This window comes from Phocoena phocoena, chromosome 1 (genome assembly GCF_963924675.1).
Source record: "Phocoena phocoena chromosome 1, mPhoPho1.1, whole genome shotgun sequence".
NCBI lineage: Eukaryota > Metazoa > Chordata > Mammalia > Artiodactyla > Phocoenidae > Phocoena > Phocoena phocoena.
The window spans coordinates 4,625,664-4,910,489 of NC_089219.1; the positions used below are offsets into that span (position 1 = coordinate 4,625,664).

The 284,826-nt window shown below is 47.3% G+C and overlaps 8 protein-coding genes, 1 non-coding gene and 1 pseudogene across 12 annotated transcripts in view; 6 read left to right on the forward strand and 4 right to left on the reverse strand.

The window, feature by feature from the left end:
• Window positions 1-233: 233 nt before the first annotated feature.
• NOL9 (nucleolar protein 9) lies at window positions 234-17,050 on the reverse strand. Its single transcript, XM_065888227.1, has 12 exons — window positions 16,691-17,050; window positions 15,650-15,869; window positions 15,014-15,141; window positions 11,827-11,962; window positions 11,607-11,703; window positions 10,971-11,068; window positions 5,852-6,013; window positions 5,366-5,663; window positions 4,887-4,998; window positions 2,465-2,642; window positions 1,019-1,152; window positions 234-413 (listed from the first exon to the last, which is right to left on the reverse strand). Exons 1-12 carry the CDS (start codon window positions 17,048-17,050, stop codon window positions 264-266), a joined length of 2,073 nt encoding a protein of 690 aa, XP_065744299.1. The 3' UTR covers window positions 234-263.
• A 983-nt stretch (window positions 17,051-18,033) lies between these two features.
• On the forward strand, window positions 18,034-26,757 carry TAS1R1 (taste 1 receptor member 1). Its single transcript, XM_065891495.1, is given in 10 exon segments — window positions 18,034-18,221; window positions 20,181-20,486; window positions 22,518-22,958; window positions 22,960-23,251; window positions 23,705-23,793; window positions 23,795-23,912; window positions 24,462-24,582; window positions 25,848-26,601; window positions 26,603-26,684; window positions 26,686-26,757. Coding segments are annotated over 10 exon segments (2,463 nt in total).
• A 587-nt stretch (window positions 26,758-27,344) lies between these two features.
• On the forward strand, window positions 27,345-34,675 carry ZBTB48 (zinc finger and BTB domain containing 48). The gene is made up of 10 exons (XM_065884749.1): window positions 27,345-28,629; window positions 29,115-29,356; window positions 31,496-31,607; window positions 32,233-32,325; window positions 32,656-32,742; window positions 32,917-33,071; window positions 33,511-33,647; window positions 33,719-33,883; window positions 34,115-34,203; window positions 34,301-34,675. The coding sequence occupies exons 1-10, from the start codon at window positions 27,940-27,942 to the stop codon at window positions 34,595-34,597; spliced, it is 2,067 nt and encodes a 688-aa protein (XP_065740821.1). The 5' UTR covers window positions 27,345-27,939; the 3' UTR covers window positions 34,598-34,675.
• Window positions 34,676-39,550: 4,875 nt separating this feature from the next.
• On the reverse strand, window positions 39,551-49,310 carry KLHL21 (kelch like family member 21). Of its 2 annotated transcripts, none has more exons than XM_065891892.1 (4): window positions 48,217-49,237; window positions 45,253-45,658; window positions 41,859-41,931; window positions 39,551-39,844 (listed from the first exon to the last, which is right to left on the reverse strand). In XM_065891892.1, exons 1-4 carry the CDS (start codon window positions 49,235-49,237, stop codon window positions 39,551-39,553), a joined length of 1,794 nt encoding a protein of 597 aa, XP_065747964.1. The 2 variants fall into 2 exon arrangements, 1 of the variants encoding a protein (XP_065747964.1); XR_010656584.1 differs by lacking the exon at window positions 39,551-39,844 and adding an exon at window positions 40,960-41,019 and having other exon boundaries at window positions 41,236-41,931; window positions 48,217-49,310.
• A 6,928-nt stretch (window positions 49,311-56,238) lies between these two features.
• PHF13 (PHD finger protein 13) lies at window positions 56,239-62,433 on the forward strand. Its single transcript, XM_065890821.1, has 4 exons — window positions 56,239-56,289; window positions 58,669-58,770; window positions 60,183-60,717; window positions 61,166-62,433. The coding sequence occupies exons 1-4, from the start codon at window positions 56,251-56,253 to the stop codon at window positions 61,390-61,392; spliced, it is 903 nt and encodes a 300-aa protein (XP_065746893.1). The 5' UTR covers window positions 56,239-56,250; the 3' UTR covers window positions 61,393-62,433.
• A 2,357-nt stretch (window positions 62,434-64,790) lies between these two features.
• Window positions 64,791-70,775, forward strand: THAP3 (THAP domain containing 3). 2 transcript variants are annotated; one of them, XM_065892112.1, is made up of 5 exons: window positions 64,791-64,864; window positions 67,416-67,608; window positions 69,768-69,847; window positions 70,146-70,281; window positions 70,515-70,775. In XM_065892112.1, exons 1-5 carry the CDS (start codon window positions 64,791-64,793, stop codon window positions 70,773-70,775), a joined length of 744 nt encoding a protein of 247 aa, XP_065748184.1. The 2 variants fall into 2 exon arrangements, with proteins under 2 accessions (XP_065748184.1, XP_065748193.1); XM_065892121.1 differs by having other exon boundaries at window positions 69,768-69,830; window positions 70,177-70,281.
• A 1,948-nt stretch (window positions 70,776-72,723) lies between these two features.
• Window positions 72,724-141,963, reverse strand: DNAJC11 (DnaJ heat shock protein family (Hsp40) member C11). Its single transcript, XM_065878103.1, has 16 exons — window positions 141,867-141,963; window positions 117,598-117,727; window positions 115,254-115,327; window positions 106,952-107,053; window positions 87,548-87,676; window positions 86,509-86,631; window positions 85,571-85,644; window positions 82,472-82,661; window positions 81,848-81,933; window positions 81,427-81,543; window positions 76,324-76,479; window positions 75,173-75,242; window positions 74,359-74,416; window positions 74,086-74,228; window positions 73,262-73,391; window positions 72,724-72,913 (listed from the first exon to the last, which is right to left on the reverse strand). Exons 1-16 carry the CDS (start codon window positions 141,936-141,938, stop codon window positions 72,888-72,890), a joined length of 1,680 nt encoding a protein of 559 aa, XP_065734175.1. The 5' UTR covers window positions 141,939-141,963; the 3' UTR covers window positions 72,724-72,887.
• On the forward strand, window positions 111,599-112,109 carry LOC136126018 (protein tyrosine phosphatase type IVA 1-like; annotated as a pseudogene).
• Window positions 141,964-207,759: 65,796 nt separating the features above from the next.
• Window positions 207,760-284,826, forward strand: part of CAMTA1 (calmodulin binding transcription activator 1) — an 888,226-nt gene continuing 811,159 nt past the window's right edge. The window contains exons 1-3 of one of the 2 annotated variants that reach the window (XM_065882996.1): window positions 207,760-207,866; window positions 236,248-236,317; window positions 241,550-241,668. In XM_065882996.1, the coding sequence (XP_065739068.1) occupies window positions 207,822-207,866; window positions 236,248-236,317; window positions 241,550-241,668 (234 nt within the window). In that variant the 5' untranslated portion in view covers window positions 207,760-207,821. The remainder of the gene's footprint in view (window positions 207,867-236,247; window positions 236,318-241,549; window positions 241,669-284,826) is intronic. The other variant, XM_065882980.1, reaches the window with a different exon arrangement.
• On the reverse strand, window positions 278,914-279,020 carry LOC136140409 (U6 spliceosomal RNA). The gene has a single exon (XR_010657607.1). It is a non-coding gene; the product is annotated as a U6 spliceosomal RNA (small nuclear RNA).

The window sequence follows — 284,826 nt, forward strand, 5'->3', positions numbered from 1 at the left end:
GCACAAACTTTTCCCTGCTGCTTTACTCCCTTAGAAAATAAAACAGAAGACCAGGGCAAACCTCTAGGTCATGTCGACTTAAGAACAGACTTAAATGTACTCTAAACATATCCACGAGTTATGCAGAAAACACTGCACCATTTGCTACGTAAGCGCGCCGTTCCGTTCGTGGCCACAGAACCCCATCAGTCCGCTGGTGCCAGCCTGGAGACAGAGTCAAGCTCTCGGAAGAAAAGGTCCTTCCCTTATTAAGAACATCAGGATCAGTTTGTTTTTCGATAGAATTTAGGTTTGGGGTGCACTTTCTTTTTACGTGTTTCCTCAGTTTCTCTTGCTCCAATTTTCTCTGATGCTCCAGGAAGTTTAAAATTATAATCTGTTGTGATGTAAGGTATCGTCCCTTCGAGCCCACGCTGAAACGGAAACACAGAGAAAATACTTCAAATCCAGCCAAGACAGAAGACAGTGTTAAAAGTGAGAGTCTGAGGAAGGTCCTCTCACTCCTAAGACACTCGGCTCCGCTCCCCTGGAAGGGCCCACTTACAATTCAACCCCACAAACACATCAAACAGCATGAGAATGAGGGTGGGGACTTCTCTCTCAAACGGGCAGAACGAGCCGGTGGGGAGAGGGACACTGGTGCCTCCCCAGCTGCCTGCAGGCCCTGCCATTTGGTTTGGGGCCACACGGATGCCCTTGGCCAACGTGACCCTCCATGGCCTTCCCATGGGGACCCCTGAAGACTGTCTTCAGGGAGGGCTCATCATGGGGATGCCACCTCTGCTCTTTTCTCCCACACGCACGTCTGCAACGATGGCTCCACCACGGGGCTCCTGGCCATGCGTGATGGCGACTCTGGGCCCCAGACCTTTAGGCCACGCTGACACACCACCACGGGGTGTGAGCTTCCCAGACAATAACCTGCTCCCCCGTGACTCTCGCCCCGACTTCAGGCCCCCACTCTCTACTGTGGACACGGCCAGCGAGCTCCAGGGCTGCCCCCGGGGGCCATACTCACCTGGCTCTTGAGAACACACTGTGGAATGGAAATGGTTCCAACCAGCAGACAGTTCACGTTTCTTAGCTCTTCTGGGGGCACAGGAGTGAGGATGTGGTAAAGCCTCTTCTCCATGTCGATCCCTCTACAAATTCCTTGAAAGCACACAAAACACACAAAAATCACCCTTTCTGGAAGATATCAAACTTCCCAACCATTCAGAATTGTAGAATGGCTTTTAAAATAAGAGCTTCAAGTTCAACTGTGTTTTGCTTTAAAAATACAAAGTGGCATATTTGAATATCTGAAGACACTTGGTACCCTTCTTGTTCAGCTGTGAGAAACCCAAGTCCTACACTGTCTTAACTAAGGTGCACCTGGGCCAGGGAGAAAGCCACCAGTGGGGAACGCAAAGATGACTCAGCCTCTCCCCACCACCGATCCCTTCTTTACCGTCTGTACTAAAGCATACGAGTTCTGTGGAAATGCTTTCGAGAAGTTCAGTGTTGTATAAATCAAGAACACATATTAACTGAGGGTTTTGCTAATCTTGAGGTGTGTAGGCCCAGCCCCCTTCCAGAAGTATACACTGACAGTTACTGATCTCAGTGAGCTGGGGGACGATCACGTAAGGCAGGTTTGGTGAGGGACGCAGGGACCCAAGGCTGCCAGGCACCACGGGGCTGGGTCCACATGCTGGACCTGTGCGAAGGGACGCACCAGGATGCGGTGTGATCTCGTATGTGCTCAGATCACCCCTGACCGTGGGGAGTCCAGTTACACAGCTTTTCCACTAGTCCAGGGCAAGAAATGAGACGGGCGTGGTGAGAAGAGGTGAGATGGAGGAGTCTGACTTTCTGAAAACGAAACCACCAGGCCTGCGAGTGGGCTGGATGTGGAGAATGAAAGCAAGGGGGTGCCAAGAAGGACCCAGGGGCCTGACCCAAACACCAGAGTAAATCTTCAAAGGACTGTTCATGGCCTGGGAACTGGGGATGGTACGGGCTAGGAGGAGGAGATCTGGGGAGAACATCAGGGGAGGGGTAGAAGGACCTATCAGGACTCAGTTTGGGACCCAAGTCTTAGGTGCCAGTGAGACATCCAAGCGGAGAAGTGCCGTGGTCACATGGGCTTGGAGCTCTGATGCACCGTTGTGCTGGAGAGACCCCACGGACGTCAGCCTAAGATGGACTCAGAGCCCCAGCAGTGGGTGGGAGGGCCCACGGAAAACATGTCAGATGAGAAGGAGGCCGTGACCAGGCCCTTAGGAATCTTGGAGGAGAAGCAGAGAAAGAACCGCTTCTTTCCTGCCCTCCAGCCCGCAGAGCCCGCTATACAGAAGACAGAGAAGCTAAGCTCTCTGGCCACTCCAGCCAAGTGACGGCGACAAGGTCAAGCCCAGCCATCGACAGTTAAGAAGCGGGTCAGTTTCAGTAGGTTTACAGACAGTGTCCCTCTCAGACTCACCAAACCCCAAACAATCACAGATGGGCGTCTGGGCAAGCAGGATGGGCCCACTTGCATATCCTCTGACATCATCCAGGATCTTGCAAAGCCCAACCCAGCTGGCATTCACAGCGTATAATATGTGGGTAGGAGCGACATCAGCGTGGATAATCCGGAGTGCCACAGCATTGAAAGGGACCTGAAAGATACATGCGCATCCCCCTCTATGAATTCTACTTGAAAGACTACTTTTAATTTTTACAAGTCGACTCACCAGCTATCTGAAGTTCTATCTGCCAAACCACCTCCCAAGAAATATCTAAACAGAATGCAAACACCAACCAGCATTTGTTTAGTGCTTCACCGTTCTAATACAGAGAACCTAGGAAACTAAAACAAAGCTCCTGTATACCAGCAATACCTGCTGGAAATCTAAACTGAATGCCTGGAACTTTGTCTACAGAGACACAATGAGATGCAAGTTTGGAGACATCCTACATGAGCTGAAGTTGACGGAGGGAGACTATGAAAACCCCTCACTGAGGTCTCCTGATGGGAGAAAGTAAAAATCCATTCAGCGAGAAAAAGCCTCCATTCACTCCCTAATTTATTTATTGCAATAAGAAAAATGGATTGCATTCCCGGAGCACGAGGTAAATAATTACTTTTAACATGTAACTTTCTGGGTAATTTCAAACTTTTAAAGTAGAAAAACTTTTTTTTTTTTTTAATTTTATTTTTGACTGCGTTGGGTCTTTGTTGCTGCACGTGGGCTTTCTCTAGTTGCAAGGAGTGGGGGCTACTCTTCGTTGCGGTGCGCGGGCTCTAGGCACTTGGGCTTCAGTAGTTGTGGCGTGCGGGTTCAGGAGTTGTGGCTCGCGGGCTTAGTTGCTCCGCGGCATGTGGGATCTACCTGGACCAGGGCTCGAACTTGTGTCCCCTGCATTGGCAGGCGGATTCTTAACCACTGTGCCACCAGGGAAGTCCCCCTCACATTTGTTTTTGAAGCCTAAATAATATGTATAACAAAATGCTTTTCTGGGGACTTCCCTGGTGGCGCAGTCATTAAGAATGACTGCCATAACTACTGAAGTCAGTGCACCTAGAGCCTGTGCTCTGCAACAAAAGAAGCCACCACAACGAGAAGCCCACACACGGCAATGACGAGTAGCCCCCGCTCAGCGCAAGCAGAGAAAAGCCTGCGCAGCAACGAAGACCTAATACAGCCAAATAAATAAAATTTTTAAAAATTGTTTAAAAAACAAATGTGAATTTGTAACAAAAGGCTGTTTAAATTACTGGCAGGTTCAGTTATAGAGCATCACCAAGTGAGTAAATTGCAGTAAATCAACCAAAACTCCAATAAACCAACTGCCTTAGGTTCTTCAGTGGAGATGACTTGGAAGCCTGGAGCCAATCTCTCCATCAGGCTCAGGAAACACATCCTTGCCCCCCAGGTCACAGCCCCTGCCTGTGCAACCTCAGGCCAGTGTGTCTACCTGGCTGTGCCCAGTTTTCTACACTGTGAGCGGGGTCTGTAACAGCACCTCCCCGGCAGGCTGCCACGCCAGGTAATGTGCTCGGCAGAGCGCGTGGCACAGCGGGTGCTCGGCACTGCACAGGCCACACAGCAGAGCTGAGTACCCTGGGCTCTAGAGTCAGGCCGCCTGGGCGCCAGTCCCGGCCCAAACTTTTACTATGGGCCTTTGGGCAAGCTGACTCAGTGCCCCTGGCCTCAGTTCTGCCGTCTGTAAAGTGGGGATAATAACAGCACCTCGGTGAGTAAAGGAGTTAACCCAGGCTTAGAAGAGAGCACAGCACAGGGTGAGCACTTAGTAATGCGACCTGTTGCTCTTTTATTCTGTCATCATTTGGAATCCTAATGTTATGGTGGTTTCTTCCCAAATGAATTTCTTCAGAGGTTGGAATCCAAGATGCATATACCCTAGTGCCAGAATCTACTTGCGACGATATGTGAAACAGTTTAAGAGTGTTCTCCGGGTGCCAGGCCCTGCTGTGAGCACTCGTGAAATCTGCACAAGCGTTCTGCGAGGTCTGGCACCGCTGTTCCCAGCTGAGAGCCCAAGTTGCACCCAGCCAGTCAGTGCAAGGGCGGAGATGGGCTGCCAGGGTGTAATCCCAGCGCCACCTCTGGTATTAGTAGAACATTCTTAGCCGGGATGGAACCAGAGTCAGGCCCAGCACAGCAGCGAAGAGCTCGGCTCTGGAGCTGGGTTGCCTGGGTCTGTGGCCAGCTGTGCCACTCACACTGGATCACTCAGCTCCCATCTGTAAAGCGGGGACAGTCACCAAATCTACACCATAGGGCTGCCCTGAGGACTAAATGAGTGAGGTGCTATGAAGTGGTCAAAGTGCTCTCGGCACACAGGCATAGGCGTGTTTAAGTAACCCAAATAAAGACAATTCCAAGAGTTCAGGTCACCTGATAGGGTGTCAGACCATGTAAGGGACACAGTGGCTTTGGCACTGGGGGCTGCAGCTGGCCAAGGTAACTCAGCACTGCCAACTCGCGAAGGACTTTGTTATGTGATTCTCTGAAAAGTAAATCACAATGAGGTAAACAGAGATTTAACCTTACAGGCCCACCTCCCACTGGAGACATCACACAGATTCTACACACACAGCCCACGTTCCAACCTTAGCATCTGCAGACCCTGCCCTTCCATAAACCCCCTGGAAATCCTTCAAGTCAAAGGCCCTGGCAAGCAGACCTGGAAGCCAATTCTGGATGTTTCCACCGGGAAAGTAACATTCAGAAAATAACTGACTCTCCTTCATAAACAGATAGCTGTGACAGAGATCTGAAAAATTTTAGAGGACTATTCCTCTGAAGGAATTGAGGACAGAAGGCCTTGTAAGGCTGAAGAAAACTAACTTCTCCAGCCATGATGCTTTGCTTACCTATTTCTTGGAGTTTTTCCAGACACAAACTCCGACTTAACGGACATCAGTTTGTATCCAGTAAAGAGAAGTGGATTCTCCTTTTCTTCGTCAGCAAATTCTAAACTGTCTGCAAATTCTGCCAGGTGGAATCCTCTGTTTCTGACTTTGGACGTGCTCTTTGTGTACAAGCCGTCCATGCTGTCCACGTAGCTTGGGCTGAGGTCTGGCATGTACCTACCCCGGTCGGAGCTGAACTGAACGACGTGGCTGGGAGACAGCAGTCGGATCAGGTCAATAAGAAGCAGGAGACCCTGGTCTATGAGGAAGGAGACCACGGGAGCACAGTTAGCGCACAGAGAGGCGACGCACTCCTGCAACAAGCTGGACTGCTTCTGAGACAAGGAACTGCCCCAAAACCGGGCTTCAGCACTAACGTCTGGAAGCCACGCACTTATTCCCACTGCCCAACCCTCCCGTCCAGCCCATGCGCCTCGGCGGGCTTACCTGCCACCCAGCCCATCGTGTTGACGATAAGAGGGGACTCTCTCTTGTAGGAGCTGAACACATACTTTATTATCTCAATATAATTTTCAAAGCTGTTTTTACAAGAAGGCTTCCCATAATAGACCATGTTCTGGGGTGTCCTCTGGTGGGTGAAAGGTGGTCCTAAGACGATAAAGATGAGCGTCATCGATCCGGGAGAACCTAAGAGGCGGCGAGGGTTTTGGCCCAGCCATTGTCTCTGACGAAGCTCCTCAGGAAATCCGAGCCCGTCCTACCACTAGGAATAGCTGTGCTCCTACTTTCGGAAGTCTAAGCTTTCAACTTCATACAAAGACACGCTCACGGTTACGTACACAGTTAACCCCAACTAAGTCCTAATACAGCCACTCACTCAACAAACATTTACTGAACACCTACTGAATGCTGGGCATTGTCCTAGATACTTAGGACATTTCTGTGAACTGAACAAACATCCCTACAGGGCTGACACACTAAGGAAACGACGATTAATAACAGCAGCAGTCACCTGTTGGACTACAGTACTGTGTCCTACGTATGCTACACACACAGTCTCTAGTTTTCATAAACACCCTGAGAGACAGGAAGCATTACTTTTCCCCATTTTTACAGACAAGGAAATTGAGAAAGAGATTAACCTGACCAAGGTCACACAGCTAGTAGAAATCAGCTGGACTTGAACTCAGGTGGTCCAGCTCCAGAGCTCATACTCCCTAATCACAACAGCAGTCTGTCCATCCCCTCTGGCTGGGGCCAGCGCCCACAACAGACAGGTGGCCAGGATGACGTCGCAACACAGTTGGCGGGGCAAGGGCCTTGGTCAATGCGGTTGGGGCGAGGCCGCCTGGGAAAGAGCTGGCGAGGCTCCCCTCCAGGTCGGGGCCAGGGGATTCGGGGCAGCCCACAACAGAAAGGGTGGCCTGCGTAGTCGAGGGACTGAGCCAATACAAGGGGAATGAGCAAATATGTAAATATACTGAGAATAACGGCAGCCAGGGTTCTTACCATCAGAGAAGGAACTTATAAATATGGAAGGGGGAAGGCTACCTAGAATGAACCCTGGGTGCTAGATTAGAATCGGAATGATCAGTGCAGGGAACTCCCTGGCGGTCCAGTGGTTAGGACTCCACGCTTCCACTGCAGGGGGCCCAGGTTCGATCCCTGGTCGGGGAACTAAGATCCCGCAAGCCACGTGGTGCGGCCAAAAAAAAAAAAAAAAAAAGAATGATCAGTGCAAACTCATGGCTCTTAATAAACAGACAGATACAGAAAGACACAGAAATATGTGTGTGTACATATATGTGCACACACACATATTATATACGTACATACATGACATGCGTGGGTTTAAGCATATGCATATTCCCTAACTTCTGTCCACGGAGAGGATCTAGAAGAAATGACACCCAGAAGAAGATAAAAATAGCACACCTAGTTAGAGTGGAAAACACTGGCAAACACTATCTTAACCAACTGATCAGAGCTAACATGTCTGGCAACAGGACAAACTGACAGCATGTTGATATGACACACAGAGAACAGCGTCACTTCTAAATCGAACCACGGGGGAGCCTACAAACGTAACCTTCGAATTGTCAAGGTCATAAAAGATAAGAAAAGCCGGAGGAACTGTTCCAGACTAAAGGGGACTAAAGATTTGTAAGTGCACACTGGGCCTACACAGACGATTGGAACCGTGGACAAAATCGAGTAACCGCACTGTGGCAATGTTACTGCCCTGATTCTGGCGGTTGTATTACGATTACACAGCAGTGTCCTTGTTTTTAGAAATACCCACTGAAATACTAAGGGATAAAAAAGGGAAAAAAATTAAATGAAGTAGAGAAAATGTAAAAGAGGAACAATGAAACCAGCTAAAGAGCTAAGTCTAAACAAATTTTTTTTTTTGGCTGCGCTGTGTGGCTTGCAGGATCTCAGTTCCCAGACCAGGGACTGAACCCAGGCCATGGCAGTGAAAGCCTGGAATCCTAAACACTAGGTCACTAGGGGCCTCCCCTAAACAATTATTATTATTATTTTTTAACATCTTTATTGGAGCATAATTGCTTTATAATGGTGTGTTAGTTTCTGCTTTATAACAAAGTGAATCAGCTATACATATACAGATATCCCCATATCTCCTCCCTCTTGCGTCTCCCTCCCTATCCCAACCTAAACACGTATTTTTTAGAAAGCTGTTAAAATAAAGTAAATGTATTTAAAAGTTCTTACTGACTAAAAGCGTGTTGAATCGCTAATATATCTAGCAACCTAATGTGATACCGTCTGCTTCCTTTAAAAATCGACTTAACAAAAGTCACACAATTACCTGAACAGAAACAGAAAAAGCATTTGACAAAATCCAACATCCTTCCATGATAAAAAACATTCCACAGACTAGGAATAGAAGACAACTTCTTCAACCTGACAGAGGTAAAGTGAAAAAGCCACAGCTAACATTTTGCTTAATGGTAAAAGGCTGTATGCATTACCTCCAAGATCAGGAACAAGAAAATGATGTTTACTTTCTATTCAACATTGTATTAAAGGTTCTAGCCAGAGCTACCAGACAAGAAAAAGAAATAAAAGGCATCCAACTTGGAAATGAAGAGATAAAACTATCTCTATTCACAGATGACATGACCTTATATATAGAAAATCCCAAAGAATTCACAAGAATGCTACTAGAGGTAATAAAGGAATTCAGTAAAGTTACAGGGCATAAGATCAAAACACAAAAGTCAGTTATGTTTCTATACACCAGCAATTAGCAATATGAAAAGGAAATTAGAATAGCAATTCCACTTACAATAACTAAAAGAATTAAATCCTTAGGAATAAATCTAACCAAGGAGGTAAAATACTGCTTAAAGAAATTAAAATGGGAGTTTCCCTGGTGGCGCAGTGGTTAAGAATCCACCTGCCAACGCAGGGGACACAGGTTTGAGCCCTGGTCCGGGAAGATTCCTACATGCCACAGAGCAACTAAGCCCATGCGCCACAGCTACTGAGCCCCCGTGCCACAACTACCGAAGTCCGTGCACCTAGAGCCCGTGCTCCGCAAGAAGAGAAGCCACTGCAATGAGACGCCCGTGCACTGCCCACCCTCGCCGCAACTAGAGAAAGCCCACATGCAGCAACGAAGACCCAATGCAGCCAAAAATAAACAAATTAATTAAAAAGATGGGCAAAGGACTAAACTAGATATTTCTCCAAAGCAGATGTACAAATGGCCAATAAGCACATGAAAAGATGCTCAACTCCACTGTCATTAAGGAAATGCAAATCAAGACCAAAAAGAGATATCACTTCACATCCACAAGAAAAGTCATAATTAAAATAACAAAAATTGGGACCTCCCTGGTGGTCCCAGTAGTTAAGAATCCGCCTTCCAATGCAGGGGACACGGGTTCCATCCCTGGCTGGAAAACTAAGATCCCACATGCCCTGGGGCAACTAAGGCCACCCCACCCCCCTCCACAGCCTGCACGCCACAACTACTTTGTTCAAGATCACAATAGGCAGAAAATGAAAACAATCCGTGTGTCCATCAACAGTTAAAAGGATAAACAAAATGTGACATAATGGAATAATTTTCAGCCATAAAGAGGAATTACTTTTGACATATGCTACAATATGAACAGACCTTAAAACCTTTATGCTTAGTGAAAAAAGCCTGACACAGAAGGACAAATATTGCATGATTCCATTAGGCAAATTCATAGGAACCGAAAGTAGGCTAGCGGTACCTAAGGGCTGTGGGGGACTGGGGTGGGGAATGGGCTATTGTTTAACAGGTAGAGCATTTCAGTTTGGGACAGTGAAAAAGTTTTGGAGGTAGATAGCGGTGGTGGTTACACAACACTATGAATGTATTTAATGCCACCGAACTGGACACATGAATAGTTAAAATGATAAATCTCATATTACGTATAGTTTTGTATTTAAAAAAAGCAGTGTGGGAGTTCCCTGGTGGCCTAGTGGTTAGGATTCCAGGCTTTCACTGCCGTGGCCAGAGTTCAATCCCTGGTTGGGGAACTGAGATCTTGCAAAGCCTCAAGGCAAAGCCAAAAAAAAAAAATGGCAATGTGGGACTCTGATTTGGATTCTGAAATATAAAAAGGATATTAGTAGGATAACTGATGAATTCTGAAAAAAGACCTATAGATTAGTTAATAGTATTATATCAATGTCAATTTTTTTTCTTTTTTTTTGTGGTACGCGGGCCTCTCACCGCTGCAGCCTCTCCCATTGTGGAGCACAGGCTCCAGACGTGCAGGCTCAGCGGTTATGGCTCACGGGCGCAGCTGCTCCGCGGCATGTGGGATCCTCCCAGACCGGGGCACGAACCCGTGTCCCCTGCATTGGCAGGCGGACTCTCAACCACTGCGCCACCAGGGAAGCCCCCTGCCAATTTCTTGCTTTAGATCATTGTATAGGGTTATATAAGATGTTAATATTACTGAAAAGTGTTTCCAATTTACATAAAATAAAATGGATGGGAATTCCACTTACTAAAATGGAACCCTAGAAAGGTCTTATTGGGTTTTTGTTTTTGTTTTTTTGAGGCTGAGGAATAGTTATGGGAAGACCATGAGTTTGGGAGTGGGGGAGAATGTTCTTTTTTTTATGTTTTATACTTTTGTATGCTTTGAAATTTTTTTTTAAACAATACTTTTTTTTTTGGATTTATTATTTATTTTATTTATCTACCCTTGGCTGCTTGGCCATGTCGGGTCTTCATTGCTGTGCGCGGGCTTTCTCTAGTCGCTGTGACCGGGGGCGGGGTGGGGGGGCTACTCTTCGTTGCGGTGCACGGGCTTCTCACTGCAGTGGCTTCCCTTGTTGCGGAGCACAGGCTCTAGGTGCGCGGGCTTCAACAGTTGTGGCTCGTGGGCTCTAGAGCGCGGGCTCAGTAGTTGTGGCGCACAAGCTCCACGGTATGTGGGATCTTCCCGGACCAGGGCTCGAACCCGTGTCCCCTGCATTGACAGGCGGATTCGTATCCACTGCGCCACCAGGGAAGCCCTCTTTGAACTTTCTGTATCGTTACTTTCGCACTGTATAAAACCAAGACATTTAAGAAGTATATAATACATACCTAGAACCGGTTCTGTAACATTAAGTAGAGAAATGCAACCTGGTGGAGTAAATTCTGTCTGTCCCAGATCACATTCCAAATAGTCAACGCAGGATATACTGAAAATTTAAAAGAAAGAAAGAAAAACTTAACAAGTTTTACTGTGCCCAAAGGGTAAATCAGATTGTAAAGATTTTATGTGATGCCCAGGCATAATCCTCCCCATGCAGCCTCACAGGCAGAAGGCTCCAAGGACGACAACCAACACAGAAGAAGGACACTAAAGAGAACACGGGCCGCAGGCAAGGCCACAGTGTCCACTCAGCATATGGATAAAACGTTGCCTTTCTTAACATTTTATTTTTAAAATACAACAGAATTTATCCCTACCCTGACTCTCTGGATTTGGACAAATACGTTTTCAGAGAGCAAGTGACGACTCTCACGAGCTCACCGACAGGGAAGGTGCGTGTACCTGAGAGCGCCATCACTTCACCCCAAAACCTGGTGTAACCAGACGGCCTCACTCAGCTGAGTGGCTTTGCGGGGTTGTAGAGAATCTCTACTTAGGAGTCAGGATGCATTCCCATCTAGTTTCTCACATCAAAAATCCTACTTCCTGCCAAAAATCTAGCAATACGTCAAAAATACTCTTACCTATTTAACAACTGGTTAATCAGGTATCTAATAAATGTTGACTTTCCAATGTCCTGAGAGCCACAAACCAGAATGACAGGGCAGCCGTCTGCTTCTTCTGGAGGTGAAACAAACATTGACCCCTAAAATTAGCCATCTTCTTTAGGACACTAATCATCAACAGTAACCCTCTGAGGCTTTGGTGGATAAACGCTAGACTGTATCGGTACCTATTACTCACCACAAGAAATGCTGACTAACTCTTCCATGACTGAAAAGGCACTCTCCGTTAAACGAAGGCCGTTTTTTTTTCTCTCTCTTCTAATGCCGACAGATTTCAAGGCGAAATACTCAGAGTTAATCTGGAAAGTTGGAATCTGAAAGTAACAATGTAAACTTTAAGAAAAGATGAAAACAAACACACTTCTTTTTCTCCGGTTCTAAATTAATAAGCCTCATATAGTTGTGAGCTACAAAAGATAAATTTGATCCCTCCCTTTCTCTCACCCCCCAAATCCAACCCTCCGGTAAGTCTTGTTGACTCCCAAAGCCGTCCATGTCTCTATTTTCATAGCTTACGCTTACTACCAAGCTGCCACCACCTCTGCAGGAGACTCCAGAGAAAAAGAAAATGCGTGGAAATTTAAAAGTGATGGCCACAAGAAAAATTCAACCGAAGACCCCAGCTGTAGAACAGGTTGGTGATTTGGAATAAAGTCAAGACAGTCTCCAAAAACATCAAGCAAAAAGACAAAGAGTTGAAAGGAGGGACTCCCCTCGTGGTCCAGCAGTAAAGAATCTGCTCTCCAATGCAGGCGATGGGCGTTCGAGCCCTGGTCGGGGAACTGAGAGCCCACATGCTGTGGGACAACTAAGCCAGCACGCCGTAACTACTGAGCTCACGCGTCTCAACTAGAGCCCGCGTGCCGCAAACTACAGAGCCCATGCACTCTGGAGCCTGCATGCCACAACTAGAGAGCGAGAGGAAAAGAAAAACCCACCGCCACAACTAGATAGAAGCCCGTGCACCGCAACGAACCGCCCACGTGCCACAACTAAGACCCGACGCAGCCAAAAACAAATAAATAATAAATGAATCTTTAAAAAAAGAGAGTTGAAAGGATGTGGAAGGTGGAGACATGAAGTCCGATGGCATTCTAGCAGAAGTAGCAGGAAACCGCAGGAAAGCCACCAGAGGAATGAGAGCAGGGCCCTGGCAGAAGCAAGTGGGTCTCAGATGGAATAAGGGAGGACCCAGGAAGAGACCCCACCCATGATCACATCCACATGCAATTCATCAACCCTGAGGAGAAGGACATCATAAAAGGAGCAAGGGGCTTCCCTGGTGGCGCAGTGGTTGAGAGTCCGCCTGCCGATGCAGGGGACATGGACGGGTTCGTGCCCCGGTCCGGGAGGATCCCACATGCCGCGGAGCGGCTGGGCCCATGAGCCACGGCCGCTGAGCCTGCGAGTCTGGAGCCTGTGCTCGGCAACGGGAGAGGCCACAACAGTGAGAGGCCTGCATGCCGCAAAAAAAAAAAAAGGAGCAAGAATCAGCCTGGGGTGAGGATTCCTAGCAGGTATTCTGGATTCTAGAAAACAGTGGAGCAAGTCCTTCAAGGTTTCTAGGAAAACTTCTGTGAACCTGTAATTCTACACTCCGCTCAACTATCAATCACTGAGGGAAGAACAAGTACATCTTATAAAATGAGATAAGTGAAAGTTTACTATTTGCTTTATATGAAAATATAATTCCAGAATGTGTTAACGCGTAAGTGTGGAAAGGAAAGTTATCCAACAAAGATCGTAAGGAGGATAAACAGTGCTGGTTGGGAAAGTCGCAGGGACAAAATAAAAGCTGAAAATAAATGAAAAAAGAATGAGTTTGATCGTGGCATCTGAAACATTCACTTGGTAACAAGGGATTTCCATTCCCTTCTCTATGGCTCCGACCAAGCTGCTGGATTCTGTACTAGATTAAATTTACGTGACCACAAGAGCCCATTCATTGTCCTGCCCTTGTTTCATATCTTCCAGCCTCCAACCCCCTCCTACTCCCTAGGTGATAACCTTGAACCGTTTCACAGCGTAAGGGGAAGCAATCAGTAGAGACCTTCCCCTTGCCTCTGGCTCTGTCCCAGGCACTGCCTTCGGCCACTCTGAAGGAACTGCCTCTGCTCCTAAGGCCAACCCTCCACACAGGCACCAGAACCCATCCCTCGAGGTCCAATCCCCCACCTCGCTCCAGCCATCCTCTCCCTCATGCGCTAGCGTGCTCTCCTGTGGATCTTTCCCACCTGCTGTGTTCAATCACGAGGTTGTTTTCCATCCACCTGCACAAAAACCAGAACTCTCTAGTTCATGTTCACTCCTCCCACCACTGTTTCATTTCTTTCTTCCCTTTAACAGCTAAACTCTCTAAAAGCAAAATCCCTTACTACTAAACCCTTGAGTTCCGCTCTTCCCCAGGTCTTGACCCCATTCCAGTCAGGCCAGCCCCCTCAGCAATGCAATGAAACCACTCTTGTCCAGATGGTGATTCTGCACCCAAGTTCCCTTCTCAGGCCTCATCTCACCATCAGCTGCAGCGGGGCCTCCGCGTCCTCCAGCAGCTCCCCAACCACGCCCACCTGTTGTTGTAGTCTTTGTTGCTCCGGGCTCAGACCCTGAACCTTCTCGTTTTTTACCTGTATCAACTCCTTGGCGTTACTATCCTGTCTCATGGGCTCCAGAACCCTCTTCTGCTGAAAGCTCCCAAATTTACATTCCCAAACTCCTCTCTGAACTTGACTCACACACTGAACCTCCCACTTGACATCTCCAGCTGAATGTCTAAGAGGCATCTTTAAGCTACAGATTTAAGTCTCCTCCCACAGCGCCCCGTCTCCGTGCACCCAAGCACTCACACCTCACACCCAGTCTGTCTGATGTTGCTATAGAGTTGACTCAGTCTACTGGCTCGTGGGAGACAATTATAGTGACCGACCCGACTTCAGGAAATTAATACTAAGGGCAGCAAAAATTTGGAGGTGAAGAGAGAGATGGGATAAAGTGTAAGTACACTGAAATTACTCATTCTCGTTCAGAGTTTAGAGAAAATTCATACTGTCTCAAGTTAGTAAATCAAAATATAAAGATAACCACTTAAAAAAATATAAAGATAACCACTGAAGAAATATCAAAAGGCATGTAACCAACTATAGTAGAAAACGATGACTTTCTCTGGGGAATGAAGCTAAGGGGGGTAGAACAGACAACTTTCACGATATAGTCTTCTATACTGACTTTTACTTTACACACGTCACATTCTGTACGACTTACAGCACAATGTGACAGACAGACTGATCTTCCAAAGGGGCATCCTACATAGTCATCTGACTGTTTTGGTGAAAGTAATTAGCAAAACTCTGAATGAAAACTGGTTCTACCTCTTGTACGAAAACGTAAGATAAACCTGGATGGCTGATTATGAAGTTCACAGTGGAGGTTTTCAGACGTTCCAGCAACAGAATGGAACACAGAGGAGAAAAATTCTTCATCAAACAGTATCTGTCATCTGTAAAGAGAGATATAAACTACCTTAGAAATAGCACGCCATTAAACTCTATGCCCTTTAGGACCTCCCTCTCCTCTGCTAAATTCCAAACTTTTGGAGACTAGGAATTATGTTTGAGAGGAGGCCATATTGCATGATAGGAGCACACCTGGGTGGAGAAGTCAATCCAGGTTTGCTACCTAAATGCTGTGTGGCCTTGGGCAACTTTTCTCATCTGTAAAATCGTGAAAACAATAGTTTCACTCTCAAGACCCTGGTGAGAGTTTAAATAGATACAGTAAAGAGTACAAGTTCTAGGCCATAGTAAGCATCTGAAAATTATTCGCCTTGGGATTTCCCCGGCCGTCCAGGGGTTTAGACCCTGCGCTTCCAATGCAGGGGGCACGGGTTCAATCCCTGGTCGGGGAACTAAGATCCCACATGCCGGGCAGCACAGCCAAAAAAAAAAAAAAAATTATTCACCTTATTACGATACATCCTTAGTAAATCATGCAGTTTTTTTCATTACCTTGGTTCAGATAAGATCTGAGCAAACTTCGGGCTTCCCTTTTCATCTCCTTCTTGCTTTTCTCATGCACTGAGTAATGAACTGCATTGATAGTCAGGCGAGAGTGGGTATAAGTAGAGAAGACATTTTGGGCAGGTTGGCCTTGGCTGATGGTAAAACCAAACACCTGCACCTGGCCATAGAGGCAGGTCACACGACAGATCCCGCTAAAAGTAAAGCCCTAGAGGGAAAGAAAAAATAAAGGAAGAAATAAGGTTACAGATTCTGTTACCAATGACTGAAAACTTCTAAGATCGTAACTGGCTACTCAGACATCAAAAGGAGGCTGATTTCCAAGTAACAGAATACCTTGTAGATGACTATCTAGTATTTTAAACTAATAGATTAAAATATTAATATTTTTAACCTAAGATCATATCCTACGGCAGCTACAGGGACAGAGAGTCTGGTGAACACTGACCCAGGGGGCGCCCCCTGAACTCAGCTCTGCTGTACTCCTGGCTCCCTGTTCTTACAAATGTCCAGCGCCTGCCGAGTCTCTCCCGTTCTTGGGTTTTCACCTCCCTCCTGTATTGCGGGGGACGTCCCAGACCAACGTTCAGGTGAACGTCAGGGGCCCTGCAATCAGGCTGCCAGGGTTTGACTGCTGGCTCTACCTACCTCTGCTGTATAACTTTCTGGCAAGTTACCTAAGCTATATTCTTTCTTTCTGTAAACATTCCTAGCGGTAATGACTCCGTAGAGCATGCATGGGTACTAAATGGGTTCATATGCCCCAGATACTTAGAACACTTAGAGCCTGACATTTCTAAGCACTCGGTAAATGCCACCTATTATTATCATTACTATTAAAGTCCCTCCAGCCCCGAAGACTTAGAATTCCCTCGGGAGGGTCCCTGTTACGCTCTGCCCAGCACCACCGCCCGAGGAATGCGTCCAAAGAACCCGCAGGGGGACACGGGCCTCTCTCAGCCTGCAGCTCCCGGGGCTGCGTCCCTACCCCTCCCGCTCTGCCCTGCCGGCTCCCCGAGCGCGACCTACCTGCCCCAGCGGCAGCAGCAACACGGCGCGGCCCGAGCCGGCCGACCGCACAGGCGGGATGGGGAGGATCGCGGAACAACTCGGGGCCGGATCCTTGGCTAGGCGGGGACTGGGGGCCGCGGTCTTGGGCCTCCGGGGCGCCGCCGCACGCGACACCAGGCAGCCGCCCTCCCGCCAGTCCACGCCGGCCGCCTGGGCCTGCAGCAGTCGCCGCCGAAAGCGCCTTCGGCTGCGCCAGCGCAGCCTCCCGAGCCGGCGGCGGGGCCGGTAGCTGAGGATGAGGTGCGGCCGGGCCTTGCGGGCCCGCAGCCACGTGGAGCGAGAAGGACCCCTCTTAAACAGCAGCAACGAGTCGGCCATGCTGCCCACCGGCGCCTGCTCCTCGACAATCTCGCGAGATCCCGTCGCTCCGCCCCGCGGCCCATCCAACGGCCTGGGAGCCGCTGGCGCCCTCTGCCGGCGGCCTCGGCAGCGCCCCCGGGCCTCACCCGGCCCCTTGGAGGCTCTGGCCCTCTCGCGGTGGGAGGGTAGCGGGGGCCGGATCTGGGGGCCGCCTGGGGCGACACCCGGGCCGGGTGTCCCAACGAAGGTTCCATTTACATTATGCAAAAGCCCCACCCCGGCCGCCTGGAGAGGGAAAGTCAGATACCCTGAGTCCAAGGCCACCTCTCCGGAAATCCACCTAGGATTTTTTTTTTCATGCAGAGAAAGCTCCAGGATTGACGTTTTAAACAAAACCAGTCTATTTGCAAGCATTTGTCTTTGAGCTGAAGGGAGCAACCCTGTTTATAACAAGGCGAAATCGGGATGATTTACTCAGAATTTCAATTTCAGGATACTGAGGACTGGGGTGGGTGTGTGGAGTTGCAAGTTTAACTCAAAGCCTTGTCTCACTGGGTCAACTGAGGCCCAGGTAAACGGTTTTAAAATCCTCAGCTCCCAGAGAGCAACCTTCCACACCCTGTTCCCCCAGAGAAGATGTGTTCCAGCCTTCCTCTGCCCGCCCCCAAATACCAGGGCTCTCTTTCTGAGCCAGGTGAAGCCACAGGCAGCAGTGCAAGGACAGAACCCACAACCGTCCAGAGGAAGGGCCAGTGGGTGCCACCTGGTTCGCACCTGTGCCTTTACCCTGCCCGGTTCCTGAGGAGGACTGCAGGCCCAGACGCTGGAGGCAAACAGCCCGCTTCCTATAACTGGGTTCCAGTCCCACCCCTTTCAAAGGCATGAAACTGGGAAGCATGAAGGCATGAAACATGGGCAGCTGCCGACCGTTCTAGTTAAACGGCCCGGTCTGGTCCCAGGGCGCGGCGCGGCCATGCCAGGTGCAGGGAGGTCTGGCCAGCATGTTACTCTGGGGGGCGAGCTTCATCTGCCTGCAGCTTTCCCTCTCCTGCTGCTGGGCTTTCAGCTGCCACAGCACCGCGTCCTCTGACTTCAGCCTCCCTGGGGATTACCTGCTTGCGGACCAGTTTCCTCTCCACGGTGACTATCTAGGCGTGAGATGCAGACCCACAGTGACCTTCTGTGACAGGTGAGTGAGGGGTCAGCAGAACTGTCACCTAGGGGGGGCCATGCCTACGGGGCCCTCTGCCAGCCCCCCTCAGCAAGACCCTGCCAGTTCTGCCTCTGGGGTGACCGTCTGAGCTGCCTCCAGTCCCTACCCAACCTGCAGGCGCCACCTTCAAGTGCTAGCTAGCCCCTTCCCTGGCACCTTGTAATACAGTTTCCACTTTGTAATATGTCCTTTTGCCCTGGCTGTTAGAGTCCTTTGTCTTTTAATTCCATGCCAGTTGTTTCCTGGCTTTGTGATGTAACTAGATGGCAAGGATTAAGCAAGCATGGCCTCTCCCCTCCTCCGTCTCCTCCCCCACCCCGTTCCTCCCCAAGTTCACACTCCTTAGTCTCCCAGATGGTGAGTACAGTCCTCCAGGGGAAGCTTCCCCCCATGTGGGAACACATAGCAGTAGATGCTTCAGGAGCTTAGCAAAGATAAATTAGGTTGGTGTCTTCGTGAAGTCAACAGTCTAGGTAGAAAAAACAACGGCTTTTCTTATAAAGAAGATAGTTTCTTGCCATCCATCCAAGTGTTAGATTTGGGCAGCTTGAAGATGTATCATAGCTCAAAAGTAGGATGCCCGAAACATGAAGCACACCTGACAGCCGGCCCCGGAGGAAGGTTCTGGAAAGCCTGGCGCAGGAGGACTGGCCCAAAGAGCTACAGATGGGAGCCTGGGAAGAAAAGACTCGAGGAGGAGACATAGGAAAACTGGCTTCAGGTAACTGATGGGCTGTCACGAGCAGGAGGTACTGCATTTCCTTCCAGTGACTCAAGGACAGAAGCGATAGGAACGATGGGAGAGCCTAGCAACAAGCAGAGAGGCTGGGAAATGGAACAGGCTGGCACAGTCTCCAAGGAGGGCTGAATCGTGTCCCCAGTGCGCCCTTGTCGGTGTTTCCCAGAGAGGCCATGAGGAACACAGGCCCTCATCACAGGCATGAGTGTCCCAGTGAAAAGTACTAGTTAAACAAGGTTAAGCATGGACCGTGGTTAATTCCATGTGTCAACTTGGCTAGGGCCTGGTGCCCAGTTGTTTGGTTAAACACCAGTCTAGATGTTGCTGTGAAGGTATTTTTAGACGTGGTTAATATTTGTCTATTTTTAGGATTTTGTGACATGGACCATTTTTAAGGTCTTTACTGAATTTGTTACAATATTGCTTCTGTTTTACGTTTTGGTTTTTTTGGCCGTGAGGCTTATGGCATATTAGCTCCCAGCCAGGGATCGAACCCACACCCACTGCACTGGAAGGTGAAGTCTTAACCACTGGACCACCAGAGAATTCCCATAGATGTGGTTAACGTTTAAATCAATAGACTGAGTAAAGCAGATTGCCCTCCATCATGTAGGTGGGCCTCGTCCAAACAGTTGAAGATCTTAAGAGAAAAGATGGAGGTCCCCGGAAAAAGAAAGAACTTCACCTTCAGCCTCAGCCTCGACTGCAAAATAAAGTGTCGTGGGAATTTCTAGCCTGCCCTGCAAATCTCAGACTAGCCAGCCCCCATAATCCCATGAGCTAATTCCTTAAAATAAACCTCTCTTCTTTGCTCTCTCTCTCACTCTGTCTCCCTCTCCCTCTCTCTCTCTCTATGTATATATGTATGTATCTCATCTTGGTTCTGTTTCTCTGGAGAACCCTAATATAGCAGGTTTCTCTCCTACAGGACTTGGGAGCCTTTCAGTGCTAACATGCTTATTTGGGGGGAGGTGGGCATGGTATGTGTATTTCTCCAATTTGCCCCCTACCTCTCCGAAGGCCTGTCAACAGAACCATGTGTGCCACAGGGTCCACACTGAGGTCATGGTTGTAGGGGGCTGAACAGATGACCTCAGAGGTTCTTTTCTACCCCCTAAGCCTGGGGTTCCAGGAGACCAGAGGGTCTCATCAGGGCCTTTTGCCCTTTTCAGCTCTCAGCCTGGCTTTCCCTACAGGCCTAGCACCTTCAATGGCCACGGCTGCCACCTCTTCCAGGCCATGCAGTTTGGCATCGAGGAGATAAACAACTCCACCGCCCTGCTGCCCAACGTCACCCTGGGGTACAAGCCGTACGACGGGTGCTCGGAGTCAGCCAACGTGTTTGCTACGCTGAGCCCGCCAGGGCCGCGCTACGTGGAGAGCCAAGGAGACCCTGCCCACTACTCCCCCGCGATTGTGGCAGTGATTGGGCCCGACACCAGCAACTATGTTGCCACCACTGCAGCCCTGCTGAGCCCCTTCCTGATGCCCCTGATAAGCTGGCGCCCTGGCAGTTCGCTCACCTCCCCTCCTGCCAAGTCCAGTGTGGGCTGGGGTGGGTGGGCAGGAGCTGCCGTGCCTGAGGCCTGCCTGGACTCCTGGACCTCCTGGGCGGTCACTGCTCGTTAGTCACCTGCCTGGCATTCCTTCCTGTCCAAGCGCCGCTTCCAGGTCTCCCTGCCTCAGTGCTCACTGGAAAATCCATTCTCCTCGGAAACTTCTGCCCTTCTTTCTCCTCCTGCTGTCCTATCACCTTTGTGCAGAACTGAACACCCTTTGTTTCCCAGCCCCCCAGACTCAGGCTCAGAGGTGTGGCATCTGTCCCTGTGCGGGCCAGCCCCCTCCTTCCCCTACTCTGCTCATCGACCTCTCCCTGGGCCTCCTCCCCCACCCACACGCTTGCCCGTCTGTCTGTCCTCCTCTTCCCTCCAGGCGCTTCTCCTCTCAGACCTGGCTAACCCTGCCCCGCTTCCATGCAGGCTTCTCCGCAGAGTCCTCTGTTCCTGTTTGCTTCTCCCTCTTTGCCTTGACTCCTCCCTCCGCTGCCCTGCACTCTGCCCTTCTAGCCGGTGCTGGAAGGTGCCCCTGGGTAGGGACTGGACGTGGTTCAGGTGGCCAGCCCGGAGGTGGAACCCAGCACCGTCTTGCTCAGGTGGGCTGGTGCAGGGCCCAGTAGGTGGCCTTTAATCCATTTGATCTTTTTTTTTTTTTGGCCCCATGCTACTCAGCATGCGGGATCTTAGCTCCCCGGCCAGGGATCGAACCCATGCCCCCTGCATTGAGAGCGTGCAGTCTTAACCACTGGACGGCCAGGGAAGTCCCTCCATTTGACCATTTTGACACTTTCCCTCAGCATTTATGACCCTTTCACTTGGGGCACTTCTTTCTTGGTCTCCTTTAGAGAATTCTGCCCCCACCACCGGCCCCCATCTCCTCTGAGAAGGCGGTGACTCCCTAGGGCAGACCCCTCCCCTTCCCAGGCAGGCCGAGGACGGGGCTGAAATTCCTGTCTCCACCTCCCTTCTGACCCCTGAGCACCAACCTGATTTCCAGACGCTCGCCCAGCGCCCAGCGTCTCCACTTCATGGACCCATTAGGCCCCCAGATGAACTTCCCTCCCCACGTAACACAAGCCTCTTGTCTTCCTGCATCCCCTGCCTGGCCCGTGTGGCAGAGTGACTGTCTCTAGGGAAGCCAGAAACCCTGCAGTCCCACCTTCACTCCCTTCCCTGCCCCTACATTTAGCTCATCTCCACGGCCTCTGCCGGGGGTCGGTCGGGGAGGGGGCCCTCACCGCTGCCAGCTGTCCCTTCTTCTCTATGGCCACTGCCGCAGCTTTAACTGACTGCCCTCCCCTCTCATCTAGATGATTCCTTCAGGTCCTAGGGGTTCTCTGTGACTCTGGCCTTGAGCCTTTTTGTTGTTGTTGTTAGTTCCCTGACCAGGGATTGAACTTGCGCCCTTAGCAGTGAAAGCTTGGAGTTCTAACCACTGGATAGCCAGGGAATTCGCCTGGCCTTGAGCCTTTTTAAACACGTTCCTCACTGATCAGAGATACACTCCTAAAACACAAGTCTGATGTCACTTCCCTGCCTAAACCCTGAGGCCTTAGGATAAAGCCCCAGCCCCGCAGCAGGGGGCTAAGGCTTCCCACCCTGACCAGACACACCTGCTCAGGCTCTCTTTCTTCCTGGATCTGACCTCCAGCCAAGTGGAAGTCCCTGAAGGGACACACACACACACACACACACACACACACACACACACACCATTTCACTCCCTGCATGCGGCTGTGGTCCCTTTGTCCACAGGACAGATTCCCATTCTTCTCCCAGAAGTCTCCCTGGGGACCTGCTCCCTACCTGACATGTAACCTGTTAGCCTCGTGTGTCAAGTGGTGCTCTGCTTGAGACCCTGGGCCAGGACCTTGTCTCCATCCTCCCCGTGTCCCCGCGCCCAGCACAGGGCTGGCACTGGGGGGGCCCTCATTCGAGGCTGATGCCACAGAACTTGAACTGAACCCCACAGGTCAGCTCTGATGCCAGCAGCGTGACGCTCAGCGTGAAGCGGCTCTGCCCCTCTTTTCTGCGCACCATCCCAAGTGATGAGCGCCAGGTGGAGATCTTGACGCTGCCGTCGCGGAGGTTCGGGTGGGTCTGGATCTCCATGGTGGGCAGCGAAGGTGACTACGGGCAGCTAGGGGTGCAGGCGCTGGAGGACCAGGCCACCCAGCAGGGCATCTGCGTTGCCTTCAAGGACACTGTGCCTTTCTCTACCCAGCCGGGCCATGAGAGGATGCAGAGCGTGATACGCTGCCTGGCCCAAGCGAGGACCGCGGTCGTGGGTGTTTGCTCCAGCAGGCAGCTGGCCAGGGTGTTCTTTGAGTCCGTGGTGCTGGCCAAGCCGACTGCCGAGGTGTGGATCGCCTCAGAAGACTGGGCCATCTCCAGACACATCAGCAATGTGCCTGGGATCTGGGGCATCAGCACAGAGGCGTGTCCCTGGCCTGAAGGAGTTTGAAGAGGCCTATGTCTGGGCAGACAAAGGAGCCCTTGGGCCTTGCCTCAGGGGCTCCTGGTGCAGCAGCAACCAGCTCTGTAGAGAGTGCTGGGCTTTCGAGGCACAGAAGATGCTCACACTTGGAGCATTCTCCATGAGCTCCGCCTACAACATCTACCAGGCTGTCTATGCCGTGGCTCACAGCCTCCACCAGCTCCTGGGCTGTGCCTCTGGAGTCTGTTCTAGAGGCTGGGTCTACCCCTGGCAGGTAAGGCACTTAACCTGCCGCTGGCACCCTATATCAGGGTGCTTTCCTGGGGCAAGCAGAGCGGTTCCTCTTCAGCTACCCTAAATGGAAGGGGTCGGGGACAAAGGCCCCGCCTGGAGGCTGATTCCTTCTCTGAGGCTCGTGTTCGTCTTCTGTTCTCTGAACTGTGGCCCCTCCCACCCACCATGCCTCAGATCCAGGGCTTGAAACCTCTGCAAAGGGCTCTTTTGTTAGAGACTTCCTCTCAGGAGGCTGGATAGGAGGGTGAAGGGGCCTCCTAGGAGGGGAGAGAGCCTGAGAAAAGGACCAGAACTTCCAGATGGGCTGAAACCACCCAGATGGAAGCTCAGCAAGGCCCCACGCACTTGCTTCCTGGGCCGTCTGGGTCCCAGTGGGTCCTGGAGGAGCAGCCTGTGCCAGCTATGGCAGCGCCGTTATCCCTGTTTGTTTCAGCTTCTGGAGCAGATACTCAAGGTGAATTTCCTTTTACACAAGGACATTGTGACATTTAATGACAATGGCGACCCCCTCAGCAGTTATAATTGCCTGGGACTGGAGTGGCCCCAACTGGACCTTCAGGGTCGTCGGCTCCTCCTTTTGGTCTCCAGTTTGGCTAGACATAAATACGATCAAAAGCCGGTGGCATGGAAAGGACAACTGGGTAACGGGGACATGGTCACTCACCAGGTGATTGCCTGACAGGCAGCCTGGAGCACAGGGACAATGTCGACACAGAGCAGGAGAGGGGATCCCAGGTATCAGGCCACTATGACTCTCCCCAGCCCTGCCAGGGAAGCTCCACAGGCTCACAGACAGACGCCCGGTCGTCACTGGTTCACACAACCAGGGGCTCTGCCCTGGGAGTAATCTGCAAAGGCGGATGCCCAGAGATCCAGTTTTCCATCCTAAGAACGAGTGTCCCTTGAGCTGGGCCCCTCCGCATGGTTGCAGAACACCTGTGGCTTCTTTTTTTTTTGCGGTACATGGGCCTCTCACTGTTGTGGCCTCTCCCATTGCGGAGCACAGGCTCTGGACGCACAGGCTCAGCGGCCATGGCTCACGGGCCCAGCTGCTCATGTGGGATAAGGGATCCCATGTGGGCATGTGGGATCCTCCCGGACCGGGGCACGAACCCGCATCCCCTGCATCGGCAGGCGGACTCTCAACCACTGCGCCACCAGGGAAGCCCCTAGCCTGTGGCTTCTTGCAGGTACCTCAGTCTGTGTGTTCCAGCGACTGTTCTGAAGGGGACCAGAGAGTGATCATGGGCTTCCACCACTGCTGCTTCGAGTGTGTGCTCTGTGAGGCCGGGACCTTCCTCAACAAGAGTGGTGAGTGACCCAGTGATGAGTGGGCGAAACACCCAGCACTCCTAGGGTCTGTAGAGCAGATGAAAGGACCCCCCTTGGGCCACACATGGGCAGAACCAGGGCCCTGGTCACTTTGCTGCCAGTTAGGGACAGGTTGGGGGACACCTTCTATCAGACTGAATTCTGATCAAGCAGAAAGAAACAAGCAGTTGAAGCCCTCATATGTAGCTGAGTTTCTTTCTTTTTCTTTCTTTCCTTCTTCCTTTCTTCCTTCCTTCCTTCCTTTCTTTCTTCCTTCCTTCCTTTCTTTCTTTCTTTTTCTTTCATTTTTGCCTGCATTGGGTCTTAGTTGTGGCATGCTGGATCTTTCGTTGTGGCCCATGGGCTTCTCTCTAGTTGTGGCATGTGGGCTCAGTGGTTGCAGCATGTGAGCTTAGTTGCCCCGCAGCATGTGGGATTGTAGTTCCCTGACCAGGGATCAAACCCGTGTTTCCGGCATTGGAAGGCAGATTCTTAACCACTGGACCACCAGGGAAGTCCCCCTAAGTTCAACCTCTTTATCCAAACAGATGTGGCTATCATTCCCTTTGTGCCCTCCCATGTTATCTGTATGAAGTCCCTTCTGTTGTCCATGCCAGTGACAGCTGACACCTTGAAGAGCTTGGCCTGAATGCAGCTACTAGCATGTCTGCAGCAGGACAAAAAGCATACTCTACCCAGTGATGCAAGGTCAAGACCAGAGAGCAAACAGAGGTAGCTAAGGGCCCAGCCCAGAGCTGGAGTCCAGGGGCCACGTGCCTTCCTTTTACTGTCTCTGCGGGCGTGAGAATGTATCTCTTCTTTCCTGAGAGAGTCAACTCAGAGAAACCACAGAGCGGCAGCTCAGGCAGGTGGATTTGGCTAGTGGGAGTGCTGAGGAGAGACGAAAAGACCCTTCCTTTGGGGCTGGCTGCTCGCATTGGATCATAGCCTCAAGGTTATGTGGGTTAAGGCCCCCTCTACGAGCTCTTGGTTTGCAAACCCCTTCTGGGTTTCACGGGATCATGAGCCACACAGAACCGATCCAGGTGTCTCCACAATCTGTAATTAACACAGGCATGTTGAGGAAACACTTGGCCTGGGGGCCCTCACCCAGGGCTACCCCCTGGTAGAGCTGTGCCTGGCGGAGCCCAGCTCCTGTGCTACAGCCCTCCCAGAACCTTGCGGGCTTGCACGGCCTCCCTTCCCTTCCCCATTCCTGCTATGCTCACCCGGCTCTCAGGAACCCTCTCTGCCTTCCCTTCCAGACCCCTACAGCTGCCAACCTTGTGGGAAAGAAGAGTGGGCACCTGAGAGAAGCCAGACCTGCTTCCCATGCACCGTAGTGTTTCTGACTTGGCATGAGCCTATCTCTTGGGTGCTCCTGGCAGCTAGTACGCTGCTGCTGCTGCTGGCGGCTGGGACTGCTGGCCTGTTTGCCTGGTACCTAGACACGCTTGTGGTGAGGTCGGCTGGAGGCCGGCTGTGCTTCCTCATGCTGGGCTCCCTGGCGGGGGGCAGCTGCGGCCACTATGGTTTCTTTGGGGAGCCCACTCTGCCCACATGCCTGCTGCGCGAAGGCCTCTGCCCTTGGTTTTGCCATCTTCCTGTCCTGACGATCCACTCCTTCCAACTTGTGCTCATCTTCAAGTTTTCTGCCAAGGTACCCACCTTCTTCCGTGCGTGGGTCCAAAACCACAGTGCTGGCCCGTTGGTGGTGATCAGCTCAACAACCCACCTGCTTATCTGTCTAACGTGGCTTGCGGTGTGGACCCCACTGCCCCCTAGGGAATACCAGCCCTTCCCTCAGCTGGCGGTGCTTGACTGCATAGAGGCTAACCCACCGGGCTTCATGCTGGCTTTCGCCTACAATGGGCTCCTCTAGGTCAGCGCCTTTGCCTGCAGCTTCCTGGGCAAGGACCTGCCAGAGAACTACAGCGAGGTCAAATGTGTCACCTTCAGCCTGCTCCTCAACTTCATGTCCTGGATCGCCTTCTTCACCATGGCCAGTGTCTACCACGGTCAGCGTGCTGGCCAAGCCGAGCAGCCTGAGTGGCGGCTTCAGCGGTTATTTCCTCCCCAAGTGCTATGTGATCCTGTGCTTGCCCAGATCTCAACAGCACCGAGCACTTCCAGGCCTCCACCCAGGACTACACCAGGTGCTGTGGCTGCACCTGACCAGTGGATCCGGCAGGGTCAAGCCGGGGCAGGGTGGACTGGAAGTCTCTACTGCTCTCAGGGTTGAAGGTGGAATGGGGCACCCAGGACCTGGGGTGTCTGGGAGGCCTCTGGGCTCCTCAGCCTTGGCTTGGGAAGTGTAAGCCCACGGGAGAGCTCAGTCCGGGCTGCGCTGGCTGCCAATAAAGAGGTGAAAGGTGCGTCTTGGCTGTGCTTCCTTTCTAGGGCGAGGGTAGGGCGCTGTCTCTTCAAGCCTGAGGGCGCTGCGCGGCCGGGCTAACCGCAGCCGGAACCTGGGGACTCCGAGCGGGGAGTAGACTCAACCTGCAGCTTGGCGTTGCTAGGCAACCCCAGGAGGCGGGCCCAGCGCCGAGGGGACGGAGCTGGCCCCGCCTTTCCCTGCACCCCATTGGCTGTTATCTACGTGGTACCGCCTCCAGGGGCCGGAGGTAAAGGCTAGCGCCTCCGAGGCATCCAGCCCCGACCGGCGCGCTCTGACGTCACGTCCGGCGGCGGCGGCGGCGCGGCGGCGGCGGCGTCGTTGTCTCTGTACGGTCGGCCCGGCGCTTAACGCCGGGGCAGTTGGTCAGTTGGGCTGTTAGGGCGACCTGGCTTGGAGCCGGAGGGGTTGGCTTAGGGAGGACCGGCCCGGGTGAGGAGGTCGGGAGGAACGGGTCGAGGGAGGAGCGCTGTGGGCCGCGGTGGCTGTTGACGGAGTGTGACCGCGGCCGCCTTCCGCCCGGCCGTTCCGGACGTGTGGGCGCGGCGTGGGCCCCGTTCACCTGTCTGCCGCCGCCACCCTCCCCTGCGTCGGGCCCTCTCGCTGTGCCAGGCTGATGAGTTCGCGCTGGTCCCCCGCCTCTTTTCTCAAACTTTTGATTTCCTCCCACCAGCACCCTTCCCGACTCTGTCCCCACCTAGTCCGCCTGCGCCTCCGCCACCACACTCTCTGGCCACCCCCGATATGTGCTGCTTACTTGGCCCCGGCCCCCAGGGAGGCTTTCAGTCCGTTCCTGTGTCAGCTTGCACCTTCTAACCTTGAACTAAGCCCTGGTTGTAATAAATGTGACGAATAGAGTCTGCCTCCCCTTACCCTCTTCTCAGATCCAGGGGCTTTCTCTTACTACTCCTCGGTTGGACTGGGCAGGGGATCACTGTTGCTTTCTCCCTTTCAGACGGACCATGGACGGCTCCTTCGTCCAGCACAGTGTAAGGGTTCTGCAGGAGCTCAACAAGCAGCGGGAGCGGGGCCAGTACTGCGACGCCACCCTGGACGTGGGGGGTCTGGTGTTCAAGGCGCACTGGAGTGTCCTCGCCTGCTGCAGCCACTTCTTCCAGAGCCTCTATGGGGATGGCTCAGGGGGCAGTGTCGTCCTCCCTGCCGGCTTCGCGGAGATCTTTGGCCTCCTGCTGGACTTTTTCTACACTGGCCACCTCGCCCTCACCTCGGGGAACCGGGATCAGGTGCTCCTGGCAGCCAGGGAGTTGCGGGTGCCAGAGGCTGTAGAGCTGTGCCAGAGCTTCAAGCCCAAAGCCTCAGTGGGAGAGGCACCAAGTGGCCAGAGCGGGCTGGGGAAACCCGCCCCTCGGGATGTGAACAGCCACCTCAAGGAGCCAGCAAGCTTGGAGGAAGAGGAAGTTTCGAGGACGCTGGGTCAAACCCCAAGGGATCAGGAGCTCAGCGGTAGTCCCAGCCTCCAGAGGCCCCAGCTCGGTCTCCCTCCTCAGAGTGAGAACCCCTCCTTCCTCCGTGGGAAACTCAAGCAGGCTCTGAAGCTTAGTCCCCCTGAGAACAAGGAGCCTGAGGATTGCAGAGTGCCCCCAAGGCCCTTTGAGGCTGAAGGTGTCCAGCTGCAGGGCGGGAGTAACGAGGTACTGTGCCCAGGATGCTGGAGCAGGGGAGGCAGGAGTGGGGAGGAGAGACTGACGCTTTTCCGGGATAATCTGGACCCTAAGGTAGAATCTGTTTTGTGGGTTTAGAACAGATTTCCTCCAAATGTAGGAAGCCAGCTCCATCCTGCATCCTCAGGCCGACCTTTCTGCAAGTCGTGTTCGTGGCTGCCAGCTTCTTGGGGTCGAGCGGGCGGCATCAGGTGTCTCCCAGGGTAGTGAAATCCAGGCAGACTTCCAAGTTACCCACAAATAGAGCTCCTGCTCTCCAAACCCGAGATTCGGATGCTGCCTGCCCTGGGACCCTGAAGGGAACAGTCACTGGTGAAGGGACTTGTCTGGGGAGGTGCCTGGGTTGGGACTTGGGATGGAACTGAATGGAGCTGGCTGCCCCGTAGATCCGTCCCCAGCACCCCTGCTGATTAATTTGGTGACCTCGCTCCCTCCTGCTGCCTCTTCTGCTCTAGTGGGAAGTGGTGGTTCAAGTTGAGGATGATGGGGATGGCGATTATGTTTCTGAGACTGAGACTGTGCCGACCAGGAGGAAATCAAACGTAATCAGAAAGCCCTGTGCTGCCGAGCCAGCCCTGAGTGCAGGTTCCCGGGCAGCCGAGCCTGCTGAGAACAGAAAAGGTACAGCGGTGCCGGTTGAATGCCCCACATGTCATAAAAAGTTCCTCAGCAAATATTATCTAAAAGTTCACAACAGGTAAACGTTCTGTTTTTCTATTTTCTTTTCCCATCTGCTGTTCCCGTGTTGGGGGAGGGGGCCCGCATCCCCACTTCTGGGCCGCGTAGGGGCCAGGGGCTCCACCTCAGACCCACAGAGCGCCTGGCATTGGCGTTCTCTGGCCTTCGGGGAGTGAGCACCTGACCTTGGTTGGCTTCCTTCTTCCTCGCCCTCCTGCGAGCCCTCTGCTTGGAGTGGGTCTGTGGACGCCTTAGTAACAGGTTCCACATGCTGTGAACATTGACCTCCAGCTGGCTTTTCTCAAGGGGGTGAGAGAAGCCTGTGGCCCCGTGCTGTGGCTGTGGCCTGACTGTCGGTGTTTCTAAAGCCTGGCAGTGTGGGCTTTGGGCCAAGATGTCGATCTTTAGGGTTGGTGCCACCCACATTTCTGGGGACAGGTTAGCTCTGAGGTGTGAGCAGAGCGTGAGAGACCATTCGTCTAAAACTGCCGTGTCCCATAAGGTAATCAGGTGCCACACGAAGCTATTTTAATTTAAAACAAAGTAATTAAGTAAGTTCATTTCCTCAGTCACACTAGCTGCATTTCAAGGGCTCAGTAGCCACACGTGGTCCCAGCTGCCGAATCGACAGGACGGACATAGAACATTTCCATCATCCCAGAGCGTCCTCTTGGAAGGCGCTGCTCCAGGGGCCTTGCTCTCTGCGGGGCCTGCAGGGACGGCAACTAGGTGACACGCTTTCTAGTCTTGCCCCCCCTTAGCCCAAAACATCACTTGGTGCGATTTCTTGCCAAGCCAGGCTGGGCCATACATGTTTTCTCAGTATGACACTCTCAGAAGCCACTAGCGACCGAATGGAGTTGGCACTGGGGCTGAAGCCCATTTGCTGTCCCTGCTCTGGGGGCAGCTGCTGCCAGTGGAGCATTTGGGGAAGTCACCCTGGGGTGATCTGTGTCTGCCTGGACGCTCTCCCAGTGTAAGACTTGGGTACAGGCACCGACCCCATCCTTACCTTGGGCTGCAGGCTGCTAGACCGGCCCTGAGAACTGGGAAGGGGTGATGGCCTCCTGAGGTCTATGGGGCGGGGGACAAGGACAGTCAGTATCGCAGCAGAGGATGAGAGGAGTGTATGGCCTCTGGCAGGTTGTCGGAGCTCTCTCCACACCACTCCCGGGCTCTGAAGTCAGGGTTCATTTAGCTCATTCAGTGAGCTGTCTGCCTGGTGGCTGGGCGCACCGGATACCTTAGTGGGCAGAACAAAGAGGCCTTGTGGAGCTTGCCTTCCAGCAGGGCGATGAGACCCTGAACTACCAGATAAGAGACTGCAGTGCGATGAAGGCCATGGGAAAAAAGAAAAGGACAGCAGTGCCAGGGGGCTGGGGAGTTCAGGAAAGGAGATAATCCAGCAGACTCGAAGTGAAGAAGTTTGCCTAACGGATGGCTGGGGAGAGCGCTCTGGGCCAGAGAGGGGCCAGAGCAGAGGCTCTGGGGTGGGAGGGGGCCAGCAAGGTAAGGGGCAGGCCAGCAGTGCCCTCACAGGCCCCCAGGCCTTTCTCAGGGTGAGATGCCAAACGTTAGAGGGTTGTGAGCAAAGAGGCGGTGCGATCTGGTTGTACTTGAGGGCCCGTCTGGCTCCTGAAGTGGAAACCCCACGGGAGGTAGGCGTGGAGCACGGGATGGGTAGGAGGCCCAGGCAGCGGCCCAGGGATGGCGTGGCCGCACTAGATGGTAGCATGGAGGCCAGGTGAGGTGGTCAGATTCTGGCTGTGGTCTTGAAGGCTGAGCCCATGGAAGCTCCAGGCAGACTACGTGGTTTCTCCAGGGAGTCAGGGCCCCGGGATCATTTCTGTCTTCGGAGAGATGCTGGCGGCTGGGCCTCCCCATCTGCCTGTGGCTCTGGGACGGCCCCTCCAGCATGGAGCTGTGCCGTGCCCTCCCTTGCAGAGTCTCCAGGAGGGAGGAGGGTTTCTGGGCTCAGCCCTGCAGCTTCACCAGCTGTGTCTGGCCGAGCCTCGTGGAGAGCCTCAGGCGTCGGCCCAAGTCCAGTCTTCCTCTGCCGCGGAGCACAGCACTGTCAGCAGAGGTGCTGGAGGGGGCCTGGGTGAGGGAGGGCGGCAGGTCCGCTCAGCCCCGACACCCCCGTGGCTTCTCCCAGCAGGAAACACACTGGGGAGAAACCCTTCGAGTGTCCCAAATGCGGGAAATGTTACTTTCGGAAGGAGAACCTCCTGGAGCACGAAGCCCGGAACTGCATGAACCGCTCGGAACAGGTACTTGGGGGCCGGCCCGGGTCCTGGCGGGCAGGGCATGCTGGCCTCTGTCTCTCTGCCACCTGGGAGGGGCCCCCAGGAGACTGGCCTAGACGGGACTGTAAACTCAAGTGCTGCAGGGTCCTTGGATATCATCGGGTCCACTTCCTGGCACAGGTGGCAGCGACACAGGTCCCAAGGGCGGGCGGCACAAGCCCAGGAGGGACTTTGTAGGAGGCATTTTGGGTTTGCCTGCCTGGGTCCCTGGGCTTTGGAGAAGGGGTAGTTCGGTGGGGGGTGGCTGCTGAGAAAGGCCACCTGGCCACCTCCCCCCACGCCCCTGGCTGGCCCGTGTGACTCGGCGGCTAAACCCCACCCCCACCTCTTCCTAGAGGCCTGTTGCCTGCAGGCTGCGGCCCCGTCCCTGGCCTGGCCCCCAGCCTGGCGTGGTGGGCTTGCAGCGTTCAGCGAGGGTCAGCGTCAGGGCAAGCAGGTTACGTGTTGCCCTCTCCCACCCTAGCGCCCCCCCGCCCCCCCTCCACCCCGGGCAGACTCTTCCCAGCAGCGAGTGGAAGCCCTGGCGGAGGCTGTCGTCGAGGCAGAGGCCCCCACTGACGCCGGTCCCGCTTGCCCCTCACACTGCCAGGTCTTCACGTGCTCCGTGTGCCAGGAGACATTCCGCCGGAGGATGGAGCTGCGGCTGCACATGGTGTCTCACACGGGGGAGATGCCTTACAAGGTCAGGTTCGGCTTGTCCCCAGGGCTGGGGGCCTCCCGCCTAGCCCTTTACCTGGGATGGTGTTGGGGGGCCTCCCCCTCACCAGCCGTCGAGGAGCCCTGCCCTCCCTTCCCGTGTCCCCGTGTCCCGTGTCCGGTGCTCCCGCATCTTTGGGCGGGGCTGCTGTTTCTTTCTGCGGAGGGCAGCCTCAGCCTCGGCATGGGCGTAGCACCAGAGGCCCTCCCCAGTGTGGCCTTCACGCCCGGTCGGGAGCATCTCGGGCTGTGCCCTGCCTTGGGGTTCCCGCCCTGGCAACCTGGGGGCCTCAGGCGACCGCGGCCTGTCTTCCAGTGCGCCTCCTGCTCGCAGCAGTTCATGCAGAAGAAGGACCTGCAGAGCCACATGATCAAGCTGCACGGAGCGCCCAAGCCCCACGCGGTAAGTGCCAGGCCATCCTGAGGGCCCTGAGGACTGGGGCCGGGCGCTCCAACGCCGGGCCGCGTCCAGAGTGGGCGGGCAGTGCGGTTTCCGCCACGAGAGGTCCAGGGGGTTCCGTGGAGCTCCCGGGCGGCCCTCCCTCCTGACCCTCACCCTGCTCACCCTGTCCCTTAGTGTCCTACCTGTGCCAAGTGCTTCTTGTCCCGGACGGAACTGCAGCTGCACGAGGCTTTCAAGCACCGTGGGGAGAAGCTCTTTGTGTGTGAGGAGTGCGGCCACCGGGCGTCGAGCCGGAACGGCCTGCAGATGCACATCAAGGCCAAGCACAGGTGGCGTGGGCCGCCTTCCCCAGGGCCCGGCCCCGCTGCTGCCTCCAGGCCCGCGGGCCGCTCCCCAGAGGGCCCCCCACCCTGAGTCTGGCGCCTGCAGCCTTTCTGGGTGACGCCTGCGGGATGAGCAAGCCTGCTGGGCCATGGAGGCTGGGGGGAGGGGATTCCAGGCAAGACCAGGCGCCCCTACCCCCGCCCCGGGCAGCTTCGCAGTTTCCCGTGGCTCCTGGGATGGGGCTCGTGCTCCTCTCCCAGCCTTGCCCAAGCCCTTTCTCCACCAGGCAGCTCGCAGCAGCCCGGCCCGTTCCCAAGGCTCAGGCCGGCCGGCTTCAGCCTTGCCTGTTTCTGTGGCTCGGGCCGGCCCGTGTTCCCAGCTGCAGTGGCGCCAAGGGGGCCGCTTCCCTCGGTGACGCCTCTGCCCGTGTCCCCACCTGGACAGGAACGAGAGGCCATACGTCTGTGAGTTCTGCAGCCACGCTTTCACCCAGAAGGCCAATCTCAACATGCACCTGCGCACTCACACAGGCGAGAAGCCCTTCCAGTGCCACCTCTGCGGCAAGACCTTCCGCACCCAAGGTGAGGCAGGCCGTCCCCTCCCTGTCCTGGGGCTAAGGCCCGGTGGCTGAGCCCTCACCTTGTCCCCGCAGCCAGCCTCGACAAGCACAACCGCACCCACACCGGCGAGAGGCCCTTCAGCTGTGAGTTCTGCGAGCAGCGCTTCACGGAGAAGGGGCCCCTGCTGAGGCACGTGGCCAGCCGCCACCAGGAGGGCCGGCCCCACTTCTGCCAGATCTGCGGGAAGACCTTCAAAGGTGCCTTGGCCCTGCCCCGGGCGAGCCCCGGGTTGGGGAGAGAGGGCCAGAGGGGCTGTCACAGGCTCCTCCGCTGTGGAAGCTCTGGCCCGCAGGCAGGGGCGGAGGCTCCCCAGGGCCCTGGGCAGTAGTGGCCTCAGGGTGGCGCCGGAGAGCCTGGCAGGGCCCAGAACGACCGCCGCGGGCTGTGTCTCCTCTCCCGCCCCGACTCTGGGCCCTTCCCTCCTGCAGCCGTGGAGCAGCTGCGCGTGCATGTGAGGAGGCACAAGGGGGTCAGGAAGTTCGAGTGCACCGAATGCGGCTACAAGTTCACCCGGCAGGTAGGCCTGGGGCCAGCCTCCTCCTGCCCCCGCCCCCCGGCCCCTGAGCCCCTCCCCCAGACGCCTCTGTGCCCAGCCTGAGCGCCTGTCCCGCTAGGCCCACCTGCGGAGGCACATGGAGATCCACGACCGGGTGGAGAACTACAACCCCCGGCAGCGCAAGCTCCGGAACCTGGTCATCGAGGACGAGAAGATGGTGGTGGTGGCGCTCCAGCCGCCCACTGAGCTGGAGGTGGGCTCGGCTGAGGTCATCGTGGAGTCGCTGGCCCAGGGTGGCCTGGCCTCCCAGCTCCCTGGCCAGAGACTGTGTGCGGAGGAGACCTTCCCGGGCCCGGGCGTCATGGAGCCCTCGCTCATCATCACGGCCGCCATCCCCGAGGACTGTGACACGTAGTCCTCCCCGCCTCGCCGGCACCCCCCGGCCCCCAGCCCCCTTGGCCCCATCCCCCAATAAACCACATGGCTTTGGACTCGATTGTTCTGGCCCATCCAGCGGCCTGTTCCCCGGGAACCTGGGCTCCAGGGAGGTGCCGCTTTCCCACCGTGTCGTCCAGAAGAAACGGTGTCCTGCCTGACCCTCCGTGCACCCCAGAGCTCGGCCAGCAGCTTCCCCACATTGTCGGGAGACCGCAGCCAAATGAAACTTGGGCAGGTAGCTTTGGGGGACAAGCCTCTGGCCAAGAGCGCTCTCATCTTTCTCCATCTGGCTTTTAGAACCGGGACCAGTGGCCAGGGCCCTGGCAATGGTGGCTGGCCCAAGACAGGGGCCCCATTACTCTGCAGCCGAGTGGATCTGGGAGCCTGAGGACAGTCAGGCTTGTGGCTAAGCGTGCTCTGGACCCTGGCTGGAGGCATGACCATGGACAGGACCTTTCCCTGGGGGAGAAGCTTGGTTTGCTTGTCCAGGAGGCTGGCTTGGCACACAGGCAGGGCCAGGCCTAGAACAGCAGGAGGCCCTGGTGGTACCCAGGTTCTGCAGCCTTGGGAAGAATAGCGTGTGGGCTCGGGAGGCCGCTGCCTGCATCCAGATTCCTTCCCAGCTCTGTTTTAGAGCTGTGACCCGGGGCAAGCAACTAAATGCTTCACTTGCTTACTTTTTAATGGAATTAGTAACAGCGCTTGAGGAGTAAATGAGAAAGCCTGCTGTTCCAGTCCACTGCCGGGTAACAGACGACCCCAGAGTTGCCCTCGGGGCCGGGGGGCAGATCTGCTCTCAAGATGGCTCACTTGTGTGCCTGGCAAGTTGGTACTGGCCGTGGGCCGGGGTGCCTCCCCATGGGCTGCCTGGGCTCCCTCACAGCATGGTGGCTGGGTGCCGGGAGGAACGTCGCAGCAGGCCGAAGCTGCAAGGCCTTTCTGTGACCTGGCCCTGGAGGTCAACAGTGCCACCCCTGCCGCGTTGTGTTGGTCCAGGCAGTCACCAAAACGTCATTCCTTAGGTTCAAGGGGAGGCGTGCTAAAAGAATCTGCACACGTTTACGGCTGGCCCCCGCCCGCCCCAGACAGTAAGTGCTTCTGCTTCTGCTCAGCGCTTGGCACGGGGTGAGCGCAGAATCGGGTGGTGACGGTTGTGACCCCAAGAGCTCGCATCAGCCATCACTTAACACCTCATCGCTGGAGGATTCCAGAGGCACCGGCCCCACGCTATGCTAAATACCTCCCAGGGTTTGAGGAGGAATACTCCACTTTAGACCCAGAAGCCCTCCAACCATCTTTCCTTTCACTCCTTGCCCACTAGGGAGCTCAGACGTAAAGACAGTTAAGTATCCTAGTGTGGTAACTGCCAGCCAGGTCATGAGCCACCTCAGATCTGGAAAGGCGACCGAGGTAAACCGTGGCCTCCCGATGCCCACTTCCCGGCACTGGCCGCTTCCTCGGGTTCTGTGGGCTCGCAGATGTGAGGAATGTTCTGCACTTCCCGACCTCTTCCGGGAGGGACGCTGCTCTATTTTAAGGGTTCAGCCCCTCCTGCCAGGTCCAAGAGACGGGGATCTCATCACCTTTTAGCACCACACCTTCAGGAGGTGGGGTGGGGGGAAGCAAGGTATTGGGCACAGTGCCCAGGGGTGGAGTCAGGAGGTTGAAGCAGCTTTTGGGCAGGTGAGCCATGGCCTCAGCCACCCACGTTTCTCCCACCTCCGGCCTCCTCTTTCCACTACCTCATGCCTTGTAATGACTGAGACAAGAAAGGGCCTCAAAGGGTTTGCCCCCAAAGCCATTTAGCGTGAGCCCTGGACGCTCCGAACTCCGCCCCTTTCCCCCATTAGTTAAGGGACATCAAGTACGCTCCTCAATGCTACTTTGCCTCCCTTGCCCCACGCGCTTGGCCTCAGCCCAAAGATTCCAAGACCCGGCAGCAGCAGGATAGAGGCAATGACACCAAATATATAGGAAATATTTTTATTTCAAAAAGTTAGTGTACTGAAGGCATCCTAAAACCTTAAAGAGGATCCTGGACATGTAAGCCTACCGAACGGACAAATAAATACACAAATCTGCCCCACGCTCTAGGGCTGGCACTGGATGTCGGACGCTGGAGGGAGACTGTCCTAGTCCAGAAGAGTCTCTGAGGTCATATAAATATAGAATACTTTATAGCAGTAGGTCAGCATTAAATCCAAGTCACTGAACTTTCATAACTTGTCTCATAGGCTGAAAAAGTTGTGTACGTCTGACGTGTAGAGACAGTCCCTCCCAGGCTGGCCCAGGCCGTCAGTGCACAGACCTGTGTGCGTGACGGGAACCCGTGCCTACAGGAGCAGGCAGGGCAGAGAAGGGAGGAGACGCTTCTCAAGGGTCATCCCCAATCCCGGACCCCCAGAAGGAGCCTGCTGTTGCCCAGGCTGCTGCGTCCCCTTCCCGTCTTTGCTCTTTTAACCCAAAGACCGGGTCTGGGGCGTGGGGACCTGGGTAGTTCTAGAGTGAACATCACTGGCCCCCTGCCCTGCCAAACCATCATCTGAGCAGCCGCCAGAGAGTGGGGTGGTCGGTCACACAGTGAAGTACCAAAAATGCAGGAAAGACCAGACAAAGGCCCGGGCCCAGGCACCGGCCCTCAGTGCTGACCAGAAGTGCCACGGCGGGTGACAGAGGCTGGTTTCTATGAGAACATGAGCGTCTGCAGCCCCCCGGTCCCAGCAAAAGCCTGCCCCCCACTGCCTGCCCTGCCTTCTGGGGCTGCCAAGGCCCTTTACAGAGCCAGCCCCAGGAAAGGCACCAGGAGGGAGTCTCCTGTGAGATGGAGCTCCCCCCACCCCTGCCCATGACCTGCCACAGAAGTTATCACCACATCTCTCTGCGTGGCCTGTCACAGCCACTGGGCAGGGCACAGTCTGACACCGAGCTTGGTGACCAGCATATAATCGGGGCTCCATCAGTCCCGTGCAGCCCTGCCTCGTCGTCCCCCTACCACAGACAGGAGACAAGCCATCACGCCTGGACAGCATCTGGCTGCAGGGAACCCGAGTCGGCCACCCCATGGAGCCTGGCGCCTCTGGGTGGGCTCCGCTCGCCAGGCAGGCGCACCTGGGCTAGAAAAAAGGTCTCAGTAACCCCTGGGAAGTGAAGTGAGGGCTGTGGAGAGGGAGCAACTAGGGCTGCGACCACCCTGGGGGGAGGGGCAGGTGAACCCCAACTCACCAAGGGAGGACACTCAGACCAGGATGGGTGACCTGGGGGAGGGTCCCCAAGGGAGCAGAGGACCGAGCATCCACCCTGGCTAAGGCCTGAGGCAGGAAGTACCAACCCCACATCCCCTGCCTTCCCACTGTGCCTGCCACACCGGGGGCTCGGAGCGGCCAGCTGAGCCACAGCACAAGGCGAATGGAAGGGCTGGCTGTGAGCCGTGGCCGCTCCAGCAGGGGTTCCAGAGCAAGACGGCTGACCTGACAGCGGTGGCCCCCCACCAGGGCTCCTCGAGGGGACGAGGGACGCAGGAGGGAAGGCAGGGTCCCGCCCGACAGCCCCAAAGCTTCTGGCCAACAAAAGGGCTTTAAGTGCCACTTGTGAAGCGATGGTGAGAAAACCTTTTTTTCTTGTTAAGAACACACTGTTGAACATTTACCTAACGAGGAAAACGTAACCGCCCTCCCCTCTGGAAAGGAAGGAGGACAAATTCAAGCAAAGGCTACTTTGGAAACCATGAGAGGACAAGACCACCAATCCACCGTTCACACTCCTCAGAGAAAACCAGGGACGTGACACCAGCTACGGGGGTTCCCAGGAGCTGCTTCTGCCACCCTCCCACCCTGCAGAAAGCTTCGGCAATAGGACGGGGAGAGGTTAAAGATCAAACCAACCGGACCCTGTTTCTAGCTGCCTGCCCCCCTTCTAAGGAAGGGCCAACTGTGTTTGAAACTTGTGACCACCTGCTGAGGCTGCCCCACCCCGGGCTTCCTTGAGAAGCAACAGTATCCCCCACGCACAGGCCCAAGGGCAAGGGCGCCTGCAGCTGTCCGCCTGGCTGGGCTTCAGCGACAAAGTCCCAGGGCCTCCCAGTGAGGAGCTGTGACCTTGCACTTTCGTCCTCTGCTGAACTGGCCTGGGACGAAGGGCCCGGAGGCCCCCAAGCCAGGTGGGGCTATACCAACTGGCGGGTGTGTGGACAGGGACCCCCAGCACCTGCGTTGGCCCAGGTCCACTGGAGACAGAAACTCAGCAGGTCTCTCCGGGCCCGCTTCAAGGCCACACGCCAGTCCATTCCCACTGCCCTGTGCCCCCAGGTCTGAGCTCACCTCCAGGAGGCCCACCCACGAGGGGTGTTTTGGTGCGAGACCCCAGCAGGGCCGAGGAGCTGGTCAGGCAGACCCCCTGCATCTGGGGAGCTGGCTCGCTGGGTGTCCAGCACTGGCCATGGAGGGTGGGACCCCACTGCAGCCATCGTCTGCCCGATTCTCGATGCTCTGGGACAGCAGGGCCTGCAGGGAGGCCACTCTCACACTCTCCTGGAAGGACCCCTGCCCCTCCACTCACACCCAGAAGTGGCCCTCCTCTCCCAAGGGGGGAGCAAGTAGGCACAGGTGGTGGCTGCAGGAGGGGCACGTGCCTTCATTGGTGAGGTGGGCCTGCAGCGGGGGTGACTTACTGGAACCAGAGACGTGGTGGCGGAGGCAGCTCTTCTTGGACCAAGGTAACGGCATTCACAACCGGCCTTGGCCCCAGCAGCTGTGACTCACACGCACAGAAACGCTCCAGCTGTCAGATCCTGAGGCTCGCTCGCTCGCTCGCTCGCTCGGCAGCCCCTGAGCCCGCGCTCCAGCCAACCTGTCCCGGTGCACGAAGGATGGGGGTGGTACCCCCTGAGGTGCTGGGTTACCTGCACCAAGGCCCTCCCCGGGCCGGGCCGGGGCTAGTGCAGCTCGGCGGGGTTCTGTGGCGGCCGCGGCCGGCCCACACCCACGTCACTGCTGCCACTGTCCAGCTCAAAGCCACGCCCCCCCAAGGGCGTCTGGGGCATGAACTGTCGGAAGATGCTGACGCTGCCGTGCCAGAAAGTGGGCTCTGGGAGCCGTCCCACCACGCTCCATGCCCGGGTCTCTGGGTCGTAGGCCTCCACCACGTCGGAGAGTTCAAAGGTATTGTCGTAGCCCCCAGAGACGTAGAGCTTCCCTCCAAGGACGGCCAGGCTGCCCCCTACATGCACCTGTGGGCCAAGGGGGGCGGTGAGTGGAGGCTGGCAGTCAGGGCAGGGGCGAGCCCCAGAGCGCCTCTCCATGGGGAAGGTGCCTGGGGCCCTTGGGAGGGGCAGCCTTGGCACTTCCTTCACCCCAGCTAGGACACAGGGGCTCCATGCCCAGGGGTCACATGCCACAGCGGGTCCCTATGGTGGTCAAGGGGCCATGCAGGCACTCTCCCCGTGAGCAGCATCAGCCCTGCAAAGCAGGCATGACTGTTCTCCCCATCTCCCCCCACCGCAATTATTTATTTGTTTATTTATGGCTGCGATGGGTCTTTGTTGCTGCACATGGGCATTCTCTAGTTGCGGCAAGCGGGGGCTACTCTTCCTTGCGGTGCTCCGGCTTCTCATTGCGGTGGCTTCTCTCGTTGCGGAGCACGGGCTCTAGGCCTGCGGGCTTCGGTAGTTGTGGCACGCGGGCTCAATAGTTGTGGCTCGCGGGCTCTAGAGCGCAGGCTCAGTAGTTGTGGTGCACGGGCTTAGTTGTTCCACTGCGTGTGGGATCTTCCCGGACCAGGGATCGAACCCGTTTCCCCTGCCAATGCAGGCGGATTCTTAACCACTGTGCCAGCAGGGAAGCCCTGTTCTCCCCCATCTTACAGATGGAAAAACTGAGCCTCATACAGCCGACAGCAGCAGAGCTGGGACTTGATCCAAAGTCTGAGCTTTGAACCACGAGGCTGGACTATCCCATCTTGCCCAAGACCTGCTATAATGAGTACGTGTAGCTCACTATGGGGAAAACCAAAGTTATATTTCCTAACTGTAAAGATGTTCTTTATTTATTTTAAAAATATATATATATTTTTTTTGGCGGCTGTGCTGCATGGCTTGTGGGATCTTAGTCCCCTGACTAGGAATTGAACCTGGGCCCTCGGCAGTGAATGTGAGGAGTCCTAACCACTGGACTGCCAGGGAATTCCCCTAAAGATGTTAAATAAGCTGTAGAGGTATCAGGAGAGCAGGTTTGGAAATTTTTATTTTTTATGGTCACGCTGCACAGCTTGCTTGCAGGATCTTAGTTCCCCGACCAGAGATCAAACCCATGACCCCTGCGGTGGACATGCTAACCACTGGACTGCCAGAGAACTCCCAGGTTTGGAAATTTTAAGGAAGACGGAAAATAAAGATATAGGTGGGGACTTCCCTGGTGGCGCAGTGGTTGAGGGTCTGCCTGCCGATGCAGGGGACATGGGTTCGTGCCCCGGTCCGGGAAGATCCCACATGTCGCGGAGCGGCTGGGCCCGTGAGCCGTGGCCGCTGAGCCTGCGCGTCCAGAGCCTGTGCTCCGCAATGGGAGAGGCCACAACAGTGAGAGGTCCGCGTACCGCAAAAAATAAAAAAAAAAAGATATAGGCGGGTGTAGATGTGTATCTGAGACTAAGGAGATTGCTCGTGTAGCCAAAAGCCACCCAGCCTTCCTGGCTCTATCACATTGTGAAACTCAGCACCCTCTTCTCAATAAGCAAAGAGAGGTGAGACCCCATTAGGCAGCAAAAGTGTGGGTACACAGCAGGTGCTCAATAAGTGCACTCCCAAGGTCAATCCCCAAAGACCTCCTTGTCTGACCTCACCCCTCTGTTGCCCCCTTGTTCACTCTTCTCCAGCCACATCAGGCTGAGGGCTTGTTCCATGGACACACCAGGCATGCTCTACCCCAGGGCCTTTGCACTTGCTGTCCCTCTGTGGAACACTTCCCCAGCGTGCTCTCTGGCTCATGGCAGGTACTCAATGAACACTGGTCTGAATGGCTGAACTCACTAAGCTGTGTGACCATGGCATCTTATTTAAGGTCTCTGTTTCAGTGACCCTCGAGTACAAGTCGAGGACAACGGCAGCCCTCTGTTCATGAAGGTAACGCCAGGAAAGGGCCCGACACAGGGCCCTGCCCACCAGGACTGCATCCCAAACTTACGCTGACACTTTGGTTGGAAACCAGAACCAGCTTGTGCTCCCACTGCTGGCGTGTCTGCAAACTTACCTGATTCATCGATGGGATCTTATCCCATTCGTTCTTGGTGGGGTTATATACGTCCACCTCAGCAGAGTCGTCCCTGGGGAGTGGAGGGGGGAGGAGGAGGAAGAATGGGTCAGAGTGACTAGGCTGTACCCGAGCGTGAAGGGCTGGAGAGGAGGGTCCTCCGGGCCCATCTCCTCTGGGGACCCCTGTGATGCTATCTGGCAGCCCACCGGCCAGTGGGACCCCCATCCCTGGTTCGCAGGGGCTGACTTCACCTATCTGGCCTGGGCTCTGAGGCCGGAACCCAGCCATGCTCCACAAACCCAAAGATCGTGCTCTCAGGTGCTACAACGCTTCCCCGCAGCCCAGCACCAACACGGCTGCCCCTCCCCTTCGCTGTGGTCACCCAGCCTGGCCTCAGATCTTCAACTGGTAGTGGCCCTTCCCACCAGTCTCAACGCACCCTTCCTCAGCTCACTTGTGCCGCCTCTCAGGACAGCCTTCCATGGCTGACCAGTCTAGGCCAGGCCTCCCGGCCCACTGCACAGCCCCTGTGCTCTGGACCACTGCTTGGCCACTGCCCTCCCACCGCTGTCAGTCCCTCGATCCCACCCCATTCACTGCTGCATCCTAAGTGCCCGGCAGGGTGACCAGAGTCCCAGGAATAAGGACACCAGCACTGCCCTCCCCTTTGGGCTCAGGCTCCTTCAGTCCTGTCTGACAGGCTCCTGATACCTGCAACACAAGGCTCAAAGGCACAGCCTCGAAAAACAGACACTACCCCCCAAATAGGAGTATGGACGGTAACGATGGTCACAGGTCAGGGATCAGCAGAAAGGCCAGAGAGTAAATATTTCAGGGCTTGCCAAGCAGACAGTCTCTGTAGCAGGTCCCCAGCGCTGCAGCTGAGAACAGATGCAGCCACAGTCGTATAAACAAAGGGGCTGGCTGCGTTCCCATAAAACCTTATTTATGGACACAAATTTGAATTTCACATAACTTTTCACACGTCACGAAGTATTACTCACAAAGTATTACTCACTTTGATTTTTTCCTCCAGCCACAGAACGTAAAAACCACCCTTAGTTTGTGGCACGTAAGATGATGATAATTGATATGGGAACCGGCTGGGCTGCCCCCCGACCCCTGCAGACACAGGAGCTGCAGCCAGAAGGTGCCAGGCTGGACAAGGCTCTCGGCTTCTGCCTCTGCGGGCACTGGGACAGCCCAGCCCGGGAGCCACGTTAAGCGGCGACTGAGGCAGAGCACTGCTGGAGGCACGGGCGGGGGCCACCGGTCACTGCTCACAGCCCAGGGCAGCAGCAGCCCACAGGCTGTGGCCTCCACGCAGCATGGACCCTTCCTGTGGACGGAGCTACCCCGACAGGTGGCATTCTGGGCAGTGTGATGCGGCTGAGGCACCGAAGTGCGTGGCCAGAGCGCAGGAACGCTCGAGCACACGAGACCCGGGCCCCTGGCCTCGCCCACGCTCTCAGGTGAGGCCAGGCCCCCGCTACTCAGCAGGCTGCCCTTCTAGACCACTCACCCTCTTGGCCGGTTTGGTGGTGGCAGTGTGCAGTGAGCAGAGTTGAGCCCACCTCCCGGGCCCCCCATGGCTCAGGCGACCCTGTACAAGGGCTAACAGAGGACCTGGGGGGCAGTTTAGCAGCTGACCAGTGACCCCGACCAGGAGGAGGCAGGCACAGGGGCCTTCTCTCCAAAGACCGGTCCTTGGGCACCTCTCGTTCTAGGACCACGGCAGAGGGGGTGGGGGGTGAGGGGAGGACATTCTCAAAGTTGCGCAGCCTGGAACTGCCACGAGGGGCTGAAGCCAAGGTTCTGGCACCCTCATGAGTTGTATTTATAGCCATCTCCACCCCCATCTTTGAAGACATGACTTGGGGGAGGGAAAGCTCGGCGAAGGGTCAGATGATGTTCTGTAACAGGACCGGGAGCTGGCTGGGATTCTGGGGCTTTCTCAGAGCAGATCTTCACTTCCTAGGATACGGGGAGGCCTGGCCCCTTGGCCACCTGCGTGACAGACAACACCACCTCAGTTCCAGATGTGTTCTCCCCGAAAGCCTGGGAAGGCGCCTCGAGTCTGGGGGAGGGGCAGCTCAGACAGCGAGGGGGTGTGGGCCGAGAAGCACAGTGTCCCTGTCCTCAGAGGCTCCCAATTCAAAGTCGCAGGCAGAAAGGGGACAGAGGGGATGGCCGTTCACACCTTACCCTTTCCTTCTGATCTCGTACCTTCAGGCAGGCTCTAGGCCAGGGAGGGGAGCGGCACACCTGCAGCACGTACGTACGTACACATGTACGCAGAAGCTGTGAGCAGTGGCTGGGAGCTCCTAGTTCCTTGGACGCCTACGGGCCCATCAGGAGGGGGCATTTCGCTGTGACAAGTCATCAAGACTCACAGATGCATGGTGACCCATCGGCTGCCCAGCTCCGCTGCCATGCTGCCGAGGCCATAGCCTGGCCCAGGGAGGCTGTGATGTGGTGACAGTACACGGGACCTGCGCTGGATGTCCTTGGTTCTAACCCTGTGCCACCACTTAAAGCCTGTGGTTGTGAGCAAGTCCCTTACCCCTCTAAGTCTCTGTTTTGCCACCTGTGAAACGGGGATGACAGTGGTGCCCATCTCAGCAGACAGTCATGGGGATCAGCTGTGAAAATGCCCAAGAAACAGGCAACCAGAGCTCGGTCCACTGGGGACCCCAACACGCTAACTACTGTCATCGTTCCCACAGGCAACTCTGGGCCTGCTCAGTACCAGGCTCCTCCCTGGTCCTGGGTGGCTGCGAGATCTTTGGAGAACAGCATTCTTTCAGCAAGACTCACCAGCCCTCCCTGTGCCAGGCCAGGCGGGAAGGGATAGACAGAATGTGCGGAAACGCACTGAACACACAAGTGCTGCTTTCCGCAGAGGGGGCAGGGCTGATCCCTCCACCTGGCACCAGCCCGCTGGTGAGCAAAGAGTCCCTCTATCAAGGCCACCCCACCCCAAAGACTCAAGTGTCCAGAAAGCTCTCCTCTGGTCTTTTTAAGATTCAAAGTCCCTCTCGGGTAGGACAGGTGGTTCCTTTTAGTAAAGCCCACATGAGACCAACAAGGGCTTTTAGTGGGACCCACCAGGCGAAGTCCAGCCAAAGAGACACAACTGATTTAGCTTCTAGGAATCTCAAAAAGTTCTCTGCAAGGACCTAGCTCCATCCCACTTGGGATCCTCAGAGGCCACAGAAACCGTTCTAAAGAATGGGGGCAGAATAAAGGCGCCAGGTCAGAAAGCCCCAGCCCCAGAGCCCAGTGTGGCCTCAGTTTCCTCATCTGTGAAATGGGGAGAACAGTAAAGATGAGCTTAGCATAGGACCTGGTAAAAAAGATCACGCAGTGGCCTTGGCCCCTAGGGACTCACCTGATGAAGTACATGAGTCCATTCAGAGTCACTGTCTTGGGGGCAAAGGACCAGGGCGGGAGCTGGCCGCAGTCCACCAGCGACCATAGGTCCATGTCTGGGTTGTAGCACTGCATCACCATGGTCTCTTTGCCGGCCAGGGAGCCGATGGCGTAGAGCCGGCCTCGGCAGGCCGTGGTGGAACAATTGTCCATGGGGTAGGTCATGGGCTGCAAGGCCTCCCAGGAGTCAGTGGTGTGGTCGTAGCGCTCCGTGCTGTCTGCGGCCACCACGTACAGCAGCCCATCCAGCACGGAGGAGCTATGGTACTCCCGGGCCTTCAGCATGGGCGCCACCTCCGTCCACTCGTTCACGCTTGAGTTGTACCTCCACACGCAGTCGTAGAGCCGGGAGCCATCGGACCCGCCTGCCGGGGCAGACAACGTGCAGATGGTCAGCCCACACTGACTCAGGGTGATTCACCCACCCGTGACTCCCTGAATTTCTGAGAGGGGGAAAGATAACCCTCTCATCTTGGGGGAGGGATAACCCTCACCTGGCTCCATGTAAACACACATCCTCTCTCACCAAGGCCGGGCCAGGGGCCCCGGCAATGCGTAGGCTGACCACCGCCCAGGAGGATAGCCATAAAAACACCACCAGGGCTTCCCTGGTGGCGCAGTGGTTGAGAGTCCGCCTGCCGATGCAGGGGACACGGGTTCGTGCCCTGGTCTGGGAGGATCCCACATGCTGCGGAGCGGCTGGGCCCGTGAGCCATGGCCGCTGAGCCTGCGTGTCCGGAGCCTGGGCTCCGCAACGGGAGAGGCCACAGCAGTGAGAAGCCCACATACCGCCAAAAAAAAAAAACAAAAAAAAAAAACCAAAAAAACACCACCAAATCTCTGCGGGCCAAGCCAAGGCCCAGGGGCCGCAATTCTAAGTAAACAGCAACCTCAGTCTGGACCTCCCGCACAAGCGGTCAAACACCTCAGCTGGACTGGGGCATCAGGTCGTAGAGTCCATGCTCCTGGGGAGCCACAAAGCATGTGGGTGGGGTGCCCAGGGTCTTGTTCACCAAATTCTAGGCTTCCTGGGTGGCCCCTAACCAAGGCTGTGCCAGGATGAGTTGAGAGGAAATCTACAGCACCCTGCAAGCAAGAAACCTAACACAGAAAGTGATGCTACGGGGACTTCCCTGGTGGTCCAGTGGTTAAGACTCCGCACTTCCACTGCAGGGGGCCCAGGTTCAATCCCTGGTTGGGAACTAAGACCCTGCATGGTGAGGCCAAGAAAAAAAAGAAAGTGATGCTATGAGTGGACTTCTGGGGTTGTATTTCTTGATTTATATGCAAGTTACTGACATGTTTTGTTTGGAAAAAACTCATCGAGCTGTACAAGTATGATGTATACTTTTCCGTCTATATTTCAAAAAAAAAGGCTTAAAACCAACCAACCAAACAAAGCCAGTGGTACTGGCTATAGCCACAAATTAAACCAGGTTCACCTAAGACATTAGAATTCCCACAGTATGAAGGGACCCCAAGAAGCCTGGGGGTTGTTGCATTCCTCTATTGCCCCAAGGTTGGGGCCACAGGGCAGAGCAGAGCCGGCCTGACAGTCTATCCAGCTCATAGCCCTGAGCTTTTAGAGGGAGAAGGCAGGGTCCTTGTAAAGTCCTCTCTGCCTCCTTCCTTCTAAAGAACTGTGTCAAAGGCAGCTGAAGCCTTTTTCCTTCCAAAGGAGAACCATGTCAAAGGCAGCTGAAGTTGCTTTCTCATCCCCCCGCCCCGTGAAATTCCCTAGAGGCAGCTGTAGGGACCCACTCAGCCACCTGTCTAAGCCCAAAGGATTAGCTGCTCAGCTGAGACATTTATGGAAAGGTGTGTAAAGCTGGGGCGAGTCTGACCAGTTCTGGGAATTCACCGGCCAGACTTCTGTGGTGGGGGAGTGGGAATGGTGGTCCCCAAACAACACAGGGCCAACCTCAGGTTGGAAAGGGACGGATTCTGGCAGATTCCCACAGAAGCTGGACCTGGAGCTGCAGGCCAAGGAAGCTGTGGCCACAGAGCCGAGCCAGTCCTTAGGCCGGGATGTGCCCCACTTGTCAGCTCAGAGCCGGCTTTCTCCGGACCGTGCCAGGCTGGACACAGCGCTGTGATGGCACAGCCGGGGCCTCCCAGCCTGATCCAGCCCTCTGCTGGCCCCAAGTGCAGGCCTGGTCGGTTCTTTCCTTATATAGCCGTCACACAGACCGCCCCTCCTCACCCCACTCAAGGAGGTAGACTCATGTTTGAACCGGGATTTATCTTTAACGAAAAATGTGGGAGATGCCCAGGACTTGGGCGGGCTGGGACACGCCCAGCATGACTCGGCAGTGTTTTGGGGTTTGAGCCAAGTAACTGGAAGAAAACCTCTTAGCATGTGACTCTGTTTACAGTCGCTGGGCAGGGAGCAGCCTAAACACCACGTGACCCAAGCGCAGGGCCTAGGTCCAAGCCCTGTCACTGGTGACCAAGTGTGCTGCTCAGCCATGAGGGAGAAATCCCCCGTGGGGGGCGTGGGGGGGGAGAATGGATGTATCACAGGGCGTCAGTCCCTGGCCCGTCCCCAGATTCCTTAGGGAGAAAAAGAAAGCACTCATTGTGCAGGGTGACTGCCCCAGTATCTTGCAACCTAATGGGGGCATCACCCGGGCAAGGAGGAGGCTGCCCAGGCAGGTCCTGCGTGCTGGGAAGAGACCCACAAACAGCTACTTGTCCCACTCACACAAGGCGTTGTTCTTCTAGATCTTAAGTATCAACCCTAGAAACGTACATGCGTGCCAGCCTGGGGGAGAAGGAGGGGGAAGGGAAGTGGCCACTTGCACCCAGGGGCGGTCCCGGCATTCCAGGTATTGTGGGTTCTCCTGCAGGTGGATGTATTCCCCCAGGGGGGCGGGGGTCCGGGCGGCCCAAGGTCCTCCCGACCAGCCCCCAGCCCACTCACCCGTCACGTAGATGTCGTTGCCCAGCGCCACGATGCTGTAGCCCCCGCCCAGGTGGTCGGGGAACTCGGCCAAGTAGCGCCACTGGCCCGTCTGCGGATTGTAGCAGTCGACGGTGACCAGCTCGTCGCAGTCCTGGTCGCAGCCGCCCACCAGCACGAGGATCTCCGCGAGGCCGGTGGAGGGGCGCGGGCGCATCCGGGGGCAGGGCCCACGGTCGTGGCGGTCGTAACGCGCCGCCTGGAAGTCGCGCGCCTCGCGCAGTAGGCGCAGGCAGGGCGGGCAGCGGGCCACCAGCGGCTCGGCCTCGACGTGCGCCAGCAGGTAGAAGCGGCGCACGAAAGGCAGGCGCACGGCCTCGAGCAGCTGCGGCCAGTGCGCGGCGCGCCGCGGCGGGTCGGCGCGCACCCAGCGCAACGCCAGCTGGTAGGCGGCCTCCTCCTTGGGCACGCACAGCCCGTCGTCGCGCAGGTAGCGCAGCAGCCGCGCCAGGGGCAGCCGCTCCAGCTGCTCGGCGCCCAGCTCGCCCACGTGGCGCAGGATGAAGCGCTGCGCCGCGCTCGCCAGCCCCGCGCAGCTGAAGGCCTCGGCGAAGTCCTGCATGTCCAGGCAGTTGGTCAGGTCGAGCTGCTGCTGTAGGAAGGCGCCGCACGCCTCCTTCACGGCCGGGAACTGCAGCAGGTCGGCGGCGCGCAGCAGCGGCTCGGCGTTGTCGCCGCTCACCGCCACGCGGCCCGTGTAGCTGAAGTCTAGCAGCAGCTGCAGCATGTCGGGCGGCACGCCGTGCAGGCGCACCCGCTCGGCGCGGCTCTCGCGCAGCTGCCCGGCGAACATGGCGCGGAAGTAGGGGCTGGCGGCCGCCAGCACGGCGCGGTGCGCCGGGAAGTCGCGCCCTCCCGCTGCCTCCAGGGTCACGTCCAGGAACTTGCGCTCGGCGCGGAGCTGGCTCAGGCCGCGCAGCAGGCTCAGCGCGTGCGCAGGGTCCGAGAAGGGCAGCACGGCTAGGGGCGCCGGCCGCTCCATGGCGCCTTGGCTGGGGGCGCGGGGCCGCTGCGCGCGCGCGCTGCTCGGAAAATCCGCCGCCAGGGCCAGCGGGAGAAACGCTAAGAGTCGGTCGCCCCGGCTATAAATAGGGCCGGGCGCCTCGGCTTCCGAGGGGGCGGGGGCCGGGCGGGGGCGGGGCGTCACCGGCACCGCCCACTTAACCCCTCCGGGCCCGGCGCCGCCGCCCGCCCTGCCACCCGGCTGAGCTCGCTGCCTCGCCACCCCTCGCGTGCTCCCGCCCCCGCGCTCCAGGCTGAGTCACCGCCGCCCGCGCCCGTTCCCTCTCTCCGCCCTTCCGGGGCTTCCTGCGGCCTCCCGCCGACGCCCGAGACGGGGACACCGGGTGACAAGAGTCCTCTCCGAGGGGCGGCCCTGCCGTGCGCTGGGATCGGGGGCCTCCAGGGCCTGCCCACCACCCACTCGGGCCCGGCTGCTGAACAAAACCCGGTGGTGGCGGAGGAAGCCACCCCTTTCGCGCCAGACTTCCCAACTGCTCCCGGGCGACTCGGTACAATGTTTTTTTTTTTTTTTTTTGAATTCCACTAGTTCCAAGGGTTGCTAGTTAACCCTATCTCGGGACAGGTTTCAAACGACAGAATTTCTTTCTTTTCTTTTTTCTTTTTTCTTTACAATTCAGGAACAGAGCAGGAACAATTATAAGTTTTTTAGGTGACTTTTTTTCTTGGCGCATCCGTAAGGGACACGGGGCCAGATGCCAGGAATCTGCTCCACTGTGTTCCTGCAGGAGTTTCAAACTTGACTAACGCGGTCGTTAACTTTCGTCAGCGCAGAAGGCGCAATTTTAGTTTCCGAGTCATAGAGACTCTTTCAGGCTCCTGAGCTACCCTCTGAAGGGGTCATCCTGGCCTCCTCGCCCTTCCTCTCCTGGAAATGGAAGTGGGAAAGGCAGAAATCAGGGTAGGAAAAATCCATGAGAATTCGTAAGAATATACTATTAAGCTGAACAAAAAGCTGAAGCATCAGAAAATAATTCCAGGGAAAAAATAGTTTTTCCTATTCCGTGAGAGGGGCACTAGGTACCTGGGGGTCAGGGCCCTCAGCTCAAGGTCAGACAGGGGACTGCCTTAAAAACCAGGGGATGTGGCTGTTCAGAGATGTCACAGTCACGTGTGGGGTGACCGTGAAGAAAGAAATCTTCCTTACTTTGGTTCCAATAGATACAATGCCAGGACTGTGTTTTCACTGAAACCATATGAAAAAGTTCCCTCACTTGAAAGCCATTTTTTCCTTTAGTGTAATGTATGCTTTCCTCAGTTTTAGAAAAGACCCTTAAATGTATTGTTTTGTAATGATAAAAATAAAGTTATATTCTAACTCTCTAAAAAAAAGAAAGAAAGAAAGAAAAGACCTTTATTCCACTTCTTGTGTTGCAGATGAAACCTGAGTTTCTGTTATTGGATAGCAACCCCCATGCCCCGTGGGCTTGGCAAAGACATTCCAGACGGCAGCCTCATTCCGCCCACGTGTGTCCCAGGGCAGGCCAGGCACACCAGGAGTTGCTGTCATTTCTTGGTTCCAGCTCAGTCGGCACAGCCTTTGGAGAAGACATCTTGGTTTTATTCCATCTCTGACATGCAAACTGCAGGCTTTCTCTTCTACTTGTGAATCTCTCATCATCTTGCCGTGAGAAGGTATCTAGTCTGAATGTCAGTATGGGAAGCACAGGCCTAAGTCAGAAAGCATTCAGGTACCCAGGCGGGCTGCCTGTTGCCCATAGATGGACTGTTCACACAGCTATTAACGGCAGCAGCAGCATTCCTGGGCCCAGGAGCCCGGCCAATAAGCTTACTTGCTCAGGCTTTGTGACAAGAAAGTCTAAGTAGCCAGGAAGTGGGATGTTTGTAGGGAAAAGTACTACAGTCCCTCTGGGTCAGAACTCATCCACCTGGTATAAATCAAATCTTTTAGATGTTTCTATAGTTAAGAACCGAGTCCAGTTTTATGTATTCCTAACAACAGGGGGTTATTTAACCCATGTTTCAGCCTTACTCTGAAGAATAATGATGCAGTATTGATTGAAATGGAAAGATGTTCATGTTGTAACGTCCCGCAAACAATCTGATTACCCACAGTATGACCCCATCTGTTAATTAATTAATTTATTTTTATTTTGGCCACGCGGTGCATGCAGGATCTTAGCATGCGGGATCTTAGTTTCCTGACCAGGGATCAAACCCGTGCCCCATTTGTTTTATGTGTTCGTATGCCTACCAAAAAACTGTGAAGGTAACATTTTCTCTAGGTGGCTAGGTTTGTTTTGTTGTTTTTTCTTGCCTGCATTTTCTGTCTTTCTGTACTAAACATATATACCCTGGGTACTAAAGAAATATTAAAGTTCAAAATAAAATTAAAAGTTCAGTTCTTGAGGAAAAAGAGTATATTATTAATAGCCCAGACCTAACAGATTATTTGAAGCCATGTGTATATATCTAAGTCAATAAAGGAATGTGGTTAGAAAAGAAAGGAACAGATTTAGACTTACCAGCTGTGTTTGGAATTTTGAATAACCTGCTAACCCAAGCATGCTATTTAGTTCCCTTTTTTTTTTTTTTGCTCATTAATCTCATGTGTTCAAAATGGGAATGTGCGAAATTCATTCACTGAGGTATGACAATGTCATGGATACAGTCAGCAAACTGTATTAACTAAGGAGATTTAAACTTCTCAAATATCATCCAACACCCTGGCATGGTGGAAACACCATTGTTTGGTGAGGAAGGTGTTAACTCTGGCCAACAAGCAATAGTTTGTGAGAAAATGGATTTAAAGACTAAACTTGAGCCATGAGAGTTTTAGAAGTGTACCTCTTCTAAAATCATGAAAATGCTCTTTGTCTAAGTAACTTTATGATAATGTAATACAACGTGAATTAACAAATAATGGTACTGTTTCATTAAAAAAATGAAAACTACTTAATTTTGATATTTGAATTCTGATTTTAGGCAGACAGGACAAGAGGTAACTGAGATAATTTTAAAAGCTGCTGTTACATCCTTTTTCCTTTCTTTGAGAGCATATAGGAACACATACCATAGCATTTACAGAGTCAAAAAGAGATTGCATCTTTTTCATATCACACACTGATTTCTTCTGATTCTGGGCTGCCTAAGGTGTGGTTTGTAATGTGCTTACTACATATAAACTTCTTCCTTTAAGGAATGTTACAGTATTCTCTATTAAGTGCATTATTATATGTAAATGATATACTGCAAGTAAACACATTTAAATAGTTTGGCGCATAGGTTTAGCTATTAATCTTTATATCTTACCTGTATAAACCATAACACGAGAAATTCGTTTGACTCTTCTGTGCACAGGTAATTTTCCTCACTATATGAAAAGTTGACAGTACTTAGTTTAGAAATTTATTAATGATTTAAAATTATTCACACATATATTCTTTTTTTTGTTGTTTTCTATTAAAAAATTTTTTTATTTACACATATGTATATTCATACAGCAGTCAAGGTACTAAAAATTGAAAACCATACAGTTTTGAGGAATTTTCACTTATTTTCCTCTCCTGGAAATGGGAGTGAGGAAGGCAGAAAACTGAAGATAGGAAAAATCCAGAAGAATATCCTATTAAGCCGAACAAAAAGCTGAAGCACCAAAAAATAATTCCAGGAGAAGTAAACCTTAGGTTACGTTTATAACTACACTCAAGCACAGAGAGTTAAAACAGAGGCAGAAGGCATTCCTGAATTTTCCCCAAGTGACTGCAGTGTAGCTGGTGAGATTTAGGCAGGTGAAACTGTATTTGGTAACCGAATTAAAAGAACTACATTCTCCAGCTACTTACTGGAAAACCATTCTTAGTATTTTGAAACTTGTCATAACCTGTGCTAATGTTGGCTTTTGTCTTCCTCTTTCCTGAGTAACTATAATCATCTGACAGTTAGCATTCAGCAGCAGGTGTTTTTTTTTTTTTTTTGCGGTACGCGGGCCTCTCACTGTTGTGGCCTCTCCCATTGCGGGGCACAGGCTCCAGACGCACAGGCTCAGTGGCCATGGCTCACGGGCCCAGCCGCTCCACACCATGTGGGATCTTCCCAGACTGGGGCACGAACCTGCGTCCCCTGCATTGGCAGGCAGACGCTCAACCACTGCGCCACCAGGGAAGCCCAGCAGGTGTTTTTTGTTTTTTGCTTTTTAAAGCAGGAAACAAGGATCTGGCTACTGTGGCTAATGCTCTTGCATCGGTCTTGGGATTCTAGATTTGCCCCCTGGAGCCCAGGAGTGGTACAGTATACCTGAGAAATAAACTAAATATGTTGAAGAAACCTAAGCCTGTCATACAGAGAGAACCAGCTTTATTATCCCCACAGCTACATATTATGCCATTGAATTTGGGTCAATTATTGGTGTTAACAGTCCTTTCTCAGGCTAGGGAAGGGATGATAGATATTAACATCTAAACCAAAGGGCCAAATTTCTAAGGGAAATCAAAGGAAGGAGAGACAAAGGGCTTCCTCCGTGAAGTTTTCTATTTCACCTGAGTGGCAGGCAGGGAGACAAGCAGAGTACACCGGGTGTACTGGTTGCCTCTGTGTACTAAGAACTTATTCAAGAAGTAACTATTGGATACCTATTCTGAGCAAGAGTTATCACTGTCACACGACAGAATCCAAGTCTGGTATTTTCTTAGTGTGACTGAGTGGTCCAATATAGGTCCCTGAATTCTAGGCTCTTTTGTCATCAAGCCCATTATGACTATGAACAAGTTCTTTATTTCAGTTTCTTAATTGGGTGGGTGGGTGGGGGAATTTAATGTTTACTACGTGCAAAATTATACCAGAGGGAATAATGATCAATTAAAAAAAATTCCTCTTTATTCATTTGGACTTTGCCTCCAATAATTATTGTTTTTTTGGTATTTACACCTTTAAACTACAAATAGGATAAGGTCCTTCTTGGCCCTTTCGGTATTCAGGCAAAACAAGTTGCCCTGGGTGAGTCTGACCCTGGGCAGCATTGGCTTACCTCAGGACATTTGCTCTGGCTTCACCGATCAGATAACATTCCAAATCTGGCTAAAGCATCTGAATGTGACAAGTCTGCAAGAAGATGTTAATGATGTTTCCACAGGCTAAATCCAATGTCTGTTTTTATCTTACCAGCTTTGTAAAGCACCTCAATTTGCTGTCACCTCTGGGGAGCCCTCCAATCTTTGAAGATCTTGCTAAAATAATATTTTGAAAAAAGTGGCAACAGTCATAAAAGTAAACTACTACTTATTGAGGCAAGTTACACATTTTATAGCTAAGGTAATTGAGGCTTAGAGAAGTATTTCTAAGATAAGTCAGTCTCTTAACCACTAAGTGTTTCCATCAGAATTATCTTAACCGCCGAAATAGCAAGAGCCAACCAATGTCGCACTCACTACCTCGGAAAGAATCTCATCTTTTAGGGGTTCTTCCGGTCATCGCTCCGATGTATATGCAGAGGAGTCACTTTTCTGATTTGAATTTAAAATTTTATGTCACTCCTCTTTAACAGTTTCTTTGTCTTCGAAGCTACCAAATATGTGATTGAATCATCTGCATTTCGTATACAGAATTTTTTTTCCTTTCAAATGGTTATTAAAAATAATTTAAGTACGTGAGGCCTCCTCATGGGAAGTTTATCAGAGCAGTTAATTTTCAACTAAGTGTTCAGAGTCAATCAACCTTAAACATATAAAGTTGTAAAATACTCTGCGGCGCAGCATTTAAACACTGACAACTCCTCAATTAAATATCAGTAAACAAAGTCAATGTCAACACCAAATATCTCTATCAGGTTTTCGCCTCACCCACTGTTGTAATCCTGTGGGGAATATATTCAGGAAATAATTCAAGGCAAAGTGAGAAAACAGGAGTGGTCTCAAGGTCAGGCGAAGAGGGGAAAAACGTATTTAAAGCAACATCTTCTCAAACACCAGCAACACTGGTGTAGTTTTTAAAAATGCGGTGGTAACCCGACACCTCGCAGTGTTTCCTACTGGGGACACTAGGGCGGTCCCACCCCGCCTGGTCTCGGACCGCCGTCCCGGACCCCCAGGGCAAGGAGGAGCCGGCCAGAAAAGCCACAGCCGCGAAAACAAGTTCGCTCCGCCCGGTCCAGGGCGCGGGGATTCAGCCGTGGGGCGGCTGCGACGTCAGCGCCCAGCGCCCCGGCATGGGCCGTGGGGACCCCAGCCCCACAAAGGGGCACAGACCTCAAATCCCGAAGGCGAAAGAGGAGGCGCCAGCCGCCGCCGCCCGTCGCTACCAAGGCCGTCAGCCCCTCCTCCATTCGCCGGGGCGACCCCTGACCTCTCCCGCCCCCGCGGAGACCGAGGCGCTACCGCTCGCGCCGCCCCTCCCCCATCGCCGAGCCGGCCCGAGCCCCCGCACCTCCCCCGCTCCGGAGGTCTCAGGTCCCGGAGCCACCGCCTCCGTAGACCGGGCAGCCGCCGCGGGGCTCTCTGGGGGTTGGAGTCCTCGAGGGGACCTTTGTGCGCCTCAGCCGCGGAACGGGGGACTACGACTCCCACAATGCCCTGCTCCCGCTCCCGCGCCACGCCCCCTCACCGTCGGTTTCACGTCACCCCCAGACTACATTTCCCGACAGCCCTCGCGGCTCCGCCCTCCCTCCGGAGACACGAGCCGAACTGGGCGTCAGGTCGGGGAGCCGGTCGGGTTCCCGCTCGCCGCCGCCGCCGCCGCCGCCCCCTCCGCCCCCTCCGCATCGACTCTCCCGCCTCTCCAGTCGCGCTGGTCGCGGGAGCTGCATCGACAACTCTGCTCGGCTGTGGAGCCGCCGGCCCGAGAGTACAGTGCCCGGGACGCGACACACCGAGCCCCTCATCATCTCCAGTCGGGGCGACCCCTCCCGAGTCCGCCCTCGCCCTACGCGGCCGCCGGAGCCCCCGGCCCCGAGCGGCCCCACGGCCCGGCGCCCGCAGCTCGGCCCCTGCACTCCCGCTGTCGCCGCCCCCCACCCTGAACATGGACTCCGACTCCTGCGCCGCCGCTTTCCACCCGGAGGTGAGTGAGAGCTGCGTCCCGATAGCCCCTAACCGCCTCCACCCCGATCCTATGCTCCCGGAGCCGGACCCCCGCCGGCCGAGCGCCGCCCTCCCCTCCCCCAGCTATCCTTCGTCGCCCCCCGGGTGCCCAACCCCGCCCCCCACTCGGGCCCGCGCCCGGTCTTCCCCGCCCGCCCTCTCCTTGGTGTCCCTTCCGCGGGTGTCTGCGTCCTCCCGGCGCCGCTTCCCTCAGGTTGCCGCGACCACCCCTCCCGGCCTCGCGTAGCCCGGGGACCTGTCTGCGCCCCCGGCCCCTCCCCGCCGGCCTGGCTTACCCTTTCCCCGCCCCCGGGGAGTCAGTCCGAGCTGCCTCCGCCCCGCGCTTCCGCTTGTCGGAGGAATCCCCCACCCCCTCCCGGAGGGGCTCGCGGCCCCCTCGGACGGGGACTCCGTTCCGCGCGCCCCCGCCTTCTCCCCTAATCCCCCGGGCCCCGTGGCCCGCGCCCCGCCCCCTAATTCCCGCTCGGCCCCCGCCCCCTCCGGCTGGGGTGGGGGAGGCTCGTCCTTCGGGGTCCCCACCCCCGCGGCGGCCCGAGCCTTGCTCCCACCCCGGGCACGCTCGAGTCCCCCTGCGGGGCCCCCTCCCCCGAGCTTGACTCGCCCCACCCCAGCTCCCCCTCCTTCCGGGGATCGGCCCTCGGTTCTCCCGGCCGACCCCCGCCCCGCCGCGGTCCCCTCCCCTTCCCCCTTCCGAAGCCCCGCCGAGTCCGGGGTGCGGGTCTGGCCGCGGGCGGGTGGGGGAGGGGAGGCGGCGCCGGTCGGGCTAGTCCGCCGCGCTGCCGCCTCGGGGGCTCGCGGGGCCTGCCAGTACCGGAGCCCGAATCGTGCCCGGCTACTCGCGCCCCCTCCCCCGCGGGATGGGCCCCGCACCTTCCGGGGCCGAGTGTCGGCGGGGGGCGGCTTCCGCGGGAGGGCGGGGAGGGGGCCGCACCGCCATCTGCTTTTCCTACAGGCGGCGGGGCCAGGGCAGCGGGCGCGGTAAGGGGCGGCGCGGCTTCCCCGCCCCAGGCCCGAGGCCCCCGCCGCCTCCCACTCTGCGTCCGTCCCGGCTGCTGACCCACTTCAGCACGTTCCCCGCCGAAATAAAACTTCTCCCCGAGAGTTTGAGGGCCGCGGCCCTCCCACCCGGCCGGAGGGAGGGCGGTCAATTCTTCCCGGGGAGGGGGCAGGCTCTCCCCCTCGCAGGAAGGGCTGGGCACCGCGCGGACTTCGGCGCTCCGCTGACCTGCGCGGCCCTCAGGGTACGGGCGGCCGAGGGGTGGGGTCAGAAGTGGTTTGCTAGCACCGAGTTGAGAAAATCAAAAGAAGTGTAGCCCTTGGAAGGAGACCTGCGGGTGGCAGGCCTGGGCCGCGCAGTTTTCCGGGCGCGCTGGGCTGGGGCGGGTCCAGGAGCCCACCGCCTCATTTCCTCCCCCACTTTCACTCTACCGTGGAGCGGGCCCTTAGGCTCTGGAGGTGTTAGCCGAGCTCCTAGGGATGGGCTTGGGGTGGGTGATGAAATGCTTGCAGAAGAACTAAGTGCGCCAGTCGCATGAACCGAAGTGAGACACAGTTGCTTTGCTTAGGAGCAAATCAGAGCTGTTTCTTCTGGAGCTCCTCTCTTCCTCTGGAGGAAATCTGTTCTTGTCGAGGGCGTCTCTTGATTGAATGGGGATGGGACACACAAGCCAAAACTTCTAGTATTTCATCTTTAGCGTGCAAATGGTAGTAGCAGGATTGTTTCTGGTTTATTCTGAGTTGGGAAATATTTATTTGGGTGCCTGGCCCCCGGATGTTGAAGCAGTGGAGGGACCATCCGGGGAAGTGTCGTCAGGAGGAGAGAGCGTGGTAGGAGGAAGGGGTCCTCCCGCAGCCCTGGCTGGGGAGGGGTCAGGCGAGATTCAGGTCCAGGGTCCCAGGTCTGAGTTCTGAATGTTACGGAGTAGTTGACTTTTGAAGTCACTTAAAAGACTTTAGTTACAGCTGCAGCAGGAGCTTATTTTCAAAGTGGAAAATTTGTGGCAAAAAAGGCTCTTGATAGGCCTGTAGAAACTAACAGATAATGTCAAAAAAAAGCTCCACATGACTGCTAAGAAATAGACTTTTGTGCACGTTTTTATCTCCTAACCCGTTTCCCAGTATTCTTGGCATAACATCATAATACCCCCTCTTTCAGCTTCTGAAAACAGTGTTATTTCTTGACCCAAACTTCCCTTATCTTGTTCTAGAGTGTCTGTAAATCTAGAGTGTGTTTGTGACTGGCAGCTCCTAAAAGCCCCAGCTTGCCTAGCTTTGTTTCTGCGACCCCACCTGTACGTGTCTGCTTTCAAACGCCCTCTCTTTCCTCGCTTGTTAACAGGAGTACTCCCCCAGTTCCAAGAGGCGCAGGACCGTGGAGGATTTCAACAAGTTCTGCACCTTTGTCTTGGCCTATGCAGGCTACATCCCTTATCCAAAGGAGGTAATTTTCAGCACTTTTGATTTCTTGCCGGCAGCAAAACCAGAGCGTTTGACAAGGTGGTGGCTCTGGAAGGGGTTCCCTGGGACGACTTGAGTCAATAGTCGGGCAGAAATCTATCTTACAAAGTTGGACCAGCCTGGGAAGTGGTGCAGGCTTGTCTTGAAACAGTTTGATAAACTTTCAAAGTTTGCTTACAAATAATGTTTTTGATATCTGCCTGCTGTTAACGGCCCATACTTATCAGGGGCTTACTACGGCCAGGTGCTCGTTTCTGGCCGTTGCAGTGATACGCGGTAGGAGCTATTATTTATCTCCGTTTTATTTTATTTGTTGTTTGTTTATTTTGGCTGCACTGCGCTGTGTGGCTTGCGGGATCATAGTTCCCCCGACCCAGGATTGAACCCGGGCCCCGGCAATGAAAGTGCCGAGTGCTAACCACTGGACCGCCAGGGAATTCCCTATGTATCTCCATTTTAAAGATGAGGACACTGGGGCACAGAGAGGGAACTCCTTATCCTGGGTCACAGGCTAATCGGTGGTGGAGCCTGGGGTTCAAGCTGATCAGATGGTAAGGCCCAGTCCACCCTGCCCTGCCTGGTGGGGGGCTTCCCGGTTGCTATGCACACCACATTGCAGAATCTTCAGGAACTCGTGGCCAAAATCCCATGTGAATGAAGGCATTTTTCTTTTCTTGATGAGAAATGGGCAGAACTGTGGACCAGCGCTGCCATGGTACGCAAACTTCAGGGGCTTCGTTCATATTATGTAAGGCTAAAGAGAAAGGAATCCAGTATTTCTGGGAGGCCAAACCCAGCACTGGCTTATTGTTTCTGCCACCAGCTAGGTAGATAATGCTTGCATCGTGCCATGCAGAACGTCGCCACTATTTGCAAATAAAAGTGCTTGACTGATCTGAAGGAACCATAGAGTTGAACTCACTGCTTTGGGGCAGTAATTACCTACTTTGACTTTGCAATATTTTGAGATGTCTGAAAATCCTCACAATTATTTTACATTCACTTAATTTAAAAAGTACATCCTTTGGGAGGACAAATTGAGGGGAGATTGTACAATCAGGAAAGATAATGTGAGGGTGTCTTCAGCACTCCTTTCACAGATACGTATTGAGTATCAACTAAGTTCCTGACTTGGGCAGGGGGGAGGGTTGAGCAAGGGCTGGAGGGTCCTCCTTGTGGGTTCATGTTCTAGCTGGAAGGTCACACTAAAGAACTAATGATACTGTTCCTAAAGAATAATGCTGGTGAGAGCTGGGAAGCTCCAGCTTGTGCATCTCCCACGTTTGCAGCCCGACCTGGCCGGGGGCCCTGGGGAGCTCTGCTCTGGGCCAGCTCTTGGTGCTGGGGGCTGTTTGGGATAATCAGAACCCACCACCTTTGTCTCTGTCCTTTCAGGAACTCCCTTTGAGGAGCAGCCCCAGCCCTGCTAATAGCACTGCTGGTACCATTGACAGTGATGGCTGGGAGGCTGGTTTCAGCGACATCTCGTCCACCGTGCCCTTGCCAGTCTCTGACCGCTGCTTTGGCCACCTGCAGCCCACCCTCCTGCAGCGAGCCAAGCCCAGTAATTTCCTGCTGGACAGAAAGAAGACCGACAAGCTGAAGAAGAAGAAGAAGAGGAAGCGAAGGGACAGTGACGTGCCCGGGAAGGAGGGCTACATGGGGGGTTTGCTGCAGCTGGAAGCTGCCGACCCATATGCAGAGACCCCCACGAGCCCTACCCTGCAGGATATACCCCAGCCCCCCGGCGACCCTTGTTCGGGCTGGGACTCCGACACTCCTTCCAGTGGATCTTGTGCCACGGTCTCACCGGATCAGGTCAAAGAGATAAAGACTGAAGGCAAACGGACTATCGTCCGGCAGGGCAAGCAGGTGGTGTTCCGGGATGAGGACAGCACCGGCAACGATGAGGACATCATGGTGGATTCAGGTGAGTGGCCCCTGAAGGACGGCGTGCCACGGGCGGGTGGTCAGACGAGGGGATGGTAAGAGGGGTCTCAGCGTGGTCCCTTCCTTGGAGTGTGACAGTGGAGCGTGCCCTACCACCTTCAGGGGAAAAGGTGCAAGAAAGTGGATGCCGAGTTGTTTAGGAACGGGTGATCGCAGCTGAGGACAGCTGAGATTCCAGAACAGACCTCGAAATGTAAAAATAACGCAGCTCGTAAGTAAACACCTCGCAGGTAATTCCTGGTGCCACGTGTTTCAGTGCGCTTTTTGTGCATTTGCTGCATTTTAAGAGGGAAGTATCGCCTTTAAGTGAAACTTGAAATCGGTTTCACCGCAGCTCAGCTGCTCTGTCCTATTGGAGAGCGGCTTTCCTGACGGAGAGGGGTTGTGAGAAGTTTTTTCCCTCTTCTTATGTGGTTCTCTCCTTTCAGACGACGACTCCTGGGACCTCGTCACCTGCTTCTGCATGAAGCCATTTGCTGGCCGCCCCATGATAGAGTGTAATGAGTGCCATACCTGGATTCACCTGTCCTGTGCGAAAATCCGGAAGTCCAACGTTCCGGAAGTGTTTGTCTGCCAAAAGTGCCGGGACTCCAAGTTTGACATCCGCCGTTCCAACCGGTCCCGAATGGGCTCCCGGAAGCTGTTTCTGGACTGACTGCTGGAGAGCAAGCAGACTGTGGGCGAGGAATCGGAAGGGACGATGGGCCTGCTGGCCCTGGTCTTAGTTGAGCACAGAACTCTCAGCTCTGGTGCGGGCAGACCCCTGCCATTCAGGTGCCTAAGCGAAAGGACCAGCTGTCCAAGGTATAAACTGTACATAGCCAGTGACTGAATAAAATCCTCGTTGGCCAAAGCTGCTGCTAGAGCTGTGTTCTCTGCAGTGGAGGTGGACTACACACCCAAGCGCAGTGGGTTTGGTCCAGCTGAAGATGAGGGTACGTGGTAGTTGTGAATTCTTACTCTCATTGTTAACAAACTCCCGCCAATTGGAACAAGTGCTAGCTGTTACTCCTGCTTCCGCCGTGTTGGCGAGAGGAGATGTTCAGTTTCCCTGGCCTGTTTATGAACAGCCATACCTGTAAGCTTCTTCTCGAGTGTAAGTCTTTTATCATAGGCGTCTGTACAGCAACCATCAAAGCTGCCCCTCCCTTAGTGGTCCGCCCTCTCCCCTGCCTTGGGGGCTGCCCGCTGGAGTCCTCTGGTCTCACCCTGAGAGGAGCCTGGGGGTGGGCTAGATAGTGACCCCCAGGTTTCCTTCTGTTTGTTAAAAGGGACAGTATGCAGCTGCTTCTCTGTGGAAAGGGGGTTCGGTTCGGGGAGCGGTCAAGGTGGCCCGTGTTCATAACTCAGTTTCCTGTTTTGCACGATGTAAAAAAAAAATCTGTCTTTTTGCACGAAATAGCCAAAAGTATTGGTATGCTTCTGCCTGGGTTCCCTTTCTCTCCAGTTGGCTTCTGAGGGCCTTGGGGGTGCCCAGCAAGCTGTTTTCAAGCGAGGGGGCACTCGGATTCTCTCCTTGTCTCTCTCCCTCACTTTTTTCTAGTAGCAGCATTAAAGGTTAGGCAGTCACTGGGGAACCATGTTCCTCTACGTAGTGGGGTAAGGGAAAATTGGGAGGAAGGCCTCTCCCATGGGTTTTTCTTAGTATGCCCCTCATACAGGCTGGCCTGTTGGTTGCATGGGGCAAGGTTAGGACTTCTGAAGCCTTTCTTTTGGTTTGAAGTGGTGAGTGAGTGATATGGTAACATAGGTCTCCAGGAATGTACCACTGAACTGTGCAGAGTTCCTTAGGTCTAAACTAGGACCCTGGACTGGGGAGACCCCTGTGCAGGCCAGCTCTGGAGAAGCCTGGGAGTTTGGAGCCCCTGCAGGCCTTTGCTTGAGGGCAGTGTGGTCCGGGACACTGGTGGTTCTGGGGCTCGAGGGAGAGGGAGGGCTTCAGCTTTCTCTGAAGTTGACATTGCTCTTTAGCAGTTCAAATACTTGTTCTCAAAAATGTTTTTTTTTGTTAAAAAAAAAAAAAGTTTTTTTATAAATCGATGGGTATGTTTTCATAAACATTGTTTCTTATAAAGCGTGAAAAGGGAAGGATGCCCGAGTCAGTCATATTTATTTACATCTAGATGGACTCTCAAAAAAAGGAAGTAGGAAAAAAAAAAAAAGAAAAAAAAAAAAAGATGGACCCTCAGCCTCTCTGCTGGGGGCTTCTCCACGTGGTCCCCTTGTGCAGGGCCACCAGGTGAACTTGGTCCACATTCTCACACTGAAGCACCAGGGGGGTTGAACTGTAACTGGCTAATCAGAGCCTATATTTTGTCCTAGTATCTTTCATGGTTGACCAGCCAACTGCCTTTTTGTTTTATTTTTAATTCTGTTGCTTCTATTAACACAAAAATAGAGAGAGATAGTTTCTGAAACCCATTTTATTGTGTAGATCCCCAAGGGAGAAGTTCTGCTGTAGAGAAAAATAGTAAGAAGGTGGCTTAGAAACAACCTTCTCCTCAGACAACTGTCTGGCTCTGACTAGGGCAAAAACGTCCAGGAAAAGCTGGAGAGGAATTTGCCAAAGATCTGCCCCATGACATTGCCTGTCCCGTGTCTTCACCATGAGAGTAGCCAAAGTTTCAAAGTGTTTCTCTCTTTAAAGAAAAAAACAAAACTCCGCAAAGTTTTGAAAATGTGTTTAAGAATAGGTGTGATTTTAGAGTGGAACTGCCAACACTGGCAATTGCCGTATTGCTCGTAGAAGATTCAATTCCTGGTGACGCCTCTGGAAGGCATTTGATATTCATCTCCATTTCTGTTTCCTTCATTTCCTTTCTGTTCTTTTGACAGGTTTACCCCTGTGGCTGGTGTCTAAGAAGTCAAGACACCTTGGTTTTTCTGTTAGAGTGAGCTGGGCAGCTGCAATCAGCATTATGCAAATTAGATACGGCCCATCTAGGGGGCTCCTGGTTGGAGGCTAATGGAGTAGGGGGAGGGAAAGTTGTCACCCCAAAAGTAGGCCCCTCCCGTTGGCTTTGGCCAGGCCAGACACTTAACATCGTTTACATGGTTCTGCGTAATTATAAAGCTTATGTGTATAAAGCGAAGCTGTTTCTGTGAAACTGTATATTTTGTAAATAAATATATTGCTACTTTGAGGTTCATGTCTAGCTTCAGGTGTTTCTGTTGAAAGACTGTTCATCACCACCCCCAAACCATGATTAGGGAAGTGAAGACTTGGGAAGTCAGAGTCTGAGTTTGGTTTAACAGGATGGAAAATGCTCACAGCCCTTAATATACTTTTCTAGTAAATTCTCCAGAAACAAACGGCAGTAGGAATGACCGGAATAGCTTTCACAGTTTCTTCATCCCATTGTGCATTAGCTTAAATCCCAGTGAGTGGTTACCACTGCATTGTAAAAGCTGCCGCCTCCTCAGGTTCTGCAAGCGGGATTAGCATATCCCCCGCCCCCCGCCCCGGGTGCTCCTTCTGCCCTTTACATTTGGGGGTCCCAAGTGGCTGAGCCTGTTCTGTCAATCAGCTGTGTCTGCCTAACTAATCTGGTACCAGCTAGTGGTCAGCTAGTACTTCCTCCTGTGACGTTGGAGCTGCCAAAATGTGTGAATCAACACCTCTTAAAATCTTGAAAATAGTGGCCTAAGTGGGTGGTGAGCCTTGTCCAAGACTGTGGGTGGGTGTGAGGCTCCAAAGCAAGGAGGTGAAGGTGACGGGCTTCAGCGAACCGGGGTGAAACCTGCACCGGCCAGCCCAGTTGGGGGTGTTGGGCCTGAGTTGGGCCCAGAAGCACCCCTTGACGCGGGGTCGCGGGCACTGCGCGAGATGCTGGCCGCGGAGCAGAGCCCGGCTCGCCTTCACTTGCCAGCCTCCTTGCTGGCCCCGCCCCTCCCGCAGGCCCCTCCTCTCCTGCTGGCCGCGCCCCGTCCGCTCCACCTCCACTCGCCAGTCCCGCCCCGTCCCATGACCCCGCCCCTCCTGGTGTCCCTGCCCCTCCCTCAAGCCCCGCCGCCGCCATCTTTGTTAGGGGCAGTCGGGCCTAGTGTCTGGAGATGCCAAAGTCGTGCGCGGCCCGGCAGTGCTGCAACCGCTACAGCAATCGCAGGAAGCAGCTCACCTTCCACCGGTGAGGGGTGGGGGCGCCGGGGGGGCGCGAGGGCTCGCCTCGCCCGGGCCGGCGGCCGCGGCCCCCGCCGGAGCCCCAGGCCTGGCGCGCGGGGGGTGGGGACGCCGGGGCCGCTGCCCGGTCCCTGGGCGGCCCGAGGGCGTGCGGCCAAGCCCTTCGCAGAGGGGCGGCGGCCCGGGGACCGGCGAGGTCCCAGCCCGGGAAGCCCGGCCCCGCCTCGGCCGCCTGGGCGCGCGGGGAGACGGTCGGAGAGGCTGAGTAACCTGCCCTCCGGCGCACAGCCTCCCGCAGGTCCGGGGAGCCGCGCGCGGGGGAGGCCGTGGCGGGCCTGGGGCGCGCTCAGCGCTGCGCCCTTGCGGTTACTTGGTGTGCGTCCCCTCCGCGGCCCGGGGACTGTATCTCGTTCTCAGATGCTGCCCGGAACGTAGTAGGTGTTCAGTATTTGCTGCGTGATGAGCGATGCTGACGTCTCTCAGGTGTGCGGTGCTCACATCTCCGGGCCTCATGCCGGGAAGGAAGGGTGGGGAGGAGGAATGAGTATGTTCCAGCGGTGGGGGCGCGCGGGGCCGGGACCTAGGGCTCTGCGGGAGCCCCGGGAGGACGGCGGAGCTTTTGGAGTCAGTCCCTTCGCGCCCCGCGTGCCGGACCGGCCGAGTGAACGGCCGCCTGCCCATCGGTCGAGTGTCGCACGCTTTCTTTTAGGTTCCAGCCACGGCGCCTTCCTCTGCCCTGTTCAGAGCGGGACTCCAAAGGGCTGCCGCTCTCCAGTCTCCACTTCCTCTCCTATTAAGGGTTTTCTTTTTCGAAGTGAATGTGTCTCTTGAGATGTAACACACAGACGGAAAAGTGCACAAACCATGAGCACACAGCCCAGCCAGTTTAACAAAGCGAACAGCCCGTGTGACTGCCGTGAATTTAGAACATCACAGCCCCCAGGAGGCCCCGACCGCTCCCCCTTCCAGCCCCTCTTCCTCCCAGTGCCCAAGGGTAAGGCGGACTGCTTTGGCCTGTCTGGAACCTCACTGAATGGAATCACAGGCGGTACTTTTTCCTGTGCTTTGCTTACATTGTGCCTGTGAGCCCTCCACGTTGCTGGCAGCAGCAGCTCATCCTTTTCATTGCTGCATAGTGTTTTAGGAAGGTGTTTACCAGAATTGACTTGTTCTATAGTTGAAGGGCATTTGGGTGCCTCCCTTCTTTGGCTGTTACGGGCACATGGCTCTGCGCATTGTTGCTGGGTCTTGCCTTCCAGCACCTGTATCCATAGGTGTCAGTCGGGTATGTACCTGGGGGTGGCGTTGCCTCTGGTTTTCTCCCGTTCCAGTCACTCTCACCCCCACCATTCCCACAAATGAGCTCTGTCGTGTCCCCAGTGGCCCTTACGATGCCACGTGCAGTGGCGTATCCTCATCTGACTTGATCTCTCTGCAGCCTGTGACACAACTGACTGCTGACGCCTTGAGACCCCCTCCCACCTGGCTTCTAGGACACCTCTCGGCCTCTTTCTTTGTCACAGTGTGCCTTCTGAGTCCCCTTGGCTGGATCCTGCTCATTTCCAACACCAGACAGACGCTGGAGCACTTCAGGGCTCGGGCCATGCCCCTGCCTTGTCCCTGTCCATGCTCGCTCCCCAGGGTGCCCATCTCAGTCAGGCTCATGGCTCTGCCACCCTTACCTGGGCACGGGCCCACAGTGACATCTCCAGACACGCATGCCCACCTGCCACTCGTTCAGCATTCAGACATGTAAAATGCACCTCAAATTTAACATCTGACATAGAAAACCAAGCTGCTGACCCCCCAGAGCTGCCCCTCGCACTCCCTCGCAGTCTTAGTACATGAAACTCCCTCCTCTGCTGCATGGCCCACAGGCAAACCTTACTGCCTGGTTTTCACAGTACATCCCAGGTCTGCCTGCTCATCACCCCCTCCTGCTGACACCCTGATCCCAGCCACCTGGGGCCCTCCTACAACAGCCAAGGCGGACTCACCTGCCACCCTCTGCCAGAGCCTCTGGGAAAGCCCTCCTGCCCGAGGCGAGGCCCGCAGCCCCCTCGCGCCTGCGGGGCCTTCGTGCTTGCTCCTCCCCCAGATACCTCACGGCTCTCTGTCCCACTTCCTGCAGCCTCTGCTCCGATGTCACCTCTCAGGTGGCCTGCCCCACGTCCTACTCTTTCTTCCTGCACGGTCCGTGTCTGTCTGGTGGACCGGCTGTCTCCCTGTTCTAGAATGTAGGCTCCGTGAGGGGGGGCGCTGTCTCTCCCACTCCTGCTTCCCCAGCACCGGAGCCGGAATGGAGGCCCACCTGGTGGCCTGCCTGGCAGATGTGGCTCGGGGAGCAGGTTGCTTGGGCTCTTTGGCCACGTTCACGGTCTCAGGATGCCGCCTACAGCCACGACGGCAGAGTAGATGTGGTTTAACAGAACGAGGCTACTGACGTTTGCAGGCTGTCCAGTAAAGTGCCGTGTGGGGATGTGAAAGGCCCCTGGGACCCTGAAGTGCCGCTGCGTTCAGTGCCGCGAATCCCTCGCGCCTCCTTGCTGTGCCCCCAGGTTCCCGTTCAGCCGCCCGGAGCTGCTGAAGGAATGGGTGCTGAACATCGGCCGGGGCGACTTCGAGCCCAAGCAGCACACGGTCATCTGCTCCGAGCACTTCCGGCCCGAGTGCTTCAGCGCCTTTGGGAACCGCAAGAACCTGAAGCACAACGCGGTGCCCACGGTGTTCGCCTTCCAGGGCCCCCCACAGGTGCGCGCGGCCGCGGGGCCCCGGCGGTGGGTTGGGCGCAGGGCACAGGTGGCGTTTGCGGGGACAGCAGAGGCCGAGGACTGCAGCCAGGGCAGCGCTGGCAGGCCTCGGCGTCTGGAGCCCAGCAGGCCCTGCCCTGCGCTTTAGGGAATTCGCAATTTAAAGCTGCTTTGAAAATAAGTCACGCTTCACGACAGATGCCGTGGAAGCAGCTGATGGGCGAGGGTGCCGAGAGCTCCGTCCTTCCGTGGGCTCGAGGGCGGCGGAGACCTTCCTGGCCGCGCCGCACTCAGACCTCGTCCGCCTCTTGCTCGTTGCCAGCCCGGGCTCGGGGGCCTGTGGCCGAGGACCTGCCACCCGCCAGGTCCCCGTTAAGGTCCTCCTGTGGCTGCTCCGCGCCGGCTCGGAGCCCTGTCCGGAGCGCTGGTGGGGACGGGCACAGCGGGGCAGAGGCTTGGCGGTGGCGGGGATTTGGGTGCACTCAGCGGCAGCAGCAGCGGCTCAGGCTGGTTGGAGGGCGCCGGGGCCAGTGGGTGACGGGCGTGGACAGGTGGTAGGTTTTTGGGCGAGGCCCGTGGGCAGGGACATGGCTTTGGAAGGTCCCTCTGGCTGGCAGCTGGTTCGGAGTTCACTGTGGCCTCGCAGGTGAGGGCAGTCACAGCGGCCTGAGCCAAAGGTGGGTGCTGCGATGAGAAGGGGGATGGAGCGGGCCGACTCTGCAGCCCTCGTGGGCTGAGAGGGAGGTGGTCCGGGAGAGCAGGGCTCTGGGCCCCCGGGGACCGGGGGTCCCAGATTCCCTGAGGAAACGGTCCTGTGCACGTTGAGTTTGGCTTCCCGATGGGACGCTGAGGAGGATGTGTCTGGTGGGGCAGGATGTGCGGGTTTGGCTCAGGAGGGCTCACGGCAGGACAGTTGGAGCTCGAAGCTGTGAGGGGATCATAGCGAATCGTAGTAAACCCTTGCTGTACACCCAGTCTCGGGGGGAGGGCCCGAGCCGGCGCCCACTGGAGCCGGGGAGGTAGAGTAGCAGTAGAACACACACGAGGCCCGAAGGTACCCCTGCTGGTTTGTTTTTATTGGGAATGAGAGGGAGGAGCTGATGGGAACCCTGAGTTCTAGGGTGCAGGGAAGGGCAGGCGCGGCGTCTGCCACTTGCCAGCAAACGCGCCCGGAGCGCCCTGCCCTCCATCTTCCCTTTGCCCGGTCTCTCGGCCTCCCCGTCCCCAAGTCCAGGCTCCCAGTGCCTGTAGGAGCCCCCCCCCCCCCGCCGTCCTTCCTGTCCTGCCCCTCGCTCTCTCTGGCACCTGTGAGCACCTGCCCCAGTGGAGGCTCCGTGCGGGCTCCGCTGCTTTTATTGCCAATGTCCAGAACGTTGCCCGGCACCGAGTAGGTGCTTAATGCACGAGTCTTTGGTTTTTTCTTTTAAACATGGAAGGCCTTTCATTTTATATGCACATTGCCTTGTGGTAAGAACGCTTGACATGAGATCTGTTCTCTTAACACACTTTGAAGTCCACAGCAGTATCGTTGACTGTAGGCACAGGCGTCGCACCACGGGGCTCTAGGACTTACTCATTTTGCTGACCTGAAACTTATGTCCGCTGTTGAGGAACCCCACACCCATCCCATTCAGTCAGTGTGCTTACTGTCACGCACCTGTGGTAAACTGCTCGCCCTGAAGTCAGCGATTACAGGTTAACAGCTGGCGGGGGGGTGGGGGGTGTCGGTGGCCCTGCTCCTTGGCGCCTCCGGTGCCTAGGGGTGGGGAGAGTTGTTTCTGGCGCCCGCGGCCCCAGCTCAGCTCTGATGAGGTCTGGGGGCTGCAGGCTCTGAGCTGGATGTTTCCCACTATGAGGCTGCCACTCTGAGTCACCTGCTGTGCAGCCTGAAGGGTGCCAGGCCCTGGGGCAACACGTACAAATCAGACAGGCCCCTGGCTTCACCCGGCCTCTGACCCGAGATTAGGAACACCTTCGGAGAAGGAAGGGAGCCGGGGATGGTGAGAGGAGAGCTGGGCTGGGTTCAGGGCACAGTTTACTTGAGCCTCAGCCGGCGGAGCGTGAGGACAAAGACGCACGAGGCCTGGCGCGGGCTCTCGGGGCGCGGACCTCCTGCCTGTACCCCGGGGCCCGTCTGCAGCAGCTCCGTGTCTTTTGCAGCTGGTGAGGGAGAACACAGACCCTGCCGGCCCGAGTGGAGATGCTGCCTCTGAGAAGGGAAAGGTGAGTCTGCCCTGCTGGTCACCGAGCGCTCGGACTGAGCCGCTGCACGTGCCCTCCAGGCTGGCCTGCTGGGTTTGGATTCTCTCGTTTCCTAGAAAAGGGAAAGCCAAAGCCTTCCGTGCCGCCTTCTTCCTGTTCAATATCAAGCAGTGGCAGCTGGTCACGTCTGGCTTCTGCTCCGTGTCTAAGGGTCTGACCCCAGGCCGTGGAGGAGGCTGGCTGTTCTGCAGGCGCCCCGGCTGCCCCCGGGTGGTGTGCGGGGACCACTGGCGGGACAGACAAGTAACAGCTGGGGCGGATCCGCTTCTCTGTCAGTCGGTGGCCTCCTCTGCCCTGTCTTTCCCAGGTCCTCCCTGAGACGGGGGCCGGGGAGGGTGGCCCAGGGAGGAAGGTGGACACGACGCTCGAAGCGCCGCAGCTGCCCCTGGACGCTGGAGGCCCCGGAGCACAGGTGAGGCCGGGCCAGGTGCGAAGGCAGCGCGTGGCTGGTCTCAGCTCGAGGGGATTTGCTTCAAACAGAAGGAAGAAAACGTGCCTGAACCAGAGCACCACGACGTGTAGCCTGGATTCAGACCTCACCCGTGAACTTAGCTGCGACTGGGCAGCTCTGGGCTTCGGGAGGGCTTGGGAAGTGCGTCCTGCCGCCCTGGCCGCTGCTTGTCTCTCACTGACCTCTGTCCTCAGGTCCCGCTACACAGACCGGAAGCCACTGGGGTCCCTGGTCAGCCGGCCAGCCCCATGCAGCCGTCCGATCACAGCTACGCCCTTTTGGACTTAGACGCTCTGAAAAAAAAACTCTTCCTGACGCTAAAGGAAAATGAAAAGCTCCGCAGGCGCCTGAAGGCCCAGAGGCTGGTGATGAGGAAGATGTCCAGTCGCCTGCGTGCCTGCGGCGTGGGGCAGCCCGGACTCCAGGCCAGGCTGTGGCCGGGGCAGCAGAGCTGAGCCCGCCAGATGGGCCTTTTCCGCGGAGCCGCCGGGAGGAGGGGCAGTGGTCTCGGGGCTCTGGCCGTGGGCGGACCTTTCAGTCGTGCCCTGACATTCGCCGGGTTCCACCTATTGTGAACTGTAGTGGCCTCAGGCTGGGAGGGGCGGGGCCGTGAGCGCAAGCTGGGCGAGCATCCCTGGAACCCACAGCCCGAGGAGCCATCCTGGGCCAGTGTGGCTGACCCTCCCCAACGGGGAGGAAACGCGTTTCCTTGAGGGGCAGCTGGGCCCAGGGGGGCCGTAGGGCGCTGGCACTCTCCAAGGCAGCGAGTGGCCCCCTGTCGCCTGGACGGCCGGCTCTCTAAGTGGCTGAGGCTGGCTTCTGTCCTGGGAGCGCCTCCCTGCCCGGCCAGGTGTGAGTGAGCAACGTAATAAAGTGTCTTCCTACAAGCGCTGCGCGTTTCCTCCTTCAGTTAAGAACAAGGGAGCGCTGGCTTGGGGTTCCCTCTCCTGCCGTGCCTGCCTGCTTCTGACACTGCCTGCCTGCTTCCTGTTGAAGAGCCAGCAGGGCGTGACCAGCTCTGACTACCAAAAAAAAGGTGCCTTTAAAGAAAACAGGAATCCTGGCCTATGTGATCTCCTAACTTGGACTCTTGTTTCTCAGGCAAATGTGTGACACAGAAAACTGGTCCCCGTGGTTCAAACCATGGTTTGAACGTAGGCATAAAGGGCGGCACGAGGCTTGTGAGGAGGGGGCACATCCCTCATTTCGCTCACTCCTGACGCGAACAGACGCACCGAAACACTGCCCCTGGCTTTCAGGAAAGGTTTATTGTGGTAAGAGAGTGTCCCCTGTACAGTGACCCGCCCGCCGGGCAGGGACACAGGCTGCGGCCGAGGTCGCACTCCGCTAACGCGACAGTTATTGCATGATGTACATTCAGAGCGGCAGCTCGCAGGAAACCTTTTTAAAGTGGAGATAGATAAATAGTACAGAACTGGACAACCTGAACTGAGTTTTAAAAGTGGAGGAAGGGGGTTATGAGTGATTTCTCCGGTACCAACGTCAGGAGTGAAGCCTGATTTTGACAGTAGCTGCGGAGAGGCTGTCAGAACCACCACCAGCCAGGGCTCTGCTCCTCCGGTAACTGTTCACAGGCCAGGCTGTGCAGGAGGCTCCTGGTCCTGAAATGCTATGCATCCACCAAAGAGGCAAGTGAAGGAGGGGGTCCTGGGAGCAGACACCCCAAAAGGGGTCCCGGCGAGGAAGAGCTGGACTGGCCAGGCGTGGGAGCAGCTGCGCCTCCTCCTGGCGGCGAGCAGGAGCGGCGCCCGCCGGAGCCCTGCGTCCCCTTCTCCTCCTGAACCCCGCGCTCTAGTGGGGCTGAGCTGTGTGGGGCGGGGCGGGAGGCATCGCGTTTTCCGGCGAGGACACGGGTGGCTCCTGGGACCCGGAGTTCCACCCTCTGTCCCAAGCCAGGTGCCAGTGGAATGGCTTGAGTTCTGGGAGGGGAAAAAAAGAGACTAATTTCCAAAACCATTTGTTCTCAGATAAAAAGCAGATTTATAAACCCACACAATCCTCTCCAGATTCACTTAGTGATATTTCAGCAGGAAAAGGTGGTTTTCAGGAAGCTGACCGAACAGATGCTCACTTGATTTGGAGATTCTGCTCGTGGGGACTCCTTCCTTCCATTTCGTTTTCCACGTTCAGTGTGGATTTCAGGAAAAGTAGTTCACAGTCCTGTGCGTGAGGGCAAGGTGTTCATAAGTACCTCACGGCAGACCAAGAGCTACTGGGGGGGTTGCAGCCGGCACACGTGCTGAGGAACCCGGGGAGGGACCTGGAGGCTCCAGGGGCCCAGGGCCCTTCCTGGCAGGACATGATCCTTGGGAACAGACACGGGCGTGCTGTGGTTCCGGTCCAGGTGGGACTGCCTCAGCCCTACCGACAGCACCCGGAAAGCGGGGTGCCTGCGGGTGCCTTCACATAATCGATAGAGTGCCGCCTTCTGCAGAAATACAAAATAAACACATCTGACGTCTGAAGTTTTTTCCTGTTTCCAAATTTGTAGACTCCCAGGGAAAGGTTTTTTTGTAGCCTCGTTTAAATCTGGTTTCTCAAGCAGTTTATCCATCGGTATCAATTCTGTGAGCTGTAAAAGAAAAGACAAACTCAGGGCGTCCGAAGGCAACTGCTTCCACGCCTTCTTTCCACTTCGGGGGTTTGGCCATCACCAGACCAGAGGCTGCCGGCCCGCAGCTGAGCGGAGTACAAGCCGCTGACAATCGCCTGGTTCAGCACACAAACGAGCAGCGGCGTCTGCTTCCCACGCAGCCGCCCAAGCTGCAGTTTCCGAGCACAGAGCTCACTCTAATTCCACCTGGGAGAGGGCTGACCCCTCCCTCGGGGCGCCGCTTCCCGGCTCCAAGCAGGTCGCGAGGCCCAAGCCTGCTGCTCTCCGGCAGGGGACGGGGAAGGCGGCCAGGGGCAGCTTACTCACACTGCTTTGGTATCCGGAGCGTCTCGCTGTCGAGCGCCATCACCTGATGCAGGACGCCTCGGAACTGGTAAAGCACTTTCAGGTTCTTCTCTTCACCCACACACGGGTCATAGAACCCAGGCAGCCCGGCCTGTAACGAGCAGACAGAGCAGACAGATTCTCACTCGAGGCGGTGGTTTAAAGCCCAGCAGCGCTGCCGTCTGCCGCCACCTGGAGGAGCAGCGTGGAAGGGCCTGGACTTGCCCTCGGGAGCGGCCCACAGCAGATGCAAACTTGGGAGCTTGAGGAAAAGAAACGAGAATTTCAAAAAGCTGCCTGTTGAGTCCCAGACGTCGCACTCCTAATAGGCCCCTTCTGCCACACTAACGGCACCTCTGTCTTCACAGAAGCCCCGCCGAGGTGGGGGGGCTAGCAGCCTGTTCAGGGAACGAGGGCTCTTTGGCCTGAGCTCCTCTGCGCTGTAACTCGCCTCCATCACCCACGCCCCGGGCCCCACCGCGAGCCTCAAACGTGCTACGGGCGACCTCATGCTCCTTCTGGAACGAGGCAAGGCATAAGCAGAGTGTGTGCTCCTGGGGGCAGGAGGTATGCTTTGCTTGCTGCTGTACCTGGCGCACGGTAGGGGCTCAATGATACCTGGCAGCGAACAGATGAAATCAAAGGCTCCAGTGTGGCTGTAACTTGGGTGCTGGGCAGCACCCGGCAGTGAGTGTGGCAGCACGCGAGGTTCCGCTGCAGTGAAACGGCCCCTTTGAGGGGCTGCCGTCCGTCCCTCTTCCCCAGACGCCCTTCCTGCCTGAACCCCAGGGCCCCCGAGCGCCCACCTTGGAGGCCTCTGTGAGGATGAGCTTGGAGTCCTTCACCAGGCACTGCAGGGGCACAGTCACGTCAATCACCTTCACCTTCTCGCTCTTCTTGCTCTTGTCGTTGACAAATTTCCCGTACCAGGCGTTGACGATGATGAGCCCTGAGGACGGGCCCGGTCAGGGTGGGGCGGCCGTGGCGGGCGGCCCCCTGTGCAGCCGGGCTGCAGGGACCACACGCTCCTGTGAGACCCCAGCGCCCACCCCGTCCCCAAAGAGGCCAGGCCTCCTTACCCATTCTGGACTCTTCGGCCTCGATTATTCTTCGGACAGATTCCTGCATCAGCTGAACCTGCAAAGAACAAGGATGCCACCCTCAGGGCCTCCCTGGGCTCCACCTCTGTTGAGAGCCACGGCTGCGTGCCCAGTGCCTGTCAGCCCTGCCCCATCCACTGTCCGTTTCTCCTGGACATCACTGCTATCATAGGTCATGGAAAAACAATTCACTCAAAGGGAAGGAAGAGGACAATCCCCACCACTTAAAAAAACCCTCTTATGGGACTTCCCTGGTGGGGCAGTGGTGAAGAACCCGCCTGCCAATGCAGGCGACACGGGTTCCAGCCCTGGTCCGGGAAGATCCCACACGCCACGGAGCAACTAAGCCTGTGTGCCACAACTACTGAAGCCCGTGCACCACAACTACTGAGCCCGCAAGCCACAACTACTGAGCCCGTGAGCCACAACTACTGAAGCCTGCGTGCCCAGAGCCTGTGCTCTGCAACAAGAGAAGCCACGGCAATGAGAAGCCCATGCACCGCAACGAAGAGCAGCCCTCGCTCTCTGCAACTAGAGAAAGCCGGCGCGCAGCAACCAAGACCCAATGCGGCCAAAAAAAAAGACTAAATGACCAAGGAAGTTGTTGGGGAAGAAAAGCCTGAGACCTGAGGCCCCTGAGACCAGCATACAGGGTGTGAAGCGCTTCCCCCCACAGCTCTGGCTTAAGAAGCATGGGCTCGAAGAGAGCAGCCTGTGCCCTGCACGACAGGCAGAACAGTCCCAGAAGCCACGGAGCAAAGGACCTGCAGGGTGACGGTGATGCAGCACTTACAGCAGCTTCTGCCTCTTGTTTCTTCTGCAGGATGTCGGTGGCTGTGCTTTCCCTTTGCTTCTCCAGCTCCCTAATGCGAGAAAAAGAAGCCGCACGCGAGGAGCGCGGCGTTAGCGGCAGGGAGACAACAGGGCCCCTGGCTGGGCCTGCGCCTGCAAACAGCCTGTGATCTTACTGAGCTCCCCGTTCTAGAACTTTAAACAGTATTTCCAAGATGAGCTCAAGTAAATCTGTTTATCCCAGACCTGTGTGGCTTCCCTGTTGTCCCCAGACGGCTCTCCCCGACCTCTTCCGCAGAGCACATGGGAAACCCAGCACTGTGGGAGGAGGGCTCCACACGGCAAGAATCGCAGGAAAGGGGTCAGCGGAGAAGGTGAGAATCACAGGAGATGCCACCAGCCTGGCATCATCACATGACCCTTCTGACAGGGACACTGCATACTACCTTAGACACATCCATGTACTTTGCCAGGGCAGCACACGCCTGTCCCATCAGACTTGACCCGGCACATTCTCTGCTCCAAGCCTGAAGTCTCCTGAGGCATTAGAACCCTGAGCTCTAATGAGTCAAAGGCTAGAGCGGCCCCAAGAGGAGAGTCCTGCCCTTCTCCCAGACTCTCTAAGCTCAACGAGTTATTAAATTAGATCATTGTAAAGTAACAAATCTAAACCACCTCTCAGATTTAATGTTATGCTAATGGCTTATCTATAAGAAACTGCAAAATAAATTACATCTCGATGACTTCTAAGACTATAGTTAACACACGCCTTGTATGTAAGAACTCAGAACCCAGTCCTCCCGAATTCAGTGCCAGGAAAAGAAATGGTTAGAATGAGAAGAAGGAAAACTTGTCATTTCTGTGGTCATGGTTTATAGTCCCAACAGTTTTGTAAACTAATTCTTTCTGAAAGTAGGAAATGTGGGTTAACAGTCGCACTACTAAGAACTCGCGACAAGAACTAGTTAACATTTACTGAGGACGTGCTGCGGACCAGACACCGCGGTAATAAGCACCGCAGGCGGACCAGCGCGTGTAGCCCCCCCGCCAGCCCTGCGGGGTAGCTTCTGCCCCCCCCGCCCCCGCGCCACGGACGAGGAAGCTGAGCACACTGCGGCTCAGTGGGGTCCCCGCCACGCGCCGTGAACTCACTTCTCCTTCTGAGCCCGGAGGTAGGGTCCGATGACCAGGCGGTGCAGAGCGAAGTAGAGCACGAGGGGCCCCACGGTGGCATAGAACACGGCGCTGGGGAGCAGCTGGTCCGTCAGGTGAATGGGGAAGAAGTAGGTCTGACTGGCCCTGTTTAACCTGAAAACAGAACAAAGCCGAACGCCCACATGAGCCAGGTTCCCAGGGAAGGGAATGGGGTCTCAGCCCCAGGAAGAGAACCTCTCAATACACGGGACTCCAGGAGGAGGAGGAGAGCCTGATGCTTCAAAGTCCACTCCCGGGTGGTCCCCTGTCCCAAGGTTTAGCCGCTGGATCTGATGTAAGTGACGGAAGAAAGGTCTCACTACTTGCTGACCACAAGCAACAGACTAACGCCCGACCAAAGTACCCGTGGCCGGAGGAGACAGGAGTGGCCGCTCCTCCAGGGGTCCTTTCTGCTTTCAGCGATGGCTGAGTAGTTCCTACTGGACCAATCATCCCACAGACATCAACTGTAAACTCTGGATCACACATAACAAACACCTTCAGGGACTGGATAGCAAGCAAGGGCAGAAGAACAGAACGGCACTGGTGAATTTCCTGATATTTTTTTAAAAACAGCTTTTAGCCTGAAGGCCATTCTCAGTCTGTACCATATGGATGATTAAAACTGGAAAGAAATCTGCAGTCCTATTGGACTGAAGAACCAGACCTCAGAGTTTGGGGCAACCATTGCAGCTGGGAAGAGGGGGTCCCCCAAAAGGAAAGTCCCAGGTGGGGAGTCCCGGGTTCTGTGTATAAATGTGCCACAGGTCTCCAGCTGACCCCTGGTCTACCAGTGGCCGCCACACAGGTGAGTCCGAGTTTGCAGTCTGACTTCAGTCAAGTTAACGACCTTCTAAAAGGAAAAAAAGACAATGCTTTTTGGAAAGACATAACAGAAAATAGAATTTCTACAATATATTGTTTGCAATACCCAGAATACAATACCGACTACTCTACGTAACCAAATACAACGAGAGAAAAAGAAAACGAACAGAGACCGACCCCAGATGACCCAGATGTTGGAACCAGCAGATAGGATTTTAAAGCAACTATTTTAACTCTGCTCGAAGACATAAAGTATTCACTGATGATTTAACAGCAGACTGGATATGAGAGAAGAGTCAGTGAATTTATAGATTAATATAAACGATCTAATATGAAGAACAAAGAGAAAAAGGACTGACAGCAAATGGGCAGAGCCTCGGAAACGTGTGAGACGACATCCAGAGGTTTAGCACACGAGTAATTAGGGCCCCGGAGAGGAGAGGATGGGGCAGATATTTAATATTAAATATTTAAAGAATTAAATGGCCTAAAAGGTGCAAATTTGATAATTTTACAAAAATACATACATAGATTTACAGATGCAAGAAATTTAGCAAACCCCAAGCAGCATAAATACAACAAAACCACATGTAGGTCAGCAGTCAAAGTGCTGAGAAACAAAAGTGAAAAAGTTGAGTAGCCAGGAAAAAACCAAAAAAACCACACACATTACATGCAGGGTATGTTTCAAATGACCAACAACTTGCCAGGAACAAAGGGAGCCAGAAGACAGCAGAACACCTTGAGAGTACTGAGAGAGAACTCTGTTAACCCTGAATTCTATACCCAGGGATGGGACACTTCAATAATAATGAAAGCAACTCCAGAACTGATAGACACTCAAAACTAAAACAAGAAATCAAACAACCCAATAATAAAACAGACAAAAGATGTGAACAGAGATGTCACTAAAAAAAAGATATGGGTGTCAAATAAGCACATGAAAAGATGCTCAGTACCTTAGATATGAGGGAAATGCAAATCAAGACCACAACGATCTGCTAAAACAGCCGACACTAAAAAACACGACCCTACCAAGGGCTGGGGAGGATGTGAAGCAACGAATTCTCGGAGCCGCTGGTGGGAAAGTGAGATGAAGCCGCTACCCTGGAACACAGCTTGGTGCTTCTTATAAAGATCATGAATCAATGAAATAGAAAACAGATGAACAGGGGCTTCCCTGGCAGCACGGTGGTGGAGAATCCACATGCCAATGCAGGCGACACGGGTTAGAGCCCTGGTCTGGGAAGATCCCACACACCGCGGAGCAACTAAGCCCGTGTGCCACAGCTACGGAGCCTGCGCGCCACAACTACTGAGCCCACGTGCCACAACTACTGAAGCCTACGAACCTAGAGCCCGTGCTCTGCAACAAGAGAAGCCACCGCAATGAGAAGCCTGCACACTGCAATGAAGAGGAGCCCCCGCTCGCCGTGACTAGGGAAAGCCTGCGCGCAGCAACGAAGACCCAAATAAATAAATCATTTATTTATTTAAAAAAAGGAAACAGATAAACAGAGAAAATGAAAGAAACCAAAAGCTGGTTCTTTGACACTTGAAGCGCCTTAGCTAGACTGATAAAGAAAAACGTAGAAAGAACACAAATTAGCAACATTAGGAATGAAGAGACATCATCTATAAATAACTACTGACATCAAAAGGGTAAGGGGGTATCAAGAGCATGCTAACAAATTTGACACAGATGAAATGGACAAATCCCTTGAAAAACACAAATTAACAACACTGGCGTAGGATGAAACAGAGAGAGTAAATCCTAAGAGTTCTCATCACAAGGAAAAAAAATTGTTTTTTCTATTTAATTCTGTATCTATATGAGATGGTAGATGTTCACTAAATGTACCGTGGTAATCATTTCATGATGTACGTAAGTCAAATCATTATACCGTGCACCTTAAACTTATATAGTGCTGTATTGTCAGTGATATCTCAATAAACTGGAAGAAAAAAAGATGAAACAGAAAATTAGAAGAGCCCTATATTTATAAAATAAATTGAATTCATTATCAAAAATACTCCTACAAAGAAAATTCAGGCTCAGTTGATTTCATTGGTAAATTCTATGAAACACAGGGAAAAAAAATACCATTCTTACACAAATTCTTTCAGAAAATAGAGGAGGGAACAATTCCTAACTCATTTTATCAGGCTGGCATAACTCAGTCCAAAACCTGACAAATATATGATAAAAAGAAAATTATAATCAGCATCCCTTAAAAATATAGATTCAAAAATTCTTAGTAAGAGAACAGCAAATCAAATCAAGCAATATATAAAAAGTATTATATGTCATGATCCAGTGGAATTTTCCTCCACAATTTTCCTGTAAGGTTGGTTGAACGTTCAGCAATTACCGTGATTCATCAAATAAACAGAACATAAAAGTTAGCAATTGCTGACCTGAGGTGCCTTCTAGTAAAACTTTGGTTTATTTACCAATACAATTTGGACAATTCAGCCTGTTGGTAACAGGAAACCTGGCTGAAGTGAAAATGTTTCTTTCCAAAGAGGCAGGGTGGCATCCTTGGGATAAGAATTCAATTCAGATCATGTCACGTAACGTCGGCAGTGGAGGAGTGTTTAAGGCAGATACAGAGTCGCAGAGAACTGTGCCTCGTCGGTGGTCCCGACGTGGGGGTGGGGAGGAGAAGGGACTGGGACGCAGGGGACCAGACGGCTCCCTGCACCCTTCATTAAATCTCGGGCGTCCTCAAATCTCATCTGAGAGGAGAGGTGCCTGATGCCAGCTCTGGCTTCGGCTCCGGGGCTGAGACGTGGTCTGCTTCCTCTCGCTCACCAAGTCCCTCTTCAGTGCCAGGCTGTGTTCCAGGTGGCAGGAGTACAGAGAATAACTAAACGGACTAAGTTAAAGCGCTTCTGATGAGGGGCAGCGGGGGATGGATGGCCTGTCTGGGATGAGGTGAGGGCCGCTAAGTTTTCACAGGGCGATGACGGCAATCGGGTGACACGCGCAGAGACCGGAGGGCACCGAAGGAACCAGCCACGTGGTTACCGGGGACTGAGGAACGGCAGATGCTAAGCCCAGAAGCAGAAGCAGGCTCGGCGTGGTCCCGGGGCAGCCAGTGTGGCTGGAGTGGGGCGACCAGGGGGCAGAGAGGACAGTGAGAGGCCAGATCGCAGAGGGTCCTGAGGACTCCGGCTTTTGCCCTGAGTCGAGGGAGTCGCTGAGGGCTTTAAGCAGAAGGCTGACATACACTGGCTTAGATTTTAAAAGACTGTCTGTGTGGAGAAAAGTGTCCCAAGGGTGAAGGAGATCAGTCAGGAGGACACTAGTAATTCCACGAGACGGTGGCCGCAGAGGTTGTGAGAAATGGTCAGATTGAGGATGTGCTTTCAGACGAGAGCCAAGAGGATTCCGAGATACACTCAGTTTGGAGTGTGGGGAAAGGGTGGTGAAGGTGAGCTCCAGGGTTCTGGACAGAACCCATGGAAAGATGGAGCACTGAGATGGGGAGACTCCAGACACGGCAGGCTTTGAAGGGCACATGTGACCGAGGGCAGGGGGAGGACCGGGGCTGCAGATGTGACATGGGGATGCTGTGAGGTATCTGAGGAGAGATTTGGGAAAGGACGAGGGATCTATGAGCTGGAGGCCTGTGGGGAGCGCCAAGCTGGAGCTAGAACTGTGAGCGTCCCCGGAGCCCGATGCTACTGAAGCCAGGATGCCAGATCAGACCGCCGGGGGTAAGTCTAGGCCGACCAGGGCCCGACAGTGGGGCCTCCGCTTAGAGGCAACCAGCCAGTCAGGTGAAGCCAGAGGCAGCTCGGCGAGGCCGGCAGGCGGGGGAGACGGGGTCCGTGTGCAGGCGGGAAGGATCTGGTAGAGAGAACCCGAAGCTGCTGTGCCGGGGACCACGCAGTACACGTCACACTGTGAGGGCCGCAGCCGGGTGGGAGAGCGGGCGTGCGGGGCCCGCACCCGGGCCATCGGGGAGGCAGAGGGTGGTAAGAGACAGGCGGGGCGGGAGACGGGCCGGGGGGCACAGGGAGGTTCTCTGAGGCAGAGACTCAGACCTCACTGAGCGAACGTCGGGCTTTTGGACTCCTTGACATTTGCTTACACGCCCAGACAGAAGCAACCGCATCTCTAAGAACAGAATCACAAAGCAAAGTCTCCTCCTTCCTTAAAGTAGGTAAAGCCCAGGTGAGTTACAAGGTGCCAGATAATCCCTGGCCAGAAAGACGAGTTCAACATACTTGACTTTGAGAGAAACTCCCTGCGGGACTCCAACGCTGACAGCTGCACCTAAAACGCTGTGCCTGGAGATCTTCCTCTCTGCTCCGTACTCCACGACCGTCCCGAAGAAGCCTGCCCTGCAGGAGCAGACCGCAGTGAGCGAGCAAGGGCCCCTCCGCTTCTGATCCCTCCTGGGTCCCTCCCAGTCACCACGGGCAACTGCCACTCGGGCCAGAGGCCGGGGCCCCTACCCCCAATTCTCTCTTGCCCTGCCAACCACCCACAGGGAGGACGTTCACCACTGACCCCTGGTCAATGAACAGAAGAGTCAGGACACCGGACCCTGGGCGCGACCGCGGGCAGCTTACGGTAACCAGCGCCACTGCCAGAAACCCCTACACAGATCAAGCGTGCTCCCGCGTCAGCCCGGCCAGGACTCACTTAAGGGATCCTTTCACGCGAGTCTGATCGTCATCCTGGAATTTGTGCTGATAGCTGATCAGCGCGAAGGAGTGAGGGATTCCAAGCTGGGGAGACACAGAGGGAAGCAAGAAGGCAGCTGAAACTGAAGTAAGCAGGGTCGCCCTGTCCCACAAAGTGTGTGAAAATTTGCCAGTAGCCAATGTTTAAAAACTGGGAGATTTCAAATAAAAACCATTTTCTGACTTCCCATGAAAAACAGAAACTCCTGCACACCGAGCCTGCGCTCTCACAAGGGTAGCGGCTGCCCGCCAAAGGGCGGCTGCTGGCTCCCCGCGTTCCTGCCCGGCCACCGTGGCCCCGGCGCGCACGACTCTGCTGGGGCGCCACTTACTGACCACGGCTCTCTCCCACCCCGAGTCTGTGGGCTTCTCTCACCAGAAAGGTGAAAAGGGCCTTTTGCTTTAGGGCAGTTGGAACACAGCTCCCGTGGGGGCCTGAGAACAACAGTGTTCAACTCCTGAGTGTGGGTGGACAGAACTCGCCCTTCGGCCATGTGGGCGCTGGATTTGGGGGTGAGCAGGGGGAGGGCGGTCAGGGGCCCACAGAGGGGCTGGAGGAGGGTCCCCCTGGAGCTGTCCTCACCTGCAGGGCCACGGTGAAGTGGCTGGTTTTGGTGTCCCGGACGATGCTGGTGTTCATGGCCGACTGGATGCCCCAGCGCCACTGCAGGTAGCCCACCGTGTTCTTGTCCAGGTTCCGGGCCAGGACAGTGGTGAGGCCAGGCCGGATGCCACGGGATGAAAACTGCAGGGCACAGTTTGTCGTCACAAAGCTGGGGGGACACACAGAGAGAAAGGGTCCTGGATGACAGTGGCCACAGCCGTGCTAGGCCCCGTCCTCTCCGCCAGCCCACACCCTGCTCGCCATCACTCCCACGGCTCCCCGCCCGCGATCCAGGGAATCTCTCCAGTTACCCACCCGCCAAATGGCACTCCCCACCCCCATCCCATTCCAACTTCAGCCAAAGAGGCACCTGCATGTCTGCGCTCCTAAACCAGCAGATCCAATCCTGTCGCAAGTCAGAGCCACCTGCGGAGGTTCCCAAGCTTGGCTACACGCTGGACTCACCTGGTGAATCTGAAAACGCCGATGGTCGGCTCCTGCCCCCAGGTGTGCTGATTTATAGACCTGGCGTGGGAAGAGCTAGCCAGGTGACGCAAACGTGCAGCCAGTCTTGAGAAGCCCTTCTCCAGGGCCCACCCCGGACCAACCAAGTCATTCTTTTTGGGTGGGGGCCCAGGCATCAGTGCCGTTTTCAAAGCTGCCCTTCCATCCTGATGTGCACCCAGGGCTGCAAAGTATTGACCGAAAGCTACTTGAGAAGCTAGCAAACCATCCCCCGAAAGGGCTCTGAAGTGGATTTCCGAGGGAGTCAGCCCCATCTTCTGGATAAAAAGGGGTATTTCACTTCAACAGCAAAGGAACTCACAGCACTTCACTCAAGCCGCTCAAAGACGAGCAAGCAGCTTGCCTCCAGCGAACAGCCGTCATACACTAGATGCCTGTTTCCTTCCTATGCTCTGGAGGCCTCGCTTGTGCCCCTAAAATAACAATACACTTGGTAACTCTGATGACATTTTCTCCTGTGCTCACAGACCTCTTCCCGAGGCCACGCGAATGAGGAATCAACTCCTTGCTCTGCAGAGACCCCCAACCCCACTTTGCCCCTTCGTCTGACACTCCAGCCGCACCGGCCAGCAGCCACACTCTCCCCTCGAGCCACACTCGGGTCCTTCGGGGGAGGCAAGCAGGGAGAGGAGAGAGAAAGTCACCCTGTGGCTTTTAAAGCAATCAAAACATAAACAATGAGATCTCTGTTTAATCAAAGTAATACGATTTCGTATATTTCTGGAGCGTGTCCTAGAGAGAGAGAGAGAGAGAGAGAGAGACAGAGAGAAAGAGACAGAGAGACAGAGACAGACAGAGACAGAGACAGACTCTGGGGCCAGAGCAGCAAGTCAGGCACTGCCCTGGGAGATGGAGAACTTCCCACCGGCCGCCTGCCTTTCTCCAGGCTCACGCACACCCACCAACTAATAACCTTCTCGTCACCAGTTTGGACTTGAAAGTAACTTGACCCAGGGACTAGGGCACCTGGAGGAGGAGACACTGTACATTAACAAGCTGGCACCCTTTTTTTTTATAAATCTGCATTCTCAAGTCTGATAAGCCGGGTACTACAATGAAATTCAATCTCCAGACCTGCAAAAGCTGATGACCAGCCACACCTAGACTCGGGTGACCACTTAATGGATAGACACTTTGAGGCTCAACCAGAACGAAACAGCCCACAGATTTTCCTCAGTGAGTGCCTCCTAAATGTGTCTAGTCTTCAGAATGACCTGGGGTGCTTGATAAAACTATGGATTCCAGGCCCCCATCTCAGGGGACCTGAGAGAGGTCTGGGGGTGGGGGCAGGAACCTGTGCTTTCCATCAGCAGCATCAGAGGGGACGACCCCAAGCAGACAAGCTTAGGACAATGCTGACACGTACATACACTGCCCACTTCGAGTTCTGGTTAAAAGCCTTACCCCTTGCCCCTCTCCCAGACCTGCCAGGTCCGAGTCCCAGAACAGAGGCCTGAGAAGCCGTGTTCTAACCAGCATGTGGGTGACCCCCGTGCTGGGGTGTCTAGTGTACCCCTCTCTGCCTGGAAGCCCCGCTCTCGGAGCTCTGCTCGGGCTGTGCTCATGTGCACCCGTCGAGAAGCCACAGCTTCTCTCTCACGACACTTCTTACTCTGCGTGGGACGGCCCTGCACACTGGCCTTTACCAGTCTTGCCCTGCAGGCATGCAGACGCACATGGAGCTGGAGGCGAAACACCTTTCTTTGCAAACGTGTGCTCTGTTCCAGAATTCCTTTAGCTGTATTTTATCCCCCAGAGGAAAGAGTTGTTTACCTTCCACCCAATTCTTTTATCTGAGCTCAGTGGGGAATAAGGACACCTCTGTTTTCTATATATATATATTTTTTTTTTGCGGTACGCGGGCCTCTCACTGCTGTGGCCTCTCCCGTTGCGGAGCACAGGCTCCGGACGCGCAGGCTCAGCGGCCAAGGCTCACGGGCCCAGCCGCTCCGCGGCATGTGGGATCTTCCCAGACCCGGGCACGAACCCGTGTCCCCTGCATCGGCAGGCGGACTCTCAACCACTGCGCCACCAGGGAAGCCCTCACCTCTGTTTTCTAGGAGGGACAGTCCTTCAGCACTGCCAAAGCAAAGACGAAGGAGAGCAGAGGTGGTGGGGTTTACAGCTCTGGCATAACACGAATGGGCCTAATAATCAGGCTGCCTCGCTGCTGACGAAAGCCCCTCTCGAACCTAACACGCATTCTCTGTGACAAAGGAATGAGCCGCAACCCGGAAGTATTTCAGACCCTGACCCACTTCCCTATGAAGTGCTTCCCCTCCAGTGTATCATGGTCTTCACAGCCCACGATGACCAGGCAGGGCAGGAGCCTGGCCCTGGGCTGGGACGAGAAGCAGACCTCCCTCACCCTCGACCCAGTGCTCTCTGCAACGAGCACAGGGCCTAGGCCCCACGCCAGCTGCAGGGTCTGCCCTCAGTGACCTTGCAGGACAGACGACGTAACTGCAGATGACTCTGACAAAAAGAATACACAGGTTCTGGTCTCCTAAATCCACAAGGACCACCAAAGGGCATTTATCTCTTCATATTTACCATCTTGGTGTGAGATTACGGAACAACTTTAGGCCAAATAAAGGCCCCTGCAGGTCCCCAGCTCCAAATTCTAACTGTTCAAAAAAGAAAAAGAAAAAGAATTAATGGTGTTTTATCTCACAGCACAGTAAGCTCCTCTGGTTATAATTCCCTCATTTAATTCAATGCCATCGGCCCTCAGGGCTCTAAAAGTAGGGGTGGAAGAGTCTTAATATCTCATCTTAACCTTTGCCAAAGGGAGATTACTGTCTCCACAGACGCAAGGAGGCCTGAGCCCCTCCAAAGAGAGCGCTGCTGGCCCCGGGTCCCTGTCTCCCTGGCTCAGGCCATCCACACGGTGCCCGCTGCAGTCAGGGGCGGCCGCCCTCGTGCTGCACAGGTGCACTTCCACCTGCTCCACTGCACCGCCTGCAGGCCCCACAGGTGAGCGGCGATGGCTCTCAGGGGGCTGACGCTAAACCCACCAGCAGTTCTGCACTCGCAGTCGTGAAGTCCAGCCGCTTTGGCTGCCTCATTACTATTCTGGGTGACTTTCAGGGCAACTCTTCAATGTTAATTTGATGCAGTTCAATTTGCTCGGCACAACTGGCTGCTTAATGACTGCCAAGCAGTGGACCAGAGCTCTGAGATGGAGGCACCTGCCTTCTGCACTGTGCAGGAGAAGGGAACAGCCTACAGGTTTTTGCTTAAGGGAACAGATGCTGAGTTTCTAGACGTGGGATTTCTGGAGGTTGGCATCAGGGGGATATCTTCTTGTTCTATCCTAACTTTGAGCTGCCTGGCAGACTGAGAGCAATCCTCAGATATGAGACACAGTTTTCTCTCGGGGACAGCCAACTTATGCAAGTGTGACAGCTGGCACTCTTACACAGTGATGTGGCCAACTGAGGTCGTTCTGTTGCAGTGGACAACACGCTCTCCCCCGCTGGCATTCTTACCTCTCCCCAGCCCTTCGCAGAAGTGACTCGTCGGAGCGCGAAGTTAATGGAACCCCCTCCGTTCCCATTCTGGGTTGAGAGGCTTCCAGAGAGGATGGCTGTGTCTGAAGCTGTCAAGGGTGCCTAGGAAATGATACCTGCTGGTAATAAATCAATCAAAGCAACAGGAAGCGCCAAGGACAGAGCCTGACGAATACACCCCAAGTGCAAGGCCACAAGTATAGGTGAGTTCATGGTTCAAGCATGCAGGGATGCAGAACTGCCTCACCTGCCTCACTTGTCTCTCACCCTGGCATCCGAACTGCACGTGGCCACCAAGGTCAGGTTTTGCAAAAGCTTTAATGGGCAAATTTCAAAAATCCAGGGGAGACGCAGGGCTAGATGCTGGTTCTCGGTGTCCCAGCGCCATCAGACTGCACGGTAACTTCACCCCGTGCCTCCCCACGCAGGACGTCTGGGACTTCCCAGTCCTTGCCATGGCTGCAGTGACTGACTCTGGAAGCCCCAAGAGGGGGGCAGGTTTCCCTGAGTTAGGACTTCACGCTCTAGGCTGATGCACTGGAGAATAAGTGCATGAGCCTGGGGGGCAGAGACCCACCCTGTCAGCAGGATGGCCTCACACTGTCACACCCAAACAGCGGGCAGAAAGATGACATTTAGTGACCCCAGGGCTCAGCACACAGGAGTGCGCCTTAAAACTAAGGCCGGTTCTTGGAATTTCCCACGGAGGGCTGCTTTCTCTCCTAAAATCGTCACGACCTTGGCTCCCCCTTCTAGAGCGTGAGCGAAAGTTTCCTGCTGGAGAGCCCTGAGACTCTGAAGCTACGCACCCCTGGCACCTTGCTGCTGACATGCTGGCAAAGCAGTATGAACAAGGTCGTGACTGGAGCTCTTCTTTTTTTAAGCGGCTAACTGCATCCTTTGATAAATAAAGATGAGAAAACCCTGAGCAGACTCTCTCATCCCAGCTGCACATCTCATTAATCCGAGTGCCCTCGCTGAGCCCCCTTGCACTGGGGGAGGCATCTGTGTGCTTTACCTCAATGGACTGGGATATGTGCATCTTGTTAATTTCAATCTGCGGAAAGCCACTTCCGGACACATCTTCGTACTCCTCCTCATAGCGATCAAAAAGGTCAGTGGCGTCGATGCCAACGCTGATGGTCCCCTGGGGCAGAAAAACAAGCAGTCAGCACCAGGCTTGGGATTTGTGGGATGAAAGACAACACTCTATATTTCAGCAGCCGCATCGTTCATTGGGTGCGCGGGACTCCACGAGCCCACGGAGCACAAACGTCATGGTTGAAACCCGAACAGTGGTCGAGCACCACTGACTCGTAGAGTCAGAAAGCCAGGCATGTCCACAGGCGGATGACTCACCAAGGACAAGTGGTAGGAAAAGAAGAGTGACCTCTTTCATGGCTCTGAATCGCTCATCTCCGGATGTAACCCACAAACGCAGAAAACCACCTAGAAACTAGCTACATGGATTAAAAACTTTTAACGTTCAATTCTAAACACTCTATGTCACCAAAGTACCTTAAGAGTCTTTAAAATATAGAAATACCTTCAAAGACAAAGAAGTGCAAACCAAATAAAGAATGGCAGATTTAAAAATTGTTCCACCTCCTAAAATTAATTTGAGACTTAAATTATGAGAAACAGAACCCCATTCTCTCAAGAAATAATAAGCTAAAATTTTGCTGATAAAAATGCTCTTTACTCAGAAAATCAATGTTTATTATTTTTTTTTACCGTCATAAGACCTTACAAATGGGCAGATACCTTAATCTAACATATAAAGACATGACCCCACACACATTTTTATTAAATTCTCTGCAGCCCATTAAAAAAAAAAACAAACTTCATTGAGGTTTAATTTACATGTAACAATATAAACCACTCCCGTTTGAAGTGTACAATTTAATGAGTTTTGACAGGTGTGTCCACTTGTGAAACCACCTCCAAAATCACGATACAGGACACTTCTATCACCCCAAAAGGAGCTTGGGAGAACGTGTTCTCTCCCCGAGAAGGGGACACGTGAGCTGGGTATGAGAGGGAAACAAGGGATGAGCCTGCAGGACTCAGGAGCGTGGAGGCCACTGGGGCTGGAGCGGAGGGAGGCGAGACTGGGGGGTGCTGGGTGTGGCTGTTCACATAGCAGAACATTACGGGTGGGGTTCATCCGGGATAACAGCAGTTTAACCTTGATGTTTTGGTTGGTTTAGCAGTTATCCCAGATGTTCATTTTTAAACAAAGTGACATCACCACCAATAGTATTTTCATCACCAACAGTATTATCATCATCAATCGTTGTCCGAATCTACGCAGCCAGAGTGGGTTTGGTGGCAGCCTTCACTCTGTGCTTCTAGCATTGGCCACCGTCTCAGCTAGGTGTGTGGGATGCAGGGAGAATCTAGGAGGTGACAAGGCTAACCCATCACTCTGCTCCTGTCTCCTTCCAGGAGGCGTGAACAGCACCTCCCACTCCAGGACTGCACGCACGTGCCCGCTGAGACGGTGGCTAGACACAGCCCTCGCGGCCGCAGCTGGCGGCGGCAGAACTATTAGAGGCTGCTGCCCGTTTGGCACATCAGGCAGGTGGCCAGTGCCCGGGCCTGTGACGTGCGTGAAGCTGTCAAGCCCCCGGTCGGCTATGTCCAGGGGCAACTCCAGGTGTATGTGAACGCGTGGGAAACTAAGGTGGGCCAGTCCTGCAAGAGAAGGTACCAGAGAGCAGTGTCAGCACTGCTGCTGGGGTTTCTCCCCATCTCCTGAATGGTGTAAACCAGGAGCCGGCACGCTGGCTGTGAAGGGCCACAGGACATACTTCAGGCGTCGTGGGCCACACGGTCTGCTGCAATTCACGTCTGCTGTGGGGAAAGCAGTCAGACTATCCAGCAAAGCACTGGGCCTGACTGTGTTCCAATAAAACTTTGTTTATTGACACTGAAATCTGAATTTCAGATAATTTTCACATCTCAAAACACTATTCTTCTTCTGATTTTTTTCCCCCGACCATTTAAAAATATAAAAACCATTCTTATCTCATAGGTCACACAATAAGAAGCAGTGGGCCAAACTTGGCAACTCCTGATATAAATCTGCAAGGTTTCTTTCTTTTCTTTTTTTTTTTCTGGGGGGTAGGACAGGGGGTAATGCTTTCATTTTTGATGAACGCTTCAAGCAGGAATGAGATTAAACATAGTGTATGTTCAATGAAAAAAAAAATTAGGACTAAATTTCCACTTTCTCAGAAAGTTAATGAAAACTGACCATCCACACCAACCATATGAAAATCAAGCCTTAGCATCTTTTTCAACAGTGAGTCATTCTTTAAAGACTGTGACCCAAAGTGAGGCTGTAGTGGCAGGTGTACTTACATATAGCTGTGAAAAATGACTTTTCATTTAGATCAAATGGTAGTTCCTCTATGTTAATTTTACTCATTTTTCCATTCTAAGGTTTGTAACGCACGCACGAAGGTAAAGCAATAGCTATTTATAAGTTAATTCTATTAGCAGAAGAACCTCACAACTAACGATACCACTTTTTTTTTTTTTTTTTTTGCGGTATGTGGGCCTCTCACTGTCATGGCCTCTCCCGTTGCGGAGCACAGGCTCCAGACGCGCAGGCTCAGCGGCCATGGCTCACAGGCCCAGCCGCTCTGCGGCATGCGGGATCTTCCCAGACCGGGGCACGAACCCGTGTCCCCTGCATCGGCAGGCGGACTCTCAACCACTGCGTCACCAGGGAAGCCCTGTCATTTTTAATTGGTTAAATTTATATCCTTTCCTGGAATGGAATGAAATTGACAAGGTCTTCCTATAGTTTTGTGACATCTAAACTTGAAGCATTCAGAAGATCATAAATGGATATGGAGAAAAGGGAACCCTGGTACACTGTTGGTGGGAATGTAAACTGGTGCAGCCACTGTGGAAAACAGTATGGAGGCGCCTCAAAAAACTAAAAATAGAACTACCATATGATCCAGCAATCCCACTCTTGGTTATATATCCAAAGAAAATGAAAACACTAATTCAAAAAGATACATGCACCCCAATGTTCATAGCAGCATTCAGGTGGCCCAGGTTCGATACCTGGTCAGAGAACTAGATCCCACATGCTGCAACTAGGACCTGGCACAGCCACATAAATAAATAAATGTTAAAAAAAAAATAAGAATGAAAGTTTGCCATTTGCAACAACACAGATAGACCTGGAGGGTATTATCCCTAGTGAAATAACTCAGAGAAAGAGAAATACAGTATGTTATCACTTATATGTGGGATAAAAAAATCAAACAATCTAGTGAATATAACAAAAAAGAAACAGACTCATAGAGAACAAACTAGTGGTTAGCAGTAGGGAGGGGGAAGGAGGAAGGGGAATGACAAGGGTAGGGGATTAAGAGTTACAAACTACTATGTATAAAATAAATAAGCTACAAGGACACACAGGAAATATAGCCAATATTTTATACTAACTATAAATAGAGCAGTCTATAAAAATTTTGAATCATTAAGTTGTACACCTGAAACTCACATAATATTGTAAATTAATTATACCTCAAATTAAAAAAAGGATGCTAAGTGAAATAAGTCAAAGAAAGACAAAAAAAAGAATACTACAGTATACAGAGAAGAATCAAATATGCCAAAAATTTCAAATTTACTAAATAAATTTGCTCCTTGTATGAATATGGTAGGCAATGTTATGAAGGAATAAAAAAACAGAGACACTGAAAGGACATTCTTCAGAAAAACAGCGGTGGGGGACTTCCCTGGTGGCGCAGTGGTTGAGAATCCGCCTGCCAAAGCAGGGGACACAGGTTCAAGTCCTGGGCTGGGAAGATCCCACATGCCGCGGAGCAACTAAGCCTGTGCGCCACAACTACCGAGCCTGCGCTCTAGAGCCCACGAGCCACAACTACTGAGTCCACGCGCCTAGAGCCCGTGCTCCGCAATGAGAAGCCACCGCAATGAGAAGCCAGCGCACTGCAATGAAGAGCAGCCCCCGCTCGCTGCAACTAGAGAAAGCCCACGCGCAGCAGCAAAGACCCAACACAGCCAAAAATAAATACATTTATTAAAAAAAAAGAAAAACAGCGGTGACAGCGTGGACTCGAGAATCCCAGGAAGGCCTCCCACAAAGGCATGCCTACTGGGACTGCAGCCCTGCACAGAGCCCCCTCCTCGATTTGCAGTGACCCAGGACTTGCTTTTGCCCAAGAGGATGCAGAGGATGGGATGGCGCAGACTCCAAGGCTAGGTCACAAGGAACCTTGCAGCTTCGTCTAGGCCCCAGGGGAAGCTAGCTACCGTGAAACAACCCAACTACCCTGAGACTGTCAGGCTGGGAGTCAAGGTAGCCGGGGTAGAGGCCACCTGCGAGAGACGGCAGGCCACCCTTGGCCACCACAGCTGCAGTGTAGGAGAGGCACAGGCGTGCAGATGCCATCTTCAACACGACCCAGCTACCACTGGGCTGCATGGGGAGACCCCAGGCAAGAACCATCTGCCGAGTCCAGTCACTCCACAGGAGCGAGGAGAAAATCAACTCGTCTTGCAAGCCGCTAAGCTTTGGAGAGGTTCGTCATGCAGCAGCATGTAACCAGACACAAAATATCAGAGAAGGATGTAAACCAATTAAAGTATGTAAGTGTATGCCAAAAATAAGGATTCCACTTCCGCGACTTTCTTCTGAACACCCTTTTCACTCTCAGAAATGTCCTGATTTGGATGTTGAATGACACGGTCTCCCCGCCTACAGGTCACCGTCAGGATGCTGGCTGACCATGAATGACGTAAGCCACCAGAGAGCAGAGCAGAGCCACTCGGTCTGACCTGCAGGCTCCCCCTGGCTCTGTGCTTGGGTGAGGAGGGAAGCAGGGTCACGATGGCAGCAGCATCACGAGCCGCTGACTTGCGTGTGTGGGTTTCGTCATCAGCCACCTCATTCAGCTCACAAGCCCCGACAGCTTTCAGTTGCTTCTTTAAAAGACAGGCAATGATACCATATGCAAACAATGAAAACCCTTTCAATATTTTTCGCTCTCTTGTTATTTGTCTAATTATATTGGCTAAAACTTCCAGAATAACGTTAAATACGGTTTTCTTTCCTTTCCCAAATAAAACCTTTGAAATGATAAACATTTGTGTTAACTCCACACTGACAATCAATGGATTCACCAGAGGGTAGAGTAGACTTTAGAAGTTTAAAAATAGTGCTGAAGGCATCATTTTCTCAGCTATTTTGTTGTTTCTCTAAACAAGGCCAAAACAGTGGAAAACTTCAATGAGCCAGTGACTTCTGTGACTCAGTGGCCTTTGGTGTTGATCCAAGTCTATGGAAAATGACCCCCCCGCCCCCCAAAAAGAAAGAGAATGACCCAGAGAATGCAAGGCTCCAACGCCAGCCACACCTGAAGAGCCACCCAGAGAGGGGCTGATTGTCACCTTCTACTATTTCCGAGAGCGGTTCAGATGCCTGCCATCTGCTCTTCCACCATTTCCAGGAAATGACCTTTTGAAAATGGACTGGTCACAGCACCAGAACTAGACAGACTTCTTCTCTATGAGCCAAACAGGGGTTTGGCTGCAACTTACAATTCGTTTTCACTTTCAACATAACATGCTTTTCATACAATGAGATGTCATGACTTAGGAATGAGAGTTGGATCTGAATTTTAACAGAGGATCAGAAAGGATCGAGAAAAAGAAAAAAGAGAAAAGATAAACTCTAACTCTGGATAAATTAATGGGTTAGATTTCTTCCAACAGCTTCTAGCTCAATATATGCAAGTTTATGTCCTTTTTTTTTTTTTTTTTTTTTTTTTTGCGGTACGCGGGCCTCTCACTGCCGTGGCCTCTCCTGTTGCGGAGCACAGTCTCCGGACGCGCAGGCTCAGCGGCCATGGCTCACGGGCCCAGCCGCTCCGCGGCACGCGGGATCTTCCCAGACCGGGGCACAAACCTGCGTCCCCTGCATCGGCAGGCGGACTCTCAACCACTGCGCCACCAGGGAAGCCCTTTATGTCCTTTTATTATTAAATCGTTATTAAATCAAATTTTTTCATATAAAGAGTTTACAGAGGAAAATACTTTTAGGTAATCTTTGCTATTAAGTGCAAATCACAAAACTTTTAAAGCATTTTCTTTATTTTTTTCCCCTGCTACAAGCACATCTCACCTTATTTTTCTAGAGCAGGGTAGTCGAACTTTTTCTGTAAAGAGCCAGGTAGTACTTAAGGCTTTGTGGGCAACTGCTCTGGAAACTGCTCAACTCTGCTGCTGTAGTGCAAAACGGCCACAGGTAATCTGTAAATGAATAAGCTTTGCTATGTTCTGATAAAACTTTATTTATGGACACTGAAATTTGAGTTTCATATCATCTAGCTCCATACAACGAAGATACTGCTGAAAAACTGTCAGTGGGACAGCCGGCAGCTGCAGATTTTCAACTGAGACCTTTGAGACTTTTTTTGGAGCTCAAAGATTCAATCTATAGCATGGGACAGTCACCCCTCCCACCAATTAGCAGAGCTAACAGACTCCACGGGGAACACACCCCACAGTTTCATACTATCTTCAATCAGGTCAGTCATTCGAGTATAACACAGGTTGTAAAAACAATCTATTAGTTTCTCAAGTTTTGAGCTACTCAATGAAAATCACAAACTGATAAGATTCAAAGGTTTAAGGAGCCAAACACAAGAGGAAGTAGCTGAATGCTACCTGTTAAGAGCCCATTGTAACCTGTAAACTACAACCCCACTGGATCACCATCTTCCCGGACTACCAAATACTCCATTCATAAGTCAACCCTTTTTTTCTTTAACTGATAACAAAACAATGTAAAAAAGATACCTGTTTGTTCTCTCATCTGCAGACTACTGCAATACTTCTCAAATTCAGCCACGCATCTGAATTCCTGGGGTGGGGACTTGTATAAATACAGATTCCCAGGTAGCAGACTGATAGGCTCCTATTTATTTGCTCTGAGGCAGAGCCTGAGAATCTGAATTTTTAGTAGGTGAACATATTGTGATGTAGCTGAGTTAACTTACTAGCTTTGGGGTCTTTACTTATGACTGAGTATTTTATTTAGATCATTGTAGATGCACATGCAGTTATAAGAAATAACAAGAGACCCTGAGTACTGCCTTCCACAGCGGTAAACTTGCAAAACTACAGCAAACTATCCCAAATCGGATAGTCACACTGACAAGTCCACCGACCTAACTCGGATCGCCTCAGTTTTATTTATTTTTATTTTTTCACCTGTGGTTGTATATTTAATTCTATACCACTTAATCGCCTATGTGGGTTCATGTATCCAGCACTACACTCAAGACACAGAACACTCCCATTGCCACAAGGATCCCTCTGGTGGTCCTTCTGCAATGGCTCCTACCTCCTCCCCGCCCCCCTCCCCTTACCCCAACCTCTGGCTACCGGATCATTTTTTTAAATAAAGAAGCTGCAGCTGACACAGTTTTTGTTCCTCTATCTCATTCATGATTATGGATAAATAACACAGTCCTTTCTAATGCAATTATCTCCAATACATAAATTTGGATGGGTTAGATCAACGGGATTAAAATACACGTTTATCTCAGTGTCCTCCTGAAACCCTCCGCCCTCCCAAAATAACAATAAAGGAATGACAAAGCCAAAGACAAAAAGAACAGGATAACTAAAGGTGACAGATAAGAGGTGTTAACCAAATTTTAGAAACTGGAAAAGGATGAAGAGATGGTAACTGATTCTGCAGAGAAAACTGAAACCTAAGTGTTGCTGGTCAGGAGGTGGAGGGACCACGCACCCCAGGAGTCGCGGAAACGTGGACCCCTGCCCACTCCCCCAAGGAGCCAAGTGACAGAGGCTTGTTCTTTGGAGAAGTCACATGAAGGGATTCCAGGCACAGCAGTGGGGGAGTGGGGCCCGTACTGGAAATAGGTTGAGGTGGACTACACGCTGAATGGTCCCAGCCTCCACTTCCTACCCCACTCAGCTATGAGACTGCTGGCAGCCAGGCGGGAGACTGGAGGTTTCTTCTCAAGAGAAAAACCACCTGCTAATGAGAGGAAGCCTTTGGACGCTAACCTTTGGCGGGGTTGGGTGGGGTGTGTGCGCGTGGGTGCTCCACCCAAACACCCCAGAGTTAAGCCCATCGGGGACGAGCCCGGCCAAGTAACATGCAGTGTCTACTCAGCCTCACCGCCTCACTCTTCATGGCAGACAGCCAAGGACTACCAGACATTTGAGGGAAACCTCCAACACCAAAGTCTGAAACCAAGTAAAGATCAGAAAGAAGCACAGAATACAAATGCCAAAGAAAATGGCGAGAAATCTATAGGTAATATCCTTAGAAAAATAAGAGGTATTGCATTGATAATAAAAAACATTTATGAACGCTTACTATGTGCCAGGAACTCTTCCATTTAACCTTCTTAACAGTGAGTAGGCACCATTTTCTCCATTTCAGATGAAGAAACTGAGGAGCACAGAGCTGCAGTCTCTTGTGCAAGGCCACAGGTGATAAGTGTCAGAGACAGGATTTGAACCTGGGGCATCTTCAAATGCCAAATTCCTACCTCGTTACTTCCCATGAAAAGAACAACAAATCTGAGAATAAGAAAGTCTAAGATATTAAAAACATTGTATACAAATTAAAAAATTTTCTATATTCCTTAAATAGAAAGGCTGGAAAATAATCTAGGGAAAAAAATCTCCAAAAAAGTAGAACTAAATGAAAAATATGCAAAATGGAGATGGAGAAAAAAGAAGATGAAATTATTAGTCCAAAGGATCCAATATGTGAATAAAAGGAATCTGGAAAGAGAGAAAGGAGGGGAAAAAAAATACTAGAAAATGTCTCCGAACTGAAGACCACTCAATTTTCCAGGTGGGAGGGTCTGCTATAACTACCAGCACAAGTGAGAAAGTCACCCCGAGATTCTCCGTCATGAAAACCCAGAGAGAAAGACCCTAAGGGTTATCAAAGGGGGAAAAGAACATCACACACAAGAATAAGGAATTAGAACTAGTCTTCTCAACAGCAACCCTGTAAGCTAGAAGCCTTGGAACAAGGTCTTCTGAGGCCTCGGAGGAAAAATGATTTCCAAACCGGAATTTAATATCCAGTCAAATTATATAAAACTGCCAATTTTTAGGCCTAAATAGACAAAAATAAGCAATACCTATTATTAAATATAGAGAAATAACCAAATATTAAGTTACAGATACACACACTTTACAAGTGTATCTATCTACACACACATATATATCACAAAGAGTATAAAGATATATGCTTTATAGTACTTTTAGCATCAAGTATAAACTTGATTTTGAGTTATGCAAAGTCAATGTTTTACCTCTGGGAAATAATATGGCAACATCTGCATATATTGTGACCCATAAATTTCACATCTAGGTATGTGTGGTATATGGGTGTACGTGCGTATGTGCAAACACATGCACGCACACACACTTAAGAGACAGTCTTGCACATGTGCACCAGGAAACATGCACAGGAATGTTCACAGCAGCAACGTTCATAACAGCAAAAACCTGGAAACAACTGAAATCTCCACCAGCAGGAGAACGGATAAGCCGTGGTACCCAGCAATGAAAACGAGTAAGCCACAGCTTCATGAAACGTACACAATTTTGGAAGAGTATGAGTGACGGGGAGAAAGCAAGTCCCAAAAGAATGCCTATAGCATGGCACCATTTTTACGAAGCTCAAAAACAATAAAAATGAAACAGTATATTGCTTAAGCAAACATCCAATTTGTAACAAAATTTAAAAAGCAACAGAATGAGGACCGTGTGAGTTTCTTGCTTGTGCTGGGAGCAGAGTGGACCCTTCCCACCTGGAAAGTTGAGTCGTTCAATTCTGGGAAATTTCTCATATTATTTCTTTTATATTCGTCCTCCCTTTCTTTCTATTGACACATTCCTTTTATTCACATATTGGACCCTTTCGGATCGTGTTTCCTTCCGGCAGGGAGATGGAAAAGGAGAGAGATGTGGAAGTGAATGCAAGTTATGGGCAATATTCTTGTTTTTGGGTCAGGCAGTGGGTACGAGGCGTTTATTACTATGTTATAGTTTATAATATTACACATATCTTTTCTATGTATGTATGTATATATAATTACATACATAAATACAATTATATATAAATTATCTTTTTTTTTTAAAGACACTCGAATGGGAATGAAACGGAAAAGAAATTAGACTTTTAGGCATGTTGTGTAAAGGAGCAACTGGAGAATGTGCTTCCTCCACAAAGAGATAAACCAAAAAGGGGAAGGTGTGGGAGCCAACCAAGGAAAGGGTTGGAGGGAACCCAAACTCCACGAGGGAAGGGGCTGCTCTGCCGAGTGTCTAACAGTGCCTCTCTCGGCCGGCACTCAAGGCCAATTTGTTGAATGAATGAACACAAAGGCAGTCCTAGGAAGTTGGCGAGGAAAGTCCTGAGGTCACAGCTGGACGGCAGGCCTAGAAAGCAGAGTCTAGTCTGGACTGGGATGGGGGATGATGGAGGAGAGCTACAGAGGGCTGCTACCAGGAGCAAAAGGAGAGAGACAGAACACACAAGGTGTCTGACAGATTTATAGGAAACTAATCAAAGGAACCAAATGGGACAACTACTAACACCATGGAGTAAAAAGCATGTTAAGAGAAGTCAGGTAGTCATAGTATACTATCAGGCTCAACTGAGTATTCGTACCGTGAATATTCATTTAACCCTAAAGGGTGTTATAATTACACTGGATGAACTGAAACAAACGTGTTGTTTGGGAGAACTATATCCTTATCTTTTCTGGCAAGAGGTCAACAGATAATTACTGAAACTGAAAAAAACAGAACAGAGTAAATATGCAACTTAGACGTAGTAGGAAATGTCAGAGAAAAGAGCTCAGAAGGGAGGAGTGAGGAACAGGAGTCAGGAACCCACAAGGTGGGGGCAACATAAAAAAAAAAATAAGCCTAGTAACTATCTGACTTTCTAACCTACTTACACATATTATTTAGATACACACACACACGAAAAAAAAATTGCCATACTTTAGACTTCGAAACTAGGGGCTACTTAAAAATGATTAATATCTCACAAAGGTCTGATATGCATATTTAAAAACTAGTAGAGGACTTCCCTGGTGGTGCAGTGGTTATGAATCCGCCTGCCAATGCAGGGGACACGGATTTGACCCCTGGTCCGGGAAGATCCCACATGCCGCGGAGCAACTAAGCCCGCATGCCACAACTACTGAAGCCTGAGTGCCTAGAGCCTGTGCTCTGCCACAAGAGAAGCCACGGCAACGAGAAGCCCGCGCATCTCAACGAAGAGTAGCCCCCAACTGCCGCAACTGGAGAAAGCGCGCGCGCACCAATGAAGCCCCAACGCAGCCAAAAAAAAAAAAAAAGTTTAAAAAAAACTTTTAAAATTATTTAAAAAAACCCCCCAAAACCTAATAGACCTCTTGTGCCCATAAGTCTCAGATGTTCCTTGATCAGGAGGGCCCAACATAACCAAATGACACCATCGCCCACAGGCTGGGCCTGGAGTTGGAGAGATGAGGCCCAGCCCTTTCCTAGAGGCCATCAGATGGCATCTGCATCAAAGGCTCAGCCACTCCTGACCCAGAGGAACTCATGCCGAGACGGGAGCACTACCTGCCGGCTCGGGATCCACTCCCACACCGGCTCTGTGAACAGCCTGGATAACTTACTGGGTTGACCAAAAAGTTCCTTCGGTTTTTAAGTAAAAATAAGACACATTTTTCATTTTCACCAAGAACGTTATTGAACAACGTATTCACCGTTCTGTTCCACCACCTTCTGCCATTTTTCAGGCAACTTCATAATTCCATCTCCCCAAAACTTTTAATCTTTTTGAGCAAAGAAGTGTTCCAGGTGCCTTTTACAGTCTTCTAGGGAATTTTGTAAAGACCAAAATAAATGGAAATCCGAAAATAAATGGAAATCTGAACGTGCAATGTCTGGTGAATACGACAGAGAAATTGGAACTTTCCAGCCAAGCTTTTCTGCCTGGTCATCAAAGAAACATGCAGTCTTGCATTATCCTGATGGAAGATTATACATTTTCTGTTGACTAATTCCGGATGCTTTTTGTCAAGTGCTGCTTTCAGTTGGTCTAATTGGGAGCAGTGCTTGTCGGAATTAATCGTTCGGCTTTCCAGAAGGAGCTCATAATAAGAGGACTCCCTTCCAGTCCCACCATATACACATCACCACCTTCTTTGGATGAAGACCAGCCTTTGGTGTGGTTGGTGGTGGTCCATTTCGCTTGCCCCGTGATCTCTTCTTCTGTTCCACATTATTGCACAGTATCCACTTTTCACCGCCTGTCACAATTTGTTTTAAAAATGCAATGTTTTCGTTACGTTTTAGTAGAGAATCGCATGCGGAAATACAATCAAGGTTTTTTTCGCTTAACTTACGTGGAACCCAAACATCAAAACAATTAACATAACCAAGCTGGTGCCAATGATTTTCAACGCTTGACTGGGATATTTTGAGTATGTCGGCTATCTCTCACGTGGTGTAACATTGATTCTTCTCAATTAATGTCTCGATTTGATCGCTATCAACTTCAACTGGTCTAGCGACCGTGGAGCGCTGTCCAGCGCGAAATCTCCAGCGCAGAACTTCGCAAACCACTTATGACACATCTGGTCAGTCACAGCACCTTCTCCATACACTGCACAAATTTTCTTTTTTTGCATTTCAGTTGTGTTTTTACCTTTCTTGAAATAATAAAGCATAATATGCTGAAAATGTTGCTGTTTTAAATATTAAAATGGCTCCCTAAAACTTCATCCATTTTGATACATTTTTTAAAAAATTCATGCTATGACATGACAGTGGTCACAATACAGTCTAACAAAATTGTTTGGAATGAAGTTAAAGACAACTAAGCGCTACTAGAGCCATCTTACAGAACACCAAACGAACTTTTTGGTCAACCCAATATTTTTATCTTCATTATATACCCCACCCAGCCCACTGGCACACTGTGTGGATAAAAGTGCAGTCTTCATTAATCCCCAGCAGGCTGCCTTGTTCAATGTTCCTTATACCAAACCCAAATCATCTTCCCGCTGTCGGCTCTGTTCCTTGTTGCTGATCTTAAGCCAGGGAGTCAATTAAAGACCATCATTTCCCTGTCTCCCCTTCTCTCAGCCAGCACATTTATCCCTTCCACTCTAGTTTACCGGGATCTTCTAGAATCTTGGCTTTGTCCTTCCACCTTGGGTCACCTGTGAATGTGACACACACATCCTCACTGACATCATTCCCAGAAATTCTGAGTGTGTCAAGTTAGAGCCTTTCTCCCACAATGAGAAGCTTGTCACCAGGTTGGAAACGATATCTTAATCAACCCTCTGAGTAGAATCAGTTGTTCATTCGGCCAGGAATGTTCCATCCTGAATATTTTTATTTATTTTAATTAAAAAAAAAGTTTTTATTGGAGTACACTTGCTTTACAATGTTGTGTTAGTTTCTGCTGTACAGCAAAGTGAATCAGCTCTAGGTATACATATCTCCTCTCCTTTTTGGATTTCCTTCCCATCTAGGTCACCACAGACCATCAAGGAGAGTTCCCTGTGCTATACAATTGGTTCTCGTTAGTTATCTATTTTATACATAGTATCAACAGTGTATATATGTCAATCCCAATCTCCCAATTCATCCCATCCCCCATCCCCCCTTGATGTCCATATGTTTCTTCTCTACGTCTATGCCTCTATTTTTAAAGATTAATTCATTCATTCATTTATATTTCTTTTTGGCTACGCTGGGTCTTCGTTGCTGCACGCGGGCTATCTCTAGTTGTGGCGAGTGGGGGCTACTCTTCTTGTGGTGTGCGGGTTTCTCATTGTGGTGTTTTTTCTTATTGCAGAGCATGGGCTCTAGGCACACGGGTTTCAGTAGCTGTGGCACACGGGCTCAGTAGTCGTGGCTCACGGGCTCTAGAGTGCATATGCCTCTGTTTCTGCTTTGCAAATAGATTCCAGAAGGAGCTCATAACCATTTTTCTAGATCTCACATATATGCGTTACTATGATATTTTTCTCTTTCTGACTTGCTTCACTCTGTATGACAGTCTCTACGTCCATCCACATCTCTGCAAATGGCACAATTTCATTCCTTCTTATGGCTGAGTAATATTCCATTGTATATATGTACCACATCTTCTTTACCCATTCCTCTATTGATGGACATTCAGGTTGTTTCCATGTCCTGGCTATTGTAAATAGTGCTGCAATGAACATTGGAGTGCATGTATCTTTTGGAATTATGGTTTTCTCTGGGTATATGCCCAGGGGTGGGATTGCTGGGTCATATGGTAGTTCATTCTGAATATTTTTGTGTTTATATTTCTTTATCTGGCCACAAGGATAATGTGAGAAATTTCTGTCAAATGCAGTCTCGATAGTAGCTATTTACTAATTGAAAATTCCACCGGAAGAGGCTATCACAGTAAGAGGCGAGGTGAAATTTGCCCTTTTTATAGCCGATGAACCCGTGGTGGCTCTTGTGAGACTGTCTCCACGGGACCGTTTTGTCTGAGATCGAAGTTGGAGCCTGTACTCTCCACTGTTACGGAGAAGCCAACTCAAATTTACCAGGGCTTCTAAGAGCGATTCGGTCCCAGCCACTCCCCCCGCCCCAGACCTCTGCCCCATGGACTTTACCCTGACACCCTGCTTATGCAAGTGGTCATGCCGGCAGGATGCAGGTGCAGCTGTGACCCACTCAGGTAGCTTCCTCTATGCCTCGCCACAGTCGGCCACCTCCCTCCTCTCCTCCAAAGACCTGCTTTCTAGCTCAGCGCTTTCCCAGACTTGGTCCCCCCTCCTTAAGGGACAACGTCCAACTTCTTCAATTTCAATAGCAGCCCCTTTCTGCCACTGAGCATGACAAACATATGGGTTCCAACAACTTTTCTTCTGCACGATTACCCGGTCAGCCCAGATGATTCAGTTTATGACATCAGAATCACCTCCACGGAACCGCCTGAAGCCGTAACCACGGGCTCATTCCGACGGCTATGATCATTAGCCATGGCAACCAAAACAAACCTTTTTAAAAAATCCTTTAATAATAATTGAGTAATGTACTCATACATCTTTTTTAAAAAAAATAAATTTACCTATCTACCTTTCTGTTTATTTACGGCTGTGTTGGGTCTTCATTGCTGTGCGTGCGCTTTCTCTAGTTGCGCCGAGTGGGGGCTACTCTTTGTTGAGGTGCGCGGGCTTCTCGTTGCGGTGGCTTCTCTTGTTGCGGAGCACAGGCTCTAGGTGTGTGGGCTTCAGTAGCTGTGGCTCGCGGGCTCTAGAGCGCAGGTTCAGTAGTTGTGGCGCATGGGCTTAGTTGCTCCGCAGCATGTGGGATCTTCCCGGACCAGGGCTTGAACCCGTGTCCCCTGCACTGGCAGGCGGATTCTTAACCACTGCACCACCAGGGAAGCCCTGTACTCATACATCTTTATGTAAAGATGTACTCCTACATCTTTACATCTTTTTGGGATTATGGTTACATGTCTTCCTTGATATATTATTTAACATTTTTTTCCTGATAAAGCTAAATTTTGTTTTTCAGCTATTATAGGAACCACTGATAAGATGGCCTTTCTAAAACCAGAAAGAAGGTCTTACTGGGGAGTTTATGTCAACCTCTGTAACAGCAGAAGGAGAAAGGAAAATGAATGGTCCAGGGAATACAGTAACAATCTCCAAGAAACTCTTATGTAACAGCGTCCAAAAGAAACGAGTTGATACTCTCAGAGTCAGACAATGAAGCCCCCTAAACAATCCTTGACTTAATGCCCTTGCTTCCTATGGGGTCTGGACAAGCTCATTAGGAAGGCAGTGAAAAGTCCGATTCCCAAACTGGCTGCTGTCCACAGAGAGAGAAGATATATGGGTATTAACAAAAGAAAGGAATGACAATAATCAGTATGGTGTGAACACGGCACAGAACGAGCCTATCGTATGATCTTAAGTCTCTAAAAGGCAAGAAATAGAGGTGGATTATGCAAGTAAAACAGGGGTCTTCAAGACGCAGGGAGGAAGGCCAGGGGCGTCCAGTCAAGACTCCAGTCACACACAGCCCTTGAGATGCAGACGAACCTCATCATCTGTCGGGTCATAAACTCCCCTCACCCACACGCCGGCTCAATGTGCAGGGCCCTGGAGGCCCCAGGGCCCCAGCAACCTGAGCTTGGTGTTTTCCAGCAGGAAATACAGACAGAGGAATTTATTCCCACGTGGCCCTAAAGACAGAAAACAGAAGCAATTAAGCTAAGGACTCTGGGGTCTGAGGATGTGACCCCAAGCACTGGGCCTCATGGCAAACCTCTCATTTCACACAGGGAGAAACTGAGCTAAGACTGGAGAAGTGGCTGGACCCGGGATGCAGAACTGGGGCTGGGGGTGGAATCCGAAGCCAGAGCTCTCGACGCCAAGTGCAAGGTTCTCCCACGCTGCCCCCAGCATACGTGGAGCCCGCGTGCCCTGTTGGCTGGAGGGTGGTGAGGGAAAGGGGATACACACTGGAGCTGGGCACGGCACTCACTCCTTCCGGCCCCGCAGTGCTGTCCAGGGCACCTTCACGCAAGCCAAGACTCACAGGTGACTGGCCACACTGAAGCCACTGGGCCTCGGCCACAGGAGCAGGTGGATGGTATCAGCAGAGAGCCATTTCCAGAACCCAACTAACAGTCCCCACCCAAACCCAGCCAGCCACCAGGGGCAATGAGCTACCCAACCAAGCCGAGTGTTTCCCACACGGTGCCGAATGAGATGCTGAAGCAAAGTTTAGTTCTTAACCTCACCTTGGTGCACGTACCACTTTGCACTTACATAGCAGGCTTGTCTTTCTCTGATAAATTAACGTCTATTTCATACTTTTTCAATCATTTAACAACTTGGCGTGGTGGTTAGGGGACGTGTCCTCATTTTCCAAATGAGAAAACTGCACATAGGTCAAAGGGTGAGCTCTGCGTCCTGTATCGCTGTGTCAGAGCCAGTATTTCCAACCTACGGGTTTCCCCACTCGACCTTTTTGTCTGTTCTTGGTACACACTCCTCCTGGAAAATTCCTACCCAATGAACTCCTATTGGTGAAAATGGAAAAATACCCATGCAAGTTTCAGACAGCAGCACCACGAACGTCACACAGTCTGTCCATCCTCTACAAGCTGTGATCCTCAGTGCAGGTCTGGGTGACAGGCCGTACCAAGCCCCAAGGTCATCAAAGGTGTCCTTCTCCCTGTGGTCTTCTTCTTTTTTAAAAAATTAATTAATTAACTTTTTATTTATTTATGGCCGCGTTGGGTCTTCGTTGCTGCGCGCGGGCTTTCTCTAGTTGCGGCGAGCGGGGGCTACTCTTTGTTGTGGTGTGTGGGCTTCTCACTGCGATGGCTTCTCTTGTTGCACAGCACAGGCTCTAGGCACGTGGGCTCAGTAGTTGTGGCCCACGAGCTCTAGAGTGCAGGCTCAGTAGTTGTGGCACACGGGCTTCGTTGCTCCGCAGACTGTGGGATCTTCCTGGACCAGGGCTTGAACCCATGTCTGCTGCATTGGCAGGTGGATTCTTAACCACTGCGCCACCAGGGAAGACCTCCCTGTGGTCTTCTTAAAAGAGATCACCGCTTTCGTCTTAGGATGAGAACATTCTAAATCTTTCTGCTCATCTTGCAAAGCAAAAACACTCAGAAGTGGAATAAAAGATCCAGCTAAACCTCTCCTCAAAATGCCACAGAGCCGGCATCTGGTTTTCACTCAGTATTTCTGGTTAGAAAATGTCTTATTTCTTTGGCAGCACTTTCTAGAAGTAGCAAAGTATTGGGAATCATACAGTATCTTATAGGCATGTGTGAAATGGTCACAGCTGTGCTCCCTCATTTCACAGAAACATGGCCTGGAGACACATTTCCATACGATCCCAGTAAGCAATCACCGCGCACACGCAGATGGCCAATTTTATCACGAGACACAGAGGCTCAGGCTACTGTGATGCCGTCTTTCCCCCTCATTGTTCCGAATGCAGCAAAACTTCAGCCAGCAAATCAAAGACAGCACAGCCTCAGACTGCCCCTGCCAGGCTCCCACCCCGGCTCCCCGACCCTGAGCCCCACATGCCAAGGCTGACCTGTACGCAGACCTCCTCCAGTGCACTGGCTGGGATACCCGAGAAGGGAACCCGTTAGCGCACTTCAGGGCCCCTTGAAGATTTTCAGCTCTCTCAGCATCTCACACCCCCTGACTTGGTTCAACCGGTGTTTCAAGTCTCTACCTCCACTGACCCAAAGTTAACTACATTCCTGAAGCTGTCCTCCACTAAAGGGGACGGCAGGAGGGAAGTAGAGGCGTTGGCGTTTACAAGTATACTTTGAAATGTAGGATTCAAAGAGATGGGAGTCTTCTGAGTATCTGGACCTTTAAGTGCGGTAGGGGTCTTAGAAAACTCCACTTTCCAGAACGTATTTGATCGGAAGCTCATAACATCATGCTTCCCAGTTGGAACCTAGCATTGGTTCTTTTTCCTTAGAAGATTTTCAGCTGCCTGCCGGGCTATCCCGGCAGCGATGACAGCGTCTGGATGCTGCGCCCTTCGTTAAACACCGCGGAACGGGAACACCGGGCCACGAGCAGTTAGCCCTTCAGCATGACAGGCACCTCAAACTGACCGAGCTCTCCTTTTGCCACAGGACCGTGGCATGCACGCAGAACAATTTGTCTCCCCAACACATCCAAGCAAAAGGAGATCATACAGGACTGAAAAGTAACCTTCAGACTCAGGTGTGTCCCTGGGGTACACGACTCCAACTTCATCGGGGGCTTGACTGATGGTTAAAGGTGGTCACCCTGTTGCTGTGGAAACAGCCTGGCGACTGCTATTCACGGCACCGTCGTCCTGGGGTGGTGAAAGCACGCCCCTCACTTCACGCAGTCTGGAAACACCCCCAGCCCTCTGCGTTCTCTGGCTCTCTGTCTCGTAACTGGTCCGCAAGGAATCCCGTTGCCTCAATGCGTGGGTAGGTGGCTGTCCTTTCCTGACACAGACCTCTGATTGATTTTCACGTGTCAAGGGCTTGGGCAGCAGGATTACAGGGAAAGGTCTCAGACAGCTAGCCTGCGTTTCTGCTCAAGAAGTCTCCTGGCTTCTGGGAAAACCAGGGGGTTGGTTTTGCCTTCACTCCGGCTCATCGCCAGCAGCTCTGCTGATAGCTTTCCAGGCAGATCCTACTCTTGAGACACAGCAAGCAAAATGCTGTTCCACCCGATTCTGTATGTTATTACGATAAAAGGCCACCAGCACTGATTATTCTAGATCTGCTGTCTGGTAAACAAGCCTTGCAACCCTTCCCTCCAGAACTGGCCCGGCTCACCTTGGGGTTGGTTCGCTGCTGCAGCCGCCTCTCTTCCCTTTCTCTCTGCAGCCGCTCAAACTCTTCTCTGATTTCGGCTGGTGTCCTCCTCCTTTCCACAACCTGCAGGCAGAATGGGGGGGAGAGTCAGCAAAGGGCCCAGAAAGCGAGGAATACACACAAGAGACGGCGTCATTAACCGTGTCCCGCCGTTCCTTTCCCTCAGGATGGTTAAGAGCCGCCAGTGAGACCGCGGGGATTTTCCCTTCCGACGGCCTAGTCCCTGGTGAAGCCAGGTTCACCGTCACAGCCGCTCAGTCCCAAGGTTGTGCTTTCCCTCAGCTCTCCAGAGACTGAAGCATTATTGTCTTCATTTTAGTCACTTATCTCCGAGGCTGCAGGAATCTTACAAAGAAAACATCACCTTAAGTGTCACAGTTTAGATTTCCTAATGAGCCCCAGGTAACACATGCTGAAAAGTGTCAAGATGGAGGCGAGGCCATCCACAATGGCACTGGCACGTCTCCCTCATGTGCTGGGGCCACCACCAGAGGTGCCCCTTGAGCATCCTGGACCAAGGGACCTTAAGCCATGAGGTCTGGGTGTTTCAGAATCAGGGGACTCTTCCAGTACTCAGGTGCAAATCGGCAGACCATGCTAGCCCTCGGGGAAGCGCAGGGATGTCAGATCTGTGAGGAGGTAAGGCATCCCACATCAGCCTTTCTGAGCTCATCACGAAAGCAAGACAGCCCAGCTGAGATTTCAAACAGGCAGGGAAGCGCGACGGGGGCCTCGGGTACCATGCCCGTGAGAGAGGAAAGCAGACCACGTCATTTCCAAGGGTCCCGAACGCTATGGCCTGTGAGAAACAGAGAGTGGGAGCGGGACAAACGTGACCAAAGTCACTGGACACATGACGGGGGGAAAAGGCCCAACAGCATTGACCCTGTATTAGTGGCAGAAATACCGCGGAGTCCTGAGGCTGCTCAGAGAACACCTGCAAAGGTAGGTGAGGTGAGGAAAAGCTATCTTGGAAATCAGAAGTTTTAAAAATTATTCAAAAAAAATGCATGCTTATAGCAAAAAATCAAAATAGTACAGAAAGATATGAAGCACAAAGTACAATTCCCCCTCACCCACACAGGCTAACATTTAATTTTTTTTAAATTTTTTATGTGTCTTCCTAAAAACCTATTGCATATGTGTGTATGTATATATATTACAGTAAATGGGGTTTTGTGCAACTTGATTTTATTATTCAGCAATACAGAAAAATAAATACAAGAACTGGCCTATCCAAAAGAACTGAGAAATTCGTTCACTATCACTTTTAGCAAGTAAGCAGAAAAAAATAACAAAAATATTTTCTCCTCTCCCATGTAAATTGTTAATTATCAAAAAGGGGGAGGTGTTTCTTTTAAAGGAAGTTTTAAAATAAAAACACTGTTAAAAGAATCCAAGAACAAACTGAAAGTCCAAATGGCACAATGATCGCTCTGTGACCTCACAAAAACATTCTCAATTATATTTAACCAATGTGGCACGCTCACTCTCCTAGTTCTTATTTCGCTTCCCCAAAGTTACCCCATCTTGGACTGATGGCGTGCTTCCTCCATGGGGCCCAGAGCAGAACAAGATTTGCTTTCAGGAATTCTAGTTGTTGGACCTTTGCAAATGACTTTCTCTCTGCCACGCTCTGTGACAGATGAAGAGGCAAATATTCCAAAGGTGTTAAGTCATCCCATTTCTAGTCGTATTTTACAGAAGTTCTGCAAACAGCTGGTACATAATCAGAGCTAACTGTAAAGTCAAAATGGCTGGTCCCTCTGAAGCCGTGAAGAACTTGGCCAGGCATCTCATTCTAGCTCCCACAGGCCCTGATGGCCTTTACTATTTATACTTTCTTTACACAGGGTACATCACGGTGGAGAATGGAAGAAAGCTAAGCCAGCTGCAAGTCACTGTTTCTCCCTTCGGTAACCCTCAGACATTTGCACCCCAAAACTGCATCATTACAGTTGTTAAGTACTAGACATTTTCTTTCCTTTTTTTTTTAAAATTTTTTTTATACAGTAGGTTCTTATTAGTTATCCATTTGATACACATCAGTGTATGTATGTCAATCCCAATCTCCCAATTCATCACATCCCCACCCCCATCCCCCTGCCGCTTTCCCCCCTTGGTGTCCATATGTTTTTTCTCTACTTCTGTGTCTCAATTTCTGCTCTGCAAACAGGTTCATCTGTACCATTTTCTAGGTTCCACATATATGCGTTAATATACGATATTTGTTTTTCTCTTTCTGACTTACTTCACTCTGTATGACGGTCTCTAGATTCATCCACGTCTCTACAAATGACCCAATTTCATTCCCTTTTATGGCTGAGTAATATTCCATTGTATATATGTACCACAACTTCTTTATCCATTCATCTGTCGATGGGCATTTAGGTTGCTTCCATGACCTGGCTATTGTAAATAGTGCTGCAATGAACATTGGGGTGCGTGTGTCTTTTTGAATTATGGTTTTCTCTGGGTATATGCCCAGTAGTGGGATTGCTGGGTCATATGTTAATTCTATTTTTAGTTTTTTAAGTAACCTCCATACTGTTCTCCATAGTGGCTGTATCAATTTACATTCCCACCAACAGTGCAAGAGGGTTCCCTTTTCTCCACACCCTCTCCAGCATTTATTGTTTGTAGATTTTTGGTGATGACCATTTTGACTGGTGTGAGGTGATACCTCATTGTAGTTTTGACTTGCATTTCTCTAATAATTAGTGATGTTGAGCAGCTTTTCATGTGCCTCTTGGCCATCTGTATGTCTTCTTTGGAGAAATGTCTATTTAGGTCTTCTGCCCATTTTGGATTGGGTTGTTTGTTTTCTTAATATTGAGCTGCATGAGATGTTTATATATTTTGGACATTAATCCTTTGTCCGTTGATTCGTTTGCAAATATTTTCTCCCATTCTGAGGGTTGTCTTTTCGTCTTGTTTATGGTTTCCTTTGCTGTGCAAAAGCTTTTAAGTTTCATGAGTTCCCATTTGTTTGTTTTTATTTCCATTACTCTAGGAGATGGATCAAAAAATATCTTGCTGTGATTTATGTCAAAGAGTGTTCTTCCTATGTTTCCCTCTAAGAGTTTTATAGTGCCCGGTCTTACATTTAGGTCTCTAATCCACTTTGAGTTTATTTTTGTGTATGGTGTTAGGGAGTGTTCTAATTTCATTCTTTTACGTGTAGCTGTCCAGTTTTCCCAGCACCACCTATTGAAGAGACTGTCTTTTCTCCATTGTATATCCTTGCCTCCTTTGTCATAGATTAGTTGACCATAGACATTTTCAATGTTTTCCGTCAACAGAGTGTATCATATGCCACCCATGTATCCATATACCTGTACTGTGCACCTTGATCATTTACCAACTAGGTCTACCCTGTGCTAGTCAGGATGACTTATTCTGTAGATGAGGCCTCTGTAGAGAGACCTGTAAAACCAGGTGGCACAGTGGGAAGAGGACAGAGACCTAGGCTCTCCAATACCACCTGAACCTCCCAGGAGACCTCAGGTGAGTCACTTCACTCTCTAAGCTTCAGTTTCCTCCTATAAATGAGGGGGTAATATTAAAACTACACGATTCCTGAGGTGCTGTCTGGTTTGAAAATTCTATGATTCCAGTGAGTCAATTTTTTATTTTGGAATAATTTTAGAAAATTATTTAGAACTTTAGAGAAGTTACAAAGATAGTACAGAAAGTTCTCGACTACCCTTCACCGAGCCTCCCTCAAATGTTAACGTCTAACAGAACCATGGAACAAACATCTGTCAAATCTAGTAAACCAAGATTAGCACATTACCACTAACTAAACCCAGACTTCTGGGATTTCACGAGTCTTTCCGCGAACGTCGCTGTTATGCCCTAGGATCTGATCCAGGACTCAGGACCCAGGATTGTATTTAGTCACATGTCTTGTTAGTCTCCTCCCATCTGTGGGAGTTTCTGTCTTCGTTTTCATGACCTTGACCATATTACAGCTCCTAATGCAGGGTGACTTTCCTAGACACTATAAGAATGATGTCAGGCAGATAGAGTCCGGTTCCCCCGCCGCGGCCCGCAAAGTTGCCGCCCCTGCCCTGCCGCCGCTGCCCATGTCACCACCGCCTCGGGACCGGCTGTATGATTAGGCCACAATCTCCAATGAGCAGACATATTCCTCAGTTCTGTGGTGTTCTTGGTCACACATTTATGGAGTTTCTGAAGGGCGGTGGAGATTACTGCCAGGCACAGCACGACCTCTATGCAGACAAGTGAACTGTAGAACTTCATTACTACTCCACCAAGAAGCCCCCATGAGAGTGCTGAACCTGGACACAGAAGTGTTGAATTGAAATCCACAGCATTTTTTACAAGAGTTCTGACCTAGCTGGGGTAAACCTCAGTGCACTTCCTTTCTCTTGCCTCAGTATTACTGCATTGAAGAATTGCTGCTTCTTGCCAGGAGGTTCATTTCATTTCCCATTACTCCCAACTTCATATTCAAAACCACTGAGAATTTCAAGTGGAGTATATTGAAGTAGACTCAGTTTCTTTGCACCATTTCTGTATTCAATTTTTAAAATTCTTTCATAACCCTACTGAGTGTTTTTTAACTAAATTAACATGGATCGAATGAACCGCCCAGCTCCTGTGGAAATCACTTATGAGAACATGAGATTTCTTATGACACACAATCCAACTAATGCGACCTTAAACAAATTTATAGAGGAACTTAAGAAGTATGGAGTTACAACAATAGTAAGAGTATGTGAAGCAACTTATGACACTACTCTTGTGGAGAAAGAAGGCATCCATGTTCTCGACTGGCCTTTTGATGATGGCGCACCACCATCTAACCAGATTGTTGATGCTTGGTTAAGTCTTGTGAAAATTAAGTTTTGTGAAGACCCTGGTTGTTGCAATTGCTGTTCATTGTGTTGCAGGCCTTGGGAGACCTCCAGTGCTTGTCGCCCTAGCGTTAATTGAAGGTGGAATAAAATATGAAGATGCAGTACAGTTCATAAGACAAAAGCGGCATGGAGCTTTTAACAGCAAGCTTTTGTATTTGGAGAAGTATTGTCCTAAAATGCGGCTGCACTCTAAAGATTCCAATGGTCATAGAAACAGCTGTTGCGTTCAGTAAAACTGGGGTGCCTGATGCCATCGCTTGGAAGTGGAACCTAGACAGGACAGAATTTGTTGTACGTGTCAGCCAGCACGTTGGCTTGGTGAAGTCTGACGATGCTTCCACAGGAGTGTTGAAAAGCAGCTTTACCAGGCCACAAAGCTGGCAGAACTGCAACCTCTATGTCTGGGTTATGATCAACCTACTTGGACACTTAGCAAAGATTCTTGCTGTTCAGCATTTCAAATGTGCTTATCGTTTGTACTGACTGACCTTTCCCCTTTCCTGGGGGGGGGGGGGCAGGGAGAAGTGAGATATGGATAAAGGTAAAGGACTGCAGACAAAAACTAAAGTGTGGATGATCCGGGCCAAAGGCTGCTCCTCTAAATGTAATCTGACGTCTGCAAGCCCCCTCCGACTTGTATGGTTTTCCACTCCACTTGCCAGCTGTTACCAGACTCAATACTGTCTGAACATTCACAGCTCAAAGCTGGATTTTTGCCATTCTGAAGAGGCCAACTTCATTTGAAACATGGGTATCCGCACAAACACTGCGACTTTAAGAACTCAAACGGCTGGTGTTACGAGCTGGGAATGGTTGCATCTCACTCCTTTGGAATCCTGCCAGAGCATGACGAGGTCCCTTGAAGGTTAAAAAAAAAGAGAATAGACAAAGACTAAAAACCTACCTAGTGCCTGAAAACAGGGTCAACATTTGATGCAACATCTGATGCAAACGCTCAGTTTCATCCCCAGCCTCCACCAGCAGAAAGCGAATGATGCCAGAGCTGGGACAGGAGTGACTGCCACATCTGTGGCTGCTTTGGCATTTTGGGCTTAAAGGCGTCCCAAACACTACGGGCTTCGCCCGTGTCCTCCATCCCTCCCCGACTACCGGTGGGTTTAGACTGACAGACACGTGGCAGACGGACACCGGTCAGTAGTCTAAAAATACTAGCAACAGCGTGAAGGGAACACAGCCTCCTCCCTGGGGTGGAGGCTGTGACTGAAACGGGAGAACCCTCATACTGAGAAAGCCACCAGCTGCAGAATTCCTCAAGGGAACGGTGACGCCAGCTCCATAAAGCGCTCGAGTTCAGCGAGACTCTTCCTTCACGGTATGAACAGCGGGCTCAGTTTTCCTACTATACGTTAGGCACCCATACAGCTCTTCTCAGTAAGTATCTGAGGAGGTACCTTCCTGTAGTTTTCCTTCAAGGCATTTTTATCATCAGTGAAGGCTTAGTATTGAGGCAAAAAAAAAAAAAGCCAATTCTGATCGATGAGAACTTGATTCCCTTAAAGTTATCTACTAAAAAATATGAATATAAAAGCTTATCCAGTCACCATCTATGACTGCCTGCATACTTTTATAATCACGACAGTGTGCATGGTTTTTCTCTGTTTCTAATGGGGAGACAATTTGGTTTGGAGATAGGAAACCACGTGATATTCTGCCAGGAAGACGTCACCCCGCTGCTCCACTGAGTGGGAATAATGCTGCTGGGAATGAACCCTAGACTCTGAGGAGGGGATACACAGGAGAGGCCTGCAGCTTTTCAGTGGCCCTGACTGCTGCCGTGAAGAACTGCAACCAACCCACGGCTTCAAAACATCAAAACACAAGGCGCTTTAACCTGGGGCATGAGGAGAAACTTAGGAAATTCAACAGGATTCTACTTTCCTTTTCTGATGAAAAAAATTCTAAGCCACTAGACCCAACACTTTGCTACCATGAACTAATGTGACATGGTGCACTGCTATTTCCACTGAGCCAAAGGCCAGAAGCCAAACGCCCGCTGGGAGCCAGGCGGGGCGTGGGACGGGTGGAGGGAGCGGCGGGGGCTGGGGCAAACTGGGCAGCACGGTCCAGTCCCACGGCAGGGGCTCCTCAGACCTGGGGGACTGTCGCCTCAGAGGGGAATTTAGGCACGGTGTTACCAGGTCTTCTGATTTTTCCAGAGAAGATAAGAGACTGGATTTTCCTGCAAAGCCTCCTAAGTTTCAAATGTCAGCAAATACATTTCACTCTGTGGGCAACCAAAACACGGCTATAGGTTGGAAATGGCCCATAAGCCACCAATATCAAGCAGTGGTGAAAACGGCAACAGAACCCCATTTCACTTCTGTTCTAGTCCGTATCCAAAGGCCTTTAGAAGGTTTTCACCCTAAAATTAGAATAGACAGTCATGCATGCGTGAGAGCAAATACCAAAAGAACTTCAAGGGAAAGCTTACATGACGATGAAAAAATAACTCAATGATAGTTAAGTTAACGTTAACAGCCTACCAGAATTTCTTGGGCATCAGAACCGAGTTTCCGTAATGAAATTAATAACACCTACATGTTCTTACAGCAATACAGAGGTTTACAACAAATTTTCATATTACTTTTTCTACTTGATCCGCATATCACTATTTTTTAGGTTATAACACGGAAGTACAAAGCAGTCAAACGACTTGCCCAAGGCTCTAAGACTACTCAGTGGCAGAGTGAAAGAAAACGGAACCTTCCGAATTTTAGTGATAGTTCCCACATGGCATGGCTGTCCAGGTAACCTATTTCATAGATACTTGCTATTTATTTTGTTTTACTCACTATATTTATAACATTCTAATAGTACAGCCCATTAGAGTTGGGTCATTACAGACAATTTAATCCAGTAGTTCTCAACTTTTCCGTGCTTCCGTTTTGTTCACACGCACAACACAGCACCAACAAACACTTCCTAGATTCAGTTGTAACCTCGGGTAGAAAGAGGGGCTCAGGGCCGTGGAGGGTGGAAGGAAGTATACGTGTGGAAGGAGGGTACGTGTAGGAACTGTGCCCTTTCAGAAACCATCCACCATCACCCCCTGAGCGGCCTGCTCCCTCCCCTGGGTTAAAGCTTACTGGCCTAGACCATCCCTCTTACTATTCACCTGATGGGTTAGGAAACGGAGGACAAGGTGGATGACTAACTGTCCCAAGTTCACAGAGTTACAAAGCGGCAAAGCCCAGTGTAGAACCCAATTCCTTAAACCAAGATATAAAGGCGAGAGGAGGACTCTGATGTCTTCAAACATTCTCAAAGGCATCGCTGCAGGTTGCGGGATTTGGGGGTTGTTGTTCTGTAGCTGTTGAGTGACGTTCCTGGGACACCAGACACAAAGTTTCTCTTACCTCCCATCCTTCCATTTCCAGTCCTCTCTTGCCATAGATATCGTAGATGGCCCTGGTTTGGGGGTCACTGAGCACTGCAAGTTAAAAACCAAACATGTTTACAAAGCACAAAATTCACCTTTCAGTCCTGGCCACAATACCACCAGGCAAGGCCACCTCTTTTTGTTCTTCTCTTTCCAGCCACAATCTTCCCAGAGACCCCATCATTCCCAATGTGTCTTTCCTCCTAATTGCTCCCTAGATCCAAGCAAGGACATGTTTAAAGGTGGCTACAACAAGAAACACTGGATTTTTCATGTCCAAGCTACTCTTTGCTTCGTTGTGAGGTGCACTGACCCTGCATCTCTAAAGGACAGTTTTTTGGTTTTGTTTTGTTTTTGTTTTTATTTTCTTTTTGCGGTACGCGGGCCTCTCACTGCTGTGGCCTCTCCCGTTGCGGAGCACAGGCTCCGGACGCACAGGCTCAGCGGCCACGGCTCACGGGCCCAGCCGCTCAGCGGCACGTGGGATCTTCCCGGACTGGGGCACGAACCCGTGTCCCCTGCATCGGCAGGCGGACTCCCAACCACTGCGCCACCAGGGAAGCCCAAGGACAGTTGTTTTTAAAAGCACCTAGTGAGCTTCCGCCACAGTCTATAAAGTATCTTGGCTTGAGAGAGTGAATTCCAGTTTCTAACAGAGCCTAACGTAAAACTAGGGACAGGCTCTGACCAGAAAAATCTGACTTATTATTATGTAGGGGTTTGTTTGTTTGCTTTTGGATGCCTCTCTTCTTTATTTGTAAATCATTTTTAAAAGACACAAACACCTCTCACTATGGTGTCAGCCATGTCACCTAAAGTACATCAGAAAAAGACTGTTCAGTGAGGGTGAGAGCTGTTCAAAGGCCCTCCAAACCGAACCTGAACATCCGTACAGCAAACAGTCGTTACCTCCCTCCTCTGCTGGGCCAACTTCTGTTCAAGACCTTTGAATCTTTCCCCGCCTGAGATTTCCCATATATTTTTAGGTCTAATTAAAAAATGATGTAAATGACTCTATCCATACTCAAATCTAATGAGGAAGAAAGAAATGCGGACCACCGGAAAACTTGGGAGCCAAACTTCTTGAGCTGATCTCTAGGATTTAATAAGGAATTACTTGTTTACCATCTCAGTCTCCCTTTAGGCCAAACACTGGGGCCAGGTCTGCTGCGGCAGCATTTTCACAAGTGCTGGCAGGGATTTTCTGTCAACTCTTCCCCAAATCTCCAAAACAATACAATCCAGTGTGTGGGCAATTCAGACAACCAAATACAATAAAAGGAACGAGTTTGTGGTCAAGCTTTATTCAGACCAGGTAAGTAGCCTGAAAAGTTACATTTGGTGAAGACACAGGCTGACTGTATACACGTAGGTGCCACAGTCTCAGTTTTACTGGTCATTTGAAATCTAACTTTCTGGTAAAACTATAGTGAATACAGCAATACGCTTTTATGTCCACAATGAGAAGTCTTTATTTTGTAAAGAAAATCTAATTTTCGGTCTACCTAATTAAGGAGCAAATCACCAAATGGCTCTGGAATGAATAACTTACTTTACTTGGCACAGATCCTAAGAGTGATTTCATATTTTTTTAATTTTAACTTTAAAAATCGTGGTATAGTACACACAACATAAAATTGATCATCTTCACCATGTTTAAGTGTACAATTCAGTGGTGTTAAATACATTTGCAATGTTGTGTAACCACCACGATCTATTTCTAGAACTTTTGCATCATCTCAAACAGAAACTGTACCTATTAGTGATTTTAGTATTTTATAAACAAATATATCGCAAAACTTTTTCTGAACTACGTAAGATATAAATATAAAAATCTGAATTACTTGATTCTATTTCCTGTTAGGCTCCTTAACACCATTTTCTTGCTTTTGTTAGTACCTTTCCTTAACGGAATGCTACAGAACCAATAAAATCACTTTCAGACGGAAAAAATGTTCTTTGCATCTTCTCACAAAAAAAAGAGAACAAAGAGAGCTTGTCTGTAGTGATCAGCCTTTTACCTCTAAGGGTTCCCTTTAGAAGAAAACTAGTAAATGATTTAAAGCTGGAGTATTCCCTTGCAATTCAGACTATGGGCTATTACTTCACCTGCAGCCTCATTTTCTACTTACTGGACACGTATTGATTTCCAAAGCAAAATACTACTCTTTCAAAGGTCCCTGTCAGTAAAAAGCACTAAACTAACCACCTCTTTTATACACCTCTAAGGACTCTCTTTTTCTATCCTCTACAAATCAAGACTCTTAAAAATTGAGTGTCTGCTACCAGGGTGTTTCTGTAGAGCCAAGCCCCGCTCTGACCTTCATAAGCCTGGTGAACGAGGTTAAACAGTCGCTCCGCCTGCAATTTGAGCTCCGGGTCTCTGTGCTTGTCAGGATGGTAAAGCATACACAGCCTGCGGTAGGCCGCTTTCAGCTCTTCGGAAGAGGCCTACAGAAGGAAAAATCCAATTAGAGAGCAATCAATGCTACTTAAATATTATCATGATCAGAATCAGCCTTGAAATGGGAAGCTGTCAGCCACTTTCCAACATGTTTGCTTTCTACATATAGGACATAATGAAGTTATGCTTTATTACTTCAATAAGGTCCCTTTTTTCCACAGTTAATAAAGTGATCAATTATGTACATCGATAGCAACTGTGTTTTGCTGGGAAATGCTGCTATCAGATGAAATGAAAGCTTGTGTCCCTACCCTGGTTCTCTGTGCTCTAAGCGGAAATGAGAAACGTCACAGAGACCTGCTTGCTCTTTAACCTGAGTTATTTAAAGTCAATCCTGCCAAGGTACTCTCAACAAAGAATTTGTTCAGAAAGGAAAAAAGCTATATACCATTAGACAGAAATGCCACGCATTTAATCCATTTTCTGACAAAGGAAACTCAATGAATATTCACCCTTAAAAAATCAAAGACATGGGCTTCCTTGGTGGCGCCGTGGTTGAGAATCTGCCTGCTAATGCAGGGGACACGGGTTCGAGCCCTGGTCTGGGAGGATCCCACATGCCGCAGAGCAACTAGGCCCGTGAGCCACAACTACTGAGCCTGCGCGTCTGGAGCCTGTGCTCCGCAACAAGAGAGGCCGCGATAGTGAGAGGCCTGCGCACCGCGATGAAGAGTGGCCCCCGCTTGCCACAACTAGAGAAAGCCCTCGCACAGAAACGAAGACCCAACACAGCAAAAATAAATTAATTAATTAATAAACTCCTACCCCCAACATCTTCTTAAAAAAAAAAAACAAAGACATAAAATTGTCAAATCAACACACATTTCTATTCAACCTCTAATACTAAAAGGTAGCACATAAAGCAGGCAAAAATGCTTTACTATCCTACAGTAAAAAGCCTTCCCACCCCCAGCACCCAAAGGGTCACTACCCAACACATACACCTCTCCAATTCTTGTAAGTAATCAATTTGAGGGGAAAATGCACCATAAGAAGAGCACAGATGACACAAGGAGTGAAATGGGCTCTCCGTGTGTTTTAACTGCACAGAAGGGAGGAAGGAAGAGGGATGACAGAAATCCACCTTCTACTTCGCCTGCCTCTCAGCGGCCAAGTTCTCAGAAGCAGACTTCGTCAGAGGCTCTAGGAACACTGTGCCATCTCTCTGGCAGGGCCCTCAGGTGTGTTTTGGGGAAGTACTATGTCTGATATTATACCAACCCCAGGGACCATTTTGGTCTGTCAGAGGTGATGCCAAATGGACAGCTCTGTCCAGATGATTTGTCAAGTAAATAACACTTTATTTTGCGAGGCAACCCCACCGTTTTGACAACAGAAGCAAATTCTGGGTCACTGACAACATGCCAGAGGGGCCTGAAAAGCCAGCTCCCTGGGTAGAGGAATGGGACCAGGTCCCCACTGAGGAAGCTGAGGATGGATGGTGCTCTGGGATCAGGTCCAGGAACACGGGTACACAGGAGAGCGGTCACAGGGACATGATTACTCAAGACATCAAGGTTACGAGGGAAGACGTTAAACTGTATTTTTCTGTAATGTCCACAATTTTTCAATATCTTCCAATTCCAGGAGTAATGAATGCTTTTACCAGTGAAAAAAGGCAAAACCTTACTTCAGTGATAATTTTTGGTCTGAAATTTAGGTATTTTCTATAGGGCTAAGTTATTCTGATGCCAGGAAATCTGTGCAAGTTTACCAGAGATCTTAAACAAGGAATTCTGCAGAACTCCCAACAGGAGGACAATAACCGTTACTGGAACGGTACGTGTGTCAGTCCCACGTGCCCGGGAGGACAGGCTGTGAGGCCCCAGGTGCCACTCTTGGGCCACTTTCTCCGTCCGAGGAGTGGATGGTTGGGTGGATCACCTCTGTGGGCCTTCCCAGCTCTAACTGGACGTGGTTCTGTCATGAGAAAAGCTCTGCTAGACCCGGGCCACTCGGCTGTCCTTTAACGCAGACAGGACCCTCACAGTTCGACTATAGGCACAGGCACATCAGTGTTTTTAATCAGCAGCTTCTTGATGGTTTCCATTAACTACTTCACTGGAAAACGGTCAAGGACCTTGCTGACTGAGCATCCTTTTGCCTCCAAGGATTAGGCAGATGTCTGCCCCGTGCCAGCACTATTCTCTTTCTCCATCTCCTCTTTGGTGTAGCCTTTGGGAATCACACTCCTGAACGATCTGTAGATGGCCGTCCTCCCCCTTTCTCTGCCTCTGGCCGTCCGTGGGATTTCCTCTGGGGTCACACACCAGCCTTCCAGGGGTGAAGAACGCAGGCTCTGGGCTAACGAGCTTTCTGACCCTCAGCTTTCTCAGCTGCTGAAGGGGATGACAAGTATGCTCAGGGGCGGTGTGGAAATGAAATGAGACAGTGACCACGCACTGCTTCATACGGCGCCCAGCACACAGCGAAAATCTACTCATTGTCGCTCTTCTAAAACCTTTTCTTTGTTTTCTCATCTTGAAACTGTAGACAACAGTACCCCATCACACTTACTTTGAGGAGTAGATGAGCTAATACGCATACAAGCTCTTAACGATGCCTTGCACACATGAGGAATTTAATCACTGTAGCTATCATTACCGTGACAATTCAATTTTGATATCCTTTTGGCAGCATGAATACTGAAACTGGGACAATTCAGAGAGAAGGCACAGCCCTGGTGTGAGGATGACAGGAACATTCATTCATGAAGGGGCCCACATTTGTGAAAATTCACTGACCTGCATGCTTATGACGTGCACTTTTCTATACATGTATTCTATTTCAATAAAAACACAAGACCAAACGTTCCCATCTCTGTGATCTCTGTGGTTCCCTTTTCTTTCTCCTACCGTAGGCTTCTTTCCACATTCACGTCAATTATGCAACGCATTCCCTGCCACACTTACCAATATGCCACCTGTGCCAAACCCCATTGTTTTAAGTAAATAAAGAATAGTTAACTAATGGCAAATTAAATGTGTCTTCTCCAGATAGGTTTACTTATGTAACCATGTAAAAGGGGGTTGTTCCTTCCTGAGTAGCCATTACAAATTATTCCCTTTCTGCAAATTTTAATTGCTCTTTCCAGCATCTCATAAAAATTACAAGGGCAGGATTAGATAGACTTGACTGACTTTAGGTTAGACTGCTATTTCCTGGTTGTTAAAAGTAAACCAGATGACAAGGGAGTACAGTGTCTAGTCTGCAATACCTTCTTTAATCATATTAATAAATGGCTTAACGTGCTACTGATTAAGTAACAGAAACGAGAAGTTTCACTTTTAATAAATATCACATTCAATAAAAGGTTAGATTGGGCCTTTTATCGTAACTGAATAGCTAAGGTCACTGGTTCGATATTTCATAAATGATAAACTCTTTCACTGTCGTAAAAACACTGATACCATTTCAAAATAGGTGATATCATTAAAAACGATGCCTAAAGTTACGTACTTATTTCTAAAATTCATTATAAAATTAAGAGATGTATTGTGCTTTAAGTGTGAAAAGTTTCATCATCTCAATCATCTGGTTATAATTTCAATGGAAAGTAAATCTATTATAAATTCAACCTTTATGTATCATAAGATTCATAATGAAAAGGTCCCTAGAGACCTGTAGAGTTTAGTGGTCTGTTAAAGCTGTTGGATTAGATGCTATACGATACAAAAATACAATAAAGCACAAAAAAGAAATTCAACGCAAACATATTAAAAAATAAAAATATCTGTATATGCAGATGTTGTCTATGTAGAAAATCGTAACGAATCTACAAAAAAAACGTACTAAGTGATTTTAGCAAGGTCATGGGATACAGGATCAACAGGCAAACATCAATTTATTTCTGTATACTAAAAACTGAAACTTAAAACGACAATACCATTTAAAGTATCATTAACAAACATAAACTACTTAGGGATAAATTTAACAACTGCAAGACCCATACACTGAAAACTACAATGCACTGCTGAAAGAAATTAAAGAAGACCAAAAATAATGGACAGATAAGCTGTCTTCATGCATCAGCAGACTCAGTATTGTTCAGATGTCAGATTTCCCCAAAGCAACCGACAGATTCAATGCAATCCAATGAAAATCCTAGGTTTTTTTTGGTAGAAACTGACAAGCTAATTCTAAAATTTATATGGAAAAATGATATGGAGCAAAAATAAATTTTACTTTCCTAGTTATTTTACTAACCAAAATAACTTCGAAGAACTGGAGGACTCACATTACTGGACTTTAAGATTTATCATACGGGGGCCTCCCTGGTGGTGCAGTGGTTAAGAATCTGCCTGGCAATGCAAGGGACAGGGGTTTGAGCCCTGGTCCAGGAAGATCCCACATGCTGCAGAGCAACTAAGCCCGTGCACCACAACTACTGAGCCTGTGCTCTAGAGCCCACAAGCCACAACTACTGAGCCCGCGTGCCACAAGTACTGAAGCCCACATGCGAAGAGCCCGTGCTCCTCAACAAAGAGAAGCCACTGCAATGAGAAGCCTACGCACTGCAACGAAGACTAGCCCCTGCTTGCTGCAACTAGAGAAAGCCTGAGTGCAGCAACAAAGACCCAACGCAGCCAAAATAAATAAATAAATTTTAAAAAGGTTATAAGACACAAAGAAAGACATTACATATTAATAAAGGGTTCATACAGCAAGAAGACAGAATAACTATAAACTTATATACCTAATGACAGACCATCAAATACATAAAGCAAAAATTGACAGAACTGAAGGGGGAGAAATAGAGTTTCACAGTAATAGGTAGAGACTTCAACATCCTATGAATAACCAGACAAAAGATAAGTAAGGCAATAGAGGACTTGAACAACACAATGAACCAACTAGATCTAACAGACACATACAGAATATTCTACACAACAACAGAAACACATTCTTCTCAAGTGTACATGGGACATTTTCCAGGACTGACCGTCTGGTAGGCCACAATTTAAGTCTCAATAGAATTTAAAAGATAGATATCATACAAAGGGGCTTCCCTGGTGGCGCAGTGGTTAAGAATTCACCTGCCAATGCAGGGGACACAGGTTCGAGCCCTGGTCCGGGAAGATCCCACATGCCACAGAGCAACTAAGCCTGTGTGCCACAACTACTGAGCCTCCACTCTAGAGCCCGTGTGCCACAACTACTGAAGCCCGCATGCCTAGAGCCCGTGATCCACAACAAGAGAAGCCAGTGCAATGAAAAGCCCGCGCACCGCAACGAAGAGTAGCCCCCGCTTACCGCAACTAGAGAAAGCCCGCGTGCAGCAACGAAGACCCAACGCAGCCAAAAATAAATAAACAAAATAAATAAATTTATTTTTAAAAAAAGATATCATACAAAGTATCCTCTCCAACCACAATGGGATGAGATTAGAAATCAATTACATAAGGAAAACTGGAAAAGACACAAATTTGTGACAAACAATACACTCTTAAATGACAAGGGAAAAAAAATCACAAGGGAAATTAGAAAATACTTAGAGATGAATGAAAACGAAACACAACATACCAAAACTTACGGGATGCAGTGCTAAGGGGGAAATTTATAGCTATAAACGTTTACATTAAAAAACAGGAAATCTCAATTTCCTGGCAGTCCAGTGGTTAGGACTCTACACTCTCACCACCAAGGGCCCGGTTTCAACCCCTGGTCGGGGAACTAAAATCTCACAAGCTGTGTGGCATGGAAAAAGGAGATAACAAATCAACAACTAACTTTCCAACTTTTTTTTTTTTTTTTGGGCTGTGTTCTTTGTTGCTGCGTGCTGGCTTTCGCTAGTTGTGGCAAGCGGAGGCTACTCTTCATTGTGGTGGCTTCTCTTGTTGCGAAGCATGGGCTCTAGGTGCACGGGCTTCAGTAGTTGTGGCACGTGGGCTCAGCAGTTGTGGCTCGCAGGCTCTAGAGCTCAGGCTCAGTAGCTGTGGTACACGGGCTTAGCTGCTCTGTGGCATGTGGGATCTTTCTGGACCAGGGCTTGAACCCGTATCCCCTGAACTGGCAGGTGGATTCTTAACCACTGCACCACCAGGGAAGTCCCTAACTTTACAACTTTTAAGAAACTAGAAAAGAACGAAATAATGTCATTTGCAGCGACATGGATGGACCTAGAGATTGTCATACCGAGTGAAGTAAGTCAGACAGAGAAAGACAAATATATTTTGCTTATATGTGGAATCTAAAAAAAATGGTACAAATGAACCTATTTACAAAACAGAAATAGAGCCATGGATGTAGAGAACAAAACTATGGTTACCAAGAGGCAAAGGGGTGAGGGGGAGGGATAAATTGGGAGATTGGGATTGACATATACACACTACTATATATACAATAGATAGCCAACAAGAACCTACTGTATATCACAGGGAACTCTTCAATATTCTGTAATGAGTTATATGAGAATAGAATCTACAAAAGTATGGATATATGTATATGTATGACTGATTCACTTTGCTGTACAGCAGAAACTAATCCAACATTGTAAATCAACTATACTCTAATAAAAATTAATTTAAAAATAAATAAAAGAAAAAAAAAGAAACTAGAAAAAGAAGAAAAACTAAACTCAAAGCTGGCAGAAGGAAATCATAAAGATTAGAGCAGAGATAAATAGAGAACAGATAAACAATAGAAGGAATTAGTGGAAAAAAAAGTTGACTCTTCAAATAGACAACACAATCGACAAACCTTTGGCTAGACTAACTAAGGAAAAAAAAGAAAGAAGACTCAAATTACTAAAATCAGAAATGAGGGCTTCCCTGGTGGCGCAGTGGTTGAGAGTCTGCCTGCTGATGCAGGGGACACGGGTTCGTGCCCTGGTCCAGGAAGATGCCACATGCCGTGGAGTGGCTGCGCCCAGTGAGCCATGGCCGCTGAGCCTGCGCTCTGCAACGGGAGAGGCCACAACAGTGAGAGGCCCGCGTACCGCAAAAAAAAAAAAAAGAAAAAGAAATGAAAGTGGAGATATTACTACTGATTCTACAGAAATAGAAAAATTGGAAAACTTAGATGAAATGGACAAATTACTAGAAATACAAAAACTACCAAGACTGAATCATGATCTAACAGGAAATCTGAATAGACCTATAACTAGTAAAGAGATTGAATTAGTAATCAAAAACCTCTTGACAAAGAAATGCCCTGGGCCTGATGGATTCACTGGTGAATTCTTCCAGACATTTAAAGAAGAACTAATATCAATCCTCAAACTTTTCCAAAATATTGAAGAGGGAACATTTCCAAACTCATCCTATGAGACCACTATTACCCTGATGCCAAAGCCAGACAAAGACACCACACAAAAAAGAAAACTATAGACCAATATCCCTTATGAACATGGATGCAAAAATCCTCAACAAAATATCAGCAGAGTTCAGAAGCATATTAAAAGGATACACATTACGACCAAGCGGGATTTATTCTTGGAATGCAACGATAGTTCCATGTATGAAAATTGATCAATATAATATACCATGTTCATAGAAACCATGATCATCTCAACTCTTGCAGAAAAAGCACTGACAAAGTTCAACACACTTTCATCACAAAAACACTCAGCAAACTAGCAACAGAAGGAGACTAAAAGAAACTAAAAGCCATAAAGAGCTCTTACAACTGAAGAAGACAAATTCAAAGCAAACATCATACTCAGTGGTGAAAGACTGAAAGCTTCTCCTCTAAGATCAGGAACAAGGCAAGAATGTCTGTTCTCACCACTTCTATTCAACATAGCACTGGAAGTCCTAGCCAGAGCAATTAGGTAAAAAAAGAAATAAAAGGTATCCAAACTGGAAAAGAAATAAAATTATCTCTGTTTGCAGATGATACTATCTTATACGTAGAAAACTCTACAAAAATTCCACACATACACAAAACCTTGTTAGGACTAACAAATGAGTTCAGCAAAGCTGCAAGATACAAAGTCAACACACAAAAATTAGCTGCATTTCTATAAATGAACAATAAACAATCTGAAAAGGAAATGAAGAAAACAGTTCCATTTCCAACAGCATCAAAAACAAAGAAACAAAAAACTTAAGAATTAACTTAAACTTAAAAGATTAACATAAAGAAATTAAGATGACAAAAATAAACAGAAAGATACTTTATATCAATGGATTGGAAGACTTAATATTATTAAAATGTCACTACTATGCAAAGCAACTAACAGAATCAATTCAATCCCTATTAAAATCCCAATGACATTTTTCACAGAAATAGAAAAGTCCCTTCTAAAATTCACATGGAATCTCAAGGGATCCCAAAAGCCAAAACAATCTTGAAAAAGGACAAAGATGGGGGACTCACACTTCTGTATTTTAAAATTTACAACAAAGCTACAGTAATCAAAACAGATTGATATCGGCCTACAGACATATAGACCAATGGAATAGAGTAGAGAGCTCAGAATTATACCCTCACACAAACCGTCAAATTATTTTTGACAAGCATGCCAAGACTATTCAATAGGGAAGGGATAGTCTTTTCAACAAATGGTACTGTATACAAAAAATAATGTGACTGATTTTTGTGTGTTGACTTTGTATCCTACAACTTTTGCTGAATCCGTTTATTAGTTTATCCACCCAAAATGGATCAAAGACCTAAACATAAGAGCTAAAACTATAAAACTCTTAGAAGAAAATATAGAGCAAAAGCTTCATGACATTGGATTTGGCAATGATTTCTTGGATACAACACCAAAGGCACATACAACAAAAGAAAAAATGGACAAATTGGACTTCACCAAAATCAAGAACTTTTATGAATCAAAGGATACCATCAAGAAAGTGAAAAAACAACCTACAGAATGGGAGAAGGTATCTGCAAATAGTATATCTGACAAGAGATTAATATCTAGAATATATAAAGAATTCCTAAAACTCAACAAAAACAATCTGATTCAAATATGGCAAAGGACTTAAACAGACATTCATATATCAAAGAACATATACGAATGGCCAAAAGCACATGGAAAGATGCTCCATACCACTAACCATTAGGGAAATACAAGTCAAAGCCACAATGAGATACCACTCCACACCCATTAGGCTGGCTACTATAAACAAAAAAACAAGCAAGTGTTGGCAAAGATGTGGAGAAACGGGAACTCATGTGCACTGTCGGTAGGAATGTAAAATGGTAGAGCTTTTATGGGAAATAGTATGGCAGTTCCCCAAAAAAATTAAAAACAGATTTACCATACAATCCAGCAATTCCATTTCTGGGTAAATACCCAAAAGAACTGAAAGCAGGGTTTTGAACAGATATTTGTACACTCATATTCAGAGCAGCATTATTCACAACAGCTAAAATGTGGAAGCAGCCCGAGTACCCATCAACAGATGAATGGATAAGCAAAATATGGTATATAAATACAATTGAATATTATTCAGCTTTAAAAAGGCAGGGAATTCTGACATGTGCTGCAACATGGATGAACCTTGAGAACATTATATTAAGTGAAATAAGCCAGTCATAAAAAAAGAAATACCGTATAATTTTACTTACTGTTTAACAGGTATATACTGTTTAACAGGTATAGAGTTTGGGTTTTACAAAATGAAACGAGTTCAGGAGATATAAATGGTGGTGGCAGAGGCACAACAATATGTAAGCAGCATTTAATATCACTGAACGGTATACTTTAAAATGGCTAAGATGGCAAATTTTATGTTATATGTATCTTACAAGTTAAAAATTTGAAAAAACCAACAACCCAACAAAACCTGAGAATGGAAAAAAAGATACAAATGTGAAAGCTAAAACCGTAAAGCTTCTAAAAGACAACACAGGAGATAATCTTTGTAACTTCGAGTTAAAGATTTCCTATATAGGATAATAAAAGAAAAATACTTGTAAAATATCTGTCTCATAGATTTGTATTTGGAATATACAATGAGCTCTCACAACTGAAGAAGATAAACAACCTGATAAGATAAGGACTAACAGATGTAAACAGAAACGTCAACAAAAGATGATACAGGAATGGTGAACAAGTACTTGAAAAGACATTCAACATTGCTAGTCATTAGGGAAATGCAAATTAAAAACACTTAACCACTAGAATGACTAAAATGAAAAAGACTGAGAATATTAAGTGTGGGTGAGGATGTGGAGCAAAAGTAAACTTCATTTTCAAAAATATGAAGAGCAACTTTGTCGTAAGCATAGATTATAAAAATGGCATCAGGGGCTTCCCTGGCGGCGGAGTGGTTGAGAGTCCGCCTGCCGATGCAGGGGACACGGGTTCATGCCCCGGTCCGGGAGGATCCCACATGCCGCGGGGCGGCTGGGCCCGTGAGCCATGGCCACTGAGCCTGCGCATCCGGAGCCTGTGCTCCGCAACGGGAGAGGCCACGACAGTGAGAGGCCAGTGTACCGCAAAAAAAAAAAAGTATTTCTTCTACAATATAATTGTATAACTTGTTTTTTCAGTTAAAGGTCTTGTGGAGTTTTGGTTTTTCGGGTATTATTGGTCATTAAGTGTTTTCTACACCATTTTAAATGCCGTTATTACAGTTTATGTAACAATCTTCTCTTAATAACTTTCATTTGTTTTAAAAAGGCGGCAGTGGACATCCCTAGAGCTAAAACTTTGTGTGTATGCATGATTATCTTTTTGAAAATAAGTTTCTAAAATTGTTGGGTATAAGGGTATAAGACTTCCATTTTAGTCTTCTGAACTGATCTCCAGAAAGTATTTACCATTTAATTATTTTAAATTTAAAAATTTAATTTTATCCACGGACTACATAAACTGTTTATAAATAAAACTACTAGACTTATAACCCCAAACAGCATTCACTCCCACTCCTCAGATGCAAGCACTTTTAAATCTTTTAGCATTTTTCTCATTTTATTTCTAAATATACTCATATCCTTAATTTTAAAATTTTAGACTTAATTTAAGAGAATTTAGTTATCTTCCACTTCCTTGTGCTTATCTTTCCCCTCCTTTCTATGTAATTATCACAACTTTCGTTCAAATCAATGCACAGTTTTTCTTTTTAATTAGTTTAGTTTTAATTATGACTGTAAATATAGTTCAAAGCTGAATCAAACAGTGTACTATGATTACATTTCTTTTCTTGAACTACTTTTTATTTTTCCTGGAGTTAACAACTGCCTCATCTTTTTCATTTGCTTTAGATTTCTATGGCTCTGTTACGATTCTTCTCCAACTCTTCACAGTATACTTCTTATAGTAAAGACTTCTAATATTCCTCTCAATATCAAACAGCACATCACTTTCATTTTTTTTTTCCCTCTAAGAGGCACTCCTCCAAGAGCTCTCTGCCCTGTTCTTGTTGTTGGGCTTGCTAAACAAACTTCATCTTAGGATTTCCTGTCACCATCTTCCTGGGTATCTTTCCTGGGTTGGTATCTCTTTTCTGTATCCTATGCTTTTCTCTTTCTTGGTTTTCTTCTTCATTTTGATGGAGCTCAATCCCCAGTAGTCTCCTTTACAGATATTCTCAAAAGAAGAAGAAGCTCTCGGAAATTAAAAATTAGATAACAGAAGTAAAAGACTGGTTGGGAGGAAAAATTTTTTAGGCCTTGTATATCTCAAAATGTTCTTATAATCTGCCTTTATACTTAATGAATAGTTGGCTGGGTATAGAATTCTAGCTTGGAAATAACTTTCCCTCAGGATTTTTATTACATTGCTCCACTGTCTTCCAGTTTACAGTACTACTGGTGAGATACCTAACGTCTTTCCAATTCCAGCCCTTTGTTTGTGACCTGTTTGGAAACTTTTAGGACTCTCTCTTTGATCTATGATTTCCTTTAGTATGGGGAGTCCTTTTCTCCCCCATCCACTATGCTAGTTATCTGAATGGCCCTTTTAAACCTATAGTCTCCTATCTTTTGAGAAATATTCTCATATTAATTGTTTCATAATGTCTTCCCCCTCATTTTACTTTACTTCATAGCTAAGAACTGATCTTCTAGTTTTTAAGTTTTACTTTTGTGCATATTTCCTCATCTTTATCTTCCAGCCCTTCCACAGAATTTCTGTTATCTTATTTTTAATTTCCAAGAGCTCCTCCTCTTTCTATACAGTATTGCTCTTTGATATATCACCTTGTTCTTATTTCTTGCATGTAGTATCTTATCTATCTGAAGATGATCTAGCTTCCAAACTCCCGGCATTGTCTGCTTCCTTCTAGTTTCTCCTTGCTGTCTGTATGATCTCAGAATTTCACGTTGGAGCCTTCCCTCAAACATCTGACATTCTCTGGCAGTTGACTTACACTTCATAGTAAGATACTAAGAAGCTATTTGGAAGCTCTGTATGTGTGAACAGGTCTTGTCATCTGATGAGCTTCTCTGTGAAATGCCTGGGAGGGAACCTACAAGTTTCATTTGGCAGTCTTTTCTTTCTGATGGGCTAGTTCCTTCAGGGGAGAGACCACAGAATAAAGGAAGAAAGGCCAGAAGTCTCGCCACGCAAACACTAACGCACCCCCCTGCCTTTGTTAGCGTGCCACTCTCACCCTTTACTGTCTATGTCCAGGCTCCAGAGTCCCTCTGGCTCAACTTCTCCAGAGGAGAATCCTCCTGCCTCCTGGCTGGGTTGGCTAACAGATTTTCATCTTATCAGAGCTCAATACTATCATTAAAAAGAAAAAAAAACTTTGTCAGTCTGGTAGAGAAAAAACAAAACAAAACAAACAAAAAAAGTCTTGTTTTAACTTGCATTTGTTTTTTTACTAGTGAGGGTGACATTTTTTCCATACACTTATTTGCATTTTATTTTTTTAGATTTTTTTTCTGATGTGGACCATTTTTAAAGCCTTTATTGAATTTGTTACAATATTGCTTCTGCTTTGGTTTTTTGGCCACGAGGCATGTGGGATCTTAGCTCCCTGACCAGGGATCAAACCCTCACCCCCTGTATTGGAAGGCGAAGTCTTAACCACTGGACCGCCAGGGAAGTCCCTTATTTACATTTTAGATTTCTTCCATTTGTTTCCTATTAGGGTATTAATCTTTTTCTTTTTGATTCCAAGAGTTCCTTATATATATTAAAAATATGAATTTTTATCAAATATATTAGATTCCTTTTGAGTCTTTTAACTGGGTTTATAATTGTTTTTAGACTTTATTTTCCTTTAATAAACACAGATATTTCTCATTTTTACAAAATCAAACCTATCAATTCTCTCTGATTTCTGCTCTGGTATCATGCTTAGAAAAGTCTCCTGACGACAATTTCATTGTATTCGCTTCCCTTAGATAATTAGGCAATTGAAGACACTGCTACATTTTCACTTATTTAATTTCTAGTTGATGGAGACCATCTCTGCAATCAATGTGCACATACTCAGAGTACACAGCCACTGTGCTTTTAGTTTCTACCTTCGTTTAGCAAAGTAAGCTACAGCATGTGAGGAACATCAGTATGTCTGAACCATGACTGTATCCGTCAGGATGGGCTGGGTCAATGGTTCTTAAGTGTGGTGTGGGGCCCCCTAGGAGTCCCTGAGACCCTTTCGGGGGTCCACAGGTCAAAACTATTTTCATAATAATACTAAGATTGTATTTGCCTTTTTCTCATTCTCTCATGAGAGTATAGTGGGATTTTCTTGAGGCTACATGATTGTATATCATTGTTCTGATGGTTAATGAATTGTGTACTTGTATACTTTCCTGTTTTCTAGAAATTTCTAAGGTGGTAACTTTATGGTATAAACACGTGAGTTTTCAGAGATTAACTCAACTGATTTTAAGTTCTTTTGCTGCATACTTACTATCTTTCGTTACATCTGCTATGCTATCTGTGTATCTGTAACCTCACTGTTGTGGAATACATAGTTATTTTGAAATCCGTAAGTCTTCCTTGTGCCTGTACTGAAATACAAGAAGTAAGTACACTCTGTGTCTTATTATTAAATATTGATAGTTATAACCCACACAAACAAAAGCTCTTTGGGAACCTCAATAATTTAAGAATGTAAAGAGGCCCTGACAGCAAAAAGTTTGAGAACTGCTGGGTTGGTGATACCGTGGTAACAAACCATCCAAAAATTCCAAAGGTTTACTTCTCCCTCACATTACATGTCCATCTCAGGTCAGCTAGTTCTCTGCTTGGAAATGTCCTCAGGTCCCAGGTGGACAAAACAGACACCCTTTGGAACCCTGCCAGTCATGGAGGCAGAGGGAAGAGCATGAGACTCTCCGGCTGGCCTGGCCTTGAAGTACCTCAGCCTGAGCAGGACACACATCACTTCCACTCACACCACTGGTTAGAAAGGGTCATGTGACCCCACCCAACCGCTAGGGGACTAGGAAATGCAGCCCCCTCGCTAGTTAAGAGCCAATAACGTTTGGTGTAGAGCACATCTAACTACTACAGTGGTATTTATTTATTTAGTTAAAGTTTATTTATTTGGCTGCGCCGGGGTCTTAGTTGTGGCATGCGGAATCTTTAGTTGTGGCATGCGGGATCTAGTTCCCCGAGCAGGGATCGAACCTGGGCCCCCTGCATTGGGAGCACAGAGTCTTAGCCACTGGACCACCAGGGAAGTCCCTACAATATTTAATACAATATTTTGAAGACCTAATAAGAGTATGCAAATAACAGCTAAATTATAACATACCTTCACTTTAAGAAAAGTAAAGCCACAGACTTTTTATTGCTGAAGCCTATAAGTTTCAAGTTCAAACTTCCAGGCTGTATCTATATATTAGTGCATCTCAGCAACAAAGTCTCAACAAACTATATTCTACTGGATTTGGGCGGGTTTGCCTAATTACCACAATTGAAGATTCATGACTGTCCACATGTTCCACGACAATCTGATTGAAATAAACTGCAGCAGCTAATAAAAGGCTGTAATTTTTTATGATACTTGGTGCTCATACGATTTAAAGGAAAAAGCAGATTTCAGAGCTAATTTACACCAAGACAGCATGGGTACTTTGTGCTGAGCAAGAGCTGCTTCATGAAGAGAAAGGGTGCCACAGATTACTTGGTGCCACTGGGTAGATACTGATTATACCAAGAGACCAGTTTTTGTAAAGGTTCCTGCTACACAGTCTGAAGCTTCAGACAATGAAGCTGCTCTCATACACGCCCTACCCTCTTCTGACGCCATTTTCCCTGCTCAACACAGTCTTCTATCCTTTTCATTTACATGTGGAAAAATCTCTGGAGGATGTGGAAATAAGTTCCTGCACGTGGGGTTCATGCACAAACATAACAGACCCCAACAACGTATGTGGACTCACCCTCAACGTCAAGTATGATCCAGACTGTACTAAATCATTCTGCCTGACTCATCTTTGTAAGGTGCGTCACAAACAGAACAGGATTTCAACGGAAACTAACGTGTGCCAATTGTAAAAATTCAGCTCCATTTAACTGACAAAAGGAAAAAGAACCATACAAAAATAAATTGAATCCGTCTGAAGCTATTTACTATTTACTTTTACAAGTAGTATCGGTGCTAGTACAAAACATGATAAACAAGTAACCTTTCCTCACTGCAAAAAGGAGACATAAGAGGAAGATAATATCTGCCAGATGGGAAAGGACAAGGGAAAGGCGTTCTCTCCTCTTCTCACGTGGTGTTCAGCCTGGAACTTAGGGGCCCGAGCATAAAGGCATGCGTCTGAATTTGCTCTCATCTTCTGGTACCTGACTTTAAACGATTTTCATAAGTGACAATTTACATTTACCAAACTGATAGTTGATAAACTCCTTTCAGTAAATTCCTCTAGAATGATTTATTGCCAAAAGTGCAATGTGTTCCTCAATACAGGTATTCCACAAAGTAAAATGCACCCGGACTGGGTGAGTACGGTGTTAGCAAATATTCATCATTTCAAGCCAGAATGTCAACCCTACTCTAAGTACCACAGGAGGTACAAAAGAAATATGTCATCCCAGCCCTCAAGGAGATTATAAACTAGAGGGAGGTGTGTGTGTGTGTGCGTGCGTGTGTGTGTTCCTTAAAACCCCATACACATGGATTTAACTAAACAATATATAACAAAAATGCTAATATTAATGATAAAGACATAAGTTCAGGGCTGTCAGAATGCAGAGAAAACTTCGTGGAGGCAGTGGGGTCTGAATGGGAATGCAAAAGGTGGATTCAATTTGCTTTGGTACCAACAACAGGCTGGGGCATTTCAGGGGAAGAGAATGCCCTGAGGAACCAGGAGAGATAGAACACTGACAAACTGGCCAGAGTAGAGGCGCAGAAGAAGGCAGGAAGTAGGTAATAAATCAATGTGGACATCCACCCACCTGCTCATCCATGCAGCAAACATCTGGTAAGTACCTGTCATGTGCCCACACTGTTAGGGACCTGATGGCGAACCAGACAACTATGGTCCCTGACCACATGGAGCTTGCTTTGCAGTGGAAGAAAGCAGAACATCACCACAAAGGAGGCAGAAAAGAGAGAAAACATCTAATTTGTAAGGGGCTTTAAAAAGGGAGCCAAGAGTTTGACCCTTCCTTACCCAATAAACAATAGGAAGCCACAAAAGGTTTCTGGCTAGAGAAATGTGATCAGTACCGTGGGTTAATATTAACTTGTACGGCTTGACTAAAGCCGACAGAAGGCAAACCAGAGAGACCTGAAGAAAACTACAGCAGAAATGTAAGGCTGAGGTTATGAGGGCTGGTTGGCTGGCTGGCAGCCTAGAAGTTGAAACAGAAATGAAGGGGTCAAAGTCGGCTGGAGTTGAGGGGGTTCATGGACTGAGTGGCTTACAGGACAGTCGAGAAGGGGCTCAATACCATGCGGAGAAGAAAAGCCAAAGCGCATCCGGGGTTTTGACTGGGATGCATAGGTCAGGAGAACCTGGGAGGCAGACAGGCTTGAGAGGCAGGTGAATCTAACATGTAAGCAATAATGGGCAGAAGGCAGAGATGCGGGGCCCAAGCAGAGCACTTTAAACCAGCCGAGCTGGTGAGGACTGAACCTGGGGAAATTCTAAGGAAGACAGGAAATGAGCAACTGGCAACGTGAGAAAGGAGGGCAAGGAGAGCATCGCAAAAGCTGAAGGGGATTTCGAGGCTGTCAGTGGTGTCACAGACGCATCTGCACAGACTTAAAGCTAATAAAGTACTTTCACCGATATTTCCTCATTTAACACTTGAAGACTCATAAAATGTCTTGAGATTGGTATTAGAACCCCCATTTTACAGATAAAAACAGTGAAGATCAAAAAGGTTAACTAAGTGACTTGTCTCAGATGGAGAAGTTTATCTGATTATGTACCCCTGACCCAAAAGCTGGCTAGAAATTATAACTTGTGTGGCCTGGCTCAAACCGATCTTCGGTTCATGAACATTTACGAGAGTGAAAGGCAAACTACAGAGAGGGGACAGATAGTTATACTAATCTATCAGACAAAGGACTCACCCAAATTCTATAAAGAACTCCTACAAATCAGTAAGAGCATTCCTTATGAACTTTTATGCTCACGATACTAATAAAAATACACCGGCGTTTACTTTACATCATAATATGCCCATTACTGTGCTAAGCGTTTACGTGCATTCTCGCTTAATTCTCCCAACAGCCCTATGACAGTAAAATTACTGTCTGGATTTTATGAATGAAGAAGCAGGCTCAGAGAGGTTAAGTAACTTGCCCCATATCAGGGGGCTAGAGAGTCAAACTTGGACTTGACTTCAAAGGCTTTGCTCTTTAAGCCACTGACCTCTTCCGAAGCTCCACCTCCATCTTTGGCCTTTTTACGCCATCATCAACACGCTCATAGGTGCCCAAAATGCCAGGTACAGGGCTAAGTGATCTCAGCTGTCCTTCCCTAAAACCCGCCTGTGTTAAGTATGGAGGTCAGATGCACACACTGTATTTCTCATGATTTAGGAGGTTGGCCTTCTACCACCACTTCAGGACTCTTCATTTTGAAAAGGTGGGCTTAAGAGAGAAACAATCAAATCGTGAATATGTCAGAAAAGCTAAACAGGAGATTGATCAAACAATTCCAAGTTTCTACAGCTAGGAATAACCTTAGAACACTTAAGTTCTACTTAACATAGAAGGAAAAAAACTTACAAAATTTATAGAATGCATTATCCCCAAGATGGCATTATAATTTCAAGAAAGGACTAGGTGGGACTTCCCTGGTGGCCCAGTGCTTAGGACTCTGTGCTCCCAATGCAGGGGGCCTGGGTTCGATCCCTCGTCAGGGTGCTGGATCCTGCACGCCGCAACTAAAGATACCGCATGCCACAGCTAAGACCAGGCGCAGCCAAAGAAATAAATACTAAAAAAAAAAAAAAAAAAAAAAAAAAGGACTAGGCAATCGGTAAGGACAGAACTCTATAAATACTAAAAAGAGAAAAAAAGCAGGGCCCACATCACCTTTAAGGTTTGCGGGGCCGATGGGGAGTCCCATCCTCCAGGCATACCCCTTGCTGACAACACACGAGAACAAACGGGCCAAAGGAGCAGAAATTCTGATTCCTGATTAAAGGTCATTCCAAGGGCTTAGAAAAGACTTTCCTACCGTTGTACAACTTTTTCATTTCTCTTCCTAGTCATGTCCATGTTTATTTGGGGCCTTCGAGACAGGACAGTAAATAAAAAGGCCAGCATCTGAGTGACATGAACTCAAGTTCCTTTCTGGGTCAAAAATGATGGTTCGGATCCTCTCTTTACATCCAGAGTTTGGCTTATTTTTTCCTTCTCGTCCGTCTGCATCTGTTACATCCTGCCCACTCGTGCAGGATTCTTGTGGTTTGATGTCTGTTGGCATTTTACTGCTGAAGAATGTTCTGGCTCCAGCAAACCCGGGAGGGAACACTGTGCACTCACTGCAAGTAGAAGTGGTTCCAAATGTCCAAGAGCCAAGCAGGATGCAGCCATCAGGCCACGAGTTTCTCCAAGGGAGTGCGATCTGTATAACCCATGGGCCACGATGGTGGCAATAAAGCAGCAATATTCCCAGTGGCCTTTTTGTTTGTTTGTTTTTGGTGCCCCCTTTTAAACATTTATGCTATTTTACTTTTTCATCTCTGTTAGCTGTCTTAAATCCTCTCTTGAACAAGGTAGGGTATAAATAAAACACATAAGTAAAACTAAAATGAAAGTTTAATAGAAGTGAACACTAAAATTCCATAGCCAAGCAAAACGTGCAGCTTGCGTATCCCATATTCTCTTCTCCATGGTTTTATTACTGAACTCACAGCAAATATAAAAGCTTTCAATTGAATTCTCTTTAAGAAAGAAAGAAAAAAGAAGAAGAAAGAGGTATTTTGGTAGATAACGCAGAACTGGAGCATTAAAATTTCAAGATGCAATTGTTTGAAACGTCCAAAGCAGAAAGGTAATAACTAGCTTACGGTTTACTGAAGAAAACAATTTGAAAATTCAACCTCCTGGTGTTTGCTAATCCCATTATGAGATGACACTGGAACTAGCAGGACACCGTGACGGCCCCCTCCCCACCCACAGGGAGACCCCCAGAAGCCTCTCTGAGCTCCACCCAGGAACCCTCCTGACCGCCAGTGCTGTCTTGCTGTCACTGGAGCAGAACCTCTGCCTCTGCCAGGTCCTCCCCTCTCTGCCTGGCCTCTTCAAAGCTGATAGCTCACAAGAAGTTTATCTGTGGGTCCCACTCTGCCTCTACTCCAGACACCGTCTTTCTGGATCATCCCTTGGCTCTGCACTCCACTCCCATGCTTAACCCCAGCTTCCGGGAACCACTGCGCCCGCCACCCAAGTCACCCTCATGACCCTGCAGGAAGAGTTCAGAGGGAAAATCGTCTTTTGAAGAGAATAAACTCAGTATTTTGAACAGAAAGAACGAAGAAAGCTTTGGGAATTCATAACCTAATTCATAAATTCTGGCACTATGTTTTTAATTATTACCGCAGCAGATTTCGCCAGGATGAGGCATCCCAAAGCCCTCTATATATATGTACGTCTTTTTAAAATTAGCGAAACCTCGTGTTTATCAAAATCCAAGAAGTAGCAACAATAAATATTCTTAACCAAATACCTACTTTCACCAGGTGCTCTGTACATACCTACATGCTCCACTATCCAACATCTTGGCTCAGTGAGTACTTAATACATTTTCACCTGTTACCTACATTTCAACAGCCAGGGAAACAGGCAGCAAAAAGGTTCAGCTCCTAGCCTAGAGGCACAAACCCCCCAGGGGTAAAACCGGGCTTTGAATACGGGCCTTCTGGCTGCAGAGCCCCACAGTGGGCCTCCTCCGTGAAGTGCGCTGCAGGTCAGCACAGGAGACTCTGAGGCTGAATGACGTGCTCAAGCTCACCTGGGTGGCAGGGCGGCCTGAGAGTCCTGCTCCTAAGGCATGCTCACTGACAGGACGCCTTACCATCCGGATAAGGCAGGTTTTTGGACAACCAAGGCTCACACTACTTGCCCAGCACACTCGTTTTAAGCAGGGTCACTGTTGTGAACATCCAACCTAATGCAGCAGATGGGAAACTCATTGAAGGAATGACCTTCTTAGACCCACCTTTACATCCCTCATTAAGACTAAATTACCTGCCCATAAGGTTAGATAAGCAACGAAAGAACAAACACACAGCACCTCACTGCCTTAGGCACCTAACTGTGCACCTGGCTTAGCCAACGCTTTTACATTCAGTTTCTGCGGATGGCCCTGCCATCCTGGTTGGGGGGCTGGGTGACTGTCCCCCAGGTCAATCCTGGCTGTGACCAGCAGACCTTCCTCTAGTGCTCTAGCCTGTTCCTCCCATCTGCAGTCCAAACTTGAAGTTTTAGCCCCACTCTGTGACTGTAACCTATAGCCAGAGAAACCCAGGCAACCAAAAACTGTGGAAAGACCAACAGACCCTATACCAGGGAAGGAATGAAAATGCATTTTTTATTTAGGTTTTGATTCTAGTTTCTAGTCTTCTAGTTTCACAGCTGTCATGGAAGGATAAAGATCCCAGAACACTGACCTCCACATGTGGACTACAAGAAAATACATTTTTACTTAAGTTCATTTTTTATTTAACGACTGTTTTATTTCAAAAGTGTTTAAAAGTTGAAAAGGAGATTGGCTCCTTTAAGGGTCAATCCACTGGGACCAGAGATCTTAAAACAGGTTATAAACATTGCAGACACGCATAAAAATGAAACTCTTTCAACTACAACAATGGTTAAGTAGGAATTAAACTCAAGTATTTAGGAATAAATCAGGTTTAAAATGTGTCAATCATAATGTCTATAAAGAGCATAGAGATCAAGAAAATTTCACTCTTACTCTTCAGGAATCCTTTCTCCAAATAAATTTTGGCAAATCACCTCAGAAATCTCAAATCAGTTAGATTTCAGGCCCCTGATGATGCATCTGACTACCTAAACCAGAGATGCCAATCTGGTTTCAATGTGCCCAGTTAATGATAAACTACTCCTTCCCCTCAATGTGTGACAGGCAGACAACGGCTCCATTCCGCAAACAGGAAATCCAGAACGCTAGAGAAAGGGAGTTTTTTTTTTCTCTTTTAAGAGAAAGGGAATTATTAAAGGTCATGGAAGTCCTGTCTAGCTGCCTGCTTCACTCTCTGGGATACAATTTAAGGGGATATTTTAAAGTTTAAAACATGGGCATGGGAGATTCTTAAGCTGATTTTTGACATTTCTGTATTACTCCATTGTTATTATCATGTATTATGCCTGTAAATCTGAAACTTTTAAACAGAGTCCCCTGGTTTTGTGTCAGCTTGCTTCCATCTGAGACTCCTGGTGGAAAGTCTCTGAACTTTCTAACACGAGAGTTCTGAAGGTGCTCTGGAGCGCTGGTGGGAAGAGGACCTCGCCTCCTAGTTACACTTCAGTGTCATCAAGCTGTAGACCCGAATGCGAACACATCAACAGGGGTTATTACCTTCTTTTGACCACACAGGTAAGAATAAAGATTACCTCTATTTTTTCTCTCATTCTTCAGCTAAATCATGGTATTTCAACTTCAGGTTGATTTCTAATTTCACAAAAAATCCTAGTAAATATCAAGTCCAGAGATCACCTTCAGAGCTTCTCTTCTAGTGGAACCCTGAGAGAGAAAATCTCCACACCAGAGGGGATGGTGTTTTACACTGTTTGTTGACAATGGCAACACGAGAAGATAAGCAAGAGGACATGTTTCATAGGGATTTCACCTACAGTCATAAATGTGGAGGTGCCTTCACTCATCCCGAGAAGTAAAAAAATTTTTTTTTTAAAGAAATATTTCTTTGGCTTCCACCCATCAGTCCAATAACAATGACGGGTCCGAACACCCTGGTAGTTTTATACCTCTGACAAATGTTTACCTAGGACTCTGGCCAAGCCTATTATTTTATATCATTTGCAGCGGCCTAAGACTCAGTAAGCCTGGTAAACAGGTAAATAAATGGCTGCTCAATTACTGATAACCAGACTAACTATAAATGAGCGGGGGGGAAAAAAAGGCTGATTTCAGAAAAGCCGGTTTTATTTACCGCTTTGCTTCTAAGAACTGGAGAAAAAGAATAGCCCAGGGAATTCCCTGGCAGTCCAGTGGTTGGGACTCTGTGCTTCCACTGCAGGGGGCACAAGTTTGATCCCTGGTATGGGAACTAAGATGCCAGAAGCCGCACGGCACAGCCAAACAAAACAAAACACAAAACAAAAAGAATAACTAGCCCAATAGCTCCATTCAAAGGGGAAAAAATGAAGGCCAAAGGTTACCGTTGATTAGTTACAAGAATCTCCAGGTGGCCCTATGGCAGCCTAACAAGATCTGCAATTCCCAAAAATATTTCTTTGGGCATTTCCATAGTAAGTAGTGACTAACACACTTAAGGGATTCTTATGAGGGGTGCCCAAGGAGTCCGGCAGCTCTGTAGTCTGAAGACTGGTAAGCTAGGGTGACAATACAGCACAGAGATCAAGATCTGGGATTCCAGAGTCAGACTGCCCAGGGCTGAATCCAGACTCTCTTGATTTCTAGTGGTGTGGCTTTGGGCAAGTTACTTAATCCCTCTATGCTTCATTTCCTCAGTTTTAAATCAAGAATTATCTGAATGCCTACTTTAAGGTCTGATATGAGAATTAAGTGCAAAAACATAAAGTGTCCATTCAGCACCCTGCCCCTGCACAAAGTAAGCCCTCACAAAACGTTAGCTATTATTAACATCACGCAGATCTACTGACAACACAGACTTGACCAGCCCTAGTCTAGTCAACACAAGCTTGACTAGACCAGACTTGGCTACTTCGGATCACTGGAAAATCTAAGCCCAAATTAGAGGTTCTCTGGCAGGGCTGGGAAGACCCAACCCAGCAGTTTAGAAAGAATCCACCTCGTGACCTGACCTTGGAAGCCTCCCTGACCTTCACGCTGACCTCAAATGTAGAATCAACAAGAAAGGAAAGTTACTGGGCCCCTACTAAGTGCCAGACACAGTGTGAGACTCGTGTTATCTTTCATCCGGTGAGGAAACGGGCGCACATGTAGAGGACGTGCTTGGGGCATCACTTGTTTCCTAGCTTATTCCTAACCTGGGCCTCCGAAATGAGGCTATTTGGCCGGGAGACTCTTCCTTGAATTTCTGGACAGCTGCACAAAAGGAGGACACAAGACACCTGCCTCTGAGCCTGGACTCACTTCAGAGGCGGGATGTCCCCGTGGAAGACGCAGGGACCGGACAGAGTCCTGGGGAGGTTCCCGGGTAGCCTTGACCTTGGTGCCTAAGACTTGGTTTCCCACCCTGCGGGCTGGGGGCGATGACACAGCCCCTGGGCCTGGGCGGATGTGTGAGCCGAGCGTGGCACCGGGTCCCGGAGGACTTGGACCCCCACTCCACCTCCACCTCGGGGGCCCTGTTCCCTCCTGGGGGCGCGGGGGCCTCTGGCCTTGCCCTGACACAGCGCACGCGGCGCACCGGCCGCGGAGAGCTGGGGCAGAGGCCGGCCAGGACATCCCCGGCGCAAGGGTCGGGGCGGTGGGGACAGTCCGGCCGGCCGGCGATCGCGCACGTCAGCCGGGGTCACGCGGCCTCCCCGCCAGGCTCCGGCCGCCCGAGGCGGGAACGGGGCGGTCGCCGCCAGCTCGGTCCCCCCTGGGCCACCCGGCCTAGCCTCAGCCCCGACGGCGGCCCATCGCAGGCCTCACCTCCCTGCGCACGTTCAGCAACGAGTAATAGTCTTCATTGTCCAGCTCCTCCTCGCTCAAGGCCGTCGCCATCTTCGCAACCTTTCACCCCGCCAAACCAGCAAGGCCGTGCTCAAGAGGAACAGCCGTTCGCGGTCCAGACGGCCTGGGCCGTGCGGCCGCTCCACAGCGGCCCCTGGCGGCCCGGAGTCGCGCCGCCGCCGCCCAGCCCTGAAGAAGCGCGCCTGCGCCCTGCGCCCCCGCGCGGCCGGGGGCGGGACGCGGCGCTTCCGGCACTTCCACGTGCTGCGCACGGACCTAAAGCCGAGCCCGGGCGCCCGGGGGCTGTGCCCGGGCTGGAGAGGACGACTTTGCGGTCACACCCGGGGGTCGTCACTGTCTGGGCACTGGGGAGCTAGGCCTCTGCTACACCCCCTGTCTCCCCCGCCGGCCACGAGGGCGGGGCGCATCCGGATCCCAAATGTAGCCCCACCTGGGCCGCTTCGCCAGCACCGCCCCCCAACCCCCCGCGGGAGGCTACTCCAGGCCCCACTTGCTGACTTGTCACAGGAAACTTACAGAATGTCATGTGTTCCTGCCTCAGTGGTCTTCGCCTTTACTTTTGACCACCCGGAGCCCTGCCCAGAGGACAGGCCTCCTCATTTTCATTTTTTATTATTGCCCTATATTTAGGGGCACCTGGCCATTTTTCTGCTGCTTAAATGAGGAGGCAGTAGCCATTGGGTTCCCGCTATAATTGTCTCTGGCCTGCTTTTATACCTACAGACCCTATCACAGAGCTGTTCTCTTGGAAATTTCTATCTTATAATTTAGCGTCGGAGCCTGACTGGTTTGAGTCTGGTGCCTGCTGCTTGGTGCGTTGTTAAAGGTGTCTTGGTTACATGATGCAGTTATCAAGAGGAGGTGGACAGGAGAGCTCCCATGATCTTGTCACCGGTTTGGTTCCTGCTGCCCCGTACCGATTCTTCATTAATTCTCAGTAAGGTTTGTAAGCCATCGATTTAGAACCATCCATGCTGCCCTTCCTAAGCAGGCCTCCTGGGAAGCCCCAAACACCTGTCTGTGGATTTGAGAAGTTGATTTCTTTCTCTTGCTAATTTTTGACCAGATGTGCACCATCTGGGCCTGTGTATGGTCCCTTCCAAGTTGCCCAGCCCTGTTAAGGATCTTCTGGCATGAGACACTTAGGTGTGCTGAGACTGGTTATTCAAGACTGTTGAGTCAGTGTGGAACAGACTGTCAGCCCAGGTTGTAAATTAAGAGCTTTTTCTTTAACTGCGTGAGGTTTCCTCACAACAGCTTTCTTTCACAGACACTCATATTCCATCAGCTATTCCAGCAATTTTTTATGGTTTTTCCTTTTTTCTCCGTTGCAGAGCAGTGATGAGGGCTGAACTGCATGCTGACATTTGCTGGTTTTTAAGAATTTCTTACCGAGAGGCTGGGGGGAAAACTACAACGTTATGATACTCCTTTTTTCCTCAGGTTTGTAGACATTAATTGGGCCATAATGCTCAGCTGGGTAGAGAAGTCCTTTGCCATCTTCCCTCTGCTTTGGAAAACACTGCCTCTAGGAATTACGTGAACGGAACGGAACATATGTCTCGGAACGCCCGGGTCTGTGTTGCTATGATTGAGAATGACCTGGTTTTCATCACCACTCTGACAAAGTAAATAGTGACTCAGGGATGCTCTGCGTTTTTGTCCTCTCTTGGGCCCACAGTATTTTGTATTATGGTTACTTGGAAAGTGGTTGTGAAAAATGGGAAATAAACTTAGATGCACCACAGGCTTGAGAATATATTTACTTTGGAGGTTGGCTCTCTTGTTTCTCCCTTCCAAAACCCTAATTTATGGTGGGCGAGATAATGAAAACCAGGAGCAGTACAAATTTCGAAGTTAACACACACGTCCAACAAACTACTCACACCAGAGCAAGTGACAAAACTCAGCCACGTTAACTCACTTCCTTGCACTTTTGTTTTCTTTTTATTGGGTAAAGCCGCAAAGCAATTTGTCACTTAGCTGCAAAGCCTAATATGTAATACATTCATATAAGTATATGTACGTGTGTGTGTATTATATATGTATATATAATTGAAACAGGAGGGAAGGGGGCAGGGCACAACCTTTAAAAGAATAACATAGTCGTTGAGGATATCACAAAAATTGGTTGGAACCGATTAGGTCCAAGATGGCAGAAGATTCAACTTCCAGTGGACCTTGAGCCTCATTATCTGCTCATTATAATACCTTAGCATATGCTAAATGACACACCCACAGGTGCCATGACAGTTCTGAGGCCAACCATAAAAGGCCAAAAGTGGGCAATACCCAATTCCTGGAAATCCCCACCCCTTCCCCCAAATAGTTGGAATAATCCTTCCACTCATTAGCCTGTGAAATTACCCAGCTCATAAAAATACTAACTACCCCAGGGCTTCCCTGGTGGCGCAGTGGTTGAGAGTCCGCCTGCCGATGCAGGGGACGCGGGTTCGTGCTCCGGTCCGGGAAGATCCCACATGCCGCGGAGCGGCTGGGCCCGTGAGCCATGGCCGCTGAGCCTGCGCGTCCGGAGCCTGTGCTCCGCAACGGGAGAGGCCATAACAGTGAGAGGCCCGTGTACAGAAAGAAAAAAACAAAAAACAAAAAACTAACTACCCCATATTTGGGGCACTCTCGCCTTCTGAGATGGCTCAAACTCTGTAGAGCCTGTTTCTCCCAGGGCTGCTCTTGCCTTTTGAGATGGACTGCATTCTGTTTCTGGAATGTGTATGTCTCTAAATAAATCCACTTCTTACCTACCACTTTGCCTTTCACTGAATTCCTTCTGCTCTGAGACATAAAGAACCTGAGCTTCATTAAGTCCTGACACCAGGTGTGTGATCTTACTTAAAAGACAGTGGGTTCAAGTCCCAAATCTGAGTTTTGCCTGGGTTCAAGACCCAACCTGAGTTGTGCAGTTTCATAATTGTTATTGAATTCTCTCATTGTTAAACAGTAAATATAAGGACGTTCATCTCTACCATCATGTTCAGAATGACCCCAGAACATTTGGCCTCTCAGCACAGCCACTCAAGAAGTTTCCTTTGTTTAAGGACTCGGCCCTGGGCCCTCCCGTCTAGCACGTAGGGTTAGGGTTCCCAGATTAAATACAGGATGCCCATTAAATTTGAATTCCAGATAAACAATGAGTAATTGCTAGTAATATTGCATGGGGCGTACACATATACTAAAAAAAATTCATTGTTTATCTGAAGTTCAAGTTTAACTGAGTGTCCTGTATTTTTATATGTCCTGTGTCTGGTAGCCTCAACTAGAAACCCTACAATCCTTCCCCTTTTCTTTTTTTTTTTTTTTTTGCGGTACGTGGGCCTCTCACTGTTGTGGCCCCTCCCGTTGCGGAGCACAGGCTCCGGATGCGCAGGCTCAGCGGCCATGGCTCACGGGCCCAGCCGCTCCGCGGCACGTGGGATCCTCCCGGGCCGGGGCACGAACCCGCGTCCCCTGCATCGGCAGGCGGACTCCCGACCACTGCGCCACCAGGGAAGCCCGCTTCCCCTTTTCTTGAGTGATGCTACGGAGAGATGAGGCGAGCAGCCTGGATCCACACCCCCTTCTCTGTAATTCAGGAGGAAAAGTCACCTATAATCTTTTTCTTATTCTCTTGTCACTGAGCCCAGATTGGACTGTCATGCTTGCCTGCCAGCCATTCATAGCGTTGCTCTCCCTCTCCCCTCGTGAACTCTGATAACCCTGTTAAGAGGAGTTAAGGAAAAAAACAACAACAAAACCTTAGCTAAAGAAAAGAAGGGAGAATCCGCAGGCACTCAAGAATTAAATTTTCTTGATGTTATCTCTTCCCTTAGCATTTCAGTGATTCGTCATTGCACTCTTTAGCCAAGATGATAATTGCAGGAGGGTCGAGTCACCCAGAGGAAGATCCACACCTGCTTGAGTGAGATAGGGCAGCCTTGGCAGCGGCGGCAGGAGGCGCAGGCAGCAGTTCAGGGATAGACTGGAGGCCTCGGGACTCACCCGTTTTAGACCTTGCCATTCTGTCAAAGCATGCGTCTCCAAAATCTCCAGGTCAGACCTTCTGCCTTTGGAGCTCAGCATTCCACCTACGATGTCAATGTCATCCATCTCTTGTGCCCGTGGTACTTACTGGTTTTCCCTGCTGTTTGCAACTTCACGTCCATGGTCCCTATGTGTTCATCTATCCTAATCCATCAGCTCCCAGCTGGGGTCCCGTTCCAATCTGCTTTCTTGGCAGTTCAGTGATGTCATAATCCTTTGGCCTTTGGCTGTGTCCATCACATCCATTCCCAGTTTGGCTTGTCTCTCTTATCTACCTTACCACACTCCTCCCAGGCTGTCGAGAGTAGCTGAGGAAAGTCTTGGAAGATGCAAAGTTGATGCTTATTGATGCCGAAAGCTCGACCTTTGTGCACCGGTGTCGAATCAAATCTTGGAGACAGAGTTTTGGGTGAAGTAGCAAAGAACAGCTTTATTGCTTTGCCAGGCAAAGGGGCACACAGCGGGCTTGTGCCTCTCAAAACTGTGTGTCCCAACCTGGGAGGATTTGGTGAGGAGGTTTTTTTTAAGAATTTACTAAATCTTTATTTCCCTAATTGCGGTATTAACAAAAATTTCTCACAAAATGTATAAAACAGCATAAACATTTGATAGATACACTAGTATTAGTCATACTTATTCTTTCACTTGATTAGCATTTGTTAAGAAAACAAATGGCCAAAGTGCTTAATTTTCATTTAGAATGGAATAGTCTGGCCTAACTCTGACCAATAATTAAAGAAAATAGTAGAGGATACAAGTATTCAAAATTTTACATGAATAAGGAGGGTTTGCTATTTTGTCTGCTAAAGATTTTTACCTCAACTTTAAATCTTCCTAAAATGCCAACATCCCCAAATAAAATTTAGTATCACCTGACTGTAGACTGAATAAACCTTCAACATCAATCCTTAGCACCACAAAGTCAAAACATGTTTTTTTTTCATGTAAGGACCAAGCAGTTTTAAAAACAATCTAAATGACCTCAAAGCATTCTTGGTGTGAAGTTTTATAGCAATGGTTCGAGGGTGGGGTTACTGATAAGGATTAGGGTGTGTGCAGGACCTGTACTCCTTTAATCTGGCCTCAGGTGGTCTTCTCTGGAATGAAGAATTGCAGACATCTTCCATTTGTTGGGGGTTTTAGTTCTATAAAGTGTTCAAAGATATTGTCTTGCGCATCCCTTGAGGTGGAACCAGGACCCTGCCTCAAAGCTGCACCATTGTTTCTTGGCTGCCGCTCCCTTGTCTCTGCATCCCCTCCCTTCCCTGATTAACAACTGTTTGAATCTGCCTTTTGGAACTCTGGGAAGGTCATCGAGGCTGAACAGAAAGGCTCCCGTGCCCAGGAGCCCCACGGGGTCCTGCTCGGTTTCATTATCTTACTTTAACTGGCCCCCAGTGTTACTTGGCAGTCCTATTATACTCGTCTCTTATAGACTGTACATTCCCCCACAGTGCCTATTCAGCTTATCTTTTTTTTCGGTACGTGGGCCTCTCACTATTGTGGCCTCTCCCGTTGCGGAGCACAGGCTCCGGACGCACAGGCTCAGCGGCCATGGCTCACGGGCCCAGCCGCTCCGCGGCATGTGGGATCTTCCCGGACCGGGGCACGAACCCACCCGTGTTCCCTGCATCGGCAGGCGGATTCTCAACCCCTGCGCCACCAGGGAAGCCCTCGGCTTATCTTTAAGTTTGAGATAATATGCAGGAATGGGCATTGGCCTTTCAGCAATTTGCAAGAGGGAAGTGATTTCTGTTCTAGTGGAATTAACACTCCAATGTGTGGGGGAGGGGCGCAGACAATAAACAAGTTAGTTAATAAGCAAGATAACTACAGATGCTACTATGAGTAAAATAAAACACAGTGATGTGATACCGGAACGTCTCAGATGGAGGGAGGTCATGTGAAGTGGGCTGGTTATGGAAGATTTATCTGGGGAGGTAATTTTGAACCAAATGACAAGGAGGATCTGGCTTTGCAAGATCCAGAGGAAGAAACTTCCAGTGCAAACGTCTGGAGACAAGAACAAGTTTGGCGTGCTCCAGGGATGGGAGAGAGAGCCAGCGAGCACGAAGCTGGTGCAGGTGGGCGAGGACAGTTGGAAGAGGTGGAGAGGCTCAGTCGGGCGGGGTTGGGGGGGCCCATGGAGGGGAGGGCGGTGGTCAGGAATTTAAGTTTTATTCTGACCACAGTGGGGGGCATTGAAGGATTTTAAGCAGGGAAGAGACATGGTCTGATTTTTCCTCCCAAAGGGTCACTTCAGGGAGGCTGGGTTAGAGGGGGCAGGAATGGAAGCATCCCCTCACCCCTATCCTGTTCAAGGTTATTCCGGGAAGAGAGGACGGTAGACTCGGACTTGGACTAAGCAATGGGATGGTCAGGTATAGAATGCAGGTTGGACTTCAGTCAGCAGGAATTGCTGATTGGTTGGGTCTGGGGTACGGAGAAAAGAGAGGAGTGAACGGTTATGCCTGCATTTCGGCTTGAGCTACTGGGTAGTAAGGCCATGTATGGAAGACTATGGAAGAGGCAGGCTTGGGAGGGGAGTAACCAAAAGTTCTATGTTGGAGAAGTAGGCCTTTGTTAGGTCTCCCCGTGGAAATGGCACCTGCTGTTTCTGCTTCCTTTACTGCTCGCTCTTTCATTTATGCAGTCAGGCTCTCAACCCCATCATTTCCTTAAAATTCTCTTCTCAGAGATTCCTATGGCTTCTTAAACCCCAAACCCAATGGCTTTTGTTGAATCACCGTCTGTCTGTACTCTAGGTAGTATTTCAATGTTACTCACCTCCTTCGTTGTAACTTTTCCATCCGTCCTTGAAGGCTTGACTTTTCCTCTCGCTTAACTTCCATATTTCTGTGTTGATCTCCCTTCTTCCTCCCGCCTGGGATTCAGGACCTTTGTGTTCTGGGTTCATGGATCTTTCACCCTCCCACCTCCTGACTTTCCTTCATGGATCCTTGGTTCTAGCCAGAAAAAAAAAAAAAAAAATTGAACTTCTTTGCTCTTTGTCTTTTGCTGCATCTCTGAGCTTCCATGTAGGGTCAATGACCCTCAGTCTAAAAAACACCCTGTGGAATTGCTTTTTTTTTTAATTTTAAAATTTATTTAAAATTTATTTTTGGCTGTGTTGGATCTTCGTTGCTGCACGCGGGCTTTCTCTAGTTGTGGCAAGCGGGGGCTACTCTTCATTGCGGTGCGCGGGCTTCTCATTGCAGTGGCTTCTCTTGTTGTGGAGCATGTGGGCTCTAGGCGTGTGGGCTTCAGTAGTTGTGGCACGTGGGCTCAGTAGTTGTGGCACACAGGCTTAGTTGCTCCGTGACATGTGGGACCCTCCCAGACCAGGGCTCGAACCTGTGTCTCCTGCTTTGGCAGGCAGATGCTTAACCACTGCGCCTCCAGGGAAGTCCCTGTGGAATTGCTTTGAGTGTGGGTTTGTTGTTGAGAACTCTCTTGGCGTTTGTTTTTCTGAAAATCTCTATCTGACGTCATTAATATTGAAGGATATTTTCTCAGGGTAGAGGAGCTTCGTTTGGCAGCTATTTTGATTTCCAGCACTTTGGCAATACCACTTCACTTCCTTTAGGCTTTCGCTCTTGCTGTTGTGAAGTGTTTCTCTTTTCTCTTTTGGGGAGTCCAATCACACCGTCTCAGTGTATTCCTTCTTTTCTGTCTTCCTTCCTTTTTTTTTTTTTTTTTTGCGTTACGCGGACCTTTCACTGTTGTGGCCTCTTCCATTGCGGAGCACAGGCTCCAGACGCGCAGGCTCAGCGGCCATGGCTCACGGGCCCAGCCGCTCCGCGGCATGTGGGATCTTCCCGGACCGGGGCACGAACCCGTGTCCCCTGCATCGGCAGGCGGACTCTCAACCACTGCGCCACCAGGGAAGCCCTGTTTTCCTTCTTTTTATCGCTATGGCTTCTTTGTGGATAGCTCCCTCTGACCAATCTTCCACTTCACTAATTCTCTCATTTGCTTAAATTGTTTTTCCTAAATTTTTAAAACTACTTTATTGAGTATAGTTTAGGTCCAGTATAATGTATATACTTATTCTTTTTAAATTAAAGTATAGTTGATTTACAATGTTGTGTTAGTTTCAAGTGTCCAGCACAGTGATTCAGTTATACGTCTATTCTTTTTCAGATTCTTTTCCCTTATAGGTTATTACAGAATATTGAGTACAGTTCCCTGTGCTGTACAGTGGGTCCTTGTTGTTTATCTATTTTATGTATAGTAGTGTGTATCTGTTAGGTCCCAAACTCCTAATTTATCCCTTCCCCTCCTTTCCCCTTTGGTAACCATAAGTTTGTTTTCTATGTCTCTGGGTCTACTTCTGTTTTGTATATAAGTTCATTTGTATCACTTTTTGTGTTTATTTTTTTAGATTCAACATATAAATGATATCATATGATATTTGTCTTTCTTTGTCTGGCTTACTTCACTTAGTATGATAATCTCTCTAGGTTCATCCATGTTGTTGCAGATGTAATGCATATATTTAAAATGACCAATTTAATGAGTTTTTACACATATATACACAGATAAATCCATTACTATAATTAAAATACTGAATATTTTCATCACCTCCAAAGCTTCCTCATACCCTTTTATAATCTATCCCTCTCTTTACTCCTATCTCCAGGCAAACACAAATCCACTATCTATCATTATAGATTAGTTTGCATTTTCTAGAATTTTATATGTGGAATCATACCGTCTGCTCCGAAGCTACCATCCTGTATCTTCCCTATACTATCACTGCAGGAAGACCCTTTTCCTCTCTTCAGTGTTGGTACCCCTGTTTCCCAACGCCCTCTTTCCTATTTTTGTTTTATTCCATTGTTTTGATGCAGCAAATCTTGCTCCCACAGTTTATTTTTGAGAACTTGGATGCCCTTATCCTACCTTTATATTTGATGGCTAGTTTGATAGGCAGATAGCATGGCTGGGTATAAAAATCTATGTTGTAAAAATGTTTCCTCAGAATTTTGAAGGCATTGTTTTACCATCTTCAGTTCCCAGTATTGCTGGCAACAGGATGGATTCTTTTTAATTACTGAGGCTTTGTAACTCTCTTTTTTTTCCTTTGGATATATTGTTTTTATTCCTGGTGTTCTGAAATTCCATGATGATATACCTTGTCTGGGTCTTTAAAATATTATTGTGCCACACACTCAGTGGGCTCTTTTAACCAGGAAACTTCTATCCATCACTTCTGGACATTTTTATTTGATTATTTGATAACTTAATTCCATTGATTTTCTTGGCTTGTTCTTACTGGAACTCAGTTTATTGTGATGTTGGACCTCTTGGACTGATTTCCTAATGTATTTTTCTTTTTTTAATCTCCATTCTTTCCCTTTTTAGTCTTTATTGGAGATCTCAATAATACCATTCCTTTCATTGATTTTTTAAAATGTCTGTAATAACATTTTTTGATTTTCTAGAGTTCTTTCTTGTTCTCTGATTTTTTTCTTTACAATAGTTTCATGGATACAATAGTTGTCTCCTCACATCTCTGAGGATGTACCTAGTTTTATTCCATTCCCTCACTGCTTCTATCTCCTCCCAGTTATTTTTTTCCTGTTTTTTTTGGGGGGGTGAGGTGGGGAGGGGGTGTTTCCCTCATAGCTCTGATGATCCTTGCTTGTCTATTGATGGGAGCTCCATTTACATGTTCAAGGCTAGTCTTCTGGTGGGCCTATTGGAGAGTTGTCAGGTCAGGTCCCCCAGATGTCAGATCTGTAGGTTTTCTCTCTTAGGTGGATTGGTTTACCCAGAGAGGAGTCCTCCTTTCTCCTGCCTGGGGTAGGTAAAAGCCCTGCAGAGGAAGGGGCCAGGAATAGCATTTCAATACCTAGACATTCACAAAATTTCCATTTTTTAGTATAAAATCTGGTGTCTACTTGTGCTCCAGTATCTAGACTCCAAAGCCTTTTCTTACCAGATAATAAACCTCCAATAGGGGTGGGAGTGCTATCGTTGCCTGGCTGGGTAGATTAGGGAGGGGGATCTGGAGTTATTAACTATTCTTTATATACACTATCAACAGCCCCGTCCAGTCTCCAATTCCTGAACCGCTTCTGGATCCTTTCCAGCACAAACCAGCCCACTTTCCAGTTGTCTTCCCATACCCCATGGGCATTTAGCAGAGTGGAGACAGCTGTAGCCGAAGTCATTTCCAAGGGTCCCTCCAGGTTCCATTTTCCAAAATTTTGTTGACATCTTTTGTCTGATGTCACCTTCTCTCCCATTCATTTTTTTTTTTTTGCTGTATGCTGGCCTCTCACTGTTGTGGCCTCTCCCATTGTGGAGCACAGGCTCCACACGCGCAGGCTCAGCGGCCATGGCTCACAGGCCCAGCCGCTCTGCGGCATGTGGGATCCTCCCGGACCGGGGCACAAACCCGTGTACCCTAGCATCGGCAGGCGGACTCTCAACCACTGCGCCACCAGGGAAGCCCCTCTCCATTTATTTTGTCCATATGCATTTGTACCTGTTAAATTCCTTTATTATCATTTTACTGGCATTTCTGGAGGGAGCAAAGACAGACTTCTATATGTGTTCTGTCAGTTTTCATCTAAGTCCCCTTGTACGAAAAAACGTTATGGTACTTCCCCATGTGTACCATTTATATTCCACTGACAAATTTCCATCATTTACACATTTATTTCCTCTATAGACTCTAAGCTCCTCGAGGCAAGTGTATTTTGTGTCTGCATCTCCAACAGTATTCTGTGCTTGGCATATAAGAAGTGCTTCAGGGGCTTCCCTGCTGGCGCAGTGGTTGAGAGTCCGCCTGACGATTCAGGGGACATGGGTTCGTGCCCTGGTCGAGGAAGATCCCACATGCTGCGGAGCGGCTGGGCCCGTAAGCCATGGCTGCTGAGCCTGCGCTTCCGGAGCCTGTGCTCCGCAACGGGAGAGGCCACCACAGTGAAAGGCCCGCGTACCGCAAAAAAAAAAGAAGTGCTTCAGGCACATGCATGTATTTAAGGTTTGCTAAAACTAGGAGGAGTGGGGGCTTCCCTGGTGGCACAGTGGTTGAGAGTCCGCCTGCCGATGCAGGGGACACAGTTCGTACCCCGGCCCAGGAAGATCCCACATGCCGCGGAGCGGCTGGGCCCGTGAGCCATGGCCGCTGAGCCTGCACGTCCAGAGCCTGTGCTCGGCAACGGGAGAGGCCACAACAGTGAGAGGCCCGTGAACCACGCCCCACCCCCCCGCAAAAAAAAAAAAACTAGGAGGAGTGGAGGAGCTGGAAACAAAAGTAGATGGAGAAGCAGAGCGATGTTTTCATCCACTGAGAGGCAGAGGAACAGAGTTCACGTGGGAGTGCCAAGGCCCCCCGGGAGCAGAACAAGGCCAAGGAAAGCCCTCAGTCCCTCTCAGTTGGAGTAGACCAGCCCTTTCCCCAGCATCCCTGATCTCAGGAAGTGCATGGCTCTGCAATCTGGTCGCTGTCCATCTCCCTTCCCATCCAGTGGGAATCCTAAGAAGAGACAGGCCAGAGCGGCTTTGTCACCGAGGGTGGTTAAGTGGGCACCGGCCTTGACCACAGAGTCAGGTCAGGATGAAGAAATGGCTCCTTTTTTTTTTTTTTTGCTGTACGCGGGCCTCTCACTGTTGTGGCCTCTCCCGTTGTGGAGCATAGGCTCCGGACACGCAGGCTCAGTGGCCACGGCTCACGGGCCCAGCCGCTCCGTGGCATGTGGGATCTTCCCGGACTGGGGCACGAACCTGTGTTCCCTGCATCGGCAGGCGGACTCTCAACCATTGCGCCCTAGGGAAGCCCAGAAATGGCTCCTTTTAAATGAAGTGCCAACTTCAAAGAAAAACCTCTGGGGTTTTTTGTCAGTTTTTTGTTTTGTTTTAATTTGTTTTTACATTCCCCCCCCTCACAGTGGTAAGAAGTTTATTATCCTACATAACAGGCAGCCCAAAGCCAGGCAGTTCAGGAAGTAGATGGGCCAGCCACTCCACTACATCATCAAGGAGGGAGGTTCTTTCCTCGTTGCCTCTCCGTTCTTGGGAATTGCGTCTGCTTAGACTGGATGCTCTTATGGTACCTAGATGGCTGCCAAAGGTCAGTTTAAAAAAATGAGTATTTCGTCTTACAAAAGTACTGGAAGTCCTTGGAGGAGGGGAATGAGGACTTGTTGTTTATTGAAGAGAGAGTTTCAGGGTCACTAGATGGAAAGGGTTCTCAAGATGGGTCGCACACAATGTGAATATACTTAACAGTACAGAACAATACACTTAAACGTGGTTAAGGTGGTAAATTGTATGTTATGTATATTTATCACAATTTTTTTTTATGTTGGGGTAAGAGTTTATTAATTAATTAATTTAGTTTTGCTGTGTTGGGTCTTCGTTTCTGTGCGTGGGCTTTCTCTAGTTGTGGCAAGCAGGGGCCACTCTTCATCGCGGTGCACGGGCCTCTCACTATCACGGCCTCTCTTGTTGCGGAGCACAGGCTCCAGACGCGCAGGCTCAGTAGTTGTGGCACACGGGCCCAGTTGCTCCGCGGCATGTGGGATACTCCCAACCCAGGGCTCGAACCCGTGTCCCCTGCATTAGCAGGCAGATTCTCAACCACTGCGCCACCAGGGAAGCCCAATTTATCACAATTTTTTAAAGTAAAAAAAATATGTATATATTGGGAGTCTTGACTTCTTGACTTTGGGTGGCTTTTGAATCCAGAGGCCTTGCTCCTGATCTCAGCGTCATCCAGGAAGCTGAGCGGTAAGCAGAAATACTACCCATCCATGAGGTATTGAAAGTTCCAGAACTCAGCAGCGTCACCTCTGCTTGAGCGCACCTGACACATAGTGAGGGCTTGTAGCTGACATCTCTGAATGAGTTTTCAACTTGAGCTTCAGTTGTAGACAGTGGCTGGCTGAGGCCTTAGTTCTTCCGTGTTAAAGCTAAGGACACTTCTAGAAAGGCTGGAGCAGCTTCCAACCTCAGTGCTAATAACATTTGCTTCTGGCTAAGTGTTTGCTGTGGGTCTGTCCTGTGCACTGTGGGAGGCTTAGCAGCCTCCTGGCCTCCACCCACCAGATGCCAGTGGTACCTATTCCCCAGTTGGGACAACCAAAAACATCTCCAGACATTGCCGAAAATCCCCTGGGGAACACGACCACCCAGGTCGAGAACTATTAGGCCAGAGGTGACGATGTTATTCACAAACCACAAGGATCTCAATGCCCACTTTTCTTCTCTGACATTGGCTTCTACTGCAGAGAAAAGAAAAATATTTACATTACCATTTATGGAATAGTGACTGTGTTCCAGACGCTATGGCAACCAATTCATTATCTCATTGAATCTTTCGGAAAACTCTCTGATGTAAGTATTAGTAGCCTCACTTTACAGATAAGGAAACTGGGTCTAGAGAAGTGAGGTGCTTTTTCCCAACTCATGGAGCAAGTAAATAGCGAAACCAGGGTTCCAACGAAGGTCTGACTCCTTTTATGACTGCCTTTATGTTTGTTTGTTTGTTTCTCTTTCAGATTAATTTATATAATGATGTTTCAGATATGTGGTGTGTAAAGATGTTATCAGTCAACCACAGAGGCGGGGAATATTCTATTGCCCACTCAATAGCTCTGACTCCGAGATAAAGTCTCTATGAATTAGGACATTAAGTACATTTCTGCATCCGTGGCAAGGCAGCTGGTGAAGGGACCCAACATCCATCCCCTTCCCGGTTGTAATAATGCTCAAATGTCCCTTAGCCAGCAGAGGGCAGACCTGTGGTCCCAATCGACAGAAGTGGGCAAAGCAAATTGTTCTTGAAGGTTTGGAACAGAGCGGCGAAAAGGTTTCAGGAAAATGGTACCTGCATCACTTCTTTGTCCAGAGGTGGGGTCTTTTTTATATTTTTGTAGATAATATATTTAATTGTCCTATTCTTTTAAAAATGCACAACCTCCTTCCATAAAGAGAACCTGAAGTTTGAAGACCACCTTAGCTTTGTTTTCCTATTCCTGACGTTTCATTTTAAAGCTGATCTCAGTCTGTAAGGTGATAGGAGCCAAAACTGTTTCTGCTGTGAAATACTATTAAGAAGGAGGGAGTTTCCTCTTCATCTTCCTTTTGGGTAGGTTCTCGGGGGCTCCGTGCCATGACTGCCATGTAGGGCCATGTGTTCAGGCCCCAGCACGCTACCAAGGCAGGGTGCTGAATCCACAAGGTGATGGATGTATCGAAAGAGAGCAGTCACAGCTGTCTTTATTCATGGAGCAGGAAATCACCCACAGAACCTTTAGCCAAAATTCTGTTTAGGCTGAAACTCTGATGCATTTACTAAAATCTTCCCTTTTACATGCTTATCTGCATGAAAATCCCAGGAAGGTGAACGAAAGCCAGGGTTTCTCCAAGTTTGTTAAGTATCCTGGAGAACTAGGCTTTCACCTGCTGCCTGGCCCTTCTGCCAGCTCCTTATAACGAGTTCTGTGCCTGGCAGAGCCATATCCATCATGATAAGCTATTTATACAGAGGCTTTTCCTTTCCTGTCTGTGTTACCACCAGCATTTCTGTAGGGACCAGCATTTTCAAAATCTCTTCTGAATCGGAGTGGTGGAGGGAGGTGAGTATTGGAAGCACTTCTTTCCCCTTCTACCAAATGTGTCTGATTACGTTTGAGTTTAAGGTTGTTGCTAAGTCTGGGACAATGGTCATTTGGGAAAAAAATCCAAAGAATGTCACAGATTCTGTTTGTTCGATGGAGACGAAATTTCCCACTCTGAGCAACGATTTTCCTCCAGAAACAGCCCACTTATTCGATTCATGAGTGCCATGTGATGTTAGAGCAATTAGTTCCTTGCAAACAATACAAAAGGACAAAAGTTTCAAGGTTTGGAATCACCATGGCAACACTTCAGATTCCCTGCCGTGCCCCCATCTCAGAATGATAGGAACTGGTCTTGCCATTCCTCTGAAACTGGCCAAAGCCTCAAGACTCACAGCGTCACCCAGCTGGTGCACAGAATGCATTTTTGCAGCACCCCGGGCAAAGTTTCCTGGGATGTGGGTGTAGTGGGTAGAATAGTGGTCCCCCAAAAAGGTGTGCTCAAGTCCTAATCTCTGGAACCTGTGCATGTGACCTTATCTGGGAAAAGGGTCTTTGCGTATATAATTAAGGATCTCAAGGTGATATTATCCTGGATTTTGGTTGGGGCCTAAGTCCAATGAGAAGAAGGCAGAGGGAGATTTGAGATTTGAGACACAGACACAGAGGGAAGGCGTCCATGTGAACACAGAGGCAGAGGTTGGAGGGTTGGAGTGATGCTGCCATAAGCCAATGGATGCCAGGAGACAACCAGAAGTTGGCAGAGCCCAGGGAGGATCCTCCCCTAGACCTTCAGAGGGAGTGTGGTTCTGCTGACGCTCAGATTTCAGACTTCTGGCTTCCAGAACTGTGAGAGAATAAATGTCTGCTTTTTAAGCCACCCTGTTTGTGACACTTTGTACGGCAGTCACAGGAAACTAATACCATGGGTGACTTCTGTTCTCCCATCCTATGACTTTCCATGCTGGAGTTATAGCAGAGAGCTCCTTGCCATTGAATGAAGAACATATTTTTTTCTTAAGAAAAGGAAACAAAAATATAAAGCAGTTTTGGAAGAACCACCAAACCACCTAGATCATCAGAATCAATTCTGGGGTCTGCGGGCTCTGCTTGGGCTACAAGTTCTCATCCTGGGTGTCTTGAGACCATCATTCTCCCTAACAATAGCTTTAGGTACAGCTCCTTGGTTTTTTCCTGTCCTTCCCTTTACCAGAAGCTTATCTGAAAGCTAGTTTCATTGCTACTGCTCCTTTCTCACTCCGGTCAGAATCCTCTTTTTGTAGCATCATAAATGGTTTCCATGGAAATGAAAGGTTGAGATAGAATGGTGCCAATGTACATGTAAACTTCAGAATTAAACAAGGGCTATTGTTTTTTTTTTTTTTTTTGCGGTATGCAGGCCCCTCACCACTGTGGCCTATCCCGCCGCGGAGCCGCGCAGGCCCAGCAGCCACGGCCCATGGACCCAGCCGCTCCGAGGCATGCGGGAGCCCCCTGGACCAGGGCACGAACCCGCGTCCCCTGCATCGGCAGGCGGACTCCCAACCACTGCACCACCAGGGAAGCCCAGGCTGTTGTTTTGGCCTACCATGGAGTTTCATTCATTCTGAAGATGTCTTAGGGGGTTTTGGAATGCATACCCCTAACTTCCTGCTTTTCTACCATATTCCAGCCCACGTAGCTAAGGAAGCAAGGAGTGGCATGGAAACACCTCACATCTTCATTGCCCTCATTCTTCAGGCTTTCTTTTAGTGTTGGCGTGTGCGTGTAAATGTCAACATGTGAGGTGAGATTTGCTGTAAATAAGCAGATGATCCCCCCAGGGTAGGCTGTGGGCGAGATGACAATTCTAGCAGGAGATATCAGAGGCAAAGCCTTTACCAGTCTGAACTCACCCAGTGTCAGTGCATCAGAGCCAGTGAGCAGAAGAGGAAAGTGGACCCAAGGCTCTGTGCTTGCCCTCGTAACCCTGAGGACAGGGGCCCAGAGTTCACACCCGCTTCTTGCAGCACCAAAGGCACAGACTTTTTTTTTTTTTTTTTATAAATTTATTTCATTTATTTACTTTTGGCTGCACTGGGTCTTCGTTGCTGCTCGCGGGCTTTCTCTGGTTGCGGCGAGCGGGGGGCTACTCTTTGTTGTGGTGCGTGGGCTTCTCACTGTGGTGGCTTTTCTTGTTGAAGAGCAGAGGCTCTAGGTGTGCGAACTTCAGTAGTTGCGGCGCGTGGGCTCAGTAGTTGTGGCGCACGGACTTAGTTGCTCTGCGGCATGTGAGATCTTCCCAGACCAGGGCTTGAACCCGTGTCTCCTGCATTGGCAGGCGGATTCTTAACCACTGCGCCACCAGGGAAGTCCAAGGCACAGCCTTTGACGTGCACAGATTTCTCCAAGATGGTTTAGTCATAGGGAGAAGCAGACCTTAACCAACCCTCTAAATAGCTCCCAGTAATGAGATGAGCACCTGGTGGGGCAGCCCAGGTGGGGATTCTGAGTCACTGCAGCTCTGCATCCTTCCTGTACAGGAGACACCACCTGGTAACTCTTACTTCAGAGTAGGTGGGGCGACCATGTTATCACCCACACTGGAGCACTTTTCAGAGTGAAAGGAGCCACTACTAATTATACCAGCACCATGAGCACAGCTTGGACTGTCCCTGGGAAAGAGGGGAACCAGCTTTAGGCTGACGTTGGTTTAGCTCCACTATAGATCTCAGTGTTGAAGTACCCTTGGGACTCCGGGCTTGGATGTCTTCTTTATTTTTTTTTGTGGTACGCGGGCCTCTCACTGCTGTGGCCTCTCCCGCTGCGGAGCACGGGCTCCGGACGCGCCCAGCGGCCACGGCCCATGGGCCCAGCCGCTCCGCGGCATGTGGGATCCTCCTGGACCGGGGCACGAACCCGCGTCCCCTGCATCAGCAGGCGGACTCTCAACCGCTGCGCCACCAGGGAAGCCCTGTCTTCTTTTTTATATCTTCCATATTGCTACACCAGTGCTGTCCAGTGGAATTTTCTGCGATGATGGAAATGTTCTGTATCTGTGCTGTCCAATACAATAGCCACTAGTCACATGTGGCTACTGAGTACTTGAAATGTGGCTAGTGTGGCTAAGGAAGTAAAATTAAAATTTTATTTAATTTGAACTAGTAGAAAGGTAAATGACCAGATGTGGCTAGAGGCTCCTGTACTGCATGACACGGACTAGATGATTTCACCCGGTGTCACACTTTTGTTTTGTTTTTTTAAGTTTTCCCTCTTTACTCTTTTTAAAAACATTTTAATATTTATTTATTGTGGCTGTGTTGGATCTCAGTTGCGGCACGAGAGGTCTTGGCTGCGGCGCATGAGCTCTTAGTTGTGGCATGTGGACCCTTCGTTGCTGCATGTGGGATCTAGTCCCCCGACCAGGGATCGAACCCTGGCCCCCTGCATTGGGAGTGCAGAGTCTTACCTACTGGGCCACCAGGGAAGTTCCAGGGTCATAGCTTTACAACTATCTGTAGGCCCTGATTCCCAAATTGGTCTAGCGGGCCCAACCACTCTGCTGAAATCCAGACTGAGGATGCGGAGAAATTGGAACACGTGTGCATTGCTTGGAGGAATGTAAAATGGTGCAGCTGTCGTGGTAAATAGCAGGACTGTTCTTTGAAAACTGAAAAAGAATTTACCATGTGATTCAGTAATTCCACTCCGAAATGTGTACCCAAAAGACCTGAAAACAGGGGCTCAAACATGCTTGTACGCCCAAGTTCATAGCGGCATTATTCACAATAACCCAAAGGTGGAAGCAGCCCAAGTGTCCACCGACGGATGAGTGGATAAACAAAAGGCGGTACTTACCCACAGTGGAATTTTTTGTTTTTGTTTTTTTTGCGGTACGCGAGCCTCTCACTGTTGTGGCCTCTCCCGTTGCAGAGCACAGGCTCCGGACACGCAGGCTCAGCGGCCATGGCTCAAGGGCCCAGCCGCTCTGCGGCATGTGGGATCTTCCCGGACCGGGGCACGAACCCGTGTCCCCTGCATCGGCAGGCGGACTCTCAACCACTGCGCCACCAGGGAAGCCCCACAGTGGAATATTACTCAACCTTGAAACAGAAGGAAATGTTGACATGCTACAATGTGGCTGAACCTTGAAGACATTATGCTAAGTGAAGTAAGCTGGTGACAAAAGGACAAATACTGTATGATTCCTCTTATGTGAGATTCCTAGACTAGTCAAATTCATAGAGACAAAGTAGAATGGTGATTGCTAGGGGCTGGGGAGAAGGGGGGTTATTGGGTAGAAAGTATCAGTTGGGGAAGATATAAAAGTTCCAGAAATGGATGGTGGTGATGGTTGTACAACAATGAATGAATGAAAGGCTACCAAACTGTGTACTTTAAAATGGTTAAAATGGTAAATTTTGTTATATATATTTACCACATTAAAAGACCCTAATCCTCTGATACTTCCTCCAAACCTTCTCCTTCTGCAGACTTCCCACCTCAATTAATACCGACTCTATATTTCCATTTGTTGAAGCCAAAGACAGATTCTTTCTCCACCCACGTTCAGCACATCGGTAAGCCTTCTTGGCTCTACCTTCAAACACATGCATTTGGAATCTCACCACATCTCACATCACCCAACATGCTGGTCCATGGATCATCCCTCCACACACATCTCCACTGACTTTTTTTAAAAAAATAAATTTATTTATTTATTTTTGGCTGTGTTGGGTCTTCGTTGCTGTGAGTGGGCTTTCTCTAGTTGCAGTGAGCGGGGGCTACTCTTGGTTGTGGTGCACGGGCTTCTCATTGTGGTGGCTTCTCTTGTTGCAGAGCATGGGCTCTAGGTGTGTGGGCTTCAGTAGTTGTGGTGCATGGGCTCAGTAGTTGTGGCTGGCGGGCTCTAGAGCACAGGCTCAGTAGTTGTGGCACACAGGCTTGGTTGCTCCATGGCCTGTGGGATCTTCCTGGACCAGGGCTCGAACCTGTGTCCCCTGCATTGGCAGGCAGACTCTCAACCTCTGCGCCACCAGGGAAGCCTTCCACTGACTTTTCACATCACTCGGAGTGACAGCATGTGTTTACTATGAACCGCAAACACTGCATCATCTGTCCCCCGCCGTTACCTCCCTGAAGTTATCTCCCACCACTCTCTCTGTTGTCCACGGGCCTCCTGTTGTCCAGACACCTCAGGAAGGTCCCTGCCTCAGGGCATTTGCCCCTGCTGTTCCCTCTGCCTGCAATGATCCTCACGCAGATCTGCATGGCTGGCCCCCCATTTCTAAGGCTCGCATCCACGTCTCAGTGAGCCCTTCCCAGGCCATTCTGGAAATTTCAGCATCCTCCCAACACTTCCTATCTTCCTTGCCACCTTTCGTTTTTTTTTGCACTCACATGAATCACTATCTACGATACTACATTTGACCCTTGGAAAGTGTAGGGGTTGGGGGGTGCCAACCCCCCTCGCAAATTCCACATGTAACTTATGGTTGGCCCTCTGGTACACACCGTCCCTCTGTATCCCCACTTGGGCATCCACAGGTTCAACCGACTGGGACTCGTCTAGTACTGTAGTATTTACTATTGAAAAAATCTGCGTGTAGTTGGATGCAGCTCAAACCTGTGTTGCTCAAGGGTCAACTGTGTATATTTTATTTACCTTGTTTATTTTCGGTCTTCCCCACTGAAATAGACCGACAGCTTGTGAGATCTTAGTTCTCCTACCAGGAATCAAACCCGTGCCCCCTGCAGTGGAAGCAAGCATGGAGTCCTAAGCACTGGACCACCAGGGAATTCCCTGGAATACATGATGTTTAAGGCAGAGGTTTCAGATCAATGTGGTTCTCTGCTTTTCTCACAGTGCTCAGATCAGCACCCAACATGTAGTTGGCACGCAATAAATATTTGTTAACTTAATGAAAGAATCCAGATGTTAAGGGAGTTACTCAGGGTCCATCTCTTTAAGGAAACCTTCTTTGATTGATGTATAACCAACCCAACCTCTTTACACGTGTCCAGTCTACTTGAAGCGCCTTTATGAGTTTGGCTTTCATTTCATTTAAGCCAGTAATTCTCAACCAGGGGCAATTTTGCCCACTCAGGGGACTTTTGGGAATATCTAGAGACACAAGGGGGAGGAGGGGTGTTCTGGCATCCCTAGTTAGTAGAGGCCAGAGAGCTTGCTAAACGTCCTCCCCACAGTGAAGACTTATCCCGACAAAATGTCATTTACGCCAAGGTTGAGAAACCCTGATTCAACCTAACCATGTTAGGAGTTATCTAGTCCGCATTTATTAAGAGGTAAGTTCCTTGAAGGCTGTTACAGCTTGAATAGTGTGCTCTAAAAAAGATATGTTAAAGTTCTAAACCCTAGTATCTCACAAGGTGACCTTCCTTGGAAATGTGATGCAGCTACAAGTCAAGGAATGGAATGCCAGGGATTGTCGCAGCCTCCCAAGGTGGAAGAGGCCGGGAAGGATCCTCCCACAGGGAGGTCATGGCCCTACTGACACCTTGAGTTTGGAGTTGTAGCCTCCACCCAAATTTCTGTTGTTTTAAAATACCCAGTTTTTGGTACTTTGTTAGGGCAACCCTAGGAAACTACTACAAGGGTAGACCCAATGCTAAATCCAAACGATGCGAATGGGGTCTATACCCTGTGACAATCAAATTAGTTTCTGGAAAAATGAGAGTCTTTGCCAGGATGGGGGTTACATCCTCCTGAGGGAGGAGAGACAAGGATGTCCAGTCTCTTGGGTAGTATGAGATGCCTGACCAAGGGCGTGTATAATACGTGTTCAAACCCACCAGCCACCAAAGCCTTTCCTGGGAAAATTACCCCAGCACAAAGTGTTTTTTGTTAATATTAACTTTGGTTCTCTTGGAGGCAAAAGCCAGGAGATCCCACAAATCCCACTGTGCTTGGGGCATAGCTGCCACATTACACCCTGATAAAACTTCTAGTGGCTAATGTTGGGGCTTTCTGGAGAGCATCTGGCCCACTGTGGAGACACTTATGGAATGTGATCTAAAGGCTCATTGGCTCTAAGGAAGGGTAAGACTTTGGATATGATTATTTCTAAAAAAAAAAAAAGAAAAAAAAATGGGGAGAATTATTAAATAAACAAAGGTCTGGATTTAAAGGCTACTTACTAACCCAGGACCAAGATTAATGGTGAGTGGCAAGCTTTTGTGAAGATCTTCTGTAGCCCGATTAACCAGGCTGGGATTCCAGGGAGATAATGTCTTTTCACATATAAAAGATCCTATTGATTTCCTGTTAGTATTATCCCGAAAATGTGCAGTGTGTATCTATACAGCAGAGACAATCTTCCATCACTTGCTTTATGGGAAGAGAATGGTTATTGTATCTCTTCCCATAAAACATAATCTCTTTTTCTCTTCCAAAATCTACCTGTCCCTCTGGGAACTACCAGTTGTAATCTGTGGAAGTGAATTGATTTTTCTTTGCTTTTCTTCTACGTGTGCCGGTGTTGTTATATTTGGCTTCTCTACATTTTCTCATTGTTCTCTAGAGTCTGAATTTTGAGATTATTTGAGCTTGTCTAAAAATTCTTTTATAAAAATCAGTCCCACCGAAACACACACATGATGGGGGATGTTAGGCTCTGTGTAACTTGATCAGCTGGGAGGTGCCTCTCCCCCATCCTCTGCTGGGGGTTGCTGTTCGTGCCTAGCTGGGATTTGGAGGCCCTGAGAGGTCGCCTAGTATATTCCAACAGGAAAAAAAAGGCAAAAACCCAAATCACTGAAGGAAGCAAGTTCTCTTTCAGCATTAACTCTGGGCATCTCTTCAGGATCAGTTAAGATGCAAGGGCAAAGTCCTTCATATTTAAAGATCATGTTCTGAGCAGCAGCTTCCTAACGTAATAAATCTGGCCGAGAAGCCCCCAGCGAGGCAGTCTTGTCCAGACCTTACAGATGGACGTCTACAAGCTGGTTCCAGCTGCAAAGGCCGTACTTGTGGTTCTGCCTTCACCTCCTTTTTAAGGCAGACCCTCCCTCAATTCTCCTCTCTGAAACCCACCCACCCTTCGGGTTGTGAGCCCTCCATAAGCCCCCTGCCACACTTTCTGCCCTCCCCTGAACTCCTGTGGTACTTATGGATCGGACTGCACCATCCCAGGCTGCGTTTAATTACAACTGCCTTTTATTCCTTACTCATTGCATGTGCGCTATCTTACAGCTCTGCAGAGGTCCGTGTCTTCAAGCTTCACTGTTTTCTCACTCTCTCCACTTCTGCACTGTACCTGGAGCCAACCAATTTATTGTGCCCTATTGCCAGATGATTTTTTAAAAAGCCCCCCAAATATGTATTTTTATACATACATAATACAGATATAAATCTCATTGTTATGGGCTGAAATGTGTCCCTTCCAAATTCATATGTTGAAGTCTTAACCCCTTGTACCTAAGAATGTGACTGTATTTAAGATGGGGTCTTTAAAGGGGTAATTAATCTAAAAGAGGTCATTGGGGTGGGCACTAATCCAATATGATTGGTGTCCTTAAGAAGAGGAGATTAGGACACACACATGCACACACACACACACACACACACACAGAGGGAAGACCACGTGGAGACATAGGGAGAAGACGGCCATCTATAAGCCAAGGAGAGACGCCTCAGAAGAAATCAACCTGCCAACATCTTGATCTTGGATTTCCAGCTTCCAGAAATGTGGCAAAATAAATTTCTGTGGTTTAAGTCACCCAGTCTGTGGTCTTTGTTATGGCGGCCCAAGCAAAGCAATACAATCAACTAGTCACAAGACAAAGACCAAAGTTCTTGATATTTGAGACCCTCTGTGTCCTTGTCCCATCCCATTTCCCAATCTGTCTTCTTCCTGTCCTGTCCCTATCCTCCTGTCCCCCCCATCTGGTTGACTCCCAGGCTCCTCCCATCTCGGATTCCCTCCCATCCCTGCCCCTTGCCTAAGCGCGTTCTCTTCCTGGGCAGTGGTCACCTCCTCCTCCAGCCATGCAGAACCAAACCAAGGCCAACCCAAGTCCAACCCTTCCCCGAAGCTTCAGTGACATTCTATTAACTAAGAAAGAGACATGAAGGTTTATCGTGGATCGTGCAGTGGTTTTCAAACTGTGCCCCCCAGGACCCTCTCTCAGGGGCTACTCTGTGTGTAAGGGGGGATGACAAAGGGATAAAGGCCAGGATCTCCTTGGCATCCACTGAACAGAGCTGGCTGACTTCTTCCTGTGTGGTTTGTTTGTTTTTCCATATATTATTCAAAACCCATTCTTTGGGGTGGAAACGATGCTGGAGAGCTCTGTTGAAAATCCTATCCAGGATGTAATGACAACAAAATGTCCAGAAAAGTCATAGGAAGCTAGAGGTCCTTGCTCAGGAAACACTTAAGCGAACAAAGCCTGTAACGCTTTTATCTAGATTTCCTAGGACTGTACTCATTGCCAGGGATAAACTCAATTATCAAAACTCATTGACTCCGAGAATGTAACTTCCATATATACTACTGCCCATTGCAATTCATCAGACAGGCGGCCGTGACACCGTTAATGTGATCATGGCTTGCAGTGTTATTAATCTATTTTCTAAGTACGAAAGGAGGGCAGTTTGGATTCTCTGATACAGATGTGGACACTGGCCAGGTCACATCTGGCCAGGGGTTTGTGGCATGATGACTTCATGAAGAAATCAATTTCTGTTCCCTTCAGCTGACCTTAGGGCCCTCTTCTTAGCCTTGCTTTTCTCTGTTGTAATATAAAAATTAAATTTCAGTCTTTATGATTTCTCCAGTGCTCTTTCTTTCAGAAGTTATGGCACACCTTGTATGTTAACGAGGTCCCAATGAGGCAGGGAGGGGATGGTCTATAATTATTTCTCTCTGATCATTAAGCTAAGGTCCTTCTCCAAAGTTTAGAGCAAATTTCCTTTGACCTTTTTTTTTTTTTTGCTTTAAAAAAAATTATTGAAGTATAGTTGATTTACAATGTTGTGTTAATTTCTGCTGTACAGAAAAGTGATTCAGTTATACTTATACATATATACTCTTTCCTATTCTTTTCCATTCTGGTTTATCACAAGATATTGAATATAATTCCCTTTGCTATACAGTAGGACCTTGTTGGGAGCTTGGGATTAGCAGATGCAAACTAGTATATATAGGATGGTTAAACAACAAGGTCCTTGAACCTTTTTGCTTCAGAGACCTGGCCAGAAGATTTCCCACCCATAGGACTTAATGCTTTTTTTAAAAAAATTTAATTTAATTTAATTTAATTTTTTGGCCACGCCGCATGGCACGTGGGATCTTAGTTCCCCGACCAGGGAGTGAACTCACGCCCCCTGCAACGGAAGCGCGGAGCCTTAACCACTGGACGGCCAGGGAAGTCCCGGACTTAATGCTTTCTTAAAGTAGCCTTTTAACATGAAGTGTCAGTCTGTGACTCTGCAGTAGATTTATTGAATGCCCATGGAATGAGTCAGGAAAATGTGGCTATATCTTCTCCCTCCCCCCAGAGAAATACACAAGTTTTCCCTTGTTCTCTGCTCGCCTACCCCACCCTACCAATCAACACACAGCTTTTGAGTCTCAGATCCCTGGACTTTTTCAGAGAAAAGGACCGTTCCCTTGGAATCAAGGTGAAGTTATTTGTTCTGACGCAGGTATAATTCTTTTCCTCATGAAATTCCATAGCTAGATTTATGTCAGTATCATCTATTCCGATTACTCTGCTCCATCAGGGATCCCTATGCCATAGATTTCCTACGTTTCTGATCAGTTACCATGAATATGGCTCTGGTTATCACAGTTCTTAGTAACTACAAGCTATACTTCTGTGGGCTTCAACCCACTGTAAGAACAAATCTGTGCAAACCTCTCAGGATAAACCTGGTTTGTTTGTTTTCCTTTTTCATGGGAGTGGAAGGATTACAGATCCAGGGAAAACAGTGGGGAGGGGAACTGAAACAAATCTGCCATATGCTTGTTTATTATCGGACATTTACATCTCGGACTTCCCTGCTGGTCCGGTGGTTAAGAATCCGCCTGCCAATGCAGGGGACAAGGGTTCGATCCCTGGTCCGGGAAGATCCCACATGCCGCCGAGCAACTAAGCCCGTGCACCACAACTACTAAGCCCGTGAGCCACAACTACTGAGCCCGCGAGCCACAATTACTGAAGCCCGCGTGCCTAGAGCCTCTGCTCCACAACAAGAGAAGCCACTGCAATGAGAAGCCCGCGCACTGCAATTAAGAGTAGCCTCCGCTCGCCGCAACTAGAGAAAGCTGGCTCGCAGCAACGAAGACCCAACTCAGCCCAAAATAAATAAATTTCAAAAACAAGCAAATAAAACAAAGACATTTACATCGCATCTTCACTCAGAGCATACATTTCGAATGTGGTTTAAGCTTTGGACACACTTCCCTCTGAGGTGGCTGAGTTTTCGGGACCATTTCCATCATTTCCTTCCTCTCCCCATCATGCCCATCACATCACAGCATAATTACTTGTTTACCTGTCTGCCTTCTTCTCCCTTTCCCCAACCCGACTGTGATGTCCCTGGGAAGGATCGCAGTTCATTGCCGATGTCCTCAAAGTCTGGTGGAGTAGCTTGGAGTATAGGGTTCTCAGTATGAAAGAAAGACTGAATGAATGAATGAATGGCTATTTTCATGTATTTCTTGCCTCTCACTCAGCTGACAAGCGCAGTTAAAGCTAAGATTTCTTGTTTGAGACAGGACTCCTTTGGTGGTAAGAAAAAACAAAAACACTCAAAGAATGGGGGTGGGAGAGGAAGGAGACGGCTATGCCCGGGCAAGGAGCCCAGGAAAAGCTAGGCACGCAGACTCAAGAATTCCAGCAGCGAGCGGGCCGTTCTGACCCAGGGCTGCCCTAGGGATCTCAGGAGCAGGAGTTTGTAGGTTTTACTCTGGTTACTGCCATTAACATGAGTCAGCCAGGCCACGCAGGGCCTCTCTGTTCCCCTCTCGTGCTTCTCACCTTTTAGTCAACATCTTTTCTCTCCTCTGTGGTTTCTGCTTGTCCACACTTTCTTCTCCCTCATCCCTTCATTTGCACAAGACCCACTGTGGCCTCTCTGACTTCTTTCTCTGTTGCCATGTTTAAACTTCAACTTCGCACATTACCGGCCCTCCTCTCACAGCCCTATAGTTTCTCTTTTTTTAAATAGCAAAATATAGTCGATTTACAATGTTGTCTTAATGTCTGCTGTACAGCAAAGTGATTCACTTATACATTCTTCTTCATATTCTTTTCCATTATGCTTTATCACAGGATGTTGAATATAGTTCCCTGCGCTCTACACTAGGACCTTGTTGTTTATCCATTCTGTATACAGTAGTTTGCATCTTCTGATCCCCAAATCCCAGCTCATCCCTCCCCCACTCCCCTCCCCCTTGGCACCCACAAGTCTGTTCTCTATGTCTGTGAGTCTGTTTCTGTTTCCTGGATAGGCTCATTTGTGTCATATTTTAGATTCCACATAAAAGTGATATCATATGGTCTTTCTCTTTCTGACTTACTTCACTTAGTATGATCATCTCTAGTTCTCTCCATGTTGCTGCAAATGGCATCATTTCATTCTTTTTTACAGCTGAGTAGTATCCATTGTATATATGGAACATATAATACATCTTCTTTATCCATTCATCTGTCAATGGATCGGTCCTAGAGTTTCTACCTTCAAATGCCCAGAGCAACAATCTAGCCTAATTCATCTTTCCCTACAGGGCAATGTATAGCCAATGGATTGGTGGTCTCCAGGTCAGGGTACCCATGGTCCAATCAGATATAGCTAGAGGTCAATGTCATGCGCTAGAACACATGGCTGCCCATGGCCGCTTTCACCAAGGGATGTGGGCAGGGTCTCTGCAACTCCCTCCACTGTGGAGCAGCCATGTGGTTCAGAGGCTGGACCTCAGCTGGACCGGGAAGGGGCTGCTGAAGCCAATAGAGGTAATTTCATTACCCTGACCCTTGCCAGTTCTTGGTCAAAGGATCCAAGGTTGGGTCAGCACACGGCATTCCTCTGTGCAGGGATTGGTCCAGGGGTGGGTTTATAAATCAGGGGAGATAAGCAGAGCACTGCTGGGGTGGAAATGTCCTTGTTCTCAGCAGAGAGGCATGGAGGAAGGCGGTTTCTCTTCCTTGGGACATTGTGGCGCACAGTCGGGGGGCGTCGCCCAGAGCTGCTGCAGCCATTCTTGGTTCCAGTTGGAGGATGATGTCACCATCGAAGTGGGCAGAACCCAGAGCAAACCAGGGAAATAGCCAGAGCCCATGGACTGGGCAGATCCTGAAGCCCAGCCTTTCTCTTGACCGCCAGTCACGTGATCCAATACGTTTCCTTGTTGTTTGAGCCAGTTTGCGTTGTGTGTTTGTAATTTGCTGCTGCTTTACGGAGGTGGAGGGGCGAGAGGGGAGCATCTTCGGTGTAGGAGGCAATGGGGTGTACCTATGTTTCAAATGGTCATTTCTGAGTGTCAGCGGGAGCAGGGCTAGGCCGTCACACAGTGCCCTGTGCTTGGCTTAATGCTCCGCTGTTGCCATACTGAGATTCCTAAACATTTGTAAATGAGGGCTTGCCTTTTCATCTTGCCCCGGCCCCACAGATTACACGGCCAGTTCCAGGCAGGTGATACAGTGTATGGAAAAGGACTTGTAAACTGTAAAGCACTCTACAAAGCAGTGATTGCTATTTAAAATGACCCGTTCACACGCTCCGACTGTCTGCCACCTGAACCCCGGAACCCGCACAGATCGCAGGTGAGCTCAGACCCTCTGGGCTCCCATAGGAATAGGGAGAGATGGATGGAGAATCCACTGCTCATAGAAGTTTTCTTCCATCTCCAGGAGTTTGGGGAGGTATGTGGCCAAAGTTAAACTGTTCGTTTAACTGTTAAACAAGCAAAGCAAACGCACACACACATAGACTACTTTTTTTTTTTTTTTTTTTGGAGTATAGTTGATTTACAATGTTGTGTTAGTTTCAGGTGTAGAGCAAAGTGATTCAGGTATACATGTACATATATCTATTCTTTTTCAGATTCTTTTCCCATATAGGTTATTACAGAACATTGAGTAGAATTCCCTGTGCTGTACGGTAGGTCCTAGTTAATTATCTGTTGTACATACAGTGGTGTGTATATGTTAATTCCAAACTCTTACATTATCCTTCTCCACATGAACTACTTTGCCTGTTTGTGGTCTTCCTCTGCCCTTCAGGGACCTGTCTTCAACCCATGGGCCAAATTGTCCTACCTTTATTCTGCTTGCATGTGTGTGTGCGTGTGTGTGCGTGTCTCAGGTGGAAAGAACGACTGTCTGGTTTGGCCTGTCCTTTCATCCTGCTAATATTGTTACTGAGTGAGTGTTACTGAAATAATGTGTGCAGTTTTGGTGCAAAACTATACCTTGTCCCGGGCTTTCCTGGTGGCGCAGTGGTTGAGAGTCCGCCTACCGATGCAGGGAACACGGGTTCGTGCCCCGGTCCGGGAGGATCCCACATGCCACGGAGCGGCTGGGCCCGTGAGCCATGGCCGCTGAGCCTGCGCGTCCGGAGCCTGTGCTCCGCAACAGGAGAGGCCACAGCAGTGAGAGGCCCGCTTACCGCAAAAAAAAAAACCCAAAAAAAACCCTTGTCCCAGGTCACATGATGAATGTAACCATAAAAAGTTTAAAATGCTATTATTTAAAATTTATTTTCTCATAAAAAATGGTTCCCGAATGATCATAATTTGAATAACTTACTCTATAGTTATAATACATTATGCCCTGGTCCCGGGCCAGTCCCGGAGCCTCGCGAGATCTCTGTCAGAGCCAGCGCCCTGCAGCCGCCGTCTGTGTTAGCAAGTCCTTCTTGGGCAGCTCTGTTCCAGTTTGCATAAACCGGAAACTCTGCCTGCAGATCATCCATTTTATATTCTTTCTTCTCTGCTCCTAAAACTGCATTTCTTTGTGAAGCTATTATGGAGGTATCAAGGTTTTTAAAAAGTGGACTTATTTTTTAGCTAAAGGAAAGTGCCTGATGCGGCTGGAATCCTCCATCTAATGTCCCTTTCGTGCTTCATCAGTGAGTTTTTTCTTTTCTTTTCTTTTCGTTTTTTGGCCGCGCAGCTTGTGGGATCTTAGTTCCCCGACCAGGGATCGAACCTGGGTCCCCTGCGGTGGAAGCGCAGAGCCCTAACCACTGGACCTCCAGGGAATACCGTCATCAGTGATTCTAAATCTTCTTTGGGGTCCCCTCTCCCCCAAGCATGTCTGACCTCAGAGTCGTCCAGAGTGCTCGGAGTCAGGAAGTCTTGGTCATAATTTACTGACGAGCGTTGATCCTAGAGACCTTCAGTGTTCCTGGCACAGGGTGAGGGTGGAGGTCACCACCTGACAGGACTGCAACTCTGCTAATGACAGCGGGAAGGCATGGGGGTCCCTGCTGTGCACGCTGCTAACCAGTGGGCCTTACCACGTGCCAGGCACTGTGCTGGGAGCTGCACCTATCCATTGTTTCATGAACTTTTACAAACGTCCCCTGGGAAAGAAAGTGTGTTTATTTCCGAAGCCTGCCGTAACAGATTACCACAAATTTAGTGGTCCCAAAGACAGACTTATTTTCTTACAATTCTGGAAGAAATGGGTCATCAGGGGTTAAAACCAAGGTGTGGGAAGATCTGTGTTCCTTCCATTCTTTCCAAGGCTCTAGGGGAGAATCCATTTCCTTGCGTTTTCCAGCTTCTCGAGGCCACCCACTTTCCTTGGTTTGTGACCCCTTCCTCCGTTTCCCAAAGGCAGGAGCAAAGTACCTTCAAATCTCTCTCTCTGGCCTCTGCTTCATCCTAACACCTCCTTGCCTGGTTCCAATCCTCCTGTCTCCCTCTTGTAAAGATTACATTGGGCCCACCTGGATAATCCAGGCTAAGTTCCCTAATTCAGGATCTTTAATCACCCCTGCAAAGACCCTTTTGCCATGTAAGGACACATAATCTCAGGTTCTGGGGATAAGAATATGTACTTCTTTGGGGGCCGTTATTCTGTCTACCATTGAAAGTACCATTATTAGTCTCACTTTACAAATAAGGAAACTGAGGCGCAGAATGACTTATCCAAGGCCACGGAGCTGGTGTGGAACATTTGGAACTCGAACCCCGTTTGTCAGTGTTTGGTGTGTCAGACTCCCTCCCTGGCTTACCCGTTTGGGTCAACGTGTTCCCTTTCTACCATGACTCACTCTCCCCTAGTGGTGAGTGGGTACTTGTACCTCCCAAACTCACAGGGGTCCTGGGCAGTGCCTACACTGAGTAAAATTCTCCCATGTGGTGGGTTCAAAACCAAGGGTTGTCGGCTTCAATGCTGAGCTGCGTGGCAGGGCCAGGATTCAGAAAACGTTCTCCATCCTTCAAACCAGGAGCTTATCACACCGGAGCTGCCATTAGCCTCCCCCCGAATCCCCATCCCTATTTGCTCTGTGCACCTGGTGGGGTTTTGTTTCCTTCCTGGTCCACGGACCAGCAGTATCAGCCTACCCGGGCACTTGTTAGAAATGCAGAGTCTCTGACCCCACCCAAGGCCTGCTGAACCTGAAACCGGGTGATTCACCTGCACGTTAAAGTTTGAGAAGCAGGGTCTGGAGGACCGCACTCCATCTGGGCTGTTCTCTCCCACCTGCCCCGCAGGTGTCTGGGGCTCTGACGCCAGCAGCTTGGGAGGAGGCATCAGGGAAATGTCTATGCTGCTCTTTCTGTCTTGGCTTCCGTGAGTTGGCAGCGGAAGAGCCATCGCCTGGCAGGACTTGGTGAACCCTGCAGCTAGGTGGGGGCAGTGTCCATGGCTGGCGTGTCTTGGGCCCCTGCCAGTGCCTCCTGCTGCCGCCCCTCTCCTGGGCAGTGGCTGGACAGCTGGCCGGGGCAGCTCTGGGAGCCTGGTCCCTCCTCTGTGCACCAGCCTCGGCGAGAGGCAAGGGTGTGTGTGTGTGAAATGACTTTGACCTTGGTGTTTGGTCTGATTCCTCTCACAGTGAAAGGGCTTCAGCACGTCGGCCTGTACGTTCTGAGCGCTGCAGAGTTTTGGCTTAGTGGCTGATAAGTATTTTTAGTTCCTTCCTTCTTAATGTTTGCCAGAAAACCACAGTCATTACTCATGAGCAGGGCAAGCTTATCCCTCCCAGCCTCCAGGGGAGTTGGGCTTGCCCTCAGATGCCCACTGAGGGCCCCCTGCCCTGGGCTTCCCAGCCGTCTCTGAAATCAACATAACGCTTACACCTACAGCAAAGCACAATGTGGTATTTTTAAACAGAATAAGCCCATAGCTTTACAAAATTTATTTTTAAAATTGTAGTAAAATATACGTAACATAAAATCGATCATTGTAACCATTTTAAGTGAACGGTTCAAAGGCATTAAGTACATTCTCGTTGTTGTGCAACCGTCACCACCATCCATCTCCAGAACTTTCTCATCGTCCCAAACTGAAAGTCTCTTCCGTTAAACACTAACTCACTATCCCCCCTCCCCCAGCCCTTGGTAACCACCCTTCTACTTCCTGTCCCTACGCATCTGACTCCTTTAGGGACCTCATGTGAATGGAATCCTACAATATATATCCTTTTGCAACTGGCACGTTTCTCTGGGCATCGTGTTTACAAGGTTCATCCGTGTTGTAGCATCCTAAGCTTTTAAAACAAATCACCCACCTAACTGATAAAAGTAATGCTAAATTGAAGCTCAAGTACGCTCTTTGTTTCAGGCCAGTAGCTTTTTTTCTTTTTTTTGGCCGCATCACGCGGCACATTGGATCTTAGCTCCCCAACCAGGGATAGAATACCGGGCCCCCTGCAGGGGAAGCGCAGAGTCTTGACCACTGGACCGCCAGGGAAGTCCCTTGGCAAGTAGTTTCTGATTAGTCCTAGCCCATGTCTGCTAAGGTAGGGCAACATCTGCTTTAAAAAAAGGGATGGCAAACTAAGAGCGTGCCCAATGCAGCCACCCCTCATCTGCCTCGTAAGAAGGGTCTGGGGAAAGCTGGCTTGGTCAGCTCAGGAGAGTGTGAAGTCTGCAGGATTAGGGCTTACACATCTTCCCACAGGATGCCAATTACCTCTGCCAAGGGGAAAGTGCCTGCGTCCTCAGCATCTTCAATTCTGGTTCCCTGTGTGGATCTTACTTTTAATGGCGGTACCTTCCAGACCACAAGGGACGAGGCTCCCTCCGAAAAATCTTGCCATCGGTGGAAGGATAATGGCCCGAAGGATCTAGTTCAGTAAACACGCTGTTCTTTTGTGATGCTCTTTCCAAATGAAGCTCACACTTTGGGATTAATTAAACTCTCTTCTAGCTGCCTGCCAGTGTAACCTTTCCTTTATGCTTCTTAGGGGGGCACACGATGTAAAAAGTCAAATCTATTATGTTCATGACTTGGAGGAAAAGATCTGGGACAAAATTACCTTACACACTGTTTTTTTTTTTTTTTTTTTAATGTCTGAAACATTTATATTAACATATTTCCATACAAATAACCCAAAGAAAGTTTAGTATTAGTTGTTTTTTTGGTTTGTTTGTTTTTTTATTTTATTTTATGAGCATTGGATCAAATGTATGGCTCTCTGAGCTGTATGTTAGCTAAATAACAGATTCAACCCAGAAGAGTGATTTGGAATTAAAGACATAAAGACCACTGAGGACAGAGCGAACCCCCAATTTCTTAGCACACTTCAGGGGTGGGGGCGGGACATTAGAGACATATTTGAAAGTTGGGTGCTGACTGTTGAAGCCACAGCCCCTGTTCTTGTTCCAATCTTGCTGTGATTTTGAGTGCATGACATTTAATTAATTTTGCAGTTAATTCTTTGCAGCCTACCTTTTTTGACAGTGTCGCTAGGCTCTCTCAGGGTCAGTCATGACCCTCGCTGGAGCCCAGACAGGGTCATCTGGCTGCAGCAGGAGGCCGCCAGGAGCAGCGGCAGGTGTGGAGCCGAGACAAGGTTTCAGCGCAAGGGCGGTTCCCTGGAGGAAGCATGGTCCAGAAGCTCCATCTCGGTGTCCCATGAGTACCTTTTAAAACTTCCCTTTCCCTGGTCTCAGTTCCAGGAGCTTTAAAAAAATGCTTGCATTTTCAAGAATTTTAAGAAACTTTGTATTGAAGCAACACACACACACACACACACACACACACACACACGGTAACAAATAAACAAGTAGAAAAGAGATAATGTTGAAACTCCCCAAAGTGACTTTAACTGTTTCTTGCTTTAATTCTTCTGGAGCTTTCTCTGCTGTTCTATGATAATACCTCTATTGTTTGATTTTTTCAATTTTGGGCACTATCTTTTTTTTTTTTTTTTTTTGCGGTACGCGGGCCTCTCACTGTTGTGGCCTCTCCCGTTGCGGAGCACAGGCTCCGGACGCGCAGGCTCAGCGGCCATGGCTCACGGGCCCAGCCGCTCCGCGGCATGTGGGATCCTCCCGGACCGGGGCACGAACCCGTGTCCCCTGCATCGGCAGGCGGACTCCCAACCACTGCGCCACCAGGGAAGCCCAGGCACTATCTTTTGACTCCCAAGTAGAAAGATAAAGATTTAGTTCACCTACCCCATCCTTTCCTCCCTGTCGTTGTCTCTCTTTTATTTTTATAACTGCTTTATTGAGCTAGAATTCACATACCATAAAATTCACCCTTTTAAAGTGTACAATTCAGTGGGTTTTGTATGTTCACAAAGTTGTGCAACGATGTCTAAACCCAGTGTGCATCATTCTCTAAATCCAGAGAATTTTCGTCTCGCACAAGGAAGCCCCACACATGCTAGCAGTTGGTCCTTACGTACCCTCCTCCCAACCTTTAGCAACTACTAATTTCTTCACATCCCCATCAGCACTTGTTATCTGTGTTTTTTCTTACAGTCATTCTAGTGGATGTGAAGTAGTTTCTGATTGTGGTTTTGATTTGCATTTCCCTAATTACTAATGATTTTGAGCATCTTTTCATGAGCTGATTGGTTATTTATAGATCTTCTTTGGAGAAATGTCTATTCAAGTCCTTTGTCTTTTTCAATTGGATTTCTTGTTTATTGTTGAGGTGTAAGAATTCTTTATATATTCTGGAAACTAGATCCTCATCAGATATATAATTTGCAAATATTTTCTCACATTCTATGGGTTGTCCTTTCTCTTTCTTTCTTTTATTTTTATTACTTAATTAATTTATTTTTGGCTGCGTTGAGTCTTCGTTGTGGTGCACAGGCTTCTCATTGCGGTGGCTTGTCTTGTTGCGGAACACAGGCTCTAGGTGTGCGGGCTTCAGTAGTTGCAGCATGCAAGCTCAGTAGGTGCAGCACACGGGCCCTAGAGCATGCAGGCTTCAGTAGTTGTGGTGCATAGGCTCAGTAGTTGTGGCGCATGGGCTTAGTTGCTCCATGGCATGTGGGATTTTCCTGGACCAGGGATTGAACCTGTGTCCCTTGCATTGGCAGGCGGATTCTTTTTTTTTTTACATCTGTATTGGAGTATAATTGCTTTAAAATGGTGTGTTAGTTTCTGCTTTATAACAAAGTGAATCAGTTATACATATATATATGTTCCTATATCTCTTCCCTCTTGCGTCTCCCTCCCTCCCACCCTCCCTATCCCACCCCTCCAGGCGGTCACAAAGCACCGAGCTGATCTCCCTGTGCTCTGCGGCTGCTTCCCACTAGCTATCTACCTTACGTTTGGTAGTGTATATATGTCCATGCCTCTCTCTCGCTTTGTCACAGCTCACCCTTCCGCCTCCTCATATCCTCAAGTCCACTCTCTAGTAGGTCTGTGTCTTTATTCCTGTCTTACCCCTAGGTTCTTCATGACATTTTTTTTTCTTAAATCCCATATATATGTGTTAGCATACGGTATTTGTCTTTCTCTTTCTGACTTACTTCACTCTGTATGACAGACTCTAGGCCCATCCACCTCATTACAAATAGCTCAATTTCATTTCTTTTTATGGCTGAGTAATATTCCATTGTATATATGTGCCACATCTTCTTTATCCATTCATCCGATGATGGGCACTTAGGTTGTTTCCATCTCCGGGCTATTGTAAATAGAGCTGCAATGAACATTTTGGTACATGACTTTTTTGAATTATGGTTTTCTCAGGGTATATGCCCAGTAGTGGGATTGCTGGGTCATATGGTAGTTCTATTTGTAGTTTTTTTTTTTTTGTAGTTTTTTAAGGAACCTCCATACTGTTCTCCATAGTGGCTGTACCAATTCGCATTCCCACCAGCAGTGCAAGCATGTTCCCTTTTCTCCACACCCTCTCCAGCATTTATTGTTTCTAGATTTTTTGATGATGGCCATTCTGACTGGTGTGAGATGATATCTCATTGTAGTTTTGATTTGCATTTCTCTAATGATTAATGATGTTGAGCATTCTTTCATGTGTTTGTTGGTAGTCTGTATATCTTCTTTGGAGAAATGTCTATTTAGGTCTTCTGCCCATTTTTGGATTGGGCTGTTTGATTTTTTGTTATTGAGCTGCATGAGCTGCTTATAAATTTTGGAAATTAATCCTTTGTCAGTTGCTTCATTTGCAAATATTTTCTCCCATTCTGAGGGTTGTCTTTTGGTCTTGTTTATGGTTTCCTTTGCTGTGCAAAAGCTTTGAAGTTTCATTAGGTCCCATTTGTTTATTTTTGTTTTTATTTCCATTTCTCTAGGAGGTGGGTCAAAAAGGATCTTGCTGTGATTTATGTCATAGAGTGTTCTGCCTATGTTTTCCTCTAAGAGTTTGATAGTTTCTGGCCTTACATTTAGGTCTTTAATCCATTTTGAGCTTATTTTTGTGTATGGTGTTAGGGAGTGATCTAATCTCATACTTTTACATATACCTGTCCAGTTTTCCCAGCACCACTTATTGAAGAGGCTGTCCTTTCTCCACTGCACATTCCTGCCTCCTTTATCAAAGATAAGGTGACCATATGTGCGTGGGTTTATCTCTAGGCTTTCTATCCTGTTCCATTGATTTATATTTCTGTTTTATTGCCAGTGCCATACTGTCTTGATTACTGTAGCTTTGTAGTATAGTCTGAAGTCCAGGAGCCTGATTCCTCCAGCTCCGTTTTTCTTTCTCAAGATTGCTTTGGCTATTCAGGGTCTTTTGTGTTTCCATACAAATTGTGAAACTTTTTGTTCTAGTTCTGTGAAAAATGCCATTGATAGTTGGATAGGGACTGCGTTGAATCTGTAGATTGCTTTGGGTAGTAGAGTCATTTTCACAATGTTGATTCTTCCAATCCAAGAACATGGTATATCTCTCCATCTATTTGTATCATCTTTAATTTCTTTCATCAGTGTCTTATAATTTTCTGCATACAGGTCTTTTGTCTCCTTAGGTAGGTTTATTCCTAGATATCTTATTCTTTTTGTTGCAATGGTAAATGGGAGTGTTTTCCTGATTTCACTTTCAGATTTTTCATCATTAGTATATAGGAATGGCAGGCAGATTCTTAACCACTGCATCATCAGGGAAGTCCCTATTCCTGGTTTGTTAAGTGCTATTAATGTGAAAGAGTGTTGTATTTTGTCACATGCTTTTTTTGTGTGTCCATGACATGATTGTGTAGTTTTGGTCCTTTATTCTGTTATTATAGTGTATTACATTGATTGATTTTCATATGTTAAACCAATGTTGCATTCCTAGAATAAATCCTACTTGGTCACATAATTCTTTTTATACGTTGCTGGATTTGATTTGCTAGTATTTTGTTGAGGAATTTTGCATCTACTACATTCAGAAAGGATATTGGTATGTGACTTTTTTTGGTGATGTCTTTATCCAGTTTTGATATCAGGGAACACTGGTCTTATAGAATGAGTCAAGATGTGTTCTCACCTGCTTTATTTCTTGGGAAGAATTTGTGAGGGATTGGTATCAATTCTTCTTTAAACATTTAGCAGGATTCACCACTGAAGCCATCTAAACCTGGGCTTTTGTATGTGTGTGGTGGGGGGGGGGGCAGGAGGGTAAGTTTTTTGATTACTAATTCAATCTCTTTACTTATTACAGGTCTATTGATATTTCCTGTTTCTTCTTGAGTCCTTTGTTGAGTTTTCCTTCATGTTTGGTATTTATCTATACATTATTATTTAAAATTCTTCTATCAGTCATTTTTCCTAACTTTAAATAATTGGCTTATCTCTTGATTTTTTTGAACATCAGCTCTCCACAATTTCATTTCAACCTCTATTTTATCAGATAAGGATGTTTACATCCCATCCTTTCCTCCCCCTTTCCTTGTTATAATATATTTTAGCTACACTTTTACAACATCAAAGTTTACAAAAGGTAACATTTGTATTCTGTGCTGAAGACACAGATGTCTTGGGCACTATGTCTTCAGTTTGAATGAAAAGTTAAAAACCAATGAATGGCTTTACATTCCAATGGCATCCTCAGGAGGGATGATACCTGTCCCAAGAGTGAACTCTGTGCCATTTTTCCAAGTACAAAAAAATTATTATTATCATATTCTGTTGATTGCTTGAAATGATTACACATTTTGTTTGCTTCAATTTTGGACCTTTATTTCTTGTATACTTTTTATTGTTTTTCCTGGAAGGTCTAATTGCCTTTCTTTTTCTTTCTTTTCTTTTTTTTTTGGCATGACTTGCCTTAATCCTATTCTCAATTCTTTTTCAAGCTTGCAATTATGCCATCTGTTCTCACCAGAGACCATTCTCCTGGAGCTCTCTGCTTTCCTGCTCCAAACTGGACAGTTGTTTGCTAGGTTCCCAGCTGCCTTTTTTTCCCTGCTTTATTTTCTATTGAGATATAATTGATTTATAACATTGTGTAATTTTAAAGTGTACGACATATTGATTTGATCCAATTATATATATATATATATATATATATATTTTATTTCCAAAACATGTATTACAGAAAAGAAAATCTGTAATCATTAAGCAATAACTCTCCATTCCCCCAGCCCCTGGAACCTATCATTCTGCTTTCTATGAATTTGATAACTCCAGGAACCTCATATAGGTGGAATCCCACTGTGTTTGGCTTTTTGTGATTGGCTTATTTCATTTGGCAAAATGTCTTCAGGGTTCATCCATATGGTACCAGAGGTCAGAGTTTCCTTCCATTCTGGCTGAATAATATTCCATTATATGTATACACCACATTTTGTTTATCTGCTCACCTGTGGATGGGTGCGTGGGTTGTTTTCACGTTTTGGCTGCAACGCACATTGGCGTGCAAGTATTTGTTTCAGTCCCTGCTTTAAACTCCTGTGAGTATATGGCCAGGACATTTCTCCCTGCCCCACCACTAGCTGCTTGGTCCTCACTGTGTTCTTGGTTGGGTCATCTCAGCAACTCTGAGCACTGGCTCTCCTCCTCCCCCACCCCCAGTTAGTCTCTTTCTGAATCATTTCTTCCTGTCTTTTTCCTTTCTGTCATCATAAAACTTTGCTTTTCCTCAGTTTTCCCACCTAAAAGGAAAAGTCTAGATCTTCCTGGAATATAACTTCAGCAGAATTAGAAGGCAATGAGCCCATATTGGAAATCTGCCTCAAAATGCCCAGGAGGAAGAGGTGTGACACAAAATCAAGGAATTGATTTCATTGTTAATTCCTTGTGACTTTCCCCCGGTTTTGACTAATTACCCATCCTGCAGGCTAGATTAATTTTTGAATTTAATATCATTGTATAGCGTTCAATCAGAAAAAGCGATAATCAAGGTTAAAATTGTTATACAATTAAGTCATAGGTTTCCTTTCCTCCTAAAATGGAACTGTTAAGAATTTACTTCTTTAACATTAAAATCAATCCAAATATTGATAGGTCTATTGGCAAGTTTTTGAGGAAGAAAATTTAATGCATAATCCCTGCTGAGCACGTAGTAAACATAAGACCATCTATTTCAATGGGCAGAACTAGGTGCTTTGCCGGAAATTTTTTGGCTAAAGTCAACACATTTTTATTTTTAAAAACATGTTTACTAATTTATTTTTATTTATTTATTTATTTGGTTGCGGTGGGTCTTAGTTGTGGCACTCGGGATCTTCGTTGCAGCACGCGGGATCTTTCACTGCGGTGCGTGGGCTCTTCGTTGCAGCGCACAGGCTTCTTGTGGCGCGCGGGCTCAGTAGTTGAGGAGTACGGGCTTAGCCGCCCTGCGGCATGTGGGATCTTAGTTCCCCGACCAGGGATCAAACCCATGTCCCCTGCATTGGGAGACAGATTCTTAACCACTGGACCACCAGGGAAGTCCATAAAGTCCACACACGTTTTAAAAGGGAAAAACAAACTGGATGTGCAAAGCTTTGTAAAAAGAGGGAAAAATAAATGTATTATGAGCAGTAAATTAAGAAATCAAGCTTTTATACCTATGAGCGTTAGGGGCAGGCTGAGTGGTTGCTCGGATTCTGACAGATCTTGTGGTATCCCACTTTATATTATGGAGTGAATGGCAGCGATTCAAATTTTTAAACTTGCATGAAAAATTCAAGCCAGAGATACATTAAGGTAAATTGAAGGATGTCAAAATCATATACAAATTAAGATGTTTGGCATCACATGTGACTTTTAAGATTTTGAAGAAGTATCTTTGCCTTCATCTACACAAACCTTTGGGTAAATATTAGATCAGATGTGCAAGTAACTACAAGAAAAACTGCTAGCTCCTAAAATGTTTTACTTGTCTGCTGTTCCCTCGTGTGGTAAATAAGGAAGAAAACCTTATTTTTGACCACCTCCCAGGGGAAATAATTAATAGTTTAGGCAAGTGGGCTAGTAGCTATTTGTGAAGCAGAGTTAAACAGATACCATCCCAAAGATAATGCGTATCACTTAGAACTTGAAATGGACACATCATAGGTTTCCCCCCTTAACTTACGGTGCAATGAAAGCAGTCATAAATGTAGGCACATTCCACCCTTGCAAAGAGTTACCATTTTTATGATTTTGACAAGTTCACACTCCTGGTTTTACCCTCACACTGTCCTGGGCTTAAGTATTTAATATTTAACAATCTGTATTCTATAAATAATAGATGTGCCTATCTTCACAACCGAAGATCAGCAGTGGATTTTATTGTTGACGAGGTGATAATGTTCTCTCACCGTCTTTTCTTACCTTTTTATGGTATTGTTAATTTTCCCTTTGTGGTTGAGAGTGGAGGGAGGGGTTTGGGTCATTCCAGAGAGAAACGGGCTGTAATAACCCAATTGGAACCGAGCACTAGGAGAAGCTTGAATAACTCCAGACCGTCTCAGCAGTTTGAGTTTGCAGACTCATTCAAATGCTGGAGCTGGAAGAACCCCAGCCATCATTCACAGACTTCCTGTTACCGTGAGGCAACGCCAGAATCTTCATCCAGCAGATACGGGGCTCATGCCTACTAAGGGCAAAGATGAGCATGAAGGAGAGTTGTTGGTGAAGGGATTTGGCCAAGGTCATCTAGCTGGTACTGGCAGAGTGGATGAAAGTCAACTCAATTCAATACATGATTGGAAACTATTGAGAAACAGAGTCCTGGCTCCCCCAAAGTTTTTTTTTTAGTTAATTTTCATTGGAGTACAGTTGCTTTACAATGTTGTGTTAGTTTCTGCTGTCCAGCAAAGTGAATCAGCCATATGTATACATATATATGTATATATATGTGTGTGTGTGTATATATATATATATATATGTGTATATATATATATACCCTCTTTTTTGGATTTCCTTCCCATTTAGTTCACCACAGAGCACTGAGCAGAGTTCCCTGTGCTCTACAGTAGGTCCTCAAAAGTTTAAATCATGTGATTTCCCCTGCTGACAACCCTACAAATGGACCTCTATAACGTTTGTAATAAAATCCTAACTTCTTATCTGGGCCAACAGGTCCCCTTGAGTTCTGGCTCTTTTGTTCCCCATCTTGTGGTCATATCAGCTCCTCAGACTGAGCTGATTCCATCCCCAGGGCCATTGCACAGGCCATTCTCTGTGTCTGTTATGAATTTTCCCCAGATATTCCCACAGGTCCCGCTAAAACGGTATCCCAGGTGCCCAGCGAGGGAATTCCTATCCCTTTTCTCTGTTTTGTTGACTTCAGAACCATGGGATGCCCAGATTAAACATTATTTCTGGTGTGTCTGTGAGGGTGTTTCTGAGTGAGCTTAGTAATGAAATCAGTGGACTCAGCAAGGTAGATGGCCTCTCCTATGTGGGTGGGCATCACCCAAGTCATGGAGGCCTGAATAGAAAAAAAAGGGGGAGGAAGGAGGATTCATTCCTTTTTGTTTCCTGCCTGCCTGCTTCAGTTGGGACCACTTATCTCACCTTCTCCAGCCCTTGGATGGGATTTAAACCATTGGCTCCCTGGTTCTCAGCTTTTGGCCTCAGTCTGAATTATATCACCAGTTTTCCTGTGTCGCCACCTTGCAGATGGCAGATGGTGGGACTTGTCAGTCTCCATAACTGTGTGAGCCAACGCCTATAGTAAATCTCTCTCTCTCTCTCTCAATATCTCTCTTTCTATCTACCTATTTATATCTATACCTACACGTACACCTACATCTACCACTATATATCTATATCTATATCTATCTCCTACTGGTTCTGTTTCTCTGGAGAACCCTCACTAACATAGTTACCCTTAGGTCTCCCTCTCTGGAGGGCAACTTGCAGTTCCTTCTCTAAGCTTAATGTCCAGCAAAATTCTTAGAGTTTCTGGAAGGTCAGTGAATGAGCAAAGGTAGCTGAATGAATGGAGTTGAGTGTTCGGAATTTGTAAAAGGCACTTCTTACAAATATTGAGCATATCGTTGGCTCTAGTTTGATCTGCCCTTTACCTAAAAGTTAATATGTATGAAGCCTGCATTTCCTCCTTGCTTTCTGGATCCAGCATGAAGGCAGCCTAGTTCTATGAGTTTAGCATGATGGGTTAAATAAACTTTGTAAACACAAACAGGAAATAACATAGAAAAAAACCCCACAAACAAACAAAACGTGGTTTGAAAGTCTCCACTGAAGTCTCCAGGGGTTGCTTTCTTAATTCCTACAACCTCAAACAGGGTAGTGCAATTTGAAATAGAGATGATGGACTTCCCTGGTGGCGCAGTGGTTGAGAGTCCGCCTGCCGATGCAGGGGACACGAGTTCGTGCCCCGCTCTGGGAGGATCCCACGTGCCGTGGAGCGGCTGGGCCCGTGAGCCATGGCCGCTGAGTCTGCGCGTCCGGAGCCTGTGCTCCGCAGCGGGAGAAGCCACAATAGTGAGAGGCCCGCGTACCGCAAAAAAAAAAGAAATAAATAAAAATAAAATGGAGATGACTGGCTAGACAAATGAAGGCTGCTGCCAGTGATAAGCAGAAAATAGCAATTGTTATGCCTTCCATTTGAGTGTTTTTTGCATTTTCAAGAGAACCTTTACAGGCATGCCGACATTCATAACAACTCGTGCTATGCCCCAGTAGGCGTTATGCACATTTGCAGACCAGGGGGTCAGAGCTCATAGAAGTCACATGACTTGCCCAATGCTGGCCACCCCGTGACTTTGGCAGAGGCGGGTGGTAGAATCCAGGCCTGCCCCGTCAGTCTAGCACTGATGCTCCCAAATTGCAAAGTAAGGCTGGGAACCACAGTGAAGGAAGCCGAGGAGTTTCTGCTGATACCATGATACCGACAGCCAGATTGATAGGAATTGGGGCGCAGATGTCCTTGGATTTGCTCTTCATTTCCTTTGCCATCCTTTGTGATGGTTTGGAGAATCAGGCTTGACAGTGGCTTCAGCCTGTCATCATCCTCATGGCCTGAGGATGCCAGAGTCTTGTTAAATTATCCTCTGCAGTGTTTTGTTGTGTCTTTGGGGAAACCTGAGTGTGACCTAGAGGGAGGTACCCGGGGTTGTGCACAGGCAGGGTGGGCACCTCTGGAAACGCTGCACACTGGGACCCTCTCTTGCCCGCCCCCCCCCATCCTGGCTCTGGCACGGGTCCCCCATAAAGCCCGCTGCTGGGGGTGGGGAGAGGTTATGTCAGTTGAGCAGCTCATCAACATTGCCCCTTGGTTTAGACAAAGTCTCTTTTCTATTTATTTTCAAGCTGCCCTTCCCCGACCCTTCATCCAGGAGCAGACTCGGTTTATCCCCTGATGAGGGACAGTTCTGCCAGGCTGTCCCTTCCCCTCCCCAGGGCCTGTCATTCTAACTCGGGACTTCTTACACCCAGAGAAAGTGGCCTCTGAAGAATGGCGTGGAAAATGAGGGAATTCTCTCCCTGCCCCTGTGTGCGTGGGGACAGGCAGCTTCTCTTCCTGACCCAGGGTTTGCAGCTCTGGACGGTGGGTAACAGTCTGGTGACCTGTCTCACTGGACCGATAAGAAAATATGATGTGCCAATTCAGGGCTGACGCAGCACCCACTGCTCATAGGAAATTCCTGGCATAGCTATTTTCTTGCAAATCCCAAGAATGTGTCAAGGAATGCAAGACAGTCCCATTAGATGGATGGCCCCAGACTGTGGAGCTCTAAGAAGGGAGAGAGAACTCTACGTGGTTCTGAGCCCACATGAGGGAAGCTCAGCCGTGTCTCATTAAGACCACTGCTGGACTGCTGTAAAGACTCAAACTTTTAGAACAAAAAGAGAAAAAGGACTGAGTTTTAACGCATTTCAAACTGTAAGGCCAGCTAGCTTAGAAGGGTTTCCCCTATACCCTATTTAGAAATAGTGAAACACCAAAAAGACGCCACGCCAGAAGAACAGTTGGTTTTATCTCAATCACACAAACATTGAAAAAGGGAGCCTCATGTTTGACTAGTGTTTAAAAAACAACAACACTTGGCATTTTTACCACTGTTTCCTCTGTAGAGAAACTTTGGAACTGGCACAAGAGGAAAAGGGTTTCCACGTTGCCGTTCTTATCATTAGAAATTGTGGAAGTCATCAGCTGCGTTATGCTTGCGAGAGCAGCTGGACCTGTGTGCGTGTCATTGGTTGGGTGTCTGCGACAAAATGCTTGGCTGCGGTCCCTGTGGCTTACATGGGTGCATCTTTTTTGGGGGGGACTGTTTTCAATTTTAATTTTTTTGAAGCATAGTTGATTTACAATGTTGTGGTAATTTCTGCTGTATAACAAGGTGATTCAGTTATACATATATATACATTCTTTTTTTTTAATTAAAAAATTTTTTTTGGCTGTGTTGGGTGTTCGTTGCTGCACACGGGCTTTCTCTGGTTGCGGCGAGCGGGGGCTGCTCTTCGTTGCAGTGCACGGACTTCTCATTGTGGTGGCTTCTCTTGTTGCGGAGCATGGGCTCTAGGAGCACGGGCTCAGTAGTTGTGGTGCACGGGCTTAGTTGCTCCACGGCATGTGGGATCTTCCCGGACCAGGGCTCAAACCCGTGTCCCCTGCATTGACAGGTGGATTCTTAACCACTGCTCCACCAGGGAAGTCCGCATTCTTTTTTTAAAATATTTTTTTCCATTATGGTTTATCATCGGATATTGAATATAGTTCTCTGTGCTATACAGTATGTGTGCTTCTTAAAGAAGTCTATAAGTTAAGAAAGCTCCAGACAGGGCACCTAGAAGGTAAAGGCGTAAAGAAAAGTCCCTTCTCACTCCACCCTCCAACTTTCTAGTGTTTCCCCCTCCCAAAGGTAAGGACTAAAGGGCGTGGAGGCTGACCATCTGGGGCAGCACTTCTGAAACTTCAGCTCACGTCAGAATCACCTGGGCGATTTGTTAAGGCACAGAGCGTGGGGCTCCTCTTCTCCAGGAGTTTCTGATTCAGTAGGTCTGGAGTGGGACCCTGGGATCTGCCTTTCTCACAGTTTCCTGGAAAATGCTGATGCAGCGAATTCAGGAACCCCCCCACCCTGCACTTTGAGAACCACTCATCCAGAGGCACATCCCACAAGAAAAGGGTGTGGACATCCCCATTTCCGACACGTCCAACTCCTTAATATTCTGAAGGTGGACAGGTATTTACAGAACTGTCCACATTTAACAAAGAAAATCTGAAGTCAACCCTTCACTCTCTCCTGGTACCTAAGTCACACTGATACTGACTCATCAAGAAATGATGGCGCTGTGTTGTGGCTGCATTCTAGTTCCCTAAGAAAAGGCACTGGCTACAAAATTATTCACATTTCATTCTTAACTATCCTTGACGATTAACGTTTTATTTTTAAATGATTAACATCGAAAACATGTTTATTCTTGGTCCACCAGTGGCAGAACAAATGGCAAGCAGACTCTTGATTATGAACTTTGGAACTCCAAGCTCACATCTCCTAAGTGAAGCTGGAGGAAGGATGCTGGGAAGGACTTAGCTCCCCCAGGGCAGGCATTTGGTCCAGAGGATGATCCAGCGTCCAGTGGTGAGTTTAATCCTCCCCCACAAACACACTTCCCCTTCTTGGAATCATTCTGCTTTTTTTTTTTTTTTTTTTTTTTTAATTTTTAAATTGAAGTCTAGTTGATTTGCAATGTTGTGTTAGTTTCAGGTGTACAGCACAGTGATTCAATCTCTCTCTCTCTATATATGTATGCATTCTTTTTCAGATTCTTTTCCATTACAGGTGATTACAAGATATTGAGTAGAGTTCCCTGTGCTGTATAGTAGGTCCTTGTTGTTTATTTTATGTACAGTGGTGTGTGTCTGTTAGCCCCAAACTCTTAATTTATCCCGCCCCCTTTCCCCTTTGGTAACGGTAAGACTGTGTGAGTCTGTTTCTGGTTTGTAGACAAGTTCATTTGTATCATGTTTTAGATTCCATCATTCCTGACTCTTCCCTTTCTCTCCCGCTCCGCATACTGTCCGCCAGTAAGTCCTGACTGCTCAGCCTTCAGTGTCCATCCAGAGCCTGACCCCTTCTCTCCACTCCCACCTCTCTCACTCCGGAGCCACCCACCATCACTCCTGCCATGACTGTGCAATTACTTTGTAACTGGTCTCTTTTGCTTTTTCCGCTGCCGCCCCTCCTGGCCCCCAAGTGTCTATTCTCCACACTGTGGCCAAATTGATGATTCCTGTGTCAGATCAAGGCACTCCTATCCCCTCTGACGGCTTCCCACTGCACCCAGAATGAAAGCCGCAGTCCTCACACTGCTAGCAAAGCCCCACTTCAACAGATCTGCTCGCTTGCTGCTTTGAACTCTGAGCACATCTCCCACTGTGTTCTGTGCTGTTACTGTAGTTTAGCTTCCCTGTTCTGCCTCCAATCCACAGGGAAGCTCTTGCGACAGGGTCTTTGCACTGGCTCCCTCCCCTGCCTGGGATGCTCTTTCCCCAGGGACCCACAAGGCTTTTTCTCACCCGCTTCTATCTTTGCCCAGATATCACCTGAGGGCTGCCCTCCCTGACTGCCCTTCTGGAAACTGCAATTCCATTCCTCACTCTTACTCACCTCATTCCCCTTTCCAACCTTAATTTATGTTCCGCATAACACTTACCACTATCTGATATATGTACTTAACTTTTGCACTTTACCATCTATCTCCCATTATAGGAATGTTGAAATCCACAAAGGCAGTTTTGCTACAGGGGCTGCCATATAGTGGGTGCTAATAAATATTTGCTGAATGAACTCCCATGTCAAGTGTAAGAATAGGTGGGCTAGGGAATGAGAGGAGGACAGGAGGGAAGGTCTGCGAAGGCGGGGGGTCGGGGAGGTGAGTGGCAGGTGATCAAACTTTTTGGTCTCAGACAAGAAGCTGCATAGAACCCAAGAAGCACGTGCCCGTGGTACTGTCCTCTGAGAGCTCCCCCTCTATGTATTTTCTCTTTTTCTTTCCTTTCCTCCAGGTAGGTAGCTGGCTCTGCGTCCCATTGCCTCTGACGAGCTCTGGGACTGGCAGATTGCAGGGGTAGCTGCAAGACTCTGCTTTTGTGGGTTTTTTTTTTCCTCTTACGAATTTATTTATTTATGGCTGCGTCGGGTCTTTGTTGCTGTGTGCGGGCTTTCTCTAGTTGCGGCGAGCGGGGGCTACTCTTCGTTGTGGTGCACAGGCTTCTCATGGCGGTGACTTCTCTTGTTGTGGAGCATGGGGTCTAGGCACACGGGCTTCAGTAGTTGTGGCTCGTGGGCTCAGTAGTTGTGGTGCACAGGCTTAGTTGCTCTGAGGCATGTGGGATCTTCCCGGACCAAGGCTCAAACCTGTGTCCCCTGCATTGGCAGGTGGATTCTTAACCCCTGTGCCACCAGGGAAGTCCCCAACTTGATATATTTTTTTACTGAGGTAAAATATACATAACATAAAACGTACCATTAAAATTTTTTTAATTGAAGTACAGTTAATTTACAATGTTGTGTTAGTTTCTGGTTTATGGCAAAGTGATTCAGAGATATATATATATATATATATATATATATATATATATATAAAATCTCCATACACACACACACATATATATATATATATACTTTTTCAGATTCTTTACCGTTATGGTTTACTACAGTATACTGACTATAGTTCCCTGTGCTATAGAGTAGTTCCTTGCTGTTTGTCTATTTTATGTATAGTAGTTTGCATCTGCCAATTCCAAACTCCTGATTTATCCCTTCCCCTCCCCCTCGCTTTCCCCTTTGGTAACCAAAAATTTTTGTTTTTACTAAATTTATTTATTTTTGGCTGTGTTGGGTCTTTGTTGCTGTGCATGCAGGCTTTCTCTAGTTGTGGCGAGCGGGGGCCACACTTCATTGCGGTGCAAGGGCTTCTCTTTGGCGTGGTTTCTCTTGTTGCAGAGCACGGGGTCTAGGCATGCAGGCTTCAGTAGTTGTGGCACACGGGCTCAGTAGTTGTGGCTCACGGGCTCTAGAGCACAGGCTCAGTAGTTGTGGCACACGGGCTTAGTTGCTCCACAGCTCTTCCCAGACCAGGGCTCGAACCCGTGTCCCCTGCATTGGCAGGTGGATTCTTAACCACTGAGCCACCAGGGAAGGCCCCAATATTTGTTTTCTATGTCTGAGAGTCTGTTTCTGTTTTGTAAGTAAGTTAATTTGTATCATAGTTTAGATTCCACGTATAAGTGATGTCACATGGTATTTGTGACTCTTTCTGACTTACGTCACTTAGTGTGATAATGTCTGCGTCCATCCATGTTGCTGCAAATGTCATTATTTCATTCTTTTTTATGGCTGAGTCTTCTTTAGCCATTCATCTGTTGATCGACATTTAAGTTGCTTGCTGTTAGTGGGAATGGAAACTGGTTCAGCCACTATGGAAAGCAGTATAGAGGTTCCTTAAAAAACTAAAATGGATTCCATATATATGTGTTAGCATAAGGTATTTGTTTTTCTCTTTCTGACTTACTTCACTCTCATGAGGAACCTAGGGGCAAGACAGGAATAAAGACACAGACCTGCTAGAGAATGGACTTGAGGATACGGGGAAGGGGAAGGGTAAGCTGGAACGAAGTGAGGGTGGCATGGACATATATACACTACCAAACGTAAGGTAGATAGCTAGTGGGAAGCAGCCCCATAGCACAGGGAGATCAGCTCGGTGCTTTGTGACTGCCTGGAGGGGTGGGATAGGGAGGGTGGAAGGGAGGGAGACGCAAGAGGGAAGAGATATGGGGACATATGTATATGTATAACTGATTCACTTTGTTATAAAGCAGAAACTAACACACCATTGTAAAGCAATTATACCCCAATAAAGAGGTAAAAAAAAACCACACTAAAATGGAGTTACCATATCATCCAGCAATCCCACTCTTGGGCATATTATCTGGATAAAACTCTAATTTGAAAAGACTTGCACACCCCACTGTTCATAGCAGCACTATTTAAAATTAACCATTTTTCAGGGCAGAGCTCAGTGGTATAAAGCACATTTACATTGTTGTGCAACTATCACCACCATCCATCTCCAGAACCTTTCATCTTCCCCAGTTGAACTCTGCACCCATTAAACACTCATTCTCCATTTTCCCCTCCCCCCAGCCCTTGGCAGCCACCATTCTCTTCTCTATCTCTATGCATTTGACTACCCTAGGGACCTCATATAAGTAGAATCCTATGGTATCTTTCTTTTTGTGACTGGCTTATTTGTGACTTAGTGTAGCATCCTGGGGATTCATCCATTTTGTAGCACTGTCAGAGTTTCATTCTTTTTTGCCAGATGACTAGTATTCCACTGTGTGAATACCATGTCTTGTTTATCCATTCATCCACCGATGGACACTTGGGTTGCTTTTACCGTTTGTCTATTGTGAAGAGAGCTACTATAAACATGGGTGTACAAATATCTGTTCAAGTCCTTGCTTTCAAACCTTTGGGGTATATGCCCAGAGTGGAATGCTGGATCATATGGTCATTCTATGTTTGATTTATTGAGGCGCCCCCGTACTATTTTCCACAGCAAATGCACCGTTTCACACTCCCACCAGTAATGGACAAGGGTTCCAGTTCCTCCACATTTTCGCCAACGCTTGTTATTCTGTTCTTCTTTTTTCTCTCTTTTCATAATAGTCAATCTAATGGTTGTGAAATGGTTCTAACCTGACTTTTCTGTGGCTCTTTTCTCTATGGACACTTCCTTCTCAGAGGAAGTGTCCATAGAGACACTTCCCCTTCCCTCTTTTCCTCCACATTTTTTGGGTTTTCTTTTCTACTTTTCTGGTTGTTTTCTCCCCTCATTCATGCTAGCATGTTCCAGGGCTTCATCCAAGTTCTCTCATCCTATATACTCATGTACTCCTTATAATTCCTAACCTCCATATGCTCATGAATTCCATCCGCTCATTGTATATTCATTGTAACTTCACCGACACCCTGACTTCACCTCCTGCTTGGACGGGGTGGATTCTCAAATCCTCATCCCTAATCCAGATTTCCCTGAGCTCTGGACTTGTATGTCCAATCATCTACTGAAAACAGGAGTTAAAAAGCATTTGAAAAGCTAATATTTGTGTCAGGCACAGGGGTGTATGGTTTATGAGCACTTTGTCCTTTAAACTTTGTTTTTAATCCTTTGACGCTCTCACCAACCCTATCGTTAACTCCTTACTGTTACTTAGTAAACTGAGGCTTAGGGAAGCAACTTCAAGGTCACTTTACTCCAAAGTCCATGTTTTTCATCCTGGCCCCCATATGACCATTACTGGCTATTCCAGACTCCTTCGAGCAAACATTTCTCACCCTGAGATGTAATCATGTATTTTCTTCTGTCTCTATCACTGGACTAGACTAGATGAGGACAACAGGGGCAAAACTTTTAAAAAAATGTTTATCTGCTTCTGGATTCACAGGTCCATAGTGCTTGGTGTCAGAGTATGTGCCCAACTAGTGCTTGTTTAATATATGAATGAATGAGTGGACGGCCTGCATCTCATACCATCCTTATTTATTCGTGATCACCTGACACCAGTGTCCCCGTTATGCATACATATCACGTAGGCTTCTACTAAAGGAATTAATGATTCAATTTTTGTTGTTTTAGAACTAGACTTTCATGATTAAATGTTACGTGTAGGCAGAATCTCGCATGATGTGAAATTGGATGCAATTTTTTTTTTTTCCTGGACAAGGGAAGAAATAGCAGAGAAGTAATTCACAGATGCTAAGGAGAGAGGGAATTTAAATGTTTAATTTCACTATTAAGTAATTCAATGATATTTAATAATTATTTAATTATATTATTATTAATTATTTAATTATATTTAATAATTATTGTCCAGTATTTGCTTTTTCTTCAGAAGATAACTATCATTTGAATAATAATAGTGAATTCATTTTATTTTTATTTATTTATTTTAAAATAGTCATTTCTCTTGCTTTCATGGTAGCGATATTCTTTTCATTTATTTATTTTTTGGCTGTGTCACGCAGAGTGTGAGATCTCAGTTCCCCTATCAGGGATCGAACCCACGCCCCATGCATTGGAAGCATGGAGTCTTAACCACTGGACCGCCAAGGAAGTCCCCGTGAATTCGTTTTAAAAGCAGAATTGCTGCTTTTAAAAACAATGTGTTTTTATTTGTAACTGTCCTGCCAAATGTATTGCTACTCCCACTGACTTTCTGAGTTTTACTTAATTAATCAAATAACTTATTGAAAAAAAACCCAATGTGTTTTAAAAATAGGTAGCATGTATATGTTAAAAAAATCAGATAGGGTTTATGATGAGAAGCCTCCTTCCCACCCCTGTCTCCGGACCCCAGGTCTTTATCTCAGAGGTAACCCTCTGTCACCACTTTCCTGGGTATCACTCCGAAGTGCGCTCGGCATTCACAAGCATTTATAAATGCACCCCCCCCACATCTTTCTTTTTTAAACAAATGGGATCACCTTGTTCTGCACCTGGATTTTTTCACTTTTTAATATATCTCAACAATTGTTCCATATTGATGCATGGAGGGCAGCCTCATATATCTTCACGGGCATAACCGGCACTGCTGAAACTGTTCTTACCCAAGTACCTGGGGTGGCAGAAATGGCTAGGTGGCAGCAAGGACACGATTTATTTGAAACCTTCAGTTTTATTGGCCTTTCACACCAGTTTTCCATTCTGCTTCCTAGTGCATCTGTGCTTATTTTAATATAAAGATCATATTTTGAAACAGTTGCTCTAGAAAGATGGGTTTGTGTACTCAGAGATTTATACACCTCTGCAGGCACGTGTACCCAGTTTAACATGGAAACATGACATCGTGGGACCATCACAGTGATGCTATGAGGCAGGCAGGGCAGGGATTACTAAGCCTTTTCTGAAGATGAGGTGACTGGGGCCCAGCAATGTTGCGTGACCTGCCCCAGGTGAGGGCACAGGCAGGAGGGCACCAGCACCTGAGAACATGTCCCACTGCCTCTCAGGACACAGATGAAAGCTGATAGAAAACCAGGATCTTAAAAGACAAAGTGCACCCGGGTTTACATTGAAGGGATACTTGTATAACGTGTTTTGCTGAGTGTGGGATGAAAGACCTGGGAAATGTAGCCTCAGTTAATATGGCAGGAAATGGGACCAATGCTCTTTTAAGAAGCACCAAAGTGTTGAATGTTAGTGTGAGAATAGCCCATGTAAGTTATGGGCTTAATTGTGCTCCCCTGAAATTCGTTTCCTGAAGTCCTAACGCCGGGTACCTCAGAACGTGATTATATTTGGAGGTAGGGCTTCAAAAAAGGTGATGATGTTAAAATGAGGTCTTTAGGGTGGGCCCTGATTCGATGTAACTGTTGTCCTCATAAGGAGAGGAAATCTGGACACACAAGAGGGACACCGTGAATGCTTGGGTGTAGAGGAAAGTACCGACCTGTCCGTGGTACTTTGTTATCATGGCCTGAGCAGATGAATACAGCATCCATTCAAGGGCTGTCTTCTCCCCTATGTGAATTTCCTGCCTCTGCAACGACTTGGTTCCTTTGGATAGGGCCGGGCTGAGTGTTCACTCACTCACTCACTCATTCATTCAGTATTTACTGCACAGTGTCCTGTGCCTGGTCCAATCTAGGTGTCAGGCACACAGCAGTACCTGTGGCAAAGTCCCTGCTATCCTGGAGCTACCATGTCCAAAATGACCCGCTCTCCACTGTCTTCTCCAGGTGAGACACTGCAAACATTTACTAGAGAAAAGGGGGAAAGAAGAGACATTAAAAGTAAATTAAATGATCCAAATCACAAGTTCCAAATGTTTGTTTGTGTGCTTTTGCTTTTAAACATAAGCTTTGCTTATAGATTGCCTCGCTGACACGGACGTGCAAGAAAAAGGAACAGAGGTGGATTCTAATTATGCTTCTCTTCATTATGAAAGTGGTTCAAAATGCCCAGCACAGCCAATTTGCAGGCTGATGACTCTGACAGCGCTCAGAGCTATTGATTTCCTTGCCTGCGTTTGTGTGTTTCCAGAGACCACCCAGATTCAGCGAAGAGCCTGGATGCTACCGGCGCTGTTTAGGATCAGATCCCCTCTTGGCAGGGAAGATGAGGGGTGAGACGGAATGACCAGCGTGTGGGTTGGCTTCTCTCTCCATCAGCAGCTCCACCTGCTTCCCCGGTCCTTTATGCTACTGGGTGCCAGAAAGAGCTAGAGAATCTGGCCATGACTCATCTGCCTCCCCAACTTTGCTCTCAGAATGTGCTCTCCGGACTTTTTCAGGCGAGCCTGAGTGGTTCATTGCAGGTACCCATCATTAATGTGCCTTTCACACGTCTTAATTCCCTCTAGAACTTCAACAATCATCACAAACATGGGCAGGGGATTCTTCCCAGAGCAAGGCATTCATCATGACGGTACCCAGACTCCAGTGCAGGAATTACTTCCATTGCCAGTGGGAAGAGGGAGCCAACAGGTATTTTTAAAGAGGCTCTATCCACTGGAGGATCGAAAAGAAAATATCCTCTTTAAGCATTTAGTCACACACATCAAAGGAAACAACAGTTTCAATCTTCATTTGCATCGTAGAGGCATTAGATGTGGTCCAGTTACACTGAGCTCCGCTTGAAAAGGCAGAAGTGCCAGTACTTTTCAAGCCTTGACGGAGACAGAGAGAAAATGCAGCCAGGCAAATAATATATCACCCTGCCAAGGCATTTTCCATTTTTAAAAGGACAGAACAATTTTACATTATTTCTGGAGCCTCTTTGCAGCAAATATCCCTTGACATTTGTTCCAGAGCCCTGTCCAACCAGCCTAAAAGCACTGTCTGGTCCCAGCCTGCTGCTCCCGCGTGCTGGGGCCCGCACTCTGACTTTTGGTCTTGAAGCACCAGATGTGAGAAGGACAAGAGGGCCCGTTGTTTTTAGAAGCACAGGCAGATGGAGGCTGGCTCTGCAGAAGGGGCCAATTAAGACACCACCCTGGTGGAAAGAACATGGTGTTTCGGGTCACTTGAAGATGCCCAATGAAAAATCAACACTCAGGGTTTCGAGCCACAGGGGTGAAAACGCAAGGAGGGTTTGGGATTTTCAGTGAATTCCCTAGAAGGCCCAAGGGGACTCAGAGATTAAAAACAATGAAGTGTGTTTGCATTTGATGGTGGGGCCTCTTGGGAAAGCAGAAAACGGTCACTAGTTCTGGAATCATTAGTACAAATGACTTCTAGTTATAGGGTGACAAATGAACACATTTTCCCGGATCTGGAGAATCAAGGTTGGGCTGTTTAGTTAAAATTTCCCAAACTCAGGTGGTCTCAGGTCGACACCTGGCCAAGTGTGAGGTCTTATGTTAGAAGGCAAACCCTGGTTTTATTGTTTCTAATCCTCAGCCCTGGCTGGCCTGAAAAATCTCAGGACGCTGAATGATTAATTCCAACCTGCCCTAGAAAACGTTAGTCAGCTGGTAAAAGGAAATAGCCCAACGTGAAGGCAAGAAGAGCAAATTGACTTTATCTGTGAGTGATTATGCTTGACAAGATGAGAAAAGAAAGGAATCTTTTGTTACTGAAGAAAACTGTGCTTTGAGAAATCTTTGCACAAGTCTTAAGGCTCTGCGTTACACAGTTTGAATTAAAATGGAAATAATCCCAGCCCCCCTTTCTCTCCAAATAAGCAGCAGAGATACAAAACTTAATTTTCCCACGTTGACTGCAGCGGAGTTTTGGAAATCAGATCAGGAGTTCCACATCTACTCCAGAGCGGCACTTTCATTAACTAGCAGATATTCTCTTTAAAGAAACCTATTACTGAGTTGCTATTTACTACGAAAATGTTCATTTTCCTTTAAGTACCGTCACACATGCAGTCTGATGCTTTGTGGGTGGGAGAGTGAGGCAGATGGGTCTCTCCTCCAATAAAAACGAAGAGCCAGTTTTCCTTCTGAAAGGGGAAAAGATCAGGACAAAATTATTCTTCTGATTTCACATTTATCTCGTACTCACAGCATCTGTCTGCTTAGAATTTGAAAGAATGAGTCGTAGGAAGGAAAACAAAATGTTTTGACTCAACCTATGATTCCAGTTTTACTGCTTTTTTTCACCAATTAAAAACAAAATTAACCTTTTTTAAAAATTTCCAAACTCTTTTTATATTTTCAGCATTTTTCTCTTCTATATCCACATGGCTAAACCCCTCACCTCTTTCGAGTCTTGGTAGAAATGTCAATTTCTTTTTTTTTTTTTTGCGGTACGCGGGCCTCTCACTGCTGTGGCCTCTCCCGTTGCGGAGCACAGGCTCCGGACGCGCAGGCTCAGCGGCCATGGCTCACAGGCCTAGCCGCTCCGCGGCATGTGGGATCTTCCCGGACCGGGGCACGAACCCGTGTCCCCTGAATTGGCAGGCAGGCTCTCAGCTACTGCGCCACCAGGGAAGCCCTGAATTTATTTCTTTATTATGTTTAATTTGTCTCCTGAAGATAAGCACCAAGAGACCTGGGATCTGGGTTTTGTTCAGTGATGTACTCTAATTTCACAGAAGGGTGCCTGTCCCTTAGTAGATGCTCCATAAATGCCGAGTGATGCAGCCACTATGGAGAACAGTATGGAGGTTCCTCAAATAACTAAAAATAGAGCTACCATATGATCCAGCAATCCCACTACTGGGCATATATCCAGACAAAACTATAACTCAAAAAGGTACATGCACCCCTATGTTCATAGCAGCACTATCTATAATAACCAAGACGAGGAAGCAACCTAAATGTCCATTGACAGATGAATGGATAAAGCAGATGTGGTATACACACACACACACACACACACACACACACACACACACACACACACACTGGAATACTACTCAGCCATAAAAGAGAATGAAATCATGCCATTTGCAGCAACATGGATGGAACTAGAGATGATCATACTAAGTAAAATAAGTCAGAAAGAGAAAGACAGATCCCATATGATATCACTGACATGTGGAATCTAAAATATGACACGAATGAACTTATCTACAAAACAGAAACAGACTCACAGACATAGAGAACAGGCTTGTGGTTGCCAAGCGGGGGGAGGCATGGGGGAGGGATGGAGTGGGAGTCTGGGGTCAGCAGATGCAAATCATCATACAGAGAATGGATAAAAAACAAGGTCCTTGTGTACAGCACAGGGAACTATATTCGGTATCCTGTGATAAACCAAAATGGAAAAGAATATGAAAAAGAATATATGTATGTATAAGTGAATCACTTTGTGGTACAGCAGAAAGTAACACAACATTGTAAATCAACTATACTTCTCTCTTTTAAAAATTTTATTTATTTATTTATTTTGGCTGCACTGGGTCCCAGTTGCAGAACGTGGGATCTTAGTTGAGGCATGTGGACTTAGTTGCAACATGCGTGTGGGATCTAGTTCCCCAACCAGTGATCAAACCCAGGCCCCATGCATTGGGAGCACAGAGTCCCACCCACTGGACCACCAGGGAAGTCCCTCAACTATACTTCAATAAAATAAATTTTAAAAATGCTGAATGAGAATGTCCGGAAAAATTTGCCTGTGGTTTGGAAATGAAGAGCATCCTTTCAGCACGGTGTTGGGCATTGCCTAGTGGACCCTCTGGGGAGGAGCTGATTCTCCAGGAACAAGCACCTTTAACTCTTTTCTATGGACTCAGCAGAAGTAGAAACCTGAGAGTAATGCAAATGATTCTTGCCCATGGATGTAATTAATTTTTGTCCTACAGGAAAGATAACCCCAAATATGACACTTTATTGCCCTGTAGGACGTGAATGTACTTTGCATCTTTTAGCAAGCATTCTTCCTTGTCTATGAATATACATACCTGTGTTCTTCAAATTCTCCTTTGAACCGGTTTCAACGCCTTACTAGTTCCCTCATTAATTAAAGAGCTAAAGAAAATTCTCCGTACATATTCACTTTATTTCATGATTTTAAAATTTTTTTGAAAATTATCATTGAGTAAAAGAGTGAATTACACTCCCTCCCCTAGGAAACCTTATCATGTTCCATAGTTGTAGATGCCATTGAATGCTGCTTACTCATCAATTTTGTATCTCTTAGCCACAACCTCTCTGGACCTCAGATACATATATCCCGTTGTCTTCTTGATATCTCCACTTGGATATGTAATCGACATTTCAGAATTTAAAAGTCCTAAATGGAATTCTTATCCTTAACTTGCTCTGTCCCTGTCTTTAAGTGGCAACACTATTAACTCAGCTGCTCAGGCAAAATTCTAAGAGTGAAACCTTGGCCCAAAGCACTTCTTTCTTAAATAATTCACTTCCAATTCATCAGCAAAAGCTGGGCAACATCTCTACCTTCAGTACATATTCCAAATCCACGTACCTCTTAGGACGTCCACTTTGGTCTAAGACCTGTGGCTGGTTTTTGTAAAGTTCTTTTGGGACATAGGCATACCTATTTATTTCCATATTGTCCATGGTTGCTTTTGCACTGCAATGGCAGTTGTGACAGTTGAGTAGTTGTGACAGAGACCATAGGGTCTGCAGAGCTTAAATATTTACTACCTGGTCCTTTACCGAAAAAAATTTGCCCCGCCCTGGTATGTTGGACTGAATCATGGCCCCCAAAGATATCAGGTCATGATCCCCGGAACCTGTAACTGTGACCTTATTTGGAAAAAGAGTCTTTGCAGATGTGATCAAGTTAAGGGTCTTGAGATAAGGCAGATGATCCAGGATTACCTGGGTGATCTCTAAATGCCATCACAAGCGTCCTTATAAGAGAGACGCAGAGGGAGATTTGGAACACACACACACAGGAGAGGGCAATGTGAAGATGGGGCAGAGAGAGATCTGATGCTGGCCTCAAAGATGGGCATGGTGGCCACAAGCCGAGGATGGTTGGCAGCCACTAGAAGCTGGAAGAGGCAAAGAACGGTTATTCCCTGGAGCCTCCGGAGAGAGCACAGCACTGCCAACACCTTGATTCTGGCTCAGTGAAACTGACTTTTGGACCTCTGGCCTCCAGAACGGTGAGAGAAGAAACTTAACGTTGTTTGAAGCCACTAAGGTAACTTGTTACTGTTGCCACAGGAAACGAATGCACCTTGTTTAAGCCACCAAGTCTTGATGACTGCAAGAGTCTCCCGAAAAGTCTCTCTGCTTCCTCTCTTGCTCTGTTGTAGGATATTCTGCACATCATGGCAGGGGGATCCTTTTACGGCACTGCTGAGATAATACCCTCCATCAGCTTTCTGGGACCATGGAATTCAAAGTCCTGTGTGAACTGGCTTTAGATTCCTCTTTGGATTCTTGTTCCAGAGCTCCTTCTGAGTGGTTTCATCACAGTTCCTACAACACCCCAAGTGTGCATCTGTCCCAGGGCTTTTGCACTTGCTGTTCCCTCTGCCCAGAATATTCCTCCCCCACATAACTGCCTGGCTCTCCTCAATCCCTTCAGGCCTGAGACCTCACCTTATCTAAAGCAGCACCTTCATCCCTCCACCCTCTCCTTCTATGTTTTTTCCCAGCATTTATCCTTCTCTAACCTGCGATCATACATTTGCTTGTTTATCACGTCTCTCCCACTTCCATATCGGCTCCAGGAGAGCAGGATTTTTGTCTGTTTTGTTCACTGTTGTATCCCCAGCACCTAGAACCAGTATCTGGTACATGGGAGGCACCCAATAAATATTTGTTGGATGAATGTACATGGCAAAAATATTTAAACCATATCAAATGAAGAGTAAGCCTTATTTTTTTTTTCTGTTCCACCCTCAAAGGCAACTACAGGCAATACATTTCTTGTTATTCTCCCAGAAACTTTTTCTGTATATACAAGAATATCTATATATGCAATGAACGTTGTATCTATACATACACAAGAATAGTATACATTATAACCTGTGCCTTTCTTTTTTTTTCAGTGACACATTTAAGCTGAAGAGCCTTCCATAACAGCACACATTGATTTACCCCCATCTTTTTAACGGCTGTGTAATATGCCACAGATTAATACACAAAGAAAAATACATTGCTCACTTCGTTTGAAAAACAGAAAAGCTAACGACAAGGAAATGCCTCTGAGTCTACACCTTTTTTATTTTCTAGGGTAGATAGCATCGGTCTGATTATTCTTGGGCACTGGCTTCTCAGTGACTGTCAAAGAAAACTTGATAGTCTTTGACAGAGTGGCAGCTTTTCCCTTCAGGTGTTTTGACAGGTCATTTTACTTGCAACAACTAAACAAAGTTTCCCTGGGAGACCGAGAGTCGACATAAATTACATTGGAACGTGTTGCAGCAAATAAGCGAGAAAACAGAGAAAACAAACATGTGATCCCTCCACATGGTCTCACCAGTCTTCAGTGGTAGCTGGGGGTGACTTCAGCAACCTTACCATCCCCCTCAGCCTCCTGGAAACACCCCAGATAAACAGACAATGGATGTGCAAGCTGGGCCCCGCTGTGCATATGCTGAAGTCCCCTTGTCCCCTCCCTCCAATCACACTGCTCTCCCCAAGTCCTTGTTCTATAGAGATTTTGGGGCTCCACTGATGTCTCTCTGGGTCCCAGGAATCAGAGGTGGCATCCTGGTCTCCTAGATCTGTTTTTTCTTTTTCTTTTTTTGGCCAGAGGTATTTTTATTTTATGTAATAAATACATATATAGTGTTAACAAAGTTCAAGGCATTATTCTAAGTTCTTAACAAAGATCAACTAATTCTTACAACAATTGTCTGAGGTTGGTACTGTTATTATCTCCATTTTCTGGTTAGGAAATCTCAGAGAGATGAAGAAACTTGCTGGAAGTCACACAGCTGGTGAACAAGAGTCATGATGTGAACCCAGGCAGTCTAGTTCCCGAGTCCACTGTCTTGCTGGTCTCCTAGATCTGTTAACTTTGGAAGTCATGAAGCGCCCATCCGAACCAGCAAAGCCCCATCTCTTTAGCATTTTCCCTCTTTAGAAAAAAAAAAAAGGCATTTCTTTGGTCCTGAGTTTGGATTGAATAAAACTATCCGGCTCTCATACCAGAAGACTCAAGGAGGGGAAAGACTCCAGTTTTAAAGGGAAAGTCTAGAAACAACTGGGTTGACTCTTTATTAGGGTATGGAGGTGAGATACATTCTATCAAAGGTGTTTAGCTGTAACTCCAGGGAGGGTCCCTGGAGAGCGGGTGCACTCAGGTATGTTGTATGCAATAGTTGGGTGATGTGGAAAGATTTTATGATTGTTTAAACAACATCTCCTTTTCTACTGAAGTATAGTAGATTTACAATGTTGTGTTAATGTCTGCTGTACAGGAAAGTGATTCAGTTATACATATATATACATTTCTTTTTTTATATTCTTTTTTTTTTTAAAATAAATTTATTTATTTATTTTTGGCTGTGTTGGGTCTTCGTTTCTGTGCGAGGGCTTTCTCTAGTTGCGGCGAGCGGGGGGCCACACTTCATCGCTGTGCGCGGGCCTCTCGCTATCGCAGCCTCTCTTGTTGCAGAGCAGAGGCTCCAGACGCGCAGGCTCAGTTGCTGTGGCGCACGGGCTTAGTTGCTCCGCGGCATGTGGGATCCTCCCAGACCAGGGCTCGAAACCGTGTCCCCTAGCACTGCCAGGCAGATTCTCAACCACTGTGCCACCAGGGAAGCCCTTTTTATATTCTTTTCCATTGTGGTTTATCACAGGATATTGAATGCAGCTCCCTCTGCTATACAGTAGGACCTGTTGTTTATCCATTCTATATATAATAGTTTGCACCTGCTAATTCCAAATTCCCATTCCATCTCATCCTCACCCCTCCTCCCCCTGGGCAACCACAAGTCTGTTCTCTATGTCTGTGAATCTGTTTCTGTTTCCTAGATACATTCATTTGTGTCATATTGTAGATTCGACATATAAGTGATATCATATATTTGTCTTTCTCTTTCTCACTTATTTCTCTTAGTATGATCATCTCTAGTTCCATCCATGTTGCAGTAAATGGCATTATTTCATTCTTTTTCATGGCCGAGTAGTATTCTATTAAAAACATCTCTTGAAACTCCTATTGTGATGGATAATGTGCTGTTCTAGTATTTTTTAAAAATTATTATTTTTTTAAAAGTTTTTTTTGATGTGTACCATTTTTAAAGTCTTTATTGAGTTTGTTACAATATTACTTCTGTTTTTTTTTTTTTGTTTTTTGGCCTCAAGGCACGTGGGATCTTAGCTCCCCAACCAGGGATCGAACCCGCACCCCCTGCACCGGAAGGCGAAGTCTTAACCACTGAACTGCCAGGGAAGTCCCTGTTCTGGCTTGTAATATTAAAAGGAAAACAAAACAGCCATTAGTGGTGTGGTTGGTCCTTAGACTACTGTCCATTCTGCCTTACTACACTTCAGTAAATACTGAACAAGGGAAACGACTTATTCATTTCAAAATTTCAGCAGATTACTGGTCCGCAAATCGGGCCTTTTATGTTCAAATTATATTTCAAGTGCGCTGAAATTCAGGTCTACTAGGCATAGATCTCCTTATATTTGGGGTATCAGACGAGTCTTTACTCTTGTATACTGATGGTAGATATTCCGAGGTTGCCATGGTTGCCAGAATTGCTGAACGTACATGGGGGGAGGAGGGAAGATGAGTGTTTGCAGGATAGGGAAAGCAAGGAATATTAGTGAAAGGTTTGTTCTCAGAAGCTCACAAGTTTTCATTATTTTTTATCTTGTAAAGGCGAGGGGACAAAGGATCTCTCTGTATTATTTCCTACAATGGCATGCAAATCTACAGTGATCTCGAAATTTAAAAAATTACTTAAAGGAAAGGCAAGGGGAGAAACTTATTGGAAGCAGGACTTTTGGATATCATCATTGCCTTTCTAAGCTAAGGAAGGCCTAAATAGAATAATTCTTTCTTTCTTGACCTGTGTTGGTGAGTTTTCCTTTTAGGAGTCTTTAAGCTCTCAAACGGGTTCAGTTCAGTCCTTGCTTTCGTCTCTCAACCCAGTAACATGGAGCTTCGGTACCTTGAGTTTAAGGAAGCAAGTCCAAGCACTTTTATTATTATCATCAGCAGTAATAATAGTCACTTTAATTACTTCAGAAAGCTGACCAGGAAACAAAGCTCTTTTACAAATATTTTTGAGGTAAAAAGTAACCATTTAATATTCCCACTATTTACCTATGTCCATCTGGTCCTGGACAGTAACATTCTTTCCTTGAAGAACATTAGGGCCAAAATGGCCAAGGATTCAAAGGATGGAATGGGGCGTCCAGCACATCTTCTGACTTCTCTGCTTTCCAACTGGGCTCTTTTAGCAACTCAGGTCACTTCCCTTACTGGAAGTACCCACCTCTTGGTTACCCTCCCAAGCAAAGGCAAACACCAGCTGTTATGAACTGAATGTTTGTGTTTCCCCCCAAATTCATGTGTTGAAACCCTACCTCCCATGTGATGGTATTAGGAGGTGGGGCCTTCAGGAGGTGATTAGGATTAAATGAGGCCATGGGGGATGGGGTGTGCCATGATGGGGTTAGTGTCCTTTTAAGAGTCATGAGACAGTTTGTTCTCTGCTCCCTGATCTCTGACTTCCAGCCTCCAGAACTGGGGGGAGTAAATTTCTGTTGCTATAAGCCACCCAATCCTTGGTACTTTGTTACAGTCTCTGGAATGGTCTAGGACACCAGCCAGCCAGTCCACCCAAAAACATCTCATTCTCCAGCCCAGAGGCTTTCAAACTCATTGGTCTCAGGATACATTTACTACACTCATAAAAATAATTGAGGACTCCAAAGAGCTTTTGTTTTGTTTATCTGTTGTGTATGGGCTGTATAGAAATACAAAAAAAATTTGTTAGTTCATTAAAAATAGAAACCCATTACATGTTAACATACATCATATTTTTTATAACCACATTTTCCAAAACAAAAAAAGTTAGTGATAAGAGCAGCACTGTTTGGCTGCACTTGAGGCCCAGGTGATATTCATTACCTTCTCCTGTGTCGCCACTGCACCTTGACCTGCTGTTGTTCACATCTGTTCACCCTGCTAGGCTGTGAGCTCCTTGGAGGGAGACACTCAACTTTATTCAACCTTACATCCTCAGGATCTAACAGAGTCTGGTCTCCAGTACACACTGGATAACATTATTTTTAAATTTAAGTATATGTTTTAATTATAAAAACAGCATAGCTATATTATATGAAATAGAGACAATAAGAGAAACCACTCACAATACCCCAAATATCATTTCTTGGGTGTATTTTATATCAGTCTTTTTTCAAAATGCAGTTTTTTCTACCTGGAGTCACATCATATGTAACAAGCGAATGCCATAATTTTGAAAACTTCTTTCCCCCCACCTAGCAACGGGTAAACTTTTCTGTCTGTGTCTAATGTCTGTGACTACCATGATGTTCTATTGTGTAGATACAACACAGTTTAGTTATTAAACATCCAGCATTAGCACAATTTTTTTTTGTTGTAATAAATACGGTGATTCTGTGAAGAATACCTTCACACATACAGCTTTTTGGCATTTAGTGTTATTTCCTTAGAATAGATTCCCAGAAGTAAGATTACTGGGTCAAGAGATGCAGACTTTTTATGGCTTTTAATACATACTGTAAAATTGCTTTTCAAAAGGGTTACATTAATTTTCAATGCCACCAGCACTTTTAAGAATATGTTTCACCACACAGATCGTCAACATTGGTGGTATTAAGAATGCTAATTGATAAAATATTGTATCCTAGTTGTTAAAATTTTGCATTTTTTGACCCTCATAAAATGAAAGTTTGTTGAAGAATTAGTGTATAATACAAAACATTCTTTTGGGACATCTTTACTTCTTCTGAAAAACTTAAGAAATTTTCAGTTGTGAAGACGAGAAAAAGAACACATGTTTTTAGGACTGGCACAAAATTCACTTTGACAATCAATCTTGGTGCCAAAATACTCAAACGAGGACCTTTCGCTGCTGCTGCTAGCTGTCATCCACGGGAAGCAAAGGACAAAACAAAATGTAAAGGACTGAAAGGTTCTCACTGCAAACCGTACAAGATTCACACAGAGCGGTTGGAGCTCTGCTTCTCATTCAACTTTTCTTCCTTTTCTTAAAACTTGGAGATTTCAGCCCTCTCCTTTGTTTCCGGTCTTACCTGCCCACGTGCACAATTCCTGAATTTCTCTGGGAGGGGGCATTTTCATCTTTGCCATCTCATCTGGCTTTAGCCTTGTCTGTACAGTGTGTGCTGGTTTACTAGATGTGGACGGATTTCCAGAGAAGCTGCAGCGGTGTTTCTGTTCCCCCCCAGGATGGATCCTAACCCGCTTCTGAGCTCTCTCCCCGCGACTGAAACCCAGCTGTCTCCCCACCTCGCACAGGGCGTGAGCGAGGTGGACGCCGAAATATTTGATCGGAAAAGCCACGAATGTGAGCCCAGGACCGAAGCAAACTTGGCCTGCCTCGCCCACCGAGCACGCTCGCCGAGGCTTAACGTTTCTATAAGATTCTGCTCAGCGGCCTCATCCTGGGACAGGCATCTATGAGTCATCGGCTCTGCGGGTCACATGGCCAACGTGACCAAAATAAAGTTTCAGTATTTTAAGCCTCTAGAAAAGGGGACAACGGAGCACACCGGGGGCGGGCAACGACAGGCACATGCGGGCCAGGCACCCGCTCGAGGGGCCGCGGCGGCGCGGGCCGAGGGGGCGGGGCGCCGGTGAGGGGGGAGGGGAAGGGGCGGGACCTGGCGGAGACGCGCCCCTCCCCCACCGCCCGCAGCGACGCCCGGACCCCAGGGCCGGCCGGCTCTCGAGCGCGGCGCCCGGCCGACGCCAGCCCCGAGGCCCCCCGGCCCCCGCTGCCCCCCGGAAGCGACAGGCCGAGGGATCCCGGAGATTCCGCCGCGTCCTCCACTGCCACCGGGACCCCACGCGCCGGCAGCGGCTTCCCCGGGAACGTCCTTCAGCCCCGGGAGCACGCGGGAAAAGCCCCAGCGCGCCAATGAGCGAGCGCCTTCCTCATGACGGTCACGCTCGGGGGCGGGGCTTCCCTTCGCCGCTCCCGAGTTCCGGGAACCCCCTTTGATTGGTCTGGACGGCCTGGGAAACACTGTAGTAACGCCCAATCAAAACGCCACGTCTCGGCCTCGAGGAAATATTCCGTGTCGGCCCCTCCCTGATTGGGCAGTTCTTTCGTGCTCTGGCCACTGGAAAGCTTTGTTTAGGTCTGGAAGGCGGGCTTTCCTGGGAGTGGGTGGGGAGGGGGCGTTGATTCTTGACCAATCCTTTCATTCCGTTGGGTGGTGACTAGCCAATGGGCCGGATGGATAGGACGCTCCTCCCGGAGAGTAGTGAGACCCCTGGTGCGGGACGATTGGTGGCGGGAGCGATGAGTGGCAGCCGCGCGGCCCAACGGGCTCAGTGCGTGGGCCGCGGGGCGGGGCCAGGGCGGGTGCGCGGCGGCGGCGGGGTGGCTGGGCCGGCGGCGGCGGCGGCGGTACGAGGCGCGCGCTCGGGGTCCCGGTCGCGAGGAGGAGGAGGATGTGGCGCGCGGAGGGGAAATGGCTGCCGAAAACAAGCCGGAAGGTAAGAGCCGGAGCGTGAGGGGCCGGGGGTGGCGCGGCGGGCGGCGGGACCCGGCCCCACCGGACATCCCGGGCATCGGCGGCGCCGGGCGGGAGCGCGGGGGCGCGGCGGTGGCGGCGGCGGAGGGCGGGCGCCCCGGGCCGGGGAGGGGGCGGCGGGTGGGGGGGCGGAGCGCGGCCGGGTCCTGAGGTGACACGCGGGGCGGCGGAGCGCGGCGCCGCACACCCCCACCCGGGGGCGGGCTGGGGCCGGAGGGGCGGGGGGCCGGCGGGCGGGGGCCGGGCCCAGCGAGGAGGAGGAGCCGCGGAGGGAGGGCCGGCGCCTCCCCCACCCGGACCCGGCATCCCCGCCGCTCCCGGGCCCGGCGCGGCCCCCGCCCCCCGCGCCGGGCCCGGTGGGGGCCGCGGGGCGGAAAGTTTATCCTCCTCAGGCCCCCTCCGGCCCCGCGCCCCGCTGCCCCGGACCGGTCCCCGTCGGGGCACCGCCGGCGCTCAGCCTCGCCGTCCCTGGTTCTCGGCGGCGGGGCCGGGCAGTCTCTGTCCAGCCTCACCCTGGAGCCCCGTGGGCGCCTCCCAGAGCCGGCGGGGTCCCCGCGCTTCTCCCCACCAGGGGGACCCCCTCCTGCTGAGCGTCCCCGGGCCGAAGGGCCTCGTGTGACCCCTCCCCCTTCCGTTCCTGGGAGGGGGCCTGCGCAGCATCCCCGCCCCCAGCAGTCGCTCCCATCCTACTCTTGCCCTTGCACCCCTCGCAGCCAGGAGGGTGGGGTCTTCGTGTCTGTGGCAAGTGATGATCTCCATATTCCCTTGCCCTTTACCTTCTGTGACCCTGATCCTCCTTTGGCAGAGGGGTCCGTATCATCCTCTCATCCTCTGTGGAATCTTTTGGGGCCTCTGCACACCATTTATTGACCCTTTTGTCAGGACAAGGGGACTCGGGCTCCCCATGTTCTTCTTCCCTCACCCAGTGGATAGTGGGGGCCTGTGCAGCTCTGAAGTCATTTCTAAATAGGAAAGCACATACTTCTTACAGATTATGCACGCTCTCCGCACACTTTCCTGGGTTAGGGTGAGCTCATTTCCTGAATACCCTTTGAGTTGCCCTCTCTCTCTTTTGGGAGGAACTGGACATTCCACTGCTCCTTTCCCCATCTGTGTCTCTCCCCTGACACGTCTCTCTCCTTGGAGTTTCTCGTCTGGGTGAGGGTGGTTGCCCCATCAGATATAGGGCCGGGGTCCTGGCAGTGACGGCCTGTGTCTGAGGGAAACGGGTCTATTTTTGCTTCCAGTTTACTCTCGCTCTTAGGTCGGGGCAGCATTCATCAGTTGACGCTACCCTCCCCCCCCAGAAAGAGGTTCATGTGCCCTTGGCTTTTGGTGTTCGGATTACTGTCTTCTGTGCAGTGAGAACCAGACTTCATACATCCTACATTCAAGAGACTTTGAACCTTCCCTGGAAATAAACTTCCCATTTCTTTTTTAAGAGAACTCATATCCTCCTTATGGCTTCTGTTTCCCAGTCAGCCATATTTAGTGAGCCTGTTACCTTGACTTTTTCTAATTTTCTTAAATTGTATTCATGTTGGCTGGGTAAGAAGAAGCCATATGCCTTTCCATCCAGAAAAGGGAGTGTAGACACCCATGTCGCCCACATGCCATTCGGGAAGAGGTTGCTAGTGTGCTCCTTGTTGTACTAGAACCTTCCTTGGGCCCTGGTGTTGTCTCTCGTGGGATGCAAACATTTCTTTCAATCTTATAGGTTCCAGGTGAAGGGGAAATTTAGATGCTTTCTGTTTTTTTGCTGCTCTGGTTCCTTTTTGGCAAAAAATGATACTATGCATTTGTTTATATGTACATATGCACATAGGCATGTATTTATATGTGAAATCATATCCTTTACCTATACACAGGAAGTTGGAAGGGTTAGATGACTCTCTGTACATCTTGGGTGTATATGGGGACCTTGACGTGTAAGGACATAGCTGTGTATCACTGTTGTTGGTAACTCTTCAGGCTTAGAGGAATCAGAAGACTCATTGATAAATGGCCAATTCTTAACCGCTCTTTCCTTTGTCATTTGTACTGTACTGAATAAGCAGAATGACATCCTGAATGTCCACCAAGTCCCTGAATACACAAAGTGTAGAGGGCTTGCCCGTGTGCACCAAAACTTAGGCATTCTGGATTTAGGGCTGGTCTTCTCTGCTTGGTTCTTCACGGGGTGAAAAATTCCCATCTTGACTTCTTTACTGCCGTGTAGGAGAGAGAGATTTCATGTATTTTGGGCACAGGATAGGGGCAGGTGAGAAGAATATGTGTTTCTGTGACAGAACTAGGAATGAATGGCCATAAATACGTCACTGTTTTATTTTGCCATTTAAATAATTGAGAGAGGTTGTGCCCATTAGGAAAAGGTACCTTTGGGAAGGGCTGTGACACTTTGTGGAAGGGTGGGAGGGATGATTCTCCAGGTTTTCTCTGAGCATCACAGTTTGTGTATTTGGCCATTTCCCCTTGGCTCTGGGGCCCCTCCCTCCCCTCCCTCCCATAGCTGGAATGAATGGTTGTTGGGTGCCTCACTCAGCAGCCCAGTCTTACTTTGGGACAGGTCGATTGTGGAGCCCCGTCCTCCCCGACAAGCTTTGTCAAGACTGCGCTTTTGGACCTTGAAGCGCTTTTCTAGCCAGGAGACTCTCCACCTGGGTTACTGAGTCCGGGGCAAGGTTACCTGGAGGATTGCGCAGCATGAGTCGTTGACTTCACGGCTCTGCCCCTCAGTCAGTATTGAGTTATCCGGTGGGTATCATACCCATTGTCTGAAAGTTGTGCTTTTGACCTCAATTTCCTTTTTTTTTTTTTTTTAAAGTTTTTATGCTATTTCTATTCTGCCTGCATCTATATTCAGTTGATGGAATTGTGTATTTTTAGGGTGTAGTATTAACGACCCTGGGAAAACAAGAGTTGACTATCTGCTGTATATGTTGGCATGTTCCCAGTAGAGTCCTCTCTCTTCCAGTGGTGGATCCTCTCCTGCTCTTCCCTGTACCACCGACTGCCTTTTGGAATTTTCCCTGCCCACCAGGGTGCTCCATTCCGTGGGCAGTAGAATGAAAATGGTAAAGGTTAGAGGAACACACCGGAGGTTAGTGTGCAAAGTTAATGTTCCTTTCTTGGAGTTTGATGCAGTTGTGCTTTCTGTGTCACCTGTCCCCGTAGATTATTGGAGATCAGCTTTTTCCTCTTACTTTTCCAGTGCACGGGCAGGTAGACAGGTTCTGTTCTCTTAATGATTTTTCTTTTTTATATCTTTCTGTTAGAGCATCACTCTCCCCTGCCCGCAGCCCCCTCTCCCCTTACCCCCAGCTTTCTGGACAAGGTTGGGTGACCCACGGGACATCTCTTCCCTGGCCTTTTTGAAGACCTGACTTATCCTGCGCCTGGGAAATGTTGGGTTTCTTCACCTCATTGTTCAGTGGATTCAGAATGTTGACGTGTTCGCGGCAACCTGTACTCATGGTCAGGTTGGGTCAGATTTTCCTTTTCCAAACAGTAGGGTTGCTCTTGTCTCCTCTTGGAGACATCTTTATATATCCTGCTTATCCACATTTTCCCATTTCTTTAGTTTTTAGGCTTTCCTCTTAAAATAACCTATTCTTTAGAGTCAGGTGGCATTATTTTAGCTCTCTGTTTATGCTGGGTGTGGCCCCTGTGCCTGGTGGGATTATATTTCTTTCTGGCTGCTTCTCAGTTGGCCCATCTTCTAGCTTAACATTTCTTCCCTTCCTCATTCCTCTGGGCCATTCTTCGTTTCCCATTTCCTGAGTTTTGGGGAAATACATCTTTGTGTGCAGTTGTACTTCATTCTAATTTCCTTATGGAAAAAGCAACAGAAGGTGATTCTCATGTTCTCTTCCTTTCCCCTCCTAGTTGCGCGCATTGCCTCCTTTGTGCGACCTTTGAATTTGGCCTTTTGGAGAGAAGTTGTTTTTACATCCACGTTCCCATCACTGAGTGCATTCATCCTGGAGACCTTCATTCACTGAGCTTGTGTTACGTGCAGGGGTCTGTGTGTGCGTGGGGGGGCAGGTTATGTAACTCTGCTTGAGACCATAGGGGTCTTCTTAGCCTTTTAGTGCAAATGACATCGCTGCGTATCTCGTGCTTGTCTTTTAATGTATTCGTGTAAGGAATTCTTTTCTGAACTTGTTTGGATTGTAATCTTACAAAGAGATACTCTAATAGTGTACTATCCCATTGAGCTTTTCCCTGTCCCTGCTGGAGTCGGGGTGGTGGAGAGGGTGGAGGGCAGACTGGGAGAAGCACTCAACAGCCTTCCTTCAGACTGTGTGTGTGGTGTGTGGGGGTGTGGGTGTGTGTGTAGAAAAAAGTAGTCAGTCTTCTTCCTAAATGTCTAGGTATAACTTCTAGGTCATTTAGATATATGTTGATTGGGGCGCTTGTATAACATTTGAACAGCAGCATAGTAGGGATTGTATAGAACTTGAAATCAAATACATCCTTTATAGAAGGAAGTGATAGAACATTTTCTCATGATTAACTGGTAAATTTCATATCATCAGATAGTGAGGACAGTATGCGCTGCTGGTACATTTTCGCTGCCAGGAAGTGTTATATCTAAATTTTACGCCTAATTGTAGTGACCATTCTTAGGCTAGGTATCTGGTATACATATCGCTGCTTCTGTTTATTATGTGACTTTTAATTCTTTACACTTTTTATTGGTACTGTTATTTGTGTCTTGTCTTTATTTTGGTAAATAGCCTTATAGTACTTTGGGGTGTAGGTTTGGTGTACCTAATGATGAGAGTAACGATAAAGAATTAACCTGAAATGGACTTTTTCTTTTCCTCCTATGTTAAATCAGATTTCCCCTCTACAAAATCTGTAGAAACCAATTTTGCTAGTGGTTCACTCTTAAGAAGAGCTCTTGTTTAAGATTGTTGTAGTATGGGGTTTGCCATTGTCCTTTATCTGTGTGAATATGTGACCGAATATTTTCTGTGGGGACAAGGTGATGTGTGTTTCTGTTGTATTTCCATTATAACAGATCATTTTCTAAAATGTTCTGTATCTTCTAGAATTACTTACCATGATCTTTTTTTTTCTTTTTGATGTTCTAGGTGACTTAAATCCTACCTCCTTTTCTTCCCACAAGGTTTGTTTATTGCCCCTCTCATTGTTATTATAAAAAAAATTGTAGATTACTGTATTTATAGCCTTTCTGTCATTCAGTAAAGAGGGATGCCCACCATTCTTTTTGTCCTGTAGTAAGAGGCAGTGTTATTTCTTGTAGGGAGATGGAATGGGATTTAAGCCACAAGGTAAGGGGTGATGGTAGTATTTGTAACTGGATAGCATCCTCGGTGAAACACTGTGTCCTTTTGGCGCCTGGGCCTCCCCGTGTAGAATTTTGGAAATTTTTGTTTTTGCTGCATTTAGCCAACTTCTTTCTGTTTCTTTGGCTTGATAACGATACACTTCTTTGGGCAGAGGCAGCAAGTATACTACTGATACTTCATTTGGGGCCTTCATTCACGAGGTAGTGTGGGGTCTTCTAATATCACGCTGCCTGTCGTAGTACCATCTCTGGTCTTTGGTGTCTTTGAGGATGAGGGCAGGAAGTGTTCTGGCTCCGCTTCTATGTCCATAGAACATGAGTTAGGATGCACGGTCATTCACCCCCTATTCCAGATTATAGTGTGTAATCTGTCTTTCTTTTCTTTTTATTTATTTTTTGAATACCTGATCAGGTTCAGGATATAGTTGATCAGACGCTATTAGATCCCTGTATCTTGTGCCATCCATGGATGTCGTGGCCATCAGTCCTGCGATTAAGATGTGTTACCATTCTGTCATTGGGACTTGTAAACATATAGATGGTCTTCCATCCTGTGATATTTGTCATGTATTTGTAAGGAGAGTGTTTCTTTGTATCTATTGACAAGGACAGCCATCCTTGAATTTTTTATATGGTGGGACGCAGTAAAGGGTGTTTTTTTTTCCCCCCATCAGTATGCTAGCTGTGTATTTCTGATGTTCTCTTGCATCTTTCTGCTTTGAACGCCATTGCTTGTAGAAGGTCATGGGCCTCCTTGTGTAAAGATTGGTAATGCTTCCTGAGCATTTTTTAGTTCATTACCCTGGACTAAAAAAGAAATATTATGTACCCCACTGCAAAGAGAGGCCAAGTGTCAGCCACATTACTTCCCTTTTCACTTTTTTTTAAGAGGATTGTTCATTTACTTTCAGATAATTGACATACCGTAAGCTGGAATGACCAGAGATATTTTTGAAATGGTTCTTCTTCTACATTCACCCCAGTGTTTTGCTCATTCTTGGTAGAATTGCATGTTCTCTTCCACATGAGTCCCTCATTTGGAAAAGTGCAGTCCCATTTTATTTCTCTTTTTCAGATTTAGCCAGGCCCTTCAAGACATGAATGAACGTATCCCTTTCTGAGCCTGTTAGGAGAGGGTATCGGCAGGGGAGGAAGACGTGCTGGTTGGGGCTGGACCCCTCACTCTGCTCTCTGCAGTATGGCTTTGTACTTACAGGTGCCTGATGTGACGTGCCTTCAAGTAAATGTTTGGGGCTGAGTTCTGAACAGTTTTAAACACGTCACCACCTGGACACTGATTAAGTGGCATTAATCTCACCTGTGATCTCACTTCCTAATGTCACCCAAAATACAACCCCCCCCCCCCCCCCCCCCCCCCCGCCCAAATCTAAAAACAGCACTCATAACAAAATCCCCAAAAAGGAAACCATGAAGGCCGGCTCTGACCCCGCCTCCTCTGCGGCTCAGCTGCTAGCTTTGGACACGTCAGTCGCTCCTTTTTGCATAGACAGCCTTCAGTGGGGTTGGCAGGTGACACAGAGCATTCAGTCATTTAACAGACCGTGCCAGTCTCTCCTATCTTTCCTTAGCAGTTACCACAAGGTAAGATCATGTATTTAGTCGCTTAAAAACACTTGCCAAGTGAATTTTTCCTCCTTTATTTCCACCTAACCTTTAGAATGAATACTGGAATTTGTCTTCTCATGGTAATAGTGAGTTACTGTGTCCCTACTTTTGTGTCCAACATCTATGAGAAAATGGGGCACTAACTCTCTGAAACGGCAGTCCGACTCACCAGGACTCGGACCTTCTCTCTATGGCCTGCACATCATTGCGGAGATGACTTATAACTTTCAGCTAAATCTAGTGTCTGTAACAAGTGATAAACCAGATATTTAAGTCTATTTAATCTTTTTTACAGCATACGTTTAACAGTATGTATCTGTGTTATATTAGAATGATATGCAGATACAGCCAGAGGTACTCCTGCAACTAAAAAAAAAGAAAGAAAGAAAACAAAGGCTTTTTTCTACTTTGAAAAACAGGTACTATCTTTTTTTCCTTCATCAGGGTTGATTTAGATTGCCAGAAAGCCTTTCTGAGGGTACAGCAATACAGTCAAGAGTTAGTCTTTTTAAAACTTAGATTTGGTTTTTAAGTCTTAGCTGAAAAGTTATTTTTATTTATTTATTTATTTTTGCGGCATGTGGGCCTCTCACTGTTGCGGCCTCTCCCGTTGCGGAGCACAGGCTCCAGATGTGCAGGCTCAGCGGCCATGGCTCCCGGGCCCAGCTGCTCCGCGGCACGTGGGATCTTCCTGGACCGGGGCACGAACCCGTGTCCCCTGCATCAGCAGGCGGACTCTCAACCACTGCACCACCAGGGAAGTCCCCTGAAAAGTTATTCTTGAGGAGGTATGTGCCCCACTGGTTTTCTGGGGCACATGGATATCAAACCATTTGGAAGCAATAAAAAGAAATTGGTACAAAGTGGGAAGTTACCAAAGAGAAGGAAAAGATGCGATAGTGAAGAAATTACCCATTTATTTTTAAAAAATAATCTCAAAATGATGACTGTGATTGTAAATTCAGAAATCCTAAGGAAAAAAATGGAACGTTGGTATGGTCACCATGCTGAAATCGGCAAATATACTTATTGTATGAAGAACACTCCCCAAAATGGGGATGCTTAGAACATAAAGAAGTTGATGGGATTGGTTATTTTAAAATGTTAAGTGTTTTTTCTCTTTTAAAAAGTAATTGAAATAAAGTAACCCTTAGTGAAGAGAATGTAAACTTTAATGGAAGTTCAGCAGAATGAAACATTTAAAAAGTGAAATTTGAAGATAAGGATTTTTTATTGTGAATCCACAAGGGGGTAGTGATGTTCTATCAAAGATACTTGTGGTGGAAATGTGAGATGATCTCTTTTAACATTTTAGATTTTCAGATAAAACCGGTATGTTTGCATTTTAACTTAATAAGATCTTTTTAAAATGTTTATTGGCAAAATTGTTTACTGCTTAAATTAAAAAAAAAAATCTATTTTGGGTGAATGGCTATTTTAAGCCATGTGAGTGGTAAAGAAGAGAAAATGTCCCTGTAGTTTTGTGTTCTGGAGAGGTGATCGAGGCTCTGAGGGTCACTTATTTTCTAAGACTGTAATAATCTTAAATTTCCTGGGAAACATTAGGAATCTAGGAATCAGTTACTTAAGTGTCCTGAATAATAGGATTTTAGTAAATTGTGTCTAAACTTCATAGAAGTTTGTAATACTAGTTGTATTTTTTTTTTTTAGTAGTTGTATTTTAAGTTCTGTCAAGAGATGAAAAATGTGAACAGTCCACATACTAGCTATTCTTAATAGTTCTAAGTAAATCAATTTTTTTTTTTTGCAATACGTGGGCCTCTCACTGTTGTGTCCTCTCCCGTTGTGGAGCACAGGCTTCGGATGCGCAGGCTCAGCGGCCATGGCTCATGGGCCCGGCCGCTCCGCGGCATGTGGGATCTTCCTGGACCGGGGCACGAACCTGTGTCCCCTGCACTGGCAGGCAGACTCTCAACCACTGCGCCACCAGGGAAGCCCCTAAATCAAATTTTTATAATCTCTTTTTTTATTAGTTTATATTACATCATTAGATAAAAGCATTTTTTTCCCCTGTTACATAAAAATTCCAGTAGCTTGCCTGAGGTCATTGAGTCCCACCCTGTATATTCAGAATTGTTTAAAAATTAGGCATGGGGCTTCCTTTGTGGCGCAGTGGTTGAGAGTCCGCCTGCCGATGCAGGGGACATGGGTTCGTGGCCCGGTCCGGGAAGATCCCACATGCCGTGGAGCCTGCGTGTCCGGAGCCTGTGCTCCGCAACGGGAGAGGCCACAACAGTGAGAGGCCCGCGTACCGCAAAAAAAAATTAGGCATGGTTTGGCAATGCCAGATAGGTTTTAGTGAAGAACTAAAACTATGTTGTGTGCTCTTTTTTGAATGTGATGGCACACGGCGGGAGGAAGATTTAAGATGCGAGTGAGACTTTGTTCTTATTTAGAGACATAGCTAACCATACTTAAAAAAAAACAGTACTTCTAACAATAATATGAACTATTTCCATGATTTAGAAGTTATGATTGTTCATGGCATATGCACTGTGTATTTTTCATATTTGGCCTAGGGAAAAGGTTGTTAATGTGGTTCTTTCTCTCTCTCTCTCTTCTCTCTTTTTTCCCCTCCCTTGTTTTGAGCAAGGGCTTTTTCTATCTTATATCCTTTATTAAATGACTAGTGGCTTAACATCCCCAAAGATGCACTGTTTCTTCACAGACTACCCTGAGCTCTGCTGGGAGCTGAACTATGACGTCAGCGTTCTCATTCATGAGTTTGGTTCTTCCAAATCTCTTCTCTTGTTCTGTGTTCCCAAGCTGAGTTCTGGCACGTGGACAAATCAGTTTACCATCAGCCCATAAATCAGCGATAAAAGGTAAAACAAAAGATAAGATACTGGAGTTGTTTCAACAGAGCTGGAGTTGCTCATGCCGATTTGCATCAGTGTAGCTTGGACAAGGTTTCTGGCGAAACAGATTGAATCCTAAAAACAGTCAGTTTAATTATCTCATGATTTTGTGGATTGAGCTGTGTTGTGAACATATTGACACTACATTTTTGTTCTCCCATGAAGTTCAGGGTGCTGTGCTGTAGCTCCTTTGTTATAAAGTAGCATTTCTGTTGTAATTTGGCTAAATCAGAGGATTCTACTTTATTTCAGAGAGGTTAGGCCTGCGGATTAAATTATATTCTATGCAGATTACTTTTGGAATACATTTGGATTTTTTTTGAGGGGGGAGGGATTCTCTTCCTCTTGAAATATTTTAAATAACTGTTGTTTGATACTTAGAGTTTCAGTGTGTTGTGGTTATAATTATGTAACTGGCATGGCAGCTCTTGTGTCGGAGTTGGGTTTTATCTTCCTAGATCACATACTCCTGTAGCTGTTGACTCTAGCTTCTCCTCCAGGGAGGTCACTGCTTGTAATTTAGTGCTGCATGAGAGCAGTTCTTGAAGAAATCTTGTTTGGAGTTTGCCTCTGCAGGGCCGTGTTGGAGGCTGAGCCTCTGGCGTCTGGCATCTTTCGGGCCTCCTGTAGTTGATGAATGGTGAGCTATAAAAAAAAGTTCATTTTCTCTGGTTTCTTGGGGGTTTGTTGACTTTCCAGTTATTTAATTGCCAAGAAACATCTAGAAGTAAAATGTGTTATATTTAAAAATCATTTTGGCTCAGTCATAATTTATGGTTAGAGATGATTCGAATTGCAACCATTTTGATTGATACCCAGTGTTACTCCTGAGATGACTTTTTAAACCTCCTGACAACTCAGAGATATTGTCTTCTCCCAGCCTTAAATGAAATGAGAGCTTGGTGTTCCTTTAGGTTGAGCCAAGTTTTCTGGTGGGGAACAGAGATTTGTGGTCTGTTATTTAGCTTTCTCCTTTAAGTAGATGCTCTGAGAAAAAAAATGAGAGCAAGTAGACATGCATAAGCATTTGAAGCTGCCTTAAATGACATTTATTATTTTCTCTAAGAACTAAATCATTTTAAAATTATTTAAACACAATCTCCAGGAAGGAATCTAATTGTAAATACTGTTGAAGAAAGGAATATTTAATGGTAGAGGGTTTCCGTAAACACGCACTCATTTTCAAAACGGTGTTCTACTGTGTACTGCTGTAGGATTTATGAAAAGTTATGGGTTTTGATATCAGATTTCAAAATGTTGGGCAGCCTAGCTGTAGTGCCAGCAATATCATTTTTGTCTTACCCTGAACCAAACAGTGCTAGATGAGTCCTCTGGCCACAGAGGCTTAGGTTTCCTGTATGGCTTTGAGAACAAGTCCACTGTGGTTCCCAGCGCGTACTCTTCTCTTTCAGTGGCCAGGAACACTGGCGAACAGGAGCAAGGACCCCAGCTAGAGGTGTATTTGCTGTGCTTGCTGCCACTTCTGTAGGCTGGGTGCTAGAATCCTCTCTCCCTGGCCTCTGCAGCCTTCTCTTCCTTACCAGATCCTACTTCGTCACTCTTGATTCTGGCTCAGCATCTCATCTTGCTTTTCCTAGGCTTCTGCTCTCGTATAATGAGTTAGTCGGTCATACTTTTAAGGGGATTCACGTGTTGGGTAGAGGGTAGTCCTAGTGACAGCCTCTAAAGTTCCTTCCCAATCTGACTTATGATGCTAAGAAAATGAAGTTGCATGTGTGGGATTTCGCTTCGTGGCTTGCTGTGCTGGTGTGCAGCTGTCTTATTGAGTGTACCTCTCTTTTCCTTTTGAGGTACTCGCTCCAGGTCAGGCCGTCTGTGTACGAGGAATTTGAACTATAGTCACCGAGGTGCCTCCTTTCTGGTATACGGAGAGGGCTTAATTTTTTAGGTCTAACACGTTGCGAGTTAAAAATTGCAAGAGAAATTGTTAAAGTTGTTAAAGATGCACAGCACAAAAATGTTCATTCTGCTTAGTTATTCCCTATGACACATTTCAGGTCTTTATTCTAATATGGATGAGAGTTTATAGTGTTGGAAAAACAGACTTAAATAATACACGATTACAGATGCAAAAGTGTCTGCTAACCTCAGACATTTTATGTTTAAGGTAGTATTATTTATATTCGTTTAGCTTTATTTCCTGGAGTTGATTAGTATAACTGTTATTAGGATGTATCGATTGCTAGACTCTTCCTACTAAGAAACTCTTGTGGATTGGGGAGTTTCGGTGAGTCCACTGTAATTGATCATATAGCATCTTCACTTGTGCATACTCCCTGGGCTGCTCCAGGCCTGGCGTTTGGAGATACCTTGAATATAATTTAGTTTTTGAAAGTTTCTTTCATATTTAAAGATACTGAGGGTCAAGTTAAAGTTCCCGGTGTTCTTGGCAACATTCTCTGCCTTATCCTTTCTGTCTCTGCCTTATGAAGTGTGCTGGCTGAATCATTTGCTTTGACAAAGCTTCTGATGGAGGTCTCTTCCTCATTTAATTTTATCAGTAACAGGCTGTTGTGCTTACAAAGAGAGCTATAACAAGCGGAAGGTGGCGAGTGGGTACTCAACATTTTTGAAGTACTTGTTTTTCTTCCTAGGGGTCCTCTAGAAATTGATCATGGATTACTTGACCAAGTTCAAGGCCCAGAGGTTTATTCCAGGCACTCTGGGAGGCAAGGACCATCAGTCTTTTTCCACTGAATCTGATTATTCTACAGATGACCCATTGCTGCCCGTATGGGTGTCTTCTGATGCAAATCAGGTGATAGTGGCAGCCTTTCTAACTGGGCTGGATCTCCTTGACAGCCGGTGTGTGTCCTCTGCCGGTATTTTTAGGCTCCAGCTTCTGTGGCCGGGACTGGAGGAGCCGAGGATGGACTTAGCCGCCCTGGGGCTGCTCCAGGTGGTTGCGGGTGTTCTCTGCCGTCTCCCCTCCAGCGCCTTTAGCACCACCTTGTCGCCTGATGACAGAGCATAGACGGAAATCCCTGTTTAATACAAAAGAATGAAAAAGTCGTGGTTTTCAGAGCGCTTTTAAAGATAAACAGTGGTGAGCGGTGATGGTGCACAACGGCGTGAATGTACTTAATGCCACTGAATTGTACACTCAGAAAGGGTTAAAGTGGTACATTTTAGGTTATGTGTATTTTTCCACAATTAAAAAATAACCCCAAATGGATTTAAAACCCAATGAGAAGAGTAGCTATAAGGAGCTAAAAGTAAATGTGTGGCAATGTTTTCATTACGCTAAGTTGGCAGGTTGTGCCTTAAATAAAGCATCAAAATCCCTGCACGCGCGCGCACACACACACACACACACACACACACACAAACGAACATCAGATGGCTCTGAGGTTCATTTATATAGAAAGTGGACACTAGGACACTTGATGTCAGGGAGGGGAAGCTGGCCCTCCTTTAGTTGGAGCTGTTTTTCTTGCAGGGAACACAAGCCACTTAGGTTAAGTGAAGGTGGTTTTTGTATAAGGAGAGCAGACGGGGGTCATGGCTCTGCCGGCCCCCCTCTCTGCTGCTCCCCGTTTCTCCTTGCACACAGGGCTTCTCACTCGCACGCAGGCTTCTTGCCTCACCGTAGTTTGCACGCAGTGGGCAGGGGTCCCGGTCATGGCTTCTGTGCATCCCGACTCTGGTTCCAGGGCTCACTGTCATCTGACTCCAGTCTCTATGGCGTGTGTTTAAAATACTCCAGACTGAGGTTTGGACTGACTCCTCTCAGCCGCTTGCTTTGTTCCAAGGCTGGGTGTTCGCCCGGGTCCGGTGCACGCTGAGAGAGGGCTGGCTAGGGTTGCTGGGCTGCTGATCACTTAGAGGGGCTTAAGGTGAAGGATTGTGGGAGGAGGGGACTGTAGCAGGGGGTCCTGACGCCTTGACCTCTGTCTCCATCAGACAGTGTAAAAGAAAGAATATTGACTCCTAAATGGATTTCTCATGTCCACTCGCTATAGCGAGTAAACTTTTTGCAGAGAAAATGTTCCCTGTGGCTACAGCTATGAGGCGGAGCATGCTCAGCCAGCCAGCCCACTTGTGTGTGGAGCAAGTCAGCAGTGGGTGTAGCAGCTGTCCCAGGGCTCGTGCTTGGAGTGGTGGTGAAGCAGCCGGGACACGTGGGAACCTGGTGGCCTGGCAGCCATTGCCCTGGTGGTTCTCAGGGAGAACCAGGCAGTTTGAGGGATGCCAGTGTCTTCTGAGGTGTCCCACGGTTGAGATGCTTGGGTGGGCTCCCTTGCCTTTCCCCTTCTCGTGGACCACTAAACCTGGGCGGTTGGAGACATTGCCTCTGAAGAGGGAGTCTGGAGGGAGGAAACGGAACAGCCTCTGTCTTAAGCACATGCGGCTACCTGTATGCATACTTGTTTGGCTTTTCCTTCGTATCCTTCCTGCGTCTAATCTCAGGTTTTTCTTGATTTCTCATGGTAGAAGGAGGAAGTAAAATTATAGTAAACAGTAGAAGGCTGAAAGCAGTGGTTTGGAGGTCTATGTAAAAGGGCTAGTAGCCAGCACACCAATGAAGTCTGGATATACGGCTGCTTAGTAATTGATGTTTCATAGTGATGACCTTGAGTGTATTCACAGAAGCAATGCTAAGTATGCTCTGCTTAACAAAAGAGGAACGTATATAATGTTTTAAAGATACATAAAGGGATTTGATTCCTTTTTTAGTAACAGTTTTATTGAGGTATAATTCATATAACATAAAATTCACCCTTTTAAAATATACAGTTAAGTGGTTTTTAGTATATTTACACAGTTGTGTAACTATCACCACTATCTAATTCTAGAACATCTTCATCACTCCAAAAAGAAACCTCTACCCGTGAGTAGGCACTCTCCTTTCCTCCCTCTCCTCTGCTCTAGGCAATTAGAAATCCACTCTCTGTCTTTATGGATTTGCCAATTCTGGACATTTCATATAGATGGAATCCTACAATATGTGGCCTTTTGTGACTGGCTTCTTTCCCTTAGCATAACGTTTTCATCCACGTTATACTATATATCAGAACTTCATTTCTTTATGGTGGAATACTACTCTATTATATAGATATACCACATTTTATTTATCTGTCCACCAGTTGATGGACATTTGAGTTATTTCCACTTTTTGGCTACTATGAATAATGCTGCTATGAACATTTGTGTACATGTTTTTGCATGGACATGTGTTTTCACTTCTCTCCGGTGTACACCCAGGAGTGGAATTGCTAGGTCATATGGTAACTCTGTGAGATTAACTTTTGAGGAACTGCCTGACTGCTTTCTAAAGTGGCTGCATCATATTACATTCCCGCCAGTGATGTTTGAAGGTTCCAATTTCTCCACATCCTTGCTGGCACTTGTTGTTATCTGTCTTTTTTTTTTTTTTTTTTGCGGTACACGGGCCTCTCACTGTTGTGGCCTCTCCCGTTGCGGAGCACAGGCTCCGGATGGGCAGGCTAAGCGGCCATGGCTCACGGGCCCAGCCACTCCGCGGCATGTGGGATCTTCCCGGACCGGGGCACGAACCCGCGTCCCCTGCATCGGCAGGCAGACTCTCAACCACTGCGCCACCAGGGAAGCCCTGTTACCTGTCTTTTTGATTACAGCCATTCTAGTGGACGTGAAGTGGTATCTTATTGTGGTTTTGATTTGCATTTTCTAAAGGCTAATGATGTTGAGCATCTCTTCTTGTGCTTATTGGCTATTTGCATGTCTCCTTTGAAGGAATGTGTATTCAAGGCCTTGGCCCATTTTTGAATCGAGTTGTTTGGTTTTTTGCTTTTGAGTTGTAGGCATTTTTGATATATTCTGGATATCAATCCCTTATCAGATGTATGATTTGCACATATTTTCTCCCATTCCGTGGATTGTCTTTTCACTTTCTTGCTGGTTTCCTTTGAAGCACAAAAGTTTTAAATTTTGATTGATTTCAGTTTATCTGTTTTTTCTTCTGTTGCTGATGCTTTTGTGTCATAATTAAGAAACCATTGCCTAATCCAGGGTCATGAAGATTTACACCTATGTTTTCTTGTCAGAGTTTAATAGTTTTAGCTTTTACATTTAGGCCTCTGGTTCATTTTGGGTTTTTGTATGTTGTGAGGTAGGTAGGCTTCCAGCTTCATCCTTTTTTGCATGTGGATATCCAGTTGTCCCAGTACCATTTGTTGAAAAGACCATTCTTTTCCCATTGAAGTATCTTGGCACCCTAGCCAAAAATCAGTTGGCCATAAGTGTGTGGGCTTGGTTTTGGAGTCTCAGTTCTAATCCATTGATCTGTATGTCTATCCTTATGCCAGTACCACACTGTCTTGATTACTGTAGCTTTGTATTTAAGTTTTGAAATTGGGAAGTGTCTGTCCCCCAACCGTTCTTCTTTTTCAAGATTGTCCTGAATATTCTGGGTTCCTTGATTTTCCATATGAATATCCAGATCAGCTTGTCAATTTCTACAAAAAAGGCTGTTTTGATATTGATAGGGATTATATATTAAATGGGTGGATCTATGTGGGGAGTTTAAATCCTTTTTATGGATCTGCTGGAACTAGTCCTGCCTAACTCAAGCCCCCAAGCATCTTGCCTTAAAAAAAAATTGTTGTTTAAACTTATTAATATAGTAGGCTGTGTTGTTGAAAAACCTAATTCCCTGTGAGGCTGGAATTGGACTTTTCAGGTTCCAAGACAGCAAATAGTTACTCATATAGCCTGTATAGGTCGGCTTCTTGTGGTGTGTGTTCTTTTGATGTGAAAGTTTGCTGATGCCTTGCGTGTTTAGAAAAAATGTGGTATTCTGGTTAACACTCATTCTGATTAATAGAGAATTAACAGATTCTACTCATGAATATTTAATTATAAAAGAGTTAGAATATATTACAGTAATATGACATTAAATTTTATGTAATTGTCATTATTATTATTGGAGGTGTCAGAAATAATTTTAGGATCTTGTAGTCCTGTGGAGGCCATGTGACTATCAGTTACTCTTATACTCTTAAGGCAGCTCATTTACTCAGCACATAATAATAAAGTGCCAGGCCCAGAGAAGGACAGTCATGGTCCCTGTCCTCACGCAGCTGACAGGGAAACCAGCGTTAATCAAGGTGCCATGTGTGATTACAACTGATACACCGCACTTGCCTTCTTAGTGCTGTATTACGTCCACGCTATGCAGGCGAGTGCAGTGCATCAGAAAGGGATTTGCTCATCTGAAAGCTTGGAGGAGCCTTCTTGAGCTGAACTCTGAAGGAAAATAGGAATTAATTGAGGGAAGAGTGAAGGAAGGAAGTTTTAGGTAATCGGATGGCTGGTTAGGGAGATACATGGGGATACTGTGGTTATATCTGGCTGTTTGTAGCTTTTTTTTTTTTGCGGTATGCAGGCCTCTCACTGTTGTGGCCTCTCCCGTTGCGGAGCACAGGCTCCGGACGTGCAGGCTCAGCGGCCGTGGCTCACGGGCCTAGCCGCTCCGTGGCATGTGGGATCTTCCCGGACCGGGGCACGAACCTGTGTCCCCTGTATCAGCAGGCGGACTCTCAACCACTGTGCCACCAGGGAAGCCCTGTTTGTAGCTTTTGAGGAGTTCCTGAAGCCTTGACTCTGGTCTTTACCCCTTAAGTGCCTTGTGACTTTGAGCAAGTAACAACCTTTCTGAGTTTATCTACTTACTGTTTTTTTATCTTATGAGGCAGTGTGTAGCCATTTTTACTTAGAGATACTTACTGAAAACATACAGAAATTTAGGCTTGTGATTGACTGTATTTATATAATTCAAAAATAATTATTTTTTCATGACCCTCTTTGGTTGTTTACTTAGAAGTGCAATGCTGATAAATTGAATATTTTTCTGAACATTTTTCCTAGTCTTGGAAATTAGGATTCACTTCTGTTCATAATACTCCAGAAGCTTCCACCCTGCAGGGGAACAGATATGGATGTAACTGAGTCAAGGCAGGTCATGATGCATGGTGTAATCGTGCGCTGGAAGGAACTGGGAAGACTTCTGGAAGGAGGTAGAATTTGACCTGGCATTATTGACAGGCAAACATGATGGTTTGACGAGAAATTCCAAGCAGAGGAAATGTAGCAAAGGCACAGAGCCAGGAGTACCGGGGAGGCTGGGGTTCCTGGTGCATGTGGGTAGATGAGCCGCACAAAGTAGGTAGGGGCCGGGCTGTAGGGGCTTGGAAAGTCAGACTGAGGAGCCTGGCGTTTACTCTCTCTGCTTTGGGAGAGGCTTTTAGGATTTTTTTGTTGTTTGTTTTTTTGTTTGTTTTTTTAGCGGAGGAGTGGGATTGATTGGTTAGTCAATTCTGCTTGAAGGTGCTAATAAGTACTGCCTGCTTACTGCTCCGGTGTCCTCGCCACTGTCCAGCTGTGGTGAATTTTTTTAGATTCTGGTTGTCTCAGGGCACCATGCTTTCTCTTGGTTTTAGGCCTTGCGCACTGTCATCGCCTTGGCTTAGGAGGTGCACTTTCCTCTAAAACAAATACACACATACTTACACATATGCTCTGTTTTGCTGCCTCTCCTCGTCCTCTGGGTTTCTGCTTAGATAACACTTTTCGGAGTAAGCCTTCTTGACCTAGATCGGGTTGTGTGCCCTTCCCTGGTGCACCCACAGTACTTTATGGTTTTCCTGGTCCTAGATCTTTTACTTGTGTTGAACTTGCTTGTTTACTTCTCTTTCTCCTTCAGTTAGATTTACATCTTTAGTGGTCAGAGGCTTGAATACCTGGCACCTGGGGTGGGCTTAGTAAATGTTTGTTGGTTGAATGAATGAATGAGCAAAGAGGAAGGACTGGAGTTGGGAGACAGTAGCTCCTGGCAGGAACGTCGGTAGCAGTGGGTTGGAAAAAGGAGCTGGTGCGACTGAGCTGTATGTGTATGTGTGAGAGAGGCACAGTTTTGTGCCTGACTGACCGTGGGCCTTGAGGGATGAAAAGAGTTGGAGGTGACTTTAGCTTGTGAACCTCAGCAGCTGGTGTTAGTGAGGCCATTAACTGAGGGAGGGAGGAATAAGGAGGGATATCTTTGGGGGAGACTGGATGCAAATGTATCGGTTCTGTTTTAGGTGTAATTGGGGTAGCGTTATCATGTATGCGTACAGTATGACATTGGGAGTGTGGATCAGAGATTAGGGAATCATTCATATCACCCTGTTTTTTCTCTTCATTGAACTTTCAGAGGGCAAGGGAGCCCTGGTGATGGAGTCCATAGAGGTCAGCCTCCCTGGCACAGGGCGGGGTGGAGAAGGGTGGTGAGTAGACCTGGAGGGGCAAATAGAGCCTCTGGCAGAGTATGTAAGTTTCATGAACGTAGAACCTTGATTGTCTTGCTTGTGGCTATTATACAGCTCTGTGCCCAGAACAGTGCCTGTTGGTTGAAAGAATGAATCAGTTCAGATGAATTAGGAGTAGAATTCACAGTAGTGGGTGAAATTGTCATGGGAAAAGAGAAGGGACTTGTGGGCAGAAATGTGGTGAATGCTTCCATTTAAGTGACACCAGAGGGGAGAGGACCAGAGGAGACGGAGGAAGAATAGTCAGAGAGGTGTGGTAGAACAAGAACATAAAGTCAGGGACGCTTAGTGCAAAGGGTTGTAAGGAGGTTATCAGTTGTAATGCTGAGAGGTTGAGTAGAATGAAGACTAAGAAAAAGGTACTGATTTTTGTCAATTTGATAGTGAGTTGAGGGGATGAGAAAGAGGTAGTGAGAGAGTAGACAATTCTTTCAAGGGTTTTGGTGGTAAATGCAGAGTGCTGGTAAAATGATAGTGAAATGATTGATCAAGTCCAAGGTGAGAAAAGAAATCACTGGGCCCTCATCAGTGTATTAGTTATCTTTGCTGCTGTAACAGATTACCATAAACTTAGTGGTTTAGAAAAAGACACATTTATTATCTGGTTCTGTGGGTCTGGAGTTCAGGCAGGGCTTTGCTGGACCTGCTGCTTCATGGCTTCCTAAGCCTGCAGTCAAGGGCCCATTTGAAGGCCCGACTGGGGAAGGGTACTCTTCTAAGCTCACGTGGTTCCTTCATGGGCAGAGCCAGCACGGTAGCTTGCTTCATCAGAACCAGCAAAGGAGAGTCTGCTAGCAGGACAGGAGGCACGATGCACGTTGCCTATTCATGGAAGTGATGTCCCAGTGCCACATTCTGTTGTCAGAAGAAAGTCACTAGGTCCAGTGCACACTCAAGGGGAGGAGGTTATACAAGAGTGTGTGCTAACTTCAGGGGGTGGGGGTCATGGGCAGTCCACCGTGGAGTTGCAGTAGGGAGGGATGATGGCCCTAGGAGGCATAGGGCAGTTCTTCGGAAAGATGCGCTATAGGGCAGGATGGGAAGTTTTGGAGGTGCAGTTCCAGCTGAGGGTTCAGGTACTTCGCGTTGGGGACCCTTCTGAGGAAGCCTTCCTTGCCGTCTCTCTTCATCCCCGATGAGAGGCGTAGGTGCCTCTTGAAGTGCTCTCTCCTATTAGATGGATTAACAGACTGTATTGTAATTGTCATTGATAAACCCTCTGCTTTGCGAAAATTGAATTATTTATCAGCAAATTCTTGGCCAATGGGGGTATCTGTCCTGCTTGCCTTAGGATGTTGCTAAGGATAAAATCAGGTAATTCATATGGAAGTATTTTATGGAGTGTAAAGAGATTTGCAAACAAAAGGCGTTGCCACTTTCCCCCCATGTTCAGTAGAGCACTGGACTGTAGCGTACATTTTACTTGTTAACTTGGGTTCATTTTGTTGTACCTAAGTTACTGAACTGGGCTTTAGTTAATGCTGTGATATTTTTAGGACTTTTCCAGTAGACTGTTTGCTTTTATGATAAATGACCCCAAACTGCTGCACCTTTCAAGTCCTTGTATCTAGTTTATTGTTTTTTAAAAATGTGTCCTTGCTGTCCCTTGTCACTTTTGCTTCTACTTATCTGTCAGTCTCTAGCTGTCCTTTCCCCTTCTGAATTGTTGCTTCTGATCTTCTCTGGGCTTGGCAACCTGATAATTAAGCTTATTAGAACTATGCATGGTTTAATACTAATCAAGCTAGGACTGTGGATCAGAGAGCCCTTCTCACAGTGAAGTGTGTGAGCTTTTGCACGTGGACAGAGAGTGTCTTGGCATTCTTCCTAGTTCTGGCAATATTTGGATGAGGTGAGGCCCCACGTGGCCAGGTTCCATTCAAGGGGACGCCTCATTGCTCTGCTATGAGAAACAGTGTTCTCCTCCCCTTTGTTTTTGTTTTCTTTTTAAAAAAATTTTATTTATTTATGGCTACATTGGGTCCTCGTTGCTGCGCGTGGGCTTTCTCTAGGTGCGGCAAGCAGGGGCTACTCTTCGTTGCAGTGCACGGGCTTCTCATTGCGGTGGCTTCTCTTGTTGCGGAGCATGGGCTCTAGGCGTGCCGGCATCAGTAGTTGTGGCTCACAGGCTCTAGAGCGCAGGCTCAGTAGTTGTGGCACACAGGCTTAGTTGCTCCGCGGCATGTGGAATCCACCCGGACCAGAGCTCAAACCCGTGTCCCCTGCATTGGCAGACGTATTCTTAACCACTGTGCCACCAGGGAAGTCCCCTCCCCTTTGGTTTTGATGAGGTTTTAGTTTTGGGGCCATAGCAAATAGTGATAGGTTATGGGTGGTCTGTGGTTCATGGACTAAAAAATGTTTGAGAAGCACGGAAAATCTTTCTGCGAGATCAACATCCAGACTTGTGTGTGTGTAGCTGTTGTGTTTCTGGCCTTTCCTTTAGGATGTTGAACTCCCAGCTTGCATTCCTAGGTATTCTTCCGTGTTCCTCGTGTGCTTTGGCTTTTCTGTCAGAGCAACTTGTGAACTTTTTCTGCCCCAACTTTTGCATTGGTTCTTTGTGGAGAAGCATTATTGCATTATTGGGAGAGAGCCTGTGTTCTGTGGGAACAGCCCAGGAGTCGTGTAGGGAGCCCTGCTCCTGGTTCTTGCTCTGTCCTCTCCCAGCCTGTGGCCCTTGGCAAGTGTCTCTGCCTGTGCCTTGATGCCTTTTCTAGAATAGACATCATGTCTGCTCTGCTGCCTTCTGGGGCCAGAATAAGATTTTAAATGTGAAAATGCTTGTTATATGTACATAATATCAAATGGAATGCCTAGCTTGTTGAGTTGATATTTTATATCTCTCTTTGAGTAGTTAAAAAAGTTATCAGTATTAGTAATGGTCAGTGCTACTGAGACAGTGTAATTTTAAATTTCATATAGTGTTTTTTTTTTTCTGAATATGTTCTACTAGAATCTGTTTATACAAGTGAGGACATTTAATAAGTGCTCTTTGATTATTTTCAGAGTGTTGAGTATACTGGCTTCCTAGCCAAATTAAATTTATAAAAATTCTAATGATATTGTGAAAGAATTTTTTTTTTTCATTCTGAAATCAGTTTAAATACGCTTTACATGAATCTCTGGTAACAGTGAATCAATTAATGTGATTTCTCAGGTCATAAATCAGGCTTGATATATTGTAGTATTAGTTCCTGTATTAGCTTCTTAGCCCTTCAACTGTTTTGTGTTTTGTTTTAGCAACTTGTTTGCTTTTGAACTCAATTCTAGGTGTTGAACTCAATTTGAGAGCCTAAAATGGTTTGTGCCCCAATTACCTTAGAGGTTACTGCTTCACTTTCTTACTGCGCTGGCCCCAGTAGTAGGAAGTCAGCCACCTAGCAGACGTTTTCGTTTTAACTTGAGTACACACTTTAATTTTGTCTCTATCCCATAGGAGTATTGGGAGGGTTATTATAGTAGCACTTACGGTATATTTTGAACTTCTTGAAAAGAGGTAATACATGAGCACAAAATATTTTTGTACTATACTATGTAATTTTTTCCCCCACTAACCTTTTGTGGTTTGTGTTTAGGGTGCATGTTGGCTTTCTAGTCTCAGAGGTCATTAGCCTGGTTTTATCGAGGCCTCCAGAGCCTCGTCTCTGACAGACCCTGTGTTCCTCTTTGTTGAGCAGCCCTGTGCTCTCAGTGGTAGCATTGGCTCTGTTGTTGTCCGTCAACATGGTAGAGTATTTTCACCCCCCTAGTTCTTCTTACTGGGTCGAAAGTAGCTCTTGTCTTACTGCTTGATTGTTCATGTTCCGGAAGACAGGTGGCAACTCGGGGTGGCCTCAGGAGAGGGAGACAGAGGTTCTTAAAAAGACTGCTGGTCTTCAGTAAATCCTACCGTCACCAGGGCAAGAGATGGGACCATTCTTTTTCCTTTCCATGAACTTCTGGGAATGCCATTCGTCCATGAATTCAACGAATATTTGCGCTTCTATTATGTGCCAGACATTAAGTACCAAAAAAGCCAGACATCCCTTCAAGGATGCCCTGGATGTAGTCTTATCTTGAATATGTTAGAAAAATATTTATCGGAGTAGAAAAACTGCTAGATTGGGTTTAGATGCTGAATGGCCTTAGGGATTAAAGGTGGAGGTTGTAGGCTTAGAAGGTATTTCTGAAAGGAATGACTCTTCTATAATTAAAAAAAAAAACAAACAGTTACAGATGACATTGTGGCAGAGACTGCTAGCTGATCGTGAAACCTAGCTCCTCTTCCTGGGCAGGTAGCCAGACTGCATTTCCCAATCTCCCTTGCAATTAGGTGTGGCTTTGTGGCCATATCCTAGCCAATGGCGTGAGAGCTGAGAAGTGTGCCACTTCCAGGCCTGGCCCGTAGAACCGTCCGGCTCGGTTATCCGTGTCCTTTCCCTCTGCTGGCTGATGCAGAAGAGCCCAGTGACGTAGGAAGGCTCCTGCCATGAGATGGAAGGAGATGTGGGGCCTGAGCCGCTGCTTGGAGGAGAGCTGCCTCCTGATCTACTGTTTTGGACTTTACACGAGCAGGAAGTAAATATTTATGGTATTTGAGCCATGACACAGTTTGTTCTAAGAGTTAGCCTGCCTAACTAGGCACGATGCCTAGAATGCTAGGCAAAACTGGTGAGTTTAGTAAAGGTGCTGAGAATTTCGGACTCTGCCTTAATTTTGATTATTTATATGTCATGTTATATGTAATGATCAGTGAATTTCAAGGCTCAGTTTAAAACTATGTGACAAAACCTTTTTAATGTATCACTTTTAATTGATACAGCTGGTTTATTGCATTCAATGGGGCATCTCTCTGCCTTTGTTTTAATAAGCTATGTGGGTCCTCAGCTAGCTTTAAAGGGACTCTATGGAGACTAAAGCATTGTCAGTCCTTATTTCAAAGAACTGTAAATACAGTTTTCATCATGCAGCTTCTCTGTCCAAAAGCCAGTAATCACTTCTCATTATATAGCATTTTGTTTCATTTATTCCATCATCCAAAACTGTGTGTGTATGTATATATATATATATATATTATATATATATATAATATATATATATATATTTTTTAGTATATAAAACGAATGTGGCTATGTGTAACCCTCTGACCTAGGTTCTCTGAAGGGAGGCAAAAATGGATAAAACATATTTCATGCCTCCAAGGAGTTTGTGCTGGTACACAGATAGTTACTAGGTTTCCATACTGCTCTCATCTCCTCACTTCAGGCTTTAATAAATCATGTATTATTTCTTCATTACATTTTTTTCTTTTTTTTTTTTTGTATTGTTTCCAATTAAATGTACCTTTTGAAGGCAGGGAATACTTTAAAGAGCTTCTGTGTCCTCTCTTGGGTACTTCTAGCGGACACTGGACTGTACTTAATTGAGTAACCATCCTTGTAGTGTCTTTTGCTTTTCTTGCTTGGATATTCTGGCATAGTTTTGTATTATAGTTTGTGTTAACAGACAAAAGTACTTTCTCAGTCTATTAGGAATCCATGGAATTGTGCAGTCAGGAGTGTTGGGACTGGATCTTTATTAGATCTAATTCCTGATCTTTTAGATCATCCAGTTTCTGATAGTCTAGGTGTGGCCGTGAATCATGGGGGTGTCTCAGAGGCACAGACTCAGGCACCACTCAGACCTGTGGGTCAGAACCTGCAAGAGCCTCAGATGACCCACATGTGCGTTAAAGTTGGGGATGCGCTGCTCAAGGTCAACCTGTGATTTTATTCTCGAGAAAACTGGCAAAGTCAGAGAGTTAGCAGCGTCATACAGCTGTTTGTTTCAGTGGCTCCCATCCTTGGATACACCTTGGGATCACTTGGGAACCTTTAAAAAATACTGATGCCTGGGTTCCATCTCCATACATTCTGGCTGAAGTTGTCAGGATTGCAGCCTGGGCATCAGAATTTAAAAAATCTCCCTAGATGACTGAAGTGCAGCCACGCTGAGAGCCGCTCAACCTAGTTAATGAGAGTATCCGGGTTTCCTGATGCTCTAATCAAGTAGTCCCTTTGCTCCACACATGGATGTACTTTCAGAAACAGAGCTCTCCCTACCTGATTTTTCATTGTAGAGCATCACTCCATTTTATTTCCTTCACAGCATTTATCCCACTTACCACCTGCCTCCCCCACTGGCATGTACCCCATGAGTGTGGGACCTTTGTTAGTCTTGTGTACTGCTGGGTCCCAGCTCCTAGGACGGTGTGTCTGGCACACGTGAGGTGCTCCTTTCATGTGTGTAGAACACATGGAAGGAGTTATGATAAAGATGGAGGCATCCGGCAGGAGGGAAATACAGGCTATTCAGACAGCACCAGTTGGGCTTCTCGCCTCAGTCAGCGGGAGGCTCCCGAGGGCAGAGAGGTCCGAGTCAGACTTGAGAGCCAGCCAGGGAGGGCAGCATGCAGACTGGAATCCAGAGCTGGCGTTAGAGCTTGTACTTTTCCCACTCGGCCCTTGCCTTGTGCGCAGAGAGCTCAGCTGTCTGTCCCGGCCTTGCCAGCAGGCGGTGGTGGGCCTGGCTCAGGACCCCGTGGCTCCAGATCCTCCGACCAGTGAGTGCCCCTCTCTGCACTCCGGAGCCAGTCTGGCTTCCAGGGCCAGGTCTCGGCCCGGTGAAAGGACCTAGCTCAGAGGCTGGCCCCAGGGTACTTCATACAAGGTAGCCATTGCTTGTGTGAGTTTGCTTGTTTCGCCTTATTTGCTTTGAGAACATTGTGTTTTTTAGGGTGGGATGTCATTTGATTTCACTCTCAGGTTATGTGAGTGAGTTTCTTTCCTGGTTCAATGAACTATTAAGACTTCATTTATTACACTAGTGCTATTGAGAAATCATGGTTGGTTGTTCGTGATATTTCTGTTACATATGTTGTTTTTAGCGTTTAATTCTTTTGATTTGTTATTTGATACATTTTACCACTGATTTACCTGTCATCAAACTTTGAAGTCAGGTGTAAAAGTTCTTTTTATGAAGTCATTCACTAATGTGTTCCACTGTACATTAGTGGTTTTTAAAACTTTTGAGAAGACCATTGTGAGATGTCTTGATCAGTGGTAAACCTAAGCTATCTTGTTTTTTGGTAATAGGAAGCCAGAAAATGTTAAGTCTTGAACGTAAAACATTCTTTTTAACACCGTAAAATTTCGGGTTTCAATTTGGAAACCACATTAAGATGAGATGTTGCATTACGGTGCTGAGAAGGCTGTTGCTGGCGACTCTCAAAGATGTTGCCTGAAGTCTAGAATCCCACACTCGGTCGGGGGAGAGACTAATGTTGAATTTTCCAAAGGAACATGAATGCTGAGGTCAGTCCATGGTTCACGGGGAGAACCCTCAGGCCCGGATTGCTAACCAGTGGTTACCACTATGGATTAAATCAAGCAGAAGAAGGACAGTAAAAGTACTGGAACAAGAATTTTCCAGAAACAAGAAATAAATGATTAGGAGCTGATGGTTATCCTGGTAGCTGGGGTCGCATTGTGGAGAAAGACTTTTTCTGTGGTGAAGCACCCACTTCCCGTGGCTCCAAGGGAGAGGAAGATCAGAGACTCAGGGGAGTGAGCTTAGTCAGATTTCAGCCCTCTTCGCGGCACAAAAAATCCAGGCAGCCATCAGTGTATTGTCAGAAAATGTTAACGTTGTTAAAGATTATCCTCATTGGGGCTTCCCTGGTGGTGCAGTGGTTGAGAGTCCACCTGCCGATGCAGGGGACACGGGTTCGTGCCCCGGTCCGGGAAGATCCCACATGCCGCGGAGCGGCTGGGCCCGTGAGCCATGGCCGCTGCACCTGCGCGTCCGGAGCCTGTGCTCCGCAACGGGAGAGGCCACGACAGTGAGAGGCCCTCGTACCACACACACACAAAAAAAGATTATCCTTATTAACTGTAGTAACAATGGCATTTTATATTGAGTGGTACTCCTGAATCTAAAGCCCTTATGTGTGCATTATCCCATCCAGTTCTCTGTACTTTTTTGGATGAGATAATACAGAGAGGTTAAATTACTTTCCCAAGGACAGCTAGTAAGTGAGAGAACTGAGTTTTTTATATTTTAAACATGAAATGTTGAGGGTGATTGTTGAACTGTCTTTGGTTTTTTAGGTATATAAATCTGTGGTTTATAGTGCTGGAGGAATAATCTAAAATTTTATTTAATATTGCAACTGAACAAAAAGGGACCCAGACTAATTGGCTGGCAAGACTCAGAGAAATTCCCCCCCCCTTTTTAAAAGTTACTGTGGTATAGGTTTTTTTTTTTTTTAATATCTTTATTGGAGTATAACTGCTTTACAATGTTGTGTTAGTTTCTGCTGTACAACATGGTGTAGGTTTTTATATGAAAGCTTTAATTTTATCTACATGAAGCAGCCTGAGAGCAGAGACCTGGTCTTCCAACGTCTCCCTGACTCACTCCGCCCGCCATGCTGTTAGTTGGCACTCACAGGTCCATTTGAATCAGTCAGGTATGGGCCTTGCTGTTGGGAAGCGGTAATGATGTCGTTGAATGTTGACTGAGCTGCAGAATGAAATGGCATTGGTTCTTCTTAGTAACAATTTACTGTACGTACAGCACATATGCTCCCTGTTAAAAAAAAGCTGCACGGGTACTAGAGGTTCAGCAGCATATATCTTTTTTTCACACACGTGTACTTTACATTTTGAAACACTCTTAGCCTACAGAAACATCGCAGGTGTAGTGCAGAGAACTTCTTTCCCCATGTGAGAGAGTGAGGTGCCGGTATGTTTCATCGCCCTTGACTGTCAGTACTTTATTATGTGTTTCCTACAAACAAGAACATTCTCCTCCATCACCACAACGCAGGAATCAAAATCAGGAAATGAACACACAGACCTCTCTACTGTCGAATCCTCCGAGCCATTCTGGTGGTGCCAGTTGACCCAGTGCTGACCTTGTAGAGAAAGGCCCCGCGGGGACCCTGGGTGGCGCTTGATTGTCTCCTCAGCCTCCTTTGATCCCGAACAGTTCTCAGTCCTTTCTGACTTTCATGACCTTGACGTTTGTGAAGACTACAGGCCATTTTGTGGAATGTTCCTCAATTTGGATTTGTCCGATGTTTCCTCATGCTTAGATTCAGGTTTTGCATCTTTGGCAGGAATATCACAGAAGAGCCAGTATTTATCTTTTTCAAAGATTAGTTTTACATTTTATTTTCTGTTTCCTTAGAGCGTTTCCCAAAGTGTATTCTGCGGAACTAGCACCTACTGTGTTCTCAACACCGTGCCACCTATAGAAGGTAGGATTCGAAAGCTTTTGACTTACAGGAAGGGGTGGGCTTGGCAGTGAGAGTAATTCCATCACTGTAGTGCAGGAAAGCCTGTGATGAGGAGGCCTGGGTTCTGCCTTTAACTTGCTGTGTGATCTTAGATGAGTTACTTAATCCATCTGAGGGTAGCAAAATAATACTCCCCTCGTAAAGTTTCTGTGAGGATTACAAAGGCAAAGGGTTTAATCACATGGAAAACTCAGAGCACTCTGCAAATGTTAGATACACTAATACAACGATTCTGTAATTCTAGTGTCAAATTCTGGGTGACTTAGAGTAGGAGCCTTGTGGTATTGCCGGAAAAGCCAGAGGTCATGTCTGAATCCCATTTGAGCCACTTACTAGCTGTAGATCTTGGGCAAATTAATCTGAACCTCAGGTTCTTCATCTGTAAAATGGGGGTGATTATGCCCAGACGGGTTATTGTGACGATTAAATGAAGGAGGACAATGTAAAATCCTTTCTGGATGCCTGATATAGAGTCCCACAAATGTCTGCTCCCTCATAAATAGTAGAAAATAAATGTACTTGATCACATGTAGCTCAGATTGAAGTTGAATGGGACGAAGCAGGAGAGGATGCCCCAAACCCAAATTGACGGCAATTGATCGCAAGGCTTCTGGGCCTCGCCGCTTTATCTGCCCCCACCTACATGTTTTTAGATTGAAAATATAAAATTCAGGTACATAGTGAGAAGTTTATTAAACCTGAGTTTGAGTTGACCTAGACCTGGGTCAGAGGTTTGGTAATATGATTGACAGGGAGAGGGTATCTGGCCACCTAAAAATAGAAAGGGTAAGATTTGATGATCACACGCACTCTAAGAAGAGGAAAGGGGTTGTGAAATAGCAAAACTAGTTACACTTTTCTATTAAAAAAACTTATTTTTTTTTTTAACCTTTAAAAAATCTTTTGGATAATTACAACTGAGTTTAATTAATTTTGGAGAATTTCTTTCGAGAAGAAGAAGAGGAAATCATACCAAGGCTTGGCACATCGTTGGTGCTTAATTAATATTTATTTTGGATGGATAGCGATTTGAAGGTCTTAGATTAGTAATGGCAGTATTTGCTGCTGTGAGCACTGTGCTGACTTGAATTTAACAATATGTGCTTATGTTTCCCTGAATCAGTTCCTATCCTACTAATTAAATCTAAGCACATAATAATTAGAGCTAAACAGAAAATTGTAGCGCTTCCTTTTAATTTTACCACTCCAAGTTGTGGATCAGATATATTCCCAGTAAGATTGAGCAAATTGGTACACTGTTAGACCAACTTATTTTGAACAGTTTGTTCTAGAGGTTGAGAGGTTAATCATAATCAACTTGATTGAATAACAGTGTTTGTAATTATTCACAAAACCAAAATTATTGAATTTTTATTAATTATGAATCAAAATAAAATGGATACATCATTTCCAGGTTAGACTTAATACAGTTATGATTTACCTTGTAGAAGTCAACAGTGTGTTCCAAGGAAAAGGTCAAATACATTTCTTTGGATTTAAATGAAGGATTTGGTAATGTGAAAGCTCAGATTTAGAAATAAAACATGAAAATAAGAATTCTGCTTTTTGCCTCATTAACTAAGTGAATGAGCATTCTCGTACATTGTAGAAAGTTTTAGTTGAGTTACACGATGCCTCTAAAGTTATTATTTGGAAAATATTTGAAGGTTGACTGGAAAAGGTGGTTCATTCTCTGGAATTAATAGCTGTCAGCCAAACAAATCATCCGTCAATTTCAAGAGCTTCACAAGTTCTTTTTATTGTGAAGTAGGTTAGAAAATTATTTTGTGAAGTCATGTATCAGACACGCATATTTTGCTAGATAATGATAGTGAAGTGTTTTACTGTATTTGGTTGACACTTCCATTTTGCAGTGTCAGAGTTTAACTCTGGATTTAAATACCGAGATGCAGTTGAAACCACTGTATAACTTACTTTTAACATTAACTCAAGATACTGTTGGAATCCTTGTACTGAGACAAGGATTTAAAAAGTGGTACATGTGTTATCTAATTATGGTATCAATTATAGTTACTCCAAAAACATTAAAAAACAACGTTTAATTAAACAACACAATTTTGTACAGTATAGCCATGTGAGCAGTTCTTTTCTAATGTGAAAGCAAAGTTACTCTTTATTCCATTTTAACTAGAAAAACTGAAATTTGAAAAGACGAGTTTTAACAGTTTGGCTGTTTGAATTCCTGATATTCTTTTCCCAGTGTGAAAACTGCCCTCTTCATAATGCACAGTGGGAAAATTTACCCATTGTTATGTTTCTTAAAAACATCCAATTTATATACAGCATGAACCTAAAATTCTGGAAATAGCACAGTTTAAAAACTGATTAAGGGGAACCCGTTGGCCTGTCATACTTCTATTCCTTTTGAACCCATGGCCGCACATCCCCATATAGTGCTAAATTTAGGAACTTGATTGAGACAGTGCTCACACAGCTATTCTCCTTTTCCTCTTTAAAAGCCTTTGGGCCGATTCACTGCTGCCTGATTTGGTATCAGAGTGGAGACAGAAAGAAGCCTTTTATCTAGCAGTTAGTTGTGCTGTTGAGAAGAGTGCTCGCTCGCTCCGTCCCTCTCTCTCTCTCTCTCTCTCTCTCTCTCTCTCTCTCTCTCTCCCCCTCTCCCTCTCTCCCCCTCTCCCTCTCTCCCCCTCTCCCTCTCTCCCCCTCTCCCTCTCTCCCTCCCTCCCTCCCTCTCTCCCTCCCTCTCTCTCTCTCTCTCTCTCTCTCTCTCCCCCTCTCCCTCCCTCCCTCCCTCTCTCTCTCTCTCTCTCTCTCCCCCCCCCTCTCCCTCTCTCTCTCCCTCCCTCTCCCTCCCTCTCTCTCTCTCTCTCTCTCTCCCTCTCCCTCTCTCTCTCCCTCTCTTTCTCTCTCTCTCTCTCTCCCTCTCTCTCTCTCTCTCCCCAACCCCACACACACCCACACATACACCCACACACTCACTCATATGCTTCCTATGCCGCAGGACAGCTGGGTTCTTCAAGGAGGCTAAAAGGACAGATGATTAACATCAGGTTGTGACCACAAACAGAAATAGAAGCGGGGGTTTCATATTCCATTCATTGTCAAAATTATACGTAAATAGTTTTTTCAGAGCTATGACTGCTCATATACTATTCAAAGTAAGCCAATTGATTGAGCATCTAGCATAGTACTGTTTTCATAGAAGGTACCCTGTAATTGGTAAATATCGGAATTGAGTATAGATTTTAGAATTTTTTCACTTCTGCTTTGAAGATTCTACACATCAGGGGAGATTTTTAAAGAGCAGAATAAAACCACTTTAGGGAAAGAGAGAAGGGAGGTAAAGGCTCTTGTGATTTGGTATTGTGCATTTTAAAGTTTTATGGCCATGGTACCTCCCTTGGGAGGATGAAGTGCAGGGAGCATGCATAAGCACATAAAATTACAAAGGTTTTATAGTGTGTAATTAATACTTTCTATGAACTTTCTATGAACTTGCTTTTACTTAAACCCTTTTTGTGTTTTGGTTTTGTAGCAAGGTTTTTTAAAAGTTTAATTTTATTTTGCTATTAAATTAAAATTTTGCAGTCAATTTTTAAGTTTTTCAAGTTTTTATACTGCTTATAGAAATAGAGGATAGGCATTATAATTCAATAGGTTGTGTAGTTCATGGACCAAAAAAGATTTAATATGCTAAAACTCTCAAGTTCTTCCCTATGGGAAGATGTAGTAAATTTCTTAGATGTTATTTCTGTACCCAGTATTTCCCTGTTAAGATCTTTTCCTTGAGAAGAAATGTGTTAATCAGATGAAAAGTGTTTGGAGAAGATTTTATTATGACTGTAGAAGTGTTTTTTATTCTTTTATGTTTTTTGCATGTTCAAAAAATAGTCTATGCTAAACAAAATTGTAGTAAATGACTGGAAAAAATATACTGCTGTATTTCACTTTCAGCATTCTTAACTAATACCTGTATGCCCATATAAGGTTGTTTAATTGTAAGGCATTTAAAATTACTGAATGTGACAGTAAATTCTCTAGGGATCTATGCCTGGAGGAGAATTAGAGATTATCTCATTCTCCTTGATTTGGGAAAGCTGAAAATATTAAGTAACTTACCCAAGGTCACACAATTAGAAAGTAGCAGAACTGGGCCAGAATCCTGGGCTCTTGACTTCGAGTCCTTTCTTACCTTACTGATATCAGAGTAAGTCATTTCACCTGTGACTTTCTGGAGCGAATTCAGTCTTCAGTATTTTAATATATTGCTCCTTGGCACCCAGTTATGCATTGTACCTTTTGGATGTTGGGGCTTCCATTTGGCATTAAAAAAAAATTGGAGTGGGTAATTTGAAACTCTGACCTAAATGTGTCAAACCTGGCAAGAAATTAGGAGCCAGGCAAAGGGACTTTGTTACAGGAATGAAACAAGAAATGATATGTAAATAAATAAGTGAATGAAAAAAGGAAATGATCTCTTTTAGAAAGTATCAGGGAGACTGATTATCAGATAGACATACCATCTAGTCTGAAAGTAAGGAGCTTTTCCCTCACTGATTTAGAAGAGTTACGTTTTGATGAAATACATTACTCGTATAGATATATATGTAAATCAAATTAATTAAAAGTGTATGTTTTTAGATTTAGGCTGGAAAGGCCAGCCTCTGTATTACCTAGGTAGCTAACTGGAGGTTTAAATTCCTTATATGTATAAGATTTGTAATTTTCTTTGGAAAGGATAAGTCTCATTTGTATTCTAGGGGATGAAGTAGTATTAATTTATCAATAAAGTAAGCAGTCATATTTTATTATAGTTCCTCTTTTCTAAAAACCTTAAAAACATTTTCAGCTGTTAATAGAAGATTTCTAGGTGTTGTGAGTTTAAATCATTTTATAGTTTTGATGTACTTCATGGAAACCTGGTGAAAGACCCTTTAAAAGCAATGTTCTGTTTCTGGGCAGCTGCTGGGGTATTCCCTGTTCATTTGCTCTCCATGGAGCAAAAAGCTCAATCTTACTTTAGAGCCTCTTGACCAGATTCCTGCTGCCATCTATCTGATAAGTGTGTAAATGAGTTTTGTTAACTAAGAGGAATAATGCTCTTGGTCTCCCAGTGACTAAAACTCAGCTGCTGTTTCTGACCTTGCCAGTGTACTTAACAGGAGATTTTCTCTATGATCTTCTCTGAATTTATTGTTTTCTTCTTTATAGATGATCATGGGAACAGCAATAGTAGTCATGTAAAAATCTTTTTACCGAAAAAGCTGCTTGAATGTCTGCCGAAATGTTCAAGTTTACCCAAAGAGAGGCACCGTTGGAACACTAATGAGGTAGATAAATTTCTATTTTTAGGGGTACAATTTTTTTTAAGGGCAAACTCGCTAGGTCATTTTGCATAGTATTACTTTATATTAGCTTTAAATTCAAAATATTGAACTAGGAAATTGTAAATGAGAAGAATACTTAATTTGGATTTGACAGAAACCAACATGTTTTTTGACCTATCTCTGATCTGCTTGGCTTGTGTTGAAAACTATCAAATGTGCACGCTGACTTACTAAGGTAGCATGAGTTTCTTCTGTCTCTGGGTTTTCTTGCATTTTGGTGTGTTGCATTTGGTGGTTGACTGTTTGCATCTCAGTTAAACCTTAGTTCTTACGTTGTCATGAATTGATAAGGGTACAGCTCCAGTATTCTACAGAATGTGCCGTGTCTTGACAATGTGAAGTTTCTGTAGAATTTGGAAGGGCAGGGTTCTTATTAGCAAAATAGCTCTTGTCCTCTCTGATGAAGAAAGTTTGCATGGAGAATTAACTGGTTTACCTTAACGATAGGAATTTGTATTAAGAATGAAGGCTGTATAGTAGGTTGTTGATCTGACATTCAGTTAGAAGGAAGATTGATGAAGTAGAGTGAATCAGAGTTTATTTTGTTGGATGATGTTTCCTTTTTTGGTAAATCTTAATCTGGAAGTCTTAATGTTAGGGGTGGATTGCTTTGTCATCTTTTTTATTTTGAAATCTGACTATTTCAATTTAGGGTCATACCCATTTAGTGTGGTGATGAGAATTGGGTCTGTGTCCATCATGCTGGGAATTCTGTTCCTTTAATTCAAATGGCTGGGGTTATTGGTTTTGCAAAGTTGGTCTCAATCAATTCGTGTTGCTGGTTCAACATTTATCAGTACTTCCAAGTTAAATTATAAATATAACACCCTGCCCTGTATTGGGCACTCAGTTTTATTAAGATACAAGAAGAAAATAGTGCTGCCTATTTACCCTTATTTTTAAAAAATTGTTTTCTCAAATTCTTGACTTACAATGCTTTTGTTTTGAGTTATGAGGTTATGTGAAAGTCTCTTCACTTATCCTAGTTTACAGAGTTAAATAACCTCATAGTTTTGTTACCTTGTCTCAACTGATTTTAAACTTCTTTTAAGGTATGCCATGCATATTTTGATTATTTGAATAAATTATATTTCCCCCCTCAGACAGAATACTTTTGTTTTGACAAACAGCTAGTTTGGAGGCCTGTTGTTTTAATCAGTCATCTATTAACTGTTTCAAACATTTTAGACATGAAAACAAAGTAAAGGTGCTGAAAATTAGTCCTAATCGTAGATCATTACTCTGTCAGCAAAATAGTACAATTTGGGAGCCATTCAGTAAGTCAAAACTAGGTCATGAAATATTAAAGAACTCAGTAAGTTTCTTAGTAATGCCTGAAACAGGATTTGATGCTTTGTTATTATACATTAGTTCCAGTTTTTTAATAAATGTAACAAAACATAATTTTTTCAGTATTATCTTTTTATATAATTGGCAATATTTTAATTATGACTTGAAATTATATTTGAAACCAGCAATTGCTTAGTGAGTTAAAGTTAGTGGTCTTAAGAGTCTTACAAAGCTGTAGGTAACAGTGTCAGAAATTTAGTTCGTAGATTATTTAGATGAGTGGCTTCAAAACTTTTTTGGAACTTTTGAGCACAGCCCTTCAACTTTCACACATTTGTTTACCTCTGAATTATTTACGTGTTCCACCTTACTAATATTTTAGATACATTATGAAACACCCAATAAGGAATTTTTATAGAGGACAAAATTAAGAGGCAGATAAGAAGTCATTCTTCTAGGACCCAGTACACCTAGCCCCTCGGAGACCACTGGTTTAGGTCCCAGTGTGGCTTAAGTTCAAGTCCTAAGAGGGGAGACTGCATCCCCTTCCGACCGGTGCAGTGTGAGACTGGGGTCTGAGAAATGTGGGGTGTTTGCACGAGCTGTCACTGCTGCTGAAATGTGGGTAGAAGAGCGTGTGCTCCTGTGGAAGGCGGGGGCGTGGCAGGGGGGCTCGGTTGGCAGGGGCCAAGGCACACGCCCTCTTCCCTTGCCATCGGTTGTGCTTTTGGTGATCTCCCTGCTGAAAACCGACAAAAACTCCTACGACAGAACTGAATTCAAAGGCTGGCCCATATTTCTGTGTGGAGGACTTTGGCTTTTTTTTCTTGTTGATTTTTGGCTTTAGGAAAAAAACGGGAATCTTGGAGTGACAGCAGGAGTTTTTAATTCTGTAGGGTGTTACGTGGTGATGGTGACATGTCATTTTTTTTTTTTTTTTTTTTTTTTTTTTACTGGCTCGGGTAATAGGAACAAAACAATTAGTACTCCTGTGAAAGTACTTGTTTCTCTGACCTGGCTGGGTTTGGCATTTTCCCGTGTCTTTCAGCCTGCCATCCTTAATGTCGCCACTGAGACCTGAAGGGGCTGTGTCGCAGTGGGGCTTTGTGGCCCCAGGTAAGGCGGAGTCAGTCACGTTCAGGCAGCATTGCCCGTGGAATCTTCAGTCGTTCAGGGAGTAGAGTGTAGCCACCCCGCTTTGCGAAGGGCCCGCCCTCCCCCTGGGGTTGGGGTAGCTTGCCGTGTTCTGGCGGAGGACCCCGTGAAGGAGTAGGCTGCTGCTTAGGGGCTGTGTTGTACAGAAACTACATTCCTGTTGATCCCACTTCCTGGGACCAGGCACTCGCACTGGGAGGGGCACGTGGCACCAGCGCAGTTGCGAGCACAGCCAATGTGGGTGTTTTCCATCTCACTCTCTGCACAGCATCTGTTCGCCAAGTAGACTGGCGACCGGGGTTGCCTGTATGAGATGTCAACTGTCATCTTTCTCTGTCACCCGTGTTTCTCTCTCTCTCTCTCTGATGGGTGTATACAGTTGAGTTCCTGGGTATAATTTGACTCCTCTGTACTTTTGAGACAGTCCTTTCCTCAGACCTGTGTTGTAACATCTGCGGTTACTTGAGAAAACCCACCGTGTATACCGTGCGTGTGCATCCACTGAGAGAGGGAGGGCGAGCTGGTGCCCTTTCACATGTCGCTGCGTATCAGCACCCGCTCCCTGCTGGTGACTGGGTGCTGTGTATCGTTAGTTCTGAGCCTTCTAATGATATTGCAAGGTGTGTAATGTTTCCTTTTACAGACGAGGGAGTGTGGGTAGAAAGTGGTGAAATAATTCGGTCAAGGTAGCACACTTGACAGGGCCTGTCTCTCTGTGCCTGAGCTTCATTTCTTCTACGTTGCTGATTAATTCTTGGGAACATTCATTCTACTGTGTGTCGTAGAATTAAAGACGCATAACCCTTAACCACATTAGCGTACCTGGCAGATCCATTCTGGAATTTAGTTTCGGATTAAAAAGAGTTAATATAAGATTAGTACTGTGGGTTCACATGCAAATTTGGTAAAGCTGAAAGTCACTGAAGAGGAAGACTCTTAGAAGATAAGACCGATTTTAGGGCCTACTTAAGCACTTTTAACCTTTTCTAACTCACTGGAGTAAGTAAGATCTCCTGCCCTTCTTGAATGTTATTTGCAATTGCAAAATAACTGTTGTATCTAAAAACAAATCAATTTTAGATTATGCTTTCTCAGCCATAAACACTCTTTTCCCAGGTTCTGAAAACAATATGGAGATGGTGATGATGGTCATGATGGCAGCTAACATTTATTGACCATCTACTGTTATGCTAGGCACTGTTGAGTTCTTTCTGTGAATAATCACATTTACTCCTTGAACTAATACTATGAGGTAGGTTTTGTGATTATTCTTACAATATAGATGAGGAAACTTGAGCCACAGAGATGTTAAAGTACCTGACAGTGGTGGCCTTGGAAGTCCAAGCCTATAGCCTGATTTCGGAGTCCCTACTTTTCTACAGTTCTGTCCCGAAGAACGATTTCAAATAAGACTTTCCCAAGATCTCGTGCTGTTTAGTGACTTCTGATCCTTTTGCTTTTATTCATTTGCTTCTTTTTTCACTTTGCATTTTCCAGTATTATACATAAACTTAATGTATTTTTTTCTGAGGATTAAAAAAAAAAGTAGCAAACACTCATTTCTTAGGGAAGGAGTTTTGATTCTTAATAATGAATATTCACATGTGGGCTCTGGATGAGGAAGAAAATATATTAGAAAATAGAAAATTTGTACCTGTGCACAACTGGAGGGTTGATAGGCTTGATTTTTATATCCTGGGCAGGAGAGAAAGAATGTATTAAACACAGAGGACATTTGTTAAAGAACCAACTCTTATTTCATAATCAGTTTGGTATTCACATCTTCATTAGGTGAGCTATTACAATTTTCTGCATTTTAAGTTAATATTTTTAGAGCCCAGAGCCAGAAATAATTATGCTAATGCAGCTTTCTGATTACACAAATGACTACTTCATAATTACACATATTAGTGCTCCATATATGTTGTCCAGACTGAAATTCCTTTTGTTTAGTCATTAATTAGCTGTTTGACTTAAAATGTAACTACTGCATTCCCCACTTGCTGGATCTGGATTTCAAATGGCATTCTTCCAAAGCCAAACTAATGCAGCACCATGAACCTTTTATAATGAAAATGTCCTCCTTACCTATGTTCAGATCATTTTTGTGTGCTGCTATTTTTGAACTATTAATGCTCTTTCGTTTGTTTTTCCTCTAATACAAAGTTTCTCCAGAGTAAGCAAACAAAAAAGAATTCTAGTTTGTATTGATCTTAAAGAAAGTTGCAGCACAGGTTTGTAGTTAGTGATAGCTTCAGAGATTTTCATGTTAAATGCATTTTTTAAATGGTAAAAATGTCTATCGAGGGAGCAGTACACATATAGACTGATGCATTCTCAGCCATACCAGAGAAGCTGAAGAAGAAAAACTCCTTGAGTATAATGCTTTTCAAAGGGAGAGAAGTACCCTTTTAAGTCCTGAATACTTTTTTCCCTCAACTTTTTATATTCAAGTAAGAAAAATGGACTTTATGACTTTGAAAATTGTTAAATTATATTTCATTTTGGTTATTTTGTTTTAACAACAAGAAGCCACCTTTAAAAAAGTTTTAAAATCATTTTTTTGTATAGGCATATATTCTTGAGTATTTTTGTATTTTTACTTTTTGTCTGTATAACTTATAAAGTCATAGATTTAGGGCTGTAATTTTTTCATTGATTGGTTTTACTAGTGTATTTACATGTTATCTTTTTGAAACATAGACCCATATTTTGGGGGGATCATTTAAGACTCTTTAAATTTCCAAGATGTGAGCTAAACTGAAAAGTATTTTTATACTCTGATCATAAAGGTGAGTGAGATAGTTTGGCAGTGTTAAGGGTTTTTTAAAATTTAATTTATTTACTTTTGGCTGCATTGGGTCTTCGTTGCTGTGCGTGGGCTTTCTCTAGTTGGGGTGAGCGGGGGCTACTCTTCGTTGCGGTGCGTGAGCTTCTCATTGCAGTGGCTTCTCTTGTTGCGTGCAGAGCACAGGCTCTAGGTGCACGGGCTTCGGTAGTTATGGCATGCAGGCTCAGTAGTTGTGGCTCGTGGGCTCTAGAGCACAGGCTCAGTAGTTGTGGCACGTGGGCTTAGTTGCTCCGCGGCATGTAGGGATCTTCCCGGACCAGGGCTCGAACCCATATCCCCTGCATTGGCAGGCGGATTCTTAACCACTGTGCCACCAAGGAAGCTCCAGTGTTAAGGGTTTGACTGGTCCCAGGTCATTCTCTGAGGCCAGGCAGGGCTTTTCTGGTTAAATCACAAAAAGGAAAATGCACACATGACCCACAATACACAGAGCCAGTTTTTTTTTTTTTTTTTTGGCGGTACGCGGGCCTCTCACTGTTGTGGCCTCTCCCATTGCGGAGCACAGACTCCGGATGCGCAGGCTCAACGGCCATGGCTCACGGGACCAGCCGCTCTGCGGCATGTGGGATCTTCCCGGACCGGGGCACGAACCCGTGTCCCCTGCATCGGCAGGCAGACTCTCAACCACTGCGCCACCAGGGAAGCCCAGAGCCAGGTTTTAAGAGTGAAAGTGTTTGATTTTTATATATGGTACCAAATTTGTAATTAAATGTTAATTTTGTAGCAGTTGGATTAGCCGTAATTCCTCTGTTTAACTTAGTGTGAAGTGAGGTAAATGGATACTGAGATTCAAATGAGCACAGGCCTGTTTGTCAGACAGCCTGCGTCACCTTGGCGTTGGTGGTAGCAAAGGTAGCAGCAGAGGGTGCATTGGAAAGCTGGAGGCAGCACGTCCTTCCATGTCAGTGAGGGGAGACAGGAGAAGAGAGATCAATACGGATGGGGTTTGGCTCTGAGGAGCAGTAAAAGAAGCAGATCTTATTACCTGCAGAGAGTGGGGTGGTGTTTATAAAATTTGAATAAGGTGTTAAAGAAATCCTTATTTAAAGGAAGAACATTTCTGTAGACCCAGCACAGTTTGACCTAAACTATTTTTATTATATTACTTCAAAATGTAGCACATAGAAGAATATTTGGCCCATACTCAGTGTTCAGTAAATATTTGCTGGATGAATGAAATATGGAAAAACACAAAAAACTCAGGATAAATTTCTTAATTCTTAGAATTCTTCTGTGAATATAAAACTCAAATAGATATATACATTACATAAAAGAAACCACAAAACTAATAAAATTTATATTAAGAACATTAGTTCAATGCAATGGATGATGTTTTGCCCAAACTAAATTGGCTCTTGCAACATGAATATAACCCTGACTGTTCTTAGGCAGGTTCTTTTGAATTTGGCATGTGGCACTACTGTGTGCCCGGCAGTTATCCCGCCCCTCCCCCACTGAACTAGTCATAAACAGCTTTTTGCTCAGCAAGCCTTTCTCTAAGTCTGTCATTAGGCCTTGGTGCAAATATATCATTTAGTCTTAAGTTCACTTCTGGTTTTTCTCATCAGTTCAAGAACAACTTAAATGACACTACTGGATACCCCTGCCACTGTAATTGCAAACCATAGACTTGAGCAATGAATTCGCGTGTTAGAATATATTTGTTATAGGTTTTACTTTTTCAGATTGTGAATTAAGATGTGAAATGAAAACTTTCTTAGTGAACCCAAGGATCACTGATGTCTTGGAAAGGATACAGAGTTGGCAGGTTAGAAACAGGTATAGTCTTGGCTCTGCCCCTAGTCAGCTGAGTGTTAGGTATGATACCTGCTAAGCCTCTTTGGTGTCTTTGGTGGTCGTGTGAGGTTATGCTTTGAGACCTTTAAAGATTTGTCGTAAGCCCAGCTCTCCAGTTTTGGAAGCTAGATCACTGTTGCTTCCAGAGTTGTTTGAGAGTGCCAGCTCGGGAGTTTACTTTTTTTTTTTTTTTTAACATCTTTATTGGGGTATAATTGCTTTACAATGGTGTGTTAGTTTTTGCTTTATAACAAAGTGAATCATTTATACATATACATATGTTCCCATAGCTCTTTCTTCTTGCGTCTCCCTCCCTCCCACCCTCCCTATCCCACCCCTCCAGGTGGTCACAAAGCACCGAGCTGATCTCCCTGTGCTATGCGGCTGCTTCCCACTAGCTATCAACCTTATGTTTGGTAGTGTATATATGTCCATGCCTCTCTCTCTCGCTTTGTCACAGCTCACCCTTCCCCCTCCCCATATCCTCAAGTCTGTTCTCTAGTAGGTTTGTGTCTTTATTCCTGTCTTACCCCTAGGTTCTTCATGACATTTTTTTTTAAATTCCATATATATGTGTTAGCATACGGTATTTGTCTTTCTCTTTCTGACTTACTTCACTCTATATGACAGACTCTAGGTCTATCCACCTCATTACAAATAGCTCAATTTCATTTCTTTTTATGGCTGAGTAATGTTCCATTGTATATATGTGCCACATCTTCTTTATCCATTCATCCAATGATGGGCACTTAGGTTGTTTCCATCTCCGGGCTATTGTAAATAGAGCTGCCATGAACATTTTGGTACATGACTCTTTTTGAATTATGGTTTTCTCAGGGTATATGCCCAGTAGTGGGATTGCTGGGTCATATGGTAGTTCTATTTGTAGTTTTTTTTTTTTTTATTTGTAGTTTTTTAAGGAACCTGCATACTGTTCTCCATAGTGGCTGTACCAATTCACATTCCCACCAGCAGTGCAGGAGTGTTCCCTTTTCTCCACACCCTCTCCAGCATTTATTGTTTCTAGATTTTTTGATGATGGCCATTCTGACTGGTGTGAGATGATATCTCATTGTAGTTTTGATTTGCATTTCTCTAATGATTAATGATGTTGAGCATTCTTTCATGTGTTTGTTGGCAGCCTGTATATCTTCTTTGGAGAAATGTCTATTTAGGTCTTCTGCCCATTTTTGGATTGGGTTGTTTGTTTTTTTGTTATTGAGCTGCATGAGCTGCTTGTAAATTTTGGAAATTAATCCTTTGTCAGTTGCTTCATTTGCAAATATTTTCTCCCATTCTGAGGGTTGTCTTTTGGTCTTGTTTATGGTTTCCTTTGCTGTGCAAAAGCTTTGAAGTTTCATTAGGTCCCATTTGTTTATTTTTGTTTTTATTTCCATTTCTCTAGGAGGTGGGTCAAAAAGGATCTTGCTGTGATTTATGTCACAGAGTGTTCTGCCTGTGTTTTCCTCTAAGAGTTTGATAGTTTCTGGCCTTAAAAAAAAACAACTCTTAATCATCCTTTCATTTTATTTTTATGTTTAAGGTGTACAATTCAGTGGTCTGTAGTATGTACACAAAGTGGTGCGCCCATCACCACCATCTAATTCCACAACATTTTCATCACCCTCTGGGGGTTTTCTTTCCCTCTGGCCTTGGTGGAGTCGGCACCTTCAAGGGGCAGGCAGCTTCTCTTCAGGGGGCTGCCTGTTCTTCTTTGGTATCTTCTCCAAGTTTTTATACCCGTCTAGCACTGGAGTTGACAACTGAAGAGTTTGTGCTTTTACCCAGGTCTTAATGTATAGCGCTGTCTCCTGACATTGTTTTTTAAAATGTTAAAGTGCAAATGAGGATGCATTTTGGACCCACATTTTTTAAGTTGGATGGTAGGGGCTTGTAGAGTTTTCAGTTGCATTAAAACTCTGTATATTCTGTGGAGTCTTTATCGATGGGCTGTGTGGGGATAAAAGAGCCCACTGCTTTCAGTAATGTTGGGAGATTTTGGTGGTGGTGACTCCCATGAGGAGAAGCTGAGCCCCACTGAAACGTCAGCTGAGACAGAAGAGGGAAGAACACCTGGAAAGGCTGGCATTCTTAAAAAAAAATTTTTAAAAAAAATTTTTTTAATTTTGGCTGTGTTGGGTCCTCGTTGCTGTGCGCGGGCTTTCTCTAGTTGCCGCGAGCGGGGGTTACTCTTTGTCGCAGTGCATGGGCTTCTCATTGCAGTGGCTTCTCTTGTTGAGGAGCACGGCTCTAGGAGTGCGGGCTTCAGTAGTTGTGGCTCGTGGGCTCTAGAGCGCGGGCTCAGTAGTTGTGGTGCATGGGCTTAGTTGCTCCGTGGCATGTGGGATCTTCCCGGACCAGGGCTCGAATGTGTGTCCGCTACATTGGTAGGCGGGTTCTTAACCACTGCGCCAGCAGGGAAGCCCAGCATTCTTTAGCTTAGTGATTTTCTTGCCGAGCTGGCGTCAGAATTACCTGGAGGGCTTGTTAGAACCCGGATTGCTGGGCTCCACCCCAGCGTTTCTGCCCTAGTAGGTCTGGGGTGGGGCCTGAGAATGGGCGTGTCTAACGTGTTTCAGGTGAAACTCATCAAGATGAGGAATCCCGACATGTATTCTGAGCAACTTCACTTGGCTTTAGTCTCAGCTTTGCTACCCCTCGACCACTCAGGTATATTTCAGTGTGCGTTGGCTATATGGGATGTAGTTATGCTTTCTAGAGTCTTTTTCTCATGTCTCATGTGCCTAGAAGTCAGGAAATGCAGTTATTTTTGGGGTATTTACCTAAAGTTAATATAGGGAGCCCTTTTTAAAGTATGGGTGGCAGTGGTAGGGGTATGTGGAGGCATATTCCAATTTTTGTGACTTTTTTTTTTTAAGAGGGAGCATGAAGGATAATCTCCACCCCATCCCCTCCTTCTATCTCCATTTGGCCCAGATAGCTGAAAACAGCCGAATCCTAAAGCTGACAGCATCTACCTACTTACCTACCTACTTGTCTACCACCTTCCAGTCTTTTTAATACTACCTACCAAATGTTTCTAATGATAAATTATGTTGTCTTGGTGATTATGAAATCCTGTTGGAGATTTTAAAAGAAGTTCCTAAAAAAATAACCTGTTTTCTAGTTTTAATGCTTTTTAGAAGACTGGGGGAAAAAAGAAAAAGTGCAAAAAGAATTCCTTTCTAGATGGATGAGAAACCACAGATGGGCTGGGGTGAATGTGATGAAAGATAAGTATGTGTTTGGGAGAGTGTTTTCTCTGTTAGGGAGAATTTTATGGGCAGGATGTGTGGATTTCATGGAGCTTTCTCATATGCTTCAGTGGTTGTGTGTTCTCTGGTCTGGTGAAGAGTGTAGAGTTGAAATAAATGTAACATTTAAAGAACCTGCTGTTTACATTTGGGGAGAAATGTGGAAAGTGGGAGAAGCTCCAGCTCTGGGGAATTGAACAGGGTTTAGTGGGTGTGTGTGCGTGTCCAGGTCGGGCAGCTGTGGTAGAACCAAGGTGGAATTCTGAGGCAAGCTTCATTTAGCGCTGAATTCACTTTACTGGGATTCCAAAGGAGTTGATGGAAAAAAGGGAGAGATTCCTGTGTCCAAGAAACCAGGAAGCTGAAAAGTAGCTTGACCTGGGCTGGAAACTAGAGCCGCCTGAGCCTGAAGTTCAAGCGAGCAGGTGCCTGAGGGGCTGGGCTCCAGGTATAGTCACAGACGACACCCTTGAACCCAGGCCACGCCTTCTATTTTTTGCTGTTTTTTATTATTAAGATTTAAGTTTTAGAGTGGTTTAAGGTTCACAGCAAAATTGAGGGGAGGGTACAGAGAGTTCCCATACGCCCCCTGCCCCCTCATTTGTGCACTCTCTCCCACTGTCAACATCCCCCACTGGAGTGGTACCTTTCTGCAGTCAGTGAACTTACGTCATCGACATGTCATCATCATCCAGAGTCCATAGTTTACATTACGGTTTACTCTTGGTGTTGCACATTCTGTGGGTTTGGACAAATGTATAATGACGTGCATCCATCAGTGTAGTTTCATACAATGATTAGATTAGTTTCACACAATGATTTGATTAGTTTTACTGCCCTAACAATCCTCTGTGCTCTGCCAGTTTATCCCCCCAGCCCCTGGCAACTGCTGATCTCTTTATTGTCTCCACGGTTTTGTCTTGTCCAGAATGCCAGAGAGTTGGAATCATACAGCACGTAACCTTTTCAGATTGGTTTCTTGCACTTAGTAATATGCACTTAAGGTTCCTCCATGTCCTTTTATGGCTTGGTAGCTCATTTCTTTTTAGCGCTAAATAATACTCCATTGTCTGGGTGAACTGCAGTTTATTTATCCATTCACCTGCTGAAGGACATCTTGGTTGCTTCCAGGTTTTGGCAATTATGAATAAAGCTGATATAAACATTCATGTTCAGGATTTTGCATAGACATAAGTTTCCATCTCCTTCGGGTAAATATCAAAGAGTGCAACTGCTGGATTGTATGGTAAGACTATGTTTAGTTTAGTAAGAGACTGCCAAAACTGTCTTCCAAAGTGGCTGCACTGTTTTGTGTTCCCACCAGCAATGAATGAGAGTTCTTTTTCCTCCGCATCCTTAACCAGCGTTTGGTGTTGTCCGTGTTCTGGATTTTGGCCATTCTAATAGGTATATAGTGGTATCTCATTGTTGTCTTAATTTGCATTTCCTTGGTGACATGTGATGTGGAGCATCTTTTTTTTGGTTTTTATAAATTTATTTTAAAAAATTTTATCTGATTTTGTCTGCGTTGGGTCTTCATTGCTGCACGTGGGCTTTCTCTAGTTGCGGAGAGCTGGGTCTACTCTTCATTGTGGTGCGTGGGCTTCTCATTGGGGAGCTTCTCTTGTTGTGGAGCACAGGCTCTAGGAGCGTGGGCTTCAGTAGTTGTGGCATATGGGCTCAGTAGTTGTGGCTCGTGGGCTCCAGAGCGCAGGCTCAGTAGTTGTGGCGCACGGGCTTAGTTGCTCTGGGGCATGTGGGATCTTCCCAGACCAGGGCTCAAACCCGTGTCCCCTGCTTTGGCAAGCGGATTCTTAACCACTGTGCCACCAGGGAAGTCCCTCAAGTTGATTTTTGTGAAGGATGTAAGGCCTGTGTCCAAATTCACTGTTTTTGACACATGTATGTCCATTTATTCCAACACTATCTGGAAGTGTTGGAAAGACTGTTTTTACTCCACTGTATTGCCTTTGTTCTTTTGTCAGAGATCAGTTGATTATGTTTACGTGGGTCTATATTTGGGCTTTCTATTCTGTGTTTCACTGATCTATTTGTCTATTCTTCGGACAGTATCGCACTGTCGTGATTATTGTAGCTTCGTAGTAAGTTTTGAGATCGGATGGTGCCAGTCCTCTGATTTTGTTCTTCTCATTCAATGATAAGTTGGTTATTCTAGGCCTCTCCTTGTAAACTTTAGAATCAATTTGATTTTGATTAGGATTGTGTTGAATCTATAGATCAAGTTGAGAAGAACTGACAATAGTGAGTCTTCCTATCCGTGAATATGAACTATCTCTCCATTTATTTAGTTTTTTAAAATTTAATTCATCAGAGTTTTGGAGTTTTCCTCATATAACTCTTACACATATTTTGTTTTTATACCTAATTCCTTTTTTGGGGGGTGTGCTAATGTAAATAGTATTGTGTTTTAAATTTCAAATTTCGCTCGTTCATTTCTGATGTATAGGGAAGTGATAGACTTTCTATTATTAATCTTGTATAATCGCTTATTAGCTCCAGGAATTTTTCAAGAAGCCAAGCCCCCGAAAGAGAGACCATCATTTTGTGTGTAGCTCATGCCTGAAATAGTTCTTTTTTTTTTCTTTTTTTCTTTTTCTGCGATACGCGGGCCTCTCACTGTTGTGGCCTCTCCCGTTGCGGAGCACAGGCTCTGGACGCGCAGGCTCAGCGGCCAGCTCATGGGCCCAGCCGCTCCACAGCATGTGGGATCTTCCTGGACCGGGGCACGAACCCGTGTCCCCTGCATCGGCAGGCGGACTCGCAACCACTGCGTCACCAGGGAAGCCCAATAGTTCTCTTTTAAAGAGTTCAGTGGGTATCACTGTTGGGAAGGGGGAAAGTCTCAACACAGAAGGTCAAGGACAAAGTGTTGGGAGGTCACACCCTCTTAGTGCGCTCTGTGGGGGACAGAGAAGCTGCCAAGAGGGAGGCTTTCCGATGTTACCTGGGGTTCTTATTTAGGAAAGGCTGCAAAAGGCTGCCTTTTCAGAAAGAGAAGGGGAAAAAACACTTAAATACAAGTTTAGAAAGAATTGAAAGAAAGGGAAAATGTCATCTGCTTCCCATTTCTGAGGAAGGATACATTAAAATAGCTTCAGATTAAGCAGGATCTGTAAAATCGAGGTCAGAGTGTAGTCATTTCCCATTTTTCCTGACATGTCTTTAAACTATGTGGTGACAGGCTCCCCTTTCCCGGCATCAGAAGACCAGTTGTTCATGTGCGTTTTAAAGTTTTACTTCATTTTTGTTGAGCGAAATTGAGACTTCCTAACTCTAATCATTTAAGAATCATTTTTGTTAAATGCTTGAATTATTATCAATCGAGACTTTGTATTTAAGCATTTTCCAGTAATTTTTAACAATCCACTCCTCAGGCAATTCAGAGAACCTGCTGTGTGGTGCGTATGTATCTTTTATTTCATAAATGAGGATAGTGAGACATAAGTGTTTTGGAATCAGCATTGATCATCATCTAATATAGCGTATAATTTACTTCTTTTTATTGTGTATTGTGTGGCTGCCCCTGCTAGGCTGTCAGGTCCTGGTGGATGGGACTCCTCATGTGCTCTGTTCACTGATGGATCCCAAGAGCTTAGAATTAACTTAGGGGCACCTACTGGGTGTTCAGTGACTGTGCCTTAAATAAACGAGTGCGTGAAGAATCCAACAACAGATACTGTTTAGGTCTCTACTCAAGTGTGCTGCTAATATGTCATCCCTGAGTGCGACAGCCCGGCTTAGTGATAGTCATTGGTGTCGCCAAACAGATCTACGGGAGCTGCCCCTGAAGAACTTGAGACCTGGAGGAGAGGGTGGGAACGTGTGCTCCCTGCACGCGAGCAGCTTCCAGCTTCCCTCCGTCACAGGAGGGAGGATCGAGGCAGCACGCTCACTTGTCTCAGACCCCGCGGTTCTCTGCGTCAGGGTGAGTGAGGGGGAGGCCGGAAGCAAGGCAGGAAGCCTTGGGGGAGGGAGGACTTTCCCCACCCCGACTTTACACAGTGCAGCCCAGGTTGAAAGATGGCCAGGTCACCCCGAAGCCTGCCATCAGAGAGGAACAGTCGACTTTCTGATGTAAGCCTCTTCAGACATTTTCCTGTGCTGATGCGGGCATATATTTTATTATTTGTTAACTCAGAATGGGTTTACTATACATGTAGTTTTGTAGCCTGGCTTTTCTCCTAACATGTTGCGTATATCTTGGGCCTTTTGGACAGTGAGCCACGGCATCGTGTTTATTGACCTCAGCCTGCTGGTATTCCGTTGGGTTTCGTGCCTTCATTCATGCCTTCGGCAATATTTTTGAGGGCTAATATGTGCCAGGCGCTGGTTGAGGGTGCTAAGGATCCCAGACAGACGAGGCTCCTGTTGCCATGCAGCTTATAGTTTAGAAGGGAAGACAGTACACGAGCAAGTAAGTAGATAAGAATTTCAGAGAGTGCTGAGAAGAAAACAGAACAGAATACTGAGGTGTGAGCACGTGAGGTGGGTTGGTTGTGGAAGGCCTTTGTTTAGAGGCATTTGAGCGGAGATCCGAATGATGAAGGTGGGCTGCTTGAGGATCTAGGGGAACATTTTAGGCAGAGGGCATAGAAGTGCAAATGCGCTGAGGCAGGAATGCACTTGGCTTGAGGAACAATATAGGCAACATTGTGGCTGGAGCTGAGCGGACATCGGGAAGATGAGATCGGCAGGGTAGGCAGAGGCTGGACCCTGAAGTGCTTTGTAGGCACAAAGACTTGGAATTTTACGAGTAACAGGAAGTCATCAGAGGCTGAACTATCAGGAGGTGATAGGCATAATGTGGATTCTTTATTTTCAAAGCTGTTCTCTGGCTGCTCTGTGACTGATGGGGAAGCAGAGAGGCCAGTTAGAGGCTGTTGCAGTAATTGGCGATCTTGGGAAGAGACGATGGAAGCAGTGGAGAAGGTGAAAAGTGGGGTGTCTTTTGGAGGCAGAGGTGTCAGGACTCATGGGATTGGATATGGGGGGTGGGGGAGGAGAGATCAAGACGGGTTCCTCGTTTGCAGCCTCAGCTACCGCACTGGTGCTGGTGTTCATAGCTGAGACAAAGGAGGCCGAAGGGGGTGTGGCGGGGGTGGGTCACTAGTGCTCTCCCGGACTGTATCGACTGGAGATGTCTCTTAGATACTGAAGTGGCTGTGCTGAGTGGGCCACTGTCTCGAAGCCTGAGTGAGGTCCTGTCTGGAGACATAAATTGGAGAGCTGCTAGACCGGATGAGATCACTCTGGGGCAAAAGATGGATGGAGAAGGGAGGAGATAAGCCCTGAGTGGAGTGGTGGGGAGCCAGCCACGCAGGCTGCGGAGAGCCAGGGAGTAGAGGGGAACCAGGCAAGCGGGAGCTGGGAGCCGGGAGAAGGAGGGGCCCAAGGAGGCTGTATCGGTTTTCTATTTGCTGCTGTAACAAAATGACCACAAACCGAGTGGCCTAAAGCAGCGCAGATTTATTGTTAGAGTTCTGTAGGTCGGTCAGCCATCTGGCAAGGGTCTCACTGGGCCAGAATCACGGTGTGGCCAGGGCTGCGTTCCTTCCTGGAGGCCCCAGGGGAGGCTGTTCCCTGGCCTGCTGCACCTTCTAGAGGCTGCTCACGCTCCGGGGCTCGGGGCCCCTCCCTCCCCGTTCAAAGCCATCGACGTGGGGTCTCTCCGACCCCACTGTGCCGTCACTTCTCTTTCTCTGACCTGACCTCTCTCTTCTCCCTCTTCAGTTTTAAGGACCCCTGTGGTTCCATTGGGTCCACACAGATCCTCCAGGATCCTTTCCCTATTTTAAGGCCGGCTGATTAGCAACCTTAATTGTTCTATATTTACAGGTTCTGGTGATTAGAACATGGCTATCCTGGGAGGGGGCACTGTTCTTCCTGCCACAGAGGGTGTCGTCAGAGGGGATGGAGTAGTCAAGTGAGGGCGGGGCCGCCACCGCTGGGTTTGGGCACCGGGAGGCCCTTGGTCACCCTGGTGAATGGTTCCAGTGGAATGTGGGTAGAAGAGCCAATGAGGCGAGGATGGCAGGTGTTAAGGATTCTCCGGGAGTTTTGCAGCAAAGGAGAGAAAGTTGTGCTACGAATTCCAGAGGAGCAGCGTGTAGTGGGAGCCCTAATGTAGCACCGAGGTGCGGGGAGGCCTCTCTGAGGCAGGCATGAGCGTAGTGTCTGTTGGGATAGCTTACCTGAATGAAGAACCCAGAGTCGAACCAAGACGTGGTTTATAGACATGAAGGTACCTGAAGAAAGAGTTAACGTGGTTATTCTGAAATACGGAGCAGACGTACTGATGCCTCTCTGCTTGCCCCTGGGCCAGTGGGCAGAGCCCTGGTCATCGGCGGCCGCGCCTCAGCACGTCAGGTGCTCTGTCACCCCACGGGCGGTTGGCCGCATTTCTGAAGTCAGCGTGGAACTCGTGCCTTTTATCCCTCGGGGACTGGCTGTGGCCTGGCCACGACTCAGTGCTTCGGTGAGAGTGTGTCCTATGTGCAGTGCAGAGCTGCAGTCCCTTCCTGTCCTTTCCTTACTTCATTACGTTTTAATGACATTCATACCCAACAGTATTTATCGAACACTAGGCTCTGGGGAAAACAGGGGCGAACAAAACAGGTCCCTGCTCTGTGGAGCTTGCCTTCTGGAGGACCTGTCTCAAACGAATGGGTACATCCGAAGCTGTCATAAAGCTGTCATCTCCCTGGAGGCGAGGCATTAAGTTTGCGCGGTCCACTCTCTTCTGGAAATCTCAGGTGCTCCAACCAGCTGGTGGACCCTCTGTTTACCTCGTTACTGTGGCACCTGCTGGAGGTGACCCGTGTTTCCTGCTCCTTACCCGCAGCTGCCCACAGTTACCCCTGCTCTTAGGAGCTATTCCCACTTATGTTCTTTCTCTGAGAGGTCTTCTTTTCCTTTCTTTCTTCCTTCTCCGGCTTAAATTCCAGAGTTCATAGTCACTCTCTTACAGGTACCTTGACTCTCCTGTCCTCCTGTCCTCCTCCTCTCACATCGAGCTGGACAAATCCCGATCCTGAATGAACCCTACCTGCTGGCTTCTCTGTGCCTTCACCCAAGCAGCTCAGTGTTGCTGGAGAAACAAGATAAAGACTCAGACTTGCGTCTCTGTAAATTCTTGATCCCCAGCGTCAAGTGGGCAGTGACCACTACCCACAGTTTTGTGAGATTCCCCTCCAGCTGCGCGTGTTCTCACTCTCCACAGCCATGTCATACTGCCTGCCTTCTTCATGCTAGACCACCCCTTCGCCGTCACCACCACCCCACGCCTCTCAGCCCCTGAATCCCCCCCAACATTTAGCAAATAAAGGCAGCGGGTGCTCTAGAGCTTCCTGCCACCAAGCTGGGACTGTGTCTTCCCTCCTGTCAGAGGCTGGTCTGTTCACGTGAGCTCTGGACGCGGACCCTCTCCTCTCCAGGGACGTCAGTCCGGCGGTTGTTTGTGTTCTCCCGCATCATCCGTCCCTCAGTTTGTACCAGATCGTTCTGATCCACGTACAGAGGTCTTCTGGGTGTGCCCAGTCTGCAACAGAAAATGAACAGCCTCCCTCTCCATCAATAGCCCCATTTTAAAATCCTCAACATCAAAACTTCTCAAGAAAGTAATCCACATATTTCTTCCACTTTATCGGTTTCCAGTTATTCTTCACCTATTCCTGTCCCCCCTCCCTCCCCTGCCCGAAACTGCCCATCTTTTCCAACATCATACAAATCGCCAAACCCAGGAGACACGATCCTCACTTTATGCAGCCTCTTAACAGCTTTCAGCGTGGTCGCCCCTCCCTTCCGCCTGAGGTGCTTCTCTGTGCTGACACCCTCCTCTGGGTGTTCCTCCTGCCTCTCGGACCACCTCCCCCCGCCCCCCAGTCAGATCTCTTTTCTCAGTCCAGCCTTTCCAGGGTGAAGTTCCCTGGGGCTTCTGCCCTCCACATCTCTTCTCATACAACGTTCTCTCGTTAAGTAGTTTCAGCTCCTAACAGAGCTCAAAATACTGTCTACATGTTTCAAATTAAGCCCTGACTTTTCCTCATTTACTCAGATGCCTTACTTACACCTCAGACATAATCATCCAGAACTGAACTATCGGTCTTTCCCCAGATCTGCTGCCCCTGCAGTGGTCCTTATTTTTTATTTCACCCCCAAGAGCAAGTGCAGCCCCAAACCCTATCAAGCCGCCCCCCTCCTCTCTCTGTCACAGGGTTTCTCGGGCCCTTTTGCATTCGAGCGAGGAAGCCTGTGGACATGTTTTCAGAATCAGTCTTGAATAGTTATAAAAATCTTAATGAAACACAGATTTGTGACATGGTGCTATATATACTTCTTAAATGTTCTTAAATAACAGATCTAGTGGTGGGTCTGTAGCTACCGTAAATTTGAAGTAATGATAAACACAAATGATACTTCATAGTAATGATAGTAACAGGGATTAAAAAAGAGTCTGAGATTCAAAAGTCACAGGTACTGCCCGTATTGCTGAGTTGTTGCCTGTATTCACAATTAAACACAATACTGTATTTCATTTGGAGGTTACTGACAGAAGGGTGTAGTTCTTTTCGCATCCAAGTTCATGGACCCCCTGTTCTATCTTCACTTGTTTAATCCTTCCAGTTCCCATCGTCACTGTCAGCGCTGCTCACCAGCACGTCCACAGGAGCCTCCTACGTGCCTGCCATGCCTCGACTCTGGACCTCCTCTGGTTCATTCTCCCCACAGCAGCCAGAGTTACCTTTTAAAAATAGTAAAATGCAAATCAAATCACGTTTCTTCCCCAGCTTGCACTCTTCAGGAGCTTTCACTGCTCCCTGGGTATAAACTCAAGCACATTAAGGTGCCCGGCGGAGCCTGCCTCTCTCTAGCCTTACCCGGGGCCCTCCCTCCCTCCCACGCTTGCTGAGCTCCAGCTCCCTCCCTGCTTCCAGGTCTTCACCTGTGCCTGGCTCTTCCCCACCTCAGGGCCCTGGAACATGCTGTTTCCACCCTTAGTTACACTCAGTAATCTATTGCCGCGTGACGGTGTTACCGTAAACTTAGCAGCTTTAAACACCATATGTTTTTTACCTCACAAGTTTTTTTTTTTTTTTTTTTTTTTGCGGTATGCGGGCCTCTCACTGTTGTGGCCTCTCCCGTTGCGGGGCACAGGCTCCGGACGCGCAGGCCCAGCGGCCATGGCTCACGGGCCCAGCCGCTCCGCGGCATGTGGGATCTTCCCGGTCCGGGGCACGAACCCGCGTCCCCTGCATCGGCAGGCGGACTCTCAACCACTGCGCCACCAGGGAAGCCCTCCTCACAAGTTTTTGTGGGTCTGGTGTCCAGGCCCGGCTTAGCTGGGCCCTCTGCCTTAAGGCTGCATGCAGTCAGGTTGCCGGGCAGGGGTGGAGTCTCATCTGAAGGCTTGATTGTGGAAGGAGACGCTTTGTAGCTAAGGAGGTTGTCGGCGGCGCTTATTTCCAGGTGAGCCAATGTACTGTGGACTTCAGTGTCTCACTGGTCATCAGCTGAAGATGGCCCTCAGTGCCTCTTTACCTGTGTCTTCCTAACACGGCCACTTGGCTAGAAGCCAGCAAGGGGGAGAGAGTCCTAGCAAGAAGGATGCTACAGTCTTATGTGATGGAATCACACGCACGCGCTCACTCCCATCCCCTGGCTGTGTTCTGTTGGTTAGAATCGATTCGCGGTCACGCCCGCGTTCAAGGGGACGGGTTTGCACAGGAGGCCAGGGTCATGGGAGCCACTGTAGGGTCCAGCTCCCTCCCACCCCACCCTCAACCCACACACCTGTACTTGAAAGAAGAAACAAATTTCCACACGCCTCTCGGGAGAAACGCCTCACATACAGGATCCCTGTGGTCAGGCCACCGTGTGCCAAACTGTACACGACACGCAGGAGCTGAATCTACCTCTTTAGGAATTTGCGGTCCTGAAGGCGTTCAAGGTAGTAGATTCAAACAAGGGGGAGAGGACGTCTTCCTCAGATTTCTCCTCATTCCTCTTTTCTTTCTTCCTTTCGTTCACCAGCATGTACACAGTTCCTACCATGTGCCAAGTGCTGGGGTTAGAAACAGGAGGAACACGACAGGAGCTTGCAGTTTGGAACTGTGTTTCTCAGTTGAATACTTGTATTTTTGAACTGGAAGGTCTGGCAGTTTTCAAACTTAAAAAAATTTTTTTTTGAGTGTTTGAGCCTTTCTTTCCAAACATAAACTTATGGGTAAGCTGAATCTGTAAGACAGATGAAAGTGGAGATGCTCTGCTTGAAGCTGGGGAGTGGGGCCAGCTCTTCCCGCTTGGGCTTCTGGCCACCTCCAGCGGCAGCTGCCCCAGCCAGCCCTTAACCCTGGCTGTTAGCAAGCAAGGTTAGAACACGACTGCTGTCGTCCACGCCGGCACTGGAGCTCAGGAAGCTGCCGCCCAGAGGGGGAGACCAAGTTAGTGCAGACCAGGTCCATGCACGCTCTGGACCAGCGGCTCTCACATGGGGCCGGTGCTGCCCCTTCAGAGGGTGTTTAGCAACAAGTGGGATAGCTTTTGGGGTGTCGGAGTGAGTGTGTGTGTGGGTGTTAGGTGATTCTGTGCAAAGTGGTCAGCATGCCCCCCGAGAAGCCCAGTCCTGCTCCTGCTCCCAGGCCCGCGCTCTGTCTCTGTGTTGGCGGTTCTCGCTCCTGGCCGCGTGTTAGAGTCACCTGGACAGCCTTTTTTTTTTTTGGCTCCGTTGGGTCTTTGTTGTTGCGCACAGGCTTTCTCTAGTTGTGGCGAGCGGGGACTACTCTTCGTTGTGGTGCACAGGCCTCTCATTGCAGTGGCTTCTCTTGTTGCGGAGCCCGGGCTCTAGGTGCGCGGGCTTCAGTAGTTGCGGCACGCAGGCTCAGTAGTTGTGGCTGGTGGGCTCTAGAGCGCAGGCTCAGTAGTTGTGGTGCACGGGCCTAGTTGCTCCGTGGCATGTGGGATCTTCCCGGACCAGGGCTCGAACCCGTGTCCCCTGCTTTGGCAGGTGGATTCTCAACCACTGCACCGCCAGGGAAGTCCTGAACAGCTTTTTAAACATACCAGGGCCTGAACCCCACCCCTGAGCAATTAAACTGAGGTCTCTGGGGTGGGGCCCTGGGCTTGGGGTTTTAAAAGCTCCCTGGGAGATTCTAAAGTGCAGCCAGGTTGGGAATCACCGCCTTAAATCTTCTGTTGACTGCTTTCAGAAGAAGTCTTCACTGTAATTAAACAAATTGTTGTTAAAAGTAAGCAAAAGGAAATCTAGAGGAGAACATCTGTAATAGATAAGTGGGCTTTATTAAATGTGCAGTTACTTTATTAGAGCACAGATCATTGGAACGAACTGACACTTTGGAATTTGGATTAAAACTCTTTAAGCCACAGATAACATCAAAGTCTGGTGTCTGTGACGGCAGAGGTTTTCTGTTTCTGTTTTTTTCTGTAGCCTTCTTTATCCTTTTTTCCCTTCTGAATATTTCAGCCTGATATGAAACACCTATTTGTAACAAATCACTTTTTCTTTCCTTCCCATAGTCCATCTCCATCAGTTAGATGCTCTTCTTTATTCATACCTTAAGGTTCTTTTCTGTCTGTTCCATTACCCACCCAGTCCCAAAATGCTGTGACAGTGAGCATTTCTGATGACGTGGCCATCCAGTTTGGAAAGACACCGTACTTTACAAGATGATCAGTTTCTGAGAAACTTAAGTTATTAGAAAACTTTATATTGTTGGCTCGGGGAAAGATCTGGAAAAATGACCAAGATGTTAGCTCAGACCTCATGGAGGGAGTTGAGAGGGTAGGTATTGGCTACTAATGACCTCTCATAACTTTTCATGGAGGATAGTCTTACTAGTCTGAAAGTAATTATAAGCATCCTCATTGTACATTCCCATAGTTCTTTTACCGTACTGTTTCTGTCTGAAACTGACATAATCTCACCATGACAACAAATTTAGTATGATTTTTAAAATATTTCACAGATATATAGTGAAGATTAATCTCACTTTGCTTTCTAACTTTTACCAAAATATTTTTTTCTCCATGCCCACTCATTAATTTTTGATTTTCTTACTGTTTAATTCTTTTTTTTGCATTATTCATCTGTACCATTGAATTATCTGCTTGTCATTTTCTGTAAATTGATGCCAAGTCTAAATGGTTTAGACCTGTACCATTTCACTCTTTTATGAGATTGCATTGGAAATACAATTTAATCTTTAGTCAGGTTGACTTTTTTTTTTTTAACTTTATTTATTATTTTAGCATCTTTTAACATCTTTATTGGAGTATAATTGCTTTACAATGGTGTGTTAGTTTCTGCTGTGTCACAAAGTGAATCAGCTATACATATACATATATCCCCATATCCCCTCCCTCTTGCATCTCCCTCCCATCCTCCCTATGCCACCCCTCTAGGTGGTCACAGAGCACTGAGCTGATCTCCCTGTGCTATGCGGCTGCTTCCCACTAGCTGTTTTACATTTGGTAGTGTATGTATGTCAGTGTTACTCTCTTACTTCGTCCCAGCTTACCCTGCTCCCTCCCCACATCCTCAAGTCCATTCTCTACGAATGTGTCTTTATTCCTGTCCGGCTCCTAGGTTCTTCAGAACTTTTTTTAAAAAAATTTTTTTTAGATTCCATATATATGTGTTAGCGAATGGTATTTGCTTTTCTCTTTCTGACTTGCTTCACTCTGTATGACAGACTCTAGGTCCGTCCACCTCACTACAGATAACTCAGTTTCGTTTCTTTTTATGGCTGAGTAATATTCCATTGTATATATGTGCCACATCTTCTTTATCCACTCACCTGTTGATGGACACTTAGGTTGCTTCCATGTCCTGGCTCTTGTAAATAGTGCTGCAGTGAACACTGTGGTACATGACTCTTTTTGAATTATGCTTTTCTCCAGGTATATGCCCAGTAGTGGGATTGCTGGGTCGTATGGTAGTTGTACTTTTAGTTTTTTAAGGAACCTCCATACTGTTCTCCACAGTGGCTGTATCAACTTACATTCCCACCAACAGTGCAAGAGTGTTCCCTTTTCTCCGGACCCTCTGCAGCATTTATTGTTTGTAGAGTTTTTGATGATGGCCATTCTGACCAGTGTGAGGTGATGTCTCATTGTAGTTTTTTTTTTTTTTTAACATCTTTATTGGATCATTGTAGTTTCGATTTGCATTTCTCTGATGATTAGTGATGTTGAGCATCCTTTCATTGTTTGTTGGCCATCTGTACGTCTTCCTTGGAGAAATGTCTATTTAGGTCTTCTGCCCATTTTTGGATTGCGTTGTTTGTTTTTTTGATGTTGAGCTGCATGAGCTGCTTGTAAATTCTGCAGATTAATCCTTTGTCAGTTGCTTTATTTGCAAATATTTTCTCCCACTCTGAGGGTTGTCCTTTTGTCTTATTTATGGTTTCCTGTGCTGTGCAAAAGCTTTTAAGTTTCATTAGGTCCCGTTGGTTTATTTTTGTTTTTATTTCCATTTCTCTAGGAGGTGGGTCAAAAAGGATATTGCTGTGATTTATGTCGTAGAGTGTTCTGCCTCTGTTTTCCTCTAAGAGTTTTATAGTGTCTGGCCTTACATTTAGGTCTTTAATCCATTTTGAGTTTATTTTTGTGTATGGTGTTAGGGAGTGTTCTAATTTCATTCTTTTACATGTAGCTGTCCAGTTTTCCCAGCACCACTTATTGAAGAGGCTGTCCTTTCTCCATTGTATATTCTCGCCTCCTTTATCAAAAATAAGGTGACCATATGTGCATGGGTCTATCTCTGGGCTTTCTATCCTGTTCCATTGATCTATATTTCTGTTTTATTGCCAGTGCCATACTGTCTTGATTACTGTAGCTTTGTAGTATAGTCTGAAGCCAGGGAACCTGATTCCTCCAGCTCCTTTTTTCTTTCTCAAGATTGCTTTGGCTATCTTGAGATTATTATTATTATTATTATTGCATTGGGGTCTTTTGTGTTTCCATACAAATTGTGAAATTTTTTGTTCTAGTTCTGTGAAAAATGCCGTTGGTAGTTGGATAGGGATTGCATTGAATCTGTAGTTTGATTTGGGTAGTGTAGTCATTTTCACAACGTTGATTCTTCCAGTCAAGACCGTGGTATATCTCTCCATCTGTTTGTATCATCTTTAATTTCTTTCATCAGTGTCTTATAGTTTTCTGCATACAGGTCTTTGTCTCATTAGGTAGGTTTATTCCCTGATATTTTATTCTTTTTGTTGCAGTGGTAAAGTGGAGTGTTTGCTTATTTTCTTTTTCAGATTTTTCATCATTAGTGTATAGAAAGGCAAGAGATTTCTGTGCATTAATTTTGTATCCTGCTACTTTACCAGATTCATTGATTAGCTCTAGTAGTTTTCTGGTAACATCTTTAGGATTCTCTATGTATAGTATCATGTCATCTGCAAACAGTGACAGCTTTACTTCTTCTTTTCCTATTTGCATTCCTTTTATTTTTCTTCTCTGATTGCTGTGGCTAAAACTTCCAAAACTATGTTGAATAAGAGTGGTGAGAGTGGGCAACCTTGTTTTGTTCCTGGTCTTAGAGGAAATGGTTTCAGTTTTTCACCACTGAGGATGATGTTGGCTGTGGGTTTGTCATATATGACCTTTATTATGTTGAGGTAAGTTCCCGCTATGCCTACTTTCTGGAGGGTTTTTTATCATAAATGGGTGTTGTATTTTGTCATAACCTTTTTCTGCATCTATTGAGATGATCATATGCTTCTTCTCCTTCAGTTTGTTAATATGGTTTATCACATTGATTGATTTGCATATATTGAAGAATCCTTGCATTCCTGGGATAAACCCCACTTGATCATGGTGTATGATCCTTTTAATGTGCTGTTGGATTCTGTTTGCTAGTATTTTGTTGAGGATTTTTGCATCTTTGTTCATCAGTGATATTGGCCTGTAGTTTTCTTTCTTTGTGACATCCTTGTCTGGTTTTGGTATCAGGGTGATGGTGGCCTCATAGAATGGGTTTGGGAGTGTTCCTTCCTCCACTATGTTTTGGAAGAGTTTGAGAAGGATAGGTGTTAGCTCTTCTGTAAATGTTTGATAGAATTCGCCTGTGAAGCCATCTGGTCCTGGGCTTTTGTTGGAAGATTTTTATTCACAGTCTCAATTTCAGTGCTTGTGATTGGTCTGTTTGTATTTTCTATTTCTTCCTGGTTCAGCCTCAGAAGGTTGTGCTTTTCTAAGAATTTGTCCATTTCTTCCAGGTTGTCCGTTTTATTGGCATATAGTTGCTTGTAGTAATCTCTCATGATCCTTTGTAATTCTGCTGTGTCAGTTGTTACTTCTCCTTTTTCATTTCTAATTCTATTCGAGTCTTCTCCCTTTTTTTCTTGATGAGTCTGGCTAGTGGTTTATCAATTTTGTTTTATCTTCTCAAAGAACCAGCTTTTAGTTTTATTGATCTTTGCTATTGTTTCCTTCATTTCTGATCTGACCTTTATGTTTTCTTTCCTTTTGCTAACTTTGGGGTTTTTTTGTTCTTTCTCTAATTGCTTTAGGTGTAAGGTTAGGTTGTTTATTTGAGATGTTTCTTGTTTCTTGAGGTGGGATTGTATGCTATAAACTTCCCTCTTAGAGCTGCTTTTGCTGCATCCCATAGGTTTTGGGTCGTTGTGTTTTCATTGTAATTTGTTTCTAGGTACTTTTTGATTTTCTCTTTGATTTCTTCAGTGATCTCTTGGTTATTTAGTAGTGTATTGTTTAGCCTCCATGTGTTTGTATTTTTTTTTTTTGCGGTACGTGGGCTTCTCACTGTTGTGGCCTCTCCCGTTGCGGAGCACAGGCTCCGGACGCTCAGGCTCAGCGGTCATGGCACATGGGCCCAGCCGCTCCGCAGCATGTGGGATCCTCCCAGAGCAGGGCACGAACCTGTGTCCCCTGCATCGACAGGTGGACTCTCAACCACTGCGCCACCAGGGTAGCCCCTGTGTTTGTATTTTTTACGGATTTTTTTCTGTAATTGATAGCTAGCCTCATAGTGTTGTGGTTGGAAAAGATACTTGATACGATTCTTACATTTACCAAGGCTTGTTTTGTGACCCAAGATATGATCTATCCTGGAAAATGTTCCATGAACACTTGAGAAGAAAGTGTATTCTGTTGTTTTTGGATGGAATGTCCTATAAATATCAATTAAGTCCATTTTGTTTAATGTATCATTTAAAGCTTGTGTTTCCTTATTTATTTTCATTTTGGATGATCTGTCCATTGGTGAAAGTGGGGTGTTAAAGTCCCCTACTATGATCGTGTTACTGTTGATTTCCTGTTTTATGGTTGTTAGCATTTGCCTTATGTGCTCCTGTGTTGGGTGCATAAATATTTACACCTGTTATATCTTCTTTTTGGATTGATCCTTTGATCATTATGTAGTATCCTTCTTTGTCTCTTGTAATAGTCTTTATTTTAAAATCTATTTTGTCTGATATGAGAATTGCTACTTCAGTTTTCTTTTGATTTCCATTTGCATGGAATATCTTTTTCCATCCCCTCACTTGCAGTCTGTATGCGTCCCCAGCTCTGAAGTGGGTCTCTTGTAGACAGCATATACATGGGTATTGTTTTTGTATCTATTCAGCCAGTCTATGTCTTTTGGTTGGAGCATTTAATCCATTTACATTTAAGGTAATTATCGATATGTATGTTCCTATTAACATTTTCTTAATTGTTTTGGGTTTGATTTTGTAGGTCTTTTCCTTCTCTTGTGTTTCCTGCCTAGAGAAGTCCCTTTAGCATTTGTTCCAAAGCTGGTTTGGTGGTGCTGAATTCTCTTAACTTTTGCTTGTCTGTTAAGGTTTTAATTTCTCTGTTGAATCTGAATGAGATCCTTGCTGGGTAGAGTAATCTTGGTTGTAGGTTTTTCCCTTTCATCATTTAAAATATGTCCTGCCAGTCCCTTCTGGCTTGCAGAGTTTCTGCTGAAAGATCAGCTGTTAACCTTATAGGGATTCCCTTGTATGTTATTTGTTGCTTTTCCCTTGTTGTTTTTAATATTTTTTCTTTGTATTTAATTTTTGATAGTTTGATTAATATGTGTCTTGACGTGTTTCTCCTTGGATTTATCCTGTATGGGACTCTGCGCTTCCTGGACTTGATTGACTATTTCCTTTCCCATGTTAGGGAAGTTTTCAAGTATAATCTCTTCAAATGTTTTCTCAGACCCTCTCTTTTTCTCTTCTCTTTTTGGGACCCCTATAATTCAAATGTAGGTGTGTTTAATGTTGTCACAGAGGTCTCTGAGACTGTCGTCAATTCTTTTCATTCTTTTTTCTTTATTCTGCTCTGCAGTAGTTATTTCCACTATTTTATCTTCCAGGTCACTTATCCGTTCTTCTGCCTCAGTTATTCTGCTATTGATCCCATCTAGAGTATTTTTCATTTCATTTATTGTGTTGTTCATCGTGGCTTGTTTCATCTTTAGTTCTTCTAGGTCCTTGTTAAATGTTTCTTGCACTTTGTCTATTCTATTTCCAGGATTTTGGATCATCTTTACTATCATTACTCTGAATTCTTTTTCAGGTAGACTGCCTATTTCCTCTTCATTTGTTTGGTCTGGTGGGTTTTTACCTTGCTCCTTCATCTGCTGCATATTTCTCTGTCTTCTCATCTTGCTTAACTTACTGTGTTTGGGGTCTCCTTTTTGCAGGCTGCAGGTTCGTAATTCCCGTTGTTTTTGGTGTCTGCTCCCAGTGGGTAAGGTTGGTTCAGTGGCTTGTATAGGCTTCCTGGTAGAGGGGACTGGTGCCTGTGTTCTGGTGGGTGGGGCTGGATCTTGTCTTTCTGGTGGGCAGGACTGCGTCCAGTGGTGTGTTTTGGGGTGTCTGTGAACCTAGTATGATTTTAGGCAACCTCTCTGCTAATGGGTTGGGTTGTGTTCCTGTCTTGCTAGTTGTTTGGCATGCGGCATCTAGCACTGGAGCTTGCTGGCCGTTGGGTGGAGCTGGGTCTCAGTGTTGAGACGGAGATCTTTGCGAGAGCTCTCGCCGATTGATATTACTTGGGGCCAGGCGGTCTCTGGTGGCCCAGTGTCCTGAGTTTGGCTTCTCCGACCTCAGAGGCTCAGGCCTGACACCAGGCAAGAGCACCAAGGTCCTGTCAGCCTGAAGAAAAGGGAGAAAAAAAGAAAGAAAAAAAATTAAAAAAATTATTTAAATGAAAAAATAAATAAGAAATAAAAAAGTAATAATAATAAAAAAAGAGAAGAGAGCAACCAAACCAATAAACAAATCCAGCAATGGTAATAAGGGCTAAAAACTACACTAAGATAAACATAAAAATCAGAAATAAGTCAGTTGCAGACAGCAAACCCCAAGTCTACAGTTGCTCCCAAAGTCCACCACCTCAATTTTGGGATGATTCGTTGTCTTTTCAGGTATTCCACAGAGGCAGGTACATCAAGTTGATTGTGGAGATTTACTCCGCTTCTCCTGAGGCTGCTGGGAGAGATTCCCCTTCTCTTCTTTGTTAGCACAGCTCCTGGCGTTTAGCTTTGGGTTTGTCCCCTCTTCTGCATGTAGGTCACCCTCTGGCATCTATTCCCATCCAGACAGGATGGGGTTAAAGCAGAGGCTGATTAGGGGGCTCTGGCTCGTTCAGGTTGGGGGGAGGAAGGGGTATGGTAGTTATAATTGGAATGTGGGGCAAGCCTGCGGCGGCAGAGGCCAGCATGATTTTGTACCAGCCTGAGGTGCGTCGTGCGTTCCCCCTGGGAAGTTGTCCCTGGATCTCGGGACCCTGGCAGTGGCGGGCCGCACAGGCTCCCGGGAGGGGAGGTGTGGCTAGTGACCTGTGCTTGCACACAGCCTTCTTTATTTATTTATTTATATTTTTGCAGTATGCGGGCCTCTCACTGTTGTGGCCTCTCCCGTTGCGGAGTACAGGCTCCGGACGTGCAGGCTCAACGGCCATGGCTCATGGGCCCATCCGCTCCGCGGCATGTGGGATCTTCTCGGACCGGGCATGAAACCTGTGTCCCCTGCCTCGGCAGGCAGACTCTCAACCGCTGTGCCACCAGGGAAGCCCCACACAGCCTTCTTGGTGGTGGCAGCAGCAGCCTTAGTGTTTCATGCCCGTCTCTGCTGTCAGCTCTGATAGTCGCGGCTTGCGCCCGTCTCAGGAGCTCATTTAGGCGGTGCTCTGAATCCCCTCTCGTCATGCACCCCGAAACAATGGTCTCTTGCCTCTTAGGCAGTTCCAGACTTTTTCCCATTCTCCCTCCCGGCTAGCTGTGGCGCACTAGCCCGCTTCAGGCTGTGTTCACGCAGCCAACCCCACTCCTCTCCCCGGAATCTGACCGCCGAAGCCCGAGCCTCAGCTCCCAGCCCTCACCCATCCCAGCGGGTGAGTAGACAAGCCTCTTGGGTTGGTGAGTGCTGGTTGGCACCGATCCTCTGTTTGGGAATCTCTGTGCTTTGCCCTCTGCACCCCTACTGCTGTGCTCTCCTACATGGCTCTGAAGCTTCCTCCCTGCCCACTCCCCGTCTCCATCAGTGAAGGGGCTTCCTAGTGTGTGGAAACTTCTCCTCCTTCACAGCTCCTTCCCAGAGGTGCAGGTCCCGTCCCTTTTCTTTTGTCTCTGTTTTTTCTTTTGCCCTACCCAGGTACATGGGAATTTTCTTGGCTTTTGGGAAGTCTGACGTATTCTGCCAGTGTTCAGTAGGTGTTCTGTAGGAGTTGCTCCACATGTAGTTGTATTTTTGATGTATTTGTGGGGAGGAAGGTGATCTCCATGTCGTACTCCTCCGTCATCTTGAAGATCACCCCAGGTTGACTTTTTAAATTTTTGAAATGTGGGCTGGGAGTGTCCTAGGCACGTGAGAAATGTTATGTGCATGTTGTATGTGTGTCTGTCTGTGCGTGTTCCGTGTATGTGGGTAAGGATGAGGTGTGGTGGTGAGAGCTCTCTTGGTGGGAGCTGTACTCCCACATGAGTGTGCCCAGCTGAGTGGGCAGCACTAAGCTGGTAAGAGTCTGTTTGCTGGATCCGGCAGCCTCCCTTCTGCTGTTCAGTCCATTGCCAGCACCCTGTGTCTCCGGGAGAATCATTCTTTATTTTTGTAGGATGGTTTGGAGGATTCCATGAGTTAACAGGGGCAACACGTAACAAAATATTTATAAAACATTAGTTCACTTGCCCATGTTTGGTAGTATATAAATGTTAAATAAGACACCAAAAGCACTAACTTTATATAAAGTAAAAGGTTGATATGTTGGATTACATAACTTCTGTTTTTCAAAAGATGGTATTATGTGAATGAAAAGTCAAGTCAAAGTGTGGGATTGGCCAACAGAATGTAATATAATCAGAATATTTTGAGAAATCCTGCAAGTTAGTAAGAAAGAGACAGACAAGCCCAATAGGAAAATGGGCAAGGGACTTGAACAGGCACTTCACAGACGGTCAGGAAACATGGGAAAAGGTGCTTCACCTCATCAGTCATCAGACAGACGTAGAATAAACCACAGTGAGATGCCATCACACACCCAGATGACTGCATTCAAAAAGACAGTGTCAGGTGCTGGCAGGGAACAGAGCAGTGGGGGCTTTCACGCACTGCTGACGGTCATCTACATCAGTGCTGGAAATCTAGAATTATCTAGAATTGTCTGCACTGTGTGTCTCAGCAGTTCCTCTCCTGATGTATGTTCCCAACAGAAGTATGTGTTCCCAACAGAAGTATACGTTCCAAAGACATGTGCAAGAATGTCCTCAGGAGTGTGGTTCCAAATTCCTCAAAACTAGAACTGCCCGAATGCTCACAACAACAGAATGGAAAAATTAATTGTGATATATTCATATACTGTAACCTCAACAGCCAGGAAAATGAATGAACTCATGGTATGTTCAAGAAACGAAGAACTCTCACAAGCATAGTATGGCATGAAAGAAACCAGACTCAAATTTATTTATTATATGATTCTGGTTACAAGTTCAGAACAGTTCAAAGCCAGGAAAAATAATTTATGGTTGTAGTCAGGAGTAGTTACCTTTGGAGAGTAGGGAGAGTGTATTAGTGGAGCTTCTGGGGTGCTGGGAAGGTTCTGTTTCTTAATTTTGGGTGTGATACATGTACAGAGACACAGGTACACTTATGACATGTGCTCTTTTTGTATGTTACATTTCAATAAAAAGTTCATTGAAATGGCATATGGTATAAAATAGTTTATTAAAGTGCAGTGAGAAGTGAGCAAGAAACAGCTGTGTGCAGCAGCATGGAGGAATCTCACAAAATACGGTGTTTGATTCTGTGTTTACGAAGTTCGAAAAGAGTCAATGCTGAGCTATTGTTTAGAGAAACAAGTAGCTGGTGTATATCAGGATTCAGTCAGGGAAGCAGAACCACTGGGAGTATTATGGAATAAGGGATTTATTTATTACAGAAGTAAGTCTGTACATAATCCTGGGAGAAGGTGAAAAAATAGAGCGCAGAGGAGGAATTAGAAGGTCAGAGAAGGGTCATGAACCACCTCCTGAAACACTGGGGTGGGTGGCCCAGGCAGCCTGCCGGGGTCTGGGAGACTTCTGGGAGGACAGGCTATCCTTTCGTGTGTTTGCTGCCCAGCTTCTAGTGTTAGGGGAACTAAAGCTAGTGTCCAAAGAGGAAGCATGTGGATGAGCTGGAACTCTCTGGCACCTCAGTTTCTATCTGTCACCACCTCTAACCGTGCAGGCATTCAGAGAGTGGAGGCTGTTCTGTTCCACCTTTTAAATCTTGGGCAGACTCAGGGAAGGGGATCCTGGGAAATTCCAACTTAACCACATCGATGGAGATAAAAACTGCCGCAGTGATGGTCGCACAACTCTGTGAATACCCTAAAAGTACTCCTTATGGCATGTGAATTACATCTCAGTAAAGCTGTTATTTAAAGAAAATTGCCACAGGTTGTGAAAACTCTAAAGAAAAGCAAGGAAATAATTGGTACAAAAGTCAGGATAGTGCTTACCTGTGGGAGAGAGGAGGGGTTGTGAAAAGCAGTTTTGGGGTGTTAAAAACTTCCCCCTTGTAGGTTGGGGGGGTGTTCCACAAGTGTTTGCTTTATTATTATACAGTCTTGTGTAAACACATATTGCAGAACACACAGAAGACATGAATTCACAGTCTAGTGTGGTAGGCGGAGAAATCAGTGCCGTTTATAAGGTTATGGGGGTACCGTATGCTGTAGTCTTCGTTTTCTAGTTTTTTAATGACTGGAAGATGTTAACGTGGCTGATTGAAATGCTCCTTCTTGAGATCTGGAAGTTTCAGTAGTCATGGCTTCCTATCAGTTTGTATCCATGTCACTCTGAACTGGAGGGTAGTACCTGTGGTCTGTTTTTTAACAAGGTCTTCACGTCTCCTGACAGGTCTGTGAATGTTTTGAAAACAGGTTAATTGGCTATTTCTGTCACTTTTCACTGTATATATTTGATTTTAAAATTTGAACTAAGATTTCTTTGTGCTTAAAAGTACATTTTACAAATTTATTAAAACTTTCATATCAAATCCTTTTTGATAATCTGAGAAATCAAAACATTCTTACCATCTAACTTATTGGAAAATGCCTTTATCTACTCTCCATTTACATGGAGCCACTTTTCTTTTGAATGTTTGTTGTGGCTCTTTTATTCTCTTTGTAATGAGGAAGCAATTGCCCAAATAAAGAAGGATATGCAGCTGTCCTGCCTGGGGCTGTAGTTGTACCATAGTTAGGAAATAGATGTGAAGGTTTTTACAAAAGTTCAAAAACAAAGTGTCTTGTACCATTTGTATGCAAAGACTAGAAAAATTTTTGCTGTAGTTATGTAGACTTTTAGCTTCTTCCTTTGGTGTAGAACTATATCTATCTATCTCATGTTTTTTGAATGAAATGACTTAACTCCTTAACTAACAGGAGCCCTTGAACAAGTGATTTTTACACGGGTTAAATTTATAATACAGAGCCTCATTAGTGTTACTTAGAGTGCTTCTAAGCTATTTGTAAAACTTCAGAGATACATTTGTTACCTAATGAGATTACAGTTTGAGTCAAATGTCACTCTTCATAGTTTTCCATTAAGAAATATATTTTTGATAATTTTTATAAACCAGTTTGTTAAGTAAGCATCATGTCTGTTAATCTTCTTATTCAGTGAGCATTTTGAGTGCCAACTGTGTGCCCAAGCCCTGAGGTAAGCCTGGCCATTCAGAGATGAATAAAAGGGTGTCGCAGTCATATGGGGAAGACACATAAAAAATAATTGCAAAGTGGTGTGATAAGGGATAAAATGGAATTGTGAGGTATGTGTGTACAAGATAAATTTGAGGCATGTAAGTGGTGGATGTTTTATAAAGTATGACACTAAGACTGTATTTTGAAGATGATGATGAGTTTGCTGGACAAAGAATCAGCAAGAAAACTTTCCAGGCTGAAGGAACCACATGAGCAAAGGATTGGAAGAAGGCAGTAGTTTGGCTTGCTTGAGTAATTAGGTATGGCTGGGTCAGCGTTTAAGGAGAGAGAGAGATGAATTAAGGTTAGTGAGGTAGGCAACAACCAGCGCGCAGAAAGCCTTGTATGCCATGCTGGGTTTACATTTTTACCTTACAAGTAGTCAAGATCACTTGAAAGATTTTAATCAGAAAAGTAGAATGATCAGATTTTCATTTTACAGTCACTCTGTGGGCAGTTTAGAGAATGGTTTGGAGGGAAGTTGGGAATTGGGGAGGAATCCATACCAGAGATAATTAAGACCTATTTTAGTGCAGCGGCAGTAGAGAAGGATCTGACCAGAGACCTAGAATCAGTAGGATATATCATGACCTCTAAGATGTGATGGCAAAGGAGAGGAGGAACTACTGAGATTCTGGCTTGGATGATGGTGGTATGTAGATAATGAAATACAGAAAGAAAAGTAGGTTTGAGGAGGCACTGAAATTATATTTGTATAGTGTGTCTTAGAGAGTGCATGTGGAACATGTAGGAAGAGATCTTAGAAGGTAGTTGGATATAGATCTGGGAAGTCAAGAGAGAGCTGGAAGAAACTGACAGTACAGGTGAACAAGGAGAGTAGGGAGAATGAGAGAAGAGAAAGGTTCTAGTAATGAACGGTTTCCGTCATCTTCTCTGGAGCATGAGACTGAATAAGGGAAATGGGAAGAAAATTAAGCTTGTAAAGGAGACTCAGAAGGACTAGTTGAAGAGGAATAGAGCTGAGGGGGGTTACAGAAACCAAGGGAAGTTGGAGTAGCAAGGAGAATGAACAAAAGGGTCAGCAGTGCCAGATAGCAAAGTAAAATTATACAAATATCAAGAAAGTAGTTTTTGATTTATAAGAGCTTTATACACTATTTAGAGGAGGAAATAGAGGGTTAATTACTTAAATGAATTTGGGGCAGTTGGCTTACCAATTAAAAAAATAAGTTAAGTCTGTCTCATACCTTATACCAAAATAAGTCTAAAGAAGTAAATGTAAAAAGTGGAAATGATAATACACTAGAAGAAAATATGAGTCTGTATTTACATATTGTTCAGTGTTCTTATCATGACATCAGAATTAGAAAGGAGAAGATGGATAAACTGGACTACATATAAACTCACCATTTCTATGTGCTAAAAATACCGTAAAATTAAAATGTAAATGGGAAACTAGGAGAAGTATTTGTCACATATTTGACAGAGGTTTAATATCCTTAATATATAAAAGATCTATCAGTAAAAGGAATGACTGGAGATTTCTGGTTAAGCCGTGATGAGTAACAGGTTAAGCAGTTACTCATCGAAGATGTATTTATCCGCCTTCCAAAATTTTGGTAAAATGACAGAAAAGAATCACAAAATATCAGCCCACAAAGATAGAAAATATGGGAGTGGGGAAATTTTTTGCTAATGGTAGACAGAGTGGTTGGGCCCTCTTTCCTGCAAGTAGAAAAGCTGGACAAAATTTAAAACAAAATTTGTGTGAAGGTGATAGAGGTAACAAAACAGTGAAGATTTGTGGGCTTGAGATCTGGGGAAGTAAGGAAGCTCATAGATGATGCAAGACCAGATTTGCATCCACTTTTGCCCTGGAGGATCGATCTGCTGATTCAAGAAGAAGCAAGCAAATGAGAAGTTGGAAAGCTGAGGAGATTTTGATAGATTTAAGGAACTGGAGAGCGGGGGACAAAAATTGGAGTTTGGTATATATAAGTCAGGGAGGAAAGGGCCCTGGAAAACTTAGGCTTTGAGTCCCAAAGGCCTGTATCCTGGGAACAGTGATCTCTGAGAAGTACTGAAGTTGAATTTCAAATCTCCTCGGTCCTTGATTAGATCAAGGTGATCTTGACAGCACCAAATGTGAATTTTTTCTGGAAGAAGATAACATCACCCAGAGCCTCAAATGATCTCTAGATTTATTTACAGTGTCTGGTACTTACCCACCAGATGAGAATTTAGGACAATTTGACAGAAAATCAAGAGGAACAGCAGACTATGCCAATGGATTGTCAGCGATCCAGATAATAGAGTAATTAAATACCATCACATAGTATATAATATGTTTAAAGAAATAAAAGATAAGATTAAGAATCGGGGAACTAGAACTTAAAAAAAAAGAACAAAACGTATATTCTAGAATTGAAGGTCTATAACTGAATTGAGATTAAGATCTCAATAGTTGGGTTTAACAGTAGATTTGTAGTAGTAATAAATTGAAAATAAATATTCAGAATGATAAAATATGGAGAGAAAAATGATGGGAAATACATAAAAGATTCTAAGAGACATGGGATTCGGTGAAAATATTTAACAATGTGTAATTGAAATCTGAGTAGGAAAGGAAGGAGGAATAGTACAGAAGCAATATTTGTAGAGATAATGGCTGAGAATTCTCTATAACAGACAAGCCTCTCAAATCAAGAAATACTGTAGACCCTGCACCAGATAAATTCAAATAAAATTTCACTGAAACGTAAGATTGCTGAAAACCAAAGATAATGAGAGAATCTTAAATACCTAGAGAAAAATTACGTATTACATTCAAAAGGGCAGTAAGGCTGACAGCTGATTTCTCAACACAAGCAACAGAAGTCAGAAGACAATGGAACAGTATTTTCAAAATGTAAGCAGTATAGTATTTTCAAAATGTAAACAGTATTTTCAAGAAGGTAAACTGCCAGACTGGAATTCTATACCCAGCAAAACATCCTGCAAAAGGGAAGGCAAAAATATCATCCTTTTAGATCAACAAAATGGAAAAAATTAATACACACCAGACCTGCACTAAAGGGGAGTAATAATAAAGATTCTTCTTTGGGCAGAAGGGAAATGATCCTGGCTGGCAGCTTTAAGATGTAGGAAAAGGTGAAGACCAAAGAGAGGGTAAATGCAAATGAATGTTGATATATGAAACAACAATAATAATGTCTTGTGTGGTTTAAAATATGTATGGAATTAAAAATTTTAATAATAGCATACGAGTTGTGGGGTTGTAAATAGGGTTAGTATCCTGTGGTCTTTGCATTGTCCAGGAAGTAGTAAAATTATTAATCTACTTGAGACTTCGATAAGTCAAGGATGCATATTGTAATCTCTAGGATATTCATTAAAAGAACAGTAAAATAATATATACCTACTAGCTAATGGAGAGGAAATATAGAGGAGGAGGAGAAAGAGGAGGAGGAGTAGTAGTTAGTAGTAGTTATAGGAGTAGTAGTAGCCCAGGGAAACTTGATTAATCCAAAAGAAGACAGAAAAGGAACATAGAGTTTGTGGGAATGATAGGAAGCAAATGGTAAGATGATAGATTTACACTCAGGATATCAGTAATTATATTATTATTTATTTATTTTTTAAAATATGGAACGCTTCACGAACTTGCGTGTCATCCTCGCGCAGGAGCCATGCTAATCTTCTCTGTATCGTTCCAATTTTAGTATATGTGCCGCCGAAGTGAGAACAGTAATTATATTATTGATAAATAAAAATGAACTAAAAATTTCAATTAAAAGACAAAGATTGAGAGATTAAATAAAAAAAAAAGGTGGATCACAACTCTGTACTGCTTGCAAGGATGCATAAAAGTGGAAGGAAAGTAAAATGGTAGAAAAAGACATATCACTCAAACACTAACCGAAAGAAAACTGGTGTACCTATGTTAATAAAGTGGAATTTAGGGCAGAAAAGCATTATTAGAGATAAAATACTCAATTCAATAGTTCTACATCTGTACGTGCCTAAAAACATGGCCTCAAAATACACAAAGGAAAAATTGGCAAAACTAACAAAGAATAGACACATCCACAATCATAGTGGGAAGTCTTAATACACTTAACTAACTGATTGAATAAACAAAGAATCACTTGATGATCTCAGTAACACACCTAACAATCTTGACCTAATTGAGGTCACAGTGGGTTTGCCAGTAGATTAGATACAGTAGGAGAGACCTAGGAGATGGAAAATAACAAATATTGAAAATGAAATACAGAATAAAATGAAATATGAAATAAATGGGACACTGCACCCAATAACTATTATACATGATTTTTATATACACATGGAACATTTATAAAAATTGCTGATCTATAAAGCAAGTGTTGACAGATTTCAAAAGATTTAAATCAGAGCATCAGACTTATTACAAAGATAGGTTTACTATTTGAAAAATCAGTGAGTAGAAATCACTGAGTTAATAGGGTAAAGCAGAAAAATAATGTGATAATGTCAATCGGTGTAAAAATTGCCTTTGGTAAAATTCAGCATCTGTTCAAAATGAAATCCCTTAAGCCATTATGAGTAAAAGGTAAATTCCTTAATTTGATAGAGATTACTTAGAAAAATCCTATAGCAGACATCATGTTTAATGGTGAAGTGTTGAAAGTTTTCCTCCTGAGACTGGGAATAGAAATAAGTTATCTTCACCATTACCACTACTTTATTATTTTATTTAGAGACCCTTCCTAGTTCAATATGACAAGAAAAATAAAAGGTACAAGGATCAGAAAGGAATGAATAGAACTGTTTTTGTAGATGACATGATTGTGTATGTAGAAAAAAAATCTCCTTGTAGCTTATTGTAATTAATAAATAAGGTTGCAAGATTCAAAGTAACTCTGGACGCAATTGCAATTTTGTGTATCAACAACAAATAGAAAGTGAATAAAAATATCATTTGTAGTAACATACACAGTCAGGTTTTTCAGAATAAATGTAAAGAAATGTAAGGCATCTATACAGGGAAAAAATAAACACTGAGAGAAGTTAAAGGTCTAAATCAATAGATGTATATACCATGTTAATGGATTAGAAGCATCAGTGTTGTGAGATGCTGATTCTTCCCAAATTCAACTATGCCTTCAGCATAGTACTAATCAGAATGCCAGCAGACGTTTCTTGGTGGACTTGACAAACTGATGTTGTCATAGGAGTGCAGACAGCAGGGATGGCCAAAATAATTTTGAAGAACAACAAACTGAGCAGACTTACTATACTGGGTAGCAAGACTTACTGTAAAGCTATAGTCATTAAAATAATATGGTTTTAGTAAAAGGCTAGACAAGTTGACCAACTAAGCAAAATAGTCCAGACACAGATCCATTCGTATCTGGACACCTGGTTTATCGCACAGGAGGCTCTGCAGGATGGCAGAGAAAGAACAGTCTTTTCAATAAATGTGTTTAGTTAGATACTCATGTAGGGAGGGGGAAAGAAATGCGACCCTTACACTACACACATTAATTCCAAATCTGTATCAGTCTGGATCAAAGCAGGGGAAAAAAAAAACAAAGAGTAAATTGAAAGAAACAGTTTAATATATGAACATTTTATGTTTTTGCGGTACGCGGGCCTCTCACTGTTGTGGCCTCTCCCGTTGCGGAGCACAGGCTCCGGACTCGCAGGCTCAGCGGCCATGGCTCAGGGGCCCAGCCACTCCGTGGCGTGTGGGATCTTCCCGGACCGGGGCACGAACCCGCGTCCCCTGCATCGGCAGGCGGACTCTCAACCACTGCGCTACCAGGGAAGCCCTAATATGAACATTTAAAATCGGGTTGTTTGTTCTTTTGATGTTGAGCTGTTTATATATTTGGGGTATTAATCCCTTATCAGTCATATTACTTACAAATATTTTTTCCCACTCAGTAGGTTGTCTTTTCGTTTTGCTGATATAAAACATAATATTTTAAAAAAATGAACAATTTTCACCATAACAGGGAATGGAAGTAATGAGGGATAGGCTCATAAAAAGTGAAGAGAACTCTAAAGGATATAAGAATAGCAGACGTACAGCGTAGCTGCATCCTCTAGAGCTGAGGTAGAGCCCCCAAGGAAGAGTCCCACCCTGCCCAGGGCTGAGACCCAGGCCTCGTCCCCAGGGCAGGCTGTGATGTGAGGCTTACTGCAAGGTGGAGAAGTCGTGGTGGTGTCACACTGGTGGAACTTGATGGAAAGCCGCCCTCTGGAACTTGCCATAAGCCACGCTCCTGTGCTGGAGGAAGGTGACTCGTGGCGAGATGTCTCACTGGAGGCGCCCTGGGGGAAGCTCCGGGGGGGTGCTGGGCTGTGTGTGCTGCCATCTCCAGAGGCCTGGGAGGCGGCCCGCACGGCGGGAGCTGAGCTAAGGGGATGCTGCACACGTGGGTGGAGACGCCTGCGCTGTAGGAGGTGGATGCTGTGGAGGAACACACCTAAGTAAGACCATCTGGAAGGAAGGCTCTGTGCAACAAGATGTCAAGGTGTTAGCAGTTTTTTTTTTTTTCCTCTCCTCAGGAATAGGATTATGGTGTCCCTAACCCCTGTATTCGTTCAGCTTTTATTTAATAAATGTTAAACATTCTCTCTGTGCCAGACAGCGTATTTGTCACCAGATACATAAGAGAGGACAAAATAGACGTTGAACTTGCTTTTGCCGAGTCTGTGGTCTAGTAGGACAGCCAGCCATTCAGTTGGTCAGTTGAGCTCCTTTTTTCAGACACTGTTCCAGTCCCTGGGGACGTATAGCTTGGTCATCAAGACACAGTTTGCCTTTAAAGGGAAACAGCCATTAAGCAGATAATTGTAAGAATAAGTATGTATTTACAAAATGAAGGTTGTGAAAGGTTGTTCAAGAGCAGAGGACCTAATATAGATCAGAAACCAGGGAAAGACTCCCAGGAAGTGATCTTCTTGTGACGGGAGGGACGGGAGGGTTAGAGAGATCAGTGGTCAGGGAGGGGAGTGTTGTGGACAGAGGCAGGCTTGCGGGAAGGCTCTCCGGGGTGAAGAGCCTGGCACGTCTGAAGGAGTGGGAGAGGCAGGGTGGCTGGAGGGCAGGGTGCGCTGAGGGTGGCAGAGGGCAGACAACAGCAGCTCTGTGCCTTCGCCTCCTAGAGGAGCCGGGCTGGAGGCTGGGCGGCTGGGCCGGCGTCTAGAGCAGGTTGGTAGGTGTGAGCGACCTGTGCTGGGAGGGAGAGACCACAGAGAGGAGAGGAGGCCATCATTAACCCAACAAATACACGAGTGTCTCTGTGCCAGGCAGTTTCTAAACTCCTGGAATAGAAAAAACAAAAAAAAAAGCCTGTCTGCAGGGAGCTTAATTTCTAAAGGGGAGGATAAAAATAAAATGAGTTGCCAAGTGCATTGTAGGAAAAAAAGTCTATTTACCTGCTTCAGATGCCAGTCGCAAGTCCAGGTTGTCACCTGTGCTGCTGACTGTAGGTTCCATGACCCCCTCCCTCGGGTTCAATTAATTTGCTAGAGTCACTCACAGAACTCAGGGAAGTACTTACTTACTACCACTTTATTAAAGGGCACAGATGAACACCCAGACGAAGAGATACATAGGCCGAGGTCTCGGGAGGGTCCTGAGTGCAGGAGTGTCTGTTCCTGTGGAGTTGGGGTGTGTCACTCTCCCAGTGTGGATGTGTTCACATCCACAATCTGGAAGCTTTCTGAATCCGGTGCTATTGGGGTTTTATGGAGGCTTCCTCTTGATCAATTATTAATTCCCTTTCCAGCCTCCCTCCCTCTCTGAAGAATGGGGGGCGGGGCTGAAAATTCCAAGCTTCTTTTTGTGGCTTGGTCTTTCTGGTGACCAGCCCTCATCCAGAGCCATCCTGGAGGGCCCCCTCTCCTGCCTTCCCCCCCCCCCCCCAAACAAGTGGCCTCACTAGAACAAAAGATGCTCTTAGTGCTTTTATCACTTTGAATTTACAAGGGTTTCAGGAGCCCTGTGTCAGGGACAGGTCAAAGACCAAATATGGGAACAAAAGATGTTCTTAACACTTAGGAAATTACAAGGGTTTTAGGAGTTCTCTGCGGGGAACTGGGGCCAGAGACCAGTATATACTTACTATTATCCCACACTGAGGGACCCGAAGGAGATTAGTTGTAGATGAAGATTTATTGTAGGGAGGGTCTGCATGTTGTAGGGATATTAGTACTGATGTCCCCAATTCAAATTACAATTATATTTTCTTTGAAAGGATTTAATTATCCAATTATATTTGGAATTCTTTGAGTTAGCTTTGTTTCATGGCATTAGTTTTGTCCACTCTTTGTTTCTCAGTTGTATTAATATAATTTACAGATCTACTCATCCTTCCAGGCATTACCCAATTGAGAGGTGACTGTTTTTAGTAATTTTAAAATCAAATCAAATTGGAATTATATGTTGATTTATGTATTGAAGTTCTTTTCCAGCCTGTCTTGCTTTAAGCATTATACTGCCTTAAAGTGGTGTGCGTGTGTGTGTGTGTGTATGTGTGTGTATATGTGTGTGTATATATGTATGTATACATGTGTGTATGTGTGTGGTGTGTGTGTGTATGTATGTGTGTGTGTCACTCCCCTCCGCGGCCCCCCCAGCCCCCCCCAAGGAATCACAGATACCTCTTCTCTGTTTTTCTCCCCATGCCAAAATCTGTTGTGGTCATCTTGCATGCCAGTGCATATGTGTGGAGGTGGATGTACATAACTTGCAGAGCATGGAGTTTCTATAAAAATTGTTAACCAGTCCCTTATTGCTTACCCAGTATTCTGCACACCTCTCCAGTTATTTTCTTAGGGCCTGCCAGCATAGCTGCTCACCAAAGAGCACAAGCATTTGCCGTATTCCCTCTAGAGAGGCGCTGATCTGTACTCTCAGTAGCTGAATATGAGAATGTTCGGCTCCCTAAACTCTAACCAACACTAGGGATTATCAGTTTTTTAAATCTTTCTTAGTCCAGTGTGTGAAAAAATTATGTCTTTTAAAAAAATTTTTTTTTGCGGTATGTGGGCCTCTCACTGTTGTGGCCTATCCCGTTGTGGAGCACAGGCTCCGGACGCACAGGCTCAGCGGCCATGGCTCACGGCCCCAGCCGCTTTGTGGCATGTAGGATCTTCCCGGACTGGGGCACGAACCTGCGTCCCCTGCATCGGCAGGCGGACTCTCAACCACTGCACCACCAGGGAAGCCCTGTGTCTTCTTTTAATTTGCATTTCTTTGTGTGCTCCTGAGATTTAACATGATTTGGCCATGTGTGTTACTTTTTTGAATTGTCTGTTCATTCTTTTGTTCTTTTTTCTCGTAGATTGTTCACCCTTTTTATTTCTGATTTCTATGTGTGTTTCTTAAAAAAGTGTGTATGTATAATTTTTTCCTGGCTAGAAACCTATATTTCAGTCTTTTTTTTTTAAACAATTCTTTTTTTTTTAGATGTTGGGAGTAGGAGTTTATTAATTAATTAATTTATTTTTGCTGTGTTGGGTCTTCGTTTCTGTACAAGGGCTTTCTCTAGTTGTGGC

Coding starts and splice junctions, on each gene's coding strand:
- THAP3 (XM_065892112.1), top strand. CDS start 64,791: ATGCCAAAGTCGTGCGCGGCCCGGCAGTGCTGCAACCGCTACAGCAAT. Junction 64,865..67,415: donor AAGCAGCTCACCTTCCACCG/GTGAGGGGTGGG, acceptor CTGTGCCCCCAG/GTTCCCGTTCAGCCGCCCGG. Junction 67,609..69,767: donor CCTTCCAGGGCCCCCCACAG/GTGCGCGCGGCC, acceptor TGTCTTTTGCAG/CTGGTGAGGGAGAACACAGA.
- DNAJC11 (XM_065878103.1), bottom strand. CDS start 141,938: ATGGCGACGGCCTTGAGCGAGGAGGAGCTGGACAATGAAGACTATTAC. Junction 85,645..86,508: donor CTGCGAAGGGCTGGGGAGAG/GTAAGAATGCCA, acceptor TTTTTTGAACAG/TTAGAATTTGGAGCTGGGGA. Junction 81,544..81,847: donor CGCGTGAAAGGATCCCTTAA/GTGAGTCCTGGC, acceptor CTGCTCCTGCAG/GGCAGGCTTCTTCGGGACGG.
- PHF13 (XM_065890821.1), top strand. CDS start 56,251: ATGGACTCCGACTCCTGCGCCGCCGCTTTCCACCCGGAG. Junction 58,771..60,182: donor ACATCCCTTATCCAAAGGAG/GTAATTTTCAGC, acceptor CTGTCCTTTCAG/GAACTCCCTTTGAGGAGCAG. Junction 60,718..61,165: donor GGACATCATGGTGGATTCAG/GTGAGTGGCCCC, acceptor CTCTCCTTTCAG/ACGACGACTCCTGGGACCTC.
- NOL9 (XM_065888227.1), bottom strand. CDS start 17,050: ATGGCCGACTCGTTGCTGCTGTTTAAGAGGGGTCCTTCTCGCTCCACG. Junction 15,870..16,690: donor TGCTGCTGCCGCTGGGGCAG/GTAGGTCGCGCT, acceptor CTTTCCCTCTAG/GGCTTTACTTTTAGCGGGAT. Junction 11,963..15,013: donor CTTACGTTTTCGTACAAGAG/GTAGAACCAGTT, acceptor TGTTACTTTCAG/ATTCCAACTTTCCAGATTAA.
- ZBTB48 (XM_065884749.1), top strand. CDS start 27,940: ATGGACGGCTCCTTCGTCCAGCACAGTGTAAGGGTTCTGCAGGAGCTC. Junction 28,630..29,114: donor TGCAGGGCGGGAGTAACGAG/GTACTGTGCCCA, acceptor CTTCTGCTCTAG/TGGGAAGTGGTGGTTCAAGT. Junction 32,326..32,655: donor CGGGGGAGATGCCTTACAAG/GTCAGGTTCGGC, acceptor CCTGTCTTCCAG/TGCGCCTCCTGCTCGCAGCA.
- KLHL21 (XM_065891892.1), bottom strand. CDS start 49,237: ATGGAGCGGCCGGCGCCCCTAGCCGTGCTGCCCTTCTCGGACCCTGCG. Junction 45,659..48,216: donor CAACGACATCTACGTGACGG/GTGAGTGGGCTG, acceptor CTGCCCCGGCAG/GCGGGTCCGATGGCTCCCGG. Junction 41,932..45,252: donor GGACTCATGTACTTCATCAG/GTGAGTCCCTAG, acceptor TCCACTCCCCAG/GGACGACTCTGCTGAGGTGG.